The 268,277-nt window shown below is 36.3% G+C and overlaps 3 protein-coding genes across 5 annotated transcripts; 2 read left to right on the top strand and 1 right to left on the bottom strand.

Annotated features, from left to right (window-relative positions):
* Window positions 1-3,932: 3,932 nt before the first annotated feature.
* ube3c (ubiquitin protein ligase E3C) lies at window positions 3,933-37,797 on the top strand. The gene is made up of 24 exons (XM_055207049.2): window positions 3,933-4,078; window positions 5,148-5,277; window positions 5,575-5,628; window positions 5,958-6,032; window positions 6,181-6,327; window positions 6,524-6,639; window positions 6,767-6,924; window positions 7,021-7,174; window positions 7,969-8,189; window positions 8,324-8,475; window positions 8,561-8,748; window positions 16,287-16,373; window positions 16,484-16,641; window positions 17,251-17,477; window positions 20,108-20,212; window positions 20,478-20,565; window positions 22,139-22,236; window positions 22,440-22,572; window positions 24,208-24,455; window positions 29,416-29,628; window positions 30,502-30,690; window positions 32,152-32,218; window positions 33,251-33,381; window positions 35,907-37,797. Exons 2-24 carry the CDS (start codon window positions 5,212-5,214, stop codon window positions 36,075-36,077), a joined length of 3,246 nt encoding a protein of 1,081 aa, XP_055063024.1. The 5' UTR covers window positions 3,933-4,078; window positions 5,148-5,211; the 3' UTR covers window positions 36,078-37,797.
* Window positions 37,798-42,189: 4,392 nt separating this feature from the next.
* Window positions 42,190-69,252, top strand: dnajb6b (DnaJ heat shock protein family (Hsp40) member B6b). Of its 3 annotated transcripts, XM_055207029.2 has the most exons (10): window positions 42,197-42,475; window positions 49,127-49,249; window positions 50,059-50,168; window positions 52,295-52,348; window positions 52,439-52,543; window positions 55,820-55,942; window positions 56,036-56,198; window positions 56,568-56,638; window positions 66,447-66,581; window positions 67,067-69,252. In XM_055207029.2, the coding sequence occupies exons 2-10, from the start codon at window positions 49,185-49,187 to the stop codon at window positions 67,165-67,167; spliced, it is 927 nt and encodes a 308-aa protein (XP_055063004.2). In that variant the 5' UTR covers window positions 42,197-42,475; window positions 49,127-49,184; the 3' UTR covers window positions 67,168-69,252. The 3 variants fall into 3 exon arrangements, with proteins under 3 accessions (XP_055063010.2, XP_055063003.2, XP_055063004.2); XM_055207028.2 differs by having other exon boundaries at window positions 42,192-42,475; window positions 55,820-56,198; XM_055207035.2 differs by lacking the exons at window positions 66,447-66,581; window positions 67,067-69,252 and having other exon boundaries at window positions 42,190-42,475; window positions 56,568-57,278.
* Window positions 69,253-91,859: 22,607 nt separating this feature from the next.
* On the bottom strand, window positions 91,860-267,483 carry ptprn2 (protein tyrosine phosphatase receptor type N2). The gene is made up of 23 exons (XM_055207009.2): window positions 267,203-267,483; window positions 248,959-249,009; window positions 233,554-233,667; window positions 219,750-219,870; window positions 219,433-219,583; window positions 217,151-217,553; window positions 216,693-216,941; window positions 216,467-216,507; window positions 215,969-216,372; window positions 212,523-212,609; window positions 206,542-206,621; window positions 158,177-158,241; window positions 124,310-124,525; window positions 119,481-119,693; window positions 113,441-113,588; window positions 113,071-113,144; window positions 107,086-107,163; window positions 103,657-103,776; window positions 102,127-102,293; window positions 98,836-98,889; window positions 98,046-98,110; window positions 95,057-95,130; window positions 91,860-92,559 (listed from the first exon to the last, which is right to left on the bottom strand). The coding sequence occupies exons 1-23, from the start codon at window positions 267,279-267,281 to the stop codon at window positions 92,488-92,490; spliced, it is 3,126 nt and encodes a 1,041-aa protein (XP_055062984.2). The 5' UTR covers window positions 267,282-267,483; the 3' UTR covers window positions 91,860-92,487.
* Window positions 267,484-268,277: the final 794 nt, after the last annotated feature.

The following is a 268,277-nucleotide window of genomic DNA, read 5'->3' as shown; positions in this document are numbered from 1 at the left end:
TCAATAATTAACAAAGCATATGATCCCAACAAACCGGTTAGTTATTACTTTTTAAATGTTGTCAACATGCTAAGCATCTGTATTAACAAAGATTACTAAGTTCTATTGTTTTTATAATATTTTTTATGACATTTTAAGAATGATAGTTTTTAAGATATACTTATATTTTTTCAGTGATCTGATATTTTTTTAAAATCCGAACAAAAAATATAACACATGTTTTTTTAAATTTTAATTTTATTATCATATAAATTAGGCACTATATAATCCATTTTAAATTTGAGACAATGTTATGATTGATGATGTTAAAATTACAACTTAAGGTTACATGCAGGAACTATTTTAAATAGGTAATTATGGCATTTAAACTATATATTAATATATTTTAATATATTTCGATTAATAACATTGTTCAACAAGTTAAAATTAAATACATGTGCAAAATTATTATTTTGTGATTTGACGAAAAAATATGGAAAATAGGGCTACATTATATCAAACGATAGACCTGTGCTATACCTTAAATGTTTTTCGATGTAATCTTCAACAAACGTGTGATTCTTCACTCAGCTATGGCACATGGAAGGATGTAAATATGGAATGTCTGTGTCCCGTTTTGTGGCCTTTCCTCTTATAAGCCTCTTTAAGCTAATGGAGAAAGGGGTCAGAGAGAGAATTATTGACACTCTGTTGCCCTTAACCATACCAATAAAGCGGATTAGTTTTCCTCAATTCATCAGCTAACCAGTCTCTGGAGACCGGCCGCACGCGTTTATTTGCTCAGGGGAAATCAACAAGTCTCGGGCTAAAGGATACAACTAACCGAGTGCCGCAATTGTGACCGATTTCAAAATAATAGCTAGTAATAGAGTAGAAAAACTCAGCCTTACTTGCAATTCCTAACAGCTGTAGACAGGACAATTTTTGTTACTATTATTAGACTAATTTTGTAAATTTGGTATTACAAAATTTTTTATAATAGCCGATAACATCTTAGCCAATACCTTTGCATATAGCCACCTAAAATACAGTTAAAACAAACTTCGGATGGTGAAAAAAAGGTTTTACATTTTACAGAACTGTATTTTTAAGTTTAGCCTGTTTCAATCTCCCATTAGGCTATTTATAAATAAATGCGAATTTGACGCAGTATGGATCCCATACTATTTTATATTAAAACATTCCCCTTTAAACTTCAAATGTTCTCGTCTAAACATGACTGCTTTGTCTACCTCCCAGTTTTAATTTCATTAAGGGATCGCATGAATATTTCTATTACAGCAGCAGTGAATTATGAAGCTGTGGACCTGCAGCGATCAGCGAGATTTATGGCTCTTTTTCATCACATCAAGAGAGAGTAAAATTATTATTGCACCCTGAGATAGCAGGGCCTTAAACCAGGGACTCTTCTCAAAGCTGTTCATTCGCTCGGTAATTACTTTCACAATTAAGTGGAATACACATCACAATGACAAATCGAAATAGTTTATATATTAATTATCCTTGGTAAATGTGTTCATTATGAAAAGGCAATTTAACGGGACCTGTAGTGTCTCTTTTATTGCAATATTTTCGATCATAATGGGCACTGTATTGAAATGTATATAGCACTTCTTTTAAACACATTTGTGACTCATAATATTTTTATCAATTTGCAGAGAATGGTTTCTTAAAATAAATGATAGACTATTTTTAAAGGCATTTAGGTGTTAATAGCTGATGATGATATTTGATATTTGCATTGGGCTATATAAATAAATATTTTTTGTTTAAGGACTGAACAAGAAGATAATTTCTTTTAAACGCTCTTCATTTAATCCATTTTGGCAATCGAATGAAGATTTTCATCTGTTTGCTTCAATAAGACTGCATGGGATTATCTTTAAGGTGAATCACTGGACCAAACAAACTTGTTGACGGGCTTGAAAGCCAGGTGTTCACAAGCGAACACATCGGTAGAGTACACTAATGTGATGAACGTATACACACAATTCTGTTAGTGGTGTAATTTAAAATGTGCTTTAAACGAGATGACCCGCGAGTCCCCTCTCTTCTTGACACGAGCCCGTGATTGACGACGTCACCAGATGTCAGGCTAATTCAGATGAACTCATTTCGTACCTGTCATAACCACAGCAAAGCCGCCGCTGTTTATTTAAACGAGTTATACATATGTTTAAAGCATGTCTCTTAACATTTAATCAACATTTACAGTTTGGTACAAGATGACATTCTTAAAAAAAAAAACATACCAGGACCAGTTCAATGTAGACATGCTGAAAAGAATTTTTTTTTTATAAGCCTTATAAGCTATAGTGGTTTGAACTTGCACATTTACAATTGCACATTTACCAGTGATTATTTTAAAAATGATACAACTTTAAATAAATAAAATAAATATTAAAATATCGTATAATAATAATAATAATAATGATAAGGATGGCTGTAATGTTGTGCATTCTGCTGGTTCATTCCTTAATAAAGTCTTAAAATCACTTAAAATGTTTTGTAAATGTAAAATAGCAACTTGATTTTGTAATCTAATCTGGGATGCCATGGCTGGTACCTAAAATATAATTGCTTTACTCTCTTTTTATTAGTTTTCTGCATTGTTTTTATACATATTTGCCCACCACAATAATAGAAGGTAGCCTATCACAAACAAGGTCAAGTGATTTGGCCTTACTAACAATAGTTTTTATGTAAAACTCTTTATCCTCTGTATCTCCTATCTCTATTTTCATTACATTCCTATGTTTCTTATCCTCAGCTATAACATTACTCACTGACTTAATATATCTGAAAGAAATGTGTTATGTTGGGATAATTAAGTTGTGCGGTTTGAGGGTTAAGTTTGTGATTTATCTTTGAATTTTATGGAATTTAGTAAGATGCTATTTGCTTTTATTAATGCTAAGATTTAAACTATTTTAGAATACTTTAGAATTTTTATGTTTGGCATGCTTATGACAAATGTATAGGATGCATAATTACTACCTCTTTTTAGAATTTAATAAATTGTTCATTAACAAATGTATAAAGTCCTGTGACACATAATTAAAATTTAAGCCATTGTTGTAAAGTCTAAAATATCATTTTACCTAAATACAATTCCTAAGAGATTTTTTGAACAATTTAGTAATTAAACACTCTCAACAAAGAGTTATGGAGACATATAACTCATGGAGTTGACATAAATGTGTGACCCTTTTTGACATCATTCAAAATTAGAGACCTTTTGAGATGATGAGACCCCCATTTTGTATTATGAAGCAACTCCAGGAGACTTGCTGTAGTGGCTCGTTATCCCCTTTTCAGGTCTAAAAGGCAGAATATGATCAATCAATAACTCATAAATCCTTCTATAACATATACGAGATACTGAGTGGTTTTCAGTCTTGCTAATGCTGTCTAACATGTATCAGATGCCAAGCAATGTGTGGAAGATTACAAACATTTATTTAGAAACATGAAAACTATTTGTCACAAAAATCAGTTAAAACTTAATGTTTTGTATTTGTTTTTCTTTTTGATCAGATTATTGCTTTGTTTATATGGTTAACAATGCATTTTAAAATTAATGAAATAAAAATAGACTTTTTATTCTTAAGATAATTCTAAATATGTTTTGCATTATGCACATATATTAGGTATTCATAAATATAAATCTTTAAATGTGCAAAGTTTATTTTCTAGAGTCGCAAAAACATCAGTTGGTATATTATTTATAAATGCTTTATATCTGAAACAAATCAATGAGTAATTGGTTTTATAAAATACATAAGGGAGATGAAATCCAATTCCAAGAGCAAGGATCCTAGCGCTTCAACTGGTTTCCTTTCAATGCTGGGATTCATCCAGGAAGTAATTGTGACATTTTGCGAGTAAAATTATTGACGCCACTCTTAACGAATCATTTGGTAGCAAGTGTTGTGTTATCCAATCAGGGTTGACAGTGTTACTGAGTGGGCGGGCTGTCCTCTGTGTTGTGCTGTAGCAAGATCAACGATTTTGGTTTTGTTTTCGTTGTTATCCTGCTGCTGAACTCTATCGTTCGGCTGATCATTCAGTAAAACAGGTAAACAATTTGTATTTCATGTATTCGTAAGACATATATGTAGTAAAAGCGGTAAAACGTGAATGAAATCACTAGAAGACTCTAGAAGCGACATATGACTGAAGTTTGTTTCCCTCTGAACTAACATGTCAGAGAAGAGCGCACAATTGACAATGTTTTCATAATACCTTCTTATTTCTCGCTAAGTGGTGTCATGCCCCTAATAACGCACATGTATATGTGTAAATTAGTGGTATGTTTTGAATAGTTAGGGCTAAAGACAGTTGAACTGCTGCTGAGTCATTAGCTAGCTAGTCAAAGAACCTTTAGCCAAGAGGCTAACAGAGAAGTTCAGATGATTTGACTGAAGAAAAAGCACCTATACGTATAAATGGTCTTTTTCACCTCAGGTATAAAGCACACAGTTCAGAAATTGTGATGGAATATGTGCTATTAGTTACTTAGGGTTTAGCAAGCTAACTAGCCTGGCTCGATGTAACAATCAATGTAGCTGTCTCTTATGAAACACATTTTTTTCTAGAACCATGTTCCGCAGACTAACAGGCCCCTTTGCAATATTGAGATGTGGTGCTTGGCAGGGCAAATGTTGTACATAAATTCGTATTGTATTAAAAAAACACATTTTGACTCGTAGTTATAATCAAATCTAAAGTTAGTTTATTAGTTTGATATTGGTGCAATAATCAGTTTTGTTTGTTTGTGAAGTATATAGTGTGTACTGATCTAGGAACAATATATTTAGTTGGAGATGTTTTATAATGCTGATCACCCCTGGTGAAGAAGAGCCACACTAGTTATTATTAGTTATAATGGCATAAGTTCAATTCACCTCCACTGAAATGTTTAGCACAGATCAATTACTAGGTTTAGGCTGCTTAATTTTTTTTAACCATGTCTTAACATTAATGTCAACATTCTTTAATATTGCATCCTGTTGTGATTCAGAATAGTACTTGTATAGGCTGATCATACTGTACACACATTTACCTGCGCACATCATAGTATGTGTTGTGCTTTGGTAATTGGCAGTATTCCAGTTTCATCTCCTTTTGTTTTCACTTTCTTGCAGTCGCAAAACTTACAGAGTACACAGGTAATTGCATTGACTGCTGCTCGATGGAAATAGTGTAACCATGTTCAGTTTTGAGGGCGATTTCAGGAGAACACCTAAGGTGTCCCTTGGGGGTGCAAGCAGAAAAGTAAGTTTTTGATATTAAATGCTGGCTAAATTATATTATATATTTTCTTTAATTCTGTGATAACACTTCTTTGCTATTTCTTACAAAATATGTTTTGTGCTATCATGCACCAACACATTATACTTTTGAAAGTTTGAGAATGATTTTTACTTGGAAATTGGCCTTTATAAATTTGTTTTACTATTTGTTAATTATTTTTATGACGATTTCTTAGTAGGAACAACACACCTTAGGAAAAAGTTGTTGTGCTACCTTGTTGTTTACTTATTAATGTCTTACATTTACTTTTTTGTACAGGAGGAGAAAGCATCACTTCTTCATCGAACACAGGAAGAAAGAAGAAAAAGGGAGGTGAGTGTCAGACATTGTGGTGTAAGTGGAAGGGAAAAGCAAATTCAATATTTGCATGTCTTTCAAAGTCATGCAAATTTATGTATTTAGTGTTGCTACAGTTGCAAGTTGTGATGGTGAAATCCCTTATATTGAGAATTATGTGGTCACAGTTTGATAGCAACTCCAATGACAATATGACATAAGGCTTGCCCTTATTATTATAATATTTAGTCAAATTAGGCTGGGCTTGAATAATCAGCTGAAACCACAAATGTAAATGTAAAAATTGTAAACAAATAGCATCTGGTGGTCATATAGGGTTTTACTTATCTTTGCATTTCTTACAGGATGAAAGGAAAAGACTTAAAAACGCAATCATCATTCAGTCCTACATAAGGGGATACCAAGACCGGAAACAGCAAGTACGTAGAGCCACTTACTCTACGAATGTTGTTTTAAAGACTGCATACTGTATAACTGTAAGCCTTGTAGTCAGCTGATTGACAAACGCTGAAGCTCCTGATTATGAATTATGAAACTCCTTATTCACTTATGATTTATTTTTTCTAGTATGCCATTCAGAGGGGCCACTTTGACCACTGTGTGTGTCAGTGCCAGTCCGGCTCCGGCCCTCAACTAGCAGATAGTGGAACTCTCAGCCAACTAGTTTGCCAGCTTCTCTTTTTTTACAGAATGAGTGAGGACACACAGAGAATGGTAAAGACGGATCACAAATACTTTTTTGCATTTCCTGTTGATATAATGTATTATTTGTAATCACAAGGGCACACATTGCCATTGTAGAAACTCATGTAATTTGACCCTTTTAAAAAAGTAAAAAATATGTATTTTAGTTCTTCGCTTTTAAAGATGCTTTATAAATGAAATTTCATGAATGCCTTAACTGTTGTAGATCTGGATGTGTCAGAGTTTGATAAAGCACCATGCACAGTTTGTCAAGTTGCTGGCTGGGCCAGAAAGACAGAGTTGTCTGTTTCAGATCAAAAGGATACTGGGACACTGTTGCAGGTACAAACTATATTTTCTCTTCAAGTATTACTTTGTGTAGTCCGTCACAGTAACTTGTAAACTTGTAAACCTTCTCGAGATGATAAAGTGATATTTTTGTTGCTAATGATCTTCTCTTTTTTTCTAGGCTGCTACAAGCATGTAAAGAAGACAGTTTGAATGTGGCAGTCCCGATGCGGATGCTAGAGGTCTTCTCCGCTGACACAACATACTTACCTGTTCTAGAAGATGCAAACTGTGTCACTGCTCTTATTGAGCAAATTTTGCACTATATGATTCAGAAAGGTACACATTTCTAACTTATGATAAATTTGTCATTGTCTTACAAAAAGAACAGTGCATTTCTATACTGAACTATTTTAATTCATTTCTGTCTCGTAGGATACTACCGTTTTCTGTACATTTTAGTGAATCACAAGTTGCCATCAAGTCTGGAGTACAGTGACGCCCCCTCAATTCCACTGGCACACACACTGCTAGAACATATACTCAAGCCTTTGCACTTTACATATGGCTCCTGCTCCCCAGATGCCAGGTACCAACTCACATGTGTGCACACATTAAGAAAAATCAAATCTGTTCACATTATTCATAGCCTAACTGTGTGTACACAGTATGGTGTGACTTAATTTGAGCTCTGAGAGGAATGTCTTTGTTTTGGTGTGTATGCCCCCTAGTAAAAGTTTGCCCACTAACCTCTTATTGGAGACCCTTCACTTCTCCTTCCAAGGGGACAGTAATTACCTCACTGCCTTGTTTACAGTGAGTCGTAAAATACAACCAGGCCCATTGACTCAACATGTAATGTTTGCTCACCATTTACCTTCGTTCTAACACTCTGCGTGACGAAAAACTCCTGTTTTCTTTTCTTTTCTCCCGAAGAACGACATGAGCCCGAGAGAAGTTGCTTGTGCATACAGTTCATGTTTGCTCTTTGTGTTTATGTCTCTCTCTCTTTCACACACTCAAACATACATGTAGACAGACAAACCAGCCAAATATTGTTTTTCATCTTCACATGTACGTCCTCTGGATCCTTTAGGTTGAAATAACATAAAAATGTATCTGTGGTCTCCTCTCTATTTTATTTTTTGATGTTTAAACAGTTACTGTGTTCCTTAAGTGTTTTTCTTATCTATTAATTTGCACATTCTAGAAATGGCAATTCCGGCATGAAAGTGCATATACGGTGTCATATTTGGAAAAAGAATGTACAAGGTTGTTTAGTACAAACTGAAACATAAGGCATATATCCAATGAAAAAAAATCATGTTAGTTAAAATAGAATTGAAGTTGCAGGTTAAACTTTTTCAATGCTCTCATTAACAGGCAATTTGTGTTTTCGGCCTTCACTGAGGAGTTCATCTCGGCGCCTTTTACTGAACAAATCTATAATTTCTTCGTGCCAGCTCTGGCAGACTCAAGACTAGCTTTCCCTTTCCAGAACTTCCTATGGTCACTCCAGGCCACCATAACCTCTTCCTCCCAGGCCCAAGCTCATGCTCCCTGGCTCTTTTACTTTGTACTGTCTGTTGGAGAAACAGGACTGAGTAAGTATAGTGTGTATAAGAAACTACACTATTAGTTCATGTACATTAGTATCGCTATGATAACACATTTGACACCTTTTCATACAGGTTGTTTGAATGCTTTGTTCTCAGGCATGTCTTGTGTTTTATTATAGGTTCACTTTCAGAGGAAGGGTTGCTGTTGTACTTGAAGGCTCTACAGACTTTGTTGCCCTTGTTGCCAGTGACCGAATGCAACAGTAGAGCCGATATCAACAGTGACTCAGAAGATGAAGAAGAAATGAGCATACAGCCTCCTGCTGCACAAGTAAGCAATTTCTCTTTTACAACTGCACAAAAATATTCAGAAAATTACAAAATACACAACTATGATCTGTTTTTTCCCCCTAAAGGATGGTAGTTGGATATCTGTGCATTACATAACAGAGGAATGTGTGCAGAAGTTGGACACCAAGCAGCAGACTAACACTTTGTTAACATTAGTGTGGAGAGACTCAGCAAGTGAAGATATCTTCACCATGATGGCCTCCATCTGTCACACACTGATGGTGCAACACCGTATGATGGTGCCCAGAGTCAGGTAAGATTAAACACGACCCATCCTGAATACTAATAACCAAGACATTTTCTGCACTGCAACAGTATTCAGCCCAGATTCACTGCACAGTGCCCACACAAACTCTCTCACTCGCTTATTGCATATGTATGATGTACTGTACAACTCTAATCAATATAAAAACAGTTTAAAGGGATAGTTCACCCAAGAATGAAAATTCTGTCATTATTTACTTCCCCTCAAGTTGTTATAAACCTGTATGACTTTTTTTCTTCAGTTAAACACAATAGAAGAGATCTTGATAGATGGTGGTAAATATACAGTTGACGGTACCCACTGACTTCCATAGATGGAAAAAAATACTATGGAAGTCAATGGGTACAGTCAACTGAGCACTTACGAGCAAGGGCTATAGATGGCATTGAATGAAAATGGGATGCACTCTTATTTGAGTATAAAGCAGATCTCAAATAATCATCAAACTGTCCTCCAGTCTGCAGGCAGTTTGTGTTTTTGATGTTTAAAGGTGACATAGAATGATTGAACGGGGTATTTTTCCTTGTTCTGTGATGTGACAAGTAGACAAAAATTTTTTAGATTGGGTCTGTCATGCCTTAGAAGCTTCCTAAAAACCTCTCTCAGATAGCTCTATTAGGGTGGGGGATTTTAAACAAGTGGTTTTGCACCTATTTGGCTCCCCCTACTGGCTTAACTTGCAATCTCATTACTGATTGGTTGACTTTGCTGCCACTCAAAAATGTAGCCAATTATTGAGGGGCAGTTAGATGCCTGTGATGTCATAAGCATCAGTTTTTCAGATTGGACCATTTTCTGGCTGACATTTCTAAAAGAGGAATTTCTATGAGACTGAGATGTTTAGCATGTCTAGCACTTTTTGTATGAATGTGAATGCGGGTAGACTACCATTATTCAACAAAGACAAGGTAAAAATGTTTTTTCATTCTCTGTCCCCTTTAAGAGCTTAAAGCAGTAACATTGCTAATGAAGGAGTCAGACAGTTAGCTCTTCCTGTGTTTCTTATCGATGGGTTAAGAATTGTGCAGTTGCTGTCAATCATTAATTAGTGTAATGAGCTCTCTTCTCAATCACCTTTGCTTCGTCTCCTTCTGGTTCTGCCATGCGGACAGAATGAGAACAGGATTTCAGCAGAACGAATTAGAGAGAGGTAAAGTGATGGAAAGAGGAGGCATAAAAGACAAGCAGGGAGGTACAAGTACAGGTTTGATGAGAAGTCAGTGCCGCTCCGCAGACATAGCTAGTTAGACGTTTACACTCATGCAGTCTGTGTGTTTGATCTTGTATTGGCAAACTATTACAGATATACATGTGATTGGACATCAGTTGAATTCTGTTTTAATGACAAGTTGCATTGTTGTTCGGCAACCATAAACAATTTTCAGATGTCTACATCTGATGCAGAAAAATAAGTGCCCCCTATTAACATGAATTGGAAGACCCTATCTGAGGTGCAGTTTGTGGTTTGCAATCGATTTCTGTTTGATGTTTGTTTTTAAATTTATCTCTGAATACATGGTAAAAATCATCTACCACAATCTTTACCACTTGATAAATTCTGACCAGAATCAACGCGATATGATTCCAGCGATTTGTCTGTCCATACTGAATGCAAAATCACAAAACACATCAGAACAGTTTATCTTTTTTTTCTCTGTTTTCTCTGGCACTTCAGCTGAGAAAAACACACACAGACTTATACCTTTGCTTTTGTGGCTTTCATTGTGCAACTTGAAGGATTTATTATATATTTCTGCATTTAAATGTCTTATCAGTCTCTCCTCATCCTAATGCTGTTTGTACTCAAAAAGTCAAGCAATCATGACTTAAGTTTTGCATCTTGGATCCATAACTTAACTATCTTTGTTCATTCAACTTAATAACTTACATAAACCATAAATAAATAAAAAATCAAGTCTAAGTAGCATTCAAAATTCTGTTAGGAATACCCATAAGCCCCTGATTTATCTTTGGTCTTTGGACATGTAAACCAGTTGATAATAAAACTTCTAAGAGTTTTACACTCTTTGTAACATTGATGTTTTTTTTGTAAATTATAGTTTTTTGTAAAGTGACCATTCAGGTGATCAGTGTTTTCTTTGGTATGCGTGCACCACATTTAACTCGTTGTATTTCTTTCCACTATAATGAAGATACATGTGAACTTTGGCGTTTGTTGTGTGCTTCTGTGGAGAATTGGGTTCATTCATTGATTGACAGTCAGTCCTAAATACCTTTAATTACACATTTTTTTATAACGTTAAATGACATTTTAAGTTCAGTCTTTATGAGGCTGTTTACACTTGGCATTAACATGTGTTTTCGTTGATCGGATCACAAGTGGACGACGTTAATGGCAGGTGTAAACGGTGTTCAAAACGTTTTGAGCTCGTCCACTTTCGACCACTTTCAACCACATCCAGAGGTGGTCGAAACCACTTTCGATCGGATCGCTTTGGAGCTGCGGAACGCACATGTGGTTGAATGCGTTCGAACAGCCACACGCGACCGCCTTCTCTCCACCCATTTATCTAATCTGAGGTATTAAACACAAGTTTTACGTCTTTTTTGACTTCTGGCGTGAACATTCGGTGAACAGCGCTATTTTTAGCCTTTCATTGATAAAACTAAAGCGGAGGATCTCCGTAGTTTCGTTTTGAAAGCGTGTGAAAGTTGCGCGATCCTATTTCATCAATTGCGCTGAAAATTCAAAGAAAGCTCTTACATACTCATGTACAAAACACTGTGCAGCATGTTTACTTGCTAAACAAGCAGTGCACTCCGACATTATATTAGTTTGCGTCCATATAAACTCATAATTACTCCCGCTCGGGTTTGAATGACAGCAGAGAGACTCGCCCACCGTCTCACAGACCACCCCCTCATAGTATTCAGCACAGAAGCGGTCGAAAGTGGACAAAAGAGACGGATTTAAATACCAGGTGTAAACGTCATGTGTCTCTCTCGTCCACTTGTGATCCGATCGACGAAAACACATCTTAATACCAAGTGCAAACAGCCCCTATGAACACCAAGTGAACTTAATTGTTTAAGTGCACTGTACAGTACAAACTTGGAGTATATGTGGCCACCATGCTAAGTGAACTTAAATAAATACGTTTTTGGGAGACCAATTACTTAATTTAATGGGTTTTCAACTTTTCAGTGTAACGATATTCATAATGCACAGAACTTTCGCACATTGCAGAAATAAAAACCAGAAATTGTTTTTATGTCTCCAATGTGCGAAAGCATCGCATCATATTGCTGCTGGTTAGGATAAAAACTCAGATTAACATTGAAAAAATACTTTTTATCGCCCATAATGGCGTGTGTATTTAGGACATGGTGTTGGTGTTATTTTACCCAACCCTTACTGCTTTCCTTACTGCAAGTTCTGCAACTGTCATTAGAATTTTGGATTATTACAGCCATTGTGATTACTGACATTAATTGTTCTAAATTTAAAAGGTTACTTTGGGTGATGATTTGACAGTTTAGTATTGTCATATAATATAGTATTGTTATAAAACAGTTTGTATTTGCACAGCTATTGGGACAGTACTCATAAGTGGTTTAAATCTAGGGATAAAGTGGTTATTACTTTAAATTACTTATTGTTTTCCTATGCATCCATTTCATCACCATTTTTTCTTCCGTTTCAAAAACTTGGTGGCATTTTTACAATTTACAGCTCTGTCCAGCGGAGAAGGCTTTTATCATAAATCCTGCCTTCACTACTTTATCATTATTGGATATCTGTACAAAATAATTAGCTGGCTTCGAAAGATTAATTATTGCAGGAGTGGATGGGATAGCTTTATAAGAGGCATAACAGCTGCCCTGATTTATAACCTTTAAAGAAGAGCCAGTGAGCATGCAAACTTAGTCTGCTTTTAAACGTTATCATATTTTACAGTGAAGAGTATGGCTGTATTTCACTCTAAACAAGGTCATTATAGTATCGAACTTGTGTTAGTGTAAATAGTGTGCTTGTTTCTTGTATGTGGAATCAACTCATTAAAGGAATAGTTCAACATAAAAAATTAAAATATTTTCCCATGATTTACTCACCTGCAAGCCATCCTGGATGGAATGGCTATATTCTTTTAAACGAACACAATTGGAGTAATATTAGAAAATATGCAGGCTCTTTCAAGCTTTATAATTGTAGTAAATGGTACTTTTGATTTTAAAGACCAAAAAGTGCATCCATCCAGGGGGCTCCAAGTCCTTCTGAAGCCAAGCAATGTGATTTTGTAAGAAAATATCCATATGTAAAACTTTATAAGCTTTAATAACTAACTTTCGCTAAGCCCTACGCCTGTTCTTCAGCGAGTGACTTTCCAGCATTTTAAAACAAGATTTTAAAATAAAAATTAGCCTTGTCTATACCGGCATTTCAGAAAAAATCTACATTCACATTATAAAGGACCATAAACACATGAAAAACAGGACCATTTACCTATGTGGGGGATGCGCAAAAGAGTTTAATTACACAGTATAGCCAGTGTGTTATAACTATTTTAAGCCTTGCAGCCATTTGTATTTTAATTCATAACTGAGCCCTTTTGGGGTTTTCATGCACATGATGGATGCACTAACACAACTCTAAATCTCCCTTAGGATCCATGTTAAAACATATTGGTATTTAGGGGCATCAGTTTGTGTTGAAAAGTGGTGGGGACAAAAGATCAGATAAAAGAACATTACAGCAGAACGGGAAAAATATTGAATAACGGCGAATCAAAAATGGGCATAGCGTAGGCCAGTCAACAATATGAAAATACTCAGCATAAAACCCTCAACAATGTTGACTGCACATGTAACAGTCCCTGCAACACAAGCACAACCGAACAGTGACAAAGCACCATACTGGAAAAACATCAGCACGTTAAGTCAATGATTACAATGAAATTCATTACATATGTAAAAGAAAAAACCATAAGCATACAACGCAACATGTGAACCTGGACCACAAACCCAGTCGTAAGTCGCATAGGCATCGCTGGATTTTTCAGAACATTTTAACCAAATGCTTTCAAAAAGTGGTGGGGACAAAATCAGCCATTTAAAAAAGTGGTGGGGACATGTCCCCAGTGTAAATGAAACCTATGTTGGTATTGCATTTATAATCTGTAGCAGTTGGTGGCACTAAGTGCAAAATATCTATTGCAAACCTCCATTTAACAGAATAAATTCACTTTCACACTGAAAATGACGCAGTGTTATTTTAAAGCCAGCTGTCACATTATATTTTCTCGTAAGTGGCGAAAACGTTTATTGTGGTACTTATGCACTCGTTTTATGTCATGAATAACACACATGGCGCTTTTCCATTGGCCCACAGTTTGGTTTGGGTTTGGATCAGCTTACTTTTGGGAGCTTTTCCACTGGGTGCAGCACGTAGTATGCAATACTTTTTTTAGTACTACCTCGGTCAGGGTTCTAAGTGACCCAGGCTGATACCAAAACGTGACGCAAATACACTGTAGATCACTGATTGATCTGAGAGAATCGTCACTACCAGCGTCATCGTTGTAATGTAAAAGATTAGCTTTACCTTCATGCTAGCTTGCACTGTCTTGAGTAAACCTGTTGTCATCTGTGGTTTGCTCTCAGTTCCCAAACTTCCTTTTAGCGATCAAAAACATCCATAGGTTGTGAATCAGGAACACCATAACAGTTTTTTTTCCAGACTTGCAGTTTGTGGCGGCACATTCACGGCGTGCACGTTCGCATATATGCTTAAATGCAACTTAAATGATGCTCAGCGGAGAGCGTCAACCAACGCCATGGCATGGGTGTTTGTATAGAAACTGCCATGTGAGATAGAGGTAGTGATAAACGCGATGTGCAGTTATCTATTTGTGGTGGTCAAATTTAATTTTGTGGCATACTGAGAAATAAATTAATGTATGGGAATGTACAACGACGCTCTCACATGTATGATGTCACAGCATTATGCTGCGCAAATATAACGACACGCCTATAATCCCTCCCACTCCGATGTGTTACTAAACTCGATGGAAAAGCTAACCAAGCCAAAGTGAGATAAGCTGACCGAACCTGACCCAAACCGAACCGTGTACTATGCAATGGAAAAGCGCCAATAATGTGCTTAAAAAGCCTGTAGCTCCATCTCCATGTTAATGTTTATAAGGTTGTTTAGCTGATCATTGTCATCTTTCGGTGGCGTAATGGTCAAATGATAGGGGCTTGACGAATCATGATGATCCAGAACGAATCCAGGGAGGGAATATGGGTACGCACGCCTTCGCTTACATAACTCCGGTTAGGTCCGTCTACACTGCTAAAACACGGTCTGCAACGTTTACCAAAGTCTCTGTTTACAAGGGTCAAAAACGCTGGAGTAGCATTGATGATAGGCAATGAAAACCATAACAAAAGTAATGCATTTTAAAATGAAAACACATTAATGAAAACATGGCCAGAGTTACCTTAAAGAGATTTGTTCTTATTTCACTGAAGCACATGTGCTCTCTGAAGTCTTTTAAGCATTAAACCCCCAGTTTCATTTATTGTCCTCACCTCATTTCCTTTGAGTTTCCTCATTTCCTTTATAGTTATTTTCCTGTCAGCTCAGAGCAATAACAAATTCCCTTTATTTTTGTAGTAATTTTTTTTTTACTATAGACCTGATTTATCTGTTAGCTTTTTGTGTTTTAATTTATTTTAAATCTTATTTTCTACTATTATTTATTTTCTATTATTAAAGTCATTTAAATTTAACAGATATTTGGCTATGCATATTATTTTTGTAGTGTTCAGTTTTCAAGTTTTGAAATTGTTGCCAGACATTTACACAGGCATATAGCGGAGAAAGAGCTATAAACATGTACACAAAGCTGTTTAATTGTGTGATTTAAGGTGGATGAACACATTCTTAACTTAACCCCAACCTTAATCTAATTCTCTGCTTTAATTACTTCCAATGATGCTTTATTTCTTCTTTCGCCCCCTCACACATAACAAGCATGCAGTGGCCACCAGAGCGATTTCTCACACGCTGGTGTGATGGCTGTTACGCTTAATGATTTGGGTGACCTAAACACAGTATGTAATTTGTGATAACAACACTGCTTCTACGGTCAGGCAATTGTGGCTGTGCTATATTGTCTCTCTGCCTGTCATTAACTTAAATGGTGCCCCCACAGGAATCACTGGTCTGTTTACGACCCTGAAGCAGTCTGCTAGTTTACTAATGGAAGGCGGCTCACCTAAATAAAGTCTAATGGCTCATTTAATCTTTCCTGTGGTCGCATAAAAAAACGAGCTGAGAGGTGGGCTTGAAATTCCAGCTGTGTTTTATGAGTCCTGTTGAATATTTGGGAAGTTTAAGGTTTATGGGCAGGAGATATTTGAACATTTAGGTATGAGTGTTATTTTTCAGGCTTCTCTGCATGTTTGTTAATCATGCTGGATGATTTTTTTTGTAGTTTCTTAACATTTTTATCTCTTAGGTATATTGTAACCAAACATTGTACATGTTTTTTGTCTTTCAGGCTTTTGTACAGCTTAGCTTTTAATGCTCGCTTTCTGAGACATCTCTGGTACTTAATCACATCTATGAAAACTAAAATGATCACAGGGTGAGTTTTCCATGTTTTTTTTTTTAATTGGACCTAAATGTGATTTAGTATTATATTCAAGACACATGACCCAAGCATCCACTTTGTTTTTCTCCCTCTTTTTGGTGTAGGTCCATGGTTCCTCTGTTGCAGGTGATGTCTCGAGGTTCTCCAATGTCTCTAGAGGATTCCAACAGGATCATCCCTCTATTCTATCTCTTCAGTTCACTCTTCAGTCATTCACTCATCTCTGTCCATGACAGCGAGTTTTTTGGCAGCACAGTGGATGGTATTATCATTTATTCTATACACTTATTCTGCTTAAAGGGGGCATATCATAAAAATATTTTTTTCTCCATGTTTAAGTGCTATAATTGGGTCCCCAGTGCTTCTATCAATATAGAAAATGTGAAAAAGATCAACCCAGTTTTGGTAAACCATGCAAGCATTTAAAAAAATAGGTCATTGAAATTTGGCTCCCCTTGTGATGCCAGAAGGAGATAATACCGCCCCTTAATCTGCACTATCCAACCACGGCACTGCCATTTAGTGTAAAGATCAGCTCATTTGCATTTAAAAAGGACACACCCAAAAATGGCACATTTTTGCTCACACCTACAACAAAGTGGCAACTTTAACTGGCTATAATAAATTATCTATATGGTATTTTAAGCTTGAACTTCACATACACACTCTGGGGACACTAAATATTTATTTGATTTATTTATTTATCCTAAACAATTCTTGTGAAATGTTCCCTTTAAAAATAGGCATCTGAGGTTCACCCTCAAAACTTTATATTGTCTTGAACATATAAAATTTAAATTTTTTTGTGCATTTATAATCAATTTAAAAGTGTTTGTTATTAATTACATGTTTTTATTGTTTGTTTGGGCAGGTCAGAGCCAGCCATCGATGATGCCATTCTCTTTGGTAGAGTTGGTGACTTTGTCTCGTTGTTTGCGGGATGCGTGTCTGGGCATCATCAAGCTGGCGTATCCTGAGACTAAGACGGATCACAAGGAGGAGTATGTAGCAGCGTTTCGAAGTGTTGGGGTGAAAACTAACAGCCAGGTGCAGCAGCGCATTCAGGCTCAACAGAAACGATGGGTCCAGCTTTTTAAGGTGATAAAATCTGCATCTACAGGCTCTGATTTTATAGTTGAAATAATGCATGGACACTTGTAGTCGAAAGCGAGATTCTGACTAGTGTTTTTTTCCATATTCATCAGTGCTAATAATATCTTTAGTGGACGATGGGCATTACTTTTAGCTGGGGCACTGTATTAGCAATGCTAACAACGTCTTTGATGGCCTAATTAGATTAGTTGACAATTAATGAGGCGAATAGTCTCAGCATCTGTTAGGGCCATCAGTGCCGATCAGCCAGGCAGGAGGAGCGCTCACTCGGGAAATTAATAGGTTGTTTGCCAAGACTAAGTGAGGTGAAAAATGGCATCAGGATATTAGTCAGCTATCTCTCTTTCTTCATCATCTTCTTTCTCACTTCTCTGACCTACTCTTGTCCTTCCTCCTAATGTCTTTTTAGGCAGCTCTACAGGGCTTTTTAACATTGTCCTAATTTTTTTGTGCTTTTCAGTAATGCACCCATTATAAGATTGTACCGATATGCAAAACATCTGTGATTCTCTGTGAATGTAATGCTTTTCTTTAACTTATTTTAAACATTTCTTAAAACTAATGTTTCGTGAAAGAATTAGCATAGGCATCACTTTTGTAAATTTTATGTTTAATGTTTAAAACATTTGCATTTACATTCCATAGTAAAACACCACAGTTTTTATTGTAATGGAAAAATGGAAATTATATTTTATAATATAAAAAATTTGTATACATGTCCACTATTGATTACATAACATACTTTGCCTTATGCAAATCTCTGTGTCCTGTTTCACTTGAACACATTATGTGACAGTTCAGTGTTTGGGTTCTTTAATTCGAGTCAGTGCAGAATACAAAAGGCGCTGAAAGAATTCCACAAAAGATGGCGGCAATCGCCTCCTGTCAGCTAAAATGACCCATTAAAGAAGTAAGAGCCCGAGAAACGCATTTCCCAAATTGAATGTGCAATTTACAGTCAGCTCTAACGCTGTTGACCCCTCACACACTAATGTTTGCCTCCAGCCATGGGCCGTCCCTCCGGATGTTTTATCACTCCTATTGTCGAGCTATCTATTTAATTGAAAGAAGTTAATTGAATGAAAATGATCAACTAAGCTTGTATTAATATTGCTAATGGAACTTTCTTCTTGGCTGTGTTTGGAGAGGGATGTCACTGCAGGAGTTTTGGAGAGACCCATTAAGGCCTGCACTTAACCCAGTGGGCTAATTAACCAATGCTTATTCATTTCACTTAGACAGGATGAGCCTTCGGACGATCTGCCCCACAAAGCTACCCAGAACAGAGTTTTGCACTTGCCGTTATTACAGTGTCTCTGGTTTTAGTATGCGGTGGTGACAGATTGATGGGTATTCTCTAGAAGTCTGTTTCGAACAACAGATTCCTACATGAGAATTAAACAGAAGTGTAGATAAGTGAATTGAGATGAAGCAGACAGACTGTGGAGATTAATTACATATTGAGAAGAATAAAATAAATTGTAGTTTTCTGTTGACGTGATCTATTTTCATATATATTTTTGATATGTTATCCATCATTGGTCGGTATTTGTTCTGAGTGAAAAAGAGTTGAAGCTTTTTTAAATATGTAATATTGTCATGTTAGCGCAGGTATGGCAACAGGGTTCCCACGGGTCCTTGAAATCCTAGAAAGTTTGTGAATCTGGGGGGAAAAATTTAAGGCCCTGGGAAGTTTTTGAAAATATACATACATAGATACAGGTCATTTTAAAGTTCTTGAATCTAGTTTTCTGGAAAAAATCCATATTATTCCCTGTGTAGTGTAGGATAATATCATAAGAATTCTAGACTTTTTAAGCACACGGGCTAAACTGTTCACTTTAAATGCTTATATCTTCTGTATGTGAATGTTGATTCATACCAAAATGCTTTTTTGCATTGTTGTGTTTGACGCATGAAAACGTCTCGGGTTACGTATGCACTAATGTAACTGAGAACGGAACAAGGGGCTGCGTCTCCCTTGCCATACTTCCTGTGTCTCTGTAATGCCGTCTTTGGCAATATTTCAGATAGCGATATACTTCCTGGCTCCCGCCTCACCCTGTCTTTGTCTTTACGTTTCACCATTGGTTGAATTTGATATACACATTCAGATGCACTTACCCCTAGAGGCGTCCCCAAAGTGTCACCGCAGTGACGCAGCGTGAGTTCCCTCGAAAGGGAACTGTAACAATTTATCTTAAAAGGTAAAACAATGTAACCTTGCTCTCACTTGAAATGTGTCCCCACATTTTGTCCTTAAATTTAAGGGTATTGGACCTGGAAAGTCCTTGAAAGGTCCTTGAATTTGAAGTTAACTAAGGTGTGGGAACCCTGTAGCTATTAGCATCCTAACACATTCCCGTATTGCTGCAGATTTTTGAGATGTTTATTCACTTAGCAGTACTGACTGGACAGTGAAAGTTCATCTGTGCTTAACTTTGCACCATAAATAAATTAAGCTTATAAATAACCTATTTAAAAAAAGGGGAAATAAATTCATCCAACTGCAGACATGTTAATGAACAATTATGATGTTTGTGTTATGTGTTTGATATATGGCACTGTTCTTTACCAACATTTTGTTTTGGATGTGTGTGTGTTTTTTTGTTAAGGTGATTACCAACCTTGTGAAAATGTTGAAAGCAAGAGATATTCGAAGACCATTCTGTCCTTCGGGTCATTGGCTGTCGAATGAGGTCAACATCAGGGCAGATAAGGTAAAAGTAATTTGAGAATTAAAAGAATATGATTAAAACATGCAACAGAGGTGCTGGTTTTGGAACAGAAGGCCAAAACAGTATGATTGATTAAGGATTTAAAGAACAGCAATGTGTTTGATGGATGAGTCCAAATCCAATGAGTCTTTACATAAGGTTACATTCTATAAGTGATTTAAATGTAAAATATGTATGCACTAAAATATTTTAACATGAATGTACATATCTTAATACATTGAAACTTAACCTTGCTAATGTGTTTTAGGTGACTCAGCTCTATGTACCTTCTGCAAGACATGTGTGGAGAACCAGGAGAATGGGGCGCATCGGACCTCTTCAGTCCACATTAGATGGTAAGATGTGATACAAAAAATAGCCACATGTGAATATGAATGCATGCTAATGAAGTGGGAATTTTATGGTAACACTTTATAATATGTTTGTATTGGTAAAGATTGGTAAATACATTAATTAATATGATCAAATGTTGAACAATATATATTTTCAGCATGTATTAATTCTTGTTAATGTTAGTTAATATCAATACAGTTATTCATGTTAGTTTATGGTGCATTAGTTAATATTAACAGTTACAACATTTGATTTTATAAATGTACTAGTAAATGCCAAAATTAACATGAACAAACATTAATAAATGGTGTAGAAGGATTGTTTGTTCATTGTGAGCTCATGTTAGCTAATGCATTAACTTATTGTTAACAAATACAACTGTATTGTAAAGTGTTATGTTATTTCTAAATGTCTCTAGTCTGTAGTGTGAAATAAAATAAAAAACAATATAAAAAATAGAATAGCTTAGCTTGCATGAGGCCATTTCATTACAAAACACGACATTTCAGAGGCCGTTAAAACCAACTAGTACCTGTACATCTGATCATTTCCATGCCAGCCTGGAGCATATGTGCTTAAAAATTCAATTAGCCAAAGGCAGGACACATCTGGCCCCCTGTTTGTCTGGACCTTTTTCATTTCCCTAAATGGACTTGCGTGGTAGTGACGAATGGCTTCTGTATTGACCATGCTACGCCATATTTCTCCACCAAGATGGCCTCTTGATGGCGAGTTTGTTGGAGAGAGAGAAAGGACTGACTAATTGAGCAGAATCATTTCACCGTGCTAGCAACGTATTAGATGAATGACACTTCTCTGCTGCTATGGCAGTTTTTTTCTGTGGTCCAAACGTTTGTAGGACGGAGTTTTAATACTAAACAAACGTCCCTGTAATGGAGGAAGTGGACAGGTGGATGGGCAATTGCTGCTGACTTAATTAAAAGTGTGTGGCAGGGAGGACATAGACTTGGATTGAGTGATCTTTAATGGGATGGTCTGTAAATACCGCATTCAGCGGCATGAAGTGAACCTCGCTCAAGGTTGTATATAGATGCAAATAAAGAAGGTCATCCAGACCATGGTCAATATTTCAATTAGTTGTATCGTTGAGTATTAATTTAGCAAAATATTAAACCCTAACTTAGTTTACATCTAACTATTTGTAGTCTATTTAGTTGTAGAGGTGTTGTGTGGGGTGTGCTGATGTAATACTGTAATGTTTAGATTTTGAAGGTTGTGTTTGTCTGGATGATGAATAGAGCCTGTTAGAGATTGACTGTCAGCAGGATGGATGAAGATGAAGGCTTTATTAGCCAGATGAATACTTTGCTTACAGAGTGAATTGCTTCTCAGTGTTGAATGCATTGTTGAATCTGTCTATATGAATAGACGAGTGAATAAATTAATGAATAAATGGGTGAATATTTAAATATTTGTAGACTTTTGTGCATTATTTTATTTTAATTAATTAATTAATTATGTAGGTATGATATTAATTAATATTTAGTGTAGTATAATATTAATTATACCTAGATTTTGTATTGCAAAAAATAAAGGCCTTGTTTATCACCACAGTTGGTCTAGAGCCTCCACCACTGTCAGTATCAGAGGAAAGACACTTGGCTATCCTCACTGAACTACCATTTGTTGTTCCCTTTGAGGAAAGAGTAAAGGTAAGACAGCTGCCATTTATGTTGTACTTTTCTGCTTGATTGTTATATTTGTAAATAAATACAGTATATTTACAAAAATTCATAGTGTATTGTTCTCTTAAAATACTACATATTGCATAGAATACTTTATTTAAACAAACTTAGATGTTTGTGTTGATGTTAATCCGCTACACTTTCATATTGTTAACATATTCTCTCTTCAGATTTTCCAGAAGTTAATCTATGCTGATAAACGAGAGGTGCAGGGAGAGGGCACTTTTTTGGATGGCGTTAATATTACCATTCGACGGAACTACATCTATGAAGATGCATATGATAAATTATCTCCTGAGAATGGTAAAGTAATGCAAATACCCCCCTTTACACATGTAGAAAAGCTTTTTCAGAGTCAAATGTTTAGTAAGGGATAATGTATAGGCAGCCGGTTGTTATTGCAGAAATAAGCCCCTACAGTGTGATCAGGACCCGATGCGAAGGGTCTTATTCCGTGACAACCGGTTGCCTCTACATTAGCCTGTATATAACACGTCTGTTTACCTCATAAGTAAGGTAAGGAACATTAAAAGCAAGGTGCATGATTATTGAGAAATGCTTTGGAAAAGCGAGTCGGGCAGAGTACCAAAACACAGTTGTAGCAAATCAGCACTAAGGGGTGTGTGTACTAAATGACATTGTTGCCTGGGATGCGTATATCTGGGGCGGGTTTATCAAAAGAAGGTCCAGATTCTATTGGCGTGTTTGTTTATGTGATTTCAACATTGGCTTTTTAGAGATCGTGCACCCCGCCTTTAAATATTGATTTTCATAAATTAAAAACATATTTATATTACATTTTTTGTAATATTAAACTGTACCTGTAAAAATGATTGGCAACATTCGGGTTACAAGTTTTAAGCGGTTGTTATCCGGGAATAACAAACCTGCAAATGACGCGACTGACCAATCAGATTCAAGCATTTTCAACTAACCATGTTAAAACTAAATAAACAGGTGTTTCAAAAGGTGCTGTAAACTGGACCCAACTTTAAATCGGTCTTTAAATTGTAGTTTCTGGGTTTGCTTCTTATTGCCCGTCAAATCTAAAACAGTACTACTGTAATGTTTCATGATGGAAATATTATTTTGTTAAAAGCACTAAAGTACAACCTATACGTCAGTGGCCAACTACTTTTGTTTTTATTGTGCTTTATAAATAAATTTTGATTGATTGATAAGAATATCATCTTTTTGTGTTCATAGATGCCTGGAAAAGGCATTAAACCTAGCTTAAGATATCACTTTAAATAAGATTTAGGGTAAAGTGTTTTGTGTCACTCTTGCCAGAATCTTTAACTGTATACATTTACTCCATAAATTAAGTTTTAATGTTTGTATTAGAAACCTTTTAGTGTAAATTTATAATTTTTAGGATTATAGGTCATACTTCAGTGTTACTAAAGTAGTTAATAGCTAGATGCACACAAAATATGAATTAATTGCTAAAATATGGGAGTTCTTCCAAATTGGTCATTATGTGTTTGTTCATACTGACTATTAATATTTTCAAACAATATTTTACATGCAAAGAGATCAAACTTGGTATATAACATTACTAACACTACCTCGTCATAATGCTGAATGTGTGTGTGTCTACAAAACTGTTGCTGAGATTTATGATCTGTGATTAAATTTGCTGTAAGATGACCTTTTTGATTGAAATGTAGCTCAGGTCAGTGTGAGCTTTCAAGGTTATTTATTTAGTGGTATATATTTATCAAATGCCACTTTTGGTTTCACCTCTTGAATAACTCTTTGTTGACTTGCATTTTATGTCACTGTGAAAAAAAGTATTTTCCAATAATAGTAAAACATACATTAATGATTAAGTTTCCTTATGATACAAATAAATATAATGAAATGAATTGTCAGGACAGAAATGTTGCATGTTTCATTTGATCTTATGGCTTTTATTTATGTCTGTCTGTATTTTAGAGCCTGATCTAAAGAAGAGAATCAGAGTTCATCTACTCAATGCTCATGGGTTGGATGAAGCTGGAATCGATGGTGGAGGAATATTTAGAGAGTTCTTAAATGAGCTGCTGAAATCAGGCTTTAACCCTAACCAAGGCTTCTTTAAGACAACTAATGAAGGGCTTCTTTACCCGAGCCCCACTGCAGAGATGCTTGTAGGAGAATCCTTTACCCGTCACTACTATTTCCTTGGCAGGATACTTGGAAAGGTGAGCCACATCATGTTTTGCATATCCCCCCTTGATCAATATGGCTGCTCATCACAATGGAATATTCAGTGCTATGAAGAATAATTGGCATAACAAAAAAATATCTGCGGGATCTTTTCAGTATGTATTTCACTATAGGATAACAATTTCTTGTAGTGATTCTAGCCTTTCTAGTAGTCTTCACATGTCTTTCACTCACACTCTCAAACACAAATGGGGTCAAATGGATCAATGCTGCAGTTTAGAGGTCAGGTTCAATCTGTGATCCCAGGCTGAGTGGCTTAGTAGCCATTATAAATCTTATGCATTTTATTTACGAGGTCACTGGAGTTTAAAGTCAAGTTTATTTGTGGCCTTTTGATCCAAGTAATTTTCTATTGTCTAGCCATGTACGTAAGATCATTTTGTAAATGACCTTCTAGAAACCTCCATCAAAATATTAAACATTTATGGTTGAATGTAAATCATTTGTTTGCTCACAATTACATTAGTTTGTTCGAATATGCCAGGCCTTAAATAGTTTAGCAATTATATAAAGTGATCATTTTTAGCTTTTAGGCTTTGGATTGTAAAAAAAAAATCTTTAATGCATAATCATATGTATTAAGATTTAAAGTTGGTTATGCAAAAAAGATGCATATCAATTTCTCAGCTGTTTAAAATTGCTCATAATAAGCAGTAAATATGACTGCAAGCCTCTCAATTACCCTCAGTGTTTTTCTATTATTGTTAACCTGTGCGTCACACACTATATTGTTTTGGCTCTCTCTTGTGTGTCTGCTAGCTGGTATTTATTAGCCGCTAATGTTTTTAAAGTTTCATTAATGCATAGGCCCAGGATTGTTTATTGCAAGGCACATTGACTGGGGGTAGGGTGGATGAATTACCTCATGCCAAGAAGCTCGCTGCTCAATTAGGCTACTCCATTAGCCCACCATTCTCCATCTCTGTTTGTGTAGCCATCGCATTTGGCCACGGACGCTAAATCAGCTAGCACCATAAATAACCGGCGCAATGCCGCCGGTAATAGAGTTTTGATCTGTTTTACAGTCACGGGCATCAACACCACTTGCAAAGAGGCAATTCAGGCCACTTATTAGAGAGCTATAATGAACACACACTTTGTAAGAAGAAATGGACATAACTGAACTCATACCATGAGAAATGGCTAGCCCCGCCCCCTACTTTCCATTCAATTGCCCCCACTACTTAGTAATGGGCAAAGCAATTAAGGTGACGAGATTAATTTGAATTTGACTTTCAATTAACCCTCCTTCTCTCTCCATAAATATGTGTGAGAGTGGCAGACTGAGTGGGATATTGATATTTGTTTAGTGCTGTTATGAAGATGACCTGAGTAGATTAGAGTTGCATCAATGTAACTGTGACGTAGTCCACCACAGACATGTGCACATAAATACTATTTACCTCCAGGTATTAGACAGACAAATCTGAAAGCACTTTCTTTGTTGCTGGTCTGTGGATACTGTTTCTTGAGCTGTTTTTATTCAGTAGTTCAGATTCAATGTCACTGACAGGTTAGCAGGCATATACATCTTTCTGCAATTTTGAAGTGCCAGCAAATTTACAAATTTCTACACACACCCCAATATTTTGGCTAATTTCAGCTGGCTGCCTGTTTTAATGTTTGATGTTTTCAAATTTGTAATGGAGGCTTGGATGCAGCAACTAGTTCATAAATATGCGCTGTAAGAAGAATGTAGATCTACAGACTAGATTTTGGACCCTCTTATGTACATACTTTCTGTTGTCCTTTCAGCATATTAATAAAGTACTGTTAAACACACATGTGCAGTTAAGTATGGCAATATATTAGCATACTGTGAGTACCTCCATCCTCGTGCCTTTACAGCCGAATCGCAGCGATGCTTTATATCTGACCATAATGCACTTATGCTTGTGTGATATTGCTTCAGTTTATTTTGCGATAATTACTAACACATCTATGTCAGTCATTATTTAAATAAGAAATAGAAACATTTTATTTATATAAAAGAATATGATAAAAGTAATTTATACAGTTAATAGGTCTCATTCATTAAGCATGCATATGCACAAATTTGTGTGTGAGATGTGCGTACGGATTTTTTACGGACAAATCATGATTCAACAAAAACTGTAAATTTATTTCTAAATGTACGCAAAAATTCAAGATAACCTAAAACCACTTGTCCGCAATAATCATGTACGTTATAATCAAATACTCGGCTATAATTATAATGTGTATGATAATGTTGATATATAAAATGTACATGATTATATTTTATATTATAATATCTTATATATATTATTAAACATGATCTATATTATTATTATTATTATTATATACATTATATTATACATTAATATAGCCTACTTTTTTAAATATAAAGAAGATGTCTGTAATGACAAATCTTCACGCTTTCCTTCCTCACTTTTTAAATCTCTATATGAAAGCGTCTGCTTAATGCCTAATGTAGCCTAAACGTCATGTAAATGTAATGAAGTTTAAACATCAGTCACTTGATCTTCTGTCTGTTTTATTTTAGATACAGATGGTGTCTCTGTCATAATAATTAAATGTCGTCATATTTGTTAACGCATCCAACTTATTTTATGTTACTCTGGTTGGTCAACAGCGCTGGCTTCCTCCAGCAACAGCAAAACCTCCCAAATAAAAAATTCAAAGCAAAACAGAACTTTACCGATAATAAATATGATCATGGATTTCTTTTCGAGCTTTTTTGTTCCTATGACAAACTGCTTTAAAATTTTCTGTGGACTAGCGCTGCGGAAAACAGCTGGAGCTGGTTTGGGCGTGTTTTATGCAAATTACCAACCTCATGCACGCGGCCGCTCAAGTACTACAATCCAAATTCACTAACGTAAGAACAAGTATAAGAACAAACTTATGTGCGTACGCACGTGTTCTGAATTAGGCGGAAAGTTTTCGTGAGAAGTTCTAATGTGCGTATAAATACAGAAAACGTACGCAATTATTAGTGAATGAGACCCAATGTCCGTGTAAAGTCTACTATTAAATGTGTGTTCAGTTTGGCACACCACAGAAAAATGATTAACTCAGCCAAATTGGAATGATAAAAAAGCCAAGTAAATAAAATAAGTTATCAAAATCTTGGAGAAAGTCTGCTCTCAAACGCTGGGTGCGTGTCCGGTTTTGGCGTCGAAACCATGCCCACTTGTAAGAAAGCTGCCATCTCTCTCAACGTTTATTTACCGCTACAACCTGAATGGATGCTTGTGATTATGTTAAGGCAGGGGTCATTAAGCCACTGTTGTAGCCCCACCCAAATAATCCAGAACACAAATATGTGGAAAAACTGTTTAACGGTGTAATTCCACAATTCAATCCTACACGGTTCACAGTCTTTGTAGCGTGTTTCAGCAATACGTTTAGAAACAATTCTTTGAAATGATTTTAAATATTTTTGACTTTACTTTGAACATTATTAATTATTTAAGAGAGCAGAGTCATAATACTTTTTGAGATGTTTAAAAAATGGTAGGGCTTGTTACATTGTAGGCCATAGTATAGGAATAATGATATTAAAATCGTAAACTTTTTGAACTTTTTATTTAGATATACTGAAGAAACATACTAAATGTAATTCAAGTCTCACCCTTGCATTAAAGGATACTGGTAGATAATTTTTATCACTCTAAAAAAACAAACGGTGCTATATAGAACCAAAACTGTTGCTTTGGATCGTAATCATAGAAGAACCGTTTTTAGTGCCATATAGCACCGGTGAAGCACCGGTGAGGCACCTGTGTAGAACCATATAGGGGCCGTATAGAACCACTGTAGCACCAAATATGGTTCTACGTGGCACTATGTGGTTCTACACAGGTGCTTCACTGGTGCTTCACTGGTGCTATATGGCACTAAAAACGGTTCTTCTATGATTACGAGCAAATAACCACTTTTGGTGCTATATAGCACCGTTTGTTTTTAGAGTGTATAAATACTCCCATAATCTGTATTACATGTGCCCTTAAATACTTATTGACCTTTTGGGTCACATCTAAAAAAGTAACTGTTCTGCCATTCAACAAGCAATGCTTAACTGTCCCTTTCCAAAGGGCAACAGAGGACAGAGAAGGTCAGAACTTCTGATTGATGGCGAGTGTGTTAAATTTTTTTTATTGATTCTTAATGCTGTAAATTAACAAATTTATTTGGCAGAAACAGAAGGCAGCTGCTAAGTTGTTGGCGTTTACTCTCCTGATGGTGCCACAATTTGCATTAATTGCGTTGCCACTGCACTCACTTATATTAAAAGGCCTGGCCATTCATTAATCCTTTTTATCCCAAGTCATTTTGGCACAATTTCTGGCAATAAACATCCATAAATAACCTGGAGGCTTGAAAAATAGTTCTCCATATCCTTATTGCGACTTCTTCCTAGGAGCAAGATTATTGATAGGTTTCAAGAGGGCACAGCACATATGTTCCCAGAACAGGGCTCATGGGAAGAATGATGCTAAGTGGATTATTTTGCATGAAAAATGTCCCATGTTTGAAGTTGCGCGATTAACCTGTGTTTTGAAACTGCTCTGATTTACGACCTGTGTGTGTTTTGGATGCATGCATTATGGAGATTTGAGAAATTTATAATCCATTTCGCTTATGTGGTCAGGGGATTTTAGTGCAATCATTTATTCAAGGCCTGTATATTTTAATGCCTTCAGATATGGTCTTTTTAGGACTGTTGCAGTACTTTAGCTTTATGACTCACCATCCTTCTGCTGCTTAATGGAACAACAGGTTAATGTTGCAATTGATGTTTTAAAAGTGTGAGTTCCTGAAATATAGTGGCAGTATTTCTAAATAAAGTGGCAGTATTTAAGACATATTATTGTCAATGATTTCCCCATCATTAATACTATAGGGATCATATCATCTTTTGTTGAATATCTTTATTCTTCTGTCCTGCAGGCACTGTATGAAAACATGCTGGTGGAGTTGCCGTTTGCCAGTTTCTTCTTGTCGAAGATCCTAGGCACAAGTGCTGAAGTGGACATCCATCATTTGGCTTCTTTGGACCCGGAGATGTACCGAAACCTGCTTTTCCTCAAGAGCTATGAGGGTGATGTTGAAGACCTCGGACTTAACTTTACTGTGGTCAACAATGATCTCGGGGAGGCACAGGTGAGACCTGAGCAACACGTCTGTGCTCTTTTGCTTGTCTTTTGTCATTGTTAATAATTGATCTGGCTGTTGTTAGTCTTTGCAGATGGAGATAAAGCACGTCTTCATCTAGATCTTTTTAAAGGAACTTCTCTGTTAAACTGCTTAAACATACCTGCTGAATGTATGTGTTTAATGTAGTATTAGAGCTAATAATCTAGCATTGTCTTTTTTTACTGTAAATTTATGATGTGCAGTAAGGCAAAGCAAGGCAAGTTTATTTGTATAGCACATTTCATACACAGAGATCATTCAAAGTGCTTTACATAGAAATGAGAAAACAAAAAAATCACAGATACATGAATTTAAAATATCAATTAAAAGAAAATAAATGTGATTTTAATAAAAATTGTTTAAATGTGTGAAAAAGAAAAAACAGGAATAAAAGTATAAAACAAAAAGAGAAATAAAAAGAATTACAATAGTGCATATAAAATATAGTGCAATTAGTTCGGACACAGCATAGTGCTCAGCTGTAATGCACAGCCTTTCTTTTATTGTTACTTTTTAATGATATCAACAGTAAATGATAATTTACAAAGTTTTAAATACATAACAATCAGTTGGTTACTCTTAATAACTTTTTTCATATTTCAGATTTAACACTTGTTTAGCAAGTTTTTAAATCTTTTATTTCTGACGTGTTTACTTTCCCCTTCATTAGTGAGGTAATACCTTGAAAGGGTTACTTTCAGTTACTTTCAGTTTACTTCTCTTGCACCTCTTAGGAGGAATTAATTCATCACTTAACCCAGAAAACTGCTCTATGAGAAAAGCGGTGCTTTGGCTCAGACGATGCCTTTCACACTTTCATCTATTTGTTCTTTTTTCCAGGTGGTTGAGCTCAAACCAGGGGGAAAGGACATCCCGGTAACTACGGCCAACAGGATAGCCTACATCCATTTAGTGGCCGATTACCGTCTAAACAAACAGATCAGAGCACACTGCCTGGCTTTTCGGCAGGGTCTGGCCAACGTGGTCAACCTGGAATGGCTGCGCATGTTTGATCAGCAGGAAATTCAGGTATCATCTTGTCTGAACACACACACGAACACGCATACACACACAAACACACACATACACAGAGACTAGACCGTTAGAAATGGGTAATGAACAGACAGGTATAAATCAGTTAGTTGTGTCTTTGAAAAGATTAATAAAGATCTGCATGTATTATTTCCGTATATAATTAACCATACTGTTTTTAAATTTAACCCTTGTATTGTGTTTGATTTTTGTGACGATTTTGATGGAGCGGGTCAAATTGACCTTAATTGGATTCAATGCAATTCTATAAATATGACAAACAAGAAGGAATTCGGTATGAAAAGGACCATTTTAGTATCAATATTTGTCACACATTACAAACGCATAATATCAAAAAGTATAATTTTTTAAAAATGCATTCAACCACAATTTTTAACATGTTTGTTTTAATAAATGTTGAAGATAAACTGTTGTAATGTTTAACATTTTACATTTTTATTCAACATGTTTTTTTAACATACATATGTTTAAAAATCCTAAATAAACAATTTAATATTGTTTTGAAATGTAATTAAGCTTTTCTTTTCCTAAACAGGCTAATCTTTTGTTCTTGAGGCTCATTGTACAAATTCAAGAAATCCTGTTTACATAATGTGCACACATCAAGCATGTGCTTTCTGACTTCTTGCATTTTTAACAAATGGTGCTTGTTTTGGTGTCATGTTTTGTGGGGCACAACTGGCATCACCTGTATTCACTTCTGGATTTTTCTTTGGTTCTGCTCTACAAAGTATTTCATATACATTGAAAATAGAAATGATAGTTCACTTCTCCTTTTCTGTGTCTGAGGAAGTCTTTATCAGTTCTGAAAATAATGAGCAAAAGCTCACTTTTCCCTTTTTAGGGTAATAACGCACCAACATATACGCAAAAAATGTATTTAATTTGTTTCAAGTTGCCTTGGAACAAAAAATATGTATCAAATTGACCACGAACCTCAAAATCATAAGAAAAACACTTCAAAACATATCAGTGTATCCTAATTTTGGATGCATGTTCATGGCCCTAAATGAGAAAAAGTGACAACATGTCTGGGAGAAAAAGATAACTTAAGTAGTATTTCATATACATTGTAAAGAGAAATGATCATCTGTAAAAGTATTTTTCAGTACAGAAAAGAATACCCCATTTCAGGATAGTAAAACTCCAATATAGAAACAAACACTGAAAACATATACTTAATTTGGGTCTGTACAGTTGCTTTTAACAAAAAAATGTGAGTCAAATTGACCCGAAAACATTAAAATTCTTACAAAATTGTTTGCGTACACTTAAAACATATTAGCATACCCTAACTTTCCATGCATGTTCATGCCCATAAATTAGAAAAAGTCACAAAATTTTCCGACAGCTTAAAAATCAAAACGGGTCAAATTGACTTGGAACGTAATACAAGGATTAATGTAACAGGTCAAATGTTCACCTATATGTTTTCAGGTACTGGTTTCTGGTGCACTTGTGCCTATCTGTCTGGAGGACCTGAAGAAATTCACTAACTACTCAGGTATTACAAGTTACATCTTTTCTGCATTTTTGGCCTCAATAACTATCCTTATTGTTGATAATATGTTATAACTAAGAACCTGCGGTTATTATTTACTCTTTCCTCGCCATTAATTAAGAGAAAACGCTTCCCTGACGAGCAATATGTATTTCCGCTCTTACCCAACTTATAAAACAACTATCTTTGCTTTTTGTTTATAAATTTGGTATTTTTTTAAGAAACCTACCCATTTTTGAGAGGTGATAAAAGAGAACAAATAAAGATAAGATGAAAGTTTTTTCTTTTTTGTTTTTTTGAAATCAAAGGAACTATTCTTTCATTTGATATATTGTATGTTTATTTATAGAAAAAAAAATCTGGAAGGCATTAAACTTTTGTAAAAATCATAAAAAATGCTGACACTGGCTGGCAGCTTTAAAAAAAAAAAACTAGGGCTGTCAAAAGATTAATCGTGATCAATCGTATCCAAAACAAAAGTTTGTGCCTACACAACGTGTGTGTACTGTGTGTAAATACAATGTATATACAAATACACACATATTCATGTATATATTGAAGAAATATTTGCATTTATTTATTGTATATACATTTATATAATTTATTAAATATTTTATATATAAATATAACCAATTTTTCTTAAATATAAACATGATTGTGTATGTTTTTATATAAAAATAATAATTATACACAGTACACACACTCACGTTTTGAGTTAAATTGCTTATATGTGTATTACCATAAAGGTGAGAAGTGACATCTGTTTGTAAGTGAGACCACAGACATTCATTTTCATTCCTATAAACTTCCAGTGTGAGGAGGTTAAATGCAAAAATGCAAATCTGTTCATGGACTAATCTGCATACACTTCTAATTCATTTAAACACAGAGTGAATGTAGCCAATACGTTTGTAGAGATCCAGTGTTATTTCATCATTCAGATTGATTTACTTCACAGTTAATTCACACAAATATGTTAAAATAATTGTTTTGGTTTTCCTAACTGTTGAACTTAACTTTTGGCGCACTACTCAGGTGGTTATTCAGAAACTCATCCCGTGATTAAAATCTTCTGGGACGTGGTGGACAGTTTCAGCGATGAGGAGAAACGCAAGCTGCTGAAGTTTGTTACAAGCTGCTCACGACCTCCACTCTTAGGCTTCAAGGTCAGTCAAACTGGATAAGACCATAAAAACATTGAGTTTCTGTTCTGTTGTGTCTGGAGTTAAAGCTGAGTTAATATTTTATCCAAGTCCTTAGATTGAAAATTGAAATGCACAGACAAAACCGAACCCCATATTCAAGCTGAATCAGTACGACTCCCACCACTGTTATCACGTATAAAGTTCAGGTGAAGTTCATACCTTTCACACCTGGTGATGATTTTGTCCCATTTTCTTATTTTTATCAAAGTTATCAAGATCCTCACCACGGAGAAGTCTACTTGGCAAGGTGTGGGCCACCTTAACGGAGAAATAATGAAATGAACAGAATATGTTTTACCTTCATTTACACAAGGGTGTACTAGCAAATAACACTCATTGTAACAAATCATTTTCACATTAAAAGAGCTATCAGGAAGGGCCTTATCATGGCCTCTGTTTGTGCTAGAGAGGTTGTGACCTGTCATTGTAATGCTATTTGAGGCTTTGCCAAGTGCCACTGGCTATCTGAAATCCATAAGACTGATAAAAACCTATAAATGCACCGTTGAACTTCAAATGGCTCTCGCTCGATGTTGACTGTCTCTGGTGTATAATTAAAAGTTGCCATAACTGACAGCAAAAGGTGAAGATGAAAGAACTGTAATTATAGAGAACTTAAAAAAATGTATTGAACGTATCTAACCGGTTGCTTTTATTTTATATGCTGCATCATTTGTCACCTTAACTGTTCATTACGCTCAACAAAATGAGTTGAACAGAAATATCCTAAAATATGTTTTTATGCCTATGTTTCAAACTAAGACCAGTAATCGTGATTTTATTGACTTTATTATAACTGTCATCAGTTTAAAGTAGATTACTTTAGCCTACGTGAATTCGGGTGGAGGAGAAATCAAGGCTTCTAAGCTATTCCACAGATATGTGTTACTGCCAAAATTAAAATGGGGCGTTTAATGAATTTGACTTTGGTGCAGACGGACTGAGGGATGGAAAGGAGGAGTAAGAGAGGAATAAGATGAAGAAAGACAGATCAAGGGGAGATGGCCTTCCACCCCGTCTGCCTCTTCAGCCAGCTCAGCCTTAATTAGGTGCCGTTAAACACCCCAGAATTCATTAGGGGAGAAATAGCCCTGTCAAAGTAAGCTATTTAAAAAAGATGACGGATACCCTTTTCTCAAAATGATGGCTCCCACCGTGACACTTTCTCAATAAGCAACGATAGTTTAATACCTTAATTGTCAGAAAAATTGGCCTGTTAAAGCAGGTTTAATCAGGTTCATTTTGGGGTGAGTCTTGCAGTCACTTGGTTATAGGCCCCGAGAATTCTTTCATTAGGCCCATCCTGTTATTTTTCTCGGCAACCTTTCACATATCGGAAAGTTGTACTGTATGTCAAACCGTTTCATCAGTGTGATATTAGGCTGTTGTTTGCCGATTGCGCTTTTTCTAAAATAGCTTAACCCCTTAAAATTCCTGAAAAAGGCTAAAAATGCCTAAAAAGAACACAAATTGCACCTGCTGTGTTGGTTGTATCTTAAAACAGTTACATAATTCGAATCACAAGAATTTCAGCTTTCCAAAGATATGTTACATGTTTAGCTTTTTGTTTTTGAGTTGTTGTATTTGATGGTACACTGGAATTTTTAAAGGGGACATTTCACAAGACATTTTTAAGATGTAAAATAAATCTTTGGTGTCCCCAGAATACATGTGTGAAGATCTAGCTCAAAATACCCAAAAGATAATTTATTATAGCATGTTAAAATTGCCACTTTGTAGGTGTGAGCAAAAATGTGCTGTTTTTGGGTGTGTCCTAAATGCACTAAATGGCAGTGCCATGGTTGGATAGTGCAGATTAAGTGGTGGTATTATCCCCTTCTGACATCACAAGGGGAGCCAAATTTCAATGACCTATTTTTGGGTTGTTCTTTTTCATATTTTCTAGGTTGATAGAAGCACTGGGGACCCAATTATAGCACTTAAACATGAAAAAAGTCAAATTTTCATGACATGTCCTCTTAAAAGGGACAGTAAGTAGGGTTTTAAGTGTTTTATTAATCAAAATCAATGTCTTTATTCATAATTATGTCCTTGTTGGTGTCAAATGACCTCTGCCAGTGATCTGACTTTTCTTTGTAAGCTTAGAATTTCTTTTCTTTACTTACATTGAACGAGTAAGTCCAAGGAGGCTTCCATGTCGTTCCGCCGTATTGATAAACTATAATAGCAGAGAGGGAGAAAAAGAACTAGCCTACCAACGCGTTACCACAACGCGTTTTCATTCAGAACACGTAAAACCAGCTGAAACTGCAAGGAGGTCAGTAAGTACATAACGGCTACCGTAGTTGCAACGCGCATTTGGAAAAGCAAGGCGCTAGAGAGCACTGTTCCTTTGAATGCAAAATACAATTTCACCACTAGATGGGGGTAAAATCCTACTTATTGTCCCTTTAAGTAATATTGTAAATTGTTAACTTAAAAATAGGGGGCTTGTTTTGTTGACTCTGTCTTTTCTTTGTCTATAGGAGCTCTATCCAGCCTTTTGCATCCATAATGGTGGTACCGATCTGGACCGTCTCCCTACCGCTAGCACTTGCATGAACCTTCTAAAGCTGCCTGAGTTCTGTGACCCTCAGCAGATGAGGAACAAGCTACTCTATGCTATTGAATCCTCTGCTGGATTTGAGCTTAGCTGAGAAATGCGTTGTCTCCTGATGGAACCAAGACAAGAAGCTGTGGCCTTTGTCACGGTGATCAAACAGGAGGTCATCACAATGGACAGACCGCGTGTCTGCTGTGAATCTGCAGAAGGTGTTGGGATATAAAAACAAGAAATGCAAACAGACAGATTGAAGTTGTGGCATGGACAATGACATGCTCATTTTTATTTCAAAGTGACTGTACTTGTAAATAATGGAATGACATTATAAATTCAAAGCAGCATTTAAAACCTTTAGTGGTCAAAAGCACCGACATTCAAATGTCATCCTCAGTGTTGGAGATGAGGGGGAAGCGAAATAAAAAAATGGCAGCACAAAATTTTACCAGATTTTTACTTTGGTTTGCATTAGTAAATGCAAAGGCTGTTGTTTTAAGACCATTTTTACACTTTCAATTGCTCCCTGTCACCAGTGTTGTGCGGCTGCTAATAAAGATGCACGCGTTCATCGCATTTCGCAGACCTGAAAACCAATTAAAACTTAAGTTTCTTCAGTATAACAGCATGCCTGAAACAGTTTTATTACATGAGGTACACTATACTTGGTTCAAGGACATGCCAAAGTACCATTCAAAATGTGCACGCCTTGAAACACGGGGCTGTTAGCATAGCATCTGCTGAATATTAATTTTCCAGCTTAAAAATGATTTTATGGCTAATGTGCCACCAACAGTGGAGTTTAATAGATTTGAGTCATGGAAGTCAAAACCTTGACGTGTAAGGTTAACAGGCGGTTAAACAGTAGCACGTGTCAGAAAATGGTGTGTAGTCATCTTGTTTTAATCATGTGATAATAAGAGAAATTAAACTTTTTGATTCTGCTAGACTTTTATCTAGAATGAAATTAAATTACACTTGGAACAAATAGGTATTTTTTCTCAGCACTGTAAAATAGGACATTCACTTTGAAATTAAAACTGCTACGATTAACAGGCCCATATACAGTGTATAAGATTCCAGGCTTAAGGTTATGTGTCCATTGTGTTTCCATAAAGTAATTGTATAATTATATATTCCACACATTGGGCATTGTCATTATGCATTTTGTTTAATGCATAATGATACTGACATTTGTGCAATAAAGTAAAAACAGAGTAATTGAGGACTGGTAAGTTGTTTTTTTAGATAAGTGGTTCAGGGTTTTTTGTAAAATTGTTAAATGAACTGCTAAATGAAGGAAAACTCCAAAACCAACACATGCCTTTTGAACACTAATGTCTGCTGTAGCACATAATTCAGTAATCTAAAGAAAATTTAAGTATTTTCTGTATTCCCAAATCGCTTTTTTGCTGCTCCTGCTGGCTTCAACAGAGGTGTAAGGAGATTATAGCAGAAAGGTAATGATGTTGAATATGTATGTCTACATCTTTTAAATCATTTCTACAAACCTTTGTTTTCTTGTTATTAGTAATTGATCAAGCAACATGTCTTTTAACATCCATGTATAAGAAAAAAATAGGATGTTAACATCATACAGGTGCTAAACATCCAGTTGTTCATGAATGTTTGTTGATGATTCTTGATGTTGAAAGGCAGAGACATGCAAAGTTGTGTGTAAAAATTTTACCGTTTCTAATTTTACCAGTGTATGTGTCATATTTTTTTTTTAAATGACAAACCCTCTATACAAAGAAAAGTGTTCAATTTATGTATCAGTGTATTGCAATGATTAAACATGTTTTGAGTTTTTATTTGCATTTGGGGATACCGACATCTTTTGTATAGGTAGAGCATAAAAAAGTGAGATCGAGAATTTTATTCAAGTTTTATGGCCTTTGACATATAATTAAAGAAACATCCAGTGATGGAACAAGAAAAGAGGCTACTCGAGATCACAGATGCATTATCGCTACAACATAAATTAAGGGTGTGTGCGTTTGACATAAATCTAATAGGGTCTATTAGGGCTGTGAGAGCAAGAGATGGTCGGAGAGCAGGGAGAACTTTTTATTCCTCCTTGGATCATCTCCAATTCCTGCCCCCACCCTCAGTTTTACCCTTCTCACACACACACACATTCGCTGAAATGACTTGAGACTCCTCCCTTTCTGACCAAATCTCCAGCATTTTTGCTGCAAGCTCAGACAGGGGTAATTGGGTCTTAAAAAACCAACTTGTCCAATTGCTGTGAGAGATTGATTCTAATTATGGGGAGATTTATTTGGGCCTATTACCTTATAATGGATTATAGCTCACAAACTTAATGCAGCGCACTATCAATCATAGCAATGTGCAGTAATATACCAAAGGTATTTTATATAGCTTTTAGAAATGTTATTATTCCACTTAAGGGTCAAGTCATTTCACACCAGAATATGAACGTTGAAAGATTTAATCTCATAGAATTCATTAAGGACAATTACGGGGTTTAATAAAACCCCTCACATTTAAGAGGTCTAATAGCTTTTTTAACATGAAGTGAGAGGAATCTATGTTCTAATATAGTTTGTCATCATTCTTTAAAGAAAATGCAAAATATTTATGTGGCCTTAGATTTATAAAGTAATCTAAACAAAATTCTGAACGTATTTGGTAGATATGTGATGCGCCACTGACAAAAGATTTGTAGTCTTTGCCTTGCATTTTTTTGTAATGCAAACTATCTAAATATGTCAAAACAAAATGTGATTTCAAATGCATGTGATATTAATAGACACTTTTATAGTACTGCATTTTTAGATAGTGATTTTATGTTTATAACACAATTATTTTTATTGCAATTTAAAAGCTACAAAAATGTATTTTAGTAAAACGGACACAAGCTTTGGTCCCTGCCAGAAAAACCATATCATATCAGGTTAATGTGATATTTGGAACATAAGAGCTTGTCCAAGATCAAAGTTTGTTAGACTACACTCTTAGAAAAAAAGGTACAAAAGCTGTCACTGTGGCGGTACCTTTTAAAAAGGTCCTAATATGTATCATTTTGGTACAGATATGTACTTTTGAGATACCAGTATGTACCTCTAAGGTACCGATGTGTACCTTTGGCTTGGAGGTACAAAAGTGTACTTTTTTAAAAGTCACCCCAGTAACAGCTTTTGTACCTTCTTTTACCTTTTTTTCCTGAGACAACTTACCTACTAAAAAAAACTTATCAAATAAAATTTACTTAATAATGCATGAAAAACATTTGTTAAATAATTAAGTAAATGTCACTTAAATATTTTTATTTAAGAAGTTAGATTTATTTTAATCGTTGAGGTAAAGTCTATTACTTTTTGAATGTTGAAGCATTGCTGTCCTAGAAATATTAAATAAATCTTATTTACTGTTTGTTATTTTCTTTAACAGTTCTATAGTTCAATCTTAGTCCAACAGATCTACACTGAAAAAAAATGACTCATTCAATGTACTCAATTTTTTTAAGGTAAGTGGTTGCAATCAATTTATTTAAGCTACATTTAAACAAAAAAAATTAAAATAATAAAATAAAATATATATTTTTTAAATTTAGCTTAAATTTATTGATTGCAACCACTGACCTTAAAAAATGGAGTAAATTGAATGAGTCATTTTTTTCTTTGTATTATCTAGACCAGCTAATGACCAAGGCCAGCAAACAATGTTATAGCACAGCTACAGTATATTTAATTCATATAGGAAACCTTTACAAAAATATTACAGTTAATAGTTAAAAAAGATTGTATAGTTAAAGACAATGTAATGAAATTCTGTCTGTTTACTTGATAACATTGTTCATACTTTCTTCAGTTAACTTTCACCTTTTCAGAAAAAAAAACTTGTGTGATATCTCGATCCACAACACTTTATAAACAATTGAATGCAATGCATTATGTAATAATAAACAACAATTTTGAGGCAAAAAGTCATCTGATTGTGTGATTGTTTACTAGTAGTCCATTAAAAGATCAATTGTGCCTCCTTGTGGAGGTTTTTTAGACATGCTGGAAAAAGTTGTGTATCAGTTCTGTGGCCAGGACATGCATGCTTAATAGGCTATATACTAAACAAGAAAAACATACATTTGTGGACACCCAAAAAAAATTTATCACATAAAACCTTTGGGGGTGTTTTCCCAGACAGGGTTGGATTAATCAAGGATTTGGCCTTAGTTATTTATTAGGACATTTAAGTCGTTTTAACAAAGAAACCTGTAGAAAAAACAATACTGATGTGCATTTTAGGATAAAACAATGACACTGATATATGTTAAGATATGCCAGTACAAGTTGGTTTTAAATTAAGGCAGCTCAAACATGCATTTTAGTCTGGAACTAGGATAGGATAAGCCATGTCCAGGAAACCGGCCCTTTAAAACTTAAAGTTTAATTAAGCAAAAAACATTAAATTATACAACTGTTGGTTAGTAGCCTGAGGTTTTATGATAAATTCATGCTTTTATACAATCTTACTGGGGTCACCCTTGCACCATCTCGCGGCCCCCCAAACCACTGCATTAGGGTATAAATACTGGCCTAATCAAAATAAGGGATTTTTCACCCTCTGCTGGCCAATATTTAGAAATACAGCATATGATTCTTGACAGACAATACTAAGCATTAAACAATAATCACAATCTGATCTAATGACGATTACTCACTAATTCAGTATTTTATCTGATCTTCTTATTGCTTTTAATATGCAATTTGTAATATCAACATGAAATGCAATTACAAGATTACAGCAATTGAGTTACATTTTATTAGTGTGTTCCTTATTAATTTAACCCATAACCTTTTGTGCTGTTAATGCAATGCTACCATCTGAGCTACGGGAAAACATGTTCATAAAATCTGTAAGTGTTCCTACAATTTAAGTGTTATAAGATGAATCGACATGAAACAGTTGGTGCCACAAACATAGATGAAGTATTAAGAGTAAAAATTATCTTATATAATCATATTTGTATTAAATAAGACAATTCTCAAACAAAGACAGTGAACGATTCTGTGGTAAGTGATTAAATGCAGTTCTTCCACAATGTCAATCTATTTTCTGCAAAACTTCAATCTCTGGAACAATACAAACATTGTCTTAGACGTTTATAAGACATCCTTCTTACATGGTAAACCTAGAAGGCTCTGGCTTGAGAAACAAATTTCTCATTGTCAGCAAGTTATACTGGAATAACAAGAACTGCCACTAGAATGAAGAAAATCAACATGTCAGTTTTTTTATAACTTTAGCTTTACTTATTGTGAGAACAGCATTTAAGGTTCCTAGACATGTCTTACTCAACAGAACCAGGTGTTTTAAAGCTTACATTTTCGTAAGGAACATGAGCTACTGAATCACACGAAGAGATGTTCCTCTGTAAAAGATACTTTTAGTACAGAATCTACCCTGTTTACCTCAACTATAAAGGTCTGGCCTGAATTCTTCCTTCCTTCAGCTGTTAGTGAGAACAGCCAGTTACAGCATAAACCTTTCTTGACCCACACTTCACTACACCTGTAAATGTTGAGGATTTGCTTTCAACCATAATCATTTTTCTGTCTCACCTTTAACACTGACATCAATGTTGTTTTCTGTTTACCAGGTTCTGCTCTGTTGTTTAATAAAGAGATGATAGATAGGCTGATGTTGAGTGAAGGCAATGGTGTTCATGTATTAAAATCTATTAAATATTCGGTTTTATCTCCTACCTTAAAAGTAAACTGAATAACTTGACTGCCTTTATAGCATAAATGATTGAGGTTTAGGTTCGACCATGATAATTTCCCCATCTCCAAAACAAGCCCTAACATCAACCTCTGTAGGCTACTTAATGAATTCATTTAATTTTAACCCTGTAAAATATTTGCTACTTAAATTTGTAAGTACAAACAAACTGGCTTCACAAGTTACAACTACTGTTTTAACCAGTGGTGAGTTGTAGTAGGCTTATTTATAGAAATAAGTTAAAATTGCGTAACTTATTTTGATGAGTTAAAGAAATGTAGGCTAACATTTAAAAAATTAAATAGCCTACTTTAAAAAACATTTGCCGCTGGTTGCGCAATGGTATCACAAAGATGCTTTTGTTAAAAACTGCTAATCAGTCTTTTGACATCTCCAGGCTGTGCATTACCTGACACGCGCGCGCAACGCTTCAGCTGTTTCCCTACAGGAAGTGACGAAACCGCATAGAATCGCTTCGCTTTATAGAGGTCGGGCTCGGCAGATTGTCGAAGAACATTTGCGGCAGCTCAACATCAAAACCAAAGGCTCTCTGATGATCTGCATGTGTCACACTGGAAAGTTACTTTGATCATTTGGGATTGTTTTATAAAACTGACAGACCTCGGACCAAAAAGAAATTTCCCGAAGTCTGAAGCCTTGCGGGAATATTATAGCTGAAGAGGAGAGAATCGATACCTTTCATCGGCAGGATTCACAGTTGGAGAAGGACACTTGTCTCAGTGAAATAAGGTTTGTAGGTTTAAATCTGACATATTTGAGAGAGATGAAAAACATTCGCGGGTTGCGTTTTAAAATCTTGTGAGCTGCCTGGATAGACAGAATTTACATTATGAGCACCAAGTGTTCTGTAATGCTTAAATGTGCTGTCTATATTAGGCAGTTGGATATGTGACAATCGGTGTCAGGGTGATTTTGGATGTTTACACAACAATACGAAGCCAGCCTATTATTTATAAAAAGACGGAAGACTGCGGCAGTTTGACCTGATGCCGTTTAAACTGTAATTTCATTTCTTATAAGGAGATGTTATTGTACATGATGCTTAATAGCTGTGAGACTTTCAAGTCGCAAGTGTTTTACATTGTGTCCCATCTTCAAACGTTGCTATTGTCTATTGCATAACGTATTGAAATGATGAGTTATTGCATAACGTATTGAAATGATGAGTATGTAAATATGCATTTTATGTTATCTGACACGTGCATGTTAAAATACCTAAAGCGTGGTTAAACGACTCGTCGGTGTAACTTGAACTTTCTAGAACTTTTCGTATCACTCCCGCACTCATTTAACAATGGGGTTGTTTAAGGATATCCTACCTCAGAAGTACACCGAATAACTTGAGTATAGCATATATATGGTTGTAAATGCTGTGATGTGGCAACCACAAGGTACATGTATGATGGCTATATAGTAGTTATTCTGTGCTATGGTAGCATTTAACTATTTGATTAACCTCAATTGGTTTATAGCGTTTTGTGTAAGGCTTCCAGTCAACAACTTACAAATATTTTAACCATATCAATTTTTTGCCCATAATGCTGTATAGTGGACAGTGGACACTATGTAAGGAATAGTTATCGATGGACCGTTGAATTTTTAGAAAATAAATTATGCATTATTTCAATTGCCTATACTGTGGGGTTGTTCAATGCTTTATTCTGATTGGCTAAGAAATGTTCCACGGGTGTTGATTATTTTTTCTGTAAAAAGCACACCTAACCTGTCAAATGTCTTAAAATAACCACCCAAATCAATGTTTGTGGTTTAAGCGGATTAATTGAGTTCACTTCTTTGAATTATGTAAGGAAATTTACAAAGGCAGTTGAATTATTCAAAAATAATGCACACCCGCGGTGTAACGGCACGACACATTACCACCTGTGTGCATTATTTTTAAATAATTCAAAGGACCGGAGTCAATATTTCGCTTATACCACGATTACCACAAACATTGGTCTGGTGCCTATTTTTAAGGGATTTTTCACATATTTTAAAAGAAGCAAACCCAGTTCACTTAAAGTAAACCAGAAAAGGAACTATACGAATGTGACCTCAGTCCTTTTGGTGTTCCAATATAGTGGACCCAGTTCTTTTTTGGTCCTCTTCAGAATTAATGTGATCTCAGACCCTTTCCTATTTACATCACGACTTCATAAGAACTCAGACCCCAGCTTTCTGTGCAGTTGATTTTGATACAGTTTCCAAACAGCACACAAAGTGGACTGGGACCTCATTTTTTTTACATCTCAAAAAGAAATCGAAACACAAAAGAACCCAAAAGCAAACCGTACTCAGCCCACCTCCGGATGTGGTCTGAGTTTGGTTCGCTTTCAGGTCCTTTTAGTGGGGTCTGATATGACTTGGTTTGTTACCCTAATCTGCTCTGAGAGCGTTTGGAGAGCTCAAACTAGGTGTGAAAACACCCTAAGACATTTGACAGGTTAGGTGTGTGGTTTACAGAAGAAAAAAAAACAACACTCATGGAACATTTCTTAGCCAATCAGAATAATGCATTTAACAGCCATGTGGTGTAAGTCTATATTAAGCATACAATACTACGGCTTGTTAAACATGTGAATTATGGCGTAAAGAATTTAGTGCATCCTTGAATGTTATGCGTGTAAAGATGTCTAGAGCACTGTAGACAGTAAATTAACATTGTAGACAATAAAATATTATATTGTCAATCTCTTGTTGATTTGTAAAAGCAGATTTTAATAATCTTTCATTATTATTATTATTATTATTATTATTATTATTATTATTATTATTATTATTATTATTATTATTATTTAATAATGTTTCTGATTTAAAGTCATAATATCATATAGACATGTAACCTGGCAACAAGTGCATAATTAGTTTTTGTGTGCTTATTATCTAGTAAAAAATCTTGCTATCTTGATTCAAAGTTACATTATTTTATTTTATTAAATTAGTATGGTTCTAGTTTTCTTCTGTTTAGGACAAGGAAACATCATGAAAAAAATGAATAAGTAAAAAATCATAAAACGAGAGACTAAGACATTTCAATTAATTTAGGTTTTTTGATAATAAATGAAATGTTAAGAGGTGCCAACTAAGGTCATCTTGGCATACTCGTTGGGTCTGGGGGAGAGGTGACCCACTCGTAACATTTTGTCTCGGGCACAGCTGTCAACTAAATCATTCACTATAAAACACCAAACAAATTTTAGTTCTGTAATCTGAAAAAAAAATATGGGTCTGAACTTGATTTGGTGTTGTAGGGGAGCTGGTGAAATGAAAATAGGATTTATGGTGTCAGACTAAGAAAGAATGTTGTCTTTGATTTAACCTTTACTAAAGGTCAGTTTAAAGTTTATGTTCTCCAGTATTATCAAATGTTGCACTGTGACTTCTAAAGATGTATAGGCTATATGAGGAGCTCAGATGCCACCTTGGCTTCAAAACTGCTTAATTGTGCCCTCAGGCTTTTCAGAAATACTTGTTTGTTGGCATAATCCGTTAGGAGTCTGATAAAAATGCTAATTTACAATAAAACATATCAGACGCATTTAGAGGGTTTTGCATCCAAGTTCTTCATAGTGTAACGGCTTTATGTGCATCTTTTGAATGAACCAGGTTACCCATGTACAGTAAAACTTGTCTCTGTTTTATTTGGTTGCTGGGAAACTATAAGAAGGAGGCATGTCTTTGTTTAGTGGCCACAATGAAGGACTCTATATTTGTTTATAGAATAAAATACCTAATTGATTTACAGTCAGAAACTTTAATAATGGATGATCTTCTCAGACCATTTGCCCATAAACACACTGAAACACTCAAAGTGTATGAAATCTGCAACACTTCTACCAAACAATGATGTCCACTGTCCGAGATAGCAATGCTATCTGATATTGGCATTGAAATAACTATGCCTTTCATATTCTGTCTTTCTATGAGAAATAAGGAAATAATTTTTTTGTTTACATCATATATATGTGTTTGTGTACTAGAGTGTAATTATGTGTTTATTTATACATAATCATTAAACACAGTACACAACAATACATATAATATAAACTTTAATTCTGCAAATGATTATTCACAATGAATCGTTATGCCACACTAAACTGTATTCAGATTGCGTCTAGGTTAGGTAAGACTGCTCTGAGTTGACTACCACGTCTTGATGTCTCTGTGAGAAGCCATAAAAACAAGTTCCAGAGATTTCAGCAGCCATTTCACATCTGTTCACATGTGTGTGCTTTGCCCTGACTGCTATTTCATGACAAGTAGGAAAAGAGTGAACAACAGAGATATCAGAGGATAGCAGATAATAGGAATGTTAAATATACGTGTAATTTTGAGATTATTTAAGAAGGTAATAAAGATTGCTTGAGTATGAGTCAGGAATGTAGGCTGTATGGCAGGAAGGTGTGGTTAAAGAAAAAATTATGCTTGATCCAGACTTGAATGAGTGTCAACTGCACGTATTTAAAAAGTATTAAGATAATGAGTTATTAACAAGCAATTTTGAGACTGAGACTGCCGCCTTTATTTAACAAATAGTACTGTACCATTTTAAAGTAGATTTCCATCAAATAGTTGTTAAAACATTTATGATAATCCATTGTATGGTACACTAGTTAGATATTTCTTAAGCATTACTAAACCATTTGTGTAATTTCATTATAATTTACTCACCCCCATGTCATCCAATATATATTCGTATAGAGCCCTTTAAAGCTGCATTAAAACTGCAATTTGGACATTCTGCCATTATACCTTGAAGTGCATTATCTAGAATGTTTTCTTCAAAAACCTTAATTTTCTATCGACTGAGTAAGAAAGACATGAACATCTTGGATGATGTGGGGGGAGTAAATAATCATGAAATTTTAGTTTTAAAGTGAACTATTCTTTTAAAGATTAACAATGGTCTGATTCGCGTTTTTAAATTTCCTTTGTTGTGTAAGTGTGTATTACATGTTAACGATATGCAAAAGGTAAATACCCCAAAGCAAACAATGACGCGAGTTATTGTCTTCAACGTAAATCTATTTTCTTGGACTACAACAAACACACGGATAGGCAACAGTTTACTTCCTGGGCTTGTTGATGTAGAGAAGAAAGACCGACATTATCATAATTCCTCCCGCTTTGACTCACAATGAAAACAGGTGCACCTTAAAATCAAGTTTTAAATGTTGGCAATAAGTTGCATTTTTTCTATGGTTGGATCAACCCTCAATTTAAACATTATGGCATTTTTTGAGAGAAATAAGCAGTGTTAGCTCAGTACTTATGGTACATTTTTTTATTGTTTAGCACTTTTGTCAGGCACTTTTGCAGTTACACTTTAAGTAATGGGTAATAGAGTGCCGCAGGGATGATGTTTTTTGTAGGCCAACCCCGGCAGTTAGTGGTACACCGGTTTCCTCACTTAAAAGCCCATTAATTTTACCCATAGACTGTTTGGATTAAAAAAATAAGATCTGTGTTATACAAAAGTTTATGACACATACACTGTAAGCCCGGATAAGTAAACTTGTTGCCCTAATTTTTTTTAGTAATGATTACTTGAACAACTTGAGTTAGTTTTACTTAAACATATAAGCTTTTCTAACAACAATTTTAAGTTTAATAGAATTAAAACTCTTAATCTGGATTAGTTTACATTACTAGAAATTTGCGAGGAAACCCATTGCACTAAATAACAGTTTTTACACAGGGTAAAACTAAACAGGTTAAGTTGTATTAACATAGAACATTTAGATGCCATTTTTTAATCCTTTATATTACTTTTTGTGTTATAAATGGTATTATAACACAAAATTCATGACTGACTTTTAACTCCACAGAAACACACACAAAACTGTGTTTTTGAATTGCATTTTCAATACTGTAGAGAGAAATACAATAAAATGTTCAGAACAGGGTTCATGTATGAAATCACCTGAATGGTGACTTCACAAATGTATAATTTACAATAAAACAACATCAATAACATAAAAGCTTAAACCTATATGACATTTTATTAACAAATATTTAAGTAGGGGAAGTTTTTATCAGTTTTTATTCTGTGAAAAAGCCGAAAAATAATCAAAATATTCAGGCGCAAAGGATTATGGGTATTCCTTACAACATGAACTAATAATTTTAAGTTCAGTGTACTTGAATGTTTTAGTTTAATGGATTTTGTACGCTTAAAAAGTATTTGGTCCAAAACTCAAAATATTAAATGATGTTTACTTCATTGTTTAAGTAAAGACAACATATACACCTTTTGTCCAACAAGATAATCTTTACACATAAACACAACTTAGTGTCTAACTAACTAACCAACCAACCTGCTAACTTCCCAGGTTGGCCTACAAAAATATGTCATCCCTGCGGTACTCCAAGTGTGTTTCTATGTCACATTATTCTCAGGGGACTTAAAGCAATAGTTCACCAAAATATGAAGTCATATGAAATATGAAGATTTCACCCTCGTGATGAACTTGCCTCCAAATTTGAACTTACCACGACAATCTGCATGTTGCTATAGATACACGAGTATCAATAAATAATCTACGAATATTTATAGTTTTATTTCATAAATGTATTGTCATGCTTCAGAAGAATAGAGTATATTCACACACGCAAGTCATGTGGATTATTTTAATGATTGATGTTTGTGCTTTTTGGAGCTTTGCCACATTGACCCCCGTATAAGAAGATAACATGGCAGCATTTTAAATATTTCTGTATGTACAACTAAAGAAATGAAGCAATACACATCTCACACTCACATCTGGGATAAACTGTTTGTTTCAAATAAAGATTTTATCTTCAGCTAAAAAGACTGAAATTGGAAACTGAGAAAATAAATGTGTTGAATTTGTTGATCTCAGCAAAAGAGCAAATCAAATGAAATGTTGTATTAGTTGGCCAGTGCAGAGGAATAATCCGTTTTGTGCCATGATCACCTCTGGGCCTATCCTGAAGGACACTGCAGATATAAATAACACACAGATGAGATCTATCTGGACAGCTACTGCAACTGCTCATTTGGCCTCTGATTGTTTATATGCAGTCAACAATTTGTTCTTTACAATATGCTTAGATCTAAAATAAGAGAAAATTATACAATCTTTTTTTATAAAATGAAAAGAAGGATTCTTGCATAGTATTACCATGTTTAGGTAAAGTATGATTCAAGTATAAGAGATAATATATACAAAATCTCAGAGTGGGCAAATTTACGGTAAACACTTGTATGTGTAAGATAACAAGCTATACTCATTAATGACGGGTTAGTATTTTGAGGTTGTTGCTTACAGTAACCACCTACACAGACAACAAAACACACCCTCTATCAGTGACCCTACCCAGATTTATCTTTCAATGTTTTTTTAAATCTCTTTCCAGGGCCACTCGGTGGTTGCCTTCGTCCTCACCCTTGGAGTGGAAAGCCAAGGCCCGCGCCATGGAGGATTATTACCAGATCCTGGGTGTTCCGAGAAATGCATCCCATGACGAAATAAAGAAATCGTAAGTACCTCGTGTTCTGTCATGCGCTGCTATTTTTATACACGGGCATTAATGATAACTGACATTGCAACACAGTTTTCACTGACCACTCGAGACGTCTGCTCTTTGCTGCAGGACCTTTGTCTTAATATGTGTTTTCAAATCACCTCTCCAGTTATATTCCAATGATAGTCAAGTTGTCTTCCTGAAAATGGATAGACAGAAAACATATAGCGTTTTGTGGGTGTTCAACACATTGTATCCTTATGCTCCAAGCCTTATTCGTCCACTGCCTTTCTGGAAAGCAGTATTATGTCATTTTACTGTTTTTTAGGTAAGCAAAGTTCTATTGAATCCGGATTTTGTAGGTCATTGAATTTGCTGATGAGTGAAAGAGGGGTTTCTAAAGAACATGGCTATGAAGGGCGAACTCTATTAAAAGATGTGCAAAGGACAAATCCCCCTGTGTATGGAGTGTTTGGTTTAGGCCATTGACCCTGATGTGTGCTGCTGCTGGGTCTTTATCGCTGATTCAGGCCTAGCGTACAGAGATGCTGACCTTCTGTCACACCTACTGAAGTCGTATTGTGTGGCTTGACCTGTATTGTATGTTGTTGTTAAGAGGTGTATGATTTTGTAGTGAATGTAGGCATGTGTTAGCATCATACAAGTCACGAGTGTTTAAAAACCCATGACAGACTGTGTCAATTTCTTTTGCCAGTTTTCATCATAATTTCAAATTTGCACTGGATGTCATCATAACTTATCTTTGAATAATTTTTTAATGTTAAAATTGTATTTTAATAAAGATAAATATGTGTTCTCTGCAGGTACAGAAAGCTAGCATTAAAGTGGCATCCAGACAAAAACCCAGACAATAAAGAAGAGGCGGAGAGAAGGTTCAAAGTGATCTCCGAAGCATATGAAGTCCTGTCAGATGGTATTGGCTCTTTATATTGTATTACTTCATTAGATATGATGCACTGTACATTTCTGTTTGACAATGTTATTTACTTGCTGATTGTCTTTACAAGTTGACTTTTTTATTTGTTATCAAATGGTTGTGAAACAGAAACCAGTGTGACATGCCCTCAGTGCAGGTGAAAACATTTAAAGGTTCTCACATTTGCTGTCAGTCTCTGCTATGAGATGTGATGAAGGCATCAGTAGTTAAATCAACAGTAGAGACTTCATTGGAAATTTTGGGCGTTTAAAAGCAAATAAGCATGACACATCCACATTAGTTAAGAATGTTGAGCGAAACCAGTGGGTGACCCTTCTCAAGCCAAGATTTTAACTCTCAAAGCAAATATTTCCGTGTTTTAGCATATATTTATTATGTTATACTATGTAATATGTATGTTATTAAAACGGATAATTCCAGTCCTTGATTCTGATTGGTTAGAAGCTGTGTTTTATTTACGATTAAACACTGCTATGACCACTGCACCCAACGATTCTGTGTATCACTGCGCAACACCATTAGCAACATACAGTCGATCAGGGACTATTTTTACAAGCAGAAGGAAGGCTTCTAGCGATTTTTATCAACGAATGTTGCATTGATGCATATGTTTTGCTTTAAAGGAATAGTCTACTCATTTTCAATATTAAAATATGTTATTACCTTAACTAAGAATTGTTGATACATCCCTCTATCATCTGTGTGCGTGCACGTAAGCGCTGGAGCACGCTGCGACGCTTCGATAGCATGTAGCTTAGCCCCATTCATTCAATGGTACCATTTAGAGATAAAGTTAGAAGTGACCAAACACATCAACGTTTTTCCTATTTAAGACGAGTAGTTATACGAGCAAGTTTGGTGGTACAAAATAAAATGTAGCGCTTTTTTAAGCGGATTTAAAAGAGGAGCTGCATTTTGTGGCGTAGTAGCACTTTTGGGAGTACTTCGACTCGGTGCAGTAACACCCTCCCTCTCCCATTATGAGAGTGAGAAGGGGAGCGGACTTTTCAGGCGAGTTGAAGTACTCCCAAAAGTGCTATTACGCCATAAAATATAGTTCCTCTTTTAAATCCACTTAGAAAAGCGCTACGCTTCACCCTGTACCACCAAACTTGCCCGCACAACCACTCGTCCCAAACAGGAAAAACGTTGATGTGTTTGGTCACTTCTAACTTTATCTCTAAATGGTACCATTGAATGAATGGGGCTAAGCTAAATGCTATCGAAGTGTCGCAGCGCGCCCCAGCGCCCACGCGCACGCACACAGACGACAGAGGGATGTATCAACAGTTCTTAGTTAAGGTAATAACATATTTTAATATTGAAAATGAGTAGACTATTCCTTTAATATTTGTATTGTGTCGTAACCATTTTCTTAAAGCAACAAGATTCCCAAGGCTTATGATGTATCATGAATAAGTCAATCTGCTTGGCATCATGCCTAAAAACACTCTTCAACCGTGATTTATTTACAATACAGCGTAGCTTCTCATACCTTATTGCTTGCATATATATTTGATCTCCTAGCTAAATGAATGATTCTTTAGAGGACTAAAGCATATTACAGCATCAGCGACATGCAGTAATATATTTTGTGTGCTTGTTGATGCTTGCTTGTTGCATAGATGGTGGATGTTGCATTATTTATAGGCAGAACCGAGACACAAAGTCACAAGCTGAACAGCATTTTGACTGAGTCAGTGTGTGTCTTGATATATGTTTATATACTAGTACTATTAATTTTGGATCATGTTTTAGGTATGGTAACATCAGTAAGTATCAGAGTTTGTGCAATTCCATTTATGGTCACTAAAGAAGGTTGGCTTGCTTTTCACATTTGTTACTTTAAAACTGAACTGTTGCCTTTGTTTTAGGTTTCGCAGTAAGTTTGCCACACCCACTTTTAGAGAAAAGCATTCTGTAATGGGTCACTGAAAATATACACGTGTGAATTATTGGAATGTTTTGGTAACACCTTATGATAGGTTATGTTTTAGTCAGAATACAAAAGGTAAAGATGTAGTTAGAGCTGTGTGTAATTAATGTGAATCATATGAATCTGTGCCTACATTATAATAACTACATTATTCTCTTTCATGCAGCAAACAAACGCAGTCAGTATGATAGATATGGAAAACAAGGCCTATCTGGTAGAGGTATGTCCCATATTTTTTTAATTTTTTTTAAGTCATGCTTGATTTTCCCTTGTTGTGCCTTTTCTAAAATTATTTCTTCGGATGAAAAAGGAGGCCATTATGACGAGGACTTCACAGGCGGATTCACATTCCGTAACCCAGAAGATGTCTTCAGGGAATTCTTTGGAGGTCGAGATCCATTCGCAGATTTCTTTGGTATGTGCATATACTGTAAAACCAGTTATTGATTTATTAAGGGACAGTTTCCCAGACAGGTCTTACCCCAGTCCCAGATTAAATTGCATGTGTAATATGCCTTCATTTAAAAACACTAGCACTGACATATCTTAACTTATATATATAAATATAAATATATTTCGGTTAGTTTGTTATAAAACTACTTAAATATAGTCCAGATATAACGAAGGCCCAGTGCTGAATTAATCTAAACCCTGTCTGGAAAACTGCCCTTGTTGTGTGTAATAAAAAATGACATAGTAGAAATGAACCTAACAGAAATTGTGGAAGAGGAACAGATTCTTCAGGGTTAAAAATAAGAATAAGGTTCCCAAGGAGAGGAAATGATGGTCATTTAGTTTCTCGTTGAGTTTCTGACAGAGCAGTCAGATAGTTGGAGTTATAATTGGGTACAATTAGGCTTTGCATGAGATTATTGTAGACTGGGTTGATAAGCCAATAATCTTTTTTCTTAATCTCTCACTTTTTTGCATTTTCGAAATGTTTTTTTTTTAATTCAGGAGTGGTTTTGCAGAGACACACGTGTGCCTTTTAGTGTAAAGTCTGGAACATATTTACTAATTTACTCAATTGCGTCCCTTTTCAACAATGGTTCTGGGCAAAAAAATTGGTTGCTGTACTGACTGTAAACATATTCTTCAACTAAAATTGTTCACAGATTTAAGAAAATACACAGAATAGTTACAAGTGCTTTTTTAAGCAGCCTGTTGATTTGTAAATCAAAAATCGCCATGCTAACCTAAGACTGACATTTTCTAGTAACGTTTTATTTTTAGCAAAAGTCAAAGTTACATTTGTTGTTTAAAAGTTAATAATTTTATCCATAAAACTGAAATGTATTGTGTTAGGCTGACCAAAACTAAGTGCACTTTAGTTATTGTTTATACACTGATGTGCCACCATGTGCCCACTGGCCCTAACTGTTGAAAGTAAATGGCAGAATGCCATGTGCGCAGAACATACAGGCACTCTAAATATGGAGAGGGCGCTCAGAACAGCAAGTGGGTTTAGAGGAGATCATGCATCATCCACTAGGAATGTTCTCAGAAATAGCTTCCCAATAAAAGAGAAGCGAGGAAAAAGGGAATGCTAATAGCTCTAGGGGGTGAGGAGAGAGAGAGAGAGAGAGAGAGAAAGAGAGAGAAAGAGAGAGAGAATGTGTGCATGTTTTATTTAAAATGGGGGGGAAACTTGCATGTGTCTGCATGTCTGTGAGTGCTCCGAATGGTTTCTGTGTGAGTCGAAAGGATGCGAGTTCAACACTCTGTGAATCTTTCTGAAAACTTTCCTTGATGACAAAAAGGTCATTGGTGTTTACTTGTGTTTATGTAGCCATGACAAGACTGGGGTGAGATATCAGGCATGGTTTGTACTGCCAAATTACTGCTTGAAGGACATGAAAAATGCTGAGAGCCTGAAAATAGAGTATCATTGATCAAGGCAGGTTTGAACAGGAATATGCAGAGTCCCAATATTATAGGGATGAATAAAAATAGACTCACCCAAATGGGATTCACGTTAACAGAAATTTTTAAGTAAAACACTTTTTTAGAGTTTGTTAGGGTGTCTGGTGTAATGTAGATCGAAGCTGGTCCCCTCAAGAAGTTTTTAATGATCTATTAGCAGTGTGTCCTGGGGATTGTTCCTATAATAAATGTAGTCGAGTCACTATGAATAACAAAACATCTGCTATATGAATTACTGATTTGGCAGCTAGCATATATTCCTGAGCTGTCACGATGGTTACAACATAAGCTCTCAAATATCTTATCTCTGTCCAGACAAAACACTTGTGGTTTTGACCTCACAATTACGAAGATTATGGAGAAGAGGTTTATAGCAAGTTCTTAAACTTAAAGGTCCCGTTCTTTCTGTGTTTTTGAAGCTTTGATTGTTTACAGTGCGCAATATAACATGTGTTTATGTTTCACATGTAAAAAAACAGTTTTTTCACACAATTTACTTATCTCTATAGCGCTGTTTTCACTGTCCTCAAAACGGGCTGATGTCTTCCTTGTTCTATGAAGTCCCTCTTTCAGAAATACGATTGTGTAGTTTGTTTAGTGTGTTGTGATTCGAAAGCAGCTTAGCTTGCCATAGAGACAGAGCGAAGTTATGCAAATTTGAAAAACACGCCCACCGGGGGGGGGGTGTACAATCCAACCGTCTCTATTGACTTTGTATTGCGAGAGGCCGCCTCCTTGTCATTTCTGGCTTATAACAAAAAACTGAATAATGCCTAAAAGCTGCTGTGTGACAATATGTACAGCTAACAAGCCAAAGAACCCAGAAATAAGTTTTTATAAGCTGTCGAGCAGTTAAACCCAACCTTTAAGAAGAAAAAAGTGGATCGCCTACTACATTTCCCCCTAGTGGACGCAGTTCTACTAATAGGAGTACTATGAAAAGTTGCCTGTTTCCACATTTGTGCCCTTAAACGCTCGTTTTTTGAGGTCGACAGCTTATAAAAACTTATCTCTCGGCTCTGTGGCTTCCCAGCTGTACATATTGTCACACAGCAGCTTTTAAGCATTATTCTGTTTTTGTTATAAGCCAGAAATGACGAGGAGGCAGCCCCCCGCAACACAAAGTCAACGGAGACGGCTGGATTGTTTTCCCCCCGGTGGGCGTGGTCTTCAGGTTATGACGCACTGCGCTCTGTCTCTATTAGCTTAGCTGGTGACTGACGTATTCCTGTGGGCGGAGTTTCATCAAAATCTAATATATTGACATCATTCAATCGGGAAGTAGAGGGCTGTAGTCCAAACCGGCTGTTCGCTGTAGGCTTTGAAAGGGGAATTCTGTTAAAGAAAATGTATCACCTGGCAGTAAAGCATTTTACAGATAATATTTATGCTCTGACAGCAACATTACACACTAACTAAAGTTTGAAAAATGGGATAAGTAAGAACGTGACCTATAAAGGGGAAGTTTTCCAGACTGGAAAATGACTGATTGTAAACAGAATAAAATCTAATTTGTTCACTAAAATAGAGAATGATCTTGAAATTGCAAAACAAATCATATTTTTTGGTATTTTAACTTGAAAAAGACATAGTCTGAAATGTATTTCTTTTATTTGAACTTACGAGTTTTTTGGTTCTAAACATCAGTTCTTGGTTCTTGGCTGATTAATTCAAGCTGTAGTTAATTGAGTCAGATGCCAATGGAAACCTTTTATATGAAAAATAAAATCACTTTCTCACTTAACCTTTTTTTTTTTTTTGGATTCAGCTGATGACCCCTTTGAAGATTTCTTTGGTAGGCGGCACAGGGGTGTAAACAGGAGCAGGACGGCAGGTTCATTCTTTTCTGGATTTTCACCATTCGCTTCTGCCTTTCCTGAGTTTGACATGGGTATGTTAATTTGTGTGAGCCTAAAGCTTTATTCATTGGCATACACTTTTGTATTTGTGTATCTACATTATGTGCCTTTCATCATCTCTGCAGGTTTCACATCGTTTGGTCCAATAGGTGGAGGCGGTTTTAACTCGTTCTCCTCGCCTTCACTTGGGAGTGGTGGAGGAGGAGGAGGAGGAATGGGAATGGGAAACTTTCGCTCGGTCTCCACATCTACCAAATTTGTCAATGGAAGGAGGATAACAACCAAACGGTACCAAAAAACATTCTTTAATAACTTTCATTGGTTGCTTAAGTAATAAATCATCAGCGCTATCAGCATGTTAAGACATTTAGGGCCATTTTCCCAGGGAGGGCTTTGTAAAAACCTAAAAATGTCCTAATATAACTAAGGCCTAGCCCTCGCTTAAATACAAACATTGTTTGGTAAACTGCCCCTAAGACATTTAAGACATTTGCATGTTTTTAAAGGTTCCCACTAAATTTGTAAAACGCTTAAACGTTGTTTGCTTATTTGGTTAAGATTTTACTACTCGGAAAGCTTTTCTATGGAAATAAGCTAATATGCCTGAACTGAAAGTATTTATATTGGGTGTGGTTATTGTGAATTTTTTTATTTCAGCATTGTAGAGAATGGTCAAGAAAGAGTGGAGGTAGAAGAAGACGGTCAGCTCAAATCTCTTACAGTTAATGGTAAGGAGCAGCCTCTACGACTGGACAACAAGTGAAATCTTTCACCTCTTCAGCCGAACATTTAAAATGTACTGTATAACCCAAACATTCCTGAATATAACCAACCAACCAGACAGACAGACAGCTGGCTAATAGCTGCACTTCACTAATCAACATGAGTAGGTCACATGTGACACATCCATGTGCTGTTAGCCGATGCTGTCCCTCCGTACAGTAAAATGCTGAGAAAAACAGGGTAAAAATGTACTCCCTGGGGACCATTTCCTTTTACAAGACCAGAAGTCCTCAAATTTAGTTTTCGTTATTTTATCCATATGTACTCATTGCCTTCAAACTAGAGATTAACAGGCTGTATCTGCTTTCTACTGTTCAATTCAACTTGTGTTTTATTCTTTCCGCTCACTTAATATTTAACTAATGTTAGTTTTTACCATTTGTTTATGATATTGGATTGTTTATAAATTATTAAGTTTTTGTGTCTCATTTTGACCTCTCAGCTAACTGTTGCATAACCTAAGACTTTCCATTATTAACAATTTATAATTTGTGACTTTATATGCTAGATTTATTGTGCTCTTTGTAAGAAAAAAAGGAAATATTGAGAAAGTTTCAGGTTCAATAAATTTCACTTTTACGTGTTTGGGATGTTGCACTCAGTTTTTTTGTAGATTTAGCTTGGCTAATGCATGTGTCTCACGTATGTTTTAACTTAGCACTCACAAATTAAAATAAAAAAGTAGAGCATTGCTTTTTTGTATGCTTTCACCATCACTTTAATGTTAATGCTATGAATGATCCACACAGGCATGCGCACATAACCTTTATTTTTACAATGTATAAATGCACGTACATACTGTAACAACATAATTGCACATTTGATTAACAGCAAGTGTATGTGTGTGTGTATGCTCCAGTAGTCTTTGATGGCATTGAGTGTGTTGGAATCAGTCAGAAGATGTTTATTTCTCATTTTATGTCAAGATATAAGTTAGTCATTGGTTGTAAAACTTTTGACACTAAAAACTTTCTGACCTACATAGATAGTGTACATATGACAAATGCTAGGACCAGTGTAAAGCAATAATCATAATAGTGAATTGATATCATCATCATATTCTTTATTCAGGACATCCATTAAAAAATGGTCCATAGCACTATACAAACACACACACACAAAACAAAAAAAAAAAACAAGATGCGACACATACAATAAAGAATAATGACTACAACAGTCAATATTCCACAATACACAAGAAAAAAAAGAAAAGTGTTCAAGTATTAACATATAGACTAAAACTGCACTCAATGCAGGGTTCACTAGTGTTGCAATGATGCTGTTATATGACTCTATAATCTACACATACACTGTACATGAGATTCCTAAGTACAGCAGCCAAGACACGTAAATACATTAACACTTAAACGCTTATTATTATGTTGTTATTTTTATGTGTTTGTTTTATGATGTTGGGTGTTCACGCTGTCATTGAGTCAAAACATTACTTAACCCCAGCTCCTATCTACAGTGGGGTGAGTGGGGCACAAACTTTACACTTAAAAATAAAGCTGCGTAAAGGTTCTTTGCAGCGATGCCATGGAAGAACCATTTTTGGTTCCTCAAAGAACTATTTAGTCAAAGGTTCTTTAAACTGTTAAGCGTTGCCGTCCCGAATACGGCACACCTAAGTTTACATCAGTATTGTTGATATTAAGTTTTATCTATCACTAAAGCCTCTTTTTCTAAGCATTAAGAATAATTGATTCATTTATAAAGAGAGTGTGCCTCAAAACATTTATATTCTGCTAAATGTCACTGTCCCACCAGCAGGATGTCTACGTTTACTTCAGTGTTTTGCATGTGAATTCTTATCTAATCATGACAAACTGTATATCTTTTGAAAGCTCCAAGAGTGTAGATTTAATTCATAGAGTGGGGTGAAGCCTAAGGGTTTAAAGAACCATTTCTTTCTAACCTTTTAATAATCTGAAGAACCTTTGATCACCTCAAAACAGTAAGTTAATTTGGGAAAAGATTTGAAGTGTTTCCGTAAAGATACTGGTCTAAGAGTGTTTTGGAGGCATGAAAGTAAATTTCTTTGTCAAATGTTTGTTTTTATCGGTTTCTGAGTTGGGTAAGTCACCAAATCCAACCTTATATTATCTTAATAACTGCCTTGCCACCTAAAACATAACACCAATTTAAAGATGCCAGCAACTGTTCGCAAAGATTAAAAACGTTTTTATAAAGTGGGGTTAGTTGTAACACAGCGATAGTAAAATAAAAACAATGTAAACTTCATTCATCAGAACAGTAACTGTAAATACGTCATGGAAAATAATAGACACTTATGATTTTTTTTTTGTTATAATTGTATGATTATTTCAAATATATCCATCCATACCTATTTTTTACACTCTGATCCATACGTATTAATTAATAATAAAAAAGAATGGTTAGATTAAGGATTATGGATGTATGTGTGGATATCTATCTGTTAGAGGTGGATATTCTTTGTACATTTGTCGATATTACATGGACAGGAAAGTATTGAATGATTTGTGTTTAACCTCCTAAGACCTGGATGTCCACATAGCCTACGTGGACTTGCACTATGATACTTAATTCTGTGTAACTTGAACCTGTTGAACCCAAACATGCTGCTTCATATTCAAAGAAAAATATTTGATTATTATATTTATTGGTTCTTCCTAACTCCAAAATAGTGGAAAAAAAGCCTAAACCCTAAAAAAGACAAACCAAAGCTTGGGTCGCAGGAGGTTAAATAAAATGTTCTAGCAAGTGTTACAACAAACCCTTTGTCTGTTACAATGAACCCCATCTACGTGTTAAAATTTTCACTTCTGTCACTTTCGGTATAATTGTATGAGAACTGTAGATTACATAAACAAACTTTAAGGGATGGTTTCCCGGACAGGGCTTATTCTGGTCCCAGACTAAAATGCAGTCATGCCGTGTCTCTTGAAATTAACTTCTCTTCAAGTTTGATCGCATCATGATTCAGTGAGAATGCGGTTTATTTTAGCTAGAAATTTCCTGAATTTCAGTTGAATGAGCTCAAGTAGAAACATGTACAATTTGATGACTAAAACTGGCTTTTAACGGTCATGTATGGAGATAGGATAACGTGTAAAATCCGTGCCAATGTCTTTTATTTGCGGTACAATGGCGCCCCCAGCAGTCAAAGTGTTTCACGTGCATCTTTTCCCATCATCCAAAGAATAAATATCGCAATGTCCTTAATAACAAAAACACACATTTGCTAATATTTGCAGTTGCTAGGAAAGGGCATTTATCATTTTCCACTTAATATTGTATGCAGGCAAGCCATGAATGTTAAATTACATTTCAGCGCTAGAGGGCGGTGTTTCTTTAGTGACATCAAGTTAAAGTCAAGCCACTGAGGTGCAGTAAAGAACAAAGGTTATTTACAACAGCTTTACACACAAGCATTAATTCTTAATTTTAATACAGTTTAACAAGGTGTGATAAAAAAAAACGTCCTTTCATGACAATATTTTTTTTTAATCAAAACATTTTATGACGGTAAATCTGCGATTTTTGCAAATTGCTGATTTTGCATGTGTCATCTCATGAAGTTAAAAAAGCGCTTTCATTTTTAACAGATACAGGAAGGCCAAATCAGATGACATTTCATTTCATTGTTCGTCTTTTTGTCTTATTCTTTCAGCGCTTTGGGGCATGTTCCTCAGTCTAAATCCGAAACATTATGTGAGATGCCTGCTTGGCCAGATTTGATTTAAGCGTTAAGTTTTAAAAGAATACTCGTTTGAAGAAAGCATAGCCAATCAAAAACTACAGTATCCATGCAACTAGTTACTAATAAATTTGGCAGATTTTCCCACACAAGCTCAAGTAATAAAATTCCTGTTCACAATTAGTTTCATGACTACCTCCTGAGAATAGATGTAATATCTAAGTCTCAGAATGATCTACAGTTGTGATGAAACCAGAAGGTGAAAGCATCCAAAAGCAGATGAAGATTGTATTGCTCTCCTCCCCAGCTTTATGAAAGATGGTAAAGATAGGAGTGATAAGGGGAAATAAAATGTGGCAAGCTCTGGTTTTCTCTTAGTTTGTGCTGTGATGCTATCAGGACATCAGAACAGTGGGACGTGCCTTGCTGTAGATGCTGGGCTTGTGAAATATGTTATGCTTCCCTGGATATGTAAATGATGCTTAGAGTTGGACAGGATGTTCCTCCAAATCTTGTTTCTCAGTGACTGCAATCAAAACTATTTTTTAAATAACACAAACTAGTAAGGAACTTATGTTCTCATATACCATAGGTCTTATGTGATTTCACCAAGTAGGACATGTTCCTGGATCAGATTGCAGTATTAGCCCTGATAGCACACATACATCTTGAAGACGTCTGCGTTTACATCTCCCTGCTGAAAAAAACAGCATACCAGCAAGACCAGCATATGTTGTGTTTTGGTGCAGGTTTGCTAGTGAACACCAGCTAAACCAGCATCAGCACCAGCATTAGCACCAGCTAAACCAGCACCAAACCAGCATTAGCACCAGCTAAACCAGCACCAAACCAGCATTAGCACCAGCATCCCATGCTGGTCATACCAGCAAGACAAGCATATGTTGTGTTTTGTTGCTGGTATGCTGATGACCTCCAGCTAAACCTGCATCAAACCAGCATGGACCAGCATAATTCCCATGCAGGTCCATGCGGGTTTGATGCTGTTTTTTTTCAGCAGGGCTGCAAGACGTATTATTTAGATTGATTGCTCATCTGCAATACGTTTCTGAGACGTTTCCTAAAAGATGTCATATAGACATATTGAAGACGTTTTTTATTTAGAATGTATATAAAGCAGCTTTTAAGACCGTCATAAGATGTTTTTACACACCAGATTTATTCCAGATCTCCAGATCTTTACCAGATATCTTACAGATGTACCTGGGCTATCTGGGTAGGTTTTCAAGGCAGCTCTGGCATAGGTATATGTGGCATAGGTGGGATATAAAAGTAGTAGTAAAAACAGATAAAACATGATTAAAAAGAAAACCAAAAGTGATTGACAGTTGTAAAGTCTGACGTCACGCGTCGCTTCTGGGTCCAACCGCTCACAGATGTCATAGAGAAATAACAAAAAATCACAGCTATAATACACTCATATCATAATGAGAAACTACCAAAAACACCTGATCCTAATTTTTATCTCCATAACAAAATCGGAGATTAGCAGACATGGATTTGACGTTTTTTATGAATTATTAATATATTGCTGTCTTTGATTCTGGGAGCATGAGACTGCAGTTTACATATGAGTTTATAAAATGTTGCTTAAATGTGTGAAATGAATAAATAGTGCTCATAATCATCTGTTTAAATAATATTCTCTATTTGAATGAGTGGAGGTTTGGACCCGGAAACAGTATTCCTTACGTTATCACCGAATGAAGAATTTTTTTCAGTAGATTTGAATAAAAATAAAAACCTTTAGATTTTATAAGACTTAAAAGATTAATTACCAGTCTTTAATTCTTTCCAGAATATTTATTTATTTATCCACACAATGCAATTAAATGATAATGGATTAGAGATTTTTTTCTTGTCTTATCACCCAGGTAACCTTAATATAATACACAGCATAATGCACTGATCTGCAAAAAGCAAGGACGCTTTTAACAATGAAAACACCACCTTGAATCCCCTCCGTATTAAATACACCAGGCCTGCAGATGACTATTTATATTTGAAAAGCTAGATATGATCTCTGCTGCTGCATTTCACAAGTAAATATGCTGCTTGTTATTCAAAGCTTGACGAGGAAGAGAAACCTGAACGCCGGGTGTTTTTACTCCGCTATGAACCAGTCACAGGCACACTTATTTTTCTCATACCATTACTTGACTAGATTTAGACACCACACCATGATTTGCTTGAAAGCATTTCAGAGAAGCATCTGAATGTGTTTGTATGGATGTGAGCCGTTGGTAATGGTCTCCGAATTGATGGGGTTGCTGTGGCGACCTCATGGTAATAAGATGTCCAATCATACAGCAGCGAAATTGAGTTTTGAGAAGGTTGCTTTTTTGTCTTCTGCCTTGTTCTGCCTTATCCTCGCAGTGTCTGCTTCTTTAATCTGCTCTCCTTCTTTCATTTATTTCACTGAAGTTATGTTATGTTGCTCTATGAAACATTAGCATATGAGCAAATAGTTTGCTATTATATAACTTAAATAGCAACTTTGTGATATTTTTCATCTAAATTATTGACACTTGTTGATGTTACAAGTAAAAACAATAACATCTGCTTGTTACTGTAGTTCATGTTGATGCTATTCTTAAAGCCTAAACCAAGGAGCTGCCTAACAAGATATTTGGTAAAGGGTTTTCAATGCATTGTTTTCTATTTATCATCTTTTTATGGGTGTGTAGGAGGTTTTGCAGCAGACGCACGCCTTTTCCTGAGATGAAAAAGGTCCGGTAGTTTGAGAAGCAGCATCTGTCCCTTTTCTTCTCATCTCTCCCCTTTAATTACACAACACAATAGCCACGAGATGTGCCCATAATCTGTTCGCATAATCAGCCTCTCTTTTCTCTGTCTGAGCCTCTATTCCGTACGCTAATTCAATATAAATGTAAATTAACACACGAAAAGAATAAAGAAATCTCAATCTATTTACATGACTAATCACAATAAAAGCGTTCCACATGAAATATGAATGAATCCATCATGATTATGGGGGGTTGTGAGTGGGTGCAAGGAGTGCTTTAGGAGCTATTTGAACTTTCTTGTCTCACTTGTGTTTATGTTGTGATGCGCAAGTGTTTGTGAATGGCTTGTTAAAATGTGACATCTTTAAATGTTTAAGACTTTGTATCATTGGGAGCAAAGCCTGCTTTTCTTTGTGTAGAACTCACATTACTGAGAACGAAATCCACCTGACAGCTAAACTATAGTCTAACTGGCATTATTTATAAATTGGATGGAAAGCTGATAAATGCTGTCAGAATTGCTTTCCCTGATGAATGATATCTTTGACTACCACTAGTGCTTGTGATAAAGACAAGACATTTGTCATTTGAATGAATTAGTCACTGAATTTGATATTTAACTACTTGTGGTCTTCAAGTCTTAAAGAATATATAGAGTTTATTTAAGTAGTGAGTAAATCAAACTGATCAAATCAGTTTACTATGTTTTATTTGATGTTATGTCTGTAAACAGGTCTGACAGGTCTTTTAAACTGAAATGCATTTCCCACTACAGTCTATTATTGTGGTATAATTGATTTTAGATACATGTCCCTGAATGGCACCCTTCAGAGGTAATACTCTCTTTCAAATTGTTCTGCGAGGCCAAGTAAGAGGAAATAGATTTTTAAAAGAGATTTGAGACAGCCAGACAAATAGATTTACTTTTGATCTTTTTATAAGAGTCAGAAAACTACTGAAGTGAGTCAACCCAAAAACTTGGCACAAAGCTGCTAGTTTGTGTGTTGTGCTGTCAAATCAAAAAGAAAAAGCAAACAATAATAAGCAAACTTAAAAAATGCTCTAACAACAAGAACAACTTAAAATTGTAAAAACTAAAACCTTACTTGAAAACTAAAAGGTAACGTGACAAGGGAACAAGATCAGATTTGTAACTTTAGTCAAATAGCATATGACCTGTGAGAATCTGTCCAAGCATAGAGCAAATTCAATATCTTGAACAGAGAGGTGGCTTGGCATTCAGTAAGATATTAATGTAAACAGTTTGGTGCAAACAATAATCTTTAGATTAGAGGCTTTAGATGTTTTGAAATAATGCTTCGTAATTTGTATGCATGCCTAAAGCTGTATTTGCAAGCCATCATCTATAATACAAAACGATAAATGGACTGTTCAGATTATACAGCTACAAATGATTACGGTATGTCTGTATGTTTGCAGCTGAAGTAATATCACATAAAAACACAATTTAATTCATACTGAGCACGCAATGTTGTAGGTTACTCTTTGCAAGTATGTATCCATCCTTGGCGTATGTCGATTACTTTACTCCGCAAATAAAATAGCAACTAACTTTAGGTAAGCACTGACAGATAATGTAGGCTTACATGTCTGAAATCATTAAAACCCATTTATTATGTACTGCTAATCTTCCATATCCAACATGATCTCACGGAAAGTCGTGTTATAGTCAAGAAAATGTTGATTAATTATCTGAAAATATCGGAATTTTGAGCATGAATGTTTTTTGTCACTCGCACAAATTTCTATAGTTTTTTGTGTTTGTGCCAGGACTTTCTTATTCGTGTCATTTTATGTATTGTATTGTTTTTTTCTAATGTTGTCACTTGGGGTTAGATTTGGGGTTTGGGTTAGAATCATTTATTCGTGTCCATGGCATGTTATTCAGCTTTTTTTGCCTTGAGCACCAATGTCTTTTTCGTGTCACTTGCACAAATTTCTATAAATAGTTTTTCATGCCCGTGGCACGACTTTTTTCTTGTGCCATTTTATGTATTGTTGTCTCTTTTTTTTTAAATCATTGTCGCTTGCACTGTAACATTTTCTGTAGAAATTACAGTATTACTGGGTATTACTGGCAACTACCTGCCAGTAACTTACTGTAGATTTAAGTTATTTATTTACAGTTTGTTCAAAGTTAAATGAACATGAAACATTTTCAGTCTTTATCTTCTACAGTAAGTAACTGGCAACCAGCTGCACAATTATAGCACATTTTTTACAGTGTGGGGTTGGGGTTAAATTTGGGGTTTGGGTTAGGATGTACTTTTGGTTTCTACATGTTTTTCTTCCGCTTTTAAAACTATTCTCACCTGGAGTTGGTGTTAGAGTTGGGGTTTGGGTTAGGATGTTTAAAATTGTAACAGAAAGTGATTCTAACCCCAAGCGACAATAGTAAAAAAATAGAAAAAACAATGAGAAAGCAATACATAAATTAAAACGAAAAAAAAGAAAGTCGTGCAACGGACATGAAAAACTATTTATAGAAGTTTGTGCGAGTGACACAACAAAGACACTCGTGCTCAAGGCACGAAAAAGCTGAATTTCGTGCCATGGACACGAATAAATTTTGCGTTACTATAACATGAATTTCCATGAGATCAGTCTGTCCATGTCCCTTGGGTGAGGAAATGTGAAACTTTAAGGAATTCATTAAATTTATATAATGCATAAAGGTAGACTGAATGATTGATTATGCGATAAATATTATGCTGTTATAGACTTTGCATAGTTTTGCTTTGTGTGTCATGTTATGTCATTCAAATGTAGTTTTTTACATTTTTGTGCAAGCCTAAAGCCTTATCTCCCTCATAAGCAGTGCAGCAACTACAAAATAGGAACTGATGATATATGATCTTGATATGATTTGAAATAAAAATAAACCGCCAGAGCTCATGACCAGATTTATGTGTATTTATGTGTTGTGTTGTGTACTACTAACGATCTCCTATAACATATACCACATACTGATGTCTTTTTTTATTGATCTCGAAAACTGTATTTGTCTAAGTATAAAAATGTCAATGATACACTTGTTTTACTTGGACTTTACTACAATTTTTGAAAGATAGACTTGGCAATTTGAAAACCACACATACTAAGATATGGGACATTCATGTACATCTATATAGCACCATATGGTTCTACACAGGTGCTTCATAGGTCCTATATGGCAACTAAAATGGTTCCCCTATGATTACGAGCCAGTAAACCACTTTGAATTTACTATGCATTGTACACACCTAGATGCTTATTTATATGAGCTTTATCTGCTTCTGTTCACAGGTGTTTCTGAAGACAAGGCATTGGAGGAAGGTCACAGGCAAACTGCCTCACACAACCGTTACCTCAGAAATGTGGCCCAGTACCCGGTGGAGGAGGATGATGAGAGAGGCCTGCAGAATCTGGGATTTGCCAAAGGTTTGTATCACAGCTGGGTACTGTTCTTGTATGGTAAAGACCAGGATCAGAGCGGGAGGAAGGGCAGAGTTTTTAAGAAAAATATAGAGTAGTGTATTTTTAAGGTTATGTTATGAATTTGTGAGTCAGATATTGAGAGCTATGATCCGTTAGTGGTGTCTACTTTCTCCTGAAATTTATTTTAACAGCCAACTTTTATGTTGCCAATACAACTTACTTTTGACGTTTATTGCTTGAGGCGCTCACGCTGGAAAAGGATCTTCACGGAGAGCCTCAATGAAGACGTCTCAGTGAAACTTTTTAATTTTGAGTGATTCTTTTCTGTCTTTGAGCCTTTGAGACACACAGTTAATGTCCATTTAAACAGCAGAAGTATGTTTTAAAATGTTACTGGATATGATAGTAATTATTAGTCACAGTATATATATATATCTATAATGAAAATATTTGGTGTGGTTGCAATAAATTACTTTATTTTGTTTTAGGTTTCTTTGACACCAGAAGAAAGAAACATTTCCTAAAGGAGGCAGATAACAAAAAGAAACGTATGCCAAGAATGGCTCCTCGAATTGGGGTTTGGTTCTAAGAGTTTTGACAACATATGGTATTATAGCCTACATCATGTTAATTTTCAGTATATGAACATAATGGAGACATACAGTACCTGTTACACATTACAGTACAGTACAATTTTTTTTACAAAGTTCTATTTTGATAATTCTTACAATTACTTATGCACTCTCCATATCCAATGTACAAGTTATAAGGTCAGTATATGGCTCACTCTAAATCACAGCCATACAACATTAACATAATATTCTTCTTTAACAGCCAATTTTAATTTTTGTAAATAAAGGGAGAAGAATAGTGTACAGATTTCTTCTGTATCATTTGATATCTCCCTATTGCAAATATTTCTTGAAAAAAACATAAATGCACAATAATGCAACAATTGTTTTCATCAACTAATGACTGAAGAGTCCATTTGCATATCCAATAACCTTTTATTTCCCAGATGGATATAAAAGGAACTACACTTAAATTTGTACTGATTTAAGGACATTCCCCTTTAATGTGATATTGGAAATAACACATTGTATTAGTCACTGGATAATTATCCCAACTGAAATGTATTATGATACTTTAAACCATTAAATTGATCGTCTCATTATTCTGTAAAATACCGTGTTTACTAGTTACTCAAATAAGTTGCATGTGTCTTTTTCAGTACTTTAATAATGTAATGAAAATAATCCTTTACTATGAATATTTAGGTATGGCACTTTAAAGTTTGTATGTTTGCTATGCGTTTAGAGCATTATGTGTTTTGTACTGAATAAAGGCATGCAAGCTAAATATTGACATGATATGTAAGAGGTGCTTGAAGAGCCAGAAGTGCAGAAGAAAGAATGATGAGACAGAAAGACAGAACAGGTGGTTAGGGTGAGACAGGAAAGCGAGAAGCACAAGGGAGAAAAAGATGGAAAGATTTCTGAATTATTTATTCACCAATGTGAAAGAACATATTTCACTGTGTCTTTTGATCCAGTCTTAAGCACTGTATCAATATTTTAGAGAATACTCCAGATGTGGCACATCTAAAAATGTGGATACGTTCATTTTTTACACATTGTTTATGTTATGCAATTTGACACATTATGTGTCATTTTGTGTTGATTTTTTCATCAAAATACATAAAAGGTACACTGAAAAAAATGATGCATTCAATTTGCTCAATTTTTTTGGGGTGGGTGGTTGCAATCAATTTATTTAAGCTACATTTAAACAAAAAAAGATTAGTAAAGTAAAATAAAACACTTTTGTTTAAATGTAGCTTAAATGGGTTGATTGCAACCACTTGCCTTGAAAAAATTGAGTAAATTGAATGAATATTTTTTTTCAGTGAACAACACAAATTGTGTTAAAAGTAACACAAAATGTGTTGTTCCCATAATAACACAAAGATGGGTCTAAGGGGCAACACATTTAGTTGTCCTTAAAAAACACAGATTATGTTGTTTTTAACACCGTTTTTAGAGTGCATGTCCTTTTTGCATGTTTTATATAATTAGTTTAGAAAGCTAAAGCAACAGAGAATGCATTTATTGTCATATGTATTATTCAAATGTTTCAACATTTGCTAATGTCAGTTTTTGCCTATGCCTTATAATTATGAGAGGTGAACAGCACAGAAAGTATTTTAGTCACGTTTTCCAGTGTTTGTCTTGGGGATAAATGACTTCACTATATAATAAAGCATAGAATCATACTGTTTATTCTTTTATATTGCATATATGTTTATACTTAAGTAAAAGTAGGAATGTACCAGACGTTTAATGTACTTAAATATTAAATGTAAAATAAAAACTACTATTTATGAAATGTAGTGGAGTAAAAATTATGATAATATGCTTTAGAATGTATGAAAAACTGATAAAATACGAATACTTAAGTAGAAAGTAAAACTACTACTGTCCACCTCTGATAATAATGTATTATCTGTTTATACATGCTGTTATTCTGTAGTGTGGATAGTGGACTTATATCTGTTCACTTTGTCCTTTCCTACAGTTGTGATTTTTAACATCATATTTCTATTATTTGGCAAGTGTGTAAATGTCTGATTTTCTTTGCCATTTGCCAATAAAGATTAATATAATTAAAATAATTATTTCCATGTGTTGTCATCATCATTACACGTGTTATCAATAATTAGTGAAAAATGAAATGTATAAATGTGACCTGTATTATAAAAAACTGCAATTTACAGTGTATTACAGCTGATTGTGGCACATTATCAATTGAAAAGTATGCACACATGACCTGTAAAGTAATTTGGGTCTTGTTTGGCTGACTGAAGTCTCACAGGGCTTAATTAGAAACGGTAGCACAGCAGCAGTTGTACGAGTACTGTAGCTCACCTTCCTTCCAAAGCTTTCAATTTGCAAGCTGTCTCAGATTCATATTAGATTCTGATGAAAAACACTGGTCCAGATTAAAGTGATTTATACTGACTGCCATACTGTAGGTATAATACAATTGTCAAAGACATTGTATTTAGAGAAATACACACTGTGCAAAATTAGTTCTATCCTTTTGCTAAACTTTGTTTTTTAGTCAAAACTTTGACCTCTGATTCTTTCTATACAATTCTTTCTTTTCTTTCTCTGATCTTCTATACAATATATTATGTAAACAGTGTGCCACATCAAATCCAGAGCCCCAGATGATTTCAAACTGTTATAATAAAATATAAAGAGTTCATTTGACATACCTGTACACCTTGCCTTATTAAAGCTTTCATCTTCGTGACATTGCTCTCTTTGGTTTTACAATCACAGTTATTATGTAGTCAATGAAGATTGTATTTTGAAAGCATTGTGCATTGAGAAACACTAGGTGGAGATGTTTGTCAGTGCACTGTACAGAGAACTGGAAGCCTTCTCTAAATGTTATTGGTCAATTCTAATATGAAATAAGGAAAAATCATTTTTGTTGTTTTTATAACAATCTAATTTTGCATTTATTTAACCTAAAATATCAAATAAACTTTTTTCAATCACTTTGCTTTTTATGTAATAAAATAAACTATATGCTGGAGGGTATGAAATGTTAGCTATGGTATCATAATCCCCATAATACTTATTTGTGTATTACGACATACACTGTAAAAAAAATCCGTAGAAATTGCAGCTGAGTTGCCGGTAATTCACCGCAGATTTAAATGTATGTTATCCACTGGCTACATTTTGTTCAAAGTTAAATGAACATTTAACATTTACAAGTCTTTGTCTTTACAGAGTAAAACTAAAAAACAGCATCAAGCATTCAGCAATCAACATTCTGGGAAACAAAATCTGAAGCAAAAAACAGAAAAAGGTTGATGATGATTTCTGGTTCCCAGAATGCTTTGCATTAGGCTGTTATTGTATAGTTTTGTTCTGTAAAGATAAAGACTTGTTGATGTTTGAGATTTATTTGACTTTGAACAAACTCTTGCCAGTAAATAAAATAAATGTAAATCTACGGTAAATTACCGGCAACCCAGCTGCAATAACATTGACATTTTTACGGACTTTTTTTGCAGTGTACCGGTAATATTTTGAGTCCTCTTGAACCAGAATAAATGTAAAATGTAGAAAGGCCAAGCTGGAATCTGTTTACAAACCTTAAACACATTGAATGCGGTGACAAACTTTAATTGTTAATACTTGTCAGTTACATTTTTCTGCTTTATTACATTTTTATTGGACAGGTTTTTAACATTTATTATAAACATCTTTAAGTTGACACAGAAATTGGCAAGGTACTTTCTGTATTATTTTGTTAAAAGTTTATTTTATTTTATTTTATTTTTTTTTAACAAAGCTTGTAAATACATAGGAAAATAAAACAAATGTGAAATAAATGAAGATCTTGTTAAATGGGAGCATTCAGAGATTAGAAGATCATGCAAACATCTAAACATCATTTATTTGGAATTTAAAGGTCACGTTCTTTCTGATCCCATTTTTGAAACCCTAGTTAGTGTGTAATCTTGCTATAATAGCATAAATAATACTTGTTAAATGATTAAGCTCAAAGTTCACTGCCAGGCGATATATTTTCTTCAACAGAATTCACCTTTCAATGCCTACAGCGAACGGCAGGTTTGGACTACAGCCCTCTACTTCCTGCTTTAATGATGTCACTAGAAACGTTTTTTTGACTAAACTCCGCCCACAGGAATAACAGCAACCTAAGCTGCTATCCAATCACAACACACTAAACAAACTGCACAAGCAGAACTCGATATGTATTTCTGAAGGGGGGATTTCAGAGAACGAGAAAGACATCAGCCCGTTTTGAGGACAGTGAAAGCAGCGGTATACAGATAATAAATTGTGTGAAAAATACAACTTTTGTTTTTACACGTGAAACATGAACACGTTATATTGCGCAATGTAAACACAACCAAAGCTTCAAAAACACAGAAAGAATGGGAGCTTTAAAAACACAAAATCAGGAAGCACTGGTGACAAAAAATGCTCCACATACTGGACATTACTTAACACTGACTAACATTTGGCTTTGGCTTTAGCTTTGAGAAGAATATAAGCAGATGTAAGAAAAAAAAGACTGGCTTAAAGATTCACTACCTGAGGTAAGACTGCTATTTGTACAGGCTATTCTGAATGGAGAAAAAGCAAGTTATTCCCTACATATTCTGTACATTCCCACTGTGTGTTTTTGCTAGAGATAGAGTTGCCTTAATTTTTTTAGTTGAATCAACTCAGATGTACAAGTCATTTTAACTTACTATTATTTATCTTGACATGAGTTGCTACAACTTAAATGAAGTTGACTTCTTTCAATTATACTTTGTAAGTTATAACACATCATCTCTTGTCAAGATAAATAATAGTAAGTTAAAATGACCTTTAAGTAACAATTTTAAGGCAGCAAATTTTTTTTTACAGTGAACAGAAACACTGATCTTTTCTTTACAACCCCTAAATGAGCATTTGTATATGTAATTCAAAGCATTTTGTTTTTTTTAAGGTTTTACTGAGATGCATAAAAGACTCTGTATTCTTTTCGTCTGTTTTGTACTGTCCAGCATCTCTGCTTTGAGAAGGCTAAACAATTTTGATGACTTGAGGAATGTTAACTATTGAAAACATTTTCCACATCATGGTCTCAAGCTATTGTTCTGGTTTGCACAAATAATAACTTCAGTTGACCAAAATAATGTTTTTCCAAGTAAATTTTGAACCAAGAAGAGGTGACTTTGGATTCCATCGATTTCAAAACTACGAGCATATCCTTCCTCCATTAACCTATCTGTATGACGGCTACTACTCTGTTGGTAATCTAAACTCACCAGGAGCCACTGCATTGCCCACTTTTGTGACATGGGATTTTTACAGCTCACACTACCCTGAAAACAACATGGACAGATTCAAAGCGGCTGTCATCCAAAACAATCCAACCAGGATCAACAGGATTTTTCTCACATAGTACACTTACCAACAGAAGAGCTTTGAACCTTATGACACATACGAGATCGCTCCTGAACTCATACATCAGATCAGACGCCCGAATAACATTAGCTTAGTAGACTTTAATAGTTATCTGTTTAACACGCTATCTCAAAACATAGATATCACTGACTATCAGAGATACACATTTGAAGACGCGTTGAGGATTTTTAATGAGCCAGGTCTTGCTGCGTTTCTGACATTAGTTGGATATGATGTCTACTACAGCTACAGAAACTCTATATTACGTTACAGTACACCTAACTTCAGTGGACTGAAATTGTCTTACCAACCACCCCAATATGATAAGCTTGATCAGCTGAAACTAGAGATGAGAACGATGAGCAAGGGATATGCAAAACTCATTTGGGAAAACATACCAGTTAAGATACAGGAAAAATATCCCGTGCAAGTTGCAGTTTGCAACTCTAAATATACAGATCAAGGATGCTATGTGAAAACAGTAGATGAACGTCCCAGCTTTTCAGTTGCACTAAATCATGGTCTTCAACCCCAACTTTTCATAAAGCAGGATGATTTGGGTAAAACTATTATTTTTCATGGGCCAGTATTTGATGAAGCTAACTCCCAGTAATTCCCACTACAATAATTGGGTTTGATGCTAGTCTACAGCTCTACACTAAAGACGGATGGGCTTGTGCTCGACTCTTCATCAAGAAGACTTTTAGGGATTGGAAAAAAGTCTTCTACAACTCATGGGTGGGGTTTTACAGTAGTAAGTACAATGCAAACAACAAGTATTACACCTATTAGTATGTTGTAAAGTTTAAAGGAATACAAGCTGGCAGAGGGGGTGATGATTATGATGTGTATCAGTATGAGTCTAGTTTGGCAATTGCGCCCGGAGTCCAAATCCGCTTCCTGCTGGATAAGACATATGATTATTTGATCGCACAAACTCTGGCCTGGGAGGATTCTCAAAATGTAATTAGATCCCAATAATCTGATGATGATGGGAAATATTGGTTGTCCATTCCAGTCTTTACCTAATTCCAGAATTAATTTTAGCCAGCACAGCATTTTAATTATGACGAATGACTGGTTTGCTAAATATAAATAATATTCTATTTCATCCATATATCTGTTAGAGATATCTTTTTGAAAACATCTTGATAACATTAATCTTTACATATAAATCATAGTAACGTCTATGTACAATTTAATATATTTTGATTATTTTTAATATCAAATAATCTGATTGCTTTATAGTGCTGCATGATTTTATTAAAGTGTATCTAATGTAAATTTTTGTGTTTATTTTTAAGTGATACCTGGACAGAGTTTGCATGTTTATTTGAAGATTCTACAGCGTACGCCTTAAGCTCAAAATGACAAGAACCTAAAATCCTCTGTAAGGATCTAAAACAAGATGATCACTACACAATGTATCCCATGACTGATACTGAAAACAAGACCAAGGTGATGACACATTGTTGGTCTGTAGATTGCAATCACTGGTGTGGGCTTACAATTTTTTTTTTACAATAATGAAATAGTTTTTGAAATCCCTGCTTGTGAGTCTTTTTCTTTTCTTTCAAGTAGGCAGTAAGTTTGCAGGTGATTTCAGTTTATAGTTTCATTACCTTTTACCAATGTAAGGACTTTACCTAAATGATCACATTCTATAAATGCAACAATTCAAGGTTTGGTACATATTCTGGTTTTAGTATAGCAGGAACAACAAAGAATGTGTCTTAAAATTACTTATTGACACAACTGGGTTGGGAACTCAACTACATAAAAATGAATATGCTTTTAAATACTTTATCCATGTATTATTTTTTTACTTTTCACCTAATAATATTACATGCAATGTCATGGGCAATCCAGCTTGAGTAGCAAGATGCATATGTACATTATCCATGACCTTGCAAAATAATCATCTAATAATCATGCTCGTAAGTTGTCAGAGAGAGTGTTTCACAGCTTAAATATTACTATATTTTGGTGCCTTCTTGAATGCTTTTATTTATTGATCTATAAAAGCAATAATTGTTTTTGCACTTCTAGTGGTAGTTAACACACTTTTGCAAAAACCTGACATAGCACCACCTTTGGCATCAGCTCAGTTTGAATATACATGATTTATGAATTTAACAAAGTACTTTGTACACTCTAAAACCAAACGTGCTAAATAGCACTAAAAGTGGTTCTTGGCTCGTAATCATAGAGAAACCATTTTTAGTGCTATATAGCACCGATAAAGCTCCCATGAAGAACCATACGGGGGTCATATAGCACCACTATAGCAACACATATGGTTCTATAGCACCTTATGGTTTGACACAGGTGCTACACAGGTACTTCATCGGTGCTATATGGCATTTAAAATGGTTCCTCTATGATTACGAGCCAAGAACTGTCACGACTGGGTTGGAGAGACAGGAAGTAGGACGCATACGCAGGGTTCACCATGAAATAATTAACATTTAATATAAAATGAACAGAAACAAAACACGAGGAGTAAAACCATAACACAGGAACACGCAGTACATGGAACACAGGAACAGACATGAACGTAATGACAATGACAATGATCCGGCGACAGGTGAGAAACAGACAGCAGTATAAAAACACAGTACTTAACACGGAACAGGTGTGATGAATCAGTTCATGAATTGTCCAGGTGACGTAATCGGAGACACAAACAAAACATGACACGGATCACCGTGACAAGAACCACTTTTAGTGCTATTTAGCACCGTTTGTTTTTAAAGTGTATGCTGTTTTATGTATATTTGGGTTAACAGCTATTATGATGTATATTGACAGACAGCTTTTTCCTCCCTTATATTTCCTATATTGATTTTATGGTTAGTGCAGTATTGTGGGGCTCAAAGACTTGATAATAGATACCTAAAGAGAGAACATGAAAGTCATTCATTATTTGCACCCTAATGTTGGTCTGAAACTACAGTAATATTACTTTTTTTGTGGAATACACAAGGTATTTGGTAAATAAGTTGTACTTACCGACAAATGTAAAGTACTTACTTTTAGGTATCTACATGGTAATTAACTGGTATCATTACTGTACTTAACAGTGGTACATACTTGGTAGTAATTGTGTAATTCTAGATAAGTACTGGGTAATAACAGATACATACTTGTAGTGTAGGTATACTGTAACTAACGAGAAACATTACTGTACTTACAAATAAATGTACAATATAAGTATTTAGTATTTACAGGCAAGTTGGGGTAAATGACAGGTATTTATAGTGTACATATATGATAACTAATATCAAACACTACTGTACTTACAAATTGTATATACACAATAAGTGTGTACTAGTGAATGTACCCAATAGTTAATGCGTATGATAGTCAATGGTTGGGTTTGCCGGACAGTGACATGTATATGATGCTATATCTTAGGTGGTAGGTCCTATGTAATAACTGTGTAAAAAGCAACACTTTATTTTACAGTCCTGTTTCCATGCAGTAACCATAGACGTACTAGTGAATGTACCCAGTTGTTAATGCATATGGTTATTTAATGCTTGGTTTAAAGGACAAAGATACTGGGTACCAAAATGGCACATCAGTAATGTTTGTTAGTTATCATATAGGTATGGTATAAGTATAACTTACACTTGCCTGCAGGTACCAAACACTTATCATGTACATTTATTTGTAAGTACAGTAATGTTTCTCGTTAGCTACAGTATACCTACACTACAAGTATGTATCTGTTATAACCCAGTACTTATCTAGAGTTACATAATAACTACCAAGTATGTACCACTGGTAAGTACAGTAATGATACCAATTAATTACCATGTAGATATTCAAATGCAAGTACCACACACCTGTCCGCAAGTACCACACATTCACCATATATGTACAAGTACACGTACTGTACAATAAAGTGCTTCCAGGTATTTTTATCTTTAAGAATTCAGTTGCTGCTCTTTATTCATACAATATAAAGGAATGGTGAGTAAGGCTGTCAGTCGGTCAAATTTTTTTACAATATCTCTTGTTTTGTTCTATGAAAGAAAGAACCGAGCAGCATTGTTGCAACATATTACTTTTTAAGAGACATTTAGGGGAGAGTAATCTGAAATTGATGATATACAATAATAATAATAGATGGGCATACAACACAGTGGTAGCTTTGTTTGTGAGAAAATTGCATTTCTTTTGTTGTTTCAAAAGGCACACACATTAGAAAAGCTTACCCTAAACATGTCATGTCTTTTTCACTTATGCTAGCTTGACACTACAGTCATAAAATACCAAAGCTGATTTTGATTGCTCACTTTTTGCATAACTTGTATTTTGCTGGTAAATGTGATTAATGCTCTCATTTACTAAGGTCATGTCTGACTTAACTTTAACAGGTATACCATGTCTAATCCTACCCTATTCCAATCTATCTTACCTAACCTCTAGTGGATCTCATCGATACAAATTACAATCCAACTAAAATCTGGATTATAGGAAAAATCTGGACTATAAGAGATAAGTTTGAACATTCTGCAGATTCAGGGAAGGTTAAATTGACAGATTTCAGAGTTGACAGAAAATCACACAGTATATGATGGGCACTGACTCAGACATTTATCTATCTAGATAGAGGATATCAATCATGTTTAATATTTTGAACTTTGGATGAAATCTTATGGGTTGTGATAAATAACAAAAGTGGTCCATAAACTGTAAATTATATGAGTTTTTAAACAACAGACCTTCTGTCTGCGCTCTCCCATTGATAGACAACTTAATGTGCCATCTCTTGTGGTCTGTTAGTGGTCTGGAGCAATAAGTTACTGACTGTTATTCTGCAAAGACTGCTGAGCGTGCATTTACAACACTAGTAAATTACTTTCTAGCACATACAGTCTTGTTCAAAATAATAGCAGTACAATGTGACTAACCAGAATAATCAAGGTTTTTAGTATATTTTTTATTGCTACGTGGCAAACAAGTTACCAGTAGGTTCAGTAGATTCTCAGAAAACAAACAAGACCCAGCATTCATGATATGCACGCTCTTAAGGCTGTGTGCAATTGGGCAATTAGTTGAAAGGGGTGTGTTCAAAAAAATAGCAGTGTGGCATTCAATCACTGAGGTCATCAATTTTGTGAAGAAACAGATGTGAATCAGGTGGCCCCTATTTAAGGATGAAGCCAACACTTGTTGAACATGCATTTGAAAGCTGAGAAAATGGGTCGTTCAAGACATTGTTCAGAAGAACAGCGTACTTTGATTAAAAAGTTGATTGGAGAGGGGAAAACCTATAAAGAGGTGCAAAAAATGATAGGCTGATCAGCTAAAATGATCTCCAATGCCTTAAAATGGAGAGCAAAACCAGAGAGACGTGGAAGAAAACGGAAGACAACCATCAAAATGGATAGAAGAATAACCAGAATGGCAAAGGCTCAGCCAATGATCACCTCCAGGATGATCAAAGACAGTCTGGAGTTACCTGTAAGTACTGTGACAGTTAGAAGACGTCTGTGTGAAGCTAATCTATTTTCAAGAATCCCCCGCAAAGTCCCTCTGTTAAAAAAAAGGCATGTGCAGAAGAGGTTACAATTTGCCAAAGAACACATCAACTGGCCTAAAGAGAAATGGAGGAACATTTTGTGGACTGATGAGTAAAATTGTTCTTTTTGGGTCCAAGGGCCACAGGCAGTTTGTGAGACGACCCCCAAACTCTGAATTCAAGCCACAGTACACAGTGAAGACAGTGAAGCATGGAGGTGCAAGCATCATGATATGGGCATGTTTCTCCTACTATGGTGTTGGGCCTATTTATCGCATACCAGGAATCATGGATCAGTTTGCATATGTTAAAATACTTGAAGAGGTCATGTTGCCCTATGCTGAAGAGGACATGCCCTTGAAATGGTTGTTTCAACAAGACAATGACCCAAAACACACTAGTAAACGGGCAAAGTCTTGGTTCCAAACCAACAAAATTAATGTTATGGAGTGGCCAGCCCAATCTCCAGACCTTAATCCAATTGAGAACTTGTGGGGTGATATCAAAAATGCTGTTTCTGAAGCAAAACCAAGAAATGGGAATGAATTGTGGAATGTTGTTAAAGAATCATGGAGTGGAATAACAGCTGAGAGGTGCCACAAGTTGGTTGACTCCATGCCACACAGATGTCAAGCAGTTTTAAAAAAAACTGTGGTCATACAACTAAAGATTAGTTTAGTGATTCACAGGATTGCTAAATCCCAGAATTTTTTTTTTTGTACAAAATAGTTCTGAGTTTGTACAGTCAAAGGTAGACACTGCTATTTTTTTGAACACACCCCCTTCAACTAATTGCCCAACTGCACAGCCTTAAGAGCGTGCATATCATGAATGCTGGGTCTTGTTTGTTTTCTGAGAATCTACTGAACCTACTGGTAACTTGTTTGCCACGTAGCAATAAAAAATATACTTAAAACCTTGATTATTCTGGTTAGTCACATTGTACTGCTATTATTTTGAACAATACTGTATATGCTCTCGAAGATCTTTGGCAGTTCACTGTCCCAATACCATTGTATTTCTCCATTCAGCAGCTTGTAAACTCCACTTAAAAGTATTAAGTCTGTCTTCATCTAACATGTGCATAATTCTTCATAATTCAAGTATTCTGTACCTTTTCATCTGCAATTTCTGCATCAGCTTTTTTTCAGTGATGATAATTTACCTTTTTTATTAAGTTTTATTAAACTTATAGGGATCAATATAAAGCCTTATCTTGTGAGGTTATTGCAGTCATAAAGCTGTTAACCCATTCCACTGCATGCCAGACATTTGTAGGCCTCATATTCCAATAGCACCATCAACACTTTTTAGTTCAGTGTTATTTTTGCATTGCTTGTCACAGTTGTGGAAAACTCCAGGTGTCTATAAACACAAATGCTTTGTTCACTGGAATAAAAAAATGTTCTTTAACCTTAAACAATGTTTTCTAGTGTTATGCTACTTGGAAGTGAAAGTTTTCAAGAGAGTGTAAAGCTGGCTAGCTAAAAATGCTAACTAACGCCATGATCCATCCTGGTCTCACTGTTAATATGTAGTAGCCTATTTTTAAAATTTAGTTAGTGTGTAATGTTGGTGTTACAGCATAAATAATACCTGCAAAACGATGAAGTTCAATACCAAGCAATATATTTTCTTTAACATATTCCTCTTTTCAAAGCCTACAACGAACTGCCCGAATGGACTCTACTTCCTGGTTGAATGACGTCAATAAAATTATTTTTGACTAAACTCCGCCTACAGGAATACGTCAGTCGCCAGCTTTGGCTCAAACGGCTCTGGCTAAGCTAAGCTGCTGTCGAATCACAACACACTAAACAAACTCAGAACTTTTACGTATTTCTGAAGGAGGGACTTCCTAGAACAAGGAAGACATCAAGAAAAGATAAGTACAGTAAATTGTGTGAAAAATCATGTGAAACATGAACACATGTTATATTGTGCACTGTAAACACAATCAAAGCTTCACAGGAAGAAGAGGACCTTTAAAATATATTTTAAGCAGCTAATACACTCCTACCCAAAACAGTTTATTAAAATCATGTACTCTTATAAATAAAAAGCATAAAAGACATACAAGTGTAATCTTATTTATTGCAAAATTTCAAAAGCAGTCCCAAAAAAAGTAAAAAAAAAAGATAGTTAAAATAACTATGTGCTGCAGCCGCGGCCCTCTCTGAATATAAAGTCCAGAGAAGAATTAAAGTTGTAAATCCATAGGGCGTTAATCTGGCTTCTCTCTTGTCAAGGCGTGCTTTTCAAATTTTAAAAGTACATTGACTGAAAGACGGGAATGTTGCAAATCTGTGATGTAGCACGCAAGAGCCAATGAGCATTTGATACAAATATGTATCTTTGAACTACCAACATGTACCTTTTAAGTACTAATATTCATGCTTTGGGTACAAAGGTGAACCTTTTTGAAAGGGTAGCCTACTGTCCCAGTGACAACGTTTGTACCTTTATTTCTGAGAGTGTAGACCAGTGCACAATTTGGAACAAAACTGCTTTGCAGATTTGCTTTTTCAATCATAAAACCTTTTCACTTTCTGTTAGAACAGTTTGCAAATGCAGCGCTCTAATTTGCCTTCACTATTGAGTGCAATGATGTGTAATGCTCAGGTCTTTTTGTCATTTGGATCACTGCGAATCTCAACAGGTCAAGTGGTGCAGAAAAACATCTATTATCTGAACCACTCATAAATGCATTATCATGTGCTGGTCTTGTTTGTTCTTTCAAGTTCCTGTAAGATCTTAAATTGCTGTACTAAAATGTTTGAGTCTGTATGTCTTTTTTACTGCACTGTTAAAATGCAGCATAGTTTTAAGTTACTTTAACTAAACAAATTAAGTTCTAAGTTATGTTAACTTATCACCGGCTGTCATAGACTAGTTTAGGGATACAGTCTAGAGTCTAGACTCTAGAGTTCTTCAAACACCACATGGAGGACGTCAAATGCCAATTTTTATGTTTATTTTAAGTTCCAAGCCAGTACAGTGCAAGGTGCTCACATGTGCAAAAACATGATAATTCAAAAAGAAAAAAACTTTAGCATATAAAAATAATAACCTTGGATATAACAATTATATCACCGTACTCAGTATATTGCTTTCACTACCGCCAGTCATAGAGTAGTTTGCCCACTTCCTTGTGTCTAATTTATGCACATGGGTACAAGCATTTAACCTGGGGAAGTATTAAGGTCAAGAATAGGTATTAAAGATCAAATAAAAGTACTAGATGATCAAAAACCCAATTTCCTTCCACCCACAAATTTAAATAGCACAGCACAAACTTCATCAAAACTTAAAACAGTAGGTTGAATTGATTTGCAAAACCAAGCTGTTTAAAAAATTTTTTTACGATGTGGTCTTATCTCCCCAGACAATGTGCTTTAATGTGATAACCCATAACAATCTTTGTTTTGTGTTTTCAGAGCTAAATGTCAAAGAAAATGCAGTATATACCACTAAACACTGTCATCATATGATTGGGTAAATAAATGTATATGTATATATTATACTGTATACAGGGTTCCCACACCTTAGTCAAGGACCTATCAAGGACTTCAAATACATTCAAATTCAAGGACTAAATGTGGGCACACATTTCAAGTGAGAGCAGGGTTACATTGTGTTACCTTTTAAGATACATTGTTACAGTTCCCTGTCAAGGGAACTCGCCCTGCGAAACTGCGGTGACACTTTGGGGACGCTTCCAATAGTAAGTGCATCTGACTGTGTATGTCAAATTAAACCAATGGTGAGGCTTAACGACAAAGACAGGGTGACCTGGGAGCCAGGAAGTATATCGCTATCTCAAATATTGCCAAAAACGGCATACGCAGGAAGTATGGCAAGGGAGACGCAGCGTCTCACTCCCTTCTCAGGGAACAACAGTTTTCATGTGTCAAACAAAACTATGGAAAAAAGAATTTTGGTATGAATCAACATTTGCATATAGATATTAGCATTTAAAGGTGCAGTGTGTAAATTTTCAGCATCTAGTGGTGAGGTTGCGAATTGCAACCAACGACTCATTCCACTGCCTACCCCTCACTTTTAAAACGCATAGAGAAGCTACGGTAGCCGCCACCGGAAAAACATGTTATAATCGGAGACAACTTAGTAAAAAAAGTTTGTCCGTTAAGGGCTTCTGTAGAAACATGGCGGCACAAAATGGGGACTTCCATTAGGTACCATACGGTAATAAAAAAAAGAATAATAGTAAAATATAAAAAGGTCTTGTACACCCCAGATAATATAGTTATTTTGCATTTTTGTCAAGAGAGCCTTCTAAAAATTACACACTGCACATTTAAAGCGATCAGTTTAGCATGTGTGCTTAAGTCTAGAATTTTTATGATATTATCCTACAGTACACAGGGAATATGGATTTTTTTTCCAGAAAACTTCTTGCATAAAATAGAATCAAACACTTTCAATGACCTGTATCAATGTATGTATTCCGTAGACGCAATGGTTTTTATATTGTATGTTCTATTCCCCTACCATCACAAAAACCTGTTGGCAGTTTTTATGAAAAAGTACCATTTAGTATGTTTTTAAGCCGTTTAGTTTACAGGGACACAGGAAGTTCATGAAGTTCACTTTGCGCGGCATTATCGGGGGATTGGATCTTACCCTGCCCCTGCTACCAAGTTGCTTAGCTGAATGGCAGGCAGAAACGCACCAATCTCCCCTTCATACATTCCTCTCTCACCCTATTGGCTGAATTTGATGAGACTTGAAAGTTCCCTATAGGCTGAAAGCTTGGTGGAGAGTTGTTGCTGTTGCTAGGTTCCTGTTGCTAGGATGGGCTGTCGTGGTGGAGGGGAGGCGGGACACACACAATGAATTATGGATGAATGATTTTTTCCCCTTTTTTTGTGCAACCTAGAGAGAGGACTCATCTGTGATGCAGATGAGAAAGGAGTGAGTTAGGGAGAGAGAGAGAGAGTCACAGAGAGCGGAAGAAAGAGAGGAGGGGTGTCTTAAACCCTAGGGCAGGCGTTTGGCAGGGTCCTGGTTGCTGTGGTAACCAGCTGCAAAAAAACTGATGTTGATTCTTATGCAAAGGCGAGGTTCAGGGTTCACTATCTGTTATTTGTTCAGCGGGAGCACCAGAGAGTTGACCTCCTGATCTGAACCACCTCCAGTAACCTAAGAGATTAGCCACAGATGAGTGACAAGGCAATGAGAGAGGAGATGAGGGAGAAAGGGGCGGAGAAAAAAGAGATCAGGAGAGGTGGAGAGCAGAGGAGGACAGACAGTGGGCAAAAGAGGTTAGAAAGAAAAGTTATGAAGGTGTAGAGGTGAAATGTAACAAAGAATTGTGTATATATGAAGAAAGGATGCATTTATGATACAGCAGGAGGTTGCAGTTTTATGAGTATGATCATTTTGGCAAAATAAGGAGCAAGGTTTCAGTATTTACAGTTTGTTACACACAGAGACGTCCACATTAAGGCAAACATTTAGGTAGCTAGTGGGATTGAAATAAATCCCATATCTGACTCTAGAGAGCTCCCCTCAGCAGACAGAGACCTTAACAGCCCTTTCGAGGATCGTATAAAGCATGTAAATTTGTCACAATTGTGGCAGCTTATTGTTCTGCATGGTGCATTTTGTTTTTCTGTCTTTTATTCACCTTTTCCTAGCCACGAATCGCAGTCTCATTAAAATGCGTAATCAGCTCTCTACCTTGGTCTAAACGTGCGGGTCGTCTTTACAATGGCTGCGAGCATTTTTAATAACACATAATTGAATTTTTGTACAATGAACATAGGGCGGGATTTTGCAGTGACAAGCACATGATATTTCATCCTTTATATAAGAAAACGAAAACACATACATGCTTGATACAAAGATTGTTTTCCTTTATTTTTTTAACTCGTGCAGCTGTTCCCCTATAAAGCATTTAAACCTCTCATATGGAATAGGGGCAACTAGCATCCTGTGCTGAGAAGATATAAAAGCCGTAATTACCATAAACAGATGAAGGACAATATGGAGCCTGCTGTTTCAATGTCACAAACACAGAAACACATGCACGCACAAATAAACAGTGTCAGCATGCCCGTACAAAAAGGTGAGCATACAACTGTTGGGGGTTAAGTTTAGTGTCATACCGTACAGTCATACCAGTGGCAACCGGTGACTTTTTTTCGAGGGCGCACAATGCGAAGTTCATCACAACATGTATGTAGCCCTCATTTATGTGTGTGGTTCGTAAGTTCAAAATATGTGTTCGGTGCGTCAAGTGAACCTATGTGCATCGCATGTCTTGTCAAAATAAGTGCCTGCTGCAAACGTGTCTAAAGGGTTTGATAAAAGAGACGCATAATCTCATGCGTAATCAGAGTTTACTGTTAAGGAAGTGTCTAGCGTGTATTTTGAGAACGTGAGTGTCTCTTTTATCATAAACGGTTTTGACGCGTGCACAGCAGGCATTTACTTGCTATGCACATGCTTCACATGATGCAACAAACAAATATTTTTGAAACATGAGCAACACACATGTACAAATATTTTGAATTTGCGCCCCTCGGAAGAGCAGTCATGAGCCGCCACTGTGTCATACCTACCAATTCTATATAATAAAGCCCAAAATTAAAGTGGTGACTTGTAGAAAAATGCCACAGGAATACAGTATAACATCTGTTTGATTTTACCAGAGTTTTTATTTGCTGATTTTACATCTAAAGGGGGTTGCACACTGGACGCGCAGCTTAGCCGTTCTAAAAAAATCGAACACATTGTTTTCTATGAGTATACGCACATCGGTGCCGGCAGGTGGCGCCTGTCCGCGGTGCCCAGCTACGACTACGGAAGTTGCTCAAATCCCTGTCGCGCCACTCACATAGTTTAACAATAAATAACATCATATTTGTTCCAAATCATTATTGGCTGCTAACGTATATTTTGCATTTTGAAGTAGACCCTATCTGACTATGCCCGCACTATTTAATGTGCACTTTCGTTGTACGATACCTCCGAGTTGTCCTAGACGCGACTCGACTCGACGCGGCGCTGAGCTGTGTGTCCGGTGTGCGACCTCCTTAAATCATCTAAATCTATCAGTTTTTATGTCTATTCCTAACTTCCTTGGTTTGTGTCTAAATGACACTCCTTTAAAACTGCATTATCCTATTTAAAAAAAAGTTTATCCAAACATGAATTCTCGGATTATTTACTCAGCCTATACCCGATGTATATAACTTCCTTTCTTCAGTTCAACACAAACAAACAATGTTGTTATCTGGGTCCAAAAAGCAAATCCATCCATCATCAAAGTAATCCAAATGACTCCAGTGGGCTAATAATAGTCTTTTGAAAAAAAAGGGATAGGTTTATGAGAGAATTTTTTTTAGCAAAATGTAAACAAACAGATCTGAGTGTTTAATTTAAATATTTATGTGAATTGTCGTATGCGTGTTGTGTCATAAGATACGTGAGAACGAATGACATTTGAAGTTCCTGATGTGCCACCATCTTTGAATTTAGTGCCCTTATCTGTTTATCACATTCAAGTTTATTTTGATGGCTGTGCTTTTTTGGAGCTTCACTCTTTTGGATTCAATATAGTACGATGCTGGAGCATAAACGCTTTTTAATAAAAGCAAAATGTGTTCGACTAAAGAAATGAAGACATTTACATCTACCATCTTTGGGTGAACTGTTCCTTTAAGCACACAGATCTTATCACACATGATTCGTGGTGGTTAAACTTCAGACTTGTAAAAATGCTTTAGCACACCCGCCCCTCCTCCAAACTCCCCTATCATCACTGACCTCTGACTTTCAACTGCAGAATCCATATCATTTGGGTGTCTAAATGTGTCTGTGACACTAATATACCATGACATTCTTGTTAGAGTCGCTCTTTATCGTTGATAATTATGCAAGCATGGGGCAACGCCTCCTCGACTCTTAGCAGGAAGGGAAGGGAAAAGCCAATCTCAGTATGCAGATGGTTAAAGTCCCCGTGGAGAGGCTGGCCGATTAGATGCGTGTTGATAAACTCACTTACTCTGAGTGACAGTTTGCAATATTGGGGTCGCAGAGGTGACCTCCGTCGACGGCACTGATCAAAACGAGGAAAAAGAAGAGACAAAATGCCAGAAGTGTCCCCTGATGCATGATGGGACAGGGATGAAAGCTTGTGAAATGTCAGTCTGTTTTTTCCCTCGTTCTTGTTGTCAGTCTCTCCTTGTGCTTCCTGGATGGATAATAACCCTGCAGGAGCGTGAGGTGTAATGAGAGAAGGTTCTTATTGAGATCAGGAGATTATCTAAGCCTTAGCTTGTGTGTTCAATCGTCTGGTGTAATCGGATGTAAATAATACATATGTATAAAGTCTTAGCGCTATACTGCTTACACAATATCTGTGTATTTCCTAAAAGTCCTTAAGCGGGTTTGGCTTGCTTGCCAATATCTCCTTGTGTTGTGTTTGACAGGACTAGATGAACAAAGTAGAATAATAATATGAATAATTATAGAGCTCTGATGCAAAAGCCCCTAAATGCCACCTATGTCAAAAATGACATAATGATTTTAACCATGCATTTTGACACGTTTGTCAAATACTTTTGCTTCAAATCTGCTTAATCCCATCCTCAGGCCATTCAGAAATAGCGGTTTGTTGGCAGAATCCATTAAGAGTCTGATAAAAAAAAATGCTCATGTACAAGAAAATATGTCAGATGCACTTTTGGTTTTGTAACTGGGCTTTTCTATTAATACAAACTACACCATTATAATTTATATGAATATCCTTTTAAAATAAATGCATTCAAACCTACATTAATTCTGAATGCATCCTCTCTCATTGTCAGTGAAACTGTCTGGTTGTAAGTTGGTGAGGACATACTGTAGATAAAAGGCTTCATCCATATTCCACCCTATCAAGGCTTTAAACAAGTGGGAATGCTTGTGTATAAACTACTATTCATGTTTCTGTATTCACTGGGTCCATTGCAGAGAACATGTTGAGAGTTCCTGCCTTGTAGCACCATGTTTAAAAAGCTTGTTTGCGTTTTATAGTAGATCAAAGCAAGCAGGGGTCTTGGCCAGACATGAGACGCTACTGCTGCAATCTGCTCCCCTCTCATTACATCCCCGCACATTCAGATGGGAGAAAACAACCCTAGATTCAGTCAGCCATCTCAAGAAGACCTGGATCACTTCCCAAATGCCTCTTCTGGAAGCTACCCAAGCCAAAAATCAAGGTTCACCATTGTTTTTATGTCCAAGACTGGTTACCTGTGTTTTTATATACCGATGTAAAAGATACTTTTAAAGCAGCCCATTTTCAGAGATGCTTGCTGGTAAATGCTCAAATTATGATTATAAATAAATATGTATTTATTGAGAAAAGTTCAAGTCTCAGCAGATGTTGGCCACTGTCAGCAAAGTTAAAAATCTCACAGGCTTAAGATCTTCTGAATCTGAACATTAATTGCTCTTAAAATATCTCCTACTCCATTATTTTCAGGCCTTTTTTGTGAGAGGACAATACACTACAGGGTGGAGAGAGGGTTACGGGATAAGCAAAAGACCTCAAGCCAGGATTCGAACTCGGGGCACCAAAAGTGCCTCTGCACCATGTGTCAAGGCACTGCCCATACACCATTGGCTCTGACAGCATCTAATGTACTTTTAAACAGATGGCATAAACTGTATTCCCAAGTTTACCATATTTCAGTAGAGTTTTTAAATGAAGAATGAAGAAATCAAATTAAATTAATCAATTAACCACTTGATCCTTCGATTTCTCACGTTTTTTCGATTTTAATAGAAACTGTTTCTAAACGTAAAATTTTCTTTGCCCTGTTTTTTAAATGAACTCAACCCAGATCTTCTGAGGTTTACGGGTGCAAAGACATGATTATGTGCTGGATTGGAACTGAGTTTGAAGTACTATTGAAGGGATTCTCCTATTGAAAGGGTCGTCTTAAAGAGCTGGGGTACTGGGCCAGTGATTGTCAGAAGGGACTTGGGCATAATATGGAAAGATAATTGGGTTTCTAAGTGAGCTTCACTATAGGGCTCTGATTGAGTCAGACTCTTGAGGACTTCTAATCGTAACTCTTAGTCCTTGCAAAGTGAAAAACTGTGAACTGGAAAATCTCAGTTTCTTCACATCAGTAAGTAATATCAGAATATTAAGTCATATTATGTAATTACCTATTAGCTTTAAGATTAGATTGTGATGATAAATACATTGTATAACAAAGCTATAATATCAAGACCAAAACTATAATTATATTTACATTTAGTCATTTAGCAGATGCTTTAATCCAAAGCGACTTACAAATGATGAAATCAGGGTTGTTTGTTGGCATGTTTTTTCAATGTGTAAACAACAAAAGATTAGCAATACTTCTAATAAAATAAAATTTGCCATTACTTCTTGTTCTATGGCAGAAATGTTTATTTTTTAAATTTTTAAGCTATTTTTTGGACAGGAAAGTACGTAGAGGAGAGGGGGTATGGGATCATCAAATGACCACGAGCCGGGAATCGAACTCCGGTCGCCGAAAGTGCAAAAGCACCACATGTCGGAGTGCTGCCCACTACACCATCGGCTCCAACGGCAGAAATGTTTCTTCCCATTAAATCACACTTCTTTCTGCCTCTGTAACATTTGCAATTTTAAACATAAGAGAGAAGTGAGAAATGATTTGGACATCTAGGATGCATTATGTCTGTCTCCAGTTTCTGACCTCAGCAACCTTTTCATTCAGATGTCTTAGTGCTGCATTGCCACCCAATGTCATTTTTGATTGCTAATAGTCAAATTATTATTTACTGATTCAAACCGAGTTAAAGCAATGAGAACCCTGTGTTCATTTCTACACCTTGAATACAGTACAGCATATATCTAATAAAAATAACTCCTAAGATTACAGAACTGTTGCCAGCATTAGCTGCTATGTCCTGAAAGTGTGTAGCAGTTATAGATTCTGTCATTTCACATAGGTGGATGTTTTATTTGTGATGGATAAAGTGATGACCTGCTAAAGATCACTGGAAAATGATATTTAGATAAACTAGTACCTGGGCAATTACTGATATGACTCTTTTGGATTTGCTGTTTTTACTTTGCTTTATCTTAGGTTGTTAAAAGGCGTATTTGTGAAAAGTTTAGGTGCACTGTTATTCAATATAGCTGAAGCATTTATTCTATATGTTGGGATAAAACAGAGACAGGTGTATTGGAGAAGGTTTGAAACAAAACTCAGTATGACTCCACTTGGGTGATTCTCACGAAACCATTGAAACACCACGGCACTAATAATTTTAGCTTTAAAATGTGTAATATAGTAACATTAAAAAGCATCAGAATTAACACAATACTGTGTTTTACCTTGCACAATGTGTGATTTCAACATAAGAATTAAATTTTTGGAAATTTTATCTCATTTTCTGCTGAAATTCTCATTACCGCAATGTGTCCGGCTGTGTTTTAACATGCGTTATGTAATTTAATCAAATTAACACAAACATATTAAGAAAAAAATAAATGGATGTTTTGCTAGACTACTTCAGATGACAGAAAAAATATTTACTGAATATTCATGTATAATAATAATGAAGAAAAATTAGGAAAATGATGTGTCCATGCCTGATGTTCTCATCCTCCGCAACACTTTTTGAGAACATTTTAAGCACACATACAGAATTTTAATAAAGTTTGATTTTGAGTGACCAAGCACATGGACCAGTTACTTCAAGATGGCTACCAGGTAAGATCATTTTTTTACAGTTAATTTGAAATATTGTCTTGTCAGAATGCTTACACGACATTTTGATTATCATTACCGCAACAGATGCTTATTAAATGTTAATTTAATTAATAGAAGCATAATACTTTGATTTAAATGCATGTGCAGAATCTCCAAATTATGTTCTTTCAGGTTTGTCATGTCATTTTGAAAATATGTCAGTGTTGATGTTTTCTGACTGTTGCGGTAATGAGATTTTTTAGGACAAATTTTTTAAATTATGTTACAAAAAGTGTTAAATGATAAGTAAAAGTTTTTAAATTAATGTTCCCATTTACTCCAGACTTTGTTTTTTCAATGTCTGGTGGGAAAAAAGTAAATTTAAGCAAATTTAAAGATTTTCATGCTTGACATTTTTAAAACCAAGTTTTCGTGAGAATCACCCACTTACACATCTTTGTGCATTAAGCTTTTAACACATTATGCATAAATTTAACACATTATGTGTCATTTTAACACATTATGTGTCATTTTGTGTTCAAATATAACACAAGTTGTGTTAAAAGTAACACAAAATGTGTTGTTTCAATAATATTTATGGGACAATGCATTTAGTGTGTTGTTTTTAACACATTCGTTCTAAGAGTGTGTAGCCTTTGACCAACCTGCTTTTTGATTTGTTAAATAAGGGACACTTATATTTGATACAAATCATCAGATTTTTACAAGAGAGCTCAGTCAACTGAACTGGATGTGTCAGATAAGGAAGATACTGTATACAAAATCTAGTGCAGTTGGTCTAGGAACGGGATTAAGAACCTGTGCAGTTTATGTGACATTAAGGACGACACACACACATTTCAAGTCTTGAAGTACTCTACTAACAAGCTGATTAGCAGGTACGTTTAAAAAACAAAATGTGGGTTAGGATCAACTAATTTGGAGTTAAATGAAGTTTTACTAAAGGGTAAACAAAATATTATCATTGTGTTTATTATCAATCTTGAGACTATTTGGATCTAAACAAGCTACGATTTATAGTCACTAAGTTCTTTGAACTTGCAAAATAATAAATAAAACAAGGTCTCTTCTGGTCCAAGCTGACAATTTGAAGAAAAAAAATCATGCAAATAGCTCATTATTTGATGTTCCAGTGTAATTTTGTACTAATGGTACTAACGGTAATACCTCTCTTTGGCACAAAGGCATTTTGATGATAATAGTGAGATATCTAAAAAGAGAAAAGAGCACGGATAATGACATTCTGATTTAAGAAACCAGAAACAGACAATAACAATCACAAGGCAAATCATCAAGGGCAATCTAAATGGATAAATTTTAAACGAATGATAGTGAAACTAAGTTAATTAAAAATCAGCTTGAATTAAACTAGTTGTCACCAAACGTAATAATTAATTATGTTATATGGGAAATAAGAATTCCCTGAAAGAGAGTCGACGACATATCACAATTCTCCATAATACTCCAGTTGCTGCAGGAAGCAATTACCATCCATAATTTTTTCTGATAAACTTGTATCCCTCTGATGACGACCAATTAAACATGCACAATTATGGTTACCATATAGTTATTCATAAGATGATTAACATGCCCCCCTTACATTCAGACTGGCTGCATACTGATAGGATGCAGGTTAAGCGACAGATACATATGCAAATCACATGCAAATCAACATACAGAAATAGCAGGAAAGCAAAGCGATATCACAGGGCTGTCAATAATGGCAATGCAGTGCAAAAATTGAGGCGTGACTATTTTTTCATGCACTTCGGTTAAATGTTTCTTTTATATAATTTTTACTATTATGTATATAATTTTACATTTATTTAGTGAGAAACATGCTTTTATAATAAAGTATTTTGTGTTCAGCTTCAAATCTAAACAGATTCAAGAGAATTAACTAGCAATTCATGTGAGGATAACTACACTATCTTTATGTCCTATAATAAGGACAAAAGGATTCATGAATGCAAAAATTACTTAACAATCAACATTTTGAGATTTATGATGTTACTTTATATTGTTCACACAAAAATAATATATACAATTACATTTTGGCAGACCATTCTTAATCACATTGGTAATCAGTTTATCTATATATAATATAATCTGTTTATAAGTCAAGAAACACAGTATATCACAACGAAGAATGTTGATTCCATTAGAGATCACAATTGTTAGAACTGCAAAATAGTTTTCTCATCATCGCATTTATATTGCTCATCACAATCCATTAAATAAATTTTATGCAGAGGATCAAATACAGTGTCATACGTCACATCTGTCCTACACAACACATATATCTGAGATGTTTATATGCACAACTAGTGTAAACACCAATCCGAGCAGGAAATACAACCTATGATTGCATGTCTAGTTGGCTAGCTCTTCTAAACAACAATAATTTCAAGGCTTAATCATTGCACACACACTTAGGACAAGTAAATGTCTTTCGCATTACAATAAATCAGAATTTCGATTTATACATTTGGTCAATTTTCATAGTTTCGTTTCATTTCAAGCGACATTATTTCTCTGTTTCTTGCAAAGATAAGAGAAAATCACATTACACAGAAAAGGTATAAGGAAAAGATGTTGGAAGTGTTTGTGAATCTTATCCTTCACTGAGGAAGAGCTTTGAGAATGGCGTTCACCTCTTCTGCTACAGCAGTCAATGCAAACTCAAACTGTTCCTGAAGACAGACAAAGAGAAAGCTATAAAAACGTACAAATTCAGTGAGCTAAGCACTTGCAAGTTTTTTAGAAAGAAAATGGATATTTGCAGAACAAAGGAAAACGCTCCTGAAATGTAAAAGTCTTGAAAATTGAAAATGTGGGCTTGTGTGGTGTTAAATAAAGAAGACTCGACTAGAAAGTATATGCACAGCGTCTTCTTGTATAAACATGTGTGTGTTAAAAGCTACAGAGAATGTGTGCAGATTCGGTACTCTGTTTAAACTGTGACTCAAACCTGTTTCTTCCCTCAGGGAGGCACTGCACGAAGATCGATCATTGTCTAAAGAGCAACCCTCAAAACGAATGCTTCAAACTTAAGTTTCTCACCGCAGGCCATGAAGAAAACCAAACTAAAGTGGGCGTTCAGTTTAAAGCAAAGCTTACAAAATGTATAAAAATCTCTCTCAAACCACTTGAGGCACTTTTTACGCATTTTAAACCAACATAAATTTGTCTTAAAAATCTGCATGATGTCAGTAAAAAAAGATACAGCATAATAACATACTGTATGTGGAGGATAACAAATAAACACTACTGTGTTTTGTATTTTTAACCTAGTAGGACCCATACAGCCGTGTTTGTACAGCAAAAAGGGTCACCTGGTGACCTAAAGCATAATGAGGGTTTTAATCATTTTTATGTACAAGGTGCTTTAGACAGAGAAAGGCAACTTGCTGTGTAATGTAAGGTGTAATTGTCACCATTTTGCCACTAGATGGTGTCACATTATGGAACATGGCTCAGACACTATGAGGTTCGGCTCTGGATATCTATCTGATCAGTCAAGCCGTTTATGAGGTTCTCATCTAAAGTAAACAAAAGCCGGAAAGCTCATGATGCTGCTAATGCACAAAACATTCCTATTTTGGGCCAGGAATCGAGAGGGTAGCGTGGATTTTAGGAGCCAGATCAATTTCACACATGAGTACCTGCTTTGAGAGCGTTTTAAAAGCTGAGGGCAAAGGGACATCCTTTGGACATATGTTGTCTTTGGTGCAATACAGAGCTAACTGAATGAGTATGTCATTACAGTAGTGCTGCAATTACATTATGACTACATTACTCTGATGTAGGATTATTTTTACAAAAAAATGGAGGAGACAGATCATTAAAAGCAACGAAATCTGAATTACGGCTTCTTAAAATTAGATGAATTAAATAACTAATTAAATAAATTTTATATCTCTTTGAAATACGTTACAGTTTCATGGTGTTTCATAGAAGTGACACAAAGACGTTGCAGTAGTAATTTAAATCACATTAATATTTAACATGTCAAGACCCAGACATTTTTATCACAAAATACACTCATAGACCTTATTTGCCCTACAATATGCTGTTATATTATGTTGCTGATATGATTTGTATTAAATTACTTTCACTTGAAAAACTTTGTTATTTTGTGCATTTTGTTAACTTATTATTACTTCTGAAACCCGTCAAAATCCACTGTGTGCTGGGGAAATAGCTCCGCCTCCCATTTGATATGATTAGCTACTGTATTAAACCACATTAGACTTTGGTTACTGTTTATTATATAAATGCTCTTTGCTGATATAAATATCTGAATGCATAAAATCTGACTACATCGGAAAAAATAGCAAATGAAATACAGATATAACAGAGAGTAAGCTAATATAATGCTTATGCAGTATACTATATAGCATTTAGATTTCAAGATCTTTTCAATTCTTTTAATGAAGGTCTAATATCTTAGTTTACATGTAAACAGGCTCCTAAATAGCTAAGCAGTGTCTTTATCTTGTATAAACAGCAGCTACTCATCTGCTCTTGTTATCTCTGAACTTAAGACTTCTTAATGTTACTTTAGTAGTTTTTTAAGAGCTATCGCAGAGATCTTATCAGTCATAATTGTAATGCTGGAGCCCTTCCTTGCTGTTTTTCAAAACATTGCTACCTGCGGCATCAACAGGATGTATTTGTCAAGGAAAGAAGTGATCAATTAGTAGTTAATAGTTTGAGCCTTGCTTTTGGTGCAATATTGACTGTGTCGGTTCAGATTACCAATCAATGTAAAAGTTGACTGTGTGGATAGAGTTTCATTTGACAGGATGTTATGTGCAGGTATAATTGCTCCTGTTGCTTACTCAGTGGGCCACTTTACTCTATCATAACAATGAAATTACCACAGGATTAAATGACAGAATTACTGTAAAATGACAGAAGAATTTGGAAAACCTCCAACATAAAAAGCCACAACACACAAGTCACCTTTTTTTAACATTACTATGATTTTATTATTATTATTATTAAGATTTATTTATTTTTTCTCAATGTACAAATATTTTTTTTCTACAATTATTCATTTTTTTTTGTCATATATAGTGTACGTTTGATCTTTTTGCTTTTATTCTTTATAAACATTAAAACACCCAGATCTCCTTTAGCACACTGACTTTGTTCTTTAAGGAAAGAGTTCTGCTGGTTTCTTACCTTAGTCTGTACCATGCCTGATCTCTGGTCCCTTAGGTGCTCCAGGGTAGCAGCAATATCAATCTCCTTCGCACCTGCAACACAGCCACATAACACTAGTTCAAAGTACTCAAGAGTAATCCTAGACACATCTACTCTCTCCAGCTCTCTCTTTTTATGTCTGGAATTACATTCATCTTTCAGTGTTGTACAAAGCTTATAGACTGTATCCCTACCTTGTTTAAGCTGACATTAAAGTCAGAAGTGGAGACTGTAACAGTTGCATATACTAAAACTTCAATACTGCATATAATATTTGAATATTCAGGTTAGTAATTAAAATATAATATTAAATATATAACATATAGTAAACCAATAAAAACATGAAATAAATACACATACACATGCTGTTGATGTGATTATATTTTATATTGTTCGCATTCTTGTTGTGAAAATCAGATCAGGTCATATTAATAGAGGGTATGCACGTGACGTCACCTTCGGCGAAAGTAACTGTGGCTACGCCCACTGAGTGGCAAAAGACAGAGCGGCAGCATTTGTGTACAATGTGAAATCAGCTAAAACATGGGGAAAACGCGTCTAAATGGTAAAAAGCTGTTGTGTGATAGACTGTACTAACAGATTGAATTCGAAGCTATCGTTCTACAGACTGCCAAAAAACACCGAAAGGAGAAGTAAATTGATTGTTTATTCCAACGTCCACAGAACACAGGTGGGTTGATAAATTGCTAGGGTCACTATCAAACAGTGGTTTTACTTTCTACTTAAATTTATTTTTTTAAAGTATTTGTAGTTTATCTGTGTTTTTCTTTGGAAAACATATATTCCAAAGCATATTATCATAATTTTACTCTATTACATTTCATAAATACAAGTTCTTGTTTTACATTTAATATTTAATTGTTAAAGTAAAAGTACACAATTTTAATGTAATTAGTATTAAATACATTTTAATATGCAAGTATGATTCTATGCTTTAGAATGTAGTGAAGTAAAATTTTTCACAATACAAACACCCTAATAAAGCACAGATGCTTGGAACATGTAACTAATGTAACGAAGTGTTGTCCACCTCTGCTATCAAGTCCAACTAAATTTAATTCAAGCTGATAATAGTCAGTTTTACTGGCATTTTCACAGCAGCCGCTATGAAAACCAGCCATTTTGTTGAACATTTGCCACTCAACAGGGCGTGCTCCGGTGTGGTCACGTGGGAAAGTGACGTCAATGCCTACCATCTATTGATTGATTTAGGGGTGGTTTCCCGGACAAGGATTAACTTAAACCTTGACTAGGACTTAGTTTTATTAGGAAACATAACTAGTTTTAACAAACATACCTTGTGTGCATTTTGAGGCAAAACAAATGACACTGGTGTATTTTAAGATATTTCAGTAAAAGATGCTTGCAGTTTGGACAACTCTTACATTTATTTTAGTCTAGGACTGGTCTAAACCCTGTCCGGGAAACTGCCCCATAGTCATATTAAATATTATTGACTTAAATAAAACCAAATTATTTAACACTTTTTAACACTTTATTTATATTTATCAGCTGGAACAAAGGAGTCTTCCTTATTTTAATACACTGAAACCTGGCCAGTACATCTACAGCTCATGAAAACTCTGAAACTAAACCTGCAGACCGTTTACACTCGGTGCTGTTGTTGTGCTCCGTACAGACTTACAATGGAGCCATTGATTGAACCCAAACTGTAAAGTGAATATGAAATTTTTCACATGGCGAGAAGGCTGATTAGGAGAAATCTCCCTTTCACCTTTAGCTTGAATGACTTCTACAGAACCATTGTTGTTGTCTCTCATAAATGAGAGGAGTGCAGGAGAGGTCTAACAAGGCCTGATTTCTCATTCATTCATTCTTCAAAAAAGAAAAGAAAGACCACCCCCCTTCTCCACAGATTGATAGAGAAAGAGAGAGAGAGAGCGATGGAAAAAGAAAAGCGGGAATCCTTATAGATGCATTCTGAAAGGGAATGAGTGCAGCTGGGGTTCCAGGCTCAAAAGTGCTCCAACACTTTCATGTCTTAAGAAGTGCAAGATTCCTAAGTTTAGGGGGAAAGAGAGAGAGAGAGAGAGAGTGGGAGCGAAGGAGGGGGATCTTGCAAGAAAAGGCTTTGGAATTAAAACAGCATTCTTCACTAATTTACAATTCATTCCTAGAGATGAAGAAAAGAAAAATACGATGGGGGTGTTTGAGAAATGTGAGTGAGAAAGAAATGAAGAACAGGAGAGGCAGAGAGGGGAATGGAAGAGAAAAATTTCTGTTGTTTAAGACGTTCTGGGGCTTTGATCACAAAAGTGAACACTGGAAAGTGGGCAACCTGGGAACCCCTCCTTCAGAGAGCAGACAAAAGGAAGATGGAGGGGGCCGGCGAGGGCCGAGGCTCCGGACCCCTGACAGCATGGGAAAGAAGCACAAATGTGGTGAAACTCTCCTTTGCATCTGGCCTTTGATCCCCCGTGGAAAAGTCGATGGACTATGATCAGGTCAGGAGTTGGGACGGACCAGCGAACAGATAGGAAGTGAGACGGATTGGGTGGGGCTGGGGGTAAATGCATGGGTGACCTCACCAGATGGAGGTGCTGGTGGAATGGCTCGGCCAGGTTATAAAGGTAACATCTGTCTGCATGGGAGGATCCACATGACTCGTTGACATTTTTAATTCTTTGCCGTACTGAACTTTTTGCATGAGAGACATTTAATAAATTGTCGCATTTAATCAAACTCAAGTGAAAACGCAGACCAAATGAAAAAGCACAAAATTGCAAGTATGACACGAGCTGAAAATGTTTTAATAAGGTGAATACCTAATTTAGTCTGTCTAAACTTTGTCCTTCATCTTTTATTTCACATTAGATCTTCACATTCCTGGCCATTCATTTTGGCTTTCACTCATCTTATACTCAGCAAGACCATCTGAAAAGTAAAACATTAACAGCAACTCCTCATTTGTGCTGTGCTCTCTTACCTTTGGCCATTTTATTTAGAACCATATCAATCAGAATGTACGTTCCACTTCTTCCAGCACCATCACTGTAAAATAGGAAAAGAAACTTGTTATCAGTTTTGAGAAAAGAGCAAACATTAGCAATACAGAGTCTTTAACCGGAAAGCAAAGTGTTCATTTCTGCGTTGTGTTACAGCCTCATTGTTTGATGTTGCATCATTCTTCAGCATTCCCAATAGTACTGTCAAAGAACACCGTACGGCTATCTTATTTTCTCTTTCTCTGCAGAACTAAACTGAATTTACAAAATATATACATAACACAACACTCACTCATTTTAAAGTGAAAATTTTGCATGCTGCATGTTTTCGAGCTTGCTCAGGTTAAAACCCCAGAAATAAAGGCAATGGAAAACCACCTCTTTCCTCATCCCTGATATCATTTTTAATTATTCAAATATGCATGACAGCTGTTAAGCCTGTCTTTCTTTACAATGAAAAACTTCTGGATGATGTGTTGGTCATTAACCCTTGGTGTTAAAGATCATTGGGGCATTATAATAGCTTACACATATTCCTTTAAGTTTACACGGAGGATAAAGGTTACAGACACAATGTTCTGAATATCATAGATACATTTTTTTTCTAAAGAATAAGAGTTGATTGAATACTAATGTCACACTGTGTCTTGAATAAAGGCTCAAATCAAATATCAGAGTCATAATAATAGCAAGGAAAAGAAAATTATAGCCTTCTTGTGTTAGACTGGTAGAGGGCTTATATATGCAATGTTCTTTTATTGTGATACTTGCCTGCAATGAACAATTATCGGACAAGACCTGCCCCGGTAGCACTTGTTAACCTTTCTGTAATGACAGAAAAGGGATAGCATTAATATTAGAAGTATTAAAAAACATACCGTAATGTGCATATTACGAACAAACGTGCATAAACATATGGCATTGCCTAATGCTGTCTGTAAACTAAAAAAGAAACAAAAGACCTATGTTATATACCTGTCTATCAAAATTGTTTGCAGACAAAAAATGTCCATGTTAAACAATTAAAACCATTGGAGAGGTAGTTAAATCCTCCACATTGTTACAAGCCATTAAGGAAATGATGGATGCTTTGGTTAGGTGTCATCATCCAAAACACATTAACCTTGCACAATTATCATGTCTGCAAAACCATAAGGCATTTTAATGCACGCACTGGTCTTGTTGCCATGGAAACCTACTGTGTTAACTCATATTGTTTCTCTCATCCAAAAACCTGCTTTGTGCATACCTCAAGGTTGATTTCTAAAGAGATACAGTACTAAACGAGAACTTTACGCTCATGGGAGATGAGCACGTGTTCAGATAGAGACAGTTATTTTGGGAGAGTTTACTGGCAGCATCAGATATCAGATGCAGGACTAATGCAATTTATGTCTATGTATTATTTGTGTTTTGGATGGGGATAATCTGCAAAGAGAACCTTCATGCATTGAGGGGATTTAGGCAGCAGTGAGTGTTTTTGGGTAAGAGAGAGGGACAGAAAAGGAGGACAAGATTTGGAGTGAGAGATGCGGATGGGGAGTCAAGGAAAGATCAAGGGCCTGGAAGAGGAGATACAGTTTCCAATGATCACTTTTGTGACTATGCAACTGGGCTCATATTACTAGCTGCAACATCACAAAAATGACACTGGCAACCGCTAAATACTGTAGCTGGCCAACCAAAAACTAGAGAGGTGAGTGAGAAGCATGTGACAGATTTAGTGTGAGTCATTAAAGCTAACCAGAGAAACTTAGAGCAAGTCAACACACAAACACCTTAACCGTCTTACCAAAGCCTAAATGTTCGGGGTGTCATTGAAACTTTGGGTGAATGTGCCTTAAAATGTGCCAAAGGAAACCAAACAAAGTAGAGACAAGTGTGCTGAAGAACATGACTGTCATCCTTCAGCAAGGCGTTTCTAGTACAACATTTAAAACACTTTTAAATCAGGTTCAGGAGTAGAAATAGAATCAGGGATCATATATAAATCACCACTGGATAGTTGACAGAGGATCAGATCCACCTCATCCATATAACCTTATTTATCAGTGCATGTGATCCAATATCAGCTTTCCTAATCTAAGATGGTTTCTACATGATTCCAAGCTTTTCAAACATTTAGTGTCACATTAAAAAAGAGAAACCTTTAAAGTATTTACCTGTTAAAATTTCATATTTCCTATACCATTACAATTTTTTTATAAATGTAAACCATACATGGGTGATTCTCACGAAATTAGACTTATGAGGTATCATGAAACATTTTGATAAAAAAAGTAAATGCAAAGTAAGAGAATCAAAATAAGAAGCATATAGTTACAAACATATCTTCATGAGCTATTTTGCACATGATTTCAGATTACATCATACAAACCAACTTTGTTCTTTTTTTACACATTTAAGGGGAAAAATTTCATTACCGCAACGTGTCCATCAGTGATGTGCGGGTCAATGTATAAACAACCCGCACCCGACAGACGTTTTCAACTAACCCGCCCGCAACTCGGAGCGCACAAAAAATAAAAAATAAATATTGTACCCGACCCGCTCCCTTGCCCGCAAGTAGTAATTGTTTAAAATAGTTAAATAGCATCGTTATTTCAAACGACCCGACCGACTGCGACTCGAATATCATTAAAAATATTTTTGGATGACTCATAACCGCAGGCACCCGCTCATTTCGGATCAACCTGCGCATCACTGGTGTCCATGACTGGATTTGGGTTCTTTGACATGGAAATATTTATAATTAAAAAATCTTAAAAATAAAAAACTTCAGTGCATGTTATACTATAAACATTTACAGTAAAGAAACATGTTGTATTTTGTGTTATTGGTAAATGTAGAGACAATAATCAACATCTGCAACAAATTTCAATCATAGTTTAAGTCCTCAAGGAACTAACATTTAAAAAAAAAATTGTTGGTAGGGACATAATTGACTGTGACACTCAAGATGGCTACCAGGTAAGCAGTTCTTATTTTTTCTCTCCAGATAAAAGTTAACATTTTGTTTTTCATAGTATCTAGACAACTTTTTAGTTCTCATTACCGAAACATGAATTTGTAAATGCATATATTTAATGTAATATCATGTTGCGGTAATGATAATTTTTGATAATGATAATCTAAAAAATGTAAATAATTCAATAGGAAATATTTTTTAAATCCTCTAAAAATAATGGTTATAGTAAGTTAAGACCTTAATCTTATATGTGCAAAAAAATTGCCTTCAAGGGTTTTTAAAAAAAATCTGATGCTGGACACCTTCTAAGTCTGGATTTCGTTAGAATTACCCACATGTAAAAATATATGCAAAGTTTAAATATGCCATAATTCATGAATGCTGCATTAATGTTTAATTTGAAAGCAAAGTACAAAGCTCAACAACAGGAAACCCTTAAACAGATTACAAACAAAACAATCGAAACACAACGCAGTCAGTCAACTGCCTCTCAATTGACAAATAAACAGTCCATACATTTCAGTAATGAGAACATAACCACAGGAATTGTCCCCCAATTAAAAATTTTCCTTTTACGCCAGAATAAATAAATAGAATATAAAAGCATAGTGAAACATGTTAAAATTTGTTTAATTGTGAACAACAAAGTTGCAAGACTTAAACGACTCATCCTATTGTATTGCAAATCCTTCTGTGCTATAGGTATTGTTAAATTTCTTTAGGTTTTACCCTAGAGGCCTATTGCATTTGTCCAGAATGCTCCATGAATGTGAAAAATGAGAGGGTTTATGCTGCCATTGGAGCTTTTACCTTTGTTTTATTACTTAATGTTTCACTTCTAATTGAAGTGTCTAGATTAGGGATTATTGCGGAGGCACCGCAATGTATTTTCTACTATAAACACACAACATTATAGGGAGCTAATAGAGAAAAGTATTTGAAATAAATGAGTACTTTCTTTTATATACAGCCCAAGAAATCATAACCCATTATAAGAGAATAAACCTACAAATGTTCAGGGTTTACAAAAGGTCAATAAACAAAAACTTTTAAATAAAATGTATTAGACTGAATTTCATCAACAGGAAACATACCTGCGGAAGTCCAACAGGGTTCTTGCGGACTCTGGAACATTTTGGTCCATCCATGACAAGAAGTGGAACTGAGTAACTGTGCGAGTCTCATTAGTCTGGACGTTCTTCAGGTAGAAACTGCGCACCAGAAAATCATCGCACCAGATATGCTCAGAGACCAGATTTACCTTCAACAACATATGGAGAGTGTGATTTTTCACAGGAACATATAGGGCTTCATTTTCTATTTTTAAAGGCATCAATCAATGACAGTATAAGAACATATAAAGTGTATATAGCATGCGTAGGGATGGGACGATTATCGGTTTCACGATTAACCATGATAAAATGTCCTGGCGGTTAGTATTATCGTTTCAAATTTAATTATCATTACAACCGTGTTTGATTACCGTGATTTTGAAAACTCGCGGAAAATCCTGTCCAGCCAGAATCAGCTTGACGCAGGCACGCGCAGGCAACATTGGTTTTTGCACGAGAAGGCGTGGCGGATGGCAGTAACAGGTGCACTGTGTTTTAATGCGTTGCTTATGTGTGCATTTGATGTTCTTATTTAAGCTACTGTTCATTAAAACAGGTTCGCACATCTCAGGGCTCTATGTTAATGTTCATTTAATGCAGGGGTGTCCAATACGACCAGTCAATCGCAAATGCAATGCCATTAGATCGCACATAAGTTAATAACTGTGTATGCTGCTCCACGCCTCCACGAGCTTCGGAAAACAAAGTGCCAAATTGGCATTATGGTCTTAGAAACAAGTCTTTTTAAGTTGCTGCGCATTTCTTCTCAAGTGTGTTTTTATAAATCTTATGCCTGCCCGCTGCAGCGGAGTCGTCTAACTTCCGAAATTTGGATGCACATTCTTGCCTTCATGCAGGAGTTGATCCACATGCACGGTGTATGCGCGATCGACCGACCGAACGAGAGAGAGAGATGCTTCTGATAATGTTGTCATTTTCTAGTTTATTTCATCAAAACCGCATCTCCGCCATAAGGAGTACTCGGCATGTACTCAAAGATTTTTTTAACTCCTCAAAAAGAATGGAGTAATGGTGACAGCCCTAAATTCAACGTAGAGATTGTCCTCCTTACACACATTTAAAGTGTTATTAAAAAATTTTAGGTAGGTCTTGTCGGCTTTATCATTTTAAAAGAAGATTGCCACACAAAAAAGGCTGGACACCCCTGATTTAATGTTTATGCTTAAAGAAGTGCATATAGCTGTATTTGTTGTTTGCTGATTTTCAAAAATAAAACTTGTTAAAATGTTTTCAGTGTGTGTATCAGTTCTTTTTGAACATTTCCATCTCAATTTAAGAAAACCATAATAATATTGGTCACTATAATCATGATATGAAATGTTCTAACCGTCCCATCCCTACATGCATGTATCCAACTGTAACTGAATGCAAAAGAGTGAATTTCTTCTTTGGTTTTTAATGGAAGAAATAAAGTTTTGGAATCACATTTTCTCTGTTAAATTGACATTTTTAGGTCAAAATGTAAATATATTAAAGAGGGCAAGTGATTACCTCGTATATATGGTAGAGATCAGAGCCTTCATCTGGCCAGTACTGATGGCACTGTTTGATGCCATTTTCGGTAAGAGGTGTTAACATGACAATCACCACACAGCCGCTCTCCCAAACCATCTGCACAACAGAACAAACATGCAAGAACAACATTACACTGGAGAAAGGGTAGACAAATAAAGGTTGAAAAGAAATATTCAGAACAAAGCATCACACTTTCTACAGTAACATGAGATAAGCTTTCTTATAAAACAAAATTGGCCTGAAAAACTCAACTTCGTTCATCATTGTAACAGACGTTTAGTTCAGTCTTCCCACTCCACCTCTCTCGTCCTTTATCTCTCCATCTCTCCTTCCCCTTACATACTGAACTTCCTCAGTCTTGCTCCATTTCCTCTAATCACACTTTTACCGTGTCCTTCAATCAAGGAAAGGCCCACTGTGGCCATTAGGAAAATGAGGGAAAACACTGACTTTTATGGGAGCAATAAAATACAATGGTCCTGCTCATAAAATAATCAAACTCGTGTGCCACACGTCCCCACGGAGTCATTAAGTGAGAAATGTAGAGACATTATATTGTGGTAAACTGGTTCAAAACGTAATATAAAGTTATCATTTTAATCTTACAAAACACTGGAGATGCAATTGATTAAAAAATACCATGTCCAACGCATGATCTCATGATGTGAGAATGATTATAATAAGAAAAAAGCCTCGATTCAATTTAGGTTTAAAAGTAATAATTTTGGGTTAAGTGTTTCACAGAATAACAGAATTTGTGGCACTCATTCAAGCATAAAGAAAGAAATGTGTTTATATTCTCACATGAACGGTCAATATGTTTTCAGCATTAGAAAAATGATTTCATTTGTATGATTTATGAGCTTGAATACTAAGATCACAAGGCTGCATTCTTCAATACAGGAGAAGAGTCTGGGAATTGAAGGTCAGTGAAGGAGCTCACACTAATGTTCCAGACCAGGTGATCAAATATTGTGTTTAAGCTTTGCAGTGCAATATGCAGAAAAGGTCAAACAAAACCAACAAACAAACATGTCTCTGAAACAAACCAAACAGCCTCATCTACAGTGAACTGCACTGAGATTGGTTGCTCTGTGCTTAGAATTTAAAACATCAATATTATATATATCAACCGTTTTTTAAATAATGTTAATGTGAAGCTAAAAGTTGTCTGAAAAGCATCTTTAGTAAATTAGGAGTCAAAAAGATAAATGAGCACAACCTTTAATTCTGTCTTTGGTCAGTTTTGAATCAGTAAAAAGTTAAGGACTTTAAATGAATGATTTTAGAGCTATTACAATGTAAATTCTTCTTGCTCAACTGTTTGTGTTACAGTTTTAAAATATTAACAGTCTTTGAAAGACATGATAAAACTAAGGCGAAGCCATCCGCTCTCTGTCGTGAGTTCAACACGGCAAACTGCAATTCATTGACTAGCCGCTAGAGACTGGCTCCAAAAGGAAGTCAATTCCCATAGACCCCCATGTTAAAATGCCCAAATTTACAGCAGAAATAAATATGTTTAGAGCCTGTTACAAAAAGTGTTTTTTGGTCTATATAGCTAATTTTCCCTTCATGACAACTATGAGGAGGGTGATATTTTTGTAACTCATCCATTTAAATTATACTAAGCCTTAAAGTTCTGCATAATAGGCTTTATACCCAGCTGCACTACTTCCTGAACTTCAGCCAGCTCCTTGTTTCCTGTCTGCCATTATTTGACAAACTGATTAATCCAGGTGTGCCTGACCTCAGTAGTCACAACAACAATAATCAGACACAACTGGATTACTCAGTTTGCTTGCTACCACCGAGGCCAGGCACACCCGGACCAATCAGCCCGTCCAACAATGGCAGACAGGAAACAAGGAGCCGGCCGAAGCCCAGGAAGCAGTCCAGCTGGGCATAAAGCCTATTAAGGGCGTGGCCACTTGAGTAACAGGTGCTGTCACTCCCGTCAAGGTAGGTAGGCGTGGTTTCAGCATCCAGTCACCTTAGCTCCACCCACGTCCAGCCTCTTTGCCGATTTTCTATTATCCAGGAGTGACACGCTGCCAATATTGCGATGACAGGCTCCGCCTACTTTAAAAATGCTCTTCAGAAACCTATGGGTGATGTCAAGGACATTACGTCCATATTTTTTATAGTCTGTGGCTAAAACAGAGGTAGAGATTCTTGTTTGCTTCAGAAAGAATGATAACAGTTAAAAGCGCAGCTTTTTATATAAATCAATTTTGTCCTTAATAAAATGAACACTGAGACAACGACATGTTAATTGACAGGGATTAATGCCCTCGGTTTCATTTAAATGGAACTTTTAATTGGGCTTTTTGGATTCAGCACTTGGTTGACTGTCTTTAATTCATCTGTATGAAATTAACTTACTTTAGACTATTAATTTTTCTGCCGGTAATTGACAAAATGACAAATACAAACAACAAATAACATCAATTAGTGCACACCCACATCTGTTACCAAACACAGCTTTGTGATTATAGAGGGTCAGATGACAGCAACGCATTACCACAGTGAATTTATTAAAATGCAGATTCAATCTGAGCTTTCCTTTTAACAACATTTACTTATCTAATCTTCAATAAAACCAATAGAAAAAACAGGCTCAAATTTTCCCATTTGCTGTTATCTGTTGGACTCTGGACGAAAAATGTAATTGACTAAAACATCTACCCCCTCCCAAAACAGGCGTTTCCTAAAAGTATTAGAGCCATTAACGCTAACTTTAAAATAAAGCAACCAAACAAGTTTCACCAAAATCCATTTGTTTTAATCAAATCTCAGAGAAAAGGTTGTATTAAAGGTATTAAATGACGAAATGCTTGGGGGAAAATAATACAACATCAGGGAGTCTTTCTCATGCTTTGTAGTCATTTAAGGTTGTTAAAGTGAAGGACGCTTCTACGTCTTAGTGTTTTTATTATTGTGTTTAAACATCTGTGTATGAGAAAGCATCAGATTAAATTCAGTGATAAGTGATACGCAGAGTTGTAGTATAGTCAGTATTTAAAAAACAGCTTTTGTTGGTAGAAAGCCCTTTCAATTCATGAATAAATCCTAGTTTTGCCTTGAGATTTCATACTGTCGACAGTGAATGCATTTATAATATACTTAAAATTTGATTTATTTTGACTTGTGGATATTAAAAGTAACTTTTACTGCATTCTAATTATTAGTGTATATCCACATAACACAGTGGTAATTTTCATCTAAGTGATTAAAAGAACCTGTGCCCACTTCAATTAATTACTATTTTTCTAAAATGCAAACAAAATAGCTTTGAACATTAATCATAAATGGAATCAAATAGACCAATATTTTCTTCAGGTTATTCATTCATTCAGTACTTGTGTTTTCTCTAGATGTGGAGAGTTAACATTAAGTTCATACCTGCCAGAAGTCTGCCACAGTGGGGGCAAGAGGACCTTGAGCGCAGATATAGGCTGGGTTTCGGGGGTCATGGTCCATCTAGAAAGTGAAAAGATACATAAACATTTATATATAATAACTAAACACCACGGAGAAAAGACATTTAAATGGTGATAGTGGAGGTTCGATCAATTTGCAAACGTGTACCTAAAGTGTCTAGACCCATGGCAAAAAACGTAATATTGTACTTGTAAAGTTACTCTGGTGCTCTCTTCTGAGACGAAACCTCTAGCCGCACAGATTCGGTTTGTTATTTATTTGCTTTCCGAACGTCCCTCCAATCTTTGGGGAAAGGGTAAACAAACACGCTGCCAAGAGAAACAGAATGTCCACGACATTCTGGACATGTTTGCAGTTAAAAGCCTGAGAGAAAAAAGCGAAAGGAAAAGCAAATCAAATAAAGAGAAGGCACAGAGGCATGTCACTAATGAGAGCAGAGTCTACTCTCTCACGATCACCTCCCCTCTCCGCCTGTCTTTCTCCTTCTCATTTTTATCTACCCCATATCCTCTCTCTGTTTCATTTCTATATCATTCCATCAACTCTCTCTCTCTCTTTCCGAGCATGTGCATTCTTTAATACCTCTGATTAAAGCTGGCTCGGAGAGTAAAGAAAGGCATCTCTCTAATCAAACACATTTATTGATGAGCAGCTCAGTGGCTGGAGGAGGGTGTCTATGTAATTGTCTGTGTGTCTGTGTGAAAGCTTGAAAAAGCTAATGACTGAGAAAAAACACTTGATATAGATATGACATCCAACCACAAATACAGTAAATAATGACAGGCAAGATGATCACCAACACCTCAGTGAATCAGCAGAAAAACCACAAGCGAAAATAGATTTCAAACCACTGGACAATGTCTCTTTAATGTCTTTAATTGAATATCTTTGCAAACGGCGGATGGTCAGAACTCAATAGCACAATGGCTGATCCACCATATTATTTTTAAGATCATACATGGATTATTCATATCCTTAAAGGGTTAGTCCATTTTCTTAAAAAAATCCAGATAATTTACTCACCACCATGTCATCCAAAATGTTAATGTCTTTCTTTGTTCAGTCAAGAGAAATTGTTTTTTGAGGAAAACATTCCAGGTTTTACTTTTTTTAATGGACTTTAATGGACCCCAACACATAACAGTATTAATGCAGTTTAAAATTGCAGTTTCAAAGGACTCTAAACGATCTCAAACGAGGCATAAGGGTCTTATCTACAGGTAGCGAAACAATTGTCATTTTTGGAAAAAAAAAATGCACTTTTAAACCACAACTTCTTGTCTATCTCCGGTCTTGTGACGCGCCAGCGCGACCTCACGTAATTGCGTAATGACGTCGAAAGTTCATGTGTTACTGAAACGCACATTTGCGGACGATTTTAAACAATAAACTGACACAAAGACATTAATTAGTATCATTCGACATACAACAACGTCGGAACGGTCCTCTTTCTCCACACTTGTAAACACTGAGGCGTAGTTTCGATACGTCATCCGTCACCTCTTGACGTGATAACGTATTACATGAGGTTGTGCTGGCGCATCTCACAGCCGGAGAAATAAAAAAAAAAAAATTTTCTTGCCAAAAATGACAATCGTTTCGCTAGATAAGACCCTCATGCCTCGTTTGAAATCGTTTAGAGTCCTTTGAAACTGCAATTTTAAACTGCATTAAAACGGTTAAGTATTGGGGTCCATTAAAGTCCATTAAAGTGAGAAAATTCCTGGAATGTTTTCCTCAAAAAACATAATTTCTTCTTGACTGAACAAAGAAAGACATCAAAATTTTGGATGACATTGTGGTGAGTAAATTATCTGGATTTTATTAAAGAAAATGGACTAATCCTTTAAGTACAAAAAATCTTGGAAGTCAGGCGTACTTTAAAAATCCACAGAACCTTTCTATTGCACAAAAGGTTATTTTGCAATGGAAAAAGTTTCTTTACTAAAAAAATAAATAAATAAAATCGATCTTTGACGAAAAGGTTCTTTGGGGAGCCATACATGGCATTTCTATGACATTGCTACAAAGAACCCTTCAAAGCACCAAGCTATAAGTGTACAAAAGCTATGACTAGTACTGCTATTTCTGTGTATGATGTACTGTATAGCTTCTGGTCTTTCACTCTGACCATTAGTCCAGCACACAGCAACCAACAGCCCACTCTCTATCTGTCCATCAAAAAAACCATCAACACCAACATCTATTCATCAAGTCTACAAAACTCCCAAGCAAATACCAAATCTTTTCACTGACTCCAACACAACATGCCCATGCTAACGTTAGAGGAAAGAAATTGTTGTCTGGGTGCATTACAGTAGAGCACCCTTACGACCCGAAATGTCTTGTTATAATGAAGATGGAAACTCGTCATCGGATTGGAATGTGGTCATTTTGAGGTACAACAAAAGCTTGTTTGCTGTAAGGACGTGAGGTATGCAGTCTTGTTAGGGTGTCGGACCATGGAGCTTATAATACGAAGGAAAGGTTAGAGAGGGGATGAGACTACAGTATAACACTTCAAACATTTCGCCTGTTCTTTCACGTGTATGTGTGCTTGTGGGTCCTTGAAGCTTCAAGCAAAGATCATATACAGAATTAGTCCAAAAATGCTCTAATTTTGATGAATGCTTGTCAAGCTTTGTTAATGCTGATCAGATGCTACAGCTGTCTGTATAAGTGTGTGTGTTCGGTAGCATGTACGTCTTTCTTTGGGAGCGTGTTCGAGAGTATGTATGTCTTTAAAGCACAAAAGCTAATCACAAAGCCTTTCAAAACTTTTAAAACTAATTGCATGGTTCAGTACTTCTGTGCTAATTTCTCTATAGCTTCACAAAAAGATCAAACACCACTTCATAAGAAAGACAGATACAAACCCCATGGTTACAGTGAATGACACGCACACCCATTAGCATGGCAGAAAATGGATATAATTGCTTTGCACAACCTTAATTGTTGGCAAGAGCGATTTAGAGGTAGAACAATTATATATACACAAGACAGCTAATGCCGGCAGTCTATATGAAACTGCTTTTTGACTACCCGCTCTCTATAAAGGCAGTTATTATATAGTCGAACTGTCATTTTATGCTCTTAAAATCTAATTACCAAAACGACAAGATTTTTTTATCAGCAAACTCAGCACCTTAAAAAAAAACATGCATCGAAAAGGGAACAAGATCAGATATGACAGCAGATTAAGACACAGGATGATTGCTTGCAAAAGATTTTAATATAAACTTCTTGAAACATCGAAAAGACAAAACAAAATTGTAAAATCAATGGATTTCAAAACCTGCTAAAAGCTGCTAAATGCATAATAACAAAAAAGGTGCATCATGGTGCCACAGAAAAACCTTTTGTCTGACTGCATGGTCCCATAAAGAGCCTTTAACATGCAAACAATTTTCTGTATCAAAAAAGATTCTTTGTAGTAAAGAAAGGTTGTTTAGATTATAAGAATGTTTCTTTTAGGAACCAAAAATTGTTCTTCTATGGCATCACTGTGAAGAAACTTTAATGTGGTTTAATGTTTGCTAATCCATGTGAAAGCTAACGCTGGTCAATTTTCTGAACAACATTATCTGAAGGGCTTTGCACTAACTCGTGCCTTTATTTAGTGTGTGTGTGAAAGAGAGAAATATGGTAATAGAGAACATAACTGAACCTCAAACAGTCACAAATACTGGGTGCTGGTGTGAGGAGGTTAAGAAAAAATATCACAAATGATTTACTTTGAGGCCATTTTGCTTTCTTGCAGCTAATGAGAAAGAAGCTGCAAACATTGACAGACATAATTATCACAGTTTTTGAAACGCACATTGCCAAATCCCCGCTGCGCTTTAATTACCGCGCCTCCATGCATTTGTCTCCGCACCAGCGGATCAGTGCACCCAACCCGGACTGCAGCGCCAAGCCCTCGGGGAGGGGAGGAGGGGGGTGCACGCTTGTGCCTTTTGTTTCTCCTTTTGATGAGTTGGAGTCCAAAAATAACAGCATGTAAAAGTGACTCAGTTTGACTTTCTCAGTGTGATGTTGCTACACAGGTATCATATTGATTAACATTATGTGTACGTACTGATTAAAAGGCAAAAACAAAAATTACAGGGCTTGTACTGTGTTTGTCATGGCGATGGCACTACACCGCTGTCTCAGTGTTTTACAAGAATGCCCTTGTGTTCGTGTTGCCTGGATCATTTGTGAATACAATCGTGTCTACGGCGTGGATACTTTCTATGACACAATATGTTCGTGATTGATAAAGGGTTGTTTTCTTTTGGTGCAAGAAAATTAAGAGTTGGCTCAAAAACTCGATAAACGGCATTTAAAAAAAGAGTTATTACCAAAATCAGTATTGTATCTAGTTAGTATTAAAAATGTAATTCTTAATTTAACGCAAAATCTGATTTCCGCTGTGTTATTCTGTCATCTTTTCTTCCTTTTTCCCAAAACGCAATAAACGCCACTCGTCCTTTTCTGCAGAATGTAATAAATCCGCTCAACAAATCACAGCGCACCATTCCACGTATTGTAAACAACAATGGCGGCGCGCTGAATACACACAGAATCCTAGTTTTCCTCATTTTATTTGTACTTCGTGAACGAAACGTAAACCATCAAAATCTAATAATTTACATGAGAGGAAAAATGCCGGCTGTTGCTTGTTCTCACACGGCAGCATCAAGCTTCTGTCATGCTAACACATTGACCCCAGGGGATCTTATGACTTTCTATTATTTTACTCAACGAAAATTGAGCAGGACCAAAACATTTTATACCTGATCGCTGTCTAAAAAGTTCAGTGACGACGTCACAAGGATGACACCAGCAATGACCGTGTTATTAATATGACAAAGTAAGTGATTTGATTAATGGCATTAATGCTTTTTTTAATCCGTGTATAGCACTAGTCAACTAAATGAATATAACATGGCAAAGATGAATGCACATTTATATATTGATTGAATAGATTTATAGCATTTTGAAAAAAAAAACTTGTCATGGATTTATTGCATTCTGCGGAAAAATAATCAGTTTTTATAATAAATCTTTGAAAATCAAATTATGGATTTGAATGTTTTATGTTTTTATAACCTAAAGATGCTATGTGAAAGTTTGTAACAGAAAATAGTGGTTTTCACCTTGATACTTTCTTGGTATAGAAAACAATTTTTTACCAAAATTAGTCAAAATGGATTAATTGCGTTTTAGAACCAAACAATGATTGACTGTTTGTAGTTGTTATGTGCCATTATTTTGCTCAGTGTCTCTGCTTTTACATATACATATACATATACATATACATATACATGAAAGAGCATATTTAACAGTCTGGGAACAGTCTAACATCACTGTTAATCCACAGAGAGAGGCAAGAAGAAGAAAGGGAAATAAATCTACAAGTAAATTAATAAAATATAAAAGCAACAGACTAAGGGAGAGGTAAAATATTGAACTGCTTTTGGCACCTGGCACCATCAGACATAAATACTGTATGCAGAAAGAGCCCATGTTTCAGTCACATGCATTGTTTAAGGAGAGATGCACTGATATTACATTTTCCCACAGATACTGATAGCTGATCATTCTTACTGATATCTGACGATACCAATAGTTTAGTTATTATATTACCTTGCTTTAACTGAATTCTGAAGATTAAACTTTCTGAATGTTATTCATTCATATAATGATCATTAATATTGAAAATTAAAATAGTGACGTTTCTTTACATTTTCTATACACAAAGCTCAAAATCATTATATTTTCTTGTTCTCTTTTGATTGACAGGATATATCGGCCATGACTATCAGCTGTTTTTAAACTAAGGGCCAATAGGTGATGGTGTGAAAATGAGCTTTTATTGAGTGATATATTGATGCATCTCTAGTTTAAACTAGTTTTTAAGTCTTATGGTGTCACTACTGGTGGTGTTCTTTGGCTACTTACAATGGGGCTGGCGTTGATGTAATCAGATCTGGATTGGTTATTCTCTTGCTTCAGGATGACTCTGGAGTGATCATCTACAGTATTCAAAAACAAACCCTTCTTACTACACAACCTCTTCAACATTTTATTATCGTTTCAGTATACAGTTACATAAAAATTCAAACCTACACACAGGTTTTTAATCAGTGAGTGATGATAGGAAAACATAGTTTACTTTACATTAATGCCAATTGTTTCTTAATTGATCAAAACAGAATGCATTAGCCTGTGACAGGCTGTGCTGTGGGCTTTACACAACACCTGCAACACAGCTGCACATGAACACACATCTAAATTCACTTGAGGCTGATAGATTTTGTGAAACACTCATAAACAAGGACGCCGTGTGGGCGATTGCGCTGGACGTTGTGTTCCTGCTGACCCACTACACATGCTGCTGGCTCAGCCTGGTAACTACAGAGAGCCTCCCACTCCTTATCCAGACGATCTTTATTCTGCAGGTGATCCTCCATGTACGACTGCATGAGACACATGGGAGAAAAAGATAGAGAGTACTTTGAAATTTGCTTGCTGGCTCCTAAAAGATGCTATCATGAATAAAACAATCATATTATTATGCACAACGCAACAATAAAAAAGGACATGTCAACCATTTACATTGAGTTATACTTGCTCTGTTTATACAACGAAATAAGCACATGTACCATGTTTACATGCTTATGTGTTTCATCAGCTATTTGCTTTCTCATGTAAACGTTTTTGTATTAAGTCTCCTCAAATCCGGGGGGTAAAAAAGCTCCGTAGCAAGTTTCTATTCGTCTGCTATAATCCAGCTTTTCCTCCAAGGCCAGCCTATCACTTTCTGTGCTTTCTTTCTTCGCAACAATGCAATCACTCACCTATCCACCTTTAGACAGACCTCAAACCCGCTCAGCACGGGAATCGTAGACAGTAATCCTAAACATGCACCACAAAAGAGGAGAGAGAGAGAGAGAGAAAGAGAGAGAAAGAGAGAGAGAGGGTTTGGAGGGAGGGGGCTTGTCCTGACAATCACACATGCAATTAAGACTCCTGAAAGGGCTGGGCACGCCAGTGCCTCTTCAGACTGCTTCAATCACTCTCTTTCACTGCTTGCACAAATGCTGATAAGATTGTCTGCGCTTAAGCCGCCTTCCCAAGAAGCCCAAATTGAATTCAACTGAGACAAAGGGGAAAGGAGAGAGAGAGAGAGAGAGAGAGAGAGAGAGAGAGAGAGAGAGAGAGAGAGAGAGAGAGAGAGAGAGAGAGAGAGAGAGAGAGAGAAAGAGAGAGAGAGAGAGAGAGAGAGAGCTCACAGGACTGTGTAACTGGCCAGAGTCTGAGAGTTTAAGTGCTGGTTGGCTGTGGGTGTCTTGTTTTCTGGCTGCTTGTTTTTTGGCCATCCATTGTTAACATATAAGAGGGGGGTTTACCTTCTGTTTGTAGCCATGTGTTTGTGTGTTTGTGGCGTTATTGTGTGAAAACAAATGACACACTCATAACCTAATGTCAAGAATGCTCTTGGCCCATTACAGAGAAAGCTATCTTCATCATCTCACAGGACCTTGACAAACTTTGAAACATCACTGGCTGCCAGAGTTTTCTTTTGAAAAACGATCTTTAAATGATTAACTAACAAATTACTTATAGAAATATGTCAAACAACAAACATATAAACCTGTATAACTCTTTCGCCGCCATTGACAAGATAACTCATCAATTAAGAGAAAACGCTTCCCTGCCAATGACGAGAATTTCCGGCTTTCCGCAATACCAGGTGGCGCACTTCCGCAACTTATAGCTACAACCCCGAAGTAGCGCCTCATCTGATCTCTATCAAAAGTCCTTCACAATAATGGATTTATCTCAGCTTTTTGCTTAAAATTGGGTGTTTTTGAAGCAACCTGATCTCACGAATTTCTGTGGCATAGTCACGGAATTTTTTGTTCTTTTTTCCGTGGCATTCTCACGTATTGGTTACTCAACTGTTTTGTCCTATTTTCTTACAATTTTCGCTTTGGTTTAGGGTTAGATTTACATGAAATGACATCCCTACCCAAACCCAACTCTAACCCCAACGCCATGCGACAATTGTTTAAAGTTTAGAGAATATAAAAGAATAAATTAGAAAAAAATAGTATAAACCAATACTTAAAATGACATACTAACGCAAACACCAAATCTAACCCTAAACCGAAGCGAAAACGGTTTGACAATAGAAAAAAGCAGTTGAGTAACCAATCCGTGAGAATGCCACAGAAAAAGACAGTCCGTAGCAGGGCCACGGAAAAATGCGGAGATCCGTGAGAATGCCACGGAAAAATTAGCAAAAAATTCCGTGACTATCCCACGGAACTTTGTGAGATCTTGTTGTTTTGAAGAAACCTACCCATATTTGAGAGGTGATAAAAAGATAACTAATGAAGGTAGGATGAAACTTTTTTGTTTGAAAGCAGAGGGTTTGATCTTTCATTTGATATATTGTTTTTTTTATATTTAAAGAAGAACATTTTCTGAAAGGCATTAAACTTTTGTGAAAATCATGAAAAATGCTGCCGCTGGCTGGCCACTTTTTTTAAAAACGCTGGCGGGGAAAGAGTTAATATCTAAATCATCATGACTATGGACTACAAAACTTAAGTAGCATGGATATATTTGTAGCAATAGCCAACAATGCATTGTATGGATGAAATATAAAAGTTATTAGGATATTAAGTAAAGATCATGTTCAATGTAGATATTTTGTATATTTTATACTGTAAATATATCACAAATGTATTAATCAATAGTAATACGTGTTGCCCAAGGACTTCATTTGGCCAACCTACTTTTTTTTAGCACTCAACCATATATTGTCATATCTTAACAAACCATACATAAATAGAAAGCTAACTTCTTCAGCTTGATGTTATAAGCTAGATGATGTATAAATCTCACTATCAATTTTTTTCCTTATGACTGGTTTTGTGGTCCAGGGTCAAGGGAATATATGCTTTTTACATTTCTTAACTTTTAAATATTTTAGGCAATTCAAACGTTTTCAAAAGGTATACAAGATTCAACAAAATATTTTGTGTTTAACTTAAAATTTTTGTTCTAATGTTTTCTTAAAAAAAATCTTTTTTGCTCTAGACACTGGGTTCTGGTTTACACAGAAAGACCTTGTCTGTAGTAATGATACAGTAAACTGTGTAACAGGTCACTTAATAGAAGACATTATGGTTTATATAGAATTCATTATTTAGAGAAAAAAAACTTTGATTAAATGGCAGTGTGATTACTTCACAAAGAAGAACAATATGGCCAGTGGTCAAGAATGTCCAGTATTTACACATAAACCCCAGCGGCCTTTTCAGAAACGTACACAAGTTTTCCGAAACACCTACACGCCTGGATCTGAAACTAAATGTCAATATCCTAAATTATGACCTTAGCTGAAGTTGAACACTTGAATAATAACAATCAAGGCACCTTACCACAAAACCACTGCTATTTTTCCCAGCATAAATCATGAGAGACAGCTGCACTCAAAATGTTCTCATCAATATATCACAAGAGGAATAAATTACCCCCCAATGAGTTTAACTCTCTGGTTCTTTCTAAGGGCTGTGAGCGGCCAAATGCCAAAAGTAAGTGGCCATATATGGCTGTCATGAGAGCAATCATATCTGACCTTCTGCTTGCTGGACGTCATTTTTTCTTCTAGAACACCTAATGCAATGAGAAAGGAGCATCTGTCTAGTGAGCGTGTTTTCCTAAACCAATGTGTAACTGTAACTCCCTCTATTTGCCTTCTCTAATACCACCTCTATTAGCAAGATGATGCGTGATTTAATCAGAGACGGAGGGATTTGGCAACCAGCCAACCATTTAATCACCAAGGTACTTCTCTTTCTGACAACGGCCTCTTTTCTATCATTTTATATTGAAAAACCACTCCATCTCTTCTATAAGCAAGTACAGCCATTTAAAATAAGTACTTAATAAAGCAGGTTGTTACTGGTTTTCAAATGCACACACATGCACTTACTGCAGATATCAAAGATTTGTTGCTTTGCCCAGACTACAAAAAAGGCAGAGATAAAACCTTTATCTGTCTTTGTTTTAATCTTTCACACAGTCTATGTTACAGATCTGTACAATAAACACAGTATAGTGCAGCAACAGAGGTCATTGGTGGAGCTGTCCAAGGTTCTGAATCAGTTAAGCACAGTCCTTTGTCAGGTTGCATAAACATAGCTGCTAAGTTAAGACTGTGTCTTAAGAACAAGTTTGACCAACTAACAATTAGTTAGGGCTAATCAGTTGTACTATTTGAATTTAAATTAGACCAATCTATCTTTTTATGTAACATACACAGCCCAATCTCACGAAATTTTGTTATATAGTCATGTAATTTTTTGATTCTTTTTTCGTGATATTATCACGTATTTTCACGTTTTTTCGTGTTTGTATAATGAATTCCTGTTTTCGTGTGATTATCACGTATTGGTTACTCAACTGTTTTGTCCTATTTTCTTACCATTGTTGCTTGGGTTTAGGGTTAGATTTACATAAAATGACATCCTTACCCAAACCCAACTCTAACCCTAACGCCAGGCGACATATAAAAAAGTAAATCAGTAAATCAGAAAAAATAGTATAAACCAATACATAAAGTGACATTCTAATGCAAGCACCAAATCTAACCCTAAACCGAAGCGACAATGGTTTGAAAAAAGGAAAAAGCAGTTGAGTAACCAATACGTGATAATCACACGAAAACAGGAATTCGTTGTACGATCACGAAAAACCCCGAAAATTTGTGATAATATCACGAAAAGAGAATAAAAAAATTACGTGACTATATGACGAAACCTTGTGAGATTGGGTAGAAAATACAACAATTATGATCAGTTTTGAATAAAAAAAGACTTTATGCAATCAACCAATGAAGTGTTATGAAGGGGTCAGATGTCTGGTCTAAATCTCAAATTCTTATATTAAGGTGTTTAAGGACACAACATATGTCAAATACTTCTGTATATTAGATAATCTAACATAATCTGCAAAAAATTATAGATGAACATACATTACATGTAAGCCATATTGTCATGAAACATACAATGTTGACAGGCTGTATGAAACATACAACATGTGAAAGAAAAGTATCTGTTTTGAGGATTGAACAGACCTTATCATACAGCGTGCTTGTGGATGGAAATCAAATACACTGTATATATTATTCAAACAAGAAAAATAGTCTAGCTGTCAATCAAAATAAGATAGAAAAACAGAGAGCCATTAAAATGCTGGGCAGCTTCACTAGAGATGAGAATGGACTCTGAAGAATGCATTCCCTTGCTTTGCTCTTATCTCTGAGAAAGAATGAAAAAAATCTTTTAGCAACCTAACATACAGAGAGATTACGCTATCAGACTAGTTATTATTTCATAACCCGCCTTTGATTGCACCCATTGAGAGATGGATAAGTGTACATGCAATAACCTCTGACAGTGTATTGCACAAGCTCGTAGCACAGTTACTGAGTGAAGATCAAGGCTGAATGTAATTTTGAGGGTTTTTTGGTAGCACAAAGCATTACACAAACCTGAACATTACAAAACCATAAGAGTGCATTTTAAAAGATCCCAAGGATATTTTCAGAGTGCATTAAATAACACAAACTGAACCATTGGTTTAACACTGGTGAAAAATGTAATCATTTCTAATGCAGCCTATAAGAGGGAACTGCCATACTTACTGTGTATCTATGAAGATGACAAGTTCCATGATGCTCTTTCAAAACAGGCAATCTACTAGGCCATCAACACTTTCAAATGTTTGATTAGTGACGTTGTAATTGTGCAACTTCAGCACATGCATCTCTGCCTAAAAACGCACATGGTTTTATTAGCTGCTACAAAACTTCAACAATCTCAATAAGAGCCATCCATTACAAGAAAACACAATCCGCTAAATGAATCAACTCAGTGGCTGTCTTTGGCTCCACTGTTGGATGTATGATAGATTCCCTGCTCGGTAATGAACACAGCGCTACCAGGCACCTATCAGTCTTTTCTGTCGAAGCGGTGCTGAGATGAATAAAACAAAAGTTGGGACGAAATTAAAACGATCCATTGTGTCAGAAACGGCAGAGCCCATGGGGCCTTCCAGGCCCTTTCAGAACAAAAACAAACACAAAAGTCTGAAATAAGTGACTGATGTGATAAAGAGGGAAAGGAAAATAGAGCGAGGGAGAGTAAAAAGCAAGTGTGTTTTGAGGTTCATGGAGTACAGGATTTGGCTCTGTACTGACAGTATGAAGGATATATAACACATTTTTATAGGCTCTTGCTTATGTGACCAACATATATTTGTTGTGTGTGTGATAAATATGTGGTTTTGCATACCAGTATCATGTGTCCAGTGGAGATGTCCATGTTGGTTTGTGAGGGCTCCTCACTCCAGGAAGATGTACTGCTGCGGGCAGATGGACTCTGCATTGGTCCATCACTAAACTGTGAAGACACACTGTTAATGCGTGACGTGTGCGATGGGTGGAAGACCTCTGAACGCTCTCCCCGCTCTGATGTCTGCATTGCCATGCGCTGACGACAGAGATCCTATTGAGGAAGCGGACAAACATTAGTCAGTGAAGACATTATCTCCAGCAACTCATGAAGTCATTTTAAACACAATCTATCATATGACCAAACACACAAACCCATGGACACAAAAGAGCGACAGAGCATTGCTGATTATGCTATAACAGGCTTTTATTTCAAAAAACATCCTTTACTACAAAAAAAAAACGGTTGTTACATCAGGGTTTTTGATCAAATAAACTCTAGATGTAGGATCGGCTGTGGGATTTCATTCGTCTACACTTTGATGTCTGTGAGATAACTCCCTACTTCTTCATCTCAGAAGATACAACCAGCTACACATTACATCACTGTCTACTCAAGAAGATTGGCAGACGAGGGGAAGATTAAGAATGATTAGTATGAAAAAAACAATAAAATAGCTGAAATACATCACGTGCATCATCACCCAACTATGCAGTGATATTTAACACAGACTTAAACACAATGTTTCATTCCTAAATCATGATGAAACAAATCAAGCATAATATTCACAAAAAGGCATTAAATAAAAAAAGATCAAACAATGATTTCCTGTCTGCATGCTTTGATGTCATCACAATTCATCAATGATGTTAATGTATTATGATCTAAGAGATTTTATAACTGTAACATTCTCATTACAATCTGTTAAAGGATCAAAATAATGATTTGGTCATAATTAAAGACAAACCAACTCTACACTGTAGCAGCAGTTTTTAATGCGATAATAAACATTCTCAAGTTAGCAATTTATTTGCTAAAGCAATAGAACTGAGCTGAAAATAATTGCTCTCTTTCTCACTCTCTCAGAATATATCCGGATAATTTGCCCTGTAATGCTTCTTTTACTGACATCCTGCCTTTGCAAGCTTGCATCAGTTGGAAATAATAATAATAATTTTCAAGCTTCTTTCTACTCAAATCAAACAAAAAAGCAGCAAAAGAGACCAAAAGTGGAGGAAACTCCTCTGTATGATTATATCTATGAAATATCCCTTGATAGCGGTGGTTGCATCAAGGGGAGAGATTTTCAAATCCTCTTTTCAAGGATCAGTGGCTCGATGAGAAAAATCAAATGACGGTATGAAGTTGGATTCTGAAAATGATCTTTAATTGTGGCTAGGAAAAAGGTCCAAAACACTTTCACAGCGATACAGGTGTCATTAGATGTCAGCTAACAGGCCATAAAATCAAAGGTCCTGTAAATAATACTTATTATTACATTTTCCCTACTACCTGAAAGTGACAAGTCAAAGTGACATGATTGTATGGTAGCCCTGCCTCTGCATTTAACCCATGAGTGTGAGTAGTGAACAAACGCACTGCAAGTCATGAACACACACCCGGGGAGCAATTGATGGAAACATGCCTTGCTCAAGGTCACAATCTGCCAGCCTTTAAATTCAAACTGGGATCTTTTTGGTTACAAGCCTGATTCTTTGATTAACCATTAGGCCACGAATGCCCCACAACTACCTGACGGATATTGCTAGAATCAGAGTTATGATAAACCTCTTTCTGTGATATCCCTAGACTCTGTACACAGCAAAAACATATTTGACACCTTTGTTTAGCCAATAAAAACGCTCTTTATGTGACATCTAAGTTGTCTGACATTGGGGCTGGCGGCAGAGTTTTGAGGAGAGGAGGTGGGGTATGTCTGGCACAAGTTATAGACCGGCTAACATCACTTAAAGCACCTTTAAATTAGGTAATAGATCTAAAAAGATTGTAGATTTGGTTTGAACATTTGGGGAAGGGAGAATTATTGTTTTCCTTTCTTTTCTTCTCTTTTATTGATTCAAAGATAAAGCAGACAGACACGTTTTAAAGCAGCAGATAGTCACAACAGTATGACCCCTTCTAAGAGCAAGTGTCTGACATTTAATGAAACGTCTAGATGAAAGAGCGATCAGAGTAATGCTGACAGGCAGGTCAGTGAGAGGATGTGAAGGGTTGGAGATGGAAGTTTAGTTTGTGTGACTAATGGAGATCCCACAGTAAGAGAAACCAAGAGGGTAGGTGGTGGGGGCGACAAAGAGGCCAAGGTGCCCTAAACATGGCTATAGACAGACGCTAGGCTGCATCCTTCTGATGTCAAATATGAGTCAGTCTGAGTTAAAGTTAATAAAAGTGCAAAAACATGTGCCCACACAAATGCTGTCACCCACTTATAAAAACCTATCTGTTCATTTCATCCAGCATAAAAACATGCATACATTTAAAAATTACGACACAAAGCTCAAAATGCTGGCTTATATTCAACCAAGCATTGGGTCAAAAAGGTTCAAGCTCAGTTGTTAGAATATTTGAAAACAACCCAGCATAGGCTAAATTACAATCCAACGACTGGGTTCATCCCTTTTTGACCCAACACTGGATTGAAAATAACCCAGCATTTTTTAGAGTGTAAAAAGATGAAAGGTGCTAAAGTACAAAATTGCTGGGAAAAGATCAGGCCAGAACAGAGATGAAAAAACAATGAAAGAAAAATATTTGTAGACATTTCTTGAAGGTAGAAGTGTGGCTCTTGCAAGGTAAGGCAGCAGTAGAGCTTGTTAAACAGCCCAGTCACACGAAATTACGTACCTATTGTCACGTAAAAAAAATTCTGTGATACTGTCACAAATTTCCCTGTTTTTTCGTGATCGTATCACAAATTTCTGTTTATGTGTCATTGTCAAGTATTGGTTACTCAACTGTTTTGTCCTATTTTTTTACCATTGTCGCTTCGGTTTAGGGTTAGATTTACATACAATGACATCCTTACCCAAACCCAACTCTAACCCTAACGCCAGACGACAATGTTTTAAAATTTAGAAAATATAAAAAAATAAATCAGAAAAAATAGTATAAACCAATACGTAAAGTAACATCCTAACGCAAACACCAAATCTAACCCTAAACGTAAGCGATAATGGTTTGAAAATAGGAAAAAGCAGTTAAGTAACCAATATGTGACAATGATACATAAACAGAAATTCGTGATATGATCACAAAAAAACACGGAAATTCGTGAGAGTATCACAAAAAAGAATCAAACATTACGTGACTATAGGTACATAATGTTGTGAGACTGGGTAGGGTTAAACCATTCCTCATTTAAAGTACACTTAAAGCAATAGTGTAGCTTAACTGTATAAATGTTAATTGAAAGCAAGCACCTTTATAATCAGCATATTAAATCTTCTAGATGCTCACTATGCTATAAGTGATGAAATAACAATAATCATTTAGCATTATGCACTTGCACAATAGGCAACAATTCACTGATGCACTCCAACAACTCCTCTAGATTAAAAATTACTGGTGGACATTACTGGTAGACTTTAATGGAGTTTGTGTTATTAATTAAAATGATTTTTATGAAATGATTATGAAAATTAAGCCAAGCAATGGATGGTAGGCCAACTCAGATATCTGATTTTACCATCACTCAGTCAGACTAGGAATACGTGAAGAGACAGTCGACTGAGATAGCCAGTGGCAAAGCATGGGTCTTAATAAATTTAGGCTGTCTCCATTTTTTCTGACTCCTCATGTAAGTTGATGGTGAGATCAAATGTTCTGTCTTCTGCAGGACAAAGAATAGAATAATAATTGTGTGTGTGTGTGTGTGTGTGTGTGTGTTTTGATCTGCTACAGAATCATTGCGGCAGAACTGATTCTAATTGCATGTTTCACTGTAAGAGTCCCAGTGCACAAGACTGCATTCATTCCAGCTACAGCAGTTGGGAAATCCCTTACATCGACACAGTAAAGGCTCTGTCTGTGCCTTTAATCTTATTCACTTTAAAAAAAACCTAAGCAACCTGGCAGATGTGAGGGCTAGAAAGCGCTCACAATATACCACGATACAGCAACATGGCACTTAAATTAAAATCAATGCGAAGTAATTAAAAGGCGAAATTAAAACATAACAAAAGTGTCAGGGTATAATGTGCGACTGCATCGTAATAATATTGACGAACATGGCTTATTTTGCTGTGCTGATAGGGCCGATGTTCATGGAAGAGACTTCTCGACAAAGTGTGAAAGGTTTATTAAATATTGAAGGCGGGGGAGGAAGCCAAGCGCTTGCACCCTGCGATCCAGTCTCGTTGAGTACAGCTGAGCCCAACACAAAATCAATAAGCCTTCACCGCAAGCCCTCCCTCCAGGAGCCGCGAAAGAAAGGTCATACAACAAACTCATTTCCCTGCTAAAGAGGGCTCTGCCTCAATTAGGATTCATATTAAATACTGCTGCCGTGAAAGGACATCTGCGCCTGCTCCAATGGGTCATAATTAACGAAAGAAGCTTTAAATGAATTCTATTGCCTTTTTGTTAATGACTTACAAACATTTTTAAACAATTATGAACATAGATTACACCTGGTGATTATATTTATGGACAGTGTTACTCTGCTGGATGTGGGAAAATAGTCTTTCAGAAAATTCAACACACATACAGTAGCATCTTTAAATCAAGGAAGATCAAAAGAAAAAACATTCTGCGCACCTTGTACTAAAGCACACCTTATTAATACACAGACACAGATCCTTGATTCAATATGCATAAAATGTCAGAGAACACAGCAGTACCGTTGGCTGAAAAAATCTGCCTGCTTTTACCTGATAGGTTGTTGTGGCATCGTGGCCTGTGTCACTTCCCAACCCGGCAAGCTTCTCCTTCAGCTTATGGTGGGAGCGATGGCGCAAGCAGTACAGCGCCCCAGACATCCCCAATACCATGACAATAAAAACCATGGAGACCACCACCAGAATCAAAAAGTTGCTTGGCTCCACTTGACTGTTTTTGACAACAGGAATTTGGCTCAGCTTGCCTCTCTGAAATCAGAAGAGATAAGAGTAACACAGATAAACATTATGAATTAAACACACACGTTCCACACTTAACATATTGCTCAATGACATCATCATATCGACCACATGGGCACATCCAGCTGGTGGCGGAAATCATACAATACATCTTTCATATGCTGACTGTATTTAAACATCTATTACTTTATATACATAGGCTGACACTTGGGAAGCGAAGGCCCGCTCTACTCTTGTCTTGGCAGGTTAAAACATGCCACCACAGAGCAATTAGGGTCGGTCCACACTGTACCAGCTTGTTGCTAATTAGCCTCCAAGTCTTGGGTTTGGTTGGGATGGGGGAATTGGCTCAGACCTCCAAGTTAATAAAATGGGAGAGGGGCTAAGCTGAGGGGGAGCACCTAAAAGGTCCAAGCCCGCTAACGTTCCAGCGTAGAGGGGGTTGTCAGGCTTGTTAGCCCCTCGGGGGGGAGGGCTGACAGCCGGGGCTAAGCTGCTGGGGGATTGGCGGCGTATTGTTTCCAAATGCCTTGTGAGGGTGAATAGACTGAGGCCTTTAGAATGGGGTTCTGATATTCGTTTTTGGAGCTATCATACCAAAAAGACGATCAGAGAATTGTAAGCCAACTTGCGATCAATTTTTCTGATCGGTATTTTAAAAAAACTACTTTAGATTTTTCTGAAAGCTGATAATCTGCTTTACATTTACTGTATCAACATTAATGACTACCATACCTTGCATAAAATAAATGTAAATTCCTAAAGCATAAAACCTCTAAATCTACCTCAGGTTAAATATACCAGACTATTTAATTACATAAAGAAATCCCCTGTACACAGGTTACACATTGCTGAAAATATAAGCTCCTAATTGTGAGATTTATTAGGAGGTTTAGTAGTTTTCATGGATCAGTTTTTACTCTGATTGTGAGGTTTTTGTTGCAGAAAAGGTTTTCAGCCATCAAACATTACATGGAGAGTGTGTGGAGAGGAGGGCGCATTCAGCTGGAATAGAATCTCCCCCCTCTCTCTCCTTCCCTCCATCTCACTATAGGCTTAGTGCTCTCAATCGAATTACATGAAAAGATCGCCAACATGAAAAGCTGGTTCTGAAAAGAAAATTGTGCTTGGCTAAATAATGTCTGCAATTAATTATAACTAAATAGAATACACGCATTAGGCGTTTGAGCAAAGGACTGGAAAGCGGACAAAAAGGGAAAGAAGATATAAAAGAAAAATTGAAAACTGTTGGGGTTGTCCTGATATGACTCGGCCTATTCCAATTTCGAATGCAGATTACAGAAATTAATGAAACGAAAACGAAAATGAATCATAAAACAATTTTGTGCATTGTTCCCTCATAAAATGTAACAAATCAAAAATAAATCCACTCATTCAAAAGCAAGATTGACAAAAATAAATTATAATCATATATATTTATATAAAATGGTGAATGATAAATGTTTGATTCATAAAAAAACTGTCTTCAGTGTAAATAAGGAATTATTAAAATATGTAAACAGATAAACTACAGGAAGTGTGTTACTTTATTCTGCTATGATTTAAACCACCAACCTATGATAAACCTGCTGTTACAATGAGGAAAACCAAAACATATAAAATGCAAACTGAAATAAAATGCAAACTCTTGTCATAGTGGTAATCTGGAATTATACAATTTTAAACTGTCATAAAAAACAAGATTTGAATTATAATTCAATATAAATCAATATGATATGTCAAATAAAACTTAAATCATATTTAAAATATCTCTTTCTTAAACACATCTGGTCTTTGATGTGGCTTATAAAAAACTGTAAATATACAATTCCTGTAAAAATCAGAGAGGGAAAGAAAAAAGATTGAGTAAAAGAAAAAAAAGCAGAGACAGAATGCTTTATGCTTTTATGGTTTTGTTCTTCTGTGGGGAATAAAATTGGACTTGCAAATTTCTGATTCACAAGAGTCACTGAAGGAAGACAGACAGGTTTGAATCAAGCTTTCATTTAAAAAAAGTAAAGGTAATATAGAAATATATATAGTAGAATATAGAATCTAATAACTAATATAAAACATCAAATATAGAAACAAATGATAATATAAATCTATATTTAAATATTTATTTTTAAATAAAGCATTTTTAACAGATTTCAGGGAAATTTGTCATGTAAATATAGTTTTAATACACCCATAATGAGAGAAGAAAAAGAAAGTTGTTGAAAGATGAACAATAAAAATAAATAAAAAATAAAAAGTCAAAATATAAATGCAAGGATAAACTAAGCCAAAAAGGAAACAATATGTCGCTAGAAAAAATATGTAATAAAGGGTGTGTTTTCAGATTATGAATCTCTGAACACTGAATCTCTGAACGCTGACAAATTTGTAAACTATACATGTACATTTCTTATAATATTAAGTGCTAAGGCAACAACAACATGGGTCTGTATATATGTGCCACAAATAAAATCACTGAAAACCAAAGCAACACCAATCACAAAGGCCACTGGCCTATGTATGACCAAAGATAGCAAATTTCCTTTTTAATCAGTCTGTATTAAGTTGGAAAGTTTTTATTCCACTTCTTTTTTGTTCTCTTTAACAGAAGAAAACAGACATTTGAGGAAGGACAAAAGGCAGATGGATTTGGGTGCCCTGACTGATTTAAATTGGAGGGAACTGATTTTATATTGAGGGAAGGGATGTGTGGAGGAGACAGGGACGGGTAAAAGGTTAAGACAAGGGCCGCCCAGATATCCTTTTCCTTATAACTGCTAGACCTTAACAAAAATAATTTTATTTATTTTTCTTCATACTCTCTACTCTTTAAAATGTAGGGGATATTAACAAATACACTAAACCAAAAGGCAACACATCATGCACGTGATATTAAATAAATTAAAAAGCTGTCTTGTAGTCTTTCTATTTTGCTATTCCTGCATTTCTTTGTGTTGACATTAGTTAAAAATTTGTATTAGTCTAACTTGCAAGTGAGGTGTAAATATTCTTATAGAGTTACATTAAAAATTGCATTTCCATGAATGTACTGTTTTTTCCTGTTGGCACAATAAAAAAAATATTTTGCACATAAGGGAATATATGTAAATGATTTGACTCATTTTATGATTTTAAAAACATCTTTATTTACATCCGACGTTTTGTTTTAAGCTAACTTGCGTGTAAATATTAAATATAAAAATGTTTATAATTATTTACGCATTTATGAAATAAATACAATAAAGGACAATTACAGAATGTGTTTATGAAAGTTTATACCATATTATTCCCACTAATCCTAAACACGTCCACGGAACATCCAGTTAAAAATCAAATGTCAAAAATCAATATTAAAGTGTAGAATTTCAAATAGTCAAATTACGTGGCGGTAAAATCAAACGTAAGAATAAGTTTTTCTTTTTTTCAATTATGTACATCTTATTCTTTACTTTAAGTTATTTCATTTCATCCTCTAAACACCCGTTTTAGTGTGATCGATTACACAGTGTAATCTCCCATCTGAACAGCTAAACATATCCTAACGATCCCCATCTAAACAAGGACAGTGCTTTATTACCCGGTGTTTAAAACCGCGTACTCTGTACCACAGCTCTACACTTACTCGCGACCAATATTAATCTGCAAACCATATTATCCATCATATTTCACACAAAGAATAAGCTTCCATCAACACTTTCCTCTACAAGACGCATTTTAAACGAAACATGTCAGGTAATAGCCCACCGCCATTAAAGTCTTAGGACGGTGACACTCATTATCAGTCCAGATGCATCCGGATGCGCATAAGTTTTAGGTGACGCTTATTGGGGCTTTCAAAGCAGCCCACAGCCTCGTTACATTTATTTCACATCATAATACACATGCACCATTAAAGAACTGCTAGCCCAGACAGATAGTTACCTATTCCCATTGTCGGACAGCGCGTGAGGGATGCTTTTCTCATCTGGAAGCAAGATCCTATTCCGTCTTTCTCCATCAGATGTCCTACCGCAGCTTCCACTCGCAATCCCGCTACCTAACAAAAGTTTTTAGCCTCCCCACTCGGTTCCACATCAAAAAGAAAAAAAACCGCAGCTGTATCGCGCGTATTTTTAACAAAAGCGGAGAAAAATAAATAAGAAAGACTTTAAACAAGAAGGACCGAGGGAGAGAGGGAGACAAAATCTAAATCGTCCGTCACATTTCCCAAAGACTAGGCGAAGCTGCAGTGGGTTGTCTTGTCCTTTGAATGATCATGTGCGACTGAAAGCCAGGGTTTTTTTCACGGAGCCCCTCCTTATATTCAGCGCGATTCGACTCGACTCGCTGTCTGTAGCACATGTCACATCCACTGGTTGCTATAGCGATGCCTCCACATGTTGCCCACCGCTCGCCGGGCGCTAATCAGCGCGCGGGGTACAGGACAGCTTGAATGGACACAGCGCTTGTCACTCATTTGTTCAACTATTCGGGATTTCTGTGCCTGCTGAATTTGATTTTTCTCAAGCTTTCTCCCACGTCTTTAACCCGTTGCAATGCGCCCATTGCGGTTAAGTAGGAATACCATTTTGATTCAAGTTTAGATGAACGCTGTTATCCCACAATTTTTGGTTTTCAGAATGTTTGCAGAACGTTTGTTTTTGGTTACCTTCCTAGACTGTTATTATTAAAGTCCCGAAATAATATCCAAACACACCTTAAATGGGTGCTTACAATGCAATAGATACTTTTTTTTTTTGATTCAAGGAACCTTTAAAATCCAAAGAACCTTTCTGTTTTGCAAAAGGTTCTTTGTAGTTGAAAATAAACTAAAAGATAAAGAAATGGTTCCTTTAAGAACCTTGACTGAATGGTTCTCATATATGGTTCTCACAATTTATTTAAGAGTGAATGGGAACTAAATTCTAAAATTACAGGAACGTTTAGTGCTTGCTGGATTGCTACATTATCAATGAGATGGAGACTCTTGAAGGCAAAAAAAAAAACGAATACTAAATATAACTCAGAAAAAAGAAATTGTTTCAAGAATCAAAATTTTGGGAAGACTATTGTTTGGTTTTGAGGAGGGCAACAGCTGCAGCAAGCAGAGAGGGATTACCAAGTCTAAGGAAGAGAATAGAGAGAAAAAAAGGGGGGTCTTATTTGAGTGTTTGTGTGTGAGAGAGAGAAAGCAATGCAAGCACTCAGAAAGGGAGAGCATGTAAGAGCTATACAACATGTGCCCGTGAGGTGTAAGTGGCTGTGTGCGTCTGTGGGCTGGAGGGGTTTGGGGGGTGGGGTCCCGTCAAACGCAGATGACGAGTCTGTGTTGGGGTCTTCGGTTTATCTTTGGTTTCAGCTGCACTCCTCCCTACACTGTCCCTTGCGTACCCCTCTTTGTCCTACAGCGTGACAGCTGGACTTGGCAGAAATGGGAGAGGAACAAATAAAGTGCTTTGCAAAATCTCTATATCAGATAAACACACCTCAGCGTGAGCGCTGGCCAGACATACTTGCACCTTTAACCTAACCTTTTCTTTATTTTATTTTCTTAGGTTATTGATATTGCATTGACAATTCTGCGAAAGAGAATTATATATACTGTATAATGTATACGTTTTCCTCATTCACTTTCTGCCTATGATCTTACGCATCACAATTTGTGTCCTAATATGCACTGAATCATTAGCACATTTCACAGTTTATGATGCATCAACCATTTGTGTAATTTTCCAACCAACAAAGTCTGATTAACTAAAAATCTAAAAACAGAAATGAATTCATAATAAGACAGCATTATACACTATTGCCAGACAATACGCTATATTTTTAAGAAGACTTAAACCAGAAGTGCTTTGTTACAGTGCCACTCAGTATAAAGAAAGCCATACATGCCTTCGCCTATAGAGAATCCTGAAGTGACTGACAAACAACATTACTATCATTTGATGTTCTTAACTGTACGGATCAATCAAACAGAAAGACGGCAGAAAATGAAAGTGATGTTAAATAGGCATCTGGATATAGGCTGAAGTCAAAGGCTGAGCAACATGCAAACATGCAGTGCCTACAACCATAGTCACACACTGAGCCATCTGTCTGTATCTTTTTTATCAAGTACAGCCCTGTGTCTTAACTGTGGATTATTGAGACAAGTACACAGTTACTGTAGGATGTATGCAGAAAGCCACTTTAGAGACTATTTGCTAGTCTGATGAAACAAATGTTGTTGTGGCAAATTGTCTGATGCTTAAGTTTCATAACATGTTCTGTGTGTACTTGCTCTGCAAAAATACCTACATTGTTTAATTACACTGTTGATTTTTTGTGAAATATCGGTACATTACTTTTAGCTGTGGTTTGCAATTTTGTTCAGTTCATTTTTTAGTTTGATGTAACTAAAGAAAAACTCTATTAACTTGTCTAATCTGATTAACAGGACCCAGCTAAAATGTGAGAGTATTTAATTTTTCACAACAAGTAATAATGCTTTTCGATGTTTTTTTAAAAAAAAAACATGATATAGCATAATGTTTGGTGAAAGAATTGATAAATATTGTACATTCCTGATGACATAACCCATACTAATTTTGCACATTTTCATACCCATAAAAAAGCATTACTCTTTAATAAAGCAAAAAATCAATCAAATTATTTGACTTGGGACACCACTATAAAAAGTTATCGCAACACAAACATACAGTACATATGTCTGATAACATCCTAAATGTCAGGTCATTTGAACACTTACATTTTTTGCTTGTCTTAGAACATGAACCGCCTTCACCATTGATCAGCCAACATCAGGATGTTGTGTGACATTTCCAGAGCATTTTGGAGTGAATTAACTTTACATTTCCTTCATGCATGAAAGAGATTTGGTAGAGGGAAGAAGATGGGGGGAACAACAACCAGTCTCTAATCCATGCTGAACACTGCAGCACTAATTGGCGAGCGCTAACATTTGGCTCGCTATGTCTCATACATATATAAGGCTTAAAGGACTAATTTAGGCAGAGATATGTGTCGGCCATGTCGCTGCAGTATTTGCTGTAGATTAGCTTGTTAAAATAAGCACCCTCATTGTCTGAATCTAGGCTAGAGCTAGACCCATGCCAGGCGGTTCAAAGCTATGAACAAGCTAGCGATCAAGGTAAATGCTACGCTTGTCATCTTGTGTATACGGACTCAGCATGATCAAAACCCGACACACACAACATACGCAGCTGAGTTAGCTACAAAATTACATTGAAAAAGCAAACAAATAAAGAAAATCAAACCATCAGCCGGCACAGTTGCTAAGAATAAAAGCTAATGGAATTTGGAGTGGGAGATCTAAGAAGTATATTTGTGCTGTTTATACAGTTAACGCATGCATAGGACTTATTAATGTTGAAATTAAAAATGTTAGATTGGTACTCAAGACTGAAAAAACTCAGTAAAAGAAACATGATAATAAAAATAAAATTTGTAAAAAAAACATGATCAGGTGGGAAATCTGAAACAGCCCGTCTGGAACATCTCAGTGTTCCAAATTTTGATCGTGTCTTTAAAACAAGCTGAAAACACCTTAATATTTGTGTGCATACGTTCAAAAATATATCATTAAAGATGAATGACTTCCGGCCACTTTGACGCTCTCACTGGTGGTGGTGTGAGTGCACAGTAACAGTGGGTTTACACCAGCCATGTCTGAGGTGTCAAATTCACGTCTACCGCGTCAAGTTTGCCGCTTGAACATTTTGAGTTTACACGCTTCATTCGCACATGAAAGCCACGCATGAAATTCTAGTCATCGAGATGCGGAAATTCGCGTAATGGGAGGGGCTTCTGTGACTCCGCTCTCTTCCTATAATAACGTCACTACTAGAGCAAGCTCCTGATTGGTTAACGCAGTGCGTATTTCCGCCAAAGTTTAAATTTTTTAACTCGCACGTTTCCCGCCACAACGCTCAAATCGCGGCATTCGCGAATTGAGCATTGTTCCCGCGAACTAGATGCACAAATGATGCATCTAAACGCCTCATTCGTGCCGCGAGACCTCCAGACGCGCGTCAACGCGTCTTCACATTGACTTAACATTGAAATCACTCGCGCTTCACGCCTCTACCGCGGCTGGTGTGAACCGTGCATAAGAGGATTTTATGCTACATGTATAAAAATACCCTGTAAGTTTCAAAACTCAACACTTCCTTGTTATTTTAAAAACAACTTTTATTTAACTAAGGTCAGAATACAACTCATTTTTAAATAATAATAATAACCATAATTCCACAAATGCACAGAAGGGGGCGTTGAAACTTTGGGCAGTGGGCGTTTTCTTCCATGTGGCAGATCCACAAAAACAGATTTTTTTTAAATAGAGGTTTAAACATGGTAGATAAAAGTGTATTACCTACTAATTATGACTATTATTAGATGAAAATCTTTCTAACGCTATTACTGGACCACAGAGAACAGCACAAAATAATAAAGCAAATTCATGACCCCTGTAAGAAACTACCGAAACAGAGATTTTAGGAGATCAGTCTGTGACATGGTATTGACATGTCCTGCTGTGAAAACATCCATTGTGCCAAGTCATAAAAACTATCTAAGCTTTGCAATTATTGTTTTACTATGTTGCTGTTGTGGTGAAAAATGCTGACTCACAGTTCAGTCCACCATACTTGGAGCTGCTCAGTCCAATGCCGACAATTAAAGTATTCCCTTAATGCCCATATCAATACTTCTGATAGGCTCTCTTCAGAGTTTAAGAGTAATGGATTTCATTAGCAACAGTGTACTCTCAGGGCCTTCAGCCATACTTAGTATGTTTTACTCTATTAGCAGTTCTTTCTTTTCAAAGATTAAACTTAGAGGTCACTGTGAAATGAAATGTGATGAAATTCAAAGAGCACCTATTATGTGGCTAAAAACAATGTTATTTTATGTATGTAGTATAATATAACGTGTTTGCCTGGTTTGTGATTCAAAAAACATATTATTTTCCACATACTGTACATTATTGTTACTCCTCTAAGCCCTGCCTCCCTGAAACGCATGGATTTTGTGCAAAGCTCATTGTTGTGAAAAGCAATGTGCCTCCGATTGACCAGCTAACCAGTATGATTGGCCGAATACCTCTGACGTTAGCCAGAAATGTTACGCTCCTTACCGTATTTAGAACATCAGCTCGCAATGCAATACTGGAAGGAGTTAAAGGACACGTTCTGTATTTTTACACTTAAAGCCCTGTTTTTAGATTGTTTATGATGAAATAGAACGGTTTTGACTGAAATTTGGACATATAATGCTGGCCCGAGAATTTTCGGGTGTTTGTTTTATCACCTCCCATCTCTACAATGGCTGCATAGGTGCACTGGAACAGTCCTTCCTAAAATGCATTAAACTGTCGTTTACAAAGACGTGAAACTCACCGAGTGGTCAGGGGTGTTCACTGATATGCTCACACAAAAAATCTTAGATTTTCACCAACTCCATTGACTTATATTATATGTGCTGTGAGGTACGGTATTACTCCGCGCCGGGAACATTGTTTGAATTCTTGCAATTGGCAAAGACGGATTATCACCACCAACTGGACTGGAGTGTCAATTATTCAAGCTCTCAACGGAAGAATGTACGAGTGTGAGGCGTTTGGAAAAATATGTCCACAAGTTTACAATGAATGGTAAAACACCTGTTGGAAAGCATCTTTTGCAGTGATTTTTGTGTGAACATATCAGTGAACACCCCTGACCACTCGGTGAGTTTCACGTCTTTGTAAACGAAAGTTTAATGCATTTTAGGAAGGATTGTTCCAGAGCACCTATGCAGCCATTGTAGAGATGAAACCAAAAATTCTCGGACCAGCATCATATGTCCAAATTTCAGTCAAAACCGTTATATTTCATCATAAACAATCTAAAAACAGGGCTTTAAGTGTAAAATACCGAACTTGTCCTTTAATATCTTCCTTCTTTACTACCTTATCAATACGAGCCGAATCTGTTCCAGAAAATGCAGTTCACCAAGTTGATCGATCAACTTTGCCAGCGCGGCTTGAGTAGGACATAACAGATTGGTAAGGTAAGGATACTAAAACATTAAAACCACGTCTGCATGTGATCGTAGAAATGATAAACAAGTGCTACTCTGCACTGAACAAAACTTGCGTTTGAATTATGGTTTAGTCAGTACTAAATAGGGCTGTAACGATATATTGCGTGTCCCATTAAAAAGGCCTGTTTAAAATCGAATCTGCATCGCAATTCTGTGTTTCATGCGCAGCTTGTGCGTGTACTATGGCATTTTGGTCAGTAAGAAGTCCGTTATCAATCTAAAATCATTATGAGTCTGAGTCGTTTATAACGTGCATTTAAAAAAGCAACACTCGTTAAACAAAGTCATTCAAAATATTCTTTATTATTATGAAAATACCTGAAACAATTTGAAGAACAGCGATATAAATATTCCTGTAGACATTTCCTGGAATAGGGTTTGTAACGCTACTTTTTCTGTGGCACAAGTGGCGTTTCTGCACGAGTGCGCCCCCTGGCTTTTGGATGTGGCGGCATTTCACCGTATATCATTCAAATTCATTCATTGAGAAAACGTGCATTAGTTACAGCCCTAGTAGTAAACTTTTAAAATATGAAAAAATAGACTACAGGCTGTATGTCAGAAGCGGGCGGAATTATGATAAAGACGTGTCCACGTCAACCGGCTCAGGAATAAACTGTTGCCTACAATCCGTGTGTTTGTTGTAGTCCAACAAAAAAGATTTACGTTGGAAATGATGACTCACATCATCGTTTACTTTGGGATTTGTGCGTTTTGCATATCGTTAACATGTCCTAATACACACTTACACTCTTGCAGTGCATTTTGACATTTAAAACAACACATGTAAAGCTATGAGGAATTAGATGAAATTCAGTTTTCTGCTTTATTTGTCATTGTTTCTCTTGAGTGAATATGATGTGCAAATAATTGAATTAGATATAGAAAGACTATGAGAGTTTATTGATTCATTAGATGTTTACAATAAACATTGTTTTAGAAAAGTTACAAGTTTTTATTTCGTAATTAAATAATTAAATAATTATAATCTATACCATAAGAAAAATCGTACATTTTTTGCATTTGAACCATGGAAATTTCTTTAGTATAAAACACAGCACCAAACAGAATATAAAGTACCACAATCTCTGTGCCCCACTTTCAACTCAAATCACAATTTGAAATCAATACAACACCACTTCAAACTTGTAAGGTTTGTTTCTTGAAATATGAGGGGAGTTTGGAAAGAAGTTTATTGTTGCATTATGTTTTTGCTACTGCTACTCTCCTCTCTCACAAAGACCAGTGACTCAAATACTATGATGTAAAATTTTGGTATTTATGATGGCTTAAATGAGATTCCCTTAAATTATAGTCCTGCGGATATGTTTAAAAGCAATAGCTGTAAGTATAAAGATAAAGAACGATTACAGTGATGTCATTGTTTATCAGTGATAAATGTGCAATACTGGCTTGGGCTCACAATTCATCTTTGGCTACAAAAAAATTTAGAGAAGGAAGAAAATGGTAACACTTAATTTCGATAGTCCATATAGTTGTAAATTAATAAGAGTTAGTTGACCTGTAGTTGCAAAGTTATTTATTGTTAGTACAATGTCTGAAGTATCAAAATAAAGTTTAACTGAGAAAACTGTATTGCACTAAGATAACTGGCAGACCTTCTACTGTTACTCCAAAACTATAGATATTATTACTTACTATTAATACATAACAGTCAGATGTGCCACCTTGTTCCTGTGTGAGTCTCAGTAGTACTCTCATTCACACATAACAACTTGATATTCTCTTCATTTAAACCAATTTGTATAGCAGATTGTAACTATAACGAAAGACAGTATGAGGTTACGACCCAATAGCTAAAAAAAAGTTGCTTCACATTTTTCGAATGACATAAAATGACTCGGGTTAATAACATTTCACCGATTCCCTGGAAACCATGATGATATTAAGCTCATCTAGCAGCCAGTGTTTACGATGACCATTGCTTCTTTTTTATGATTACCTGCATGTGAATCCACAAACGTATATTGTGACTTTAATTTGTTATCATTTTAAACTATTTGATGAGCTTGGTTGAGTTCTATGGTGTTCTTTTATAGTCATCTGTCTAGGAATCTCATGTGGTAGTGAGGTCTTTTAATCTATTATGCATGGCTCTGATAAATTATGGCTTTTGATTATGGCTATGACCTGATTTTCATTGAAAAACAGCATTCTAAATCATTTTTATAGATCACATTATCTACAAGGTATTATCAATTGGAGCCCTTAGATGAATATATCCAATATTATGAACAATATTATTTGACAACGCATGAGCTTGTGTCAAAACATGAGAGGTGCCACAAGTGCACAGCTGGGCAATCTGAAGTGGGGTTACATGGCATAGATACAGAGAGATGCTGTGGTATGCACCACTGTCCATGCAAAACCACTTTAATGCTGCAATGGTTAAAGTTTACCATCATGCTAAAACAGCCACTAGAAGTGAGCAATTCTTGCTCTCTGGTGATGTAAAACTCTCTTAGCTTGCCTTTACAAGTACAAGTACAAGTACAAGCTAGAAACTATATGCTTTAATACACATGCTTTAAAGGTACAGTGTGTAATTTTTATAAGGATCTCTTGACAAAAATGCAATATAATATACAAACCTACATTATCATGGGTGTATAAAGACCTTTTTATAATGAAACATTATGTTTTTATTACCTTAGAATGACATGTTTTCATTTACATGCACGAGGGTCCCCTTACGTGGAAGTCGCCCTTTTGTGCCACCACGTTTCTACAGAAGCCCTTAAGGGACAAACATTTTTGTCTCCGATGATGACATGTTTTTCCGGTGGCGGCTACTGTAGCTATGCGTTTCAAAAGCGAGAGGTAAGCTGTGGGCTGAGCCGTTGGTTGCAATTTGCAACCTCACCACTAGATGCCGCTAAACTTTACACATTGCACCTTTAAAGTGTGTGGATATGGATAGTCATCACAGGACATAAATGCTTTAGCTTACTCTAAACCTTGCCTCCACTTGGAGGTTCATAAATGCGGTTTCTGCACAAAAGCCACACAACGAAACGACAGCTATAAAATATTTAATCTTCCATCGCTATTTGCATTTGTAAATCACATATACATTAAGTAAGCCAGTCAAGTGTACTTCAGAGTGTCCATTATTTTTCTTCTGCCTCCTCTGTCAACCTTCTCACAAAAACAACAAAAAAGGACAGCAACAATGACAACACAGTTGACAAAGATGCTGGGTAATAAAAAGGTCCCTTCTTTCATCCCAGCACACCAAGGACAACACTTAATTTCACTGTCAAACAAAATACATTTATTAAAGAATGCAAAATATTTAAAAAAGTGCTAACGAAGTTCCTCGTTTGTTAAAGCCTCGCCCTGCCCACCACAGACAACCAAATGCAACACATAAGGCACACATGTTGCTAACTGCAGGAGAGGTCGGTCATTAAAGAGAAGGGTCCATGTGCCAATGCAGACAATAGAAAGACAAAAATAATGGTCACATAAATTTTCATTAGCATCATCATTACGACCGCCCAACCGGTTGAAGAAGACGTTTCCCCTGGCCCAGTCATCGCCATGACAACATTACCGAAACACAGCTTGACATGAATCCTCTGTGTGTGTGCCTGTCTGTCTATCTGGGAGTTTCTCCGCAAGCAGGCTTTCTAGTTGGATGCTTCACCTGCTCTTGTCTATTTTTCCCACTCTCCTTGAGACTGGAGAACAGGACATGGTCAAGAGTGTGGAATGAAGCCAGGCAGGCTTGATCCATCCCCCCACAGTTCCTCCTGACAGGCCGAAACACTAAGACCTGACTCCATGCCAATCACTCTGATCCCAACGCTTAATTACTGCTAATCTAACACAGTGTCACACACGCTAATGATGCTATGGAGCCTTTGTTTCTCCTTCAGTTCACTCCAGCAGACCTCGACCAGACCTAACTGTATCTTAAGTTTACTTAAAAGTCGTTCTCTCATTTCCCCGAGGCAAAAGACAGAGCGCAACTCAAGCTCTGGTGAATGTGTAATGAACCCAGTGCAGCTTGTATGCTGGTATGAATTGATATGAGGAACTGTCTGGATTTATTTTTCCCCTGTTTGGTTCTACCACCAGATACAATATCAGAAGAGTCAGATAGTCAGCAGGTGTTAGTTGTGGAGGTTTATAGCAGATTAAAACAAACTTATCAAAACTGAAACGCTGGCAGTTGAAGAGGTGACAGGACACCAACTAATATATTTTAATATACTGTATGAAGAAATTATGAGCAGACACCACAGACAATCAACAACATCTGATTAGTGCATATTATCATTTTATTACTTTTAATGTTCAGCTCATTCTGAGGGCTTGATTATTTGGCAGTGTTTATTCACTGAATTTGCATGTAAGTGGAATAGCCTTGATGACAGACATACTGTGTGAAAAAACACTCTGAATTAGTAAAGATATGCCTTTAATAATCTAGACGTATGACAAAAATAAATGCGATGTTTGTATACACTATATTTTAATGTGTCAACGCTAAACAGGAACATGTACTGTATAATAAAGCATTGATCATAAAAATAATGAAACTGATTTGATGTGAAGGGTTGCTGATGAATCATATTATATATGCAGAGCGCTATTCACAGCACGCGTCCAAAATTCTTTATAGTGACTCATTTGAAATGGTGAATTTAATGGAACTTGAATGTAAAGAAGAGGGAAGTCCTGTCACTGTCTCTAATAAAGTACTTTAAAGACAAACTCATGAATAGCATAATTTAATGCACCATTCTTCAAAACAGCGTAACAGTGATAAAGGAAGTGTTCAAATAATATGATACCGAATGATAGGGGTCTGCCAGAACATCCCCATATATTCTATATCTGGTGATATTTATGAGATGCAAACTTCAGGTAGTTGATAACTACATACTGTAGGCTATGGGTCTTTAACAGGGGATCTTTAATAGGTGTCCTCCAAATATTGTCAAATAACTAAATTTTTTTTAAAGAAGAATGAAATTAGGCCTAAAATGCATTTATTAAAGTTAAAATGTTATCTGTATGAATTGATAGAATTATTTTATGGTGTGGATAAGATTTATTCTTAAATAAAACATGAACAAATACATACAGTGAACTAGAGAATTTTTATTACCTGACATACATTTGGCAGTAATATTATTTATTTTACTTAAAGGGGGGGTTCAATGTTATTTCATGCATTCTGACTTATTACCACATATATAGAGTTGTTTTCTCATGCTAAACGTAGGCAAAGTGTCAAAAAAGCAGTTGGGCGTGTTACAGAGTATTTCTGTGCCGAATGCACTTCGCCAGGGTTTGTACAAGCTACGGAAAGTTTTTTTTTTGATTACGGGTCCAGCTGACATTTCAGGGCTTTCTATACGTATATTTTTATGGGCACTTCCCCCGGAAAGCCCAGCCCACCTGTCAATCAGCGGGAGACGCTAGAACTTACAAACATCACATCATGCGATAGATTTGTTTAATTTCAAAACTCAACAATGGCACGAATGAAGAAGTGTGTTTTTGGATGTAATGAGAAGAAAGTCAGCCTTATTAAAACAATGGATATAGTTTATTATCTGGGGTAGCAGCAGAGTTTTGTGTGTGTGTTTGATGCGCTGGATTTCATTGAAAAGTCCCGACCGGGTCATGAGTTGCATGCGGTAAGTAAGACTTCTGTCTTATGTTGGAAATAGGCACGTGCATATTATATAAATGACACGAACATGTAGTGAATCATACATTAAACAGTTTTATAGTGTTGCATGACTCGTACTCGCTCCTCCCACGGTACTAACTCCGCCTTCTTTATTTTTTTGTATGTTATCGGAAAGAATCGGTAAAGCTAATCTTTCTTTTAGAAATCTGAATAAAAGACTCTTCGGACATATAAAGGATTTAATACTACTCTATAGGTACTCCAGATTAACATCAGAAATGCAGCAAAAAATCCAACATTGTAAACTGAAAGGGTATTTTAGTTTTAGAACGGTATAAAAATAGATCAAATAAATCTAGGAATATGAAACTTATTATATATGAATAATATTAGAAAATATTCTCCTTAAAACTTAAAAGTCCAGAAACAATTTTGGAAAACAAAAGTCATTTCAGTTTTTTAAATAGAAAAGCACAAAAAAGGTCCTTTAAAAACACTAAAACCCATTCACACAGACCTTTGGTACCAGAAAATACCCGTAAAATTGCCAGACAAGCGTCTGTGTGAACACAAACTTGTCCCGTTAATCTTCTGGGATCGTTGCCGGAAAGAGGACCTAGTCAGATACACGGATAACCCTCGTGTATTATACGCGCGCATCATTCCAACAAAAGTTATGGTTCAGCTCCTTAAAACGAGAGATAACATGCATATAAACATTCACCACGAGAAATGTTGCAAACTATATTGACGCAGTTATCAGGAAATGATGAATGAGACGCATAAACAATGACGCACGTGCCGTAGTGAGGACGCGCATGTCATGGCAACATGAAGTTGGTTCAACTCTTTAAAATAAGGGATTTACAACATTCACGACGAGAAATGTCAGCAAACTGGACTGAAGCAGAATCAGGTAAGTTAGCTCGTCACTTACTGTGTTGAAACGGAGATCATTCAGCAGCATAAAAGAATATCGCGTCACGTGCTCATTTGAGCTATAATAAACGAAAATACCCGGGCGTCATCCCAAGAAGATATATCGTTCAGCTCCTCAAAATGCGGGTTTTAAATGCATATAAACAATCACGATGACAAATGTCTGAAAACTGTATTAAAGTAGAGATCAGGGAGCTCGTGAAATATCCACTCTGAAGCTGAGATCATTAGCATTAGAACGGCGCGTCATGCGCTCCTTTATAATCTTTTCATAAACAAAAATGCACGCGAGTGGTTCTTGGAGAGAGAAATAATATTTAATATGCAAACTTCAGACGCTGCGTAGAAGAGAGGACGGGACTTTTAATAGGTCACGTGTCTTTCCGGGACCATCAGAAGCCGGGTAATCATGGCAGTGTGAATGAATAAAAAATCTAAGGATCCCGGAAAAATCCCGGATGCCTTTCCCGTGTATTTTACGGAATGTCTGTGTGAAAAGGGCTTAAGTGCAGCCACAATGTGGTGAAATAAGTTGTGTTTTTCGGGGTGACGCGACTTCAAATGCTATATCAAGTTTTAATACTTGTGTCACTCATCAAAATTACAGAATGGCGCATGACACATGACAACATTTTATTAGACTTAAATACTGCCAAACAGCAGACACACGGTTAGCGCGTTCCAATTTCTACTTCGCTGCTCTAAACAGTGATTGCTTGTGGCAACGTCCTGTGTTTCAATTCAGAGTAGCGAAAAAGAAACAAGTTCCGATTTGAAACATTAGCTTTAGCGTTAGCTATAGCAGGCATAACTAGGTCTTGTTTAGAAAATGGTATCGGTCTAATGACTTCCTTCAGTTTAACAAACAAATAATTTGATATTAAATTGCAGTCTTGTTATCTTTCTATATTAAACAACATTAATTCAATCTAAAACATTAATTATTAATATATCTCAAACATCCAGCATACAGCTTGGCTTATTCAACTCATTTAAAAAGTGCCTGACGTATTCAGTACCATGGACAGCTCTCTTTTAAATCACAGTGTCTTACTCACTATAATACTGTATGGTATACATTCTCTGAACAAGTCCGTCTAGTTTTAATACTCCTGGCATCAAAGAGCTTCTAAAAGTGTCTGGCTGACAGACTCACAAAGTGATACCTGCAGTGAAAAACAGCAGTTGCCCATTTACTGAACTCCAGACCTGCTCTGCCTCTGACCCCACCAGATCTTACCATGTGACATGTCCCACAAAATGGCACCGAGAGGGAGACCATGCCAGGCTGACATTTAATCCCAAGCACTGTACCCAGCTGTGACCCTGTACCACCCTCGCTCAATGCCTGAGGGTGCTCGCTCGGTCAGTCTATTTTCTCTATCATTCTAGTTTCTATACAAACCCTAACACACAGAGAATGCGAATATGCACCACCAGAGCTCCAAAGACATCTGGTCTAGACCAACATATGACATTATATATCATTCAGATACACTCTGTTGACAATAACTGTTATCAATTGGTTGACTGGTGTGGATGGAGCTGTCTAACGGGATGCTAAAGGTAAGCGCATTTAGCACATTTTAGGGTCAAAATGGATGCTCAAAGGTGTTTCTGAGGTTTGAATCGATAGAGAAAGAATCTGTTATTGATTAAACACTACCACTTACACTTAAGTAAATGATCTTGGCACTTGAAAAACTAAAACAGTATGTAGGAGGGGTGTCTTGTTCTCTCTATAATGGAACGACAATGGCAATGTTTACTTTAAATGCATGTTTTTAAAAAATGCTGCAATTTTCGTAAAACATATATTGTATGTCAGTGACAGATGTAAAAATGACTGCAGGGTGGATTGGGCGTCAAAAAGCTGGTTTGTATTCTATCATGAACCAGCCCTTTCTAATAAACACCCATCGCCTTCTGAAAGGGAAAAGGCAAGAAAGGGAGGTGTAATGAGGGATGGATAAAGGTGCCTACACTTCACATACTATTTGCTTTTCAGCACTCATAAATGAAATAAAAGAACTGCCTCTCACAAGGCTTTGGAGAGCTGCTTCGGGGGTTGATGGGTGGGGGGTGCCTGTGCAGAGCGGCATCAAACGCTCTTTCCCTGACCAAAAGGTCAGACCACGGTAAAAGGTTGCTAGAGTCGCAAGTCCTCCTCTTTTATCCGTCCTCTGGAGCCCTTGCTCCAGTGAAAGAGGAGAGAGAGTCAGGCTGAGCGAGGTTCGCTCTGTAGAGGCCGCTCCGATATGACATTTCACACAGGGTTCCTATACACCAACTACTGGCATTTAAGTTACTTTAAAAAGCAGCCAAACTAGGTTTGCTAAAAGCACGCCTGTTATAAGTGGTGGTTGATGTGAATGCTGAAATTGTTAAAGGCAGTTCTGATCCTCTACTTAAGATTTTAATAATACCCCATAAGACAAGTTAATACACCCGGGCTCTGACAAAAGACATGCATATAAACACACACCTTATCTCTCTCAGGTTCACACAATCTGAATACTGCACACCACATTAGCAGACCAACACCTCATTAACACACATCTTCTTTACACAGGAAGTCAGGATGCCCTCCATCTGTTGTGTGGGAGTGTGGGAGGTTATGATGTCAGTTAATGTTGTAATAATCGCAAAGCTGCTTTAAAGAACTAGACAATGGGATTGACTGACCCTTTGGCTGCAAAGCTGATATATGTAAGGAATAATTGATGACTGGGCATTTAATTATTCGAAAATAATGCACACCCAATGTGGCACGAGTCCTACACAGCAAATTTAGCAGAGTTAAAATTACGGTGTTAACGGAAATATAAAGAGTTCGGAGTTAATTTAACACTGGATTGAGTTAAAACGATTTTATTTAACTCTATAAAAATAAAGAGTTGGTGTCAAAAGAGAGTGTTACCACTTTTTTTACAAATCAACTCCTACAGTGTTTTGTTAGTGGAGTTTGTTAACTCCTAGGGTGTTAAATAGAGAAGACCTCCAACTTTTTACAGCACACACTGAACATGTTTTTGGATGATGCAGTTCAAGCAGAAGATCATCTCTTTCACTGTAAATGGTAAGTAAATGTTCAATAAATAACATTTTGATCAATAACATTTGAGAGTTGTGAGGTGTTGTTTTATATAGTTTAACATTAAGAGTCATGTGTTATTGTCATTATATGAATGCAGCAGTTGAGTTTAGGTCTTAGCCTCAGATGGAGCAATTCATGCTTTATATGCTGTTTAAGTTTAATATATATATTTTTAAATCCATTAATGTGTGCAGGAGATTTGCTTTGGGGACTTTGGAGGAGCGCAGAAATAGGCCTACATAAACATTTCTTCAGACGAAGAGCAATTTTATAACAAAGTGAGTATTTTGTGCAAAACATAAATTGTTTTTTTGCATTTTGTATTGTTTTTAATACTGAATTTTTCCCTTTTATTTTTGTTTTATTAACAGAAAAGTTCAATATCCAGTCTGAAGGTCTGACCGTCGAGGATCATATCACCTCCTTACAGCTACTGGTTCATCATATTCTGCTGTTATTATGTGAAGACCAACATGGATTTTGGATTGAAATGAAGTCAAACTTGTTTGTATGAACTGAAGCATCCCATAAACTGTGTTTACTGTTGTTTTACATTGGGAATGTGCTTTTTAGTTGTCTCGGATGTTAATATGTTAATTTAATGAACACTTAAATGCATGATACATTGAGGACAATTTTTCTGTCATAAATAAATGTTGATCAGATGACATTAAAAAAAAAATCATTAATAGTTTTAAAATGAGAATGATAGATTATACTGCTGTATTGTTACATTTAAAAAACGGTTTAAAATAAAGTTTTTTATCCCAAAAGTACCTTAATATGTTTCTGTCTTTACATTAACCATATTAACACCATATTAAAAAATATAACACTACATTGGAGTTAACAAATTACACAGAGGGAGTTAATTATTAACAAATAAAAAATATTTAACACTGATTAGTGTAAATTTATAGTTAGATTCTTAACTCTGTATAGTGTCAATTGCTAACACTTTCAAAGAGTCAATGTGCCAACACTTTCAAAAGTGTTAAAATAACTCTATTGGGAGTGGACCCCATGAGACACTTTTAAAGTGTTGAAATTAACTCTTATAGAGTTATTCTGAGGTTCCAGATTTTGCTGTGTACACTGATCTTAAACTTATTTGCTTTGTATGTGTGTGTCTCCTAGTTTATGCAACAACAATAATCTTTTATTATTTAAGCCTGCAAGGTTATATTAAAGGGGGCATGTCACAAGACTTTTTTAAGATGTCAAATAAATCTTTGGTGTCCCCAGAGTATATATGTGAAGTTTTAGCCCAAAATGCCATATAAATAATTTATTATAGCTTGTCAAAATTGACACTTTGTAGGTGTGTGCAAAAATGTGCCGTTTTGGGTGTGTCCTTTAAAACGCAAATGAGCGGATGAAGTGCAAACACTGATCACAATGATGGTGGTTTGTTGAAATTGAAACTCAATTGTGCTCTAAATTATTTTCTCTCTCTCCCTCTTTGCACTAAATGGCAGTGCTGTGGTTGGATAGTGCAGATTAAGGGGCGGTATTATTATAATAAGAGCTCCTAATGACATCATAAGGAGAGCCAAATTTCAACTACCTATTTTTTCACATGCTTTCAGAAAATGGTTTGCCAATCATAGCACTTAAACATGGGAAAAGTCAGATTTTCATGCCATGGCCCCTTTAAGACAACAGTCAATCAATGCAGTGTGAAAATTAAAAAAGTTATATATTAAGACATCTAAAAAAAAAGAATTAAGAGCAAAAAGGTCAAGTGTATTGTGATGCATCATAGAGTTTTTCAACATGTCATCATGCATCCTTTAGCAAGCCAAATATGAATTGCAAAATAGCATCAACTAAAAAGCAATGACTTTTATCTCCAGACCCTTAAAAGGAAAAGGGAAAGAGAGAAAGAGTAAAAAAGAGAGGCGACACAGGGTTAAGCTTTGAAGTTCTGTGCAGCACTCTTGGTATTTCAGGATCAATTTATTATCCGTGATTTCATTTCATTTTTTCCTCTTGTGTTACTCCCTCTTTCCCCTGCATTAGGAGGACAACATAATTTGCTTTGATGTCTGTGGCAGAATTATCGTGGCTTCACAGAGAAGAGGTAAAGAATCTCTCTAGACTGACTTACAAATCCAAAGAAATGCCAAACCAGCTCAAAGTGGACAGTGCGACTTGGTAAAGTTTACTTTGACAAAGTGTTCTTGGCAGAATCATAATCAATTTGTTTGGTGCAGCAACCAACAAAATTACAGGCACAATTTCAACTAAAGCATCACACATACAGTGCTTGAATTCACATTCACAATTATGTTGGAACATAATTCTATAAACACATAAATATGTGCATTATATATGATGATATTATTATCCTAAATTGTGGTTTAAAATAACACACATCCAAAGGATAATGGCATACAGTATGGCCGTATAGGAAATTATTTTAATGATTCAATATTATGAGATATTATGTACTCCTTAAAGAGACCACGGCACAAGACTTTTTTAAGATGTCAAATAAATCTTTGGTGTCCCCAGAGCACATATGTGAAGTTTTAGTTCAAAATATCATATAAATAATTTATTATAGCATTTGCCACTTTTGTAGGTGTGTGCAAAAATATGCCATTTTGGGTGTGTCCTTTAAAATGCAAATGAGCTGATGAAATTCAAACACTGATCACAATGATGCTGTTTTATTGCAATTAAAACTCAATTGTGCTTTTCTCTGCACTAAATGGCAGTGCCGTGGTTGGATAGTGCAGATTAAGGGGCGGTATTATTATAATAAGAGCTCTTTATGAGTGATATCATAAGGAGAGCCAAATATCAACGACCTATTTTTTATGTGCTTGTAGAGAATGGTTTACCAAAACTAAGTTACTAGGTTGATCTTTTTCATATTTTCTAGGTTGATAGAAGCACTGGGGACCCAATCATAGCACTTAAACATGGAAAAAGTCAGATTTTCATGCCATGGCCCCTTTAAAGAAGATAATATAAGGAAAATATATTTGATATATTTGACTTTCTATCCATGATACAGTGCTTCAGCATGAGATTAGATTCTAAATGAAGCTCTGCAAGGAAATCTGCCTGGATTACTTTAGTAATGAAAACTATTTATTTAATATCATTCATTAGTAACATTTAAAATATAATAAAAGGTGGAGTTGAATGGAATTCTCATAGGAATATAGTAAGCAGTTGTTTATATACCCATGTGCCATGGTTAAAAGGATTAGATGAACATGCTCCAAGCACAAATATTATTTCTATAACACTTATCACATTACATACAGTACTATTTTGTAGAAGCTTTAAAAATCATGCCTTACAAATCACCCTGCTAGCTGTAACAGCGCAAAAGATGTTAAAGTTGGAATAAACCTAATGTTTCTAACAAATACAGTATTCAAGAGAAAATTAGATTTTTTTCATTGTTGAAAATCAAATTGAGCACCAATTAAGCATTTAGTCATAGATTCACACATACACCTTTAAAAGTAACCATGTAAATATGGACACATCTTCTTTGTACAATAGATACCTGCACAGGACTATTGTGTGTGCCTTGACCTTCTGTTACTGAATCAATAATAATCTGATCATACAACTGATTAGATTGAGCTGATCTTTAAGGCCAGCTTTAATCTCTGCCGTTGTGATCATCTTCACGTACAGTATAGTATACACAGCAAACTGATATTCGATCTAACCACCAATGAATCCCTACATTGTGGTGCAGCATCGGCTGAGCCAAAGCTGAAAGCCACCATTAGGGCTAAAGTGGATATTTATTTGTGCCACCGTGCAGTGGACACGAAGGCCATATTTGTTGGCATTCAATATAACAAATATTTGTGTTGCCATGGTGATCCCGACTTTATCTTTCCCATTCTATCTGGCCGATTAATACCTTCAAGGTCATTTCTAATGAGGCTGTTGAACACAGTGGTATGTATCAAATATTCCTTTGATACATACTGCATTTACATTATATTACATTTATACATTTGGCAGGCACTTTTATCTAAAGTGATTTACAGTGCCATCTTGGTATATACATTTTATCAGTCCAAGCATTGTTGTTAGCACAGTGTTGCAGTATGAATAATATGGATAGATCTTTCTATTGTAGTTTACACGACTTTACCAAAGTCCCATTGCAGAAATAAAACAGCAAAAGGTATAAAATAAGTGAAAAACATGTCTACAGTGTAGTGTGAATGCCTTCTCGCAGAGTATTCCTGACACTGTAAAATCTCACACACACGTGTCTCTGAAAAGCTTCTTAATGAGTGTGAGTGTGAATGGGAATTTTTACAGAAACCTCCATTAACATATCACAACCTAAACACCAACTTGTTTCCCAAAAGACCTTCCAACTGCTGCGGTAAAAGATCAGCTTGCATACCAACTGTGGAGCTGTTAAATTAACTGTCACTTAGAAGTGTTTAGAAATATCTAAGACATCCATTTCAGAACCCCTCTACAACAATTTTCAATATTAAACATCAATTATCAGAGAAAATGCAAGATTGGAATGATCTGGAATTAAGAAAAACTATTGCACTATTATGGTTTTAACTTTGCATTTACTTAAATGGCATTTTGTATTTGATTCTGTATCTCACACCAATTCACATATAACACTACAACAGACAAGAATCTGCAAGGAAGGTTTCGGGAAAAGTGTCATCTGGGAGCTGGTCATGAACGGGTCCTCATGTTTCTCAAACCAGATTCCTCTCTTGACAGGTCATAGTATCCTATGCTAATGTTTATTTCACTGCATCAGATTCAATTTTCTAGTGGTTGGATGCTAGGGGATGAATTTGGAGATTTTTAGTTCTGAAAAACTTATACGTATGACAATACAAAGTTAAATATGCTCTCCTTACATTCTAATATTTCTGTAAAAACCTACTGTTGCATGTGTTTGAACAATTAAAAACACTTAATACATTGTCCCTATACCTGCAGTGTCTTTATATTTAAAGGAACAGTATGTAAGAAATGTATATCAATTTATCATAAAATGGCCCTGATATGTCACTAGACATTAAGAAATCATTTTTCATTTCAAATACTTATATAACTCACAACAGTGGTCTGGCCAGGATATCGTCATTTAAAAATTGTAGTTGCAGCCCTCAACTGATGTGTATGTTGTCAAGTTGTGTATTGGCCACTAGCTGTGTGATTGCAGTACCCGTTTTAGCTACAATCCTACATACTGTTCCTTTAATGTTCTTTATAATGCACTCTAAAAATGGCTGGGTTATTTTTAAGCCATGCTGGTTAGATATTGGACAGAACACATTGCCGGAGTAAGAATGACCCCATGCTGGGTTAAAAATGACCCAATGTTGGACTGTTGTTAATGCAACCATGGTTTATAATAACCCAGCAGTTGGGTTAAAATAACTCAGCATTGGGTCAATTTTAACCAAGCAGTGTTTTGTGTCCAATATCTAACCAGCATGGATTAAATATAACCCAGCCATTTTTAGGGTGTAGCTGTTAATAACCACAGTATATGAATTTTATGTTCATTTAGCTCCCTATTTGATTCTTATCCTTTTTTATTTAATTTATGGTTAAAGCATCACCAGCCAAGCTCCCACATCACATTGAGAATTTGCATTAAAATCAAGGTGAAATAACTGAAAGTAAACAAGCAGACTAGGTTTAGAAGTATTTTACAAACACGATTCTACAAAAACAAGCATAAAGGCACGCCTAATTTGTTCCATAAAAATAAAAGTACATATGTACACAGAGATACAGTCTCCATTCTCTCTCTCTCTCTCTCTCTCTCTCTCTCTCTCGCACACACACACACACACACACACACACACACACACACACACACACACACACATGCAAACATCGAGATTTCGCAGTTGAGGTTTGGCCTGTCATAGATGATTTTCTGCTCTTTCCCACATCATTTGTTGAAGTGGTACTTGGAGAATTCAGCTGCTAATAGATGCTTCCATGCATAAACAGTCTAAAATAATTCCTCAGAAATGTGTACCTATTTATTCACAAGCTCAGTCAGATGTACAGTTTGACACCGTCTGCTTCATACTAATTTGACATTAACGTGGTCAATGGTAGTGGCTTATTCAATCACAATCTTTCCCCTACCTGCTCAAGTATCCATCACATTTCATCCAGAATTGTGCTTCCCTGTCCATCAAACTTGTGCTTCCCTTACCACCTTCCTATCAGAAACTAGAACAAGCTCATTCTACACTCACCTAAAGGATTATTAGGAACACCTGTTCAATTTCTCATTAATGCAATTATCTAATCAACCAATCACATGGCAGTTGCTTCAATGCATTTAGGGGCGGGCCCTGGTCAAGACAATCTCCTGAACTTCAAACTGAATGTCAAAATGGGAAAGCAAGGTGATTTAAGGAATTTTAACCATGGCATGGTTGTTGGTGCCAGATGGGGCCGATCTGATTATTTCACAATCTGCTCATGTACTGGGATTTTCACGCACAACCATTTTTAGGGTTTACAAAGAATGGTGTGAAAAGGGAAAAACATCCAGTATGCAGCAGTCCTGTGGGCGAAAATGCCTTGTTGATGCTAGAGGTCAGAGGAGAATGGGCCGACTGATTCAAGCTGTAAGAAGAGCAACTTTGACTGAAATAACCACTCAATACAACCGAGGTATACAGCAAAGCATTTGTGAAGCCACAACACGCACAACCTTGAGGCGGATGGGACACAACAGAAGACCCCACCAGGTACCACTCATCTCCACTACAAATAGGAAAAAAGCTACAATTTGCACGAGCTTACCAAAATTGGACAGTTGAAGACTAGAAAAATGTTGCCTGGTCTGATGAGTCTCGATTTCTGTTGAGACATTCAGATGGTAGAGTCAGAATTTGGCGTAAACAGAATGAGAACATGGATCCATCATGCCTTGTTACCACTGTGCAGGCTGGTGGTGGTGGTGTAATGGTTTAGGGTATGTCTTCTTGGCACACCTTAGGCCCCTTAATGCCAATTGGGCATTGTTTAAATGCCACAGCCTACCTGAGCATTGTTTCTGACCATGTCTATCCCTTTATGACCACCATGTACCCATCCTCTGATGGCTACTTCCAGCAAGATAATGCACCATGTCACAAAGCTCGAATCATTTCAAATTGGTTTCTTGAACATGACAATGAGTTCACTGTACTAAAATGGCCTCCACAGTCACCAGATCTCAACCCAACAGAGGATCTTTGGGATGTGGTGGAACATGAGCTTCGTGCCCTGGATGTGCATCCCACAAATCTCTATCAACTGCAAGATGTTATCCTATCAATATGGGCCAACATTTCTAAAGAATGCTTTCAGCACCTTGTTGAATTAATGCCACACAGAATTCAGGCAGTTCTGAAGGCGAAAGGGGGTCAAACACAATAATCCTTTAGGTGAGGGTAGATTTGTTAACCTTTCTCACCTGAAGCTGCCTGCTTTGTATTATCAGCTTTATTTTGTTGCTTTTTCTACACACAAATTTTATACACAAAAGCTCTGGTTTTCAAATGAATGTAGTTTAATGTGTTTTCTATCAAGGGGACTTTTCAGAACATTCAGTTTTATCAACTTGCAAAGGAACAATGATATTGCACCCTAAGGAGTTTGATCTGTTTTCTTTGAATGTTGAATTCATTTATTTTTCATTTACAATATTGTTAATAATGCTTAAAAACAGTTCTATAATCCAACACCTCAGAAGCAACAGCATAATCTTAATGCATTTGAACGAAACTTTCAGAGAGCAACACAAAATGGATCCCAGCGATGGACCGGATATGTTTTTGTTGGACAGTTCTTTATAAATCTCTTTCGTCAGCTACACCTGGATGTCTCCCACTCTTCCCACCAACTGCTAGGCAAAGACAGTGAGCTACCAACAGGCCTGTGCAGCTGACAGAGTGTCTGGGTTTAGTCGCTATGGAAACCCCCATCATAGCTGACGTGGGGTGGCAGAGTCACTGTCGCTATGACAACTGGGCCAGCTGACATACAGGTGGTCAGGGGGTGGGTGATATCACCAGGTGTTGTGTAGCCCTGTGACCCCTGGCGGTGGTGGAAGTAGGGATAAAGGTCAGTCTTTTACTTTTGGCCTGTATGAGCTATGTAACATCTAAATTTCTCACTATATATCTCATATCGAGTCTTCTTTGTATTTCTTCTTGTGTTTTCTCATTCCTTAAATTCTCTCCCCCTCTCTTTCTCTCTCTCTCTTACATTTTCTCTTTTAATCAGGGCAGGAGCTATAAAGAGGTTCATCTTTTTACAGAGTGAAAGATATGATATACTAGCCAGCAAATGAGTTCATTAAAACATTAATCAACACATTTATCAACTATCAACCAAAGAAAAAAAATCTCCCCTTTGCAAGCTTCCAACTCCCTCTCTTTTTGTCTCTCTCACCATCCACCCCGTGCACCCTCATCTCTACCAGATTTTACACATATCTAGTATATTTATATAATATAATAATATTTTACAGTCTCATTTGAAACGGTTTTGTGTGTTTATGGATAAATACAGTTGCAGGTACACTGATTTTGCCTGTATACACACACTAATACAACAATAACGTCCTACATGCAGGAGTTACTTACATATGACATTCAGACATCACATCAAATAATCATGTCTTCATATTAAATTTTGCATGTGCCCACATGGAGGTGTGACCCGTGGAAAGCCTATCGATCCTCCCTCCTTATCTCTCTGACATTTAACTACCTCAGTCTACATCTACCAGTCACATCCACCTCTGTCATATCAGATATCTAGCTAAGCATTTCTGTCATTACTTTAAAAAAGGGAAGAGATAAAGAGAGAAAGAGAGCGAGCATTTCAGTCATGCATGAGGTGAAAGCAGAAGAATCCTATGACTTGATTGGCCCCCATGGGAAAGCTTTCTATTCTTTCTTTGCTTTTTTCTGTCCCTTTTCATTTCCTTTTCTGTTCATTTCTTCCCTTCCCTCATATCCTTTTTATATTCATGCCCTTTTTTCCTTTCTTGTCATTTTGTTCCTCAGTTTCGTTTTTTCTATCTCCTCCCCATTCTTTATTCCAGATCTGTCATACCTTTTTACAACCAGCGCTATGCTTTTTATCTCTCCTACATGTATATCCATCTTTTTCAACTTATCCCTTTCATAACCTGCATCAATCCACCTACTCGCACACACCTCTGTGAAACACATACAGTCCTATCCGCGGCTCTGCATGCCCTTTTCATTTCATGCAGGAGCTGTGATTTCAGCTTTATCTGATCACATTCACACAGCTGAGATAATTTCGCTTTCCCTTCCAGCTGAGAGTCTTGCTCCCCCGCCGACCCCTGCCGAGCAGTCGTGATTAAGGCTAATTACCAACAAAACGGGCCAACATGACAAACTTTAGGCAGTGGCCCACCACTCATATATAGCAGAATGAACTGACTACCAGAGGTGTGTGAAGAGAGAGAGAGATCATGAGGAAGGAGAATTAAAATACAAAATGAGTAGTACCATCTTCATTGTATTGTAACGAGTACTCTGGGTTAAATAGGCTGGGCCACTTCACTCCAAAAATCCTTGCGGATAAAATTGGATAACAAAAAGTCCAAACTGATGTTAAACCCAACCAATCACTCTTCATTTCTATAAACAATGTGATGTGATTCCAGTCAGCGCTGCATAATTTATGTAAACTTTTCAGAGACGTGATATCATGTTTTATTTTTTGATAATCATATTTCTCATAAGTCCACACCTATAAAACATAAAAGTCATTTTTATGGCCGTAACGTCACCACTGAATGTTCTCCCTGTGACAGATAGCAGTTACAGGGGATTAAATGATGATGGATTACTTTGAAGTGGCGCGGCTTGCTTTGTGATGCTGCACTCGATGTTTTCTCCTCATTTCTTGTTTGTGACACACAAACTTAGGTCTCGTGGTCACATTTTCTATTGAAAAGCTCATTTAGACCAGGTTCATAAAAGCTGCCGGCACATCAATACCCTACTTGATTACATTCTCACCTCTACTGAGAGGCCTCGATGAATATTTATCAATGTGAATGCACGCGCACCCTCCCCTTTCATCGCATCCATCCACCACCCCTGAAAACCTTCTTCACTTAATTTCTTTATGAATATTAAAGGTTGCATTATGTTAGCTCACAGACTGACAGCACTCGAGCTAATCCTGTTATTGTCTTAGAGAGAGGGCTGCATCTCTTGCTTAATGTGTCAGAAACATGTAGGCTTTCATTTATTTATTTACTTTCTCTTTCTATTGTTGCGTTTGTCTTATGTTGGCATGGCGACAACCCTAAGAGGCTCGGAAAACAATTTGTGTAGAGGACGGCTATCAAAGTGCAGCTTTTAACTGGAATATGTCTGACATTAATTCTTGGCAAACAATCAATGCCTGCGTTTTCATGTAATGGGAGCATCATGGAAAACAGCACGGGGAAGGAAACTTGAAAATTAAAAAGATCCGTCTCAGTGATTGTGTAAAGACATGAGAAGTAATGAAATTGCTTATGGCTGATACTATCACGAATTTAGTCAAAACATCACAAATGTGAACGGGCTGCGTGATTGCATATAAGTCATAGTGACATTTAAAATACGTCCCTATTTTATATATTCGCATTGGTGTTTAATCAAACTAATTTAGCAGGCACTTTAATCCAAAGTGACTTACAAATTAGAGAGCATGTAATATTTTGTCTAAGGAGCCAACAATATAGTCTATAAAGGAACGTTTACAAGTAGAATTACTTAAAATGAAAAATTCTGTCATCATTTGTTCTTAAACTGTATGAATTTCTTTTTTTCTGATAAACACAAAAGAAGATATTTTGAGAAATGATAATAACACACAGCAGATAGTGACCATTGACTTCCATAGTAGGAATAAAAAAATATGATGGAATTTAATCGGTACAATTAACTGTGTGGTTACCATCATTTATCAAAACATTTTCTTCATCATTTATTACAATACTTCCAAAATATATTTTCCTACTATGGAAGTCAATGGTGACTATCTGCTGTGTGTTACCATCATTTCTCAAAATATCTTCTTTTGTGTTCATCAGAAAAAAGAAATTCATAAAGGTTTAGAACAACATGAGGATAAGTAAATGACAGAATTTTCATTTTAAGGTGAACTATCCCTTTAAAGCTATAGGGAGAGATGAACAACATGGAAGATAGTGAGATTTTTAAATATAAACTGTGTTTTAAATTGCTTAAAATGCAAATCATTTACCTTTGTATTTGAAGGAAAATGTAAACCAATAATTTCACTTATAATATTGTGCATAAAATAATATTTCTTTATGAAAATACATGGTATATCTAAAGCCGAATCAAGTTAAATGTATCTAATTGTTTTAATCCCATACAGTATGCTTTTAATCATTTACCAACATGGACTCTTCTTAAATGACTATTGTGATCAAAGCAAATCAGTCTTAAAACTTAATAATGCTGGCCCATAATAAAAATATTGTTATGCATCCTACATGATTTTTTTTAAAAATACGATCTGTAAGACTTTCAGTCATTTTGCAGATGACTTAATCTGCATGTTTGTTAAAGAGCGTGGTCAGTATCATATTCCTCATTGGTGGTTGTAGCCGGGGTTTTCGCCATGCTGCCATGCGCGCACATTTATTCATGCTGCAAGTCTAGCATGGAAACCATGGACCATTTTTTCCCTGACATAGGGAACCAATCACAGAACAGGAGGGGCAGCAAGACGATGAAGACGTCTATGCGAGACACCGAAGCAGTTTTGTTTATCCAACACGGCAGCAGACGCGAAGTTACTTTTCGATGCAGCCTTAGATAGGTATTTGTTAATATCATATTGTCATTATACCTGTAGTCTACCTACTGTGGTTGTCTCAGTGCCACTATGTTGTGTTGCTTTTCAATATCAATATACAGCTACTGGTTTAGTTGCATAGCTTTCAGCTGTGTGCACACGTACCCGATAAAAGTTGTTGACGCTTGAATTTATGTCGCTCTACATACGTCATCTGGTATAACTGAAATGATTGGCCATGAGCTATGTACAGAGACATTTGATAGACATTCGTAGCGCCCAATAAACGGCTCTGGGCATTCGTAAACCACGCCTCAAATACGAATAAATGAGCATGTGGTTCCCATGGTGTTAGCCAGGCTAGGTGGTTGTACAAAACTGCACACAATAACAAATATTTGCCTTAACAATAAACAGATCTGAGTTTGATATGCCAAAAATCTGAATTTTGCTGCCTGAACAAAACATAAGGTGTTTCATTTTACACTATCACTACAAAACTGCTACTGAAGTTACAGCAGGAAATAAATTCCTACTGTACTGTAGTCAATATATTTTTGTCAATAGTTTAACCAGCAATGCTACACATCAATAGCTTTCAAGCTGTTCTTAGTTGAATTCTAAAGGCCAACAGTACCAATAACACAACATATCACATGTTCCTGCCTAAGAACAATCTCAATGTTCGGTCTTAAAATCCCAAAACAATACATGGAAATCTTCTCAGATTTGTTAAAAAGCAAAACAAGTTTAACAGTTTCCATCTAAGTTATTAAAATGCACATGTGACATATAACTGGGCAGTACTGTTTATGTAAACTGGTTTTGGGTTTCACATGGAACAGCACTTTTAATCATTTTAGTTTAAAGTATCCAGTAAAATGACCAAATGTCTGTGTGATAGGCAATAGTCACAAAACATCTCTGCCCATGTATTTGATTAAGATAACTAATAACCATCTGTCCCTCTATGGTCTCTTTCTCTCTCGCACGCTCTCCGTCTCTCTCGCTCTTTCTCTATCTCTCTCTGGCCATTTTGAGTGACAGAGCACATTTGGCATGTAGCCTATGCAGCAGACAGAGAATTAAATCAGTGACAGAGAGAGCCGCTTAGCTCTATTTAATTGCAATCACAGACACCCAGGCTCACTTACACATCTACACACAGACACACACCAAAACATATATAAATATAAAGTGAACAATCAGTCACATTGATGTTACTAATTCCTTTGGTTATAATGCTTAAAAGTTAATTTAAAATTAAATGAATATTTGCCATTAAGTTTTGCCTTTAAGTTTTGTCCATTCTAATAATTTACAGGCACAAGCACTAACAATTTAAAAACAATGCAAAAAGTAAGCCTATACTTTGTAAAAAAAATGTGATTTGGACATTTACAAATCTCAAAGTATTTACTGAAGTGCCTTGGAATATCATGACTATTCTGGTATATAGCCTACCATGTACAACAAGGGTATATTAATAATCATTCAATATCCTGATATACAGTATAAGCATCCAGACAGTTTATTGTATTGCCACTAAACTTTTATATAGTGTACATAAATTACAAAAACTATAATAGCTTAACATTTAATTCAAAACTGTGTAGCTTATTTCACATCAGATCTTTGAGCTACCTGTAATGTGGGAGGAATTCCTTTTACATGTTATATAACTAATACTCTTGAGTGTAACCATGAGTGCTGTATTTAGCCTTTAACTTTACTTGACAACCACAATTGTACCACTATTATCTCAATGTACATGACATTTACATAAACAGAATAAGGCTTTACAATATGTTAAACTTTCCTTACAATTTAATTTTAGTGATCATTGTTAGTGATATTTTTATAATATTCCAGGACATTTCAGTCTGTACTTGAGCACCGTCTATGAATACTCAGCAGATCTGCGAATAAAAACGTTCGACGTGAAGTTGCACAGTGGGAAAGGTGAGTGTCATCATTGGAGAAGGAGGAAGAGGAGAAAGACTCCTTTCCTCTGACTTACATCACTCAGTCCAGCCTGAAGAATCTGTATGCCGCTCTCCTTCTCCAGCGGTCCTTTCTGCTCAACTGTTTAAAAAGAAAGAGAGGAATGAGTAAGAGGACATCACAGGGTACTGAATGTCATAAGTGCTGAGGTAGAGATGTGTGTGACAGACATCAGATTGAGGACAGAGAAGAGTGGTGTAAGATATTTAAAATGAAATGCTATATGATAAGAGCTGGGTCATACATCGTCTGGTTAGTTTTCCTGGAAACAAAGCCAAACTGTTGTTGGTTGCTTTATTATTACCCAAGTTAGACATTCAGATTCATAACATTACAGAATATGACCATTTATTCAACACTGACTAATTTGGCATGGAACATACAAAAAATAATTTCCTCAAAGTACATATGAAAATAAAGATCTTGAATATTTGCATTGCTTGCACCTAAACAGCACTACACAGCCATAATCTTTAATGTATAATTAGAAACTGGATGTATGAATCTGGAATGGTGTATTTATATTCACAGCTTGAAAGATAAAGGATGTGAACCCTGGTCTACATGAGTGGAACCATGCAAAGTTTTAAGTATATTAGAGATGACTGAAGCTTGATAATGTCTCCTTAGAGATGATTTTAAATCTGTTTATATGAATTATATAAATGAATTTGGAAAATGACAGAACTATTAAAGAAGACATAAAGAAAGTGGTTTTGCGGACACCTGAATGAAGTTTGGAATAAAATCATATTGGGCTCTGAAAAAAGTCAATATATTCTTTGCCTTGTTAATTTTGGTTTATGGAGTTGCAGAGAAACAATTTCTTCATTTTGCCCTCGAATGACACAGCTCAACTCTGACAGACTGTTAATGTAAAACAAACTATTTACAATTTCTATGTATTTTTAGCTAATACTCATTTAATTTTAATGATTCAAACGTTTAGAACAGTGGTTCTCAAACTGGGGGTCGGGGCCCCCAGGGGGGCCGCGAGATGGTGCCAGGGGGGCCCCAGCTTTATGACATTTTATAAAATAAATTAATTTATCATGAATTCTGAGGAATTAAACCTAAAAAAAAATAAGGCTACTAACCAACAGCAGTACTTTGTATCATTCAATATGTTTTGTTTAATTAAAAGTTGAGTTTTAGTTTTTGAGTTTTTTGTCATAAATTTTCTTTGGGGGGGCCGCAAAGGAATGCGCCGTACACAAAGGGGGCCGCACGCTGAAAAAGTTTGAGAACCACTGGTTTAGAAAACTCATTTGATAGGATGTTTAAAAATTTAGAGCTTGTTATCTGAACTTACAGTAAATATTGTTAATAATTAAACAATTAGTGTGTGGTACAAAGCAGTGTGCTTTGTTTGCATTTTCAAACCATTTTTAAATATCTCAATGTGCGAAAATACTGTAAGTGACAATGGGTGCATGTGGAGGTGCACAGTAAAAGGCTCATGCAAAAAATACGCAGATAACAATTTGTTTGTGACAGACCAATTCTCTCAAGAGGATCAGAGATTGGGGTTCAGGTGACATCTTATCTTTGAAATTTTCTCTGAACAATAAAATCAGTGGTACTTTTCTCTGAATGTTATGACATGTTTATGCAAATTTTTCAACAGGGACAGGAGGTTAACCACTGTTTTTCAAATTGAAGTTGCCATGTTGGAAGCATTAGTGAATTTATCTCCATCTATTAAGTATTTCCAGTTCACGGGATGATGTTTTAAATTGACACCTACTCATTTTTGTAATTTCTCTCAACTTGATTCTCTCAAGTACTGCATCTGACAGCGGAAACAATGAAACACATAATATGTTAGGTAGCAGCACATAAAAAAAGGTGGCTGCTGTAATGCTAGTTTGCTTACAGCCCCAACAAAGCAATGACTCACTAAATTGCCTGTCTGTCTGCAACAGCTTGCTGTCTCCTCCACACAAACCCACCACAAATCAGCCTGGAGGTCAGCAATGGCTGTATTAAGGTTAGATTTAACACACCTGAAAACAAACAAACATCGGTTTAAACCGAAGCTTTCTAGTGTTGCCTGGATAGAACAAGCAGTAAATATTAGGAGATTAAAGCGAAGATGTGTACTTTTTTAACTTCAGTTAATGCTGCCAAGATGCAATTCCTAATTGGTATTTAACAAATCTGACTCTTTTGCTGCAAAAATGTATCCAGTCAATCTTCACTGTCCTTCCTGAATAAAGGCAAATAGCTAAAAAATATTCTAGTGACCCTTCACGGAAACCAGTGACACAAGTCGGCAGCACAACTTTAGAGATAATGAGAAAGAACGTTTTTTTTTTTCAAAATTGGTGATTTTCGTTTTTTTGTAGAATCTGTTAATTGAGATTATGAAGAAGCCTCTCCATGTTTGAGATAGCAGTTTTTGTATATTTTAAAGCGTACATTCTGCGGTTGAAATCGGCATGTTTTTCCGAAGATTCTAGCGTGCAGCAGGGGGTGGCTTTTATTTGTTTTGTTTTTGCCCCCGCCCCCAAAGGGAACAGCGTGGCTACTTAATAGGGATAGTTCAGCCAAAAATGAAAATAATGTCATTAATGACTCACCCCTATGTCGTTCTAAACTCGGAAGACCTCCGTTCATCTTCGAAACACAGTTTAAGATGTTTTAACGTTAGATTAAGTCCGAGAGCTTTCTGTCCCTCCATTGAAAATCTATGTATGGTTTCCATGTCCAGAAAGGTAATAAAAACATCATCAAAGTAGTCCATGTGACATCAGTGGGTCAGTAAGAATGTGTTGAAGCATTGCGAAATACATTTTGGTCCAAAAATAGCAAGAATTACGACTTTATTCAGCATTGTCTTCTCTTCCGGTTCTGTTGTGAACCGCATGAAGTGACTGTAGTGACGCGGCTGAAGTTTTTTTTTTTCAAACTTACAGCATGTGTCTCCCCAGACTGTAAACGAAGCTCGAGCGCACAAAACAAAAGAAAAAAAAGAAGCTGGGCGGAACAGATAACAGTCAGCCGTGTCGTACGTCAGCCGCTATTCAAGAAATCTTACGGAGCAGTCTAATTTCGACTCGCTCTCGCGGTACTCGTCGGTTCTTGCAGTACAGCATGAAGTCGAACACACACAAAAAAGTCACACAAAGATCGTTGAATTCATTATCTAATTGGCTACTTTTGTCTATCAATATTTTCCATGAAGCAATTGGTTACACCCTTAAAAGACGTCACTTTTTCAACGGCGTTGTTTGGATTATCTATTTATCTATTTATACTACTTTCCTACTTTTAAATACAAACTTTGAAGGCGGGTTCATGTGTTTACCGGAACATAAAGTGTAATCTCATATACCCTTGCATGTTACAATGTAAATAGTCCTCAGATATTATATTATATTACCAGACATTCATGCGAAATCTGATGTAAACAATAGACTATATATCTATATTTCAGGGATTATATGCATTTGTGGACAAAAATGGTCATTGGATGATTCACACATCTGAAACAGACTGTATTCAACTTTTGATCAACACAAAGGTAAAAAGTCCTGTTTATTTTTCGCATGTTGTCATCAGGACTTCTTTCACAAAATACTACATATGATGCTAGAGCATCTGTATCTCAAAACGGCTTTACAGGGAGTATGGCTTAGCTCAATGAGATGTAAATGAGCCCTATTGTCCCTCCCAGCAGGAGAAAGGTGTAACTTTTAGAGTCTATTTTCTGCGCTTTGAGTTTTTTTTTTGAGCTCCTACATTCAAATGGCCACAACTTCTCCAAATAACTCAAAATGCCCCAGATCCAACTTGTGTCCCTACTTTCCGCGATCGGTCACATATTTGGTAAACCTCCTTTAACTGCTACTATGTATTCAAACCAACAGTTATGAGAAATTCCCATTAGAAATCTTGATTCTGTTTTGTGAACGGGAGCTGTTTCCTAAAAATGTATTTCATGAAGCTATTTTGATTTAGGGGCACAACAAACATAATTCCAATGTCGCATTTTTATATTTTTACATGATTACTCTGAAAGCTCGCCAAGTTAATAATTGGGGAGAATATAAAGAATGTGATTTTGGGTTAGCTTGCTGCATACTTAAAAATTCACTTCTTTTTAATGCTCTTTTTTTGGTTCCAAAAACAACTGCACAATTAACAGTATTCAGCAACAAATCGGTCATCAATCGGACGTGTTAATTATAAGAGGTGTGAATAAAATCACCCAGTTAGTGTTTAAAATCATTCAAACAATTAACCCACCATTTTCTACATGCAATACATTAAAATAACAAAACATAAGTGTGAACTCTATTCCATGTATGCACAGCCAGGAACGTTCAGAGTCAAAGAAAATGCATTAGTTATAAAAGCTCAATGTATAAGATTAAATAATTTCTTGTACTTTAATTTCCAAGCAAGTGTTTTTTTTTCCAAGCACAGCTTTGATAGAACATTTAGACAGACAGAGAATTAAAAGGCTTTTACAGATTACACAGAAAGGAAAATAATTATACAGTGTGAAATTATAATTGACTTTGTTTACTTTGCTGGAGCAGGAACGACAGGAGGAGGGAGTGAGGTTAAGAGGCAGAGTGAGATAGTGAAGAGAGAGCGAGAGATACTGTAGGAAAAGAGAAGGACGAGCACGCAGGAAGATAAGGAACGTGTGAAAATAAATGCCACAGCAAGGAAACCGAGGGCAAGAAATTGGACAGGAAAGAAAAAACAGGAAAAAAAAATTAAGTCGAATGAGATGTAAAAAAACTGCACAGAAAGTGTGTGAGAAGTCTGAAGAAATACAGAACAAAATGAGTTTTAAGCAGTTCCTTAAAGTGCCCTCAGATGACGTCTATGCTAATGATACCAGCTGAGTTGGTCTCCAGTGCTGGTCTTGTCTAGAGGAGTCTCTTTAATTAGGATTTAATCTATCAAAGTCCATTCCCATCCCCTAACACTATTAATGCTACATTCCATATGATTAAGCAAGATGTCCCTGACCAATCAACGAGTGGATCATCTCTCATCACTGTCTGTCTGTCTGTCTGTGCTTTTTTCATTACTGACAGTATTAGAGCATGCTGCTTTTCATAAACAGGTGTGTGCTTTGGGAGTGTGTAAAATAAAGTGTCTAGCAGCTATTGACTTTGACAGAAAATGAAAAGACACTGATTTTTGTGTCTGGGTCTTAAATACAGCTGAACTATTCTGCACTATATACAATGGCAAGAAACAATATGTGAACCCCTAGGAATAAACAGTTTTTCTACAGTGATTTGCCATAAAATGTGATCTGATCTAACAAGATGATTCCTGGGGTTCACATACTTTTTCTTACCATTGAAATTTATTTTTGTGATTTACTGTTTTCTGCATGAAATGATCCTACTGTATGTAATGCACTGTAAAGAACATTTGGAAATATAACCTTGATATGTTTAATATATCTGAGATGTTTATACTTTTAAAGTCACATATTACTTGAATTGTGGAACTAATATTCATGGATCATTTGTTGATGTGTTTTTATTTCTGCAGAGTCCCTAAGAAACACTAAAGGCGAGTGAACCACATTAGCAAACATGCCTTCTCACACCACATCTTCGCACATGAGGGAGTAAATCTCACTCTTCCCTGCGCTGAGCTTTGACCCAGTCTTGCGAATGAAACTGCACCCAGGTTAACCTTGTGTCACAGTCAATCCCCAGAACCCCTCAGAGTCTCCATTTATTAGTGCTCAAAGACTGTGGAGGCCTCCTCCATCCACTTTGCACTCAGGCCTGTCTGCAGCCACTTTAAATGTAAATGAAAGGCATGGGGACAGAGTCACAGAGCCTGAGCGTCTCTCAGGGGAAAAGCATTGCATGAGGATAAGACGCTCAGCTTTTAAAAAAATATGAACAGTGAAGGTTTGTGTTTTGTTGCGTTAAGAGCGGTACACTGGATCTGGATACGGTTCAAAGGTAATGAAAGATAAATAGAGATAGTATCTGTCCACAGATGATATAGAAAGATAGAAGAGCAAAAATTGTTGTGGTGGTATTGCGAAGCTGACACAGTGTGCACAAAAAAAGGGTTATTTCTACCTGAAGCATGAAAATACACAACATTTAGAGCAGAATATTAATTACAATCTGTTCTACATACACATGTTAATTCTAGATGATGTATATTTGTTTCATTTTATAGGTAAAAACTTTGTCTTGACTTTTCATATTATTCAGAACAGACCATGAAAACATGTCAAATCTGATTTTCAAGTTGTTCCTCAGCTGGTTTTAATTGGGTGTTGTAAGCCACTACAGTTTTATTGCAGATACGCTTTTCTTAATGTTCCAGCTGTTCCAATGGCTCCTTCGTACTCATATCCTAATGACATTTTAACATCCTCTCTTACATACAGTATATAATGTGTTTAAATTAGACTTTATCAGTGTTTAGTTTGCAAAAGCGGTCTGTACATAATAAACAGGTTTGGCTGTATTACTACATTGGCGTTTTCACCAAGCCACCATTTACATAGCGATTAGTTTCTATATTCAAACAGGCTGAATATTGACATAATTTTCTTGATTATTCAAAATAGGTTCAAGAGTTTTTTTTTAAATAAATCTAAACACAACAATATATCTCAATTAATTCATTGTAGTGGGAGTCAAGCTGATTTGCATGTTAGGCTTACAGTATATTTAGCCCACATACTCATCAGAAACAAGTGCGCTCTCTCTCTCTCTCTCTCTCTCTCTCTCTCTCTCTCTCTCTCTATCAAGGATTGTCCTGCAAATGTCAAGATGTCTGGAGGACTTTTGGAAATTGTGGCCCATCGGAAGTCGAGCATGAGGGTAAAAATGTCCACAAATCAATAAAGCCACATGGTCTGATAAAGCCTGTGAGGATATTTAGTGTGTCGTTGTAGATAAATGTAACTTTTCCAGAACTTTTCATATCGGCAGCATTTTTCCTGCTGGTGATATTGTACAATTTAACTGTAGATAACAAAGTTGGTGTAGCGACATGACACATTTCAAATTAATGAGTTACATTGAATAAAAGCAACACATTAAAGGGCCCTATAGGTGTTTTCAGCAATATTAAAATAGTCTCTGGTAGCCCCAGAATGTGTCTGTAAAGTTTTAGCTGAAAATACACCACATATCTTTAATCATACGATGTTGAACATGGCCATGCAAAGAAAGCAAAGAAATCTTCTGTTTCCCTGCAATGAAAAAAAAACTTCTGGATATCAGTTGCATAAGATTAAATTAGGTTTTCTTAAAATGAAATGAACATTAATTAAAATTAATTTCATTTTAAGAAAACTTGATTCAATCATGTTGAACTGGTGTACACAATTAAATTACGTAGATCCAACAATTTTTTAAAGAAAAATCATTTTAAGAAAACTTAATTCAAGCATGTGCAACCGGAGATTTTTTTTTCGAAAGCGCTTACACGTGTGCTTTAGACTACATCAAAACATGTGTCTCTGGCAGAAGGTTGAACTATGCGCTCATAAGGCAGAGTCTGTGAGCGGTCATGGGTGGGGCATAATCAATGTGACATCACATTGCTAGGGGATCCACAACAGCCTGTTTTGTGTGACTGTTGCGGTTTAAAGGAGATTACACAAAGAAAAATAGATAGATTTGTATAATAACAGGTTTCTGCACACACACTGGCGACTCATTTTCTGCTAGAAACACATTTAAAAGTGCATTTTTTTAGGTTAGGGATGCTTTAAGGTATGTGTGGAAAAATGGCATAGCTTATGCAGACACAAATGCAGAACCATACGCATTTCATTTGATTTGAGACGGCAAGAGTGACTGTGAGATTGCATTTGAAATGAGGGCCATCCCATCATGCCTTTCCCCCGATCTGTTTGCAAAAACATAATGCCATTTCAGGATGACAGAAAAAAGCATTTTCCAGAAAACGCTCATGGATCTTTTAATATCACATCTTCATCTCCACCACCCACGTTCCTCTGCTCACCTATTCACCCAATCAATCCATCCCTCTCTATGGCTGCCAATGAAAACGTCTGCAAGCAAAGAGATGATGACAAGTGCATGCCTGATGTGGCTATAACTGTTATCGAGCAATCACTCCAGAATTAGAGCAGACATCACGACAGATGCCAAACCCACCGCATATAAAGCCTGTCTATACGTATCTATCACCGAGAATGAGAGAAAACCAAAAAGAGGCAGACAGAAAATGAATTAGATAGGTGGCGATATAAGAACCCGATTTGTTTTTCAGACAGGCAGGCAGAAAATGTAAAGAAAACATCACTCTGTTAAATTATTAAAATTTATTTTGGACACTTGGGAGTTAATAAGCTAAGAAATTCAGAGGTTACCAATTTCTAACAAATATAATTTGAAACACAAAGACGTTTCTTCTCTACAATGAACAGGTAAGCTGCTAAAGCCGGTAAACTTCAAAGGGAAATCTGAAGCAACATACTGTATATAACATAACAACGTGTGTTTACACAGACTGCTTAATGCCACGAGACATTTGAAATGTCACCTAGTAGAGATTTTGGGATTGCTCTATATCTGCCATTTAATACTCTGACATGAAACAGAAAATTACAGCCTACTTTGCAAACTGAAAATCTGTTTACAGTGCTGAGAAACAAGGAAACATATTAAATATATGAAATTATTTAATATAATTTCATATTTAATATATGCGATCATGCATTTATGAGCATTTTATAGCAGCTTTGATTGCAGCTCATTCAATGGAAATTTAGATTTATCTGTTTAATAAACAAAATATAAACAACATTACAGACACGTTAAGATAAATTGCCCACATAAAGCCCAGATAGGTTTGATTACGGGTCAACAACAGACAATTTCAGCCGTTTCAAATCAGGTCTATCATTCAACACAAAGTGACATTTTCTTCATTTGCAGGGCTGTTTGTTTCAGAAAGGAAAACAAGCACAAATTTAAACCACTTTCTCTCCAAATCCCTTTTAAAGAAAGCGAGGAACCATTTCTACTACTGCTGTAATGTCTCATCCTTGTAAATTTCTATGGTGATGTGACATCGTGCTGGTCGGGTTTTGATAATTCTATAAGATGGAATCTGAGTCCACCAATGAATTAGAGGTAAAAGTGAGATGTGATAGCGGAAGTAAGCAAAACAGTGAAACCTTGAAAGAGAGATAAAGAGAGATGCTGCATGAAGATGGAAGGGCCGAAGGAGGGACAGAGAGACAGATGAAAGGGGGCAGAGGAAATAAAAGAGAGGGTAAGATGAAGCGTTGGTGACAGATGAGAAGTATAGCAACAAAGGGATGGCATTTGAGAAAACAGCTAAACAACCGCACAAACACTGTTTCACTTCTCACTGTTTCACAGCCTACAAAGCTGGACATTCTGAGCTGTTTAAATCTCCACACAGATCATAAAAAGAGTAAATGTGGGCTTCAGATAAACAACAAACAAGAAATAGGTTAATTAATATAAAAAAGTGATTTCTGTGAATGCAGTGATTTGAATACATGCAGTCCAGAAATTCATGAAACAACCACATATACAATAGCATAAGTGACATGCAGTGTCTATGGCCCACCTGATAATTCTTTCATGCACTCCATACTGAAAACACACAGTGTTAATCATGCAAACTTAGGAAATGATTCACCCTGGAAACAATATAGTTTTATGGGATGATTTAATAAATGCTTTTGAGAATGAAACAATCACTGGATTTGCCAGGTTAGTGGAATCAAATCTTTAAAAGATATGAATAGTGCATCTGTCATGTTTTCATGTTAATGAGCTTTTTTTTGGGCTCTTATGTTTAGGTTCAGTAATTACACTTTAATGGCAAGGAAAAGGTTATTGGTTAGTAACTAAAATGCCTTTTTTTACAAATGTCGCTTTAGTAATTTCATTTGTATTTAAAAAATTCAACTGGCTTTCGCGGCAAAACCCTCTAAGTGCATCAGAGCTTCTTTGGCAAAAATCCACTTTTAAAAATAATCTACTTCTTTGGACAAGACATAGTAAATAGTGGCAAAATAACTAACAATGCAACCATAAACATTGCAATTGATGGAAGTTAGAATTCAATATGTAAAACGAAGAAACTGAACCACACATAAGGGAGCGCTGTGATGCATCTGGCTGCCACATTCGGTTGTATTCAGGTACAAGTACTTACAAGGGACCCAAGTTTAAGGGCTCTATCTTACACCCGGCGCAATGCAGCGCAATCTTTTGCTAGTTTCCACCCTGCGCAATTATAATTTTCACGTTTAGCACCGCGTTGTTTAAATAGCAAATGCATTTGCGCCCCCTTTTGCGCCCATGGGTGTCCTGGTCTGAAAACGAGGTGTGTTCAGGCGCATTGTTGGCGCGTTGCTATTTTGAGGCAACTAAAATAGACTACGCCATTGACCAACAAAAACCTGGCGCAATATGTTTTTTTGTTATTTAAAGACCGCATTAGTAATATGCGCCTAAACGGGACGACAACGCGGGTTTGCTTAACACATACATGAATTCGCAGCTGCACAAAAACCCTTTAAAATATGAACGATTAAAGGATTGAATGTAAAAGATTATTATTGAGTCTCTAGGACATAAATTAGGACTGATTATGAGACGTTAGAAGGCGCAAAGAGCTGCTTCACCTGTAGCCTGGTAAGTAAAAATATGCTTTGCTGAAAAAAAGAACAATTTCAATACAAGTGAAAAACAACACAATTATTTAACATTAATCTTAAACTGGGGATCTTCTTCCTCTGCTTAGTTTTTCAGTTAACAAAGTCCGTCATCTAAATAGGGATTAGACATAACGCCAGCACAACTGGCTTTTAAAGGGAATGAGAGCTGAGACTCTTATTAGTTTATTGCACGGTACGCCCAAAATACTCCCATTAATCATTAAAAAAATAGGACTAACCCTTTTCGACCATGCACTCGGCGCACAAAGCATTTTTCCCGTCGTTAAATTAGCAAAAGTGGATTCGGACACGCCCATTTAGACGTTGCGCTGTGCGCTTTAGACAATGCACTTAGATGGTTAAAATAGGGCCCTTAGTGTGATTCACGTCATTTCTCATTTGTCTTCCATGCACCTTGAGGAATTGAAAAAAATTGACGTAGCTTTTACCATATTCTGCCAACAAACCGCTATTTCTAAATGGCCTGAGCCAGGGATTAAGCGGATTTGAAGTGAAAATATTTAATAGACATATAATACAGTATGTGCTGAAAGCATTTGGTTAATATCATTATCTCATTTATGTGGCTTTTGCATCTAAGCTCCTAATAGTCACAGTTTCATTTGAAGCACTTAGTAGGAAGTGAACTAGATTAAGACTTTACATTTTTTCTACTATTGCTAGTGTTTTGTCTACAGACTGGTCTAATATTATGGTATAATTAAATAAAGCTCAAATGGTTGTTATTTGTTTTTGATGTCGGTCAGGTGGCCATATTAAATGTGCCAAATTAATGGTGTTAACCTCTAAAAACAAAACTCAGGAAAGCAATGTGACTGCAAAACTGTGAGAAATATTAGACCCTAATGAGCAATCATACCAGTTACATTGTGTCCATTAACAAAGCCTTTAATGATCTCCACTGAATTTCACACACATATACAGATTAAAATTAATAGAGGTGTTTGGCTTCTAATTATTGATCTGACTGATCTATCACGTATGCAATTGTTTTTAAATGTAAAATTAGTCATAAAATTTCTCACATCTCTCAGTATAAAAGTCTCTTGATAGTTTGTTGAAAATTACATATGAATAAATTATAATATGAACAAAAACTATTAATGTTTAAGCTGTGGTTAAGGCTTTAAAATCTTATTACAAAACAATTCCTTGTTAAAAAAGTATTTCGTAAAATATATTAAACTTCTAAACACTAAGAATAAGCCTTCTTCTTTCAAATAGTGTGCACGTATTGTAAATATAAGAAAAAGTCCTAAAGTGCATTATGCACTTTTATATAAAAACGTGTGCATTACTTATACATACAGGAAATTTGGAGCATTAGAAAAGATACATAAAAGAAAAAACTGAGAAAAAAGAAAAAGAGACTCAGTCAGACATTAGGCTATTTAAACCTGAAGCAGTCCTGTGTGTGTGTTGTACATATGAACTGTCGACTCTCATTTCCAGCATACACTAATGGTTGTCAGGATCTGTTTATTAACAACCAAACGCCTGCGCAGAAAATCTTTGAAATCTATTTCACGCATCGTCCAACCGGATTATTTATTAGCTTTTCCACTTTCTTATCATCAGTCTTGATCAATACCTGATTGGTCTACCTGGAAGGTAAGGTAAGAATGCATTACCTAAACGGCCTAGAAATTGCCTGAGAACAAAATCGTTCTCATTCATTCTTAATAATTCCAAAGCCTGGGGCTGCATTCAGATTCAGATTTGTTTGTTTATTGTGATGTGAATTGTCCTAGATAAAGATACGACTGGAAATGATACCTTTCCCTTTTTTATGTTGATACCTAATTCAGCAGTGTAACATGAATATGCACTCTCCCAGCAGCGGACACAAAGATACACACAATGATGCCTAATTTAGACTTTTTGTGTTTAAACTGCAAATGACAATTAAATAGAGAAACTCCGAATACCGAGCTAAAAACCAACACAATGGAAAAAGCTTAAACACACACAAACACACACGCATGCACACAAACACACACATTGATTAATAGGTTGTGACTTCTGTAATACAGTGTATATAGGCATGTCAAATGAGAGGAGATGGTGATGCTAATCTTTCACACTGATTTAGGCAGCTGGAACCCGAGAGATTTTTATTTTTAAAATCCATTTTCAGACGGAATAAAACACTAGATTTACACAAAATTACTTTGTGCTGCTGTCCATTTAGTTTATATATTTTTACATTTAAATATTAATTGTAAAAAAGCGTCAATAGACATCAAATATATAAGCATCATTCTTCCACATAAGATGACTTTATTTTCATTCCTCAATGTCTTCAGATGAAGAATATTTTTTCTAGATGTAGGCAAACGTACAAAGACTTCTGTAGTTCAAAAATAGAAAAACCTCCTTGTGTGTAATTACCATATAATTTTAATCAACTAATACCTTTTAGTCACCCTGTTATGCTGATGTGACAGCTACCCATCTGTAAAAGATTAGATACATTTAATCAGTTTTAGCCTGCCAGCAGGTCTTATATACATGCTACCTGATAAAAAAGAAGAGCTGTATGGTTTTATTCATTAATGAATATTATTTAAACATCTCCACTTAATGGAAAGTATATTGCACAAACCCAAAGCTAATGTTTTGAAAACAATACTTTTTTAAGTTAAAATCATCTTATTGTGATTAATTTGCTTTTACAAATTCATCAATGTAAATAACACTGAAACCAGGTTCATATATTTTCTTCGCTGTAACAAAGCAAAACGTACAGACATCTAGAAAGTGAGGTCTAGCGAGTTGGTGGACAGCTGCAGCTTTTTCCATTCGGGAGCCGAAGGCTCAGCAGGAAAATGTCCATTTTGGCTAAAACCAAGACAGTAGGAGGTAAAGGGTGTGAATAAGCTTGCACATGCTCAGATCAGGAGTTCTGCCCAGACAGATAAGCAGATTTATTGGCACAGACTCTCAGTAATAGACAGCGCATAAAACGTTCTGATCAATAAACATTTATGCAGCAAACATTTTATCTAAATAGATGATTCATTTGATTTATCTGACGCCAATAGAGAATGAAATGGGACAATGTAATGATGCAACTACCGGGAAAGGAAATTTAACAAGTGAACACCTTTTAGTCTCTACACTGTCTGTCTGCTGTTTAAAAACACATGCATGTGATAAATATTGAATGGAAACTATGGAGGAAAAACAAACAGGCACAGCACAAACGATTTAACAGCCAAAACCGACAAACCGCTATAGGCACCGGCAACTTGGCGCAGACTCGCCACGCTACCAAAAGCTTCATTACCTGCCCCTGCAGCTGGTTCATCCTCACACTGCTTCATATGCATGGTCCATGGCCCTCTGGCCAAAGACATACAGAGAGAGAGAGAGAAACTGTTGCGGCAAACCGACTACACTGCAAGGTCACCTCATTACAACCCATTTGTTCCAGCTGTCATTAAAAATCACACACAGCGTCACTCAAAGCATAAACGCGAGAGGAAAATAAAGAGAGAGAGGTGTAGTTGAAAATGACACCTACAGTATCAGAAATACTACATAACACCCACCCACCTCCACACACACCACAAAATGCATTAATCACTGAACCCTATTATGACCTTGTGGATCACAAACACATCTCACCTCAGCCTCCATAACACATGCCTCCTCTAGTTTTGGCCGCCTTCTACCCACCTCATCTCAGCTGCTACTCCCTAATAATGAGGATTGTAATATAGGGAGAAGAAATTTTAATAATATGTTATCATATACGGCACAGTGATAAGTCTAGCTGGAGGGAGGGAGAGACGGCTTTTGAGAGCTCGGCATGGTTAGTCATTAGCTGGACTGAAGTTTGAAAATGGCCGCCCCAGAGCTTAATTTCCCTTTTTGTTTCTCAAGAGAGATAAAAACTCAATGACAACCCACAGCATTGCAGAGCAGGTGTGATAGTTTTATTAATAAAGAAAGTCCCGGTTAAAACAAAGGACTTCTAAAGCTAGGTTCACTTTGCTTTAATATGCTGAGAGAGAAAAGGAAGACGACTGCATCTGGAAAATTCCAACCTATTCTCCAACCCATACAACTGCTTTGGTCGTTTGTCCATTTCACCAAATACGACCAATAGATGCATTTACTAAATCAGCGCCGCTACCAGCAGCAGGTAAAACTTAATATATTAGGGTATAAAATTTAATTTTGGGGTATAATTTTGCTATGATGACATGCACTGGGATAAGATTTTCAATTGAAACCGCCAGGATTAATTTTATTACACATTACACTATTCAGGCATTTAGGGCAAATAACGTACCCATTCACAACTTTTAAAAAATTTACTTAAAATATTCCAAGTGTACCGGAAGTGATGACAATCCTCTGTAAATATCAGATCCAGTGTACAGTGATTCAGTACGTCATGATTGTGAAAAGGCATTGGCTCTCCTGTGTCTCGTGACCGAATGTATCATTATGTTAGCTAAGAATGTGAAGCGCTATTGGCTCTTATGACCGACTACGTCATGCTGGGTTATGTTTGAATGAGATCTGACTGTGCATTTTGATCAGAGTTCTTCATATAAAGTAATCGTATGGCTATAGTTCGAAAGGTTTGCAAAGCAAATGGTTTGTAATACATTTATACTGTTTTATGCAATGAATACCCATGACTGTACTTTTACTTGCGTGTTGTGCTTTATATGGTTGAGAAGTGGTTGGGTGTAGGGATGCACCGAATACAGATTTTTTAGGTTCGGCCGAATCCCGAATCCACCGTTTAAGATTCGGCCGAATCCGAAACCGAATACCGAATCCTACTCGCATCCTTATTCCATTAACACAGTAAAACACATTAATGAAGTAAACAACGTCCACAGCAGTGTATTTTTCTTTTTATTTAATTTTAACTGTACATTATGCCAGGATGACAAGTTGGAAAAACTATTTTGACAATTACCATAAGCCTATGCATAATGAAAGCGATGCGTTGCGACACGCTCGTTTTTCCAATAAGCAAGCAGCTCCGTGCTGAAAACTATATTTAACTTTGAGTGAGAAGCTCCGCTCGTCAATGTCAGTTTTCACACGGCCGTCCAATTACAGTGGAGGAGGGGCGGGACATTACCACAGCAACCAACCGGCTCACAGCTGAAGCATCACACCTACCAAGCGCTCGGCTGAAAAACAGCTGGCATTTGGCGTCCTCAAGGCGTTTTCAGCCGTGTTTAAAAGTTTTGGTGTGTCCAGCCACTAAGGCTCACCGAAAGAAAAAGCTCATCCCCACATCAGCACCCGATGTGTGTAATCAACGGCCGCGTGACGTCGACCAGCGTAGCGCAAGCCTAGGGTTCGGTTCGGTGGAAAAAAAATCTAGGATTCGGCCGAACCCGAACCCCGTCAAAAAGCCCAGTATTCGGCCGAATCCGAATCCTGGATTCGGTGCATCCCTAGTTTAGGGTAAGGGTGAGGGTGGGGCTAGATGCTCCAAAATATCTTTAAAACCATAAATGTTTATGAAACCGTTTCTACATTTACAAATTCATAAAATTAAATGTGTCTAATCTGATGTATAAGGAAAAAACCTTCAACAAAACAACAGGTTGTATAAGCTACTGCCGCTGGAGGACACTAATCCCTTAATATGTCACTTTATGTTGTAATAAGGTGCTTGCACAAACAACCTTACAAGGTCGTTATTTTTGGAGGACAGTCTCAAAAATTTGGTTGTCAAGCATCGCTGTCAAGTATCACTCACTCTCAAGTTTTTACCATAGACTGTAAAAAAATATGGACGTAGTGTCTGTGACGTCACCCATTGGTTTTTGAAGATCGTTTTTGAAGCTTAAAGTAGACGTTGCCTGTCGTCGCCATCTTGGCTGCGAATCAACCGAAAGTGGGTAAAGAAGCGGGACGTGGGCGAAGCTGAGGTGACTGGTTGCTCAAACCGCGCCCGACTAGCTCAATTCTAGGGACAGCAGTGGTGTTCACCCCTCACTCAAGTGGCCACGCCCTTAATTATGCAGAACTTTAAGGGTTAATATAATTTAAACGGATGAGTTACAAAAAAATTTACCCCCTTACAGTTGTCATGAAGGTGCAAAATTAGATATATAGAACACAAACACTTTTTTGTACAAGGCTGTAAACATATTCTTTTCTACTGTAAAGTTGGCCATTTTAACATGGAGGTCTATGGGAATTGACTCCCTTTTGGAGCCAGCCTCAAGCTGGTTTCATCAGGGAGTTCGGAAGGTTGCCCCTTGGTTTTTACACACAAAAACTGACAACACTAAAATATGATATAATCCATCCAGGCTCATTCTCCATATGTATCTCAGCCTACATTTCTGCATAACCTACCATGTGTTGCTTTAGGTACATACAGTATCGCTGAATCTTTCGATGGAATGTCCTCTAGAGAGATGTTCGGTTTTGATGCAGGTTTATTAAAAGTTATGAGAGCAGACACATACACAAATTAAAACCTGCTCTTCTTGTTAAGTAGATTTATGCAGTTTAGTACTTATTAGAAGTTCTTGACATACCTTGGCCTAACACGATCAATCCTAACCGTAAAGACATCAGGCGCTTATCCGCCTAAGTCACTCAAGCAAGAAGTGAAGAATATACTGAACGCTGTTAATGTTAAGTATTGTCTATTTTGTAACCAAGAAAGAACCCGCATCAAAACGGAGAAATAACAAGCGCCTTAAGTAGACACTCCAAAAGATGCAATATGTACCAGGAACAATGCATTTCTGGTTATGCAGAAATTTTGGCAGACGTACATAATTCCAAAGAGCCTATGTAGCATATAATAAATGTGGTTGAGGCAAAACTGAATGACCTGTTTAAATAATGACCAAAAATAAAGTAACTTATATGTTCTGTAATTCTGTTAAATTCCAACAAACTGTATATTTTAGAGGTAGCTAAGCACAAACGTGTCCATAACATATTACACCACAAGTAAAATGAAAGTAGACTTTCAGCACAATTTATGCTGGATCACCCTGTAAAGGTGTCTGGCGCTGTACTGGCTGGATCTCATCCTACTGGAACAGTCTTGCCCTCCAGACAGCAGGAAACATGGAGCTCCTTCTGTTCTGGCAGTCACTTCATACTCTTCCTCCACCAATCAAGATCACACTACATCCACACTTTTTCACTCTTCTTCAGCCAAAACTCTATATATAGCTCAAAATATCTAGTCTGGTACAAAGATCATAACTTTTGCCAATCTTGAGATGGTGGTTTTGTTCGATTTCACTGGAGCTACAGTTACGGTAACTAATTCATTCTTAATTGAATACTTTTTAATGTTGTGGCAGAAATAACCTTTAGTCTTCAGGTGGCTTTAATATGTTTAAATTAAAGGGTCAGCTCCCCTAGATTTTGATTTTTACCGTTTTGGAATCCATTCAGCTGATCTCCGGGTCTGGCGCTACCACTTTTAGCATAGTTTAGCATAATCCATTGAATCCAATTAGACCATTAGCATCATGCTAAAAATAACGAAAGAGTTTGGATATTTTTCCTTTTTAAAACTTGACTCTTCTATAAATACATTGTGTACTAAGACCAACAGAAAATTAAAAGTTGTGATTTTCTAGGCAGATATGGATAGGAATTACACTCTTATTCTGCCGTAATAATCAAGGACTTTGCTGCCGTAACATGGCTGCAGCAGGCGTACTTATATTACACACTGCCCGAAAATAGTCCCCTGACATTGAAAGTTACTAAGAGGACTATTTTCCTGCAGCCATGTTACATCAGCAAAGTCCTTGATTATTACACCAGAATGAGAGTTTAGTCCTAGCCATATCTGCCTAGAAAATCACAACTTTTAATTTTCTCTCTGTCTGTACACGATGTAACTACAGAAAAGTCAAGTTTTAAATAGGAAAAACATCAAAACTCTTTGGTTATTTTTAAGCGCTATGCTAATGTTCTAATCAGATTCAATGGATTATGCTAAGCTATGCTAAAAGTGCTAGGGCCAGACCCAGACATCCTGAATGGATTAAAAAAAGATTTTAAAAAAATGTTTAACTCTATGGGAGCTGGAAAATGAGTATTTTTTTAAAGTGTTTTAGAGTAAATAAGTCAGGTAGGGCAGACATGCTAAAATTGAAACTTAAAACTTTCAAAACAATCATACCCAGTAAGCGGTTTTAATTTCGGCTAAAGTTTACTGTGACATTTTGCATCATAGTTTGCTAAAAGTAAGCATAAAAACACCCGTTATGTACTTAAAGGCAGATTTGTCGTCTTTCACTGTGAGCATCAAGTATTTAGAAGTTTGTTTAAAGGTTCAAGGTGTCAAGAACAAATCATGTTCATGTCTGGTGAGAAGAGAATGATTCATTCTGTCATGATGCAAAGGCTGGGGTTAAGTTAAAGTGTTCTCTCCGAGGTTGTGGGTGGATGGGACTTTATGATTCAGGGATTACAGTAAGTGTGTGCACTTAAAGCTTAAGTACAGTATAAGTGGATGCTTGAAACAGATGCAGAAGACAGTAAGGATGGACAATTTTACGGGCATGGCAAATGTTCTTCTCAGGAACAAAAGTGAAAACATTGATGCAAAGACTTTATTTCTAAAAGGGATTAAGTGGTGAATCCACTTAATTTCTGTGATTGCAAATCCAATTTGTGAGGAAATGTTGTTTCATTTCTCATCTCATATTTACAGAGCATGTGAATAGTCTAAATAAGCTTTCTAAATTTCAAAATGCTGCCATGACGCCTATTAGGCAAAAGCATGTGTAAGAATGTATTACTTTATGTCTTAACTAATACTGGCAAACTTTTCTTACAAAATTGAATGATTTAATTAATAAAAATAACAATAATAGTTCTACTGCTAATAATATTTCCTTTTGTGCAGTGGTAATGTTGGCAAGTGTCTTATGGAATGCAATGAATGTGGCTAGTGTTCAGTCTGGCTAAGGGCTGCTGGGGTTGGCAGGGTGGCACTGCCAAAATCAAGCCTTGCTTTACTGCCAGAGAGTAAAGACCACACAGAGCAACTGCAGGAGCTTACACTCTCTGGCAAAGTCCAAAGACAAATACAAACACACACAATGGGAAACAACAGCAAACACATACAGCCAACAGCCTCCACAACTCTACACATGTCAATGGCACAATCACACAAACCCACCTATTACTATATTATACTGTATTTTACATATTATACTAAATGTAGATACAATATAAGACATATAACAGCTTTCAAAAACATGATATTTGATAAATAATTGGAAGAACTATTCCTTCTAAAGACTTTTTTGTTGGTTAGCAGTGTGGCATAACATCAATGAGAAAAAAAAATGCACACTGAGAACTGCATTGAAAATTATTTCTTGATTGAGCTCATCTGGTTAGTAGGCAAACGCGTTTTCAAATAAGGCAAACAAATGTTTTTCTTTTTAATTAGTCACATTGTCATTTCAAATAATAGAATCTCTCTCTAAAGGCCATGCTGAAAATCATAAAGAAAGCCACATCAGCAACTCGGCGACACTAACGCAGAATGAAATAATATTACTTTAAAGTAACGAGACATTTCAGACAATCCGAATGTCAGAGGTGTACATAAAACTGCTGATGCATTAAGTACCACAAACATTTATACCTATAAAAACAGGAACGGATATGTGCTGCAGTACATAAAAATGTGCAAGATTTGCATTATGCAGGGCTGATATTTAGAAGTCAAATTTTAGCAGGCTTTATTTGACAGACTAGCGACATCAGAGGAGTTCTCGCTTCTGCGCGCCATCCATCAGATCAAGGGAGAGAAAGAGGAATAGATGGACAGAGAGTCATTGTGACCAAAAGAGTAGCTATTGTAGAAGAATAAAGAGACAGGTGTGTACGAGAAAGACAGCGAGTAAGCAAAAGCAATGATAAAAAAGAACTGGAATAAAAGAAAGAGTTTAAAAATTGATGTCAATAGGGGAAAGTTGAAGGTACAGCAAAAATAAATAAGTAGTAGAAGATATGGTATGGTGAATTTAAGAAAGAAAAGCGGAGCTCATCTTGGGATGAAAGACAGTGTATATAAGTACCTGGGAGTGTGTGCGCGCAGAATGTGTGTAGATGTGTACGTGAGAAATCGGTGTGGAAAAGGTAATTCTTCGGCTGTTTACACCTCCAGGTGATAATGTGACACCTCCTCGGCCGAAGCGATGGATGGAATGAGCGTCGGAGGGAGAAAGAGAGGGATGTGTCCCCCGTGTGTTGACAGGAAAAGAGAGGTGTTGTGTGAAGAAGAAAAATATCCAGAGGGCCACTCTTTCCAACAGTACCCTTCAGGCGGGTAATTAGTGTGGCGCGGATGTAAGGCCACGAATATGAACTCCACCATCACAGTATTGTGACAGAATTTACACTTTTCTCTAGCTGTTATGTGACTGTATAGTATAGAGGCTTTTTCCTGTAATATAAGCTGATTAACTGTGATTAAACTTATTCTATCTATTTTTATCTATTATAAACCCTGCAAAGTGCATCTTCATGAGGGACTTTAAACATTGCTCATAAGAAAAAGCTCATTTTTATATGTAAAGGAATATTTTCTTTTTTGCTCTTCCTACAATGCACAGGTAATAGATGCAGCACATCTCACTCAGAGCTGGCTCATAACAACATACACTCAATGCAATCCCTATGGCCCCAACACAAACCTGAAGAGAGGTGAATATATGAATTCTGCCTATGCTACTCAATCAGAAGCGGATATTGGAGTTAAATTGAAAGAGTCTGTCCTCTTTGAGCCGAGACTTAGATATGGCAGACTTATCATCGTGAGAGCGGCTGGATGGGGAGTGGGGGATAGCTTACTTTGGAAGCACAGTGGCACCCTGGTGCATGCTGGGTAGTGACCCGTGACAGCGCGCATGTATCGATTTAAAGAGCGAGATAGATGGGGCAACCAAGAGGAGCGATATTCCTCTTAGGAGCGATACATAATTCATTCCTGGCTTTATCTTCCACCCTCACTTTTCCTTCCTTGCCACTTTTCTCCCTCTTCCTTGCTCGTTTTTCTTTTATTGAAGGGTTCACACTAGGGCGCCTTCAATTTTAGTGGGGGATTAATGGTTGGCATTTTTGGATGCAGCCCAGTAGAAACTTTGATCTTCATTGGGACTAAAACGATGGTTGACCTGTAGAGGCGCTGGGATGATTCACATCTACAGTAATGTAAGGTGTAAGTTTAGAGAGAAACCGTCCCTATAATCAAGCTGTTAGGGATACTGGAAGTGGGTAAGTAGTATCTGTGAAAATGTACAGGTTAACAAAGTGGCCCATAAGTGGGTTATACGTCTCGGTAATAGACAAAGAATTTTACAGTGACAATCTAAAATGGAATATGGAATAAAAAACACAACAAAAAAGAAAGGCACGATAATAAGAAAGAATGACAAGATTCATTACAGTGTCTCAGTGACTGACACACAAGAGCTTTATCTGCCAGTCAAGAGCGTAGGCTTTGCAAGACAAGATAAGCATCATTTAACTGTATGTTTTCCAATGTAGTTCAAAGAAAAATTTTAAGTATAGATTATACTGACAGTGAGATCTGTCATATCTTAAATGCTTCACCATTCTTTTTAAGCATTTTTCAACAGGATCATTGTTCGATGCGGTGACGTCATTTCAACTAAAACAGGAAGTCAGTACGGAACTTTTCAGTTTTCCCCTTACTAAAATAATAATCAATAGCATTTTGTTCATGGCACTGTCCAGCAAAACCGCATTTGACAGTTTGTGAGCACTACATAAGTACTAAAATTAGGTTTAATAATAAGTTTTTACTGTAATAAAAATTTTAATTACAGAATAAAAATAATTATAACAGTAACGTGTAATTTATGTGTGTATGCAGCGTTTGTCTTCTCTTCTATTTGTCAGTGCAGCTTATAATGTTAAAGCTCACATAACACATGCTATTTCTGCTTTTTTTATGTTAATCTGGAGTACCTGTATAGAGTAGTATTACACCCTTTATATCTCTGAAGAGTCTTTAGTTTAATCAGATTTATAAAAGAAAGATTAGCTTTACTGATTCTTTTCGATAACGTACGAAAAATGAAGAAGTAGGAGTTACTACCGCGGGAGGAGCTAGTACGAGTCATGCAACACTATACAATACTGTTTAACTTATGATTCACTACATGTTCGTGTCATTTATATAATATGCACCCGACTATTTCCAACATAAGACAGAAGTCTTACTTACCGCATGCAACTCATGACCCAGTTGGGAAAATGCAGCGCATCAAACACACACGCAAAACTCCGCTGCTACCCCGGATAATAAACTAAATCCATTGTTTCCATAAGGCTGGCTTTTTTCTCCTTACATCCAAAAACACACTTCTTCTTTCATGCCATTGTTGATTTTGAAATTAAACAAAGCTGTAGCGTGATGTGATGTTTGTAAGTACTAGCGTCTCCCGCTGCTTGACGGGTGGGCGGGGTTTTCTGGGGAAAGTGCCCATATAAAGAAGTGATGCGTATAGAAACCCCTGAAACGTCAGCTGGACCTGTAATCGAAAAATACTTTCCGAAACTTGTACGAACCCTGGCGAAGTGCATTCGACACAGAAATACTCTGTAACACGCCCAACTGCTTTTTTGACACTTTACCTATATACGTTTAGCATGAGGAAACAACTCTATAACTGTGTTAATAAGTCAGAATGCATGAAATACCATTGAACCACCCCTTTAAAGCATCTTCTTTATTTAAAGACATTTTAGCACAATGCAATGGAGGAAAAATAAATATTTATTTAATCAATATTTTTTAGAAATGCAAATAATTTTTTGGGAATCTCTCTGTCTACAGTGGTCTATTGAACTCACTATTAATTAGCTAGGGGTGTAATGTTTAACACAACCTGAAGTCCCTGTTGAAGAAATACTAGGTTGAGAACAGCCCTTATTATGAACTAAAAAAGTTTTACATTAGTCAAAATTTCAGATATGCAATGCCACTAGCCTCGAGACAAAAACTCCTTGCAAGCTGAGCGTTGTGACAATAAGCCTGATGAGTTGATTTATAGACAAAAAATATATAGTGGAAAATGCAGGCTTTAAAGGAGATAGAAGGCAAAATGACAGCTGAGTTATTGAGAAACTAAAGGATAAACTGAGAATCTGATATAATGAAACAGCTTTTCATGAAAACACTATGAATGTAAAATCTGAATAAAATAACAGACAAGGTAATTGAAATAAAGGCATTTTTCTCAGCTGAATATCAATTCAGTTGTCATTCTGTCAACTGCCTTGAAAATTAAACTAGCAAGTTTTCCTTCACAGTTTGTGATATTTCTGTCTCTGTGAAAGCAGATATGGTCATAAGCTAACTTGTTCCTGACAAAAATACAGAAAAAATCTAACAAAGAGACATATTCATGAATTTCTCCTTTAATGCAGCTGCATAATGAAATAAGCGTAGACTGAGTGAAGCCGTGTGCTAATCCAACTCCAAGTCCTTTAGAAAAGGAAATATATTAATTATACTCAAAGAGGAACTACAAAAGCAAAATGGGGGCTTTGAACACAGAGGGCCCTAAATGTCACCCGCTTCCTTTGAAGTGAAGGGTGCCGGTCTTTGTTTATCCTCTCTCTCTCTCTCTCTCTCTCTCTCTCTCTCTCTCTCTCTCTGCATTTACAAAACAGAAGTGAGCCAGACAGACCACTACTGCATCCTAGGGCGCACTTACACTATCCAAACCAAACCACGCCTTTGACCTTCAAAACCTGGTTCGTTTGACTAGTGTGATCGCTCGTACTGTGCCTGGGCATGGTTTGGTTAATCGCAACTTCATTTGCTTTCATTTAACTCTATCTGCTTTCATGAAAACCTTCTGATGCGCACAGCACAGTATGTGAAAGTCTGAGCAGCATAATCGATGGATGGCATCGAATATGATGGTAAAATGGCTTCATTTCATCCCAAACACCTCAAAATAGAAGCCACAAACTTAACATTATGATGGGCTCAAGTGTTAAGAGAGCACTTTACTTACTATTCGCTTTACAAACTGACGTAAAAATATGTAGTATGTAGAAACAAAAGCCTCCTCAACTGTATACATTTTGAAAGCAAAAATTAAATCATAGGTTCATATGGAACAAGAAAAATCAACAAAGCCAACCCGCCCCAAAAATAAAAAAAAACAGATGAGAAAGAAGTAAAGCCTGTATGTGACTTTCTATGTATGTCCAGCAGGAAAGCCAAATAAACCTCTGTGCAATTACAATCAGCATTCACCTTGAACCGGAGCAATCAATTCCCTCCACTACATTACTTGTTCCTATCAAGAACCTGCCATCTGAGGGCATCCAGGAGACAGAAGAAGAAGAGGGAGAAGAACGTGAAACAAGAAAAGCCATGAAATAGGTAGAGAAGAGGACAAATAGTGAAACAGTGTGTTGTTTAGTTTCGAGAGCTGCAGTGGGAAGACTAGAACATGTAGCCATCATGTAGAGGACCTCATGTGGCTTTAATCGATCAGATCACCCTCCTCCTGAGAGACGACCTGAAAGAAACCAGCTGAATGTTTTTTTAAGGAGTGAAGCGTAAAATCTAGTCTTTGAAATAGGCAAAACGTCTTAGGCAAAACACACTTAATGACTTATTTGACAGTGAAAGCTATTCTAAATAAAATCATGCTGTCTGTGTATCTTTTGCAAAAGTATACTCTAAACTACTGAAGAAGAATCTTAAAAATGTAGCCTCATATCACAGAACAATAATTCAACCTAAATGCAAAAAACTATAATATATAGTATAATCCAATATTGCTCCTTTAAATGAGACCCATGCTTATAGTATATGGTCTTCAGAGAAGTTGATGGGATGATGTCAAGTTGATAGGTCCAAATAAACTTTGGATCCTCCACCTGTCCATTTAACTGAGTTTACTAAATTAAGGTCTCTTAATAAGCTAAATAAAAGCTAGAGTAAACAGGACACATAACACAAATATGGCCAAGCTGTCCACACTCCTGGCAGATATTCTGTTGGACATGTCAGTGACAAACAAGACAAAATGCTTTGCATGGGTTTCATTGGAGGATCTGTAGGGTTGAGATGAAAAAGTATATGTGCAGATTATCCCATTAAATCATTCTGTCCTAGCCTGAAAAACTGCTTTTAATGAAGCAGAATCATCAAATTAGTTTATGTTCGAATTTGGCTTTAAAGTTTGTTATGATCAAATTCTGATTCAAAGTAAAGAAACATTGCAACAAAAAGAATCCGTCCCTCTGACTTTTTGGTTTACCATACTTAGGTTTTATGCAAAATTAGTTTTTTTAATTAGTGTCTATATCTTCACATGATCAAAAAGACAGACCTAGGGCTGTTCGCTTGCCTTTCATTGCAAAACATTGTGCGTCTTTTAATTGTTGCTTTCTTAACATTAAAAGCACATCAAGGTTTCCTGGGAAACTGCATTAAGTTTACTCTCTACTCTGCAAAAGAAAAATGACAAAAAACCCAATAACATAATTCTATCTCTAATTAAATTCAATAGCTTGAGTTTACCCTGTTTACATCTGGTAAAAAAAAATCTGATTACAAGCGGGCAGAGCTAAAAACAAGTTATTGAATATTAAAACGTTTGATCTGTTCACTTTAACCATGTAACCAGAGACAGTCCAAATCAAGTCTAAATGCAACCTGCACAACTATACAGTAAAAGCTTACTTACACTCTTAAAACAGTCTAAGTTGTTAAGGACTAGGACTAGTTAAGTCTAGTTAAGGACAACACATCTAGTGTGTTGTCTTTAAAGGATTAGTCCATTTTCTTACCAAAAATCCAGATAATTTACTTACCACCATGTCATCCAAAATTATGTGTTTTGAGGAAAACATTCCAGGATTACTGTCATTTTAATGGACTTTAATGGACCCCAACACTACACACCAACAAAATTGCAGTTTTAAAGGACTCTTAAAGAGGCATAAGGGTCTTATCTAGCGAAATGAGTGCCATATTTGGCAAGAAAAATAAAAAATATGAACTTTTAAACCACAACTTCTAGACTTCCTAAGGTCGTGTGACGCGTCAGCGCGAACTCATGTAATACGTCATCACGTCGAGAGGTCACGGATGACGTTTGCGAAACTACGCCCCAGTGTTTACAAGTGTGGAGAAAGAGGACCGTTCCAACGTTGTTGTATGTCAAATGATACGAATTAATGTGTTTGTGTCAGTTTATTGTTTAAAATGTGCGTTTCATATATGTAGCACGTGATCTTTCGACGGCATTACGCAATTACTTGAGGTCGCGCTGGCTCGTCACACATCGGTTTAAAAGTGCATTTTTCTTCTTGTCAAAATGCTAGATAAGACCCTTAAACCTCGTTTGGGATCGTTTAGAGACTTTTATTTCCTTTGAAACTGCAATTTTAAACTGCATTAAAACTATTAAGTGTTGGTGTCCATTTAAGTCCATTAAAATGAGAAAAAAACTGTAATGTTTTCTCTTTTAAAAACATAATTTCTTCTTGACTGAACAAAGTAAGACATCAACATTTTGGAGGACATGGTGGTGAGTAAATTATCTGGTTTTTTTTTTTAAGAAAATGGACTAATCCTTTAAAGGCACACCAGGCAAGTCTGAGTATTATTTCTCTACTAGCTCCCCCTAGTGTCTGGGAGTAAATGCTTTCTATATATGAGTCTTTACGAGACTGAAGGACACCGGGTCGGATACAGCGAACTTGCAAGTGGGGTATTCTTCCTACAGACGGTAGGGGCGGGCGAGAGGGTCTTCATTCGTCATGTAATGAGTCTTTTAACCATATACCGACTTACGAAGATGATTTATTAACATTAAAATGCTGCCTTGTGTCCCTTTAACTTAACACATCTCTATGTTATTTTTGGAACAACACACTTTGTGTTGTTTTAACACATCTTATGTTGTCCCTTTTATTTATTTGAACTCAAAATCAACACAAAATGACAAATAATGTGTTAAAATAACGCATAATGTGTTAATTAGGATAACACAAAACAATGTGTTAAAATTAACACATCCTTTCTTAAAGTGTATTAAAATATCTGATGTACCAAAGATTTAATAACTTGAAATGCATCTTACTAACAGTGCTCTGGTTCACCTGTCCACTGTTCCTGGACCACCTGTGATAGTACTAAATATAAACAGAGCCTTTGAGTTTTCCCCTATTGGTATGTGTAGGAGCATCAATTGGACAAAATCCAACTGAATGTTTCTGTTTACCTTTGCTTAATCTCTGTAGAGCAGACTTTACTCCCTCTCTCTCTTTCTTTCTTTTTTGTGTCTCTCTCCCACTTTCTCTTCCTCTCTCTGACAGTCTGTCTCATTTGTCACTTTCCTTAATCTCTCGCACTTTCCAACATTTTCGTCTTCATCAAGCCCAATCACTTGATATTATTCATGCTTGTTTTCCACAAATACCTCGCAGGGGGAATTAGCAAACAAAAACGGTGCCCATATTCCCTTAATCCCTGTCTACGGGTAGAGCCTATACCAATACACTAGAGCTCTGGCCGGCTGTCGAACTGCCTGCCACTGTTTTGAAGTTCCTCTCTACAAATCCATGTTGACACAGCAAACGCCACCTTGCACACACTGGGGACTGTCTCGTCTGGACTACCAAAGTTTAAGGGGAGATATCAAAATCCCTGTTTGCAAACGTGTTTGCAAAACCACAAAACAACTTTGTAGAACTGCTATATACAGTATTATGTTAAGATCTACTGGTGAGACCTGCCCTTTATGGCTTTGAGAAAAGTTTGTTGAAACGCAGCATCAACACCTGTTCGGTTTGACGTAGAATAGATCACAGAGTTGATAAATCTTTCTCTCCTTCACACTTTCTCAGGCATAAAACAGAATAAAGCTCAATGTACAAAACTCCAAGCCCTAATCGAGATGCTATCCAGTATTCCCAGAGTACGGCGCGTCCTGACATTGCTGTAATCACGGCCCAAATTTCACACTCTTTCAAACTCGGGGGTTTTACTGTGAGCAAAGCCTAGGCACATATTCAAGAGCACAGAGGACAGCATGCTACCTAATCAAAGTCTTGCATAATGTCTCAAAATGACTGTGAGTGCGATTACATGATAGTGCAGAGCTGCAGTCTAGAGAGTGGCAACTCAGCCAGACGTTGGTTCAAATTAACAGGAACTGATAGTGAGGAAAAGAAAAGAATGATGGGTTCATTCTCTTGAGATTTCAAAGTGATTCATTCTGTTATAGTCTGTTATATAACCACCAGAGTATGCGTGTCTACAGCAGTTTAGATCTACTGTATATTATCTTACTTTATCATTTGGATATCCAAATATCCACACTCTTAAAACGGTTGTGGTAAAACAACATATTTTGGGGCGGTTTCCCGGACAGGGTTTAGATTAATCCAGGACTAGGCATTAGTTAAAGGGGCAATGAATCTGTCAATTTTTTGTTTTATACTGTTGTCTGAGGTCTACTTATGATGTTTACGTGATTTTTACATTCAAAAACATTAAAAGCAATAAGTAGTAGGCTAGATAGGCTGGATTAGTGGCTCTCTGGAGAAATGGTTTGTTTGAAGGTGTGGGCTGCATTGAAGACCTGGACGTAAACGGCCACTGCTATGATTGGATAGCTTCATTCCCCGTCATTACATGTGGAAACATTAAAAATAGCAGCCGAACACATATATGTTTGAGCCACAAAAGATTCTTGGTGCTAAAGATGATACACATAAATGACAATATGTATAGTAAAGTAGAAACAAAACTTTAAACTCGACGTGCCTAATAACCGCATACAACACCGTAAGCGCGCATCAGAATCTAAACTGCGGCTGATAAATCCTTATCAATAACTTTGTATATTTCTATAGTTATATTACAGTCGTATTGTTAAGTGTTGCACCTTTATTAATCGTTTAATGTTTTTAGTAAATTAAAACAGTCAAACATACGTGTTTAGACATGGATGTTACAAGAGTACATATCAAGCGGGCTCTAACAAAGGAATAGTAAAACGCAGTAGCTTAAATAAAGTTAAATGTTTTACTTACTGTGTATACTGCTGTGTCATTTTTGTCAGATCCAATATTAGTGGTGCTTTTAATCACAGTCTCTCTGCAAATCCAGCATCAACTTGTGGCTTCTTTACAAATGAATCCGTGTTAGACAAAGTAAACAAAACACTCCCCACGCAAGCTGGAACTTCTTTAAAAACAAACTTTTACCACGCATTCCTGTTATGTTTCCGAGCATCCGAGTTAAGGTTATCCAGCGTCTGTGTTCTTCCCAGATGGTTCTTCCACAACCGAACACTCCGTTTCCATAGGTACTCATAACAGATCACCGCGTCAAAATAAATTAAATAAGTCTCAGGAAAAATTTATTTAAAAGTAATTTTGGTTACATTTGGCAATCTTTAACGACATGTTTAGTGATTGGTAAGACACTGCATGTGTGTCACGCGAAGCTGTGGGCGGGGCTACAAAAGGGGTCGTGGTATGGAGGAGGTGTTTAAATTCTAATCGGACGTCATATTTTAACACATTCCTGAATCGACTGTTTTCATGGCTTGGTGCCAAAAACTGTTATATTTCAGTAAAGATAAAGTTTTCAGTTCTGAAGCTTGCAGGATGTTCATTTAAAGTTCAGTCCAAGTTAAAATCCATTTTTTGATTCACTGCCCCTTTAAAGGGACACCATGAAACTTTTTGGCCACTAGGGGGTGCTAGACACGTATTTTTCACTTCTAGCGCCCCTAGAGCCCACAAGCGCCGCAGCACTGTCGCAAAGGAAAGGAACTGGCCAACCTTAAAACTAAACTAAAAACTAAACATTTAAAATGCTAAACGATCAACATTTTGAGAGGGAGAAACGCAGTCATGTTACAACTTTCTGATGAGGAACTCGTCGTGGCAGAAGCCATTTCTCAATCTGAAGGTTGCAGCCTCCGGATGTCTTATTTCTAAGCTGTATACGTCATCAAGACTGTCTTATTTCACAATATTAACAATTACAAAGTTGACTATTATACTTAGTTAATCGTAAATTGTTGCAGTATGCTTATGACTTGGAATGTAATGCTCAGTTTACCTTAATAACCCAGGCTTGATGATGTGTGCAGCCTGCATATTTGACCTCCGGAGGCTGCAGCCTTCCAATTCAGAAACGACCAGACGTATTTCCTTGCCTTTTTCCAAACAAATATTGTTGCATCCTCTCTCTCTCCCTCACCACCAGGATTTTCCGCAATGGCGCTCGTTATTCCTCTTTTTTTGTGTGAAAATCGCTCCAAATCCAAGTAAACCGATGCGTTTAGGTCTGCCGCTTTGTAATACGTCACGCGAGTGACAGCGGAACGCAGCAAATGAGGAAGAGAGAAGAGAGAAACGCTCGGATCTGATTGGTGAATGAATAGGGTTTGGTTTTACACTGTGAGCAAGTTTGAGTGCTATAGCAACATGGATTGTATGTAAATATCATAGACACAGTAAAAGAAAGGTAAATACGTGAACACAGCATCTGAATACAGGGAACTATATGCAATATAATCGCCGTAATTTATAAAGAACATCGCATTTATGTATGAATCAACAGTTTATATAAAAAATTGCCTTAAAGGGGAATCGAACCCGGGTCGCCCGTGTCATAGGTCCGTGACACTAAAGACTGTGACACAGAGTCACATAATAGAAACTGCTCTCTACACTCCTTAAGTAGCCTCCCGCAAAATTCACGTTAAAAACAAATTAAGTGACGTATGCCGTAAAGCAGTCGAATTTTGTAGTTTTTTTTGTGCTCTGGTTACTACCAGAAACCCTAAGTTTTAAAATACGAGTAAAAGTGATACAGACCCCGTCAGGCTATGGTAGACATGTCATTCAACCTATTTAAAGTCGATGTACTATCACAAGGGTCTTGAAAATTTATTATGAAGGTTGAAAAATTACATGGTGTCACTTTAAATTAGGAGTTTTTACAAACATACCTTACAGAAAATCAATACATAATTTGTAACACATCCTTTCTTAAAAACATCTACTGCATACAATCTAATAATGCATATGGAAACAGCCTTTAGTAGCATAAAGATACAGAAGTACGCAAAACCCCCAAATAAGCCTGAATTATATTTGAAGACAAAGTAGAACATCATGGAGAACATAATCATAACCAAACAAAAACACACTCTTTTGTGCGCACACACACGCACACACACGGAGGGCATAGACAATAGGCAGGAAATGAAGAAAAATGAAGGCGAGCGGGAAGCCCAGAGTGCTGTTTTGATTGACAGGTAACATCCAGGCAGAAATCTGAAAGACTTGCCCAGTGAGGAGGAAAATGCCTTATACACATAAAAATAAGTGCGCACCCCAATCCACACATAACACTATCAACCATTCTATTCATTTATATATTATTTTACTTTTTAAAATTAATTCCAAAAAAACGTTTCCTTTCAAGTTTAAACACTTGTCACATGGCTGGACAAACAGATCAACCTGCCCCAAACGTTTTGCAATTTTGTTATGTCTGTCTAAGACAGGAGACTTGAACAAACATTATAAATCTCTGTTGCCTTGTCTTTCTCAGACACAATATCATAAGGAAGAGAAAATGGGGAAATTGTTGATCACAGAAAGTAAATATACTCAACCAAGAGAGCAGTAAAGGATGAGAGAAAGAAAAGCATGGGATGGGAGTAAGAAAAAAGAATGACAGTGTAAGAAAGCAAGGGAATTAAAGATGGATGTTGTGAGATAGAGGAAAAAATAATAAGGATTAGGATTAACTAAGTGGCTGGAGTGGAGTGAAAACAAAAAAGTCATAATACATCTGAGGTTATACTTTGAAGATATTTGTGTGTTCAAAAAGCAACAAATATGGATCATAAGCCAGTCAACACTAAACAACACTCTTGTGATTCATTCGCTATTTAATGAGGACATGAAGAGAGACTGAATGACTGTACTTCACATACTTCCAGTCTGCCAGTGTAATGATGGAAAATAATTTTCATATTTTCAGTTTTGCCAGTTTTTATACTGTGAAAAAATGATCTGCAAATTTCTAAGTTCTTTTGATGTGCAACATAAAAATGTTTAAGCCTAAAATATGAATGTTTTAAGGATATAGTATAGACATTTAAAGGCAAAGTTACCAGAATAAAGTTGGATTGAAGTTTTTATAGAATAAAGTTAACAATATGAGCAATATGAGATTAAAAGCATAACATTATGAGATAAAACATTTAGCAAACAAAGTAGAGATGCCACGATACCGATGCCAATTCAGACTGATATCTGCCAAGATCGATAGTTGATGGTTATACCGTACTTTCTGGACTATAAGACGCACTGGAGTATAAGCCGCATCATTCAAAAATGCATCATTAAGACGAAAAAACATATATAAGTCGCAGTGGACTATACGTCGCGTTTCTTTAGAAAATTATTTCACAAAATCCAAGCTGAAGAACAGACATTTAATCTGGTAAAGCAAGTTATTCAACTAAACAATAGCAGACAGAACGGCAGGCTGAATTGATGTCTGTACGTTAAAGTAATATTATCAGTTATTTAAACGATAAACCATAGCATACAAAACTTACCTGGAAGGTTGAATAGGCTAAATTAACCAACAAGTCAACTAGCATGAAGTTCGCATACTCGTCATTCCACATTACTGAACCCATTGAATTACATAAATACAGAAGCAGCATATGGCGGCTGTAGACGGTAATGTTGTCTCTTGCCTCATAAATGTCAAAATTAATTCATATACTGACTTACAAGGCGCACCTGACTATAAGACGCAGTACCAGCCAAGTTATGAAAAAAACGCGACTTATAGACCGAAAAATACGGTACTAACTAACCCTTTAATTTTCTAGTGTACCGTGAGAGGAACACTGCAGTATTTGACAGAAAACTTCATCAAATTCAACAATTCAAAAAGCTAAACATGTAACATATCTCTGGAAAGCTGAAATTGTTGAGATTTGAATTATGTAAACTGTTTGAAGATTAAGGCTGTCAAAAGATTAATCGCGATTAATCGCATCCAAAATAAAAGTTTATGTTTACCTAACATATGTGTGTGTACTGTGTGTAAATATTATGTATATATAAATACACACACATTCATGTATATATTTAAGACATATTTGCCTTTAAATACTGTATATACATTTATATAATTTATATTATATATAAATATAAATATTTTATATATAAATATAACCAATTGTTCTTAAATATATCACTGATCTATATAAATGACTGGATTGCGCATAGAACGCTTAACGTAACAGCGTGAGGTGAAGCCAGCGCAGAGTTCGAGCCGCCATCTTGGTATACCCAACCGGCAGAGTGCATCATTGACTTCCATTCAAAATCCTGTTTTAAATTCACCTGCTTTACAGCGTATCAGTCACGCAAGATTATTTTTAGGATATGTGTACGTAAATTAACTGTTAATTCTGGTGTTATTTGCAATGTTTATGCTTTAATCGAGCAGGAAAATGAATTTATAAAAAAAACGTTAAGGTGAGTGTGTCTGCTGCGTTCTGTTAATGACACGGGTATAAATAAAGTTTTTTTTTGACATTCAGCTACACGGTCAGCGTTATTTCTCTAAATAAGTTCAGGTAACTTATAAGTTTAGATAACATAAAACTAGCAAATTATTGCATGCACATACGGTACAAAGCATGATTATTTATTTAGATTTCAGAATGAGCACGTTTATTGTCATTAATACTAAATATGCTGCGGTCTGTCTGCTGATCTGATACTGCAATGAAGATGAATGTATAATAACTGACTAAAAACTAAAATGTACAACTTTCAGTAAATAACTATGTACATGCTTAGGACGTTTGTGTTGTAATAATGTACAGGGTAACTTCAGATATAAAAATGAAGACTAGTAAAGTGATGTTTTATCATTAAAATCTGATTGCGTCCATTGATTTAATAGAATGTTTGGGTTTACCAACATGGCGGCGCGGTGGATGCGATTAATCGCGATTAATCTTTTGACAACAGATACAATTTGTGTCCTTTTAAGGTATTTTTTATCCTTTTTCAGGAATGCTTGAGATGACATTTTCTGAATGGTATTCATTAATATAATGAACATTAATATTGAACATTAAACTAATGATGTTTCTTTACATTTTCTATACACAGAGCTCAAATTCATTGCATTTTCCTGTTCTGTTTTGATTGACAGGATATATCGGCCGATAGTGTGCATAATTGCTTTTCTCGACCGCTACCGATTATTGGCTGATATATCAGTGCATCTCTAGAACAAAACTTGCGGAAATACAGTCATATAACATTTTACTCATGCAATATTATGCATTTAATCATCTAATATTTTTAACATGACACAATATTATTAATATTTCAAACACAACCTCCAGTCAGCCTCATCCCACATTATTTAAAAACATTTAAAAACAATATTTTCTGTAAATACTAGACAGAAACGTGTTGAATGCTCTGCTTATATGTAAATTAATGTCTTTAGACCATTTAAACTTTGTACGTTGAAAGTGACAATGTACCTGTACAGCAATACATACTTTTCGTACCATTGCTCATATTCTTTTTTATCACTTTTGTAAGTAGCATTGGATAAAAATGTCACCTAAATGTAAACTTCTGCATTAAAACGCCATCACACAATCTCCTGTAAACAGAAATATTTAGGGAAAATACAACTTGACTGTCAAATGGTGATGAGATGTGGGTTTTTGTACATTGGTGCTGAATGCTCACACTGACATATTAAAGCTTAAAGAATCCGCAGGGAGAGACAGTCCAACACACACACACCTGCACACATGTATTTCACATCCAATTGGTGGCAAAGAGTGAGTCAGGTATATGTAAGCCATTACTTTACTTGGAGAGGCCAGGGTAATTATGGCTGGCATTTTGACAAGTGTTTGGTGGAGTGAAGGTCAACTGTGTCTGCGTGGGAGATCTATGCTAATCTGCCCAGCTGGAGCGCAGACGAGCAGCCCCTGCACCGCACCACTGCAATTACAGAGAGAGAAAGAGAGGCAGAGCCATCCAGCCAGAGAGAGAGAAAGAGATGAGTGGGTGAGGAAGTAAACACAGCAGAGATGTCAGAGATGTGGACGGATGTGAAGAAATGTCAGTCGGAAAATAAAGACTACATGAGATTGAAGGAGTACAAATCAGATGAAGTAACCAGACTCTTAAACAGACGCCGGCTTAGTTTAACTTCCAGAACAGAGGGGTGAGGAAGATAAAGGGAAGGATAAATGAAGCTGTCACAAACTGTCACCCTGTAAGTGCACGGCCGTTGTTCTTCTATGAGGTTGTGACCTATGACATGACGGTATCACAATCCCTCTTAGCTTCTGCCTGGGGTATAGTGTACAGTTTGGCACTGTGTTTTAGTCACTTGCATTTTTATCTCCTTCAATTAATTAACTCATTGTCTTCTTACTGGTGTGGTAGCAGGTGGAGATGGCTTTAACACTGGGATTGTTCTCCCACTGGGATGTTACCATCAGGGTTCCATGTTCCATCTGCCCTAACCTGTCCTGACTCTGACCCATCCAGGGTTCTCACGGCCTGGGCACCGGGGTCAACCCCTTAGAGACCCGAAGACAGACAAAGAACGGTCACATCTCTCCACCCACTAGCCTTTTTACACCCTAATACACAGGCTATGGCTAAAGTTGACATTGGTGTTGTTAAAATATATATGACTGCATATTTCTAAGTGTATTTTTAATTGGTAATATGGATTATTTTATTTATTAAATATATAAAATATCATGATTTATTTTATATCAATTATTTTTTATAATGCTCATTAAATCTGACCTTTTTTTTTACAAATTTTTTCGTCAGAATATGTAAAAGTATATATGGCAATGTTTTGAACAGACTGCCACATACAGGATCCACATTAAAACACTGAGATCGAAATAGCATAGCTACAGAAGAGCACATCCACTCTCTAAAACCTCAACGCACACTAACACAACTCCCACACAAAACATTCCACTTTAAAGTGGCTGAAGCAAAATGCATTCTGTTTCATCAAAAGGTTTTGCTCCTTATCTGAGAAAAAATCTCCAATTCACGCTCCCTTTTAGCATGTGAATTTAGATGAGGCCATTTTCTCTTATGATTGATATACAGCATTAAGAGTTTAATATCGTCTGATCAGACCATCATAAAAAATGCACCAGTGTACAACAGACTTTAATGAAACCTCACCCGAAAGACAAACGATGATGCAGAATGTTCCTTTTTGAAAACAGCTTGCAGTTTTTTTGACAGCCTTTTTTTAGGGACTTAACAAATTTACAGAATATCCATCTTTTTCTCGAACGTGGAAGTAAGTGATGTGACATTGTAGTGGGAGCACGCATAAAACATGATTTAAACAGTTAATATTTACTACACCTGCCATGTATGAACCAGTGTGAGGATAAAATTAAGAAGTGGCTTGATATTTGAAGATACATTCAATCATTTCGTGTTGTTGATCGGAGGTGACGGGGTCTTCAATGCGCAAATATAAAAGCACAGAGACGTACCAGTATCTACAATGGGAAAGTCAGTCGAGTGTTTGTACATGGATTTTACCAAGACTTCGTGTTTTTTACTTTTCAGGGGCTGGTTTAAAATGTCACAACTCTCCCTCTGGTTTGAGGTTTTTTTAAACTGCAATTTTTAAGCACTTGTTTATGGCAACACGTCGAGCTTCACGCAGTCTGACACAGTCAGCAGTATCTTTTTCCTTCAACACATTGTAAATTATTTAAACAAACCATGATAAACATATTAAATTACTACATGTACTGAGTATTGTTTTTGTTTTATGAAAATATTATTACATCGCTTCTAACGCACTTCCAACGTTAGGTGGAGACATGAGCTTATGAAATTATTTGCTTACTTTTTAAAGTATTTGCTTTTTCATTTAAAACATAACAAAAGTACGCTCAAACCACTGATTTGTGTGAATGACTGGATTGCGCATAGAACGCTTAACGTAACAGCGTGAGGTGAAGCCAGCGCAGAGTTCGAGCCGCCATCTTGGTATACCCAACCGGCAGAGAGCGTCATTGACTTCCATTCAAAATCATCATCTAAATTTACCCGCTTTACAGCGTATCAGTCACACAATATAATTTTTAGTATAGGTTTACATAAATTTATTGTTAATTATGGTGTTATTTGCAATTTTTATGTTTTAATCGGGCATGATAATGGATTTATAAAAAACGTTAAGGTGAGTGTGTCTGCTGCATTCTGTTAATGACATGGATATAAATAAAGTTTTTTTGACATTCAGCTACACGGTCAGCGTCATTTCTCTATTATAAGTTTAGATAACTTGTAACTTAAGTTAAGATAACATAATTACAAAACCAACAAATTATTGCATGCACATACAGTACAACGCATTATTATTTATTTAGATTTCAGAATGAGCACGTTTGTCATTAAGACTAAATATGCTGCGGTCTGTCTGCTGATCTGATACTGTAATGAAGATGAATGTATAATAACTGATTAAAAAGCAAAATGTACAACTTTCAGTAAATAACTATGTACATGCTTAGGACGTTTGCATTGTAATAATATACAGGGTAACTTCAGATATAAAAACGAAAACTTGTAAAGTGATGTTTTATCATTAAAATTTGATAACGTCCATTGATTTAATATAACGTTTGGGTATACCAACATGGCGGCGCGGTGGCTTCACAATAGTGACGTCATGCGCAATCCAGTCATTTATATAGATCAGTGGCTCAAACACATTACGAACTATTATCAACATTAACTAAGCAGATTATGTCGTACATATGCTTTACTGTAATCGCATTTTTGTAATAATATATAGTAGCAGAATAAATAAATCAGCATATTTTTATCAACATAATATTAGTTGTTTTTAAACAATTATTGTATTTATTGTTTACTGGTAGTTTCTATAAAAGGTTTTACTGGATGGATTTGTAAATACAGATCATGATTGCATGTGCACCACATACACATTCAGTTCTTGTGCATGGTTTGTAGTTAAACAAATGTTTTGTAGAGATTTTCTGTGTTTGTATTAGCTATTATGGCAACCCATAACTGCACAAATTATAAAACGGCACACTTGTGTCCTTCACAATAGACTACCATTGGCTTTAATGGCTCACCGGAAGTCATAAACCGGAAAGCTCAAAGATGGCGGCACCCACATTTACGTCAAGAAACAGGTGGATATATGTTGTTTGTGAATATGCAATGTCGCAGTATGCTAGTTGGAACATCTGTGTCACAATAAGCAAGTGGGGGTGGCACAGTGGGTAGTAGTGTTGTAGTTCTCGAGACTGGTCTCGGTCTCAAGACCGGTCTCAAGACCACTTTTTAAAGGTCTTTGTCTTGTCTTGGAATCGATCGCATTTTTACTCAGTCTCATCTTGGTGTCAGACAAAGAGGACTTGGAATTTTATTTCAAGACCAGGCAAGACCACAACTGATGGCACATTACGAATGTATTTTCTATCATTAATTTTATGCAGTTTATTCAGGTTTGGCATATGATGTTGGCATTGTTTAAGCATTGTTTAAGTTTCTCCCAATGACAATTTTTCTAATTTTATTACAAAAAACAGCTGCATTGTGTTAAGTGGATGGCAAGCCATGGAAAGACAGTTCAGAATAAATGATTAAGTTGATTTCAGCTCTTTAGTGTTTGTTCACTTTTATTTGCTTATAGACAAAGAGAAATTCCCACATATCTGCAATGCCTTTGATTATTTTATCAACTTCTCTGATGGCACACACACACACGCGCGCACACACACACACACACAGACACACAGAGAGACAAGAAGTGCCAAATCATATGCATATTCCACATTTTATCATACGTGTTTTAATGCAGTGATTTGCAATGGTCTTGGTCTTGACTTGGTCTCGGCCTGTCTTGGTCTTGTCTCGGTCTCTGCCTGTCTTGGTCTTGGTCATGACTTGGTCTCGGTTTAGGTGGTCTTGACTATAACACTAGTGGGTAGCACTGTTGCCTCACAGCAAGAAGGTTCCCAGTTCGAGCACTGGCTGTGTGAAATACATCTTTTCCCTGTGTCAGCTTGGGTTTACTTTGGGTACTCTGGTTTTCTCCCACAGGCCAAAAACATTCAAGTTAGGTGAATTGGAGATGCCAAATTGCCCCTCTCCCAAAGTGTGTACGGATTAACCAAGTTCTCACCATGAATATAGCCATAGATGCTGGAGTGGCTTTAAAAATAAACAAACAAACAATAAGCAAGCAAATAAATAAACATAGCATTTTTACACTTAGCAATTTGTGAAAAGCGCCATTAGAAATAAATTTGAAGTGAGCTGAATCAACGAGAATAACAAAAGAATAAACGTTCATGCTAATGACTGTAGCTCATTATCACTACACATTACACAGTAAAGAGAGCAGAGGACACCAAAATAAAACACAAACAAACTATGTGAATTAACTTAAAGACTGCAAAAGGTGAGAAGGAGCAAAACAGGGAGAAATAAAATGTGGCAGGCGATAAGAGGAGAAAAAAAGCTTTAGAAAAATAAGAAAGAGAGAGATGAAGAGAGAGATGACACAATGTAAGATTACACTGTGCAGTTTAGGGTGCCATTTCATCAACACTTGGATGAATCAATGGCCCGGTAAATGATTGTGAAGGACACACACAAACACCTACACACACACACATACGCACAGATAAAGCAGGGGGTTCATCTTTTGTTTTGAGAACAGGCAGGGATTACCATATCCAGCTCTTTTGTCAAAATCTTTCTTTCCAGATGAATAGAGTACAACAGCAAATTCCTCAATCCTAATGAAAGTACCCCGGACCCCCCATAAAGCCCTTCAGTTAGTTGCTGTGTTGCTAGCAGCTTGAAAGACTTGAGCAGAGCTTTGCATTAGAATACCAAATCCCAGGACATATACATAGACCCAACAGGATATAAGCCTACCCATCTACACTGCTGTGGCTTCACTGGAAATAGCTTGATAGGAAGTGATTATTTTTTTGTCAGGGAAAATTATTGGTTACATGTTTGTGAAGCCATGGCTACAGAAATGAGGTGTCGTAAACTGCTTTGACACTTCAAAACCACTTTTGAGAGAGTGCACTGTACTGTATTACAGGAATAAAGATAACCCTTTATTACAGCTTTAAATTGATATAAAGCATTCGCTAATCCTTGATTATCATTTATTATCATGAATTTTAGATGTTAATATAATTTTCATATTTAATGAAATATCTATATTTGCCACTTTTATCAATTTCTTCTTCTTAACACATCTCATCAGAGAGTTTATTATCATACATTTACATTATGTGTGTTTACTGTAAATGTTCAAATGTGTATAATCCATATCCACATACAGATTTTATAATGACAGAAAAGTCTTCACATATCTAGCCTATTTTTTGACGTACAATAGTCTTGTGCTTGTTTGTACCTTATCACTTATATATACCCTATTTTTTTAGTTAGTCTTGTGTTTTTTGTTTTCTAAACAAGAGGTTTTGAGGTACAGTATTTCTACCAGGGCTAGCCTTCACAAGTATAAATGAATGATTTATATGGCACACATAGGTTTTTAAAGAGATAGTTCGGCCAAAAATGATATTAATAATTTACTCAGCCCGAAGCCGTCCGAGATGCATATGTCCGTCATTTTTCAGACGAACACATTTTCAGTTATTTTAGAAAATGTCTTATATCTTCAAGCTGTTAAACAGTAAAGTTACGAGGTCCACGTCCTTCAAGTCCAAAAAAATGTGCATTTATCCTTCCCCAAAGAAACCCAAACGGCTCCAGGATGATAAACAAAGGTCTTCTGAGGGTAATCCGTGTCGTGTTGTTGTAGAAATATTCATATTTAAAACTTTATAAATGAAAATAACTAGCTTCTGGTAACGCCACCATCTTAGACTCCTCAGTATTCAGGAGATAGTGACGTAGATAGGTCATAGTGTACGCACTTTTCTTAGTGACGTATGACAAATTCAGAGGGCGGGGGCACAGAGCAGCAGCAGAGAACTCTCCGTAAACTGCGTACGCTCTCATCTTGAATGCGGAGGCGAATAAGATTGCGGCGTTACCGGAAGCTAGTTATTTTCGTTTATAAAGTTTTAAATGTGGCTATTTCTACAACAAAACGGCACCGATTACCCTCAGAAGGCCTTTGTTTATCATTGTGGAGCCGTTCGGATCTATTTTGTGAGAGATGGATGCACATTTTTTATTTTGTGACTTAAGGGCGTGGACCCCATAACTTTAAATTTGATTAATTGAAAGATCTAAAACATTTTCCAAAATAACTGAAAATGTGTTCATCTAAAAAATGCAGCCTGGTCTCATTGTTAATACGTAGTATTTACACGTAACTTGTACTTGTAAATAGATGTTAAAACGTACAATGTCGACGTATTTACAACATTTAAACCTAGCATTATTACATTTTTACAGCTAAAAAATGTAAAACATTTACGTATCTTTCATTCCATAAAGATTGCTGTATAATTTCCTTTTAACCACTTTAGCGATAATTTACCACCTTAACCCTACCCCAAACCTTACCCTTAACCCAAACCTTACCCTAAATCCAAACCCTTTTTATACAAAATGTTTAAATACGTAATGTATTATTTTTATATTATGCAACGTAACGGACAGATATGTTTTGTAACATTTTAGTAACAATATAGCATTCAAAAGATATTTTAAGTCACCACTGTCCTACGCAAAAGTTTATTAAAATCATTTAACGTTACTGTTACAAAAAGCATAACAGACAGACAAGTGTAATCACAACAACTTATTTATTGCGAATATTAAAATCAGCACCAAAAGTAGTTAAAATGAAAATGTGCTATACTCCTCTTTGGAGTATATGAAGTAAAGAGAAGTATTAAAGTTATTAATCCAAGAGAACGTTGATCCGGCTTGCCTCTGTCACTGCGCGCTTTTTTAATTTCAAATGTACACCAACGGAAATTACGCAAATATGTCACGTGGCACACAAAGAGCCAATAAGCTTTTAATATCACTGCCGTAAAGCAATGTGTCGTAAAGCTTCTTAAGGCGCGATATTTGAATTCAAATTTATATTATAACAATGCGCGATCTGACTTTACGATTGCTGATGAGAACTTGGATTTTAAAGATGTGGATTACAGCAAATGTTTTGTGAATTTATGTTGTATTTTGTTGTAATTATTGCTTAGCAGTGATGGATTTATTATTCTTTGGACTCGAGTCCGACTCGAGAATCCATTCTATGGACTTGTGACTCGACTTGGACTCGCGGATTGATGACTCGTACTTGGACTCGGACTCGAGGATATATACAATCGGACTTGAGCAGTTTAATTTTCCTATTGGATGTTGGGTCCAAAAAATGACTAGAAAATTAATTTTTTTTTTTTAAAGAAAATCATTTCAGGATGTTTTCTTAATGGACTTCAATGCCAACTCAGTTGTTTGTTCTTGTTTCCTCAAAAAACAAAATGCAGCATGATTAAACATTCAATTTGTAAATTTTCTACACTAGTTCTCAATCACAAGTTTACAACAATGGAAGTAAACACATGCTTTTGATGGCGTCGTAAAGTTGCAAAGTGTGTTGCAAAGTGTATATGTCAAATCAGTTAATAAACTCCCTTTGCAATCGTGACAGTGGTGTCATTTTTGCTTAATGTACCTCTTTAATACATTTTATCAGTTTTTGAAGGTCCCAGAGTGGAGACATGTAGGCACTCTCAGACTCGAATACAGGACTCGAGACTCGGACTCGAACTCTGGTAATGGTGACTCGACTTGGACTCGACTCGGACTCTTCTTTGGTGACTCGGACTTGGACTCGGACTCGAACACTGGGACTCGAGACTCGACTCGGACTCGACAGTTGGTGACTCGACTACAACACTGTTGCTTAGTAGTAATAATAACGTATTATATAGAAGACATAGGAGAAAACGCGTTTTTGTGTGTCATGGCAAACAAATTAAATATTAAAAATAGTTAAATAAATACAGAAATTCATTGTAAAGTTTTAAAATATTCAATATTCCGAAATTCTCCGAAATATCATAATCATTTCATTAGGTAAATGGGTAAACTGTCTTAAATAAATGAGTAAAAAAAATGACTGAAAACATGTCATTATTATGAGTAAGAAACGCCAATGCCCGCGATTTTATTATTTATGAATAACTTACGTACAAATTTGTACGTTTGTAAAGCTGTAAATACGCAAATAATTTACGTATTACTCCTGTCAAAACGTCGATATTATATGTTTCAGTGTGTTTTAAACGTAAGCTAATGTACGTATTGTGCACTGAAACGTAAAAATACACACGTATTTTCATGAGATCACGTTGGAAAAATGATGGACATATGCATCTCGAACGGCTTTAAAACGGTGAGTAAATCATGGGTTTGATATTATTTTTGGCTGAACTATCCCTTTAAGGAAATCATTGAAACTGTGAAATACATTTCAAAGTATTAATAATTTATTAATAACTTTTATGATCAAACAGTTTATAAATAATTGAATAACTCAGTGATATACAGTGTAATGTCTGTATATGATTGGTTATAGTACAATTGATAGATTGTTATGCATGTTTGGTATAATAAGCAGTTTAAGACTAAACATGAATAACATGAATCAAATCATCAAGTTAACACCGTATGATTGTTTCCTCTTCTGATTCATAATGTTATTTTTATCTATAATTTTTCACCAATTGCACATTCTCTAAAATATTATATACAAGTTTAAATACTTTTAATATTTTGTTACTGTTTTCTTGCATGCAGTAAAATTCAGCCAGACATAAAGGACAGAAAGAAAGACATTGTCATTGATCCCAAAAGAAAAATACAGGATGTTAAATGTAAGAAGATGCATTTGTGTTTCATGCACCAACAAAAAGACAAAACACATGGGAGCTGCTGTCAAAAACAGATGCTTGTGGCAGCACCAGAGGAATACTAGTAGATAAGTATAATGCGTTTACCATTGTGTTTTTCAACAAATGCGGGTGGAAATAAACACAAAGGAAGACGACTGTCTAATATGTGCTGATCTAGGGTCCATAATGTTCTCTAATGCGCCCAGGTCAATATCATACTGGGTTACACACAGAACTGTCATTTAGAGCTGCACAAAGGACTGAAGCCTTTCAGTACTTTTATAAACAACACACCTGTGAGCTACTGACCAATTACGACACACACATTCACATTGTTCCACAATATTGAACAAGAAAATAAATGGACTCATTCAGAGCACTGTATGACAGAGTGCTCTAAAATCATTGAAAAACTGCAGCTAGTGTTAAGCAATTCAATACAGCAGTTCAGGTTTTGTGGTTGTTTTTTAAGCACTGCTTCTATAGATTTAGTCCTAAACCTGTCATGTAAGATATGGACATATGAACAAACATCAATGGTAGCAACCAAAGCATAATCCTTCCAACACATTTCCACTGATCGCAATGGCTGTGAAGTTGCTTTAATTCCTTAGAGGTGTAAGTAATGTCACAGGCACAAAAATAGGAATAAATGATTAGGTGCGATCAGTGATGTGTATACAGGAGTAATAAAGTGTGAGGAGAGATTCTCTCTGTTTAAATAAAGTAATAAATTGGTATTCAGGCACCAGGGTTTTCATAATTTATCTGCCATGTGAGAGCGGCTGATCATGTTGACTTAACATTTTGTCTGACATTTGGGTCTGACGAGCCCAGCCATTAACTCTCTCAACATGCTACAAGAGACTCTCAAAGGGTAGAGAAAGCGAATATACACACTCGCGTACACACGCAAGTAAAAGTCGAAATTCACACCACAGCAACTGGACAAAATTAGAGCGCATTTTCACAGATGTAGAGGCGTTATGTGTGAACACACTCTCACATATAAAGAATCAATCAGAAGCAGAAAAGGACGAGATGTCTTAACATACACATCCAATCGTGAAAAATACACACTCATTAGAAAAGAACTCACCAGTTGCGCTACCACGGTCAAAACTGACAATCAAATAAAGATTATTAATGGGGATATTACTGTACAAAATTGCAGGTACATTTGGTGTCCAAAGGCATTATTGTTCTGCTTTTTAAAAAAATATATATTTTATTAATTTGGCAGTCATGCATGTGTGAGAGTTACCCAGTCTCACAAGGTTTTGTGATATAGTCACATAATTTTTTTATTCTTTTTTGTGATATTATCACAAATTTCCGAGTTTTTTCGTAATCATATAACGAATTCTTGTTTTTTTATAACCATTGTCTCTTCGGTTTAGGGTTAGATTTGGTGCTTGCATTCATACATTGGTTTATACTATTTTTTTTATATGTCGCCTAGCGTTAGGGTTAGAGTTGGGTTTGGGATGTCATTTTATGTAAATCTAACCCTAAACTGAAGCAACAATGGTAAGAAAATAAGACAAAACAGTTGAGGAACCAATACGTGATAATCACACGAAAAAAGGAATTCGTTATACTATCACGAAAAAAAATAAAAAAATTACGTGACTCTATATCGAAATTTCGTGAGACTGGGCTTGTGAGAAAGATAGTGATAGACACAGTTTTTCTGTGTTTCTTCTGTTACATACTGTCAAAAGTGTTACTCTACCTTGGTAACAGAATTTGACAGTAACAGAATTGACACTGACTAATTCCAACAACAGAAAATCTGAATTTTCAGCACTTTATATTATTATAGGGGTGATTCTTCAACTGGGGTCGCAAACGAGAGGCAGAAACTGTAAAAATGCTTGTTTGTTTTCTTTTAATAAAATATATTGTTATGCATTTAAAATTAGTTTAATATGCTATATCCATTAAAACTGAAGCTTTATAACATTTTGGAAACACTTTACAATAAGGTTTATTAGTTAACAATAGTGTATTAGTGTAATGAACAAATCATGAGCAATACATTTGTTACAGTATTTATTAATCTTTGTTAATGTTAGTTAATAGAAATAAAGCGTTTAATTGTTTATTCATGTTAGTTCACAGTGCATTAACTAATGTTAACAAGATTTTTATAAAGTATTAGTAATTGTTGAAATTAACATTAACAAAGAATAATAAATGCTGTATAAGTGAAGTTCATTATTATGTTAACTAATGAACCTTATTTTAAAGTGTTACCAACATTTTTAATTTTAAATAATTTACACATAAAATTGTCAGAAATTTTGCTAACCTTAAGAAAATGAATAAGAAAGAATGCACTCACCATGCACCCCTCAGATCAACCAGCAGCTGCATTGACCTTTACACACAGGAAGTAGTCCAAATAGATTTCCCCCTGTTATTTAAGGGGCGACATCCATTGTTGTAACACCACAGACATGGATTTGGGGGACACTATATATGTTTTATAATTTAATAAAATTGTTCATGTTAAATCAAATCTATATTTACAATATAACCACTTCATTTGTGTTAAAAAAATGTATATTGTTGCAATTACAATCCATTATACCTCTCTGAGGTATGGTGGGAACATGCATATTTTGTTACAAATGCAATCGCTCAAACTCAATTAAAATATGTATTTTAAAACAGAAAATGAAATTGTTAATAGTGCACGAATTGTGTTTATCCTACAGAATAAAAACATGGAAACATCTAAGTTCAACTGTTGTAAAGTAGAGAGCCACCACTAGCCACCACAAATAAAGAATGACCCTATAGGCTGTAACATCTTGTGATCAATGACAATTATTATAATAATTTAAAAATATAACCATTTAAAAAAAGCAAAAAAACAAATAATGACTTTGGACACCAAATGTACCTGCAATTATAATAACATATGTACTTCATGTACTGGATTTTTGGCTGCTTTTGTCCAATGAGGGGTAGTGACGATTAGAACGCAATATAAAAAATTGCATGCAATGAGTTAAATGCTAGTAGAAGTTAAAACAGCAACCCAAAGTGTGCTTTTTTGAAACATTTATGCATTTCATGTCCAGGTTTGCGAATGGTTCCTATCTATCCTTTGCATATAATATCTCTTATTTGTCATTTCTGGCAGTGAGCATAGACAGATATGGGACAGACAAGGGTTACAGTAGATTATGTTTATGCATTAGAGACCCACCTGCTTTCATGTATAGAAACCACCATAACCCATTCAAATTTGCATGAATCTGTTTTTCCTAGAAGCAATTGTGACGGATCAAGGGAAAACAGACCCTATGATGTCAGATTCTTTTTCTTTCATTTTTCACTCTTTCTTTTCTGCATTAAAGATCAAATATTAAATCCTGTGTGTTGAATGTTAAAAGAGTTATTGAAGAAGGGAAGCAGGACTAGGGTCTATTTTCACTCAGTTTATGATTTAAATTTGCCCAAATCCCGACTGTAAGCTTTAATGTCAGGGAGGTAGAGCCAGAAAACAACATTTTCAAAATCCATAATGCAGTAAAAGAATGAATAAAAGAGTATAGACGGTACAGTGTTGAATGATGGTGTATAATTGTATTAGCACAATAAATGTTGCCTGTGTATGTGCATTTGTACCTGCCACTCTGACTAGCTGGGCCGTGCTGATGTTTCGCGCATTGGGACGCACTCGAAAAGTTACAGCTGGACCCAGAACCCTAAGAGACACAGAGAAGAAAGAGAAAGAAAGAAAGAAAGAAAGAAAGAGAGGGAGATAGATTACATACTATAATGTATGAGTATAGATTACTAGAGTATCACTTTGCAGGTAAGCAAAAGAGTTGCATTTGAAAAGCAACTTTTGTTTGGTTTAATTAAGGAATATGTTACCTCAGTAAACTGCAGGCTCATTGTTTTGTTTATAGTTTAAATAGAGACCACTAAAGAATATTGATTTTTGGCTAATTTTCTTTTCTCTTTGATACATTTTCCCTCAATGAAATAAATCCTCACAGGAAACCTGATGTCTTTAGTTGCCTAAAGAGATCCAGAAATGTTGTGCAAATCTATGATGGCATTGTAAGCAGTTAGTATTTGTGATTGAGCCAAACAGCTGTCTAGGGAGATCCCCACAGCACACTTGATTCATTTATCTATTCTAACAGAGATGTCTGTGGAGTATAATATTTCATGGTGAATTGCTTATTTAAAGAAATTGTTAAAAAATGATAAAAACTGGGGTTTGCATGACACAGTTAAGACACAAAAATATACCTACACAAATAAAAATGAAGCAATTAAAACAACATATCTGTGCACTTTAAAAACGCTGGGTTATTTTTAACCAAGCTTTGGGTCAAAAAGAGACAAACCCAATCCGTTTGATTTTATTTTGACCTATTTTGGGCTCAACAAAAAATGCAAGGTTGTTCTTACACATTGTTGGGCCAAATATAAACATTTTCTGGGTTAATTTAACCCAGCGGTTGGGTTTGTCCCATTCAACTTTGAATTTAAAATAACCCAGGATATTTTTAGAGTGTGGATGTTTTGTATTTGTTGTTTGCACCATAATACTTATTTCTCTGTAACTGGAACCTGTTGTATACAAACATGGACAATTACACTGCTTCATGTTCTAAGAAAAATATTTGATTACAGTTTTTAACAGACGCTAGGACACATTTCTCAATACTTAGGTCATTTTTGCAAAACTCCTCACACAGCTCTCCTAACAAACTTTCAGCTTGGCAAAGCAGTTCATTTCACATTCAAAATGCACTACAACTACCAAAACACTTTATTCAGGTCTCAAATCAACTCATTCTTACAGAACACTTGCAACGGTTGACAGCCGACAAACACACTTTGTCACCCACAAAACCTAAAAAATACTAACAACATTTAGCATTATACAATGTTTTCTCTGTTTATAATTCACTGCGATATATCTTACTAGAATGAATTCAGACATGATGCAGAATTCGTAAATATTTTATGTAGTTTATTTTATTTTATTTTTAAGATTTAAAAAAAATATTTTATTACAGTTTTTCTGAATTGCTAAAACACTAAACCCCAATCTCTGAACCAAATTCATAGTGGCCTAAACCCATTTGTCAAATCATGCACTCTTTTTGCAAAATTCTAAACACAAACTTCTCACTAAAACACACACTGCAATGCACTTGTTTTATAAATGCTAAACACAGGCAGGCAAAAGTTGAACACAACTACAACACCGTTATCATCGAGTAAACACAACAATTCAAAATTCTACACACTTTTATCTAATGGTATTTTTTACCAATTGTGTGGATTGGAAACAGTCTCAGAGGCAGATGAAGAGTATGAGGAAGAAAAGGACACCAAAGACGATGCAATTGGCAAAATTTGCAGTTGGATTGCTGGCTTTTTACAAAATACAAGTGCTGCTTACAGTAATATTGACAACGTACTATTACTTGCATTACTTACAGTAAAGTATTCACTATTCACTAAACTAAACTTGTGATTACAATAATATAGATTTTTAACAGTATTTGTCAAGTGTGTTGTTATGTACAATAAACATGTATTTTTCTGTAAGCAGATGTCCTGGATGTTGTGTTTTCCATTTTTTAAGGTAGTGTCTCATGGATGCATGTAGTATTTTATATTATAGACTTATGTGTGTATGATTTAAAAACTTAGTTTGAGTACAAGTGAAATGGTTTTGAAGGAATTGTTTGATTTTGCTGGAAGAGTCAGAGATTCTGTAAATTTTGTTTGAAATTGATATTTGTGTTTAAGGTTTTGAGAAAATGAGTGATGGTTTCAAAAAATGTGTTTTAGCAATTCAGAAAAACTGTAAAATATTACTGTAGAACTGTAGCAATTGCTGTCTTATTTAGTTTTGTATTATGTTATTGTTTTGAACATAAGTTTAACAGTTTTGAACTAGTACGGTATGTTCTTGTGTCTGAGGTAGAAAAGAATTCATGAAATTTGAGAAATGTAGTCATTGAATGCATTTTGTGCCAAAGCAATGATAATTCATCCTCAGTTTAGCCCACATAGACTTCTGTTGTGCTCACTGTGTGAGGAGTTTTGCAAAAGCGACCTAAGTATTGAGAAATGTGTCCTAGCATCTCTAAAAAACTGTAGTATATTTATTGGTTCTTCCTAACCCCAAAATAGCTGGAAGAAATCTGAAAAAAGACAAACCAAAGCTCGGGTCTTAGGAAGTTAATTGCTTCATTTTTTATATTTTTATTTGGGATGTTTTTTGCCACCATGACTTCAACACAGACCCTGCCGACAATCTGACCCACTTCACACTAAGAACACATCCGTTTACGTGTCATGATATTTTGCACTGAGGTATGGGGTGAATGGGGCAGCTTTCTCCTAAACGTGCAGTGGTTGAACAATTGATCTTCTCGATTCCTGATCCTAAGGCGGATGCATTTATCTGGGACACGGCTCTGAAGGTACTCCCACTGTGGACCAGGGTGAGGTGGAGGTCACGATTGGAGAGAAATACGACAGAAAAGTGAAGAAGGGAGAAAATTAAAGAGAAAAAGAAAAATAGGTGGAAGACTGGAGGAATGGATCTGTCACCAGAACAAAAACCCATTCACACATCAGTAGGAGGTGAGAGTAAGTCAAAGGTAACTTCCAGTCAACCTTTGTAGCAACCGAAATAGCACACATACTCAGATATTTGTTAGTGGTTATAGTTTTACTGAAAGCCAGGTATAAATATTCAATAATATTAACAAAGTTTGACAAATACATGATCTGTAATACCTACAGATGTAGAGCATACAGTATAATATACTGTGCACAACACTGCTTAGCTTATATTGCCAGAGAATCTGAACATCTCTGTAATGAAAGCACTGTGCTGTTAAAGCTAGATACAATAACCCAAGCTATAACACCATCACTGCTGATAAGCTATCAGCAAACAGCCCATGTCCAGTGCACAGGGAGAGGGAAGCCATGTTCTGTATGTGTGTGTTAGTGTTTCAATGTGTTTTTCAGAGAACAAGTGATTGCAAACCCATGAAAGGGTGTTTTTCTGCCCCCTAATGTCTGCACAGAGTACAGCCCTGACATCATGTCTGGAGTTCAGAGAGATGCTACACTCACTCTTCATTTAACCGCAACACACTGCAGTTTAAACATTGCAGCTGTGTATGTGTTCGAATGTCTGGGTGTTACCATGTGTACTGAAATCTGTGATTATTAATTGCAAGTATAAGAGATGCTTGGGGTTAGTTGTCACATGGCAAAGTGAACTCAGTGAACTCAGCTACTGAATGATTTCACCATTGTCTTATGTGTGTGCTTCAAACTTGGAATTTCAATATCACATTTTGTACGTTCAGGCAGAGGTTAACTATATGGAAAGTAGATTTTAATTAATAGGTTGAGCTGCATTTTTTTACAATGAGATTTTTAATAAATGTCACATGCATGCATTTTATACTGCATGTTGCACTATTTTACATTTACATTGTACGAGGGATTAATATCACAATCCTTACACTCTAAAAATTTATGCTAAATAGCACTTAAAGCTCATAATCATAGGGGATCCATTTTAGTGTTATATAGCACCTATAGAATAACCATCTGGGGGTGATATAGCACCACTATAGCACAAGATATGGTTCTATATACCACAATAGGGTTCTACATAGGTACTACATACATAGGAACTAAAAATGGTACCCCCTATGATTACGAGCCAGGGCAAAGTCCTGCAACAGGTCGGGTACCCGCATAAAAGTGTCTAAGACAGGTGGATTGTGACATTCCTAAAATTCACGCCCGGGAAGCAGCACGAATGAAAATATATACAATATTTGTATAAAAAATATCGCACTTTAATTAGAATGATTTTAGCGTGTGGAATTTATGCGTGTGCGGGTTGGGTAACGGGCCAAATATTAACGGGTCTGGGTGGGTGCGGATTTAATTTTGATATTATCATGGGTGACGGGTCGGATCTGGTGCTGAACTTTACGGGTACGGGTGGGAGCGGGCCTCCTGTCCAAAAATGGACCCGTGCAGGACTCTGAGCCAGGGAACCACTTTTAGTCATATTTAGCACCGTTTGTTTTTAGAGTGTAGGCAAGCAATATGACACGCCATCTTTTAGATATTTGCTGTTTCACTAATAATTTGTAATTTGTAGTTACAATATATTGCAAGTTGAATGGCTTTTGTCTAGCATGCAGTGTGGTTCTAAAACTTAAAAAAATAAAACAATTGTAGCTCAAACAAAATAACATTACATAATGTTTTACATAAGAGTGTGCAGCATTCAAAACACTTTTCCATTATTTTTGACAAGATGAAAAGCAAGAGATCACAAAAGATACATTAGCTGGTACATGCGTGAATAAGCCATTATTTGAGAAAGGAAATTAACCAAACACACACAGCTCACCTGGATTATTACGTTCAACTACACACAAGTATTTACACAAAGACATGGTCAGGATCCTTTAAAACATATCTTCAACAAAATCTTGTATATGTTTTCACACCGACCAAGACAGAAATATATAAAGGAAATGAGTTTTAGCTATTGATAAAACTTTTTCATCAACACATTTATTATGCTGAATATAAATGTGTGTGTGTGTGTGTGTGTGTGTGTGTGTGTGTGTGTGTGTGTGTGGGTTGGCAAATGTGGTTTACGAGGACATGAATAGTGTATAATGACATGTTAACTATGCTATTACCATGGTTTATGAGGACACAGGAAGTGTCCTCATAAACTGAAACGCTAAAAAAACATACTAAATGGTAGTTTTTCATAGATTAAAGACTGGCAACAGGTTTTTGTGACATTGGGGTTAGGGACTGGGGTAGGTTAGGGGAATAGAATATAACAGTTTGGACAGTATAAAATGCATTGCGTCTATGGAAAGTCCCCATAAACCATGTATGCTTGACTGTGTGTGTGTGTGTGTGTGTGTGTGTGTGTTATAACACACTTATATAAACATGTAGCTCTTTTGGCCAGTAAAGCACAAATAAATCAAATTAAGAAAGTAGTAATTAGTTAGTGGATTAAAAATTGGACTTTTCATCCTCATTTTATGTAAAAGTCCCCAGCTTCCCTATTTTAAAGTGTGGTAGAGAAATTAAACTCCTATGTTTCTCTGCTAGTGTCAAGACACATTTGTTGCACTTCCAAACAATTAAGCAGAAAGTTGCTTTAATCTCTGCACTCTCACTTTGAGAAAAGCATTTATCATCAGAAATGTGCTGTAATTGAACTGAAGTTTACCAATGCATGCAGGTCATGATAACACACTCCTACACATACTGAGATGCATTCTCCCCCCCTCTCTCTCTCTGGAGAAACCATTTATACAAAGCCATTTATATAAAATTTGAACTTATGCACAGAATTCAGAAAAAGCTCATAATGACTGTGCTGTCACTTGAAAATGACTTCTCAGCCCAAACAATATTGCAAAATGGAACAACAAAACACAACCACAGTTTGAGTGTTCCATTAGCACCATTAGTATGTCGACCAGCGTGAGACTGTGTCTTCAACGTGTCTGTGTGTATGTGTGTGTGTGTGTGCGCACCAGTGTGTGAGCACTTACGAGAGCTGTAGAAAATCCGTTACATGAAGGTTGACTCTCTCAGCTAAGAGCTCCATAAGGTTCAGACCCTGATCTGTGGACAGAGAACTGTGAAGGAACAAAAAGAGAGTGAGAACGAGGAAAAAGCCAATATATATATATATATTTTAGTCCATTCTAAAGGTGCTGCTTTGATGCTAGGGTGTTGTAGGAGATTTCAATGGCATTGCAAGGTGGTTGCTTAGTGGCAGGGGTCCCAGGTTCAAAATAACATTTAATTGTCTGGCAGGTTACTTAAAAAAGTTTTTCCCAGTTCTCAGTTTAAACTCTTCAGCTGTGCAGTGTGTTGATGTCGCCCACACACCGTTTTACTTAGCTGTGATTTGTGACTGATCGTTTTATTACGCCCCATTTTCCCGGTCAGCGCGGACAGACAAGTTGTTTGTCACTAAAATCTTCTTACATTGTGGCTGGTTTGATCGGATGTTACAGTGGGTGTTCGTTCAAATGCCATCACTCAAAATTCTTCTGGGTTATTTTTAACTCATATTGGACAGAACACATGTTTGGTTAATAAATAAACCTACAGTATGCTGAGTTTTTTCAATGCAATGCTGGGTTGTTCCAACACATCGTTTATTTCAAGGGTTTGGTTCCAAATTAGTTACCGCCAAAATCAGTATTGTATCAGGTCAATATTAAAAAGTAAATTCTTAATTTCATGCAAAATACAATATCCGCCATGTTATTCCATCATCACCTTTTTCCCAAAATGCGATCAACGCCAGTCCTCCTTCTCTGCAGAATGCAATAAATCCGCTCAACAAATCACAGCGCACCCTTCCACACATTGTAAACAATAATGGCGGTGGATTGAATACACACAGAATCCTAGTTTTCCTCATCTACTTTGTACTTCATGATCAACAAACAAACAAAACAAAATAATACTTTAATGGCATTGATAAACCTGTGGTGGTTTTCTGTGACGGAGCCATCAAATTCGAATAATTTACACGAGAGAAACTCAGGAGACGGAAAAATGCCGGCTGTTGCTTGTTCTCACACGACAGCATCAAGCTTCTGTCATGCATTGACCCCAGGGAATATTATGAAAAACTTTCCATTATTTTACTCAAAGTCAACAAAATTGACCGGACCAAAACATTATGCAACTGATCACTGTCAAAAAAGTTCAGTGATGACGTCTACGAAGTATAACAGCAGCAATGACAGTGTTATTAATATGACAAAGTGTTTTAATTAATGCCATTAATGTTTTTAATCAGAGTATACCACAAGTCAACTAAATAAATAAAACATGGCAAAGATGAATGCAATTTTTTATTGTAATGAATTTATTGCATTTTGCAGAAAAAATAATATATTTTTATAATAAATCTTTGAAAATCAAATTATGGATTTGAATTTTGAATTTTATTATAACCTAAAGATGTTATGAAAAAAATTGTAACAGAAAATAGTGGTTTTCATCTTGTCACTTTCTTGGTATAGTAAACACGTTTTTACCCAAATTAGCCAAAATGGATTTATTGCGTTTTGGAACAAAACTCTTCATTTATAACCCATGTGTTTTGTCCAATATTTACTCAGTGTTGGGTTAAAATAACCCAGCAGAATGTAGTTATATAAGAAGCATAAAAGGAAATCTTGCCTTTTCAAACATCAAAAATGATCTCCAACATCAACCCTAAATTTAAAATATTTCAAAATAAGAAGCCTGTAGGCACTAGGCAATAGTTGAGAACATTTATATATCTGGATATAGCTGAATTGATCCTACAGTATGTACTGTATGAATAAAACTGAACCTTACAAGCATAGCGGTGATGTATAGCAACCCAGTGCATAGGAGGAACAGAGAGGACAGAAGGAACATGAAACACATAGGGAATAGGACACAGGTGGCTTGTATGCTTTGATAAATCACCTGTATTTTCCAGCAATGAGGCAAACAATAAGGTGTAAATGGAATCCCTATGAAGTGTGATGTCTTTATGATATGGCCATGCCAAGCAAAGTTAGACACAAACGCACACCCATAAACACACACACGCTTGCTCTGTGTGTGTTTATGGGTGTGTGTTTGTGTCGTACTTGCACACGAGCCTAAAGAATGATGCATCCATATAGCCGTGTATTCGCACACATGAGAAGAAAAGTGAGAATTAGAAGACTGGCAACTGTATTCCTGATGTCTTTTTCACACCCGCCACTCGCTTTTCAATACACACTTACAGCATTTAAAATCTCTTTTTGCAGGGTATGATACAGTATATAGTAAATGCGACTGCAGTAAGTGAGCTAAAAAATATTGGAGCGTGTGTGAGATAAATTGGAAATGCAGTGGCTGTGGATACTATTGTCTTTTGATTTGAAAGATACAACCGTATACACATTAATACCGCTTTACAGGAGAGGACCCATGAGGGAAAGTAAATAAAATCTTGTACTGAATGCAGTAAAATAAATTGGGTATAAACAATTGGGTATAAACATGGACTTTGAGAATATGAAAGTGAAGGATGCCTTGTAAAAAATACATCATAGCTCCATTATGATTAAACCACATATTAAACGTAAGATTGCTGCTTTTTCCATGATTGCATAAATGTATCTGGGTCATTGACAAAAACGTTTTGGCAAGATGAGAAATTCAAAAAATATTTTTCAAAAACTTGTTTTAAAAGCATGCATCAGGTATATATTCCAATGCACATAGTGTATTTATGTTGATTTTTTAAAAATTACATTTGCACCATTTTTATGAAAGTTAAGACTTAATGGACCTGAAAATGTCAAATGGTGTAACCGCCAATTGCGCCAAAGAATAAGAAATATTAAATATTTTATCCACCTTGATGGCATGTAAGTGTATACATTTTTTTTAAATATCACACGAAAGTAATTTTTATTAGTTATTACTAAATGTAAATTTTAATGTGTTTGTAATATTTGTCCAGACATGCTGAAAACAGCTCTGTTTTCTAAATAATCTTTGACAAATGATGTAAAAATGCATGTAAATAAATCATATTAAACTTAACTAGATGATTATATTTTATTTGTTAGATTTTTTTATGACTATATTTATATAAAAATACAAGTTACACCAATTGACACATCAGTTACACCACACTGACATTTTAGCAATTATTATTTTATTTAGTAATTATTTTAGACTTGGTCTGCAAAAAAGAGAATGTATGCAAGTAATAATAAAATTTATTTTGAAATGTTAACCATTTTACGTTTAATTGAACCATACGGACATAAAATAATAACGCCTGTCATTAACCCAACTATTTATTATACTATGGTATTTGTATCCATCAAAAAAGACAGCATGTTACATACTATAAGGTTTTTGATATGTATAGTTTGTATTTGAGTGTACTGCACCTGTATATGTATTACAATAGTCTTCTTCTACATACTTTACTTACCCTTCAGTGATAATATAGCCAAAGTCTCCGTCGTGTGGACTTGTATATGCTGCGATGTTCACTTCTAGTCTCACACCCTTCTTTTGGACCTCCTCTTTATCCATGGACAGTTTTTGTGGTTTCGTTTCCAGAGAGCCTTTTGAACTGTGGATCCACTGTTCTACTTCATTGTCTACCTGTGGGTCCAGATCCAAAGTGTCAGGTTCCATTTTCGTCTTCATCAGGTCCAATTCTGTTTGTGTTGTCCGGCTCTGGACGTTCTCCAAACTAGCTCTCACCGGGCTTCCAGCATTTGGCTGGTCAACGTAACCCAGAAAAGGCTCTTTAGCTTGGGAGGGACCAGCAGATTCACGGCCAGAGTTGTGATCCAGAAATTCCAGCAGCTGGCTAATAAAACCTTTGTCCTGGAAACAAAAAGTGAGACTGGAAACTTCATTGACTTCATGTAAGATATACACTATCATGAGTCACATATCCACGTGTATTTTAACTTGTTACCTTGCCATCAGATTTGTGGATACCTTCTTTAGTTTGTGTTTCTGTGAATAGAATTTGCATTATGATAAATGATGATTTAAAGGTCATAATTATTTGTCCTCCATCAAGAAAACCTTTATGAATCAAATCAAGATGATCACCACAAAATAATGAATCTGATTTTGCCTCCAAGAACCGCAATATCAAATATCAATTTCTTACAAACTTATAAAACTTAACTTAATACCTCTTGGTGTGTTGTTTTCAGCTTTGTGCATCTGATGTGATTGATCACCAGGTTCCCACTTGTCCTTTACTTTATCATCTGGCCTCTTATTCTGTGTGACCTCTCTATCTTTCACCCCTTCCCCTCCATCCACCACCTGCAGGGCCTGGGTGATGACTTTAGAGAGCTGGTCCAGGTCGTTTGTGGACAAAGCATTCACATTGACACTCTGGCGTCCAAGCTGGTTAACAACTCTGTCAATGAACTTTTCTAAAATGAAAGAAAAGAAACAATGCACAAAGTGTTTGCATCACAAAGGTTGTACAGGTAGGTTTAATTTCCAGGGAACATGTAACTTAAATGCACTGTAACTTGCATTGAATAAAAATCTCTTCCAGATTTATACATGTAAAGGTTTTATTTATTTATTGAACTTTCCGCACTTATTTCTTTTATTTTAAGACAAAAGAATTGCTCACCATCTACAGAACTGAGGGCATTCTTGGGAGCAGTGCTACTTGCTCCAGATTTAAAAAGCAGTTTTTCGATTCTTGGCTTTGGAGGCTGTCTGGAAGCTCCTGGCTCTTTTACTATTTTGGAAGCGGGAGCGCGCTGAAGGCTAAAATAGCGCTGTTTTCCCTGTGTTTGACCTTTTTCAAAATCTTGCGCTCTCATGGACCCAGCTTGATACTGCTGAAGCTCAGCGAGAGCGACTCCAGTGCGATCTTGTTCAAAACCAGTGAGGGATGATCGACCCGCGGGAAGCTGTTCCACAATCGCCTGGAGATCAGGTCGAGTTTGTGGGAAAGAGATGTGGGGTGGAAGAGGTTTCTCTTTGAGCTGAATAAAACCCTTATGATTGGGAGGTGCATTTTCCCTGTACTGAATAAAAAAAATCACATAAGTTCTAATGTTAGCCTTGCACACAATAAGTTATAAAAATATGTATGTTTCTATTATAAAGACAATAATATATACATAAGATATCAGTGTAGGAAAAATGATGGCAGAAGTATAAATTAGTTTATATCAGCCACAAAGTTTCAACCACAAAAAATATGTTAACATCCATCAGCCTCCCTGTTTTTGCCCAGCATATCGTTCTGCTCTATTTAAGAGATTATATAAAACAATTAGATTTTCTCCACCCCTGCCGAATGGAAGGCCACACTGACTTCAGAACAGCAGGGTTGGTTTCGATGAACAAACCACCACATACACATGCTGTTTTCAAAAGCACCACAGGATACTAATGTTCAATAGTGCCATGAACTTTTCAACTCTCATGACTGTTAACTTCGAAAGAGGTTGTTTGGTAATGGTGTTTGGATATCAAGTAGGTTCTGCATTGCATTTCATCTTTAACTGACAGCTGTAATGTAGTGCCGAACAAGTTATAATAGTGAATTGGCAAACACGGACTTTTCATAGCATTTAACATGTACTTGCTGTTAAGTGAACTAAAGTGCATTACATAGCTGAGCAAATATAATGCCCAGCTTTTGTAATTGCTATAATCTGTGGCCACCACTGCTAGCATAAAAATAGCAAGCAGTAACGTTTTACATTTCAACTGTAAGTCACAAGCTAATTCCAGAGGCTGAAATGATGCCATTTCATGCATACCATATTTCTATACCAGCAAAACGGCATGTTTAAATTCACAATGGCATATTTACATATGTGCATAATGAAAATACATTTTTTATGAAAATTTTAAAAAATTGCGAAATCAAAACCAGAAAAGATTATACAAAAACTATGAATATTGTACATTTGTAAATGCAATAAATTCCATTAATGGATTTACAAATGCAAAATATCTACTATGCAAAATGCAAAAAAATGAAAAAGAACAATGAGCAGAATCTTTATGACTTTAATTTGGCAAATGATACAAATAATGTATTTTTTTTTCAAATGCATTTACACTGAAAAAAAAAGATTTATTCAATTTACTCAATTTTTTAAGGTAAGTGGTTGCAATTAGTGATGCATTTTGAATTTTTGATGAATTTGAAACCATCAGCATGTCTGCAATAGCACGAGAGAGGCTGATACCGATTGTTTCTTAATTAACTGCAGTAAGAAATCCATTATATGTAAAAAATGAGTTAATGCTGTTAATAAAATAAATGCTGAATAGCAAAAACCACCTTCGAAGGTTGTCATGCTGTCTTATTATATTTGTTTTAGCTTAATTTGTGCCTCTCTTATTATGTTGGTCAGTTGAATGTTAATTAGATCCAATCCATGTTCAGTAAAAATAATTTGATGCAGAAATAAACTAGCTAATAGAGCAACTGTATTGTATACAAGTGTTTAATTTCGGTATCGGACAGAAGTTGTCTGTTTAAATCGAAAAGCAAAAAAACAAAAAACGTTTGTTTAAATGTAGCTTAAATAAATTGATTGCAACCACTTACCTTAAAAAATTGAGTAAATTGAATGAATCTTTTTTTCAGTGTATAATGAAGAAGTTGTTATCATTTATATTGTGTCATGAAATAAATGTGGATTTTGAAAAAGGATACTGAACAATAAAGGCACCTCTCATCCTCAAAATGAAAACAAAAATACTCTCTAGTACCACAGACTTTGAAAAAAATATGTGTTAGAATATTGCAATTGGATTTTACAGATCACATGATATCATTCTGTTTCCTGCTTTAGACAGGAATTGTGTTTGGCAAATGTAAACCAATGATTGTTTGCACTACATCCATACAATATGGTGTATATATTGTTGTTGGAAATATACCTTCCAAAGGACTTGTTGCCCTTGAGGGCTCTGCTTGAAAGAGACCCCATCGCTACGCTGGAAGCCCAGATTCTGTAGGTACCTCTGTAGTGTCCTGCTGAGTTCTTCATTTTGAACTTTAGGCTTCCAATCACCATCTGAAAGGTCCGTTCTGTTTAAAATACAGTTTCATATTTACAAACAGATAAACAGTAATTCAATCAAAAATCTTTCAAACGAAAATATGAAAACTGAAATGCTTCCGAAAACAACAACAAAGATTTCAATAAACATTTTTGTCACAGATACGCACCACAGCAGAGGTTTTGTATACTCACCTAGGGGAGTTGCCAGTGAAATGGGAAGGGGTGTTTTTAAATCTTCCAAAGGGAACCTTAGGTAGCTGTGAAAGCTCTTTTGATATCACCTCCTGAGTTGTGTCATCCTGCCAAGTATATCCTACAATAAAGAGACAGAGAGAAAAAAGCACTATCAACATAAACGAATAGGATTATTTTCATCCTGAATCCCTGACATTTAAAAATACATTTACAAAGACTCAACAAGAAATATACAAGACGTCAGCATCATGGTTAAGGTATAATCATTCTCTTGCAGTCACAAAGCATTACCTTGCCAGCTAGTAAAATTGAAAATAAACTGCTGCTGATTTTCTAGCTATTCACAATCATTAGTTCCTGTATTTGAGTAATTCATCATCTGAAGAACTTGTGATGGAGTCTTTCTTTCAGTCACCTCAATTTACCAATCAAAAAACAAAATACAAACAAACAAAAATAATAATAATCAACACTTCCAAACTAATAATACAACCCTGTATCACAAAGTTATGTATGTCTTTTCCATGACACTGACACGTTTTTTGCTTGAACATGTCATGTATTTCTGTTTGTGTCATTATCACATATTTGTTACTCAACTGTTTTGTCCTATTTTCAAATCATTGACGCTTCGGTTTAGGGTTAGATTTGGTGTTTGCGTTAGTATGCCACTTTATTGGTTTATACCTTTTTTCATGATTTATTTTTTATATTTTATGATTTTTAAACCATTGTCGTCTGACATTAGGGTTAGAGTTGGGTTTGGGTAAGGATGTCATTTTATGTAAATCTAACACTAAACCGAAACGACAATAGTAAGAAAATAAGACAAAACAGTTGAGTAACAAATACGTGACAATGACACATAAACAGCAATACGTGATATGTTCACGCAAAAAGATGGAAAAACGTGTCAGTGTCACGGAAAAGACTCACAAATGTACGTAATTCCGTGATACTGTGTTGAATAATATTAATAATGACATCAAATCCCATCTTGTTTTCAAGCAAGTGTCATTCGGAAAATGTGTTTGTCCACCTTTCATGCAAATGTCAACCAATCAGACATACTTGAGATTCTTCAACATGCATGCTAAGGAAAACAGGTATGTGCTGAAAGGATGTATGGGAGGAATGTCATTAACCAGCCCCAGAAGCAGAGGAATGAATGATCTGAAGAGCATCTTCTTAAGCCCTTTAGACGTGACCTCATTAGCCATTTACCAGCCTCCAATACTTGTCTTGTTAATTCGATTCCCCGTAAATCTGATGGGTAGGTGCAGGACAATCTCTTATTTACATAATGTGTGGTTCAAAAGTCTCATTCCACTTGTGAAAATACTTATATTTTGCATTTTTATAATTGAATACAAATAGAAACACTAGCTTGAATGTCATACATTGTATCTGTTTGTTTTTTCTTTGCTAGTTTACACAAAAGAAGATATTTTGATCAATGATGGTAACCACACAGCTATGTGCTTGCCATCATTTATCAAAATATCTTGCTTTGTGTTTAACATCAATAAAAGAACTCATACAGGTTTGAAATTATGACAGAATTTTCCCACTAGTCTTAATCTTAGCCGCTGTACTTTGCTACTTTGTTGTCCTATAATTTTTCGTTTCCTCTTGTCTTTATTAATGTAAAGCTGCTTTGAAACAATTGTGAATAAAATTGAATTGATGACAGCATTCATTTCAGCTAGCATGGGCTCCACAGGTTTGTGTAAAGCATGATCCATGTTATTTCATCATGAATTAACCTCCTAAGACCTGTACAAACGTGGACAATTACACTGCTTCATGTTCAAACAAAAATATTTGGTTATTATATTTATTGGTTCTTCGTAACCCCAAAATAGCTGGAAGAAATCTGAAAAAGACAAACCAAAGCTCGGGTCTTAGGAGGTTAAGAATGTTCCAGAGGGTGTTTCTATGCAAGCAATGAAATCACAGGTGTCATGACGGACCTTTCGAAATCCTTTCTCAGTGAGAAAATTTGTTAATAATTTACTTGTTGCTGTTTTGCTTTTCATTACGGCGCAAGACTTCATATTCTAAGTCATAGGGCTCTATCTTACACCTTTAAAGCCTGCTTTTTTACTTTCATGACTAAAAGAAAACGGGTTTTAAAGGTTTTAATAAAAAAATAACAATTTCAATACGAGTGAAACACAATTATTTAACATTAATCTTAAACTGGGGATCTTCTTCCTCCGCTTAGTTTTTCAGTTTACAAAGTCCATCATCTAAATGGGGATTTGGCATAGCGCCAGCGCAACTGGCTTTTAAAGGGGATGAGAGCTGAGACACTCATTGGTTTATTGCACGTTACGCCCAAAACACACCCATTACTCATTAAAAAAAAGTACGAACCGTTTTCGACCATGCGCTCGGCGCACAAACCATTTTTCCCGTCGTTAAATAAGCAAAAGTGGATTCGGACACGCCCATTTAGACGTTGCGCTGTGCGCTTTAGACAATGTGCTTAAATCGTTAAAATAGGACCCATAATGTTTTGTTTTTGTTTTTAAATCCCCTCTTTTTAAACTCCAAAACTTTTTTTATATATTTGTTTTAAAACAGTTTTGTTTTTAATGCTTTTCAACCCTACTGTATCTCTTTAAGAAAAGCAAAATAAAGATCATGCAGTGTATGTGATGCCATATCACATCACATATGTATCACCTGCAACCAACTCAACATGCAGAATATCAGCTGATGGAGACAGAAATAAACATTTGGGATGCTATGCCATTTTGAGAATAAGTTCAATAATATAACATCAAATACAAAAAAGTAACACTGCAAATGGCTTTAACATGATAAACATTAACCATATACATCATCTTGTCTATCTTGTCCAAACAGAAGGCAGAAAAGGGGAAATAAAAAATGTAACTGAAAAAGCAGGCACAATGACAACCATTTATATGGTACAGCAGTTTTTAACCTACATGGTAACACACACACAAACGTCCAGCTTTCTTGTCACCCACAAGAGTTTCACCCTTTTGCCTCAGCAAGGGTCCACCTCATTAGGTCTTGGATGGAGCCTGATATAATGTGCTATTACTAATTAGCGGCAGAGCCATTGATGTTCCTGCTATTAACAACAGTGTGTGCGTGTGTGTGGGGGGGGTCCCCCAGGTTTCCAATAACAGTGACAGAGGACAAGAGAGCGCCAGGATCTTTAAAGGAATCATACTTTTTACCCTGTGTCTTTTGGAAGCAAAGAAGAATACCCAAATGGGTGTACAAGTAAAACCATTTTACAAGCTGACAAACATTGATTTATTCTCTTTGATTTGCTTCATTTATAGTATAATAGCAAGGTGCATGGTCTAGTACTGTATATAGGACTTCCATACTATTTTTATGAATTCATTGATTTAATTGAAAGCATCTCTTAAATTCATTTGGGAATACACAGTGCTGTACTTAACAAATTTTCAGGGCACTGATTGAAATTATGTCAGCAATAATCTATATCAGTAAAGTAAACTGTCACTATACATTATTGATTAGAATGGTCATTATTGTGACTTTATAAAAACTATTTACAAGCAATCCAATCTCTTTCAACCCTAATCTTATATTCACAATCACTGATCTTGATAAAAAAGCAACCTGGTACACACTAAGAGCAGCTAAAACAGTCATTGCCCAAAAAATGGTGAACATTAAAAAACACTGAAGCAAATGAAAGCTGTTTACTACTAGTCAAGCATCTGTTTATCACAGTATTTAGGTATTCCCCAAGAGACAGCTTTTAGGCAGATTAAGACTGTCTGGCTGTCTTAAGCGAAGCTTGTACAAAATGATGTGAACTTTGTTGTACAGGAACAGATGCAGAGAGATAGAGAAATAATTTGATATTCAAAGAGATCCTCTGCGGAGCAGTGAACTGCCGAGAGCTCTGTTGACATTTGCTTTACTAAACACCACTTGTGGAATGTTAAAAAAACAGACATTCCCTAAAACCTATTGCCTACAGTATAAGTAACTTTAGTCATTGTATTGCAGCAAGCTGTGAATTGTATTCTCAGGTTTGTTTTTTAAATGTTCTTGTAAATATGCAAACAGATGATTAAAAATGTGCACAGGAGCACATGACCTTGCTGTGTTAAAGCATTAATGCCACAAATTAGCAACAAGATGTAATTCAGTTCTACAGTGTAATGATGCAATTCCTCGCAATATTGGTTTTACCAGGCTTAGAGAGAATTCATTTTGTATGTACAGGTAAAAAAAGTCCTTAGCATTTTGGAGGGCTTATATTCTTGTTAACAGTCACCAATCTAATCAGTATTTTTTTCATATATTAGCCTGATTTCATTCAGATATGTGCTTCTCTCTTTCACTATCAAATAAATGCAAATTCATAAATACATTATAGCCAAAGTTGTTTGGCACAGTATAGCATTTTTCCAAATCTAATTACCTCAATGCTTTTGCAACTATTACTACATTGGTTCTCCTATTTATTTTTTGCAATTCATTAATTTGTTTTTTTTTTACAGGATTTTATCACAGTGCTTTAATTTTGGTTATTCATACCATTACTGCTGTTCTGTATGCCAGTTCATGATTTGCCTTTTGATGTGATTGAGTTCAGGTTACAATGATATTCATGTTACTGCTTTAGTTTCTTAACATGCAGTTCATCACAACATCTATGTAATATTTATTACATTGAGTTTCATTAATATATCGTATCACTTCCCTTTCCTCTGGTTATGGTAGTAAGTAGGTCTAATGCACACGTCAAACTGAATCAGCTTGCTTCACTAAGCTTCTGTTGAACATGTCATTTCTACCTGTATAATGGTAAAGACAGAGGTCACTGCTCAACCTGGAGGACCATGTTATACAGCTATATATGCCTCATTGCACAAGTGTCTGTTTATAAGTCTTGTGTTGTGCTACCTGAACCCCTACCCAACAGAACGCAAACAAAGTCAAAAGATCGTCTGCAGTATGTACTCATAATGTATAAATCTGTACATTTACTACACCTGTTCTGGCAAACAAACATTCATAGATATTAATAGTTAAATATTACTGCAATATCATAAAAAATAAGTCACCATATCAGAATGCTTTGTTTTGCTTTTAAAGGTTGTGTAACTTTTAGAAAGATCTCTTGACAGAAATGCAATATAACATACATAACTATATTATTAGTGGTGTATAAAGATCTTACATCATGAACTGTATTGTTTTTATTACCTTAGAATGAGCCATTTTTATCTACATGCATCGCAAGTTACACCCATACACCCTTACATGGTAGTCGTCGTCATGTTTCTACAGTAGCCCTAAACTGACAAACTGTTCTACACAGTGCGTTTCGTCCCTATGTTGTCTTAGACAATGACATGTTTGTCCTCTGGCTGCTACTAGAGGTCTTCACGGATCCACTTAGAGCTGAAAACCTGAGGTCCGACCCGAGACCCGAGCGGGTTCGGGTCTGAAAGGTGCATTGTGTAGCTTTAATATTAATATTTAATATTAGTGGCCTTGGGTAATTTAAAATGAATGTGCGTGAGTCCTTTTCCAACCACCCCTCTGTTTGTTTCTAAATGCAGAACTTCTCAGTCAAAAATACCTGGAAGAGATCAAGCCTCAGTCAGGTAAGAAAAAGTAATGCAAAAGTAACTTAAAAGTAACGTAAGTATAACTTTCCATGAAAAGTAACTAAGTAACACAATTAGTTACTTTTTGGGGGAGTAACTTAATATTGTAATGCATTACTTTATTACTTTTATAAGTAACTTTCCCCAACACTGCACGTTAGTGCCGTTTTACATTCGGGTCCAGTCGGGTTACTTGGTCAGGTCGGACTCAGGTTTCTTTTTGTCGAGTATGTCTCAGGTTGGATCTTTCTTTTCTTCATGATTTATGCACGTCAGGTTCGGGTAAAAAGTGATTCAGATAATTTCTAGTCATTTTATTTGGACCCAAGAAGATGTCTAGCAGCTACCATATGCGTTTTAAATTTCAATTTTATGCGTTTAGATTCTGCAAAATTTTACACACACCACTTTTTAAAAAGTAATAGTATTTAAAGATACAGAAGTAAATACTTAAAGGAACAGTATGTAGGATTGTGGCCAAAACTGGTACTGCAATCACAAAACTTGTGGCTAAAACTGGTACAGCATTCACACAACTGGTGGCCAATACACAAAATGACAACATACACATCAGTTGAGGGCTGCAACTCCACTTTTTTAAATGACAATATCCTGGCCAGACCACTGTTGTCAGTGATATAAGTATTTGAAATGAAAATGGTTTATTAATGTCAAGTGACATAATCAGGCCCATTTATGATTAATTTATATAAATTTCTTACATACTGTTCCTTTAAGAATAAACAATATATTATCATAAAACTTAGTCTAAATCTAAGTCTTACTAGCATCAGAAACAAACATTATACCAGCTGAGTATAGATTCCAACAAGCAACTTTACATTTACATCTATGCATTTGGCAGATGCGTTTATCCAAAGCGACTTACACTGAAAAAATTTTTTAATTCAGTTTACTTAAGTGGTTGCAATCAATTTATTTCAGCTACATTTAAACAAAAGTTTTTTTGCTTAAATAAATTGATTGCGACCACTAACCTTAAAAAAATTTAAGTAAATTGAGTAAATTGAAAGAATCATTTTTTTTTCAGTTTACAGTGCATTAAGTATAAATTTTTTATCAGCAAATATGTTCCTTGGATTTAAATCCATGGCCTTTTGCATTGCTAATTCAATGTTCTACCTCCGAGTTACAGGAAAACTTTAAATTAGTTCTGTCACGGTGATCCGTGTCATGTTTTGTTTGTCTCTCCGATTACGTCACCTGGACATTCACGGACTGATTCATCACACCTGTTCCCTGTTAAGTGTTGTGTATTTATACTGCTGTCTGTTTCTCACCTGTCGCCGGATCATTGTCATTGTCATTACGTTCATGTCTGTTCCTGTGTTTCATGTACTGCGTGTTCCTGTGTTATGGTTTTACTCCTCGTGTTTTGTTTCTGTTCATTTTATATTAAATGTTATTTATTTCATGGTGAACCCTGCGTATGCGTCCTACTTCCTGTCTCTCCAACCCTGTCGTGACAGAATGATCCGGCCAGACTGGACGCAGCGGGTTCACGGAGGGCGGCTCCCCCAGGAGTTTCGTCGAGGGGGAGTAGTGACATCGGGGTTCATTCTCCACCAGCCCCGATGTCTCTTGGGGACCACCGTGAGCGATCGCTCGCTCCTGCGGGCCTGCGGGAGGAGGATCGGCCCAGGCGGTCCCCCAACGGTTGAGTCGTCGTCGTCGACGGTCCCTCGGAGGACCACCGTCCCGCTCGTAGGGGGATCCGGAACGGACCACGCCCGATCTTTTCCCCGGGGTGGCTACCGAAGTGAGGGTCCCCATTTCCGCGAGGGGACGGGAGATGACTTCCGGGGGGCATCGGATCGTCGGCGATTCCCAGGAGGGGGGTAATTCGTCTGCCTCGGTTCTCGGAGCGATCGCTCCGGTTCTCCTGGCGTAGTCCGGCCCACCGTCCTGTTGGTTTCGTCCCGGCGGCTGCCGGCATCGCCAGGGTCCTCAAGCCCTCCACCCCTCCCTTGGACTCTCGCTACCAGACTTTTTGTGTTTGTTTTGTTTAGGTGAGTGTCTGGTAGCCACTCTTAGAGGGAGGGGTCATGTCACGGTGATCCGTGTCATGTTTTGTTTGTCTCTCCGATTACGTCACCTGGACATTCACGGACTGATTCATCACACCTGTTCCCTGTTAAGTGTTGTGTATTTATACTGCTGTCTGTTTCTCACCTGTCGCCGGATCATTGTCATTGTCATTACGTTCATGTCTGTTCCTGTGTTTCATGTACTGCGTGTTCCTGTGTTATGGTTTTACTCCTCGTGTTTTGTTTCTGTTCATTTTATATTAAATGTTATTTATTTCATGGTGAACCCTGCGTATGCGTCCTACTTCCTGTCTCTCCAACCCTGTCGTGACAAGTTCATATTCAGCTCTCTATTACAGGTGTCTTTTCATAGGTGTCCAGCTACAAAATCCTTCTCAGTTCTCCCCCCTCATCACACTCTTTATTGCTAGCTTCTTGCCAAACTGTCTGTCACTTCCTGTTCTTCTCTATTCATTAATGATCTACCTCTCTAGGAAAGTAAAACCTGGCCAGTGGTACATTACACCTTACATGGAATTCAAATGGATCCAAGGAGGACTCGGAATGATTTTAAAGATTTTGCTTTGTTAAACTTATAAATCATGATTGAAAAAATTGTATTAGGGCAGTCAAACAAAAAAAATAATAATCTAGTGATTTTTTTAAATGAACAGTTTAACAAATTCAGTTACATTGAGGAATAAAAAATGATGATGCCAATTTGTGAGGAATTACAGTTGTGCATATATACTGTGGGGGTATACCTAAGTCAAAAACTGCTCTGGAAGAAATCTGCAACCGAAAAACATCTAAAAACAGTAGAATGAAATGGGGGGCATTTTACTGCAGAAAAGGCTCAGTTGCCATGATGGGCCTATACACTCAAAAAAATTGTTTGTTCATTCAACATAATTGAATTAAGGAAAACCTTTCCACAAAATTAGTTTAGGCTTGTACAACAAGAATACAATAAGTTAATATAAACAAATAATCTTTTGTTGCACCAACTTAATAAATATATTTTCATTGCTCATAAAAATATCTTGTTCAATAAACTTAATTCAATTAAGGAAAACTTTTCCACGCAATTAATTCTGGTCTGTTCAACAAAGACAAAATAAGTTCATTCAAGCAAAAAAGTCTAGTTAAGCCAATTGTCAGTTTCTATATAATACTAATTAGCATAAGCACATGTTAGCATGCTAATGACACATTGGTTGAACATGTGAGAAGAGACACATGTTAGTGCTCTTTAAAAGAACTACGTACGTCACATCCACAACTTAACCACAAGCGCCACTCTTCTGCACGATGGTAACCAAACAATTCGTAAAAATATAACACAAACTCTTCTAAATCAATAAGATAAACCAACATTAAACACTACAAAGTCTTTCTCTTTACCTAAAAATGCATAAAATAACACTTAATTTAAAAGAATACTCTCCAAAGGCAGTTGCATGCAAAGCATGCTGGGAAATACCGATTCACGGCCCAGTAAGTAATAGCAACAAAAATCATTAATTTGCTCCCAATATAAAATGATTTAGTTCATGTAATTTTTTTAAATTTAAGCAGATTGACCATTATAAAAATAGGTTGAGACAAAAAATAAAAAATTGTGTTGTATTAACTTGTTTCATTTAAGTAAATTAGACAAGGTGCAAAAATATTTTTTTTGAGTGTATGGCAAAGAGGGAGCATTCTTACCATCCAGTCAATGGCATTCATCTAATGACATTGTGGAGGGTGTGTGGCGACTCCACAAATTGCACGATTTCTTTAGCTACTCCAGATGAAGAGAACTGTGAGTCAATGATATTGATGTTTTCTATATCTAACTGCCTATCTACCTCTTTGCCTCACTTATGCTCCTGTGCGGATGAATGTGAAATGATGTCAGTCTGCTTAAGGCTTCTGGAAGGCTGACAACGAGTGTATTGTGATGGTTGAGAGGTGGACGGTTTGGTTCTCTGTAATACACACAAACAAACACACACACACTCCAGCAGTACAAAATGTTCAGACAAACACACAAATACAGAGTAAAAGGCCAGAAGAACAAGATGAGATAGCTGCATACATTATATAGCTATACATTTCATCTGTCTGCTAAACTAGGCACCAAATCATAACCATTTTCACTCAGACAAATCCATACGGATATCGTGAAATCCGACATTTGAGAGCTCTACCGCAAACCGCTCTAAAATTAAAATAAAAACACTGCATCGCCTGTCAGTCAAGAGATGAGGTTTTAGACACCATCTGCATCCAAAAGAAAAGAGAGAGAGGAGAAGCCGAACACAGCCTCTCATCCGTCTGATCCCGCTCTCTCTATTTGGCTTGGGTAATTGGAGTAAGTCGGCCATCTCTTCGGCTCTCTAATATTCATTACCATGTTGGTAATTTACCCAAAGACGGTTGTGTGCCTTCCACGCTTTTCAACTCTCATTTATGCCTGTTTGAAAAGATCAAGCTGGGAGCAAGTCTCTGCAGCCTTTTAAAGGCTCTGATCCTTCAGCAAGACACAATGGACCATGCTGCCCCCAAATGGATATGTTTGAGAATGACAAAAGCAACCCGTATCATTTGATTGGTCGCACTAATAAAAAATAAAATATGTCAGGAATTAAAATACATGTAGTTTTTATATTAAAACTTGTATTATTATTAGCCTATTATTGTTAAGTAGTATTACAACTAAATAAACGTGACTGATCTTTATCCCACATGCTGCTTAGTTTATTATTAAACACTGCCCGATATAGTCAAGGCACACAAAAGACAAAACCAGAATGTGAATGAAACCTGAATGTTTAAATAACTATTATGGATGAATGAATGAATATAATATTGATATATCCTAATGCAGTGTTCCCCAACCTTTTTTCTGCCACGGCACAGTTTTAATAAGTAAAAAAATCATACGGCACACCAAAAAAAAACATTAAAAGAAATGCACAAACCTCTATTCCAATGCTTAAATGACTTGTTTAACTGGACTATTTTACTATATTAAATGTAGAACTCACATTCAATGCAAGTACACGTGTTTTGATGAACACAAAGATTATATCCTGGCTGGAATTGATGACTCTGACATACGCAGTTGTGATTTTTAATTATTCCACGGCACACCAAACAAGCTGTCACGGCACACTAGTGTGCCACGGCACAGTGGTTGGGAAACATTGTCCATATGAATGGAGTTTAACACATTAATGCAGAACACAGACACGTAACCTACTTTTTTAACGAATACACCTTCAACAAAACCACTCTTATAACTTTTACAATACCACTTCAAACTGTTATTGGCTTTGAATTTGTGATAAAACACACTGTATGGTGTGCAAGTGAAAGTATCCGTGCTAAGTGTAAGCTACAGAGGACGTCTGTTCAAACAAAGCAAACTGTCCAGGTAAAGTCTGGTTTAACAGGTTAAGACTCACATTGCTGCAGAGAAGTTCTCCTTCACCTGCAACGGTACCTTCAGTCTAGGCTGCTAAAACAGTGTATCATTGAAAAAGCTTTCTGTCTTGAAAGCTCTCATATGTCCATTTCCAAGCACCTGAGCAGTGAATGAGTGCTCAATCTCATCCTTTCATCCTGCTCTCTTTCATCTGTCCATATGACAGACAGCAACATCGTACCACAAAAGATGAGTGCACGTTTGGCTGCGTGTCAGCTCCGAATTGACGGGCTCTGGAACTGATTGTGACATGCTTCTGCCAAGAAGAAATTTCACTAGCTACGTAGATAGCATTTGTGAAACCATTTATTATATTATCTTTTTTTAGTCTGTAAATCGTTGATCTTCAATTTGACCAGAATCCAAACATGGCAACAAGATACACATCAAATCAAAAGCGATACAGCTAAAGTAGCTGGTGATTAACTTTAAACAAATTACTTTTGCTCACTTTCAATTTTGGAAACTTTTATCCAGTCTAGCTTACAATTAAGAAAAACAAGACCATGTTTCTGTGATGGAGACAGAAACACGAGACGCAGTGATGCAGTACAAAGTTCAAACAACTTGACTAAAGGGCTTAATTAATTTGCTCAACAATTAAAAGTAATTTTTAAAGAAATCGATATAAAGATTTATATGGCAACAATAGTTAGGTGTCTTGAGGGAAAAAAACTGTTTGCATGTTCTCCCTGTGTCAGTGTGAGATCTTTATAATTTAACCATGAACTAAATTATAAAGATCTCACACTGACACAGGGAGAACATGCAAACATCCAATCCAGCCGAGGTTTGAACTGGAACCTTCTTGCTATGAGACAGGGCCGGCCCAGGCTCTGTTGGTCCCCTAGGCAAGTTTTTTCATCATCGAGAACGATTTAAGGTCAGACTGCTCTGAACCCTTTCGAAATGCTCTCACGGTACTTCGATGTCATAAGCCAATCGGTCTGCGCAACACTGCATGAGTCAAATGCAACAAATCAGGGATTAGCGCCTGTTCACACATCCAGCAAAAAAAAAACCTTTGTAGGGGTGCCCTAGGCATTTTGCGCTCTAGGCAACCGCCTATCTTGCCTATGCCATGGGCCGGCCCTGCTGTGAGACAACAGTGCAACTGTGCAACTCACTGAGCAACTGTGCCACCTGCGTTTCTAGTTTAATATGGAAGATGCTTCTCTTCTCCTTATATAACCACTGTGAATAACCACTGCAAATAGCAACAGTTTAAAACAGTATTACATACAATTTTAAACTTTACAAAACCATAATACTGCAAAGATTTTGTAATAAAATATCCAAAAATCACTTCATTTCATGTATTGATATATTTCATGTGTATACATTATCCCAAAGGTTCCCAAGGGTTTGTAAATCCCGAAAAAATCCTATTTTAAATAATGGCTCCCTTGACATTAAATGCACCTTATGTAAATTGCACAACTTAAATAGCTTTAGATGAAAGTTAATTGGTTAAAATGCTACATTTGCAATTTGAAAAAAGTACCATGCAAATACCCCACATTTTGATTGATAGTTACAAACGTTATTCCATGATGACCCATGCAACTAGGGCATTAATCGCTCCTAATCGTTTGCAAAATAAAAGTTTTTGTTTACATCATATATGTGTGTGTATTGTGTATAATAATTATGTATATATAAATACACACACAGATATAATTTATCATAATTAAATAATTAATCATTTTGCAGTTAGGGCTGTCACAATGATCAAATAATCATCTCATCGCTTTTTTTAACCTCATCGCAACGATTTCAGATCACCGCAATGATTGCACATCTCTCTAAAAACACAAGGGGGGGTTGGGGGGTTGGCTGTAGCGCCTGTATAAATGAGACCGTATCAGATGGCGTTCCTTAACTGAGAGTGTAGTGCGATACATTGCAAAGCCATTTAATACAGTTGGAAAGCCATCATTTAACTCTTTCGCCGCCAGCGTTTTTAAAAAAAAAAGTTGCCAGCCAGCACCAGCATTTTTCATGATTTTCACAAAAGTTTAATGCCTTCCAGAATTTTTTTTCTTTAAATAAAGCTGAGATAATTCAATTTTTGTGAAGGATTTTTGATAGGGATCAGATGCAGAGCGATCTTTAAAACATACACAGAGTTCTTTCTCTTTCACGTGAGGCGCTACTTCCGGGTTGTATACGTTGCGGAAGTGCGCCACCTGGTGGATATAATAGCAGTATTGTAGAAATCTGGAAATTCTTGTCATTGGCAGGGAAGCGTTTTCTCTTAATTGACGAGTTATCTCGTCAATGGCGGGGAAAGAGTAAAGAAATGCTGCAAAACTTTAAGCAGTATAAACTATTATCATTAAACAATTACTTTTAAATATGTGCTATGTTTATTAATATTCACTGCTAGCTAAACCTTTGTCACAATTTATTAGGCAATTAACTGTCAGCCAAATTTCATAATCGTGACAGCCCTATTTGCAGCCCTACAACAATGTCATTTTATTTGCGCCAGGAGAGGACAAAAACCCCGGAATGACAAATAGGGTCATTTTTTTGTACAAGGACAGTCAGATTAAGTGTGATGATGATAAACAAACATGCAGGACAGCTGGTAGAAAAGTTAACAAATACAGGTGAACACAGCAATGTGATACCTCTGTGGGCCAGTTTCTGGAGAAGGTTCCTCAAACGCTGCAGAGATGCTGGAGAGACAGCATATGTATAAGAAGCAGTCCCTGAATATCCCCGGCATCGCCCAAACACCCCATCTGCAAAATAAACACATAGACACAGGTACACATCATACACTTGCTACACCTTAAGCTATGAATTATACAGAAAAATACTTTATTGTTAAACATGTTGTGCGATAAAAAGATATGGTAACTATTCATTCGGGTTAAAAATATGCTTATTGAATAAATTAATATTTTAATTCTCTTAAGCAGCTTACCGCTCTTTATATATACACAAGAAAGCACTATTGCTTTTAACTAGAGTGCAGTGAATGGCAGCAACCATGATAACACCATTCAAGAAAACATGACCACCTGTGTTAAGCTTAAAGCAAACACACAAGCGTCTGTGGCCACCAATTTGTTTTGTAAGGCTGAGGTTTGTGTTTGGGGTCATAATAGCTGTAGGGGTTTAGGGTATTTTCTTTTTTATTCTTTTTTGACACTTTCAAGATAAGCACATAGGCCATCAGGAAATGCGCCAATACACAGACACACGCACGCACACACACACACATTATCTGGCCCCTTCTTTATCTCCACATCACCAGGGACCCAGTGCCACTCAATAGTCCGTTGCTAGGCAACCCAAACCATGGCTGAGATTGGCTTCATAATTCAATGGCTATCTGGGTGAACAGGGAGGATGCAGGGTATAGCAGCTGTCCTCGCGAGGAATACTAATGACCACAAGTGTTCCTTCACTATGTAAAGAGTTTTCATCTATTATCTCGACGTGCTTATTTCTGCCACGATGTGACTGTCAGACTAATACACCAAGATAAAAGTAATACACGGTCTGGATTGTGAAAGTCATTGTAAATTACATTCTGACTCACTGATTATCTTTAACAACCACAAATAGCTCTTATTTAGAACGTAATTGTAATATGTGAGAATGAGCGTATTAAAACACAGCAGGGAAGAAAGGAGAGTAATACATTCAGTATACTGAGACGACCTACAGTAATTGAGTGAATAAGAATTTAAAATAAGAAATAAGACAACAACAACAAACCTTTATTGTCATCTTCATAGTATGCATAGTAAATATCCTACACTGCCTCACGTTGACCTGAAAGCCTGCTATGTCAAAACTTTTTACATATGTACCAGACACATGACATAACCAGCAGCAAGCGGACCATTTTCACTGCCTCCGTGTCGGTTTCCATAGCAACCTCCCTCGCTGTCGGCAGCCTTTTTTTGCCGTCTCCGGGAATAATCACACTCTAATTACAGTCATCGCACTCAAATATAGACTCGGCTGCACTTTCTTCTATCCCACGATTCCTCGAGCTCAACACTGTACAACCATTAAACAGAGCCTAAGGGAAATAGACTGAGTGGTAATATAAAATCTATCATGCAGTCTGAATGATCAAACATGACACATTGGCTTCCCACTTGGCGGTAAATGATATGCCTCTGGAACTGTGAGCTTTGTCACTCATTTGCAAATGCTCCTCGTAATACTGGCCGTGATAAGCGTAATAACAGACCCCTGTCAGGTCGGTGGTCAAGAACATCCCAGTCTGTGCTATAGTCAGTATTGTGGCAGTTCTGTCCTCTGATAGATCCGAGCTGACGTTAAAATGGGGAATACAGGTTGAGATTTTACACCATTTGGTCCTTTTAGACAAGGTCTGGATATCTGAGGTCTAAATTTCTGCTTTGTCATTTTGCACGTGGTCTAATGCAATGAAGTTTTCTGTACAAGCAGACAAATGGTTTAAGCAACTGATATTTGAAAATTTTGAGCAGGTTATCATTTATTATACATTTTAGTATTAACCTTTAATATCATGATTTGTAGGACAAATTGGCTGCATAACAAGTACAGTGTCAGTTTTAAATATGCACCCTGGATATAATGTTAAATAATAAATTTGCAAAAAATAAAACATGCAGTATTATTCTATTCTTAGACTAGCAATAAACATGTTAGTGTCATATTTATTGTTGTTATTACACTGATATTAATAACAACTGTTATTATACTGTTATTACATCTATGCTCACCTGCAGTGTTAAAGAATATCATGCAACTCGCTATTCAATACTTGCTGTAATTTTTGTGATTTGCCACGAGGGGGAGACTTGACAAGATAAAGGTTGACTGGTACACTAGTCCCAGATCAAAGCATGAACTCTTTTGTGAAGCTCATACTGTCTAAATTTGATAAGAATTATGGCTAAGATAAAAATATTTTCATTAAGGTCATCAATAAAAACCCAATAAACAATAAAGAACTTTAGTAGTATCAGTAAATGTTATGATGATACAAATTTAACATGCAAAAGGTAAAATATACATATAGATTTAAATGTGTCACATACTAGGAACGCTATTCTTTGTTACTGTAGGTCAACATGGTGTGAAACTGTGGCCTTAAAAAGCAAATGAATCCAATGAATTAATTATGACCTACATAATTCATAATCAATCATTAAGGGAAACACCAAACACTAGGAAATATACTTATACTCCCATCTATTAAAGTAGAATATAGTAGTAGATATTGATATATATATATATATGAACAAACAGACTGATTACTGAGTGCAAAGGCAGAGAGCAGGCTGAGTTAAAGGATTAGTCCATTTTCTTAAAAAAAAAAATCCAGATAATACTCACCACCATGTCGTCCAAAATGTTGATGTCTTTGTTCAGTCGAGAAAAATTTTGTTTTTTAAGTAAAACATTCCAGGATTTTTCTCATTTTAATGGACTTTAATGGACCCCAACACGTAACAGTTTAAAATTGCAATTTCAACGCAGCTTCAAAGGACTCTAAACGATCCCAAACGAGGCATAAGGGTCTTATCTACCGAAACAATTGTCAACTTTGTCAAGAAAAAAAATGCACTTTTAAACCACAACTTCTCATCTTCCTCCGGCTGTGTGACAAGCCAGCGTGACCTCACGTAATTGCGTAATGACGTGGAAAGGTCACATGTTACATATATGAAACGCACATTTGCGGAACATTTTAAACAATAAACTGACACAAAGACATTAATTGGTATCATTCCACATACAACAACGTCGGAACGGTCCTCTTTCTCCACACTTGTAAACACTGGGGCGTAGTTTCGCATACGTCATCCGTGACCTCTTGACGTGATGACGAATTGCGTGAGGTTGCGCTGGCGCATCACACAGCTGGAGATAGACGAGAAGCTGTGGTTTAAAAGTGCATAATTTTTATTTTTCTTGTTAGAAATGACAATCGTTTCGTTAGATAAGACCCTTATGCCTTGTTTGAGATCATTTAGAGTCCTTTGAAACTGCAATTTTAAACTGCATTAAAACTGTTACGTGTTGGGGTCCATTAAAGTCTATTACAATGAGAAAAATCCTAGATTTTAAAACATAATTTCTTCTCGACTGAACAAAGAAAGACATCAACATTTTGAATTACGTGGTGGTGAGTATTTTTTTAAGAAAATGACTGATCCCTATAATATGTTTAAACTACTGATGTGAAACAAACTGCAAGGCTTCTTGAAGGCTCAGAAACTAAATTATTGGACAAAATGCAAACGCAGAGCAACTACAAAACTTAAATGCTACTATGTGACATTTTTGTGCATTAAAGATATTGGCAGTACAAAGACAGATAAAAGAAAATGAGACACTAAAGTCTATCTACGATGCTGACATTAAAACTAATTTGTGGATGGCAGACTTGCAAAGTGGCTTTTTAATCTGTTACTGCAAAAGACCAGATAAATAAAATGATAAATAAGAAGTATACTACCGCACAAAGGGTATTTAACCTTTTCTTTTCTGTGCAGTCATATTGAGTCCCTGGATGGGCTTTACTCAGAAATGTCTCCTATCCTACACTCAGGTTATGATTCTTAATACATCAAATTAAAACCCACATTCAACTGAGCTGCCAATAAAGCTGTCAAGGATTCGAAATGAATAGAAGCAATATGGCCAAAACCCCAGAAATAACAATAACTCATGCCTCTCACCTCGGTGGCTATTAAAGAAAGAGAGCGGGTCGTGAGGATGCAACCTCTAGGGAACAAAGTTGTAAAGAACTTCCTCCACTGATGATGCTGAGGCTATTATGCAAATCAATATAACAAGAGCAACACCGTGTCCCAACCAAATCAATACTAATTCAGATATTAAGTTTTTGTGGTCTGTTGGTTAATTAAAGCCTTATTAGTCATGAGATGGCCAGATAACTACAGAACAAAAGGTTGTTGCTATGCTTAAAATGAATGGCATAATGAATAACAGAGCTTGAAGATTATTCGAATTCCCAGCCAGCTATTCTAAGACATTAAAACCATTACTATAATGTGTTTCAGACCACACAGATCACCACAGAGAATCGATTTCACAGTGAAGAGTGAACCACAGAGTGATGCTAATGAAGATAAAGAACAGTCACTGCCACAGAGTCCATTTTGGCAGCATTATAACCACAGATTTAGTATAGATTAACTGGATATGTTGAGGCTTTTGCTTAACGTGGCAATTAGTTCATCTGAAGATCTTAATAAATGTTAAGTCAGTACGGCAGTTAGTATAAAAGTTGAACACATTACCTTTTAAAGGAATAGTTCACCCAAACATAAAAAATCTACAATAATTTATTCACCCTCACGCCATCCCGGATTTATAGGATTTCCTTTCTTCAGTTAAACACAAACAAAAAAATTATATTAAAATGCTGTCATGCTATCTTCTTTTATGGGAGCCAACATAGTGAAGCTTCAAAAAAGCACATGCATCCATATTTAAAGAATATGTAAGAAATGTATATCAATTAATAATAAAATGGCCCTGATATGTCACTAGACATTAAGAAATCATTTTCATTTCAAATACTTATATCAATGACAACAGTGGTCTGGACAGGATATTGTCATTTAAAAAGTGGATTTGCAGCCCTCTACTGATGTTTATGTTGTCATTTTGTGTATTGGCCACCAGTTGTGTGATTGCAGTACCAGTTTTAGCCACAATCCTACATACTGTTCCTTTAAGTGATCCAGAAGACAATAAAAAGCCACAATTTTCCTTTCCATGATTTTCCTTTTTTTTTGGTGCATGTATGTGTTAGTACCTGTTAACGATCTGCAAAGTTACCAATCCCAAAGTCTACGATGACACGATTGCACCAACTAAAATCTCTTTTTTTGGACTTCAATGAATGAAATTAGTCAACCGTTTACTTCTGCAGCGAGTTGACGTGATCTCGATGCACATTATCATAACTCCTCCCGCTTTTGACTTACAGCCTGTATGTAGTGTAAGTTTTCATATTTAAAATCTGTTACGTCCTGCTCAAGCCGCACTGGCAAAGATGATCGATTTGCATTTTCTTGATCAAATTCAGACATTTCTGTCACTCGCTTAAGGTATTTGGCAAATCACAACGCACTGGATAGCTGGCCAATATGAGTACACCACACTTTTCAGAACAATAAGGGGCGAAAATTCAAAATGTGTGTTTGGGGTGGCATGTTTGTTGCTCATCATGTCAAAATATGAGTTGGTTTGTGTCATGAGAAGTATATGCATCAAGCGCCTTGTCAAAATATGTGTCTGCTGCACATACGTCGAAAGGGTTTATGACAAAAGAGACGTTCACAAAATACACAAGACACTAACTTAACACTAAACTTTGATTACACATGAGATTAAGCGAGTGTCTGGCAAACGTGAGCATTTATTTTATCATAAACCCGTCTGCAGCAGGGTCGTATTTTGACATGTCGCGTGATGCGCATGTGTGATTCTCGTGAAATTAATAGACTTATGAGGTGTCATGAAACATTTAGATAAAAATGTAAATGCAAAGTAAGAGTATCAAAATAAGAAGCATCAGTTATAAACATCTCTTCACGTACTATTTTGCACATGATTTCAAATGACATCATACAAACCAATTTTTTTTTCACATTTAAGGGGAAATTTTTATTACCGCAACATGTCCATGACTGGATTTTGGTTCTTTGACATGGAAATATTTAAAATTAAAAAATCTAAAAAATAAAAAGCTTCAGTGCATGTTATACTATAAGCATTTACAGTAAAGAAACACGTGGTATTTGGTGATCATTGGTAAATGTAGAGACAATAATAAGGAATATAAATGTGTCCAAACTATTTTTTCTCATCCTCCGCAACAATTTTCATTCATTGTTTAAGCCCTCAAGGAACTAACATTTAAAAAAAAATTGTTGTCAGGGACATAATTGACTGTGACACTCAAGATGGCTACCAGGTAAGCACTTCTTATTTTTTCTCTCCAGATAAAAGTTGAAATTTTGTTTGTCATAGTACTCAGAAACATGAGTTTGTAAATGCATATATTTAATGTAATATCATGTTGCGGTAATGATCATTTTTGATAATGATAATCAAAAAAAATTTAATATAGGAAATATTTTTTAAATCCTCTAAAAATAATGGTTATAAGTTCAGACCTTAATCGTATATGTGCAAAAACAAATTGGCTTCAAGGGCTTTTTAAAAAAATCTGATGCTGGACACCTTTTAAGTCTGGATTTTGTGAGAATCACCCACATAAGTTTGGTCACTGCTGTACATTTACAATCTCTACCAGGTGAGCTACATGAACACTTACTGCAAAACAGCAACTAGAAATCATTTTCTTACATTCTAACAGCTTTTGTAATATATTGTATTGATTTTAAATGATTCAGCCTTCATTGTCAACGTGAAAATGTCGAGCAGCGTGGCACTAGTCTATCAGTTTGATGAAAGCACACAGAGGATATTTCTTACAAAAGCTCCCATCCAAACACAGAAAAGGTCAGCTTGTCTAAGCAGATTATGACTTGAATGCTAATAGTAAATGTATAGACTGCCCTGTGCAAGCTTGTAGTGCTTGTCTGCAAAACATATTTTATCTCATTTTTGATTTCCTCTCTGGGAAAAACTCTTTAATTGGATGAAGCACTAATAGGCAGCTTTTCCGAGAAGTTTTTATAGTTTATGACAACCCTAGACACCAACACTCAAACCATCAGTTATAGAGACAATGTTATATTAGTTTTTAACAGCATGAGTAAACAATAGTCTTTGTAAATTAAATTGTACATTGTGTTATTTCTTAAACTGATATTGCATTGCTCTTTGTGATCTTGCCTAGGGCGCCACAACCCCATGAGCCGGCCCTGTGTTCCTCAAAAGTCTGAAAGGTAACATCTGTCATGCTCCACCAGAGGGCAACCTATCTTGGACATTCTATACTATTTGTGCACTACATTTCCCATAATTCTTTGCACAATCTCATTAGCTCTGATCAGGCTTAACTGTCTTGTTCTTTTTGTTAGTCCAGCCTATTTAAACCCGGTCATTGCTTTTACTAATTGCTTAGTCTTGCCATTGTCACCCTGCAGTCTATCCAGTTCCGGTTCCATAGTTTCTGTCTATTGGTTTTCCTGTTGTTTCATTGCCTTTGTTTTTGGATTGCTTGCCTTGCTGTGTTTCAACTTCTGCCTGTTTTATGGATTTGCGATTGTGAATTAACCTTCAATAAAGTTTGCAGTTGGATATTCTTCGTGAGTGTCCTTCTGCAGATCGTGATAGCAAAAATGGTTATTTAATGAAATCGTCAAGCACGATTTTTTCAGAGCGTACAGATGATGCCAAGTCATTAACAAACTAGTCATCATGACCCAAAAAAATATGATTACCAGTGTATTTTCCCACAAGTCTACTAGAAATAACGTTAACATTAAAGAGCTAAGCTATCATTGAAGGGTTAGTTCATGCCAGTTGCAGGCGCCTTTTTTGAATTTGCGTTTTTTTGCCGCCTGCCGCGCACGCGTTTTTGAAGGAGCGCTGAGAGCGGAGAAGCGCCCGACTTCATTCGCGTCTTTCCATTGTCCAATCGAATGAGGGGAGAGGTGGGCCTTACTTGTGGTGAGGGAAGTTTACAGTTGCTTTGAAGAACCGAACTCCACTCGCTCACTCTCTCCTTCGTGTTTGTGCACCTCTCACCCTCAAACAAGGTCAGAGCAAGCGCCCTCTTTTTAAAGTTTCTGCTAATATGACAGTTAACAGCAAAAGAGCGCTCACGCTTCAATATTTGATTGACAAGACAGCTGACTCGGTGGTTGCTTAGCAATATGAAAAGCCGCGTCGCACTGCTCTTTTTTTAAAAAAGGCAGTGCGTCGCGCCTTGCGTTTCCAAGCGTTTAAAGCGCTTTTGGTGTGACTGGCCCCTAACACAATAATCTATGTTGTTTTGTTGTGTTACTTTCGTCCCTGCAGGTGGGGTCGAAAGTAAAAATTAACTACACTGTAAAAAATCCAATTAATGAAATGTTGGATGGGCAAAAATACATAAGTTAAACCAATTTTCCTGTTTGGGCTTAGTTGAGAAGACATATTATTTTAAGTCTACATAAATCTGTGTTTAAAACATTAAATGAATGGTTGTTGTTGATTCAGAATGGCTACTGTTGACTGAACTAATTAAGACAAATCTGATAAATATGTGGACTTATGACAGCTATGTTTCCTGAAAACAAAATGCTGTTATTTGGTCACAAAATGTAATAGAGTTGTTCAGGCGAGAATGTATGTGCTTAAAGTTTAAATATTCGTTCAGTTAATAAAAATAGCATCTATTTAAAAATGTTTTAGGGCACTTTCGGACGGATATGAGCTCCAGATGAGCTCCAGAGAATCACCGCTGCTCAAGCGCTCACACCCCGCCCAGCGCAGCCTCGCCTCGGCATGCCCATCAGAAGTCAACTGCTGGCTCTGATATCTCTGTGGCGTTTAAACATGTGATTTAATTCATTTTAATTCCTTATACTTAATAATGAAAGGGTTATGTTTTAAATCATATTTTAGGATTGCACTTAATTGATATTGCTGTTGAGTGATGTTTCATATCTTTTACATTTGTTATAATCGGACTGCGTCCTGCCTGCGATTTTGAACTTCAGAGCTGAGGGTGCGGGTGGAGAAATATTCCCAATATCATAACAATCTTAAATAAAACTTCTAAATATACCTGTGTGTTTGCGTGCCCCGCGCGCGCTCGCGTGTGTATGTATGTGTGTTATGTGTTATGTTATGTGTCCGAGGTAAAGTGGAGGTATTTTAGTTAAAATAACCTGGATATAGGGTTGGTTTACCGGACAGGGCTTAGGGCTCGTTCTTAATTATAATTGGGACATTTTTACAAACAAACCTTATAAAATACAATACTGGCGTGCATTTTGAGACAAACAATAGCCCTCATATGTTAAGAGATGTCAGTATTTTAGTCAGTGATAAGCCATGTCAGAGAAAACCGCCCAATAGTGTTTAATTCAATTATGTGTGATGTTTGAGGGAAATTTGGCCTAACGTTAACATTATTTTAGGGAATTAAGTCTTTCACCATCAAGCTTTATTATATTAAACATGTATTTATGTATGTGTGTGTATTTATATTCCTCTGTTTATCAAACCAGAGCGGTGATGATGTGAGAGGCAGACCAGAGGGATAACGTTACATGGCGAGACTGGCTCTCCTCTTGTACGGGCTGAAGTTCTCCTAAATGGCCCTGCAGATGTTCTGACTGTTTGCAGTGCTTTTTGGACTGTTTTATGCCCTCTGTTTAGAGAAGACTTAATTCTGTATGTTCAGTCTGTATAAGTGAATAAGTGAATTAAAAGCTTTTGTTTTTATGTGACTGAAGTTAATAATTTTACGAGCATAAATTATTTGATAAATAATTTAAAAAGTTTATTAAAAATGCCCAAATAATAAATATTAATTGAAGTTACACATAAAACATTGAGTAAATACTTAAATTTAAGAAAGTTTGCTGAGTCTTTGCTGTAAGTTTTTAAAGATTCAACTGATTAAAACATTTTAGTTGAAGCTAGTTGAGCAAACATACTTTTTTTATATTTGAGTCAAGTTTGGGCCAACTAAAAAACAATAATCCAGGTAACGCTTTGGAGACAGAAATTGAGTGAACGTAAAATTTCTGTGGAACTAGTTACTAAAAAATAATTCATTAAGCCAACAATTTATTTTTTTACAGTGTACTTAAATTTAAAGTAAAATTATACTGAAGTCGTTTTACATTTTTTTTTAAATTCCACCTGGTTTTGATAGACCACACTTGTGAGTTATTGACAACAACAAAAATATGTCTCTGTCTATAACATCTTTTTAAATTAAGTTTTTCTGAAAAATTGTACTTTCGCCCATGCTCTCCCCTATACCATAGATCAGGGATGGGCAGCTTTGATAATGCCGAGGGCCAGCATTTTTCACCTTTATACCAAGGGGGCCAGAACCACACGCACAATTTACATCATTCTTAATTTCCTTTATTAAGAAACCACAATATACAATTAACCTGTCTTTAAAGATTTTAACTATAAAACTTAGCAATTATGCTAATTCTAAATCATAACTTTATTTTCAGTGGACAAGCATTTCAGATAAAACTTCTTAACTGCATTGCTTTAACAAGCAAGGCACTTTTAAATTAGTATAGAGGAGTTTCTCATCCCGCCCTTAGAGAACAAAATTATTTGAAATAAATAACACATAAATTCAAAACAAAATATATATAAAAAATGTTAATACAATGTATTTTACCTTTCAAATCTGAGAGTACAACCCGTCACCCAAACCAGTGGCATTGGTTTTAACCCGACTGGACCCGAATGTAAACTGACGTGTGTGCACTCTGCAGCCCCGGTGGCCTCGCCACAAATTTCGGGGCTGCTCCATTTGTTTATATGACGATGACACCAAGGTAACCGCTAAAATTTACATTTAAAAATATCTGCCATGTCTGTTTGAACGAAAATTAACCTATCGCCAGCCACACAATGTCGCAAGCGCTCTTGCAAACAGAGGAGAGGTTTGAAAAGGACATTGACACACACATGCGAGAGTTCAGGGCTTCTCGGGTCCGTTCGGCAAAAACACATTCATTTTAAATAACCCGAGACCGGATTATTGTACCCGACCCGTGTCCGAGGCATGCGTGAAACTTTTAGACCCGAACCTGATCGGGTCTTGGGTCAGACCTCGGGTATTCGGACTCCGTGAAGACCTATGCTTACTGTGAGGATCCACGGGACCTAGCGCCCCATCCTGGTTGGGAGTATTTACGTCCTAATACAAAAATCATCATTTTAAAAGTATTTGATTAAGTATAATATGGTATTAGAATTTACCCTGGGCCGTGTGCGGCCCTCGGGCCGCCAGCTGCCCATCCCTGCCATAGATCAATGGAGGGTCAGAAAGCTCTCGGACTAAATCTAAAACATCCTTAACTGTGTTTCAAAAATGAACGGAGGTCTTACGGGTTTGGAACGACATGAGCGTAAGTCATTAATGACATAATTTTCATTTTTTAAGAACTAACCCTTTAAACACTCAAATTTGTTGTATTTTGGTGGCTTGATTGTAAAAATATTGCCCTAATAAATGGATTTGAAAAAGAATATTAGGCTTTCCTCTGTGTGCACGTATCCCTACAAGTATTGGCTGTATAGTTTTTCTCCCCTTCAAAAATTGATCTTGAGAAATTTTGTTTATTGTCCCCTAAACTAGATTCAAATTACGCCCATACCAGCACACAACATGCCCTCAAACACTGATGGAAATATAAATGCAGCCATAACACATTAATGCACATGGTTTAACTTTGGACTATTATTGTCTTAATATAATGCTTCTACTGTACATACTGGAGTCTCCTTTATGATCAATCTCATTCCCTGTAATTATCATTCAGAGTAGAAGAAAAGATCAATAGTTGGCAGATGAACAATAACACATAAATCATAACCGAAATGCTTATAAAATGGTGTAATTAGCTCGTATTCCCTGCTTCTTGTCTAACACCATAACTAGCTGTTATCTAGGAGACACATCATGAGCATTGTGGAACAAAACTGGGAACTCTATTACCTCTCCTAAGAAATAATAATGTCCTCTGGGAGCCTTCTCAGAAAGAACAATGAAGCCAGCAATCACATGTGAGGCTTGCTTTAGCTTTTGGAAGATGAACTGGCCAAAAACTGTCATGTTCCCGTCTCTTAACATCATCAGGTTAACATCCGGTTTGTAGCCATTAATTGCTTTCATTTTACCGTAGCTAAGCCGAGGTAAGCTCATGTTAGAAGTCACAGAGATGCATGCAGCGACAGTAAGACCCTCAAATATAAAGACCTTCCATCTGTAAAATATGGCGGATAAGCATTCCATTCTTCAAAGATAAACAAGCCTGTCACTTCAGATCATTCTCAAGAGAACACACGGGCAGAAGCATGAAGATGAAGAGAGAAACAGAGCAGGGGAAAAGTCCCATGACAGTTCTTGCTATATTTCCTTCATAAGACCTGAGATTTGACAGCACTCCCAGAGCACTACCAGACTGCATTTGTTTAATTGAAGTGAATTATTTGAAATGCATGCGTACCGAATGCATTCCAGCTCAAGACAGGTTTCAGAAGGAAACATCATCACACATGTAACTCTAAATACAGCCTTTGCAGGAAAATAACAATAGACCAGTGACTATAAAAGTGCCATTATAAACTGTTTTGATCAATGCATTGTGCTGTATATTTATGACCATATGGTATTTACTGGCTGGCCCTGTTCCATAATATAAGGACACACCAGCCTTTCCTACAACACTACCTTAACCAATTCCCCAAGCTTGAGCTATTACAAGTTATTTTTGGTGGCAAAAATTTGCCATTTGACCTCTTGAGTGCATTCAAAATGCTGCTTCCCTGCTGTATTCACTATCCATAAATCAGGTTCTGCCTCAGGACTCTCTGTTGGTTTCTGGTGGTTGTCAGTGGCTATCAGGTTCAAGACACTGTTTCTGGCCTGTGGTGAAACATCTGACCTGCTGGTTTATCTACAAAACGTGCGGGTTCCAACCACAAATTTGTTAAATGAAAAGCGCCTGCCAGGCTTCTGCAGTCAGTTTCATTTCTTCAACAAGCTCCCCCCTCACGTCACATTAAGCCTTATGTGTTGTTGGGGATGTTTTCCTCCACTAAGGTTTTTTTTAAGTCTAAATCTGGCCAAAACTTTCTCTGTGTTTCAGCAAATGGAATGATTTTTGGTGACAAATCTTATATTTACACATATTTTAAGAAAATACTTTGAAATTAAAAAAACCTTAAAAAACACACTGTGGGCAAATTTACTACCCTTTTGTGTAGAAAAACATCCACTAAATTAAACAGCTGTAAAAATTCTTTGCATAAATCTGTCAATTAGATATCTGATTGTGTTCATAATAAATGATGTTCATAAATCTGATGAAGAGAAGATTTTACAGAAAATCTTTTTTTGTGTGTGTTTTTGTGTTGCACGCACACATAAACACACACGCGAGCGGGCGCACACACACACACACACACACAATAATATGCTTTTATTATGGACAAAACTCCATATAACTCAATGTACAAGCTGGAAATTAAGCTCTGTTTTTGTACAGGCCTACTATAGGGTTAATAGTGCCACATGATCAAAAGTAAAAATGACATATTTGACCTCTTTGCAAAAGGAAAAACCGCCAACATTCAAAAATGCATGATAATAAGGTGTCATGGCTCTGCATTCAAAAAATTTTGTTATAATGGAAGTCAATGGGGGGAAAAACAGCCACTAACAATAAATGATGGAGGAAAAAATAAAAACTGATGCTACACAAAAACGAAAAATGCATAAGAGCCAATGTTTTTACTAATCTTTGACATGCCCAAGGTCAAAAAAATCCACAATCACATTTTGTATTAAAAATCAGTCATTTTGTGTTTTTCCCAAATCAGTGACACCACTTATGAACTTGGCAATAGGCTTTATGCTCAGCTGCACTACTTCCTGAACTTCAGCCAGCTCTTTGTTTCCTGTCTGCCATTGTTGGACGGGCTGATTAATCCAGGTGTGCCTGACCTCAGTAGTCACAAACAAACTGATTAATCCAGGTGTGCCTGACCTCAGTAGCCACAGCAACAATAATCAGACACACTTGGATTAATCAGTTTGTCCAATAATGGCAGACAGGAAACAAGGAGCTGGCTGAAGTTCAGGAAGTAGTGCAGCTAAGCATAAAGCCTATTAAAGTGTTAAAATCATGGAATTTTGTAAAGATTTGGTAGTTTTGATCAGTACTGAGGTTGATTAACAGATTTATGCAAGAAAATGTGAAAAAAATATTCATCTGATACATTTTTACAGCCGTTTAAATTAGTGGATGTTTTCATCCATTAACAACACGAAAGGGTTAAATGTTGCCTGTGTTTCTTGTTCCAAAAGGAGCAATGACTTCACACTACTAGGATTAAATCTTTCTTTAAAGATTACATTAAAACCCTTCAACTCATTAAAGAAATATTGTAAGACATTAAAAAAACATTTTCACTGTCATATTTTGCTTTTGAAGTGCATTTGTCCATTTATACGTTTTTTAAGGCTTTGTGCAAACATCCCTTATATTGCAAATGCTATTTACACTAGCTTAGGCCTAGTGGCCCTGATTGGACCACACAATTTAAAAAAAGATGCATGGAAATCAGCGGGTTTACTGGCGCAGGCTGTAGAGAGCATGGCTCGTGGAACTGGCTTTTGACGCTATGTCGCTGGTATAAAAATCTGCCTTTTACCAACCTCGTTCTTCTCTGTTTATATCACATATCACATTGAAAAGGCATTTAATAAAAAATATGAAGAACATGTTCGAAAAGTGAAAATAAAGTGCCTAACGGGTGTTTATAAATAATGACAGTATTCATTAAATAGGGCTACTGTAGGCGTCAGTGTAGGAAATGCTTTTATTCTTCCAATAATGGAGCATCCATTTAATCATTTTAATAAATATTAATCATTTTACACTCTATTTTTGCATACTGTTAATCAAAAAATGCTGAGGCGCAAAAAGTATGCCAAGATAGCATTTAGTTACTATTTACATTTATTGCAAATGTAATCATTTTATTTGATAAATAAACTTATTTTTACTGTAAATAGAATATCAGAAAGAAAATGCTGATTTTGTCACTTAGTGTAAATAGAATATTAACACTATTTTCCCTTGGTGTAAATAGCATCCATCGCTATTTGCACTGAATGTAAATAGCCTCCAACACTATTTGCACTTAGTGTTAATAGCCCCTTCCTAATTTATACCCCCCCCCAAAAAAAAAAAAAAACAGTTACACCACATTTAGCTATATCCTGCTGGGAAGCCACTGCATCCGTTAGCTTGTTGCAGTTGAAATGTGAAGTATTTGCTTTGAATAGACAGAATGTATCATCAACAACTCACCATTGATGCAGATTTCATCTGACTCGCATACATCACCCTCAAACAGGCAGCCTGCAAAAACATAGGAAATAAGAAAATATGATTAGAACAGAAAGGCGCTGGTATGAGATCGATGAGGGAATTCATTAAACACCGTAGGCTTGTACAGCTCATCAAGTTTCTGTTTATTACCTTTCTGCTGATCAATATCTTGAATGCAACCCCTAGGATGTACAGAATCAGCCATGCAAAGCAGATTTCTAATTATTGGGGCTTGGAAATGAGTCTGATACATAAAGTTTGAATTATATGTTTTAAAATATCACTATAGCTATATGACGAGGTCAAGTGCATGTTACAATTTTCCAGTGTTTGAGGTGTGCTATAGTGTTTATTTCAACACTGTCAGAATCAAATGGTCAAAAAATGGTCCGGAGCTGTCACTGGGCCGGTACCCTTTCGAAAAAAGTACACCTTTGCACGTAAAGATTTCAAATTAGTATTTCAGAGGTACATACTGGTACCAAAGAGTGCATATTAGTATCAAATCTATACATATATGTACATAAATGACAAATAGTAGGACCTTTTTATAGGGTACTGCCCAGCACCAAGAGACAGATTTTGCCATTTTTTCTAACAGTGAACAAATCATATGATTTCATTAAAAGCATTTTAATAAGACGGCTTTACATTATAAATGAGTAATTTATTTTTATACATTGTAAGAAAAAATGGTGAAAATTTGTACCCCAACTGTCACTATGGCAGAACTCTTTGAAAAGTCCTATGTACCATTAGGTACAGATATGTATACATTTGCTACCTATATGTGTCTTTGAGGTAGGTGAGAGCGGGGTAAGTTATCACATTGGTAAGTTGTCACACTGTTCATAACTCCAACACTAGAGGCTCTATTTCAAAAATTCAACAGCCACTTTGTGAGATGACTTCTTCTATAGTCAACTTTGTATTCACATGTGGTCAAGATCGCTCTAATACCAAAAAACAACTTTGTTATGTATGTTACTATTTGCTGTGCTATTTTGAGCTAACTACTCTGAGATTTTGCCAGCATTCTGGGTTATCGGTTTCACTCTTCACACTGTTCGTACTTTACCAGGGGTTAAGAGATAACCCTGGGTAATCATTAGGGGTGTCAACAATAATCGATTCGGCAATGCATCGCAATGCCCGCATGCACGATTCGGCATCGATGCAGCAAAGTGCCATAATCGATTATGTCACTGTTTATTTTCTGGCCTCGAGTGGACAATAAAGTTGTGAAGTTTCAATTACTTCCGGGGGCATAACAACAACAATCAAGATGGCTGAGGCGGAGAGAGATGACAGTGATAGACGGGTAAATAAAAACGCACCCTTTTCCATGGAAAGTGGATATATGGGCACATTTCGAATTCTACGAAGTTAATGGGAAACTAGACAAGACTTACGCTGTCTGTAAATTCTCATCTCAGGTATACTAATTGTCATTGTCTTAAAGCTGCTAAGCTTCCGTTTTTGTTGAGAATAGTTGCACTTGACTGATTAAAAATTTGCCTTGTTGTGTACAATAGAATTATGATGCATCGCAATGCATCGTAGAATCGAATTGAATTGAATCGTTACCTGGTTAATCGTAATTGAATCGAATTGTGAGGGCAGTGCCAATGCACACCCATAGTCTACAACTACATAATGAGATAAAAAATGAAAATGTAATAAATACAACATTTGTGCCCAAAACTTCCTTCTTTTATTTGGTATGAGATTTATACCATTGTGATGTATGGTGCTCAGTAAATGTTAGACAGTGTGACAACTTACCCCGCTTACTAATATGAACTCTTTTGGTGCAAAGGTGCATTTTGAAAGGATACAGCCCCATCATTCCATCCCCCTTAATTTAGAGTCATTCATCCCTGAGCACAGACATGTCTCCCTACTAACCACTGTGATGGAGGCATAAAACAAAAATACAGTAAATGACTGTAAATGAAAACTGTTTGTGTAATGATTGGGCAGATTGTAATTTTACAGATGTGGCAGGATTAGAGATAAACACAAAGACTCCACAGACCTGAAGACAAACAGTCACAAAACAGTTTCGTGTCTCCATGGAGATGGGACTGAAAGGATGCTCTCAGGTGACAAGAGAAAAGATTATAAAGCTTTGTACACGTGTCACTGTACGTGTGTTTGTGTGTGTGTGTGTGTGTGTGTGTGTGTGTGTACACAGCCAAGGGACCTTTTAGCAGCTGTCCTTTGATCAAGCACAAGGGAAAGACAAATGTCTCTGGGAGGAAGAGAGAGAGAGAACCAGAGCTCTTCTATTTTTGCCTTTCCCTTTTAATTTCCACACACATTTATTACTTTGTTCACTTTAGAGAAATGTCTAATTTTGTATACTTTCTTAAGCCCCTGAGATCACTTTCTATCTGGGCACATTTCTGTATTATCTGTCTCTCTCAGTCGCTGTCTGTATGTCCTCAAAGCAGCAGAATCCTTATATCTGCAGCTGTCATACGGTAATAATTCATAACTTAGACATGTAGTTTCATGTTTCTGCTGCAGATCCTGTTCTTAGAAGGAAAATCAATAACTAACAGAATACAAGTCTAAGAAATAGCTGTACAGTACTTCAAAATATTGGTTTATAAGAATTATGTGCACAGCAATGTTCGGAATGCTGCAGAATTCCCATTCAGATTCAGTTCCTGTTAAGCATGAAGACAATCTTACAAACTCTCCAGCGCACTCTGTAATTACTCCTGAGCACTCGAGTCTTATCAAACCACTCTGCCTCTTTTATTATACAACTTGTCAGAATTCTCATCAGCGTCTTAAATTAATTGCCCCTGTTCCTCAATCCGACGTCTGCCCATGCCTGGCCAAAAAGCGTTCTGCCTGCCACTAGCTCCTAAATCAGGTCGACAAATCCATTTGTTATCTCTGAAGAGTGTCTCTACGCAGTGGCCGGCCTGTGCTTGTTGGCTTCAGAGGTTGATTAAAATGGAAACGTAATTAAAAAGTAATAGCTGACAACTATGTCTTTCACACTATAGAAGACAAGAGAGAGACTCCCAAGGCACAGCGCACTACACAGAAACACTTTAGCATAGATTACCGTGCTCCAATCTAAATCATTTGTTTTAAGGCCGTTAGTCATTGTCAGTGCAATATAATGAGAAAATAATATGCGGTTGTAATTTGAACAGAACTTGCTGATGATGCATAAAAGTTTTAGGATGAAATATATTTTATTGGAAACACTGCAATGAAAGATGTCACACAGAAAGATAAACTGAGTCTAAAGTCACTGTATCAAAGCATAGTCGGAAGTCATTAATTTTCATTCATTTTTTTGCCGGTTTAAATGTACAGTTAAAATGTTAACTTTACTTATCAAAATGATCTTCAGTCCTATATCCATTTCTAGCAAGCAAATCCACTAAATCTGTACAGATTTTGTTCCTATGTCTATTGAAAATTTCTTATCACTAAAAAACCACAACCTACCAGGTGCTGAGCATATCTGACCATTTACCCCATCCGATTCAACTGAAAATTTATAGGTTGACATCTTTATTAAGAATCCATTTTATCTCACCATTAACATAGTGTCTTATTTTCCCAGAGGTTTAATCTGTAAGGATGCACAACAATAACAGGACACGTAAAGCCCCATCCGCAGTGATTAAACCAGTGTGCAGTGAATGATGATGCTGTGAATTAGTGTTTTATTCAGGCTAGGGGGATTTAAACCCAATTAAATTCCTGTCTCTTATTGGTACCAAGTGCTTTCCACTCTAAATGATGGTTTACATTCATGACCCTCTTGCTAAATGCTTGCATTCAATGCAGTACTAATTCTACTGGCTTAACTACAGGTGGGGTGAAAACAGATTGGGGTGAGGGTAAAAATAGCCAGTGACAAGTGTCCTAAATACTAAATTATTAATTCATTATGATCCGTGGAGGGTAGGAAAATGTATTCACTTATGATGAGTTGTGTTTTATCATTACTGTATGCTAGGGGTCTTCAACTACTCAGATTTTCTTGAAGGGACTGATTTTAAAAACGTAAAAACTTTTAACCCCAATGTTTACCTACTATATATGTTATTACTTATGAAGTTTTTGTTACTTTTTGTTATAGTTCACGTTTTAAAAAAAAAAACGTTCTTAAAAGATGCACACATCTTGTGTAGAGTATTTTGCCTTTGAATTACTGAACTAATTTTCTTTTTTAATATTTTAAAAACAACTGCAGTTTAACATTGCAAGAGACAAATGTTAACAGTTCACCTATGCAAAAGTGCAAGTGTAAATAATCAACACACATATTTTTTGTATAGTACGTAATGCAGAGCTCATAAAATGTTTACTTATTTATAACAGTTTAACTTTCATAAATTGTTACATTTCCAGTATTCACAACATATAGCCAGTCTTCTCCTAATGACTAAAATTGAACTTCATGTTTTCTTTTGTAATATTTTAAAGATATATCGGCTAAACCGCCTTTCCATTGTATACTACATTCAGACTCGACTGTCAGAGTTCGCCTCCTAGTGGCAGTCGTCATGAAATTTCAGTTTAATCATAAATCCTTGTCAACATGGGAGAGAAGCTCATTCCAGCACAAGAGCCTTTATCTACAAATGTATTTATACTTTTTAATTTACTTATCAGTAATCAATACTTTTTAAAGGATTCAAGTGCTACTGATAAAGTTAAAGGCGGAGTCCATGATGTTTGAAAGCCAATGTTGATATTTGAAATCACCTAAACAAACACGCCCCTACCCCAATAGAATCTGGACCTTCTGTTGATAGACCCGCCCCACACATACGTAACCCGGCATTTGATTTGATTTGATTGGCTATACGTGTGTTTTGGTAATCGGCCCGTCTCTGTTTCCAACGCATTTTTCAAACATCGTGGACTCCGCCTTTAAACAAAAAAGGATTAATAAAAATAATTTTCACCTTGTGCACAATGTTTTGATTGGAGAACACTGAAGTACACCACTTCCGGTCGGCGTGTCACATGCGGTGTCACACAAGTTTATTTTTTATGCATCCAAAGCTCAAATTGGATTCGAAAGTACGCACCTGCAGATCATTGGCACCCCATGCGGCACCTTTATGACTTTCCTTCCAGTTTATCAGCCGTAATTTGTCATGTACAGTGGAAAGGTGGCAAAAAAATTAAGTAACCATGCTAAATTTAAATCAGATAAAGATGACCGCCAGGCTAGATGAATATGATTGGAGGGCCACATTTGGCCTGCGGGCCGCCAGTTGACTAGCCCTGCTGTATGCCATTTTAATGATGTAAACTAGACCATAATTCCAGATTTAGTTACAATACAATATATCATACATGTTAAGTGTTAGCATAAATTAATTAGGCCGTCAACACTGTTTGATGTGACTTGGTGTGTTTAAAGCTGCAGTCTGCAAGATTTTTTGATCATATTCACTGAAACCGACACTATACTCCGATAGAACAACATAAATTAGACAGTTTAAGAAAAAAACTGTGCTTCTACCTCCACCTAGAGCCTATTATTTGGTTGGCAAAAACCCACCACTCCCGGTTAATCCTGTCCAATCAGCGCAGGGCTGTGTAAAAACGTGCCATTCTTCCAAGACGCGTGCGTCCTGGCCAGGATTTCGGTGCGTCTTCCGGAAGTCGTATTTGTTGACTGCATACGCAATTCAGTTAAAAACATAAGACATACAATCGTAGTTTCATTCTTACCTTAAAATGTAACGATTGCTTTTCTGTAATAATAATAAAAATCCTCTCTGACGTATGGAGTCGACAAATATGACTTCCGGAAGACGCACCCAAAACCCTGGCCAGGATGCGTCCGGGAAGAATGACCCGTACGGTCACCCTTGTTCATGCCGCGCCGCAAGAACGGACAGACGGATGGCGTCAAAGTTTAGCGAGATCAATTTAAAAGCAAAGTCCTCCGTATGATTTCGCTCTTGCGGTACTTTGATGTTATCCAGCTGATGATTCTTGCGGCGCCATCATAGATATAGACTCCAGATCTTGATTAAATTCTCTATTACTTATAATAAAGATAAATGTTTAAAAATAATTGCACTGAAACAGTGCTGAGGATATTATTCTTTATTTTATAAATTATTTTACACTGTTTTGCAGCCCTGAGCTGCTTTTTTATGGCACCAAGGAATATGATTTTATTGTGTTTATTTTATTGTATTCTTGGTCATTGTTCATCATCATAATTTATCCTTAATTGAAAACAGCTTCCTTGCAGCTCTGCGTCTCTGGGGCATTATCAATGTTGTTAGAGAAAGATATAAGGGAAAGCATTTTAAAAACGCACAATGAAGACTGTCTGGATGAAGATCTTCAAATCAGTGGGCAAATGATGGGTAACAGTGTTAGGTGTATAACAACCATAGGAGACATTTAATTAAAACTTTCGTCTTTTCCCATTACCTGTACAATCAATCATTACATATGACAAGGACACAGCTGTCTTATGCTTCAGTTTTATATCGCCTTTCTTTTAGATGCACCCTATCCCTTGGTGCACCGTCCTAAATATACCGTTGGCAGGTAAAGCAAAAAGGCTGGAAAAAAACAGAATGAGAAAGAATAAGGGTGAAATGGAAAAGAAGCAGTTTGTGTGCAGCGACATACTCAGCCACACAGACAGGGTACATGACCTGACTGTAAATTAATGGTGCATCTTGAATCTGAGAATTTTGTGCTCATTAAAAAGCCTCCTCGGTCGAGGTGAAAGCAAAAACACTTTTAATAAGCCAACATTTTTGGTTTTCCTAGAAAGAACTCACCTACAAAACATTTAAACGATTCGTCTAAAAGCCATATGATGGTGGGTCTATTTTGAATATAGCTATATGAAATTAGCATGCACTTATCTTTGGTATCCAACTGGAAAATACTATATCATATCAAATACATAGACAAATTATACGGACAACTTAATGTTTCTTAAAGGCAGAGTAGGCAGGTTTAAGTCTAAAAAAGTCTAAAACACTTTTTTGCAAATTTGTTTAAACCGTCCTCATATACCAACAAACAAGCAAAATGTAAGCACTCCGAAAAAGAGTGCACAAAAATCGAGCGTCTGTAGACCTCTCACGACTGTTTTAAACACAGCTAATTTTTCCATTCACTCCACCCCTCCCTTCTGGGTTTCTTTCTAAGCCACGCCCCCAAAACACATGAACGCGCGACGCTGACCGGCTTTGCTGGGAGCAGCATTTACCTGAGACGAGCGGAGAGTAAGGAGCGCGGTGCATGTAGTAACATCATGTCACAATCACATGTAATAATACACCTAACTTTATCACTATGAATAGAAACAAATACAATAGCTTTAAGTACTCACAATTAAGCTAGCATATCGATCCTGGTAAAGTTTAAAATATATTTTGTTTGATTCGGTAACAAACAAGCTAGTTATATTTATAACACAAAGCTAAAAACAGATTGCATTGATACAAGTTTTTTTATTACCATCATTTACACTGTGATAGAGGTGAATTTCGTGGAAGCTTCATAACATATACGGTGTTTTGCATGGAAGTGTTTCCATGATGAAAGCATTGTTGACTCTGATGAGGACTAACTTACACACCGGAGACAATACCGCTACCACATTGTTGAGTAAAAGCCACGCGATATTTACTCTCGTTTGATTTCTTTGTTTATTCCTTTTTTGCCTTGTTTGGCTTCGCTGACTGCATATGCAGGTACTGTGAGTTCTGAATGTTCGTTCTCTGCCATAGTTTTGCTCTTCCTAGAGTGCCTCGTGCACGTTCAAATCAATCGGGTGTGCGCATGTCTGGGCAGATCCCGTAGCAACAGGGGTGGTGCCATGGTCGCGAGAGAGAGTGACAGTCGAGCAAGCCAATTATTTACTTCGTCCCGAATGGAAATAATTAGCTGTGTTTAAAACAGTCGTGAAAGGTCTACAGACACTCGAGTTTTATACAATTTATAAAGACAGTTTTAACAAATTTGTAAAAAAAAGTGTTTTAGATCATTCCTGCCTATCCTGCCTTTAATAAGAAGATTTTTGACAATTTTACATAGGTGCAGAAAACAAACAAATAATTTGCATATCTTCAAAATATTTGTTATATTTAAAAGCTATAATTGGGTCCTCAGTGCTTCTATCAACCTAGAAAATGTAAAAAAAAGATCAACCCAGTAACTTAGTTTTGGTAAACCATTCTCTGCAAGCATGTGAAAAAATAGGTCATTGAAATTTTGCTCCTCTTGTGATGTCAAAAGGGGATAATACCGCCCCTTAATCTGCACTATCCAACCACAGCACTGCCATTTAGTGGAGAGATCAGCTCATTTGCATTTTAAAGGACCCAAAAACAGCACATTTTGCTCACATCTACAAAGTGTCAATTTTAACATGCTATAATAAATTATCTTTTGGGTATTTTGAGCTAGAATTTCACATCCGTACTCTGGGGACACCAACGATTTATTTTACAATTTTTAAAAATCTTATGAATTGCTCTCTTTAAAGGTGCTGTATGTAGATTTTAAGGGCATCTAGTGGTGAGATCGCGAATTGCATCCAACGGCTCAGTCCACCACTCACCCATTCCTTTCGAAACACACAGAGAAACCACAACAGGACAAACATGTTGTCATCTGAGACGAAACAGGCTAAACATGGTGGCGCAAAATGGCGACTTCCATGTAAGGGACCCGTGTAATATGTAGATAGAAATGGTTCATTCTAAGGTACAATAATAAAAACAAAACAGTTCATCAAGGTCTTTATGAACTAAAAATACAGTTATGTATTATATTGTATATTTTATATCCTCCTAAAATTCACACACTGCATCTTTAAGATTGTGCCTAAATCAAAAACGGAAAAGTAATAGAAAAGCTACTGTTCTGAAAATTGCTCAAATTGTTCAATAAGCAATCTTCTCACACCCACATACATATGTCAAATTGGGCCCTCCCTTTCAGTGTAAAATAGAGGACAAAACATAATAATTGTTTCCAGATAAAACTGTTCCAAACATACTGTATGTTCTTAGAAACATATAGGAAGATTTTTCATATAAATCTTGACTAAAATGTTACTGATCAGAAACAGGACAATTTACAAGAAAAGCTTTTCAACTACTGGCTCACTATTTTCAAATGATTTATAATAGTTGAAGTCACATTTACTTATAAAATAAAAATAACAAAAAATGTGCTTTATGGGTAGTCAGCAAACAGCTGATCCTGAATCTGTGGCAAAAGAAAGTAGTTCTATTCACACACTGAAATAAAAACTTGTGGGCATCGGTTCCACATGATTATTTTTTTATAAAAATGATATTAATTAACTTTGAAACATTAATTCAATCATGTTGAACCGGTGTCCATAATTAAATTACGTAGATCCATCCAACAAGGTTTTCCTTTTTAATTTCATTTTAAGAAAATGTAATTTAATCATGTGGAACCAGTGTTTTTTTTTTTTAGAGGATTTTGGGACTATTTGTTTTTTTCCTTTTTTACATGCAAATGAACTGTTGAATAAAAACAAGCATGGCCTACTAAGCACATGCTTGATCTATTTGCAGGCATTTACAAATAACAGCACTAGTATTTTTCCGTAAGGTTAAAATGGACCCTAGGCTACTAAACATTATTTTAAGATCCAACCGGTGTCACTGCTTACAGTCTTGTACTGCATAGGCTAACATTGACAAACTTAGGGAAGAAAAAATCATGTGCTCCTTTCATTAGGACCTGTTATTTACACAGTATAAAAATCATGGTTGAAACGCAAGTCAGGTAAGGAAAGACTATGTCAGATGGGTCCAGCTGAAAGCAATTACCCACTAGAGGGCTCTAGGCATCAACCTATCACCATGAATTAAAGATGTAAGAGACATGATGGGAATCAGGGAGTCAGGAAAAGACAGTATGACCTTTCCCTCTGTCCTGCTGAATGATTTAGATGTGTACACACAAGACACGGAGAAAAGCAAGAGACATGGGACAGATCAAGAAAGACAGAGGGATTTTTCTCTGATATTGATGTGATTGATGTGATTTACTCGGATAAGATAATCCTTCTAATGAAGCAGAAGTTAGGTGTTTCTGCATGTCTGTCATGTAATGTAGCTAAAACCCAAACACATTCACGATCATCAAAATCTAAGGAAATGGCTGAATGTGAAAGCAAGATGTCACTCTAATGAGCCAAATCAATTCACATGCTCGGACAGAAGCGATTAGCAATGATCATTAAGCACAAGAGACCACACTGTCAGCTTACACTAACCTTTAAACTAACTTTGAAATGTATCAGGATTCACTTTATTGTAATGTGTGTGAGTGTGTGTGTGACATGAGAAGGGCTTTTCATCAGTTTCAGTGTCTTGTCCTTTGGTGTACTTAAAGGGACATTGCACTTTTTAAAAAATATGCTCATTTTCCAGCTCCCCTAGAGTTAAACATTTGATTCTTACCATTTTGGAATTTATTCAGCTGATCTCCAGGTCTGGCACTACCACTTTTAGCATAGCTTAGCACAATCCATTAGATCTGATTAGACCATTAGCATCGCACTAACCTGACCCTCCTGTAGTTACATTGTGTACTAAGACAGACAGAAAATTAAAAGCTGTGATTTTCTAGGCAGATATGGTTAGGACTATTGTCACGGAGTAACTTAAGGTGGCGGAACCAAAAATGGCGAAGAATATTTACGCCCGGACGACGGTCCGAGTAACATGCAGTCAGTCCCAGTAACTACAGGCAACTAAAATCAAGCATTATTGGAAACAGGTGTACAATTAAACATGGTGATTTGTGATTGGGCAATTTGTTGAAGAGGAGGCACATAAATGAGGCATCTGGAGAACAATAGAGAGTGGAGTTGGCACCGTGAGTTCGCGCTGGGCGCCCGCTGGGTTCGCTACAGAAAGGGGCGGGTGAGGGGAAGCCCGCACACCGAAACCGACACTGAAACTGCAAACGAGTGTTTGGAGGACGAGGCCAATGGCCGAAACGACGTAGCCTTCAAGGAAGTGTGAAGTCAATTGGAGTTGAAATTTATTCCGGTGAATGCTGTGGGTAAGACGGAGCGGTGGAGGTGTTTGGAGAGACGTATTCGTTGTGGATATTGTGGACTGGGCGAAGTGAAACCGAGGATTGGGCTGAAGATACAGAGTATTAAAGTACCTTTGTTGAAGTGGTGTGTGACCTATGCTACATATTTTGAAGAGATCGTGAACATTGAAGAGTCACCAGAAGTACAGTGAAAGGAGACGGAAACAAGGAGTGTTGTACTGTCGGTCTCGTATACATCGGATATCTGGAAGGAAGAGGAGGAGATTAAGTATCAACGGAACTGTGAGTACGCTGAATTGTCACCGTGTCAGTGCTAATCCTTGCAAGTGTTGTATCTCAGTGTGCTTCTTGTGAGTGTGATCAGTGTGTAAGTGGCCCCACCCGTGGAAAGGATTGGTGGGCGAGCCGGAACCAGCGAAGGAGAGGCGAGAGTGTGTTACAACGTCATGGTCGTGACTTCTTGATCTGGTCATCCGCTGTATCAGCTACTTCGCTTACTCAGGACGAATTCCCAGTTCAACGTAGTGTGCTGACCCTAATTCACTGTGAGTGTGTGGAGTGCAGTGGGTGAGTCTTTTCCTTGACGTGTGTACACCTGAAAATTGCAGTGTTGTGCTGTGTCCATGTTGTCAGCGATCACTCCCTAGGCCGGGAAGGAGACCCTGTGTCAGAGAGCGTGAACTGGAGTTGGTGGACGACCACTTTTTCTATATACGCCCGACTGTGACTCCTGATCCCTTTTCCTCACCTGGTGGTGGCGTGGCCACTGTAAGAAATGCCAGACTCAAGATCCAGTATACCTCTCTGTATACTCACCTGTACGCCCAAAGCTAATAGCTAGTGTACCGCCCTGTATACTCACCTGTACGCCCAAAGCTAAGAGCTAGTGTACCTCCCTGTATACTCACCTGTACGCCCCAAAGCTAAGAGCTAGTGTACCGCCCTGTATACTCACTTGTACACCCAAAGCTAAGAGCTAGTGTACCTCCCTGTATACTCACCTTCACGCCCCAGGGCTAAGAGCCCAGTGAACCTTCTGTATACTCACCTGTGCGCCCAAAGCCAAGAGCCCAGAGTACCTAAATGCCCCCCCCCACTGCTATGAGAACCCAAGGGACGAAGGCCAGAGGACTGCAACCATTTTTTTAAAGTATTTAAATCACCCTAAGTGTTTTAGTATTTAATAAAACTTTGTCTGTCTGGTCATTGGGGTGTTTTGGGACCTCCTCAGGGTGGAAATAGAAGGAGGAGCGTGATCCACGACAGGGGCGGTCCGCTTCTCACCTGTGACACTATACTCTTATTCTGGCATAATAATCAAGGACTTTGCTGAGGTAACATGGCTGCAGCAGGCGTAGTGATAATAGACACTGCCAGAAAATAGTCCCCGGCCATTGAAAGTAACCAAGGAGACTATTTTCAGGCAGTGGGTAATATCACTACGCCTGCTGCAGCCATGTTACAGCAGCAAAGTCCTTGATTGTTACGCCAGTTTGAGAGTATAGTTCACAGCCATATCTGCCTAGAAAATCACAATTTTAATTTTCTGTCGGTCTTAGTACACAAGGTAACTACAGAAGAGTCAAGTTTTAAATAGGAAAAATATCGAAACAATTTGGTTATTTTTAGCGCGATGCTAATGGTCTAATCAGGTTCAATGGATTGTGCTAAGCTATGCTAAAAGTGCTAGCGCCAGACCCGGAGATCAGCTAAAAGTATTTCAAAACGGTAAGAATCAAATGTTTAACTTTTTAAATATTTTTTTAAAAAGTGGAATGTCCCTTTAAGCAACTACTGATGTAAAAACTAGTCTAGTGTTCATTACAGCAGAACAAACCATAATGAAAACATCCTAAAAACTGACCTTTAGTTTAAAACATTGGGTCATACTTGGTAATTATTAGGCCTGCAGATTGTTCACTTATAGCGCATTTCATTATATCTAATAACATACATATAAACAGAAATGAACTGAAAAACATGACATGATTACAATGCGCTCATTAAACTCAATTCTAGACTGAATCCAGAACAACTCATCATCTAAACGGTAAAATTACGGCTATTACTTGCTTTTCAATGCAAGCGGCACTGGTTATATAGGTCAATGAGGGATACAACGTCTGCATTGCCAAAATCAACTAAGGACCATAAAACTTCCATATCTAGGTCATCAGGGAAACAAATCAAGAATTTACATAATAACTTGTTCAGATGGTTGCACACAGTTTCATCAAAGCACGCATGATGGCAGGACTCCAAGAATACGTAGAGACACTTAAACTGGAAATAGATCACAGTCTGTTTCATTAATATTATTTACAGTAGGTTTAAATTAACATTTGGATTCGTTTTCATCACTGAACACTGTTTCTTAACTGGCTATTGTTATTTTATTGTTGCTTTGGTCTTTTTTACTTTCTTTACTGTGAAAATCTGTACAGATGATATAACTTGTTTCTCTTCATAAGATGTTGTATAACTCTGTAGTGAATCTGTGAACTAGTTTTACACTTGGCTCCCAACAATCTATAATCTGCACTGTGACTTTATGGTTGAAAAACACTTAGGTGCTTATAGGCTTAGATGGGAAAATGTGATTCTGACAGTGTGCCATATATAACTCTAATAAACCTTCACAGCAGGCTGCTGTGTGCAAAAGTTAAAGGCTACACACACACACATACACAGGAGATAACAACAAGTGATGGCATCACACAACAGCTAAAAAAAATCATTTTTGAATGAAAAGTGCAATGTTTGATTGTTTACGTAGATGACAGAAGGCGATGCAGACATGCACACACAATAAAAATAAAAAAAAACGTTTACTGAGGTTGAGTGTGGGCATAATGCCAATCTGTGTTACCTGTGTGTGCCAGAACACCAGGCACTGCGGGGAGCTAAAAGGATGCTGGGATATACACTCACAGATAACAGCTTGTGTCTGTACACACAGACAGAAGGACTCTCACTCTCCCTGCATCTTTCACTCTCATCTCACACTCCCACAAAGACAAATGACAAGACCGCACACAGTTACAAAAGCTCATCTAAAGAGATGACGTACACATTCAACTAAAGCAGTGCTTCACAAACAATCAGATTTCATACTGAGATGATTAGCAACGGCAGTCACAGCTTCATAAAGCTATCGTGACAGTTTCATTGAGAAACGTCAAACAAATACTGAATATAGACACTGTTAAGGACTGGTGGAAAATGTACACCTCCCATTCTGCAGCACACGACACACGTGGCTTTTCAAAAGATTGTGATGCATATTCCTTTAAAGCTTGTAAAATGGTGAAGCAATGCTACTTAATGGCAACACTGCAGTCATTGCTAAAAGTAAAATGCATGTGTCAGTTACAGGGCAAACCTATTTGCAGTGAGGATATATTTCACCTGTGCCTTCATAAAGTCCAAATCAATCTGTGATAATTAGACGCTAAATTTTATAAGCAACAGATGTTAACTGTAAAATGAGCACAGCATTAGTTAAATTCAATACTTAGATTCAGAATTAATGTTGAAATTAGGTTTAGGTTACCATTCAATCTAGTTTTTTTTTGTATAGTTATTTTACCATGGAAATTTGATTGATGTTATGCTGTTCAGTAATCTTGACTAATTATGATTTAAATATCAAACTAATGGAGTTGTATGACTGATGGATTGGGTAGGGTCCAAAGATATTGGATATAACAAGATTACACGCTTATATAAGAGGACAATCCAATGCTCATACGACGAAAGCTAAAAGAACCAATTATCAATCAAAAAATCCTGACAATTCTTTTGGAGAGGGGCTTGTCGATGCGATGTTGAAACGACTTTGAATAAAGCTATTTCAGCGCAATTTGAGCTTAAAGGTATAGTTCACCCAAAAATGGGTAAATCAACATTTACTCACCCTCATGTTGTTCTGAACTTGTACGAGTTCTGTTGAACACAAAAGAAGATTTATAATTGATGGTACCCATTAACTTCCATAGTATTTGTTTTTCCTACTATGGAAGTCAATGGGTACCGTTAAAGGATTACTCTATTTTCTTTAAAAAAAAATCCAGATAATTTACTTACCACCATGTCATCCAAAATGTTGATGTCTTTCTTTGTTCAGTCGAGAAGAAATTATGTTTTTGGGGGAAAACATTCTAGGATTTTTCTCATTTTAAAGGACTTTAATGGACCCCAATACTTAACATTGTTAATGCAGTTTAAAATTGCAGTTTCAAAGAACCTCAAATGATCTCAAACAAGGCATCAGGGTCTTATCTAGCGAAAAATAAAAATGATGCACTTTTAAACCACAACTTCTCGTCTATCTCCAGTCATGTGACGCGCCAGCGCGACCTCACGTAATACATCATCACATCAAGAGGTCACGGATGATGTATCGAAACTACGCCCCTAGTGTTTACAAATGTGGATATAGAGGACCGTCCTGACGTTGTTGTATGTTGAATGATACTAATTAATGTCTTTGTGTCACTTTATTGTTTAAAATGGTCCGCAAATGTGCGTTTCATATATGTAACACGTGACCTTTCCACGTCATTACGCAATTATGTGAGGTCGCGCTGGCTCATCACACAGCTGGGGGAAGATGAGAAGTTGTGGTTTAAAAGTGCATATTTTTTATTTTTCTTGCCAAAAATGACAATCGTTTCACTAGAAAAGACCCTTATGCCTCGTTTGGGATCGTTTAGAGTCCTTTGAAACTGCAATTTTAAACTGCATTAAAACTGTTAAGTGTTGGGGTCCATTAAAGTCCATTAAAATGAGACTTGAATGTTTTCCTCAAAAACATAATTTCTTCTCGACTGAACAAACAGTTTGGATGACATAGTGGTGAGTAAATATCTGGATTTTTTTTTTTTTTAAATGGACTAATCCTTTAACTGTGTGCTTACCATTACTTATCAAAATATCTTCTTTTGTGTTCAATAGAAGAAAGAAGCTAATACAGGTTTAAAACAACATAAGGGTGCATGACCAAATTTTAATTGTTGTGTGAACTATTCCTTTATGAAACAAAAATGATGGTACACAGTTGACATCAGGTTTAATTGTTGGTCAAAAATAAGTTTCATTGTGACTTTAGCATGCGGTTTTAGAGATATCCCCATTCATGTAGGTAAGACTTTAGCCTTGCATGACTGAAATAACTGCTCAGAGGCTTTGCAAAGATGGTTGCCTAATGGTGTGACTTCCCTAAAAGGGCTTAGGTAGGTCCCACCAACATACAAGTCAGATGAGATTTGAGTTAACCAGACTGTCCATATATACTCTCATCTTTTTTCAACTAACCTGCCTGACAGCAGCTTTGATAAATGCACTGAGAAGTTTAACCTCACGGGGCTCAAAGAAATAATCTCTCTCTTCAACAGACCTCAGTAAATGCCTTGGGTTTGATATGGAAACAGAACATGAATTGTGTAACCGTAACGGACTAGGACAAATGAATGGATGCCGTGTATCTCAAACTGTGCCCATTATTCATGCATATTTAAAGGATGCCATTTTGTCTTACATTACATATAAGGCTCCAAGCTTACTTTCAGGAGGTAACATCCAAACATTGAGCATTGTTTGCAAACTATGGCTGGTATATGAGCAGTGAGAGCGAAAATAAGAGTACTGCCTGTCTGTTTATTTCAAAATCTCACCTCTTCTGTGATCCTCTTCTGCAGCTGTATAAGTTAGATGTGTCAGGAGAGCGTGGGAGACATTGTTCACCTCAAGTGTACAGGAAGTCTCAGAAATTCAAGCTGAGCCAAAAATAACCTATTTCAGTCAAAATAGCTGAATTTAAATCTTAGATGTTTTCGGTACATTTGAGAATAGCAGCGTCTCCCACGCAGCAACCTTAAATAGCAGCAGAAGAAATAATCTTCATTTCCTATAATATGTTCATTTGATGATATGAACATAACACACAGAGGGACTTACTAAAAACAATGATGTGCATTTGCATAGGCGCACACACAGACAATAAATTCAACTTTCAGGTAATTAGGATTCTAACAAACGAACTTGAACGATAGTCAAGTCACTCTTTCTATCTCTGACTAACATACAAATTCATCATATGAAATATCAATATTTTTTTTTCATAGTCAGGCCTTTGTCTTGTGCTGATATCATTTTGACTATTATCATTAAAACAAATATTAAGCATGGTGTGTTTTCAGATTTTGTTTTGCAAAAACTGTCAAATGTATTTATATAAATCAGTCCTAAGGAAGATGTAAAAGTTATAACTTGAAATGTACATGATCTCTCTAAGATGTTAAATCATTTACAATCTATATAATATAGACTTACTGTATGTTTCAATTAAATTGTAGTTACATGCACTTTGCCTTCATTACATAGGAGAATACAAGGCAGAAGGACAAATACTGTGATTTGGACATGACGTACAGTAGGCCAGATTTCTAGCTATGTAGTCTCAGCACATTACCAACTGTGTAACACCATAGACCTCTTGTAAGATTTTGACAAACATGGCATGCAGTTACTGTATACTGGAAAATTACAGACACATTTTTGTCTGACAAGTCTTTGTAAACGCCTTTAATAAGTTTGCAGTCATATGTGTCTTAAACGATGAAAGCTTCTTTATAATCTAAGTGTGAATACACAAGTACATCTAATGAAGAGCCCAGCGTGTGGACTGTTGCTCGCTTTTGGCCTGTCTGTTTGAAAGATGAAGCCTGCCAACATGCCATAACGAACCGATTATGTAATCCACTATCTTCTGTTTGTTTGCATGAAATTCTCCTCCTTGCACGAGGAAACGAGGCACGCCGTGGTAAACGCAGAAATAAACGATTTCCCCTTCGGGGACTCAGATGGATGTCACAACTACAATATAATCACTGAGGGTCCAAGCAAGTACGCTGCCAACCGACCAGATGTACAGATTTATAAATAGAGTCATCATTTGCATAAAGCAAAACATAACGATTTACACGCCTAACTGCCATGTTACAATTGACCCATCTGCTGTTTATTGACTCTTAAAATATGCTCAAGGCAATTAACATATTTAAGTTGTGCTCGCTATTGTAAGAACATCAAAGAACGCACACTTTGTGGGACGTCACGTAACGTTTAACAAACTTACCGAATTTCCTGTCTGCGATGGTAACGGCAAGCGCGTGGAGAAACACAACCGCGAGGAGCAGCGCGCGCACCGAATCCATCCCGCCCGTCGAGCGTCCGTTAATTCAGCATAACGGCTCTCAGGTTTCACGGGTGATGTGATTAAAAGGGAAGTGGGTCAGAGAAATGTGGAGATCAAGGATAGTGAGGCGAGTGATGCACGGGTGTCTCGTGTCCTGTACTCAACTCTAAAAGCGAGGCTCGTTCAGTACCACGGTCAGCGCCCCTCCTCGGCTGTTGACGTCATCAGCTCGCGTACGCTTCTGCAATGTGTTGTAAGTAGTGTTGGGTAAGTTACTCAAAAAAGCAATTATTACTAAGAACTAATTACATCTTCAGTCATGTAATTAGATTACTGTTACAAATTACTCTGTCAAAAAAGTATTAAATTACTTATTACTAATTACTTTCTACCGTAAATACTATTTAATAAATGAAACAAAGATAGGCTTGTAACGGCTCGAATAAATCATTTAAAAGTACATAATTTATTCTGGTCACACTTTTTAAGGTCACATTTCTCACTATTTACTAACTATTAACTACATTTGCCTCAATATACTCCTAATTACTACTTAACTCCTAATTAATACTATATCTTAGTAATTTTAATGGTAATAACCAACCAGTTAATAGTGAAAATTAGGAACTACATTACAGTGTTAACATTATCCCTATTAACTTACCAAAGTATTTAAAGTAAAAAGGATACATAAAAAACATGCATTTTAACCTTAGACTTTAAATTTTGATATTAAATCCATTATATATAATTGTTCTAGTTCATACACAGTATTTAGTTTAATTACATCTAAGTACCTGTAATTAAATTACTGAAAAATAACAGTAATTAAATTACAGTAACAAATTACTTAGATACTACCCCAACACTGGTTGTAAGGCATGGATATTACCTTTGTGTGATAAACTGTTACCTTTCTCATTGTAATAATAATAAAGAATGTGTAGGGAATGTAATTAACTTGTTGGCTAAATAGTTAAATAACAAAATGTAATCTGTACCTGAAAACAGTACT

This window comes from Misgurnus anguillicaudatus, chromosome 21 (assembly GCF_027580225.2).
Source record: "Misgurnus anguillicaudatus chromosome 21, ASM2758022v2, whole genome shotgun sequence".
In the NCBI taxonomy this organism is placed as follows: domain Eukaryota; kingdom Metazoa; phylum Chordata; class Actinopteri; order Cypriniformes; family Cobitidae; genus Misgurnus; species Misgurnus anguillicaudatus.
Note: the sequence above shows the minus strand (reverse complement) of the source record. Positions and strands in the feature narration are given on the sequence as shown.

Coding starts and splice junctions, on each gene's coding strand:
- dnajb6b (XM_055207028.2), top strand. CDS start 49,185: ATGGAGGATTATTACCAGATCCTGGGTGTTCCGAGAAATGCATCCCAT. Junction 50,169..52,294: donor ATATGAAGTCCTGTCAGATG/GTATTGGCTCTT, acceptor TCTTTCATGCAG/CAAACAAACGCAGTCAGTAT. Junction 52,349..52,438: donor ACAAGGCCTATCTGGTAGAG/GTATGTCCCATA, acceptor CGGATGAAAAAG/GAGGCCATTATGACGAGGAC.
- ptprn2 (XM_055207009.2), bottom strand. CDS start 267,281: ATGGATTCGGTGCGCGCGCTGCTCCTCGCGGTTGTGTTTCTCCACGCG. Junction 249,010..267,202: donor CATCGCAGACAGGAAATTCG/GTAAGTTTGTTA, acceptor ATGTTTTTGCAG/GCTGCCTGTTTGAGGGTGAT. Junction 98,890..102,126: donor ACCCTGTTGGACTTCCGCAG/GTATGTTTCCTG, acceptor CTGTCATTACAG/AAAGGTTAACAAGTGCTACC.
- ube3c (XM_055207049.2), top strand. CDS start 5,212: ATGTTCAGTTTTGAGGGCGATTTCAGGAGAACACCTAAGGTGTCCCTT. Junction 6,328..6,523: donor GTGAGGACACACAGAGAATG/GTAAAGACGGAT, acceptor TAACTGTTGTAG/ATCTGGATGTGTCAGAGTTT. Junction 22,237..22,439: donor CCTTTGAGGAAAGAGTAAAG/GTAAGACAGCTG, acceptor TTCTCTCTTCAG/ATTTTCCAGAAGTTAATCTA.